At 45.9% G+C, this 286,932-nt stretch overlaps 1 protein-coding gene across 3 annotated transcripts; it reads right to left on the bottom strand.

The window, feature by feature from the left end:
• Positions 1 to 69,362: 69,362 nt before the first annotated feature.
• Positions 69,363 to 239,334, bottom strand: MLLT1 (MLLT1 super elongation complex subunit). Of its 3 annotated transcripts, none has more exons than XM_069216395.1 (12): positions 239,054 to 239,333; positions 188,172 to 188,352; positions 167,022 to 167,104; positions 120,255 to 120,398; positions 117,873 to 117,998; positions 115,132 to 115,677; positions 109,702 to 109,792; positions 107,388 to 107,499; positions 95,795 to 95,885; positions 88,416 to 88,487; positions 73,025 to 73,096; positions 69,363 to 72,784 (listed from the first exon to the last, which is right to left on the bottom strand). In XM_069216395.1, exons 1-12 carry the CDS (start codon positions 239,063 to 239,065, stop codon positions 72,656 to 72,658), a joined length of 1,659 nt encoding a protein of 552 aa, XP_069072496.1. In that variant the 5' UTR covers positions 239,066 to 239,333; the 3' UTR covers positions 69,363 to 72,655. The 3 variants fall into 3 exon arrangements, with proteins under 3 accessions (XP_069072496.1, XP_069072495.1, XP_069072497.1); XM_069216394.1 differs by having other exon boundaries at positions 109,702 to 109,802; positions 115,133 to 115,677; XM_069216396.1 differs by lacking the exon at positions 73,025 to 73,096 and having other exon boundaries at positions 109,702 to 109,802; positions 115,133 to 115,677; positions 239,054 to 239,334.
• Between the last annotated feature and the right edge of the window lie 47,598 nt (positions 239,335 to 286,932).

Here is a 286,932-nt window from a genome sequence, read left to right as displayed (position 1 = left end):
CCTGCCTTCCAAAGAAACCTGCTCCAGCGACGCTTTCCAAAGGACCAGCGACCTCTGAATCCTCTGAGGACTGCCCTGCTTCGAAAAAGACAAGAAACTCCCGAGGACAGCGGCACTGCTCCAAAAGAACTGCAACTTTGTTACAAGGAGCAGATTTAAAGACCCCTGCAACTCCCCGCAAGAAGCGTGAGACTTGCAACACTGCACCCGGCGACCCCGACTCGACTGGTGGAGAACAACCAACTCAGGGAGGACCCTCCGGCGACTCTACGACTGAGTAACCAAAGTTGTCCCCCCTGAGCCCCCACAGCGACTCCTGCAGAGGGAATCCCCAGGCTCCCCCTGACCGCGACTGTCTGAACTCCATTTCCCGACGGCTGGAAAAGACCCTGCACCCGCAGCCCCCAGCCCCTAAAGAAACAGAACTTCTGTGCAGGAGTGACCCCCAGGAGGCCCTCTCCCTTGCCCAGGTGGTGGCTACCCCGAGGAGCCCCCCCCTTGCCTGCCTGCATCGCTGAAGAGACCCCTTGGTCTCCCATTGAAACCTGAAGGAAACCCGACGCGTGTTTGCACACTGCACCCAGCCGCCCCCGCGCTGAGGGTGTACTTTCTGTGCTACTTGGTGTCCCCCCCCCCGGTGCCCTACAAAACCCCCCTGGTCTGCCCTCCGAAGACGCGGGTACTTACCTGCTGGCAGACTGGAACCGGGGCACCCCCTTCTCTCCATTGAAGCCTATGTGTTTTGGGCACCTCTTTGACCTTTGCACCTGACCGGCCCTGAGCTGCTGGTGTGATAAATTTGGGGTTGCTCTGAACCCCCAACGGTGGGCTACCTTGGACCAAAAACTGAAACCTGTAAGTGACTTACTTACCTGTGAAAATTAACAATAACTTACCTCCCCCAGGAACTGTGAAAATTGCACTGTGTCCACTTTTAAAACAGCTTATTGTGTTTTATGTAAAAAGTATACATGCTAAAGTAATGATTCAAAGTTCCTAGAGTACTTACCTGCAATACCTTTCAAATGAGATATTACATGTAAAATTTGAACCTGTGGTTCTTAAAATAAACTAAGAAAAGATATTTTTCTATAACAAAACCTATTGGCTGGATTTGTCTCTGAGTGTGTGTACCTCATTTATTGTCTATGTGTATGTACAACAAATGCTTAACACTACTCCTTGGATAAGCCTACTGCTCGACCACACTGCCACAAAATAGAGCATTAGTATTATCTCTTTTTACCTCTAAGGGGAACCCTTGGACTCTGTGCATGCTATTCCTTACTTTGAAATAGCACATACAGAGCCAACTTCCTACAGCCACCACAAAGTGTTGATGTCAATTTCTTTTTGCAACTTTCCACTCCAGGAAATTGGAGGCACAAAAGAACACGGACCACTGGTGTGGAGAATTAGGGCCCCTAAAGGTGAACAGCCTTGACGTTAGAAACCTGTTCGCAGAGTGGGGAGGATGGGTGGTCTGGTAAGGAATCTGTGGTTAGATAGAATCTCTACCAGAGAAGGTGTTACCAAAGGTAAGTAACTTCTTCATCTGATAGAAACTTCTAGCTGCAGAGTCCTTACCTTTGAATAGATACCCAAGCAATACCTCCCGAGAGGTGGGTGTGCGGAACTAATTCAAACTGGAAAGTCTTTCTGATGGAAACAACTACCTGTGGATAACTCACCTAATGAATTCTCCCCAATGCGCAGCATTCAATGGAAATTTTCTTTCCAGCTATGCACGTCGGCGAGGACGTCACAATTGCCTGACTCCACGCGACTCCGTCTGACGTCATCATGGCAATAAGAGGTCCTCGCCGGCGTGCTGATGTCAGTTCCCTTTTTTCGTGCCTTCAATAAAGTTTTTTTCTACCAGCTCTTGTGTTGATCGCTGTTGAAGGCATACTTTGTGTTTTTCTGATAATGTCTGTGCCAAAGAAGTCCGGATTCAAGCCTTGCAGAGAATGCGGAGTTCATATGTCAGTCACTGACCCGCATAATGACTGCCTCTGGTGTCTGAGTTCAGACCACGACGTACAGGAGTGTGGGCCATGTCAGAAGATGAATCCAAAAGCTCTAAAGGAGCGGGAGGCCAAGTTATTTTTAGCAAAGGCTAAAAAAGAGAAGGAAAGGAGTCGGCATAGATCTTCGTTGGGGAAGTTGGCAAAGAGTCATAAGCGGTGACATCATGATTCCCAGCGTCGTTCCAGAAGAAGCCGTTTGAGGTTCATAAATCGTGGAAGGTCAGCCCAAAGGTGACTTCCCAACCTCTGACTCCATAGACTTAACCAGCGCCGTCAGTCTTTGAAGTGACGGAACCTCGGAGTGCATGCTTCTCTCCGGGGCAGTCTGATGTCCAAGATCCGGCGCCGGCTCCACAAGGGTATCCTGCCTTCCCTACTCTGGGATCAGATCCGGCGGCATTCCTTAATGCCATGTTTGCCATATTTCAGAATATGGCACCAGGAGGTGGTGCGCCGGCTGGCCCCACTGGTCCCTTGGCATTTTCTCTGGGCGCTCCGGCTCCTTACATACCGATGCAATTCTGTCCGGCAGGGAGCACTAGACCGGTGCCAGCTGTGCAGGTGCCGTCGACGTCTGTGGAAGGACCTTCAACGCCGATGTATGCCCCGATGGCGGCAGGAGTGTCGATGGAGTTGCCTCGGAGCTGGACGGCATCGGTTGCGAAAGATCTGCTATCCACGGCGCCAATGGATCCAATGCCGGCGTCGGATGGTTCCGGAGATCGGATTATGTCACCAACTCCACACCGATCTTCGACTTCAGTCAACTCTTTATCGACTACGAGGCTGGAGGCCAGATTGCATTCCCGAAGGAAGGCCCTAAGGCTATTGGAGGAAAGAGTACCGGAAACAGCTCCTGGAGGAAGGGGAAATTGTGGAACCCCTGGGTGACTTTCAGGGGTTAGACTGCCAGTGGACTTGAAACTTCCCCGGAATAGGACTTAGCCTCACCAGGGGAGTTTACCGATGAGGCATCCTCGTTTCATTCAGTTGTAAGGAAGGCTGCAGATTTCTTGGATCTCCCACTTCCTTCACCTGAGGTCAAGACCAATATTTTGACAGAGGTGTTACATCCAGCCTCAGCTGTTGCAGAGCCGTTGCTGCCTTTTAAAGAGGCTCTCACTGACCCAATTTTGGATGTGTGGAGAAAACCTGTTTCTTCGACGGCAGTTAATAGATCTGTTGGAGGTATAGAGCGGCTCCAGCGGACCCAGGGTTTTCTAAACATCCGTCTCCGGAGAGTCTTGTAGTGCAGGCGTCATGTTCATCGAGGTCTGCTCCTGGCTCTTTCCCTGGTGTGCCTTTTGACAGAGTCCAAAAGAATGGAGCAGTCGGCAAAGAAGGTGTTCATCATGCAGCATGGCTCTCAAGTCGACGAACGCAGCCTGCATCCTGGGTAGATACATTTATGCTCTTAAGGACGCGGCTAAGGCTGTGCTGCCTGAAATGCCCCAGGACTTGCAGGGACTTCTCTCAGATACCCAGGCTGCAGCAACGCGGGTCATAGAATCAGGACTGGACACTGCGGACTCGGTTGCAAGAGCCATGGGTAGCTCTATCGCCACCAGACAACATGCTTGGTTACGATCGTCTGGGTTCTCTACAGATGTTCAAGCTACTTTGTTAGATCTGCCCTTTGATGGTGAAAAGCTTTTTGGTGCTAAAGCTGATTCTGCGCTGGAGCGCTTCAAGGACTTTAGGGCAACGGCGAAGTCCTTGGGCCTTCAAACTGGTTTGACCCTATTTAGGTCATTTAGAAGATTTGGACGAGGGGCGTCCTTTCGTGGAAGATCTCCGCAAGCTGGCCAGCAGCCCTCAAGTCTGCCTTACAGATCTTATAGAGTGCAGGGTAGAGTCTGCACTAGAGGAGTCACCCAACAGCAGCACCCTGCCTCTTCCACAGGGGGGGGGGTACAGCAGAAGAAGCAGCCTTAGTCCTCTCACCATCGCATCCCATGCCCCTCCTGTAGGGGGAAGGTTATCTGTTTTTTTATCGCATGTGGGAGTCGATCACATCAGACTCTTGGGTCATCAGTATTATGAGGAAAGGCTATGCCCTTCCCTTTCGGGAGACTCCTCCTCCCTTCCCTCCCGTCTTTCTTTTTGTTCAGAGGACCATCTTCTGTTGTTGGAACAGGAGGTTCTATCCCTATTATCGAAAGGTGCAGTGGAGTTAGTTCCGGAGCAGGAAAGGGGTCAGGGATGTTATGCAAGATATTTCCTGATCCCCAAGAAGGATGGCCGGTTGAGACCTACCCTGGACCTGAGGATTTCGAATTGGTTCCTCAAACAGGAGGAATTCAAAATGCTGACTCTAGCACAGGTGCTTTTGGCGCTGAGCAAGGAGGATTGGACGGTGTCTGTTAGCTTGCAGGATGCTTATTTCCATATTCCCATTCTCAAGTCACACCTGAAGTATCTCCGGTTTGTGGTGGGGTCGCAACACTACCAGTTTGCTGTCCTGCCTTTTGGTCTTACTTCAGCACATCGAGTTTTCACGAAGGTGATGGTGGTGGTTGCAGCAAGTCTCAGGAGGAAGGGAATTGCAGTATTCCCTTACCTGGACGATTGGTTGATCAAAGCCAAGTTTCCAGAGCTCGTGCTGTATCACCTGCAGATGACAACCCAGTTGTTGTTCGATCTGGGCTTTTCGATAAATGTCCCCAAGTCTCACCTAGAGCCCTCTCAGTGCCTCCTGTTCATAGGGACAGTACTGGACACGACATTGGATCGGGCCTCTTCTCCACCACAGCGGATTCAGGACATTCAGGTGTTGATTCCAATATTTCAAAGTGGAGTGGTTGTTCCAGTCCTCAGGGTCCTTCGTCTGCTTGGCCTGTTCTGTTCTGTTGGTCATTCTTTCACGCTGCCACATGAGGGATCTTCAGTGGTGTCTTCGCAGGCAGTGGCTTCAGCACAAAGAGGATCTCGAGGAGTCGATAAAGATCTCCAGAGACACTGCAGTGGATCTACAATGGTGGGCTGTGGACAGCAACCTTTCCCAAGGAAGGCTGTTTTCACTTCCACCACCAGTGGCCACAGTTATAACGGATGCTTCCACTCTAGGGTGGGGAGCTCATATGGGGGACCTGGCGATCAAAGGTCATTGGTCTCCAGTGGAGCGGATGTTTATATCAATCTGCTGGAATTGCGGGCGATACGTTTGGCTCTCAAGGCCTTCCTCTCTTCCCTTCGCGATCAGCCGGTCCAAGTCCTAACGGACAACACTACCCCGATGTAGTATGTCAACAAGCAGGGAGGAGTAGGGTCGTACCTTTTCTGCAGAGAGGCTCTGCGGCTCAGGTCCTGGGCTCAGGACCATCAGATTTGCGTAGTAGCAAATCATCTGGCCAGAGTACTAAACGTACATGCGGAAAGTCTCAGTCGGCACTTCTTAGCCGATCACGAGTGGCGTCTCCACCCGGACGTGATCCTTTACATCTTCCGGATGTGGGGGTTTCCTCAGGTAGATCTGTTTGCCACTCGGGAGAACGCGCACTGCCTGTTGTTCTGCAGCCTCCAGTATCCGATGCAAGGCGCGTTGGGAGACTCGTTTCAGATGTCCTGAAATGGTCAGTTGCTTTACGTGTTTCCCCCCATACACTTGATTCCTCGGGTTCTGAGGAAGATTCGCCAAGACCGGGCCCAAGTCATTTTAATAGCTCCGGATTGGCCGAGAAGGGTGTGGTACACAGACCTTCTCCAACTTTCACTGTGCCCACCGCTCCGTCTCCCTCACAGGGCAGACCTCCTCTTGCCGTCGCAGGGCAGGTTCTACACCCTCACCTCCAGAGCCTGCACCTTCATGCCTGGAGATTGAACGGTCAACCTGAGTTCCTTTTTTCTCCCGCCGGAAGTGGTGGATGATATTTTATCGGCCAGGCGACACTCCACCAAATCTATCTGTGCTGGCAGATGGGCAAAATTTGTTGCTTGGTGTGGAGAGAAGCAAATTAGCCCTTTAAAAGCTCATTTGTCAGACTTATTGTTGTTTGCATTGTCTTTGGCACAGCAGGGTAGTGCAGTCGCTACTGTCAAAGGCTATCTATCGGCTCTTTCAGCCTTTTTATGCCTACCTGATAAACCCTCCTTATTCCAATACCCTTTAGTATTAAGGTTTTTGAAGGGGCTTACTAATAGGTTTCCTCCCACTCCGTTTCTTATGCCCCAGTGGGATTTAAATTTAGTTTTAACTTTTTTAATGGGTTCACCTTTTGAACCTTTGCATTCTTGTCCATTAAGACTATTAGTCTTGAAGACTGTTTTTCTAACAGCCATCATGTCTGCTAGGCGTGTAAGTGAGCTTCAAGCTCTGTGTTCATCCCCCTTTTACGTCCTTTCATGCAGGCAAGGTGGCGCGAAGGACCAGGGCGGCTTTCCTCCCCAAAGTAGTCAATCCTTTTCATTTGGGGCAGTCCATCACACTCTCGTCCCTTTATCCTCCTCCACATCCATCTAAAGAGGAGGAAAGACTACATCGGCTGGACCCAAGAAGGGCCTTGTGGTTTTACATAGACAGAACAAGAGAGTTCCGCTTGGATGACCAACTCTTTGTCGGATACGTGGGGAAGAGGAAGGGCAATGCTGTCCGCACGAGAACACTATCCAGGTGGGTCATTCTTTGCATTAAGATATGCTATTCATTGGCGTAGAAGGTCCTCCTGATGGAATTAGAGCCTATTCCACCAGGGCTAAGTCAGCCACTTCGGCCTTGGCTAGAGGTGTTCCGGTGGCTGACATTTGTAAGGCCGCAACTTGGGCTTCCCTCCATACTTTTGCAAAGCATTATTGCTTGGACTCGGAAGTTAGGAGGGATGGCCATTTTGCACGGTCTGTGCTGCAGGATTTCTTGGTGTGATCAGTCAGACACCGACCTCCGAGGCGGTACTGCTTTGGGACTCTATTCATTAGGTGAGGAATCCACAGGTAGTTGTATCCATCGGAAGAACAAGTTACTTACATTCGGTAACACTTTTTCTGGTGGATACACTAGCTACTTGTGGATTCCTCACAGTCCCAACCGCCTCCCCATTGTCTGTCTGTTCAGACCAAGATCTCCTTGGGTGTATATATATTTGTATATTTCTGTATGTATACCACCATTGCAGATCTTTTGCAGTGCCCTCCAAGATCAGGACCATGTCCAAGACATTCCCCTGATGCTGCACCCACTAGAATTTCAGGTTCAGTGCAGAGCCAGTGTAGGAAGTTGGCTCTGTATGTACTATTTCAAAGTAGGAAATAGCATGCACAGAGTCCAAGGGTTCCCCTTAGAGGTAAGATAGTGGCAAAAAGAGATAATTCTAATGCTCTATTTTGTGGTAGTGTGGTCGAGCAGTAGGCTTATCAGAGGGTAGTATAAGGCATTTGTTGTACACACACAGGCAATAAATGAGGAACACACACTCAATGACAATTCCAGGCCAATGGGTTTTTATATAGAAAAATATATTTTCTTAGTTTATTTTAGAAACCACAGGTTCAAGATTTACAATCAATACTTTAAATGAAAGGTACTTCACTCAGGTATCATAGGAACTTTCAATCAGCAAAATAGCTTTTCACAAAAATGACAATAAGCTATTTTAAAACTAGACTGCAATTTTCAACAGTTCCTGGGGGAGGTAAGTATTGATTAGTTTTGCAGGTAAGTAAACCACCTACAGGGTTCAAAGTTGGGTCCAAGGTAGCCCACTGTTGGGGGTTCAGGGCAACCCCAAAGTTACCACACCAGCAGCTCAGGGCCAGTCAGGTGCAGAGGTCATAGTGGTGCCCAAAACGCATAGGCTTCAATGGAGAAGGGGGTGCCCCGGTTCCAGTCTGCCAGCAGGTAAGTACCTGTGACTTCGGAGGGCACCAGGGGGGGCACAAGTCAGCACAAAAAGTACACCCTCAGCGGCACGGGGGCAGCCGGGTACAGAGTCGCTGTTGCAGTTTTTCTTGAAGTGGGGAGACAGGCCGGTAGGGCTGGGGCCAAAGCAGTTGGTGTCTCCGTCTTCTCTGCAGGGCTTTCAGGTCAGCAGTCCTTCTTCGTCTTCAGGTTGCAGGAATCTAATTTCCTAGGTTCTGGGTAGCCCCTAAATACTGAATTTAGGGGTGTGTTTAGGTCTGGGAGGGCAGTAGCCAATGGCTACTGTCCTTGAGGGTGGCTACACCCTCTTTGTGCCTCCTCCCTGAGGGGAGGGGGGGGCACATCCCTATTCCTATTGGGAGAATCCTCCAAAATCAAGATGGAGGATTTCTAAAGGCAGGGGTCACCTCAGCTCAGGACACCTTAGGGGCTGTCCTGACTGGTGGGTGACTCCTCCTTGTTTTTCTCATTATCTCCTCTGGACTTGCCGCCAAAAGTGGGGGCTGTGTCCAGGGGGCGGGCATCTCCACTAGCTGGAGTGCCCTGGGGCATTGCAACATGAAGCTTGAGCCTTTGAGGCTCACTGCTAGGTGTTACAGTTCCTGCAGGGGGAGGTGTGAAGCACCTCCACCCAGAGCAGGCTTTTGTTTATGTCCTCAGAGAGCACAAAGGCCCTCACCACATGGGGTCAGAAACTCGTCTCGCAGCAGCAGGCTGGCACAGACCAGTCAGTCCTGCACTGAACAATTGGGTAAAATACAGGGGTCATCTCTAAGATGCCCTCTGTGTGCATTTTTTAAATAAATCCAACACTGGCATCAGTGTGGGTTTATTATTCTGAGAAGTTTGATACCAAACTTCCCAGTATTCAGTGTAGCCATTATGGCGCTGTGGAGTTCGTTTTTGACAAACTCCCAGACCATATACTTAATATGGCCACACTGTACTTACGTTTAAGAATAGACTTAGACACTATAGGGGCATATTGCTCATGCAGCTATGCCCTCACCTGTGGTATAGTGCGCCCTGCCTTAGGGCTGTAAGGCCTGCTAGAGGGGTGACTTACCTATGCCACAGGCAGTATTTTGTGTGCATGGCATCCTGAGGGGGATGCCATGTCGACTTTGCCTTTTTCTCCACACCAACACAAACAATCTGCAATGGCAGTGTGTGTATGTGTTAGGTGAGGGGTCCCTGAGGGTGGCACGACATATGCTGCAGCCCTTAGGTACCTTCCCTGTTCACAGGGCCCTTGGTCCCACTGGTACCTTTTACAAGGGACTTATCTGTGTACCATGGGTGTGCCAATTGTGGAAACAATGGCACATTTTAGGTGAAAAAACACGAGCTGGGGCCTGGTTAGCAGGGTCCCAGCACACTTCTCAGTCAAGTCAGCATCAGTATCAGTCAAAAAGTGGGGGGTAACTGCAACTGGGAGCCATTTCCTTACACAAGCCCCAGCCCCCCCCCCCCCCCACTCCCACCCCCAGCCCACAGGCCAGGAGACTCAGCCAAAGCTGGGAGAGTCTTCCTAGTCTGTCAGGTGAGGAAGAGCAGAGGAAATAGGCTGGTTTGTTGCAGGGCCTACTCTGCCTTACATCCTCCTGTTCAGGTCATTCCCTCTGGGGAACTGACCCACTTCCACATTGATAGGACCTAGTCTGAATTGACTCTTGTTTGTGCTTTTAATGTCTTCACCCATTCTCCCTGGTTTGGGGTTAGAGGTATCTACCTCTGCTAATCTTATATTAGCCACGGTCACCCCTAGCTTACCCAAAGAGGTTATCCAGAGCTGGAGTAACCCCACCATGACCAACAGGGTCAGGGGGCCTAACTTGCTATTTGGCATGGGGTCAGACCACCATGCTGGCAAGGATAGTGCAGCCATAAAGGCTAACACCCAGCAGAGGCCACTGACAGCTGTCAGTGCCCAGAACCACACCTTTAGCTCTTCACCTGCAAGGGAAGGAGCTACGTTACAGGCTTCTTTGGGTTCAGGGTGCCTGTCTGCTGTGTAAGAGTGGGGAGTTACTACATCTTGTAGTAAACACCCTTCTTCCACTCTTTCTTCTGTTAACTGAGGAGCCACCCACTCAGGTTTAACGGTTGCCTGACTAGCCAGGACTTCTTGTGGGTCAGGTTGGACTTTACCAGTGCCATTTTTGGAGTTCTCCCCTACTGGAGCAGAATCTCCTTGGCTTGCTGGAACCTTGGCTAAAGGTTGTCCACCTTTCCTACACTGTTTTCCTTTCTTTTTCTTCTGGGGCCTACTTGCAGTTACTGCAGGGGTAGTACCTCCAGAATCCTTGGGAGAGGGCTGACACTGGACCAGTTCCTCTCTTGGCCTCTGACTAACCTCTGGGTAGTCATTTCCAAGGAGACAATCAAGGGGGAGGTCTGTAATGACTACCACCCTTCTCCAGCTAAAAGTCCCACCCCCTTCTATGGGCACAAAAGCCACAGGCCTATCAGTGACCCTGTCTGGGCTAACTCTTACTTTGGAAGTCTCACCTGGGATGTACTGGTTGGAGAGCACCAGCCTGTCATGCACAATAGTGTGACTGGCACAAGTGCCTCTCAGGGCAGTGGCTGGGATTCCATTCACCAGTAGGTGGTGGAAGTGTCTACTTCCCTCTGGAATCTCCAACTCACCTGTTGGGCCCTTTTTCCAGTTGAAGGCTATGAAGACCGCCTCATCTGAGGAGTCATCTCCAACTGCTATACTAGTCACCCCTGGGAATTGGCTAGGGGGTTTGTTTTTGGGACAAGAAGTGTCCTTGGTGTGGTGCCCTGTCTGTCTACAGTTTTGGCACCATGCCTTAGTGGCATCCCAGTTCTTACCCTGGTACCCACCTTTGTTTTGGGTTGTGTCTTGGGGTCCACCCACCTGGTCTGGTTTTTGGGGGCCTACAGAGGACTCTTTTTCTTTGTTTCTAGTGTCACCCACTTTCTCCTGGGGAGGCTTTGTAACCCCTTTCTTTTGGTCACCCCCAGTGGAAGTTTTGGTTACCCTAGTCTTGACCCAGTGGTCTGCCTTCTTTCCCAATTCTTGGGGAGAAATTGGACCTAGGTCTACCAGATATTGATGCAACTTTTCATTGAAGCAGTTACTTAAAATGTGTTCTTTCATAAACAAACTATAAAGCCCAACATAGTCATGCACTTCATTTCCAGTTACCCAACCATCCAGTGTTTTCACTGAGTAGTCTACAAAATCAACCCAGGTCTGCTCGAGGATTTTTGAGCCCCCATGAACCTAATCCTGTACTCCGCAGTGGAGAATCCAAAGCCCTCAATCAGGGTAGCCTTCATGAGGTCATAGGATTCTGCATCTTTTCCAGAGAGTGTGAGGAGTCTATCCCTACACTTTCCAGTGAACATTTCCCAAAGGAGAGCACCCCAGTGAGATCTGTTAACTTTTCTACTTGCACAAGCCCTCTCAAAAGCTGTGAACCATTTGGTGATGTCATCACCATCTTCATATTTAGTTACAATCCCTTTAGGGATTTTCAACATGTCAGGAGAATCTCTGACCCTATTTATGTTGCTGCCACCATTGATGGGACCTAGGCCCATCTCTTGTCTTTCCCTTTCTATGGCTAGGATCTGTCTTTCCAAAGCCAATCTTTTGGCCAACCTGGCTAGCAGGAGGTCATCTTCATTGAGGCTGCCCTCAATGCTTGCAGAGCTGTTGGACTCTCCTGTGAGAGAAGCAACTTCTCTGACTATCACTTGTGGAGACAGGGTTTGAGAAACCCTGGGCTGCCTATCTAGGACTGGAGGTGGGAAATCCTCCACATCACTAGATTCCCCCTCTGTGAAGATATCATCAGAGGGGTTGTTTTTAGCAAACTCTGCCAAAAGCTCCTGGAGCTGTACTTTGGTAGGGTTTGAACCAGTCTTTATCTTTTTGATTTTGCAGAGAGACCTTAACCCTGACATCCTAAGATGCAAGTAAGTGGTGAGGTTGAGTTCCATCACTATCTCTTCTGCAGCAGACATTATGTTTCTAAAAGTTGGAATACTTTTTAAGAATCTAAAACTATCTCTAGAACTTAATTCAAACTTTTACAAAACGTTTAAACTCTAAAAGCAATGCTAACATGGACTAACACAAGGCCCTAGCAGGACTTTTAAGAATTTAGAAAAATAGTTAAAATTTCAAAAATCAATTTAGAATTACAATTTTTGGAATTTAGTCGTGTGATCAGGTATTGGCTGAGTAGTCCAGCAAATGCAAAGTCTTGTACCCCACCGCTGATCCACCAATGTAGGAAGTTGGCTCTGTATGTACTATTTCAAAGTAAGAAATAGCATGCACAGAGTCCAAGCGTTCCCCTTAGAGGTAAGATAGTGGCAAAAAGAGATAATTCTAATGCTCTGTTTTGTGGTAGGGTGGTCGAGCAGTAGGCGTATCAGAGGGTAGTGTTAAGCATGTGTTGTACACAGACAGGCAATAAATGAGGAACACACACTCAATGACAATTCCAGGCCAATAGGTTTTTATATAGAAAAATGTATTTTCTTAGTTTATTTTAAGAACCACAGGTTCAAGATTTACAATCAATACTTTAAATGAAAGTTACTTCACTCAGGTATCATAGGAACTTTGAATCAGCAAAATAGCATGTACAGTTTTCACAAAAATGGCAATAAGCTATTTTAAAACTAGACAGTGCAATTTTCAACAGTTCCTGGGGGAGGTAAGTATTGATTAGTTTTGCAGGTAAGTAAACCACCCACAGGGTTCAAAGTTGGGTCCAAGGTAGCCCACCGTTGGAGGTTCAGGGCAACACCAAAGTTACCACACCAGCAGCTCAGGGCCGGTCAGGTGCAGAGGTCAAAGTGGTTGCCCAAAACGCATAGGCTTCAATGGAGAAGGGGGTGCCCCGGTTCCAGTCTGCCAGCAGTTAAGTACCCGCGACTTCGGAGGGCAGACCAGGGGGGTTTTGCAGGGCACCGGGGGGGGACACAAGTCAGCACAAAAAGTACACCCTCAGCGGCACGGGTCAGCCGGGTACAGAGTGCAAACAGGCATCGGGTTTGCAATGGTGTTCAATGGGAGACCCAGGGGTCTCTTCAGCGAAGCAGGCAGGCAAGGGGGGGGCTCCTCGGGGTAGCCACCAACTGGGCAAGGGAGAGGGCCACCTGGGGGTCGCTTCTGCACTGGAGGTCGGATCCTTCAGGTCCTGGGGGCTGCGGGTGCAGTGTCTCTACCAGGCGTCGGGTTCTTAGAAGCAGGCAGTCGCAGTCAGGGGGAGCCTCTGGATTCCCTCTGCAGGTGTCGCTGTGGGGGGCTCAGGGGGGACAACTCTGGCTACTCACAGGATCGCAGTTGCCGGGGAATCCTCCCCGTAGTGTTGTTTCTCTGCAGGACGAGCCGGGGCCATCGGGTGCAGAGGGGAAAGTCTCACGCTTCCGGCGGGAAACATGCAGTCCTTTAAAAGTTGTTTCTTTGTTGCAAAGTTGTTTCTTCTTTGGAGCAGAGCCGCTGTTCTCTGGAGTTCTTGGTCCTTTTAGATGCAGGGTAGTCCTCTAAGGCTTCAGAGGTCGCTTGACCCTGGGGAACGCGTCGCTGTTGCAGTTTTTCTTGAAGTGGGGAGACAGGCCGGTAGGGCTGGGGCCAAAGCAGTTGGTGTCTCCGTCTTCTCTGCAGGGCTTTCAGGTCAGCAGTCCTCCTTCGTCTTCAGGTTGCAGGAATCTAATTTCCTAGGTTCTGGGTAGCCCCTAAATACTGAATTTAGGGGTGTGTTTAGGTCTGGGAGGGCAGTAGCCAATGGCTACTGTCCTGGAGGGTGGCTACACCCTCTTTGTGCCTCCTCCCTGAGGGGAGGGGGGGCACATCCCTATTCCTATTGGGAGAATCCTCCAAAATCAAGATGGAGGATTTCTAAAGGCAGGGGTCACCTCAGCTCAGGACACCTTAGGGGCTGTCCTGACTGGTGGGTGACTCCTCCTTGTTTTTCTCATTATCTCCTCTGGACTTGCCGCCAAAAGTGGGGGCTGTGTCCAGGGGGCGGGCATCTCCACTAGCTGTAGTGCCCTGGGGCATTGCAACATGAAGCTTGAGCCTTTGAGGCTCACTGCTAGGTGTTACAGTTCCTGCAGGGGGAGGGGTGAAGCACCTCCACCCAGAGCAGTCTTTTGTTTATGTCCTCAGAGAGCACAAAGGCCCTCACCACATGGGGTCAGAAACTCGTCTCGCAGCAGCAGGCTGGCACAGACCGTCAGTCCTGCACTGAACAATTGGGTAAAATACAGGGGTCATCTCTAAGATGCCCTCTGTGTGCATTTTTTAAATAAATCCAACACTGGCATCAGTGTGGGTTTATTATTCTGAGAAGTTTGATACCAAACTTCCCAGTATTCAGTGTAGCCATTATGGAGCTGTGGAGTTCGTTTTTGACAAACTCCCAGACCATATACTTAATATGGCCACACTGTACTTACAATGTCTAAGAATAGACTTAAACACTGTAGGGGCATATTGCTCATGCAGCTATGCCTTCACCTGTGGTATAGGGCACCCTGCCTTAGGGCTGTAAGGCCTGCTAGAGGGATGACTTATCTATGCCACAGGCAGCATTTTGTGTGCATGGCATCCTGAGGGGGATGCCATGTCGACTTTGTTTGTGTTGGTGGGGAGAAAAAGACAATCTGCAATGGCAGTGTGCATGTGTTAGGTGAGGGGTCCCTGAGGGTGGCACAACATATGCTGCAGCCCTTAGGGACCTTCCCTGGTCACAGGGCCCTTGGTACCACTGGTATCTACCTGGGGGCAAGTCCATCTGTGTGCCATGGGTGTTCCAATTGTGGAAACAATGGTACATTTTAGGTGAAAGAACACTGGTGCTGGGGCCTGGTTAGCAGGGTCCCAGCACACTTCTCAGTCACGTCAGCATGAGTATCAGGCAAAAAGTGGGGGCGGGTAACTGCAACAGGGAGCCATTTCCTTACAGCCAGCATATGCCTGTAGGTGTGTGTCCCAAGCGGGGTGCAGGAGGCCATGAGGTCCAGCAGCCTCACCAAAAACCAGGCTAGGGAGGCTGAAACATTCTGAATATCCTGGACTCACAATTCGAGAGGATAAACTAGAAACTGCACGGTGCCTAGAACACCTCAGATGAAAAGGGACGTCAGCTCTTTTCTTTCCGTGCTGATGTGGAGAGAGCTATCCTGGTTGTTTTTTGACTAATTTCAACAGTTTTGTCAAGTTTTTTGGTGAGTTTTTGATGCATCAAGGATGTCCCCGAAGACTGGTTTCAAACCATGCAAGGACTGTCACCGCATGATGTCATTGACGGATCCGCACCGGGCCTGTGGTGTTTGGAGCGCGACCACAACCCGAAGTTGTGCTCCAAAGTGCCAGGCCATGCACCCAAGGGCTTTGAGGGAGCAGCCCCTAAAGCTCATGGCGGCCCAGTGCTCGGCTCCGCATTGCTCCCAGTCTCACTTGAGAGGAAAGTCTGAAGACCGCTCAGGGAGTCTCCATCACTCATCATCCTCCAAGTCTCCGGGTCACTCGGCTAAGAAGAAGTCGAAGAAAGCTTGGCATTCTTTGACTTCATGCCATCGCTCAGCTGATGCGACACGGAGGAGTGGCAACGCTCCATGCCTCTGTCCCCAGAGCATACATCTGGGTCTGCTCTGTGCCTTCCTGAGTTTCCAGGAGCCGGAGCAACCTCTGCCCAATTAAAAGAATTCTATGAGGCCATGCATTTCATATTTGGGCAGTCCGACCCCTCCTCCTGTGCCTTAGGGACTTTGGATGGGAGCCCTTAGGGATTCACACTGGTGGCTTTGGCCTCTGAGTTCCAGCTGGATCCGCAAGTGCAGTGCAGATGACGGCCGTACCATTGTGACCTTCCCCAGTCTGGAGGTAGGCGATTACTACCTGGGGGCAAGTCCACCTTCAACAGCCAGTCATCGTGATAGGGAAGGACTGGCGTCCCTGATCTCCGCAGATGAGCTGCAACCACCGCCATCATGTCTGAACACCCAAGGGGCGCTGGTAAGGCCAAAAGGGCACACAGCAAACTGAAAGTGCTTGTGGACCACCATAAACCACAGGTTGATGTCTGTAGGCAGGCAGGACATGAATGAGCAAATATACTTCCTGCAAGTCCAGTGCTACCATCCAGATTTTGAGAGGACGCAGGTCTTGGACAGGACAAAAGACTGTTCTCTTTGGGCACCATGAAGTAGCAACCATTACCTTCTTCTGGTGTTGACACTGACCATGGCTTACGTGACCAAGAGAGTTTTGCCACTTCCTGGTAGAGTAAGGAGCGATGGTCCTCTGTAAGCCTGTCACAAGTGGGTGGCATGGGTGGAGGAGCAGTCACAAAGGGGAGGGAGTAGTAGCCCATTTCGCCAATCTGGAGAACCCATTGGTCTGATGTTATCGACCTCCAGTGGTGAGGTGATGGTGCATCCTTCCTCCCACTGGTTGGCAATGATGAATGGAGGGCAAGTAAAGTGGTTTGCAGCCTGTGGCTGTGTGCTGAGGGGTGTGGGGGGTTGGAGGACTGCCTTTGGCTACCTAACACATGGAGTCTGGGGTACTGCGTCCTTAGCCACAGAGGTGCTGGGGAGCTTGCATGCTATGGTGGCTGGGTGTAAGGACATGGCTGGAAGCTCCTTTCGTGGCCACAAAAGGAGCAAAGAGAACTGGAGTTGGTGGAGGGCTACGGAAAGGCCCAAGGATCTAGCCAGAGCTTCAACCACCTTGTCTCCAAAAAGGTGACCATAAGGCCACCAACAAAGAAACTGCTCTGCCTAGTGAGTTGGTCATAACCAGCCAACATCTGATTTTGAACTTGGCTGCATCTTTCTGGTCTGCCATAGCTTAGGAGGGTATGGCCGGGCCTCCTCCGGGATCACGGGCAGCACCTGGACAACCATATCCCATAGTGCATGGGAGTAATGGCCCACAAGCGGTGCTCATGGACCACAGTGGTATGCTGGTGAAAGAAAAATATTTTCTAGTCTAAGTTGTCCAGCCTCTTGGATTCCCTATCTGCTGGAGTAGTAGTGAATGCACTAGGGTTTACACGAAGTTGAGGCTTGATCCATCAAGCTCTCTGGGGCAGGGTGTTGCATGATGAAATTGGGGTTCTCTAAGGCGGGGCAATGGCGGTAGGCAATTATCCTGTTCACATGAGCCCCTGTGCTGGGCTTGGACCAGGTCTCTTATTAGGTCGTCCATAAGAGCTTCATTGAAAGGGCAAAGCTGTTCTGACGGGGTCACTCCTGACTAAAGCACCTATGTCAAGGTTAGTCTTGACTGCCACAGAGGGCAGGCTGAGGTCCAGGATCTTGGATGTGCTTCTCACCACAATAGCAAAATAAGCTTCCTCCTCTGTAGCCACGGTAGGAGGAGAGACCATGCCAGTACTAGGGAGGTGTTGGGTCCACTGAGTCCACCAATTCCTCACAACAGTCCATGTTGTGATCTAGGGGCTGGTATTCCCCAGGTTCCAGTAGCCCCTCCCAATCTTCCTCAAGTTCTAACCCGTGAGAATAGAGCTCAGGTGCCGGTCCGGAAAAAACTAAGCTGAAGTCAGAGTCCGATGACGCCTCTCTGGCTCCGTGAGAGAGTCAGGAATGAGAATGGGGCTGGGGCTGGCAGTGTCAGGGACATCGACATCAGGGAATGTCCAGGTAGTACGACTGGCACCAGTCAGGATCCATCAGTTGATCCAAGGGATTCAACTGGTGCTGGGGGGGGGGGGGGGGGGGGGGGGGAGACCCACCACCTGGGATCCAACAGGGGCCCTTCCCGAACCCTTGAGCCCGAAAGTGCCAGTGGGGATGGGCCATCCAAATATGAGGTGCATGGCCTCAAATTTCGCAGAGTCGCTTCGGCTCCCAGAAATTTGGGGAGGTGCAGAGCTGGCTCAGGTGCAGGGTCAACTGTGGAGCCAGCTGTGACGGGATGGGCCATCCAAATATGAGGTGCATGGCCTCAAATTTCGCAGAGTCGCTTCGGCTCCCAGAAATTCGGGGAGGTGCAGAGCTGGCTCAGGTGCAGGGTCAACTGTGGAGCCAGCTGTGACAACACTTTCTGGCCTCATCGGATGACTTTGATGGATGGGGTGAAATAGAAGACCTCTTCGACTTCTATTCTTATTCTTGGGAGATTTACCTGAATACCTGGACGGCTGCGACAATGATAGAGGGCTCCATGACCGATCCCGGGACCTTTCTCTCAACTGGGATTGACGTCATCACAGCATCGCGCATCGAGTGACGAGCTTGAGAGACCTCTCCTTCATGGCGCAGTAGTCGACACAGGTCTACACTTCAAGGTCGCAATCCAGACACCAGAGGCAAACAAGATGCCAGTTCATCACCAACATCTGGCATTTGATGGGCACTGCAGGGCTTGAAACCAGCTTTCCTTGTGGACATCCTTACCACACCAGGAAAAATAGTTCAAAAATCTTCAACAAAAAGTAGAAAAAAAGGTCAGTCAAAAATGACTGGAGGTAGCGCTCCCTGAATCTGTGCTGACTGGAGTGGACAGAAAAGAACTGACATCAGCTTGTGGGGTGACGCCTATACAGGCACTGCGCACGTCACTTCCAGTGCAGTCTACACCAGGTGCGGCTGAACAACACTACCTACCAGCGCACAAGGGTACTGCTCAAGAAAAATTTCCAGATCGACTGACTCCAGGGTATAAGTAATCTACAGCTAGAAGTCTATCAGATGCATACAATACTCCCCTTGCAGATAAAAGTTGCTGTGACAAAGATATTTCAGTGAGATAACCCTATCTGAATGAGCATAATTTGTGAGTGAGATACACCTGTCAGTTCTCCTTTTCTGTGATGAGGATACACTTTCTATTTGGTCTGAATGGGCTTACAAGGTCAACTGCAAAGTGCACCCCCTAGATGCGAGGTCTGCAGCATTATAAATAGGCCTGTCATAACACTTTATGCGTACATGGTTCGGCATAGAAATAATTAGAAACTAGATCAATCCAGTACGGAATGTAGAAACACGTCATTAAATATCCCATTAAATGACCTTTCATTTTGTCTTGTATTATGACTGCTGAATTTTCAGCATCATCGTTCTGATACACAAGCCTCAGTTATTTGTATATGAAACTGTATGTTGTAAAATACAATCAACTGTGTACATCTACGGATTCTACAGGGTATAGCGGGGATACCTATAGAATACTCCATTGCAGAGAGTTAATCCGACCGGGTTGCCTGACTATTAAAAAAAATCTTTATCTGAATGGGTATGACATGTAGAGAGGAGTGAGATACACCGGTCAGATCTACTTTCCTCTGAAGGAGATACACTTCCTATTTGGTTTGCATGGGCTTAGGAGATCAACCTGAATTTGCCTACCCCAACACCACCCCACCCCAAAAGATGTTTCACAACATTATTAAAAGAAAAAAAGCCAATCTGATAAGACTTTTAGCTGCAGATTGCTTAGCTTAGAATATTCCCCAGGCGTCAGACTGGATCCAGAAATTCTTGAGCAGAACCTCTGTGCTCCAGTAGGTGGCATGTGTGGTACCTACAGAAGCACCATCCCAAAGCACTGACCTCGGTTCCTTCTTTTCCATGCTATCCGGGCCTATCCAGACAGCTATCTCAGACATTTTTTGTCTGACTTTTTGCAACCCTTTGCTGAAATTTCAGTGCCCACCTGGTTTGTCTTTGTGGCCTGGAGCCAGACCACAACTCTGGGGCCTGGAGCTGGACCACAACTGCAGAGCCTGCATGGATATGAAGATCATGCACCCTAAGGCATCAAAAAGTGGGCCATTAAGCTCCTGGCAGCTCAAAACCAGATGACACCACACTGCTGAGACCCTAGTTGTGAGTAAGGTCCTGTGACCATTCTCAGAGTGGTTCATGCCAGTCGTCGTCACGCTCCCGATCTTAGTTTGGTAAGTCCCACACAAAAAAAAGTTGACACGCCCTTCAACTTCTGCACAATGGTCCAGTTCATCGAACGAGGTGCAGGAATGAAGCTAGAGGTTGAGGCCCCGCCCGCACATTGTCCCCGTGAAGCCTGAGCCTGGGTCTGCCCCATACCTCCCGAGTTTCCTGGAGCTCGAGAGACATTTGCCTAATTAAAAGACTTTCATGAGGCCATGCACCTCATTTTGTGGAGACCGAACCCTCTGGAGTGCTATTGGGCCCAAATGGTCTGGAGATACCTCTAGTGGATTTCTGTTGCCGAGTTAGCCCTCGGCCTCAATTGGGCTCTCTGGATCCATTCTTGGATTCGGTCAGATCCTGGTCACAAAACCACGACCTCTGCCAATAGCCATCGCAGCGCCAACCCCCATCATCATTCCTATTTAGCTATGGAGTAGGATCAGTATCATCCAACAGACTCCGGCAGCGACCGAATCCAGACCTGAGTTGGACAGTGCCTCCCCCTTTACTGACGTGCCCTGTGAGGAAGATGACTGGAGGGAATCTGATGATCCGTATGGTTATACTTGGCTGAGAATAACTGGTATGAGGAGCTGGCTGATGCTAGTAGTCTGGACACTGATCTCTCAGACACTGGCCTCTTCTCTCTATCTAGTGGGGCTACAAAGGAAGGGGCTTCCTTTGTTATGGTGGTACAGAGAGCGGCTCAGGTCATGGGCGCTATCCTGCACTTAGAAGTCAAGACTAATATCCTGATGCAAATTGGTGTTTTTCTCCACTCAGTGGAATTCAAGACTAATATCCTGATGCAAATGTTTGAGCCAGGTTTCCCCTAAAGAGCCCCTATTACCTTTTGATAAAGACCTCACTGGTTTCCTGCTCCGGCCTGGGCCAAGCCCTGCAAAGGCACTCCTGTGCACAGGAGGATCGCCACTGCTGTACTCGTGGGGACCCAACTTTCCTCACCCAACACCCCAGCCGTGAGAGGAATGGTTCAGGCCTCCACCTCCAAAATCCTCCCTGGAGCGTTCCCTAACTGGACCAAGGAACCCAAGAGGCTAGATTCCATTGGAAAGAGTATTTTCTCTTCCATCAGCCTTGTGCTGCGGTCCATGAACATGGCATGCCTCTTGGGCTGGTATACTCACACTGTATGGGATTCTGTTGCTCAATTGCTACCCATTGTCTTAGGTGAGGCCAAGCTACTGCGGATGGCGGGGACACAGCAAAGTTCACCATGTGCTGCAGACTGGGCACAACCGACTTGCTAGGCACAGCCAATGCATCGTCGCTGGTGCTTAAATGCCACATCTGATTGAGACTTCTAGTTGCAGATTCCATACCTTAGAATTCCCCCCAGGCTTCAGACTGGATCCGGAGATTTTTCTTCGAGCAGTACCCTTGAGCATCATCAGGTGGCATCGGTCGACACCCCATCCACCGTTGGCATCGCGTTCATCGTGATGAAGTTGGGGTCATAGATAGGAGAAGCCTTGGCACAGTGTGTCAGTTCTTTCCTTTCCACGCTGATCTGGAGAGCGCTAACCTGGTTGTTTTTTTATCAATTTCAATACTTTTGTTAAGTCTTTTGGTGATTTTTTGGTGCGTAGAGGATGTCCCTGAAGACCGGTTTCAAAACATGTGAGGGACTCTGACCGGATGATTTCGGTGACTGACCCACACTGGGCCTGTTTGTGGTGTTTGGAGCGCAACCACGACCCGAAGTCGTGCTCAGAGTGCCGGGCCATGCACCCGAAGGCTTTGAGGGAGCGGTCCCTAAAGATTGAGGGAGCAGTTCCTAAAGCTTGTGGCAGCCAGCCGCTCGGCTTAGCATTACTCCCAGTCCCGCTCAAGAGGATGGTCTCAGAACCACTTGCGGAGTCACCATCACTCATCGTCCTCCAATTCTTTGGGTCATTTGGGTAAGAAGAAGAAGTCCAAGAAAGCTAGGCATTCCTAGACTTCCCCCGCTCGGCTGATGTGAGGCAGGAGGAGTGTTGACGCTCCAGGCCTCTGTCCGCAGAGCCTACTTTTAGGGTCTGCTCCCTGCCTCCCTGAGTTTTCATGAGCGGGAGCGACCTCTGCCCAATTAAAACAATTTTATGAGGCCATGCATCTCATATTTGGGCAGTCTGACCCCTCCTGCTGGGCCTTCATGGCCTGCGGGTTTGGATGGGGGCCCTTTGGGTTCCATGTCAGTGGCTTCAGCTGCCAAGGGCCCCTCTGGATCCACTACCGGCTCAGTGCCAACGCCAGTCATACCATCGCAACCTTCACCAGTGCCGGCTAGGTTGTCAATGCTGCTGGTGTCAGTTGTTCCCACAATCTAAGTCGACCCAATCCTGATCCCTGATGACCTGGAGCAGGAACGGCGACAGCTGACACTGCTTCTGACTTCAATGGGGCCTACTCACCTCACGTCGGATTCAAACCCTTTTTTCTATGGGTATGAATACGAAGAAGGATTGGAGGGGTCGCTGGACACTTATGAATACCAGCTGGATGACCCTAACATGGACTGGGCACAGGAATTGGGCGAGGCTAGTGGTCTGGATACTTCTCCGGATGCTGGCATGCTTTCTCCAGCTACCGTGACTACGGTGGAGGGAGCCTCCTACTCTATGGTTGTCAGTAGGGTGGCCGAGGTCTTGGCCTCGGAATTCCCACTGTAGCGGTCAGGACTAATCTTCCGACAGAGGTGCTTCAGCCTGGGGCTTCCGCTTCAGAGCCTCTCCTCCCTTTCAATGAAGCCCTCACTGATGTCCTTCTGTCTCCTTGGTCCAGACCCAGCACAGTGACTCCTGTGAATAGGACAATCGCTCGCCGCCATTGGGCCGCCCTGAACAACCCTAACTTACTGTCCAACCACCCCACGTCTGAGAGCCTTGTTATCCAGGCATCCTTATCTGGCGCATTCCCATCCGCTCCCCCAGATAGGGAATCAAAGAGGCTGGACCAAATTGGGAAGAAGATGTTTTTTTCCTACAGTCTGGCACTGCGGTCGGTGAACACGGCATGCCTTTTGCGAAGTTATACCCACTCCTTCTGGGATACGGTCACGCAAGTCTTACCGAAGATCCCAGAGGAGGCGCAGGCTATCGTCTCCCAAGCGGTTGCTGATGGGAGAGACGTGGTGAAGTTCACTATTCGATGTGGGCTGGAGACGACTGACTCTGGGTAGATCAGATGCGTCGACAGTGGCCTTGAGGCACCACGCCTGGTGGAGGATATGCTTTTTTTTTTCGGGGATGTCCAACAGACCCTTATGGACTTTCCCTTTGATGGCACTCGTCTCTTCGGAGACAAGGAGGACTCATCGCTTGAGAAGTTCAAGGAGTCCCGGGCTATGGCTCGGTCCCTAGGCCTATTCACTGCCCCTTATCCCTAACAGTTGACCTTTGGCCCCTTTTGTGGCCACAGAAGGGGCTCCCTGTAGGGTCCCTTTCCCAGCCACAGTGCCACACACGCCACTTGGCCCCTGCGTGGCCGGGGCTGTGGAATCCCACAGGCTTGTGGGACAGGGAACCAGAGGTCTGCCCAGTCCACCCCCACCCCTTCTGCAGCCTCCAAGCCTTCCTAGTCCGTCCGTCCGTCCTTCCATCCATCCATCTCAGACCAGTTGGCGACAGGATTCGCCATCACCTGCCCCACTGGGAATCCATCACTACGGCCAGGTAGGTTTTGCAGATCGTCCAAAGGGGCTACTCCCTCCCCTTCGAGACTGCCCCTCCAGCCATGCCTCCATCCAATGGCCGCTTACTGCAGGATCTTCTGGCACTTCTCTGCAAGGAAGTTGCGACTCTCTTGGCCAAGTGAGCCATACAGAGGGTCCCTGTGCCAGAAGTAGGTTGTGATTTTTATTGCTGCTATTTTCTGGTGCCCAAAAAAGGACAAGGGCTTACGTCCTATCTAAGACCTTTGGGCTCTCAATCTCTTCCTCAACAAGGAGAAGTTCAAAATGCTCACTCTGGTTCAGGTCCTGTCTGTCATGGATCCAGGCTTCCCTGCCTACAGACGCTACCTGAGATTCATGGTAGGTCACGAGCACTTTCAATTTACTGTGCTCCCCTTCCTCCTTACCAGCGCCTCTCGGGTGTTCACGAAAGTGTTGGCGGTGGTTGCAGCTCATCTGCGCAGGTTAGGGGTTCCAATCTTCCCCTACCTCGACGACTGGCTGTTCAAGGCGGACACGCCCCAGAAAGTCATCCCCCACCCTCAGATTACGGCAAACCTTCTGCACGCACTGGGGTTCATTATAAACATACTGAAGTTACACCTGACTACCATTCAGATGCTCCCTTTCATCTGAGCTGTTCTGGAAAAAGTGCAGTTTTAGGCCTATCCTCCTGAAAAGCACGTCCAGGATATTCAGGCTATGATTCCGATGTTTCAGCCTCTATCTTGGGTTTCTTTGAGAATGACTAAGGCTGCTGGGCTTCTTGGCCTCCTGCATTCTGCTAGTGACCCATGCCAGATGACATATATGGGCTCTGCAGTGAGACTTGAAGTTCCAGAGGGCGCAATATCAGGGGAATCCCTCCGACATGGTCCAGATCTCATAGGGGACTGTGAAAAATCTGCAGTGGTGGCTTTCGAATCAGGATTGGGTCAACGGCAGACCCCTCTCCCTTCCCCAACCAGATCTGACAGTAGTGACAGACACGTCACTCCTGTCAAGGGGTGGCCACATGGGAAAGGCAGAGATCAGAGGTCTCTGGTGGAGTCTGGATTCCACATCAATCTTCTGGAGCTCCGTGCGATCAGGCTTGCATTGAAAGCATTCCTTCCCTCTCTCAAAAGTAAAGTGCTGCCATGTGGTCCTGCAACAAACAGGGCAGAGTAGGGTCCTGGACCTTATGTCCAGAGGCTCTGCACCTCTGGACATGGTTGGCACATCATGGCATTACCCTGGTGGTTCAACATCTGGCGGCCTCTGCATGGTCGATCAAGAATGACATCTCCATCTGGAGGTAGCACAAGGTCTCTTTCAACAGTGGGGAGAGGCTTGGTTAGATCTGTTCGCCTCCGCAGAGAACGGGCAATAACAGATGTTTTACGCGTTGAAGTTTCCAAGGCAGCACTCAGCGATGCTTCTCGTCTTGAGTGGAACTCAGGCCTCCTTTACACCTACCCACCTATACTACTTCTGTCCAGAGTTCTGGAGAAGATCAAGAACGACTGGGCCCAAGTAATCCTTGTCACTCCGGACTGGGCAAATAAAGTATGGTATCCAGAGCCACTGAGCATGGCCACAGATCTTTCAGTCAGACTGCCCCTTCGGAATGATCTTCTGCCGCAGCAACAATGGACAGTCCTTCACCCGAACCTGTCCAATCTTCACCTTCATGCATGGAGATTGAGCAGCGGCAGTTGACAGCTTTTAACCTTCCGCCTGAAGTCTGATGTTATCTTGACAGCTAAGCATCGCTCCACCAAAACAGTATATGCCTGTCGTTATAAATTTGTGGCATGGTGTACCAACAAGTCTGTTGATCCACTCTCCTCCTGAGATGCTTTTGTTCATCCTTTCTTTAGCACAGCAGGGCTCTGCTTTGGGCACCCATAAAGGTTACTTTCCGGCTATCTCAGCCTTTCTTAGGTTGCCAGATCAACCTTCCCTTTTTACATCTCCTATTGTTGGCAGCTTCCTTATTCTAACCCTTAGTCCCCTTAAGGAACACACCCATTTGTTTCCTCCCACTCCGTTTATCATGCTTCAGTGGGACCTCAATCTTGTCCTTAACTTACTTAATGTGTACTCCTTTTGAGCCATTACACAACTGTCCTTTGGGGCGCCTTACTCTCAAAACTGCAATTCTTGTTGCCATCACCTCTGCTTGCAGAGTGAGCGAGCTTCAGGCTCTTTCCTATAATCCCCCATTTTTGTCTGTTCATCCTGTCAAAGTGATGCTACGTACGAGGGACTCCTTCCTTCCCAAAGTAGTTACACCTTTTCATGTAGGTCAGTCCTTCACTTTGCCTACTTTTTACACAACTTCACATCCTTCTCATGAAGAGGAGAGATTCCACTGTCTGGATCCAAAAAGAGCGTTGGCGTTCTACCTAAATTGTACCAATGATTATCTCTGTTGGATATGTGGATGCGAAGAAAGGGAAGGTGGCGCAAAAGCATATCATCCCACGATGGGTACTACTTTGCATCAAAACTTGCTACGCTTTGGCAAAGAAGCGCCCCCCCCAGAGGACTTGTGCGCTCACTCCACCAGAGCAACTGCTGTTACCATAGCGTTAGCCCCCAGAGTTCCTGTCCTGTATATCTGCCAGGCAGCATTGTGGACATCCCTGCACACGTTTACAAATCATTACTGCCTGGACAGTCAGGTCCTCAGAGACTGCTACTTTTGTCATTCGGTCCTGCAGGACTTCCCAGTATGGTCTTAGTTTGTAGCCCACCACCGAGGAGGGTATTGCTAGGGTACCTATTCTAAGATAAGGAATTTGCATCTAGAAGTCTCAATCAGATTAACAAGTTACTTACCTGCGGTAATGATTTATCTGGTAGAGACTCCAACGTCATTACGGTGACCAAGAAGCCAATGATGGATGCGGAGTTGACTGACACCATCTGATAGCGTGCAAGGGTACCGGTCAAAGAAATATCTCCATATCCAGTCTGACACCTCGGGGAAATTCTGAAGTAAGGAATCTGCAACTAGAATGTGTCTCTACTAGATAAATCGTTACCAAAGGTAAGTAACTTGTTTGTCTGACTGAGATCGACTTGCTTCTCGGGGATGTCTAGGCATCCCCTATGGAAATGCCTTTCGACGGCACTCGTCTTTTTGGCAACAAGACCAATTCAGTGCTTGTGATCCTTAAGGCTAGCATGTTCACCAGTTGGTCGCTAGAACTCTCCATGGCACCACAACTGTTGCATTATGCTTTCACTCTTACTAGGTTAAGGGTTGCCAGTCACATCCATATCCCCACCCGCCACCATGACCAGCAACCCCCCCCCCCCCCCCCTCCAGTCTTATCTTGGCCGTAGCTCCCACAAACCTCATGGTCAGATGTCTACCCAATCGGCCACAGTCCCACCAGCCTCCAAACTCCTTTAATATGCTTCCAACATCATAAGCAACCAGTTGGCGACAGTATCAGCCATCACCTACAAAAAAAGAAAAATTCAAAATACTCACTATTGCTCAGGTCCTGTCTGCCCTGGATCCTAGAGATTGGCTGGTAGTGCTGGCCTTGCAGGATGCATACTTCCATATTCCTGTCCTGCCGGCTCAAAGACATTACCTGAAGTTCATGGTGGATCAACAGTGTAGTAAGTTGGCTCTGTATTTACTATCTCAAAGTGAGAGATAGTGTGCACAGAGTCCAAGGGTTCCCCTTAGAGGCTGACAGTGGCAAAATTAAAGAATACTAATGCTCTATTTTGTGGAAGTGTGGTCGAGCAGTAGGCTTATCAGAGGGTAGTGTTAAGCATTTGTTGTACACACACATAGGCAATAAATGAGAACACACACTCAAAGACAAAACTCCAGGCCAATAGGTTTTTATATAGAAAAATATACTTTTCTTAATTTATTTTAGAACCACAAGATTCAGAATTCAAGTAAGTACATAAATTGTAAGGTACTTGGCATAGGTAAATCTGGAACTTTGAATTAAAACAGTTATGTACAGTTTTGGCAAAAATAGCAATAAGCTTTTTTAAAAGTGGACAGTGCAAAAATCAACAGTTCCTGGGGGAGGTAAGTAATGGTTAGTTTTTCAGGTAAGTAAAGCACTTACAAGTTCAGTCTCTGGGGCATTGGCAGCCTACTGTTGAGGGTTCAAGTTAACCCCAAACACCCAGCAACACAGGGCCGGTCAGTTGCAGAGTTCAAAGTAGGGCCCAATTAACATAGGTGCCCATGGAGACTAGGGGTGCTCCAGTTCCAGTCCGCTAGCAGGTAAGTACCTGTGTCCTCGGGGAGCAGACCAGGGGGGTTTTATAGAGCACGGGGGGGGTCGAAAACAGGCACACAAAATACACCCTCAACGGCACAGGGGAGGCCGGGTGCAGTGTGTGAAGTAGGTGTCGGTAGAACTCAATGGAGAGATCAGGGGGTCACTATGGCCATGCAAGGAGGGCACAGGGGGGCTTCTCAGGCAGGCACCTACTGGGCAAGGATGAGGGCTGCCTGCTGGTCACTCCTGCACTGGTAGTTGGTTTCTCTCGGGCCTGGGGGCTGCGGGTGCAGTGCTTCTTCCAGGCATCGGGTTCCTGTTACCGGGCAGTCGCAGTCAGGGGAGCCTCTAGATTCTCTCTGTAGACGTCGTTGTGGGGGTGCAGGAAGGTCGTCTCAGGATGTCCACATTGTTAGAGTTGCCTGGAGGTCCTCTCTGCAGTGCTGGTTCTTCTGGACACGAGCCGGGGATGTCGGGTGCAGAGTGTTGGGGACTCACGCTTCCAGAGTGAGGCTGGGGTCCCTTTAAAGATGGTTTCTTAGTTGCAGTTTTGGACAGAGCTGCTGACCACGGGAGTTTCTTGGTCCTTTGGTTGCAGGGCAGTCCTCTAAGTCCTCAGAAATCGCTGGTCCCGCTGGATGCGTCGCTGTGCAGGTTCTTTGAGTCTGGAAACAGGCTGTTAGGTCTGGGGCCGAGTCAGTTGTCGTCTCCGTCGTCTCTGCGGGGCTTTCAGATCAGCAGTCCTTATTGTTGCAGGTCGTCAGGAATCTGATTTCCCTAGGTTCAGGGTCACCCCTAAATACTCAATTTAGGGGTGTGTTTAGGTCTGGGGGGGGCAGTAGCCAATTGCTAATGACCTTGAGGGTGGCTACACCCTCTTTGTGCCTCCTCCCTGTGGGGAAGGGGGCACGTCCTTAATCCTATGGGGGGGGGGGAATCCTCCAAATCAAGATGGAGGATTTCCTAAGGCAGGGGTCACCTCAGCTCAGGACACTCTAGGGGCTGTCTTGGCTGAAGGGGTGACTCCTGCTTGTTTCTCACATTATCTCCTCTGGACTTGCTGCCAAAATTGGGGGCTGTGTCCGGGGGGGCTGGCATCTCCACTGGCTGGAGTGCCCTGGGGCGCTGTAACACCAGGCTTGAGCCTTTGAGGCTCACCGCCAGGTGTTGGAGTTCCTGCAGGGGGAGGTGTGAAGCCCCTCCACCGAGTACAGGCTTTGTTCCTAGCCATAGAGTGACAAAGGCACTCACCCCATGTGGCCAGAAACTAGTCTGGATGGGACAGGCTGGCAGAAACTGGTCAGCCTAGCACTAGTAGTTGGGCTGGTATACAGGGGGCATCTCTAAGATGCCCTCTGTGTGTTTTTCTCAATAAATCCCACACTGGCATCAGTGTGGATTGATTGTGCTGAGAAGTTTGATAGCAAACTTCCCAGTATTCAGTGTAGCCATTATGGAACTGTGGAGTTCCTGTTTGACAAACTCCCAGACCATATACTCTTTATGGCTACCCAATGTCTGAGAAATGGCTTAAACACTGTAGGGGCATAGTGCTCATGCAGCTATGCCCTCACCTGTGGTATAGTGCACCCTGCCTTAGGGCTGTAAGGCCTGCTAGAGGGGTGGCTTACCTATGCCACAGGCAGTGGGTTGTGGGCATGGCACTCTGAGGGGAGTGCCATGTCGACTTAATCATTTTCTCTCCACCAGCACACACAAGCTGTGAGGCAGTGTGCATGTGCTGAGTGAGGGGTCCCCAGGGTGGCATAATACATGCTGCATCCCTTAGAGATCTTCCCTGGCCACAGGGCCCTTGGTACCATGGGTACCATTTACAAGGGACTTATCTGTGTGCCAGGGCTATGCCAATTGGGGAGACAAAAGGTACAGTTTAGGGAAAGAACACTGGTGCTGGGGCCTGATTAGCAGGGTCCCAGCACACTTTCGATCATAACTAGCATCAACAAAAGGCAAACAGTTTGGGGGTAACCATGCGAACAGTGGCATTTTCTGATAAACAGCAATTCAGTTGCCTGTGCTCCCCTTTGGCCTCACCAGCACCACTCAGGGGTTCACTAAAGTGATGGCAGTGGGTGGGCTGGTAAGGAATCTGTGATTAGATAGTCTCTACCAGAGAAGGTGTTACCAAGTAACTTCATCTGGTAGAAACTTCTAGCTGCAGAGTCCTTACCTTCGAATAGATACCCAAGCAATACCTCCCCAGAGGTGGGTGTGCAGAACTAATTCACACTGGAAAGTCCTGCAAGCCCGAACAGACAAAAAGCCCATCTCAACACAACTGACAGTGCAGGCAGTAGTGGTTGGTGAACGTGTGCTGAGCAGCCCACATTGCTGCCCGACCTGTCCAGAACTCTGCCTGGTGACGCAGTGTTCACAGCCTTAGCTCTGGTGGAGTGAGCACGCAAACCCTCAGGGGGATTTCTTCTTGGCCAGTGCTCAGCACATTTCAATGCATAGCACGATCCATGAGAAGAGGATTATTTTCTTCAAAGCCTTTCCCTTCTTGGTTTCAACATAGCCCATGAAGAGTTGGTCGAAATTCTTTGGTGTGGTCAAGGTAGAACGACCGCTCTCTCTGAGTCCAGTTGATAGAGTTGCTACTCTTCCTCCGAGCGATGCAGGGGATCATAAATGGTACGCAGGGTGATGGATTGGCCTACATGAAAGGAAGTATTCTAAAGAATATTACTCTCTCTCATTTCAATTCCAAAATGTATACACACTTCAACTTCTGAAAAGCTTGTTTATCATAGACATCAGAAAATTATTTTTATTATTGATAATCGTAAAGAATAAACACTCATCTAATATAAACTCAACATAAGACATGGAAAGACAACCAAACTACGACCACACAGAGACACAAAACAAATCACATCACGCCACGGATAAGACAAAAATGCAAAACACATATAATATTTACATCTTGTATCGAAAATATAATCCTTATAAAATCAATCACATTTTCTCAAATTCAAAAAAATAATTTTGCAAATAATCTGTCAACCCTTGGGCAGTCTATATCTGGACTTTACTCTGTTCTTAGTATCAACATGCTTTACTTTTCATAATCTTCAAATTGTCCTTCACACATCAATATCTTTTGTCCTCATGTGTTTCCATACATTTTCAATTTGATATACGTAGAGGAGCATTTTTTCTGGGATTTCAGCTTGAGCGTTGTTGGCCACTGGGCTTTGATGAACACCTTCTAAGCCAGCCTTAGTATTCCTTGCCGATACGCGTTTCGGTGGAGCCCACCAAATGCTAATGTTTTAAACCACCTTCCTCAGGGCTGCACACAATCGTGCACCAATAGGCTGGAATCATATCTCTTTTTCAATCATTCTTCGTCTTTCCTCCAAAACGGGTTAAAATTAGAATCCGAAATGCCTCATTGGAACATCATAGGTGCCAATGTTGCCAAAAAACTGTTAGTACGCCGATATCTACAACTGATCTGTGTCAATCTGGTGTGCCGACTACATGAAAGGGAGGGACAACGTTTGGCAAGTTCTAGTGCGAAGAACCAGCTTGTCTGGGAAGATGGACTTAGATGACAAGGCTTGGGGCTCACTGACAGGCAGAAGTGGTAGGGGGGGGGGAAAGGTGTACAGGAGGCCAGAGCTCCAGTAGAGACGAAACACTTTGCGAAACGGGTTTCTCCTTTGAAAGTCCAGCACGCAGACCTGTTGACATTGCAAGTTCTTGGCAGTGGAGAAAACAAATCTAACCAAGGCTCTCCCCTTTGCTAAAAGAGACCTTGCACCACCGACAAAGTGGCACACCACTCAGGATCCCCTAGGCATCTTCTGTTGAGTTAGTCTGCCCTTGCATTCAGAGAGCCTGCCAGATTTTGAATCTCCAGGGATATGCCCCAACGTTTCAGCCATGTCAAAAGGCGCAGGGATTCTTGACAGAGTCCACGACCCCACTCCTCCCTGTTTGTTACAGTACCACACGGTGGTGATGTTGTCTGTAACACCTGCACTAGCCTTCCCTTGATGGATGGTAGAAAGGCTTTCAATCCCAGCCAGATCGCCCAGAGCTCCAGCAGGTTGATGCAGAGTTGAATTCCACCAGAGGCCTCTGATCTCCACCTTTCTCAGATGGCCACCCCATCCTAGGAGTGATACATCTGTCACCATGGTCAGATCTGGTTGGGGAAGGGAGAGAGGTCTGCAGTTGGTCTAATAGCTGTTGGATAACCACCATTGCAGATCTCTTGCAGTTCCCTCCAAGATCAGGACCATGTCCAAGAGATTCTCCTGATGCTGCACCCACTGGAATTTCAGGTCCACTGCAGAGCCAGAAAAATCACAGCAGGCGTGTGTCCCAAGCAGCAGGCCATGAGGTCCAAGAGCCTCACCAAAAACCAGGCTAGGGAGGCTGAAACATTCTGAATATCCTGGACTCGCTGTTCGAGAGGATAAACCCGCAACTGCACAGTGTCTAGAACAGCTCAGATGAAAGGGAATGTAAGAGGGATTCAGATGTGACCTCAGCACATTGGTAGTGAACCCCAGCGAGTGAAGGAGGTCTCGAGACCGCTCATGGAGTCACCACCACTCGTCGTCCTCCAAATCTTCGGGTCACTCGGGTAAGAAGATGAAGTCGAAGAAAGCTAGGCATTCTTCGACTTCACCCCATCGCTCATCTGATGCGACGCGGGAGGAGTGTTGATGCTCCAGCCTCAGTCTCTGGAGCCTACTTCTGGGTCTGCTCCGTGCCTCCCCGAGTTTCCGGAGTCCAGAGGGACCACAGCCCAATTAAAAGAATTTTATGAGGCCATGCGTCTCATATTTGGGCAGTCCAACCCCCCTCCGGTGCCATTGGGGCTTTGGTTGGGGGCCCTCCAGGATCTGTGCCGGTGGCTTCGGCCTCTGAGTCCCCCCCCCCCCGTCCCCTCCCCTGGATCTGCTAACAGATCCGTGCAGACGCCAGTCGTACTGTTGCAACCTTCCCCAGGTCTGGAGGTTAGTGACTTCTACCTGGGGCAAGCTCACCTTCAACATCCAGTCATCATGATAAGGAAAGACTGGTGTCCCTGATCTCCGCAGATGAGCTGCAACCACCGCCATCACCTCTGAACACCCAAGGGGCGCTGCTAAGGCCAAAAGGGAGCACAATAAACAAAGTGCTTGTGGTCCACCATGAACCACAGGTTGACGTTTGTAGGCAGGCAGGACAGGAATCAGCAAATCTACTTCCTGCAAGTCCAGTGCCACCATCCAGTTTCCCGGGTCAAGGGCAGACAGTTGAGACAGCATAAGCATTTTGAACTTCTCTTTTCAGAGGAAGAATGTGAGGGCGCAGGTCTTGGACAGGACAAAATAGTGTCCTTTTTGGTCACAATAAAGTAGCAGAAGTAACAACCATGACCTACTTCTGGTGTCAACACCCTCACCATGGCTTACTTGACCAAGAGAGCTGCCAGTTCCTGGTAAGGAGAGATGGTCCTCTGTCAGCTTGTCGCAAGTGGGTGGCATGGATGGAGGAGTAGTGACAAAGGGGAGGGAGTAGTAGCCCCTTTGGACAATCTGGAGAACCCAGCGGTCTGATGTTATCGACATCCAGTGGTGCTGGTGATGGTGTGGACCACAGTGGTATGCTGGTGAAAGAAAAATATTTTCTAGTCTAAGTTGTCCAGCCTCTTGGATTCCCTATCTGGTGGAGTAGTAGACAATGCACCAGGGTTTACACGAAGTTGAGGCTTGATCCATCAAGTACTCTGGGGCAGGGTGTTGCATGATGAAATTGGGGTCCCCCAAGGCAGGGGCAATGGTGGCAGGCAATTATCCTGTTCACATGAGACCCTGTGCTGGGCTTGGACCAGGTCTTTTAGTAGGACGTCCATAAGGGCTTCATTGAAAGGGCAAAGCCGTTCAGACAGGGGTCACTCCCAACTGAAGCACCTCTGTCAAGAGGTTAGCCTTGACTGCCACGGAGGGCAGGCTGAGGTCCAGGACCTTGGATGCCCTTCTCACCACCATAGCAAAAGAAGCTTCCTCCCCCGTAGCCACAGTGGGAGGAGAGACCATGCCAGTACCTGGGGAGGTGTTCAGTCCACGGAGTTCACCAATTCCTCACAATTGGCCATGTTGTTGTCTGGGGCTGGTATTCCACAGGTTTCATAAGCCCCTCTCAATCTTCCTTAAGTTCTAATCTGTAAGAATAGAGCTCATGTGCTGGTCCAGAAAACGAAGCTGCAGTCAGGTGACGCCTATTTGGCTCCGTGAAAGAGTCTGCGATGAGAATCCATCAGTTGATCCAAGGGTCTCAACTGGTGCCGGGGGCAGACCCACCATCTGGGAACCAGTAGGAGCCCTTCTCAAAACCTCAGGGGCCGAAGGTGCCAGTGGGGATGGACCACCCAAATAAAAGGTGCATAACTCCAAAGTTTGCAGAGTCACTTCGGCTTCCAGAAACTCGGGGAGGTACAGAGCCGGCCCAGGTGCAGACTCAACTGTGGAGCAAGCCATGACAACACTTTCTGGCCTCATCGGATGACTTAGATGGACGGGGTGAAATAGAAGACCTCTTCGACTTCTATTCTTCTTGGGAGACTTATCTGACCGATAGATGGATCCATGACCGATCCTGGGATCTTTCTCTCGACTGGGATTGAGACCATCACAGCATCGCACATCGAGTGGCAAGAACTTGAGAGACCTCTCCTTCAAGGCCGTGGGGTTCATAGCGCAGTCGTTGACACAGGTCTGCACTTCGTGGTTGCAATCCAGGCACCAGAGGCAAACAAGATGCCAGTCCGTCACCGACCGGTGATGGGCACTGCAGGGCTTGAAACCAGCTTTCCTTGGGGACATCCTTGCCACACCAAGAAAAATATTTTAAAAACCTGCAACAAAAAGTTGAAAAAAAGGCAGTCAAAAATGACTGGAGGTAGCGCTCCCTGGATCTGTGCTGACTGGCGTGGAAAGAAGAGAACTGACATCAGCTCGCGGGGTGACGCCTATACAGGCACTGCGCACGTCACTTCCAGTGCAGACTACACGACGTGCAGCTGAACAACACTACCTACCAGCGCACAGGGGTACTGCTCAAGAAAACATTCCAGATCCAGTATGACCGGGTATAAGTACTCTGCTGCTAGAAGTGTATCAGATGCATAAAATACTCCCCTTGCAGATAAAAGTTACTGTGAACAGTGTTGTCTCAGTCTTAATTTTTATCTGAATCACCATAATTTGTGAGTGAGATACACCTGTCAGTTCACCTTTTCTGTGGAGAGGATACACTTTCTATTTGGTCTGAATGGGCTTATAAGGTCAACTGCAAAGTGCACCCCCAAGATGTGAGGTTTGGAGCATTATAAATAGGCCTGTCATAACACTTTGTGTACATGGCTTGGCATAGAAATAATTAGGGAGTTTGAGTAATTGTTTGGCTACTATAGCAATCATAAAACTGAGAACACATATGTAGTTAATAATTAGAAACTAGATTAATCGAGTAGGGAATTTAGGGACCTGTCATTATATATTCCTAATGGTTCCTTAACCTTCATTTTGTCGTGTACTGCTGAATTTGCAGCATCATCATTCTGATACACAAGCCTCAGTTATATACGGAACTGTATGTTGTAAAATACAATCAAACTGGGTACATCTACTGATTCTTCTGGGCATAGAGGGGATACCTATAGAATACTCCATTGCAGATGAGTTAATCCGACAGGGTTGTCCGAATATTAAACATCTTTATCTGAATGGGTATCACATGTAGAGAGGAGTGAGATTCACCTGTCATATCTCCTTTCCTCTGAAGGAGATACCCTTGCTATTTTTGTCTGCATGGGCTTAGGAGATCAATCTGAATTTGCCCCCCTCCCCCAAAAGATGTGTTTCATGAGATTTGCAGAATATTCCCCAGGCATCAGACTGGATCCAGAAATCCTTGAGCAGAACCTCTGTGCACCGGTAGGTGGCATGTGTGGTACCTACAGAAGCACCATCCCAAAGCACTGACCTCGGTTCCTTCTTTTCCATGCCATCAGTGCCTATCCAGAAAGCTACCTCAGTCATTTTTTGTCTGACTTTTTGCAACCCTTTGCTGAAATTTCAGTGCCCACCTGGTTTATCTTTGAGGACTGGAGCTGGACCACAACTCCAGGGTTTGCCCGGATAGGAAGACCACGCACCTTAAGGCAATCAGGAAGTGGGCTATGAAGCTCTTGGCAGGTGAACACACCAGATGACACCGCACTTCTGAGACCCTTGTGGTGAGGAAAGTCCTGTAACCTTTCTCAGAGTCGTTCACACCAGTCGTCGTCACGCTGCCGATCTTAGTTTGGTAAGTCCCACAAAATAAAAGTTGACGCACTCTTCAACTTCACACTGTTCCAGTACATTGGACGAGGTGCAGGAACAAAGCCACAGGTAGAGGTCCCGCTTGCACATTGTCCCTGTGAAGCCTGAGTCTGCCCCATACTTCCGCAGTTTCCTGGAGCTCAAGGGACCTTTGCCCAATTAAAAGACTTGTATGAGGCCATGCACCTCATTTTGTGGAGACTGATTCCTCTGGAGTGCCCTTGGGCCCAACTGGTCTAGAGGTACCCCTAGTGGATTTCTGCTGGCGGGTTCACCCTCTGCATCAGTCAGGCCCTCTGGATCCATTCCTGGATCTGGCCAGATCCTGGTCACAAATCTACAACCTCTGCCAATGGCCTTTGACAGCACCGACCCCCATCATCATTCCTGACTTAGCTAAGGAGTTGGATCAGTATCTGACACTGACCGAATCTAGACCTTCTGAGTTGGACAGTGCCTCCCCTTTACCGACATGCCCTGTGAGGAAGAGGACTGTAAGGGATCTGATGATCCTTATGGTTATACTTGGCTGAGAATAACTGGTATGAGGAGCTGGCTGATGCTAGTAGTCTGGACACTGATCTCTTCTCTCCTTCTAGTGGGGCTACGAAGGGAGGGGCTTCCTTTGCTATGGTGGTACAGAGGGTGGCTGATGTCCTGGACAATACCCTGCACTTGGTGGCAGTCAAGACTAATATCCTGATGAGTGTTTCAACCAGGTATCCCCTACAGAGCCCCCATTACCCTTTAATAAAGGCCTCACTTGTGTCCTGCTTGGGGCCTAGGCCAAGCCCTGCACAGGATCGTCACCGCACTACTCGTGGGGACCCAGCTTTCCTCATACAACACTCCAGCCGTGAGACTGATGGTCCAGGCATGCACCTCCAAAATCATCCCTAGAGCGTTCTGTACTGTAACAGGGAACCCAAGAGTCTAGATACCATTGGAAATAGTATTTTCTCTTCCATCGGCCTTGTGCAGCAGTCCATGAAATCGGCATGCCTCTTGGGCTGGTACACCCACACATTATGGGATTCTGTTGCTCAATTGCTACCCATTGTCTCAGGGGAGGCCCAGCCATCCTGGGCCAAACTATTGCTGATAGTGGGGACACAGCAAAGTTCACCATGTGTCACAGACGTGGCACGACCGTCTTGCTGGGCACAGCCAATGCTTCTTAGTTGGTGCTTAAATGTCACATCTGATAGAGACTTCTAGTTGCAGATTTCTTACCTTAGAATTCCCCCCAGGCGTCAGACTGGATCTGGAGATTTTTCTTCGAGCAGAACCCTTTGCAGGCCATCAAATGACATTGGTCGACTGAGTTCATTGTTGGCATTGTGGTCACCGTAATGAAGTTGGGGTCATACACAGGTACTGCCTCGGTGCGCTGACGTTAACTCTTTTCTTTCCGTGCTGATCTGAATAGAGTTTCCCTGGTTGTTTTTTGACCAATTTCATCACTTTTGTCAAGTTTTTTGGTGAGTTTTTGGTGAGTCGAGGATGTCCCCGAATACCGGTTTCAAACCATGCGAGGACTGTCACCGCATGATGTCGGTGACTGATCAGCACCGGTTCTGTTTGTGGTGTTTGGAGAGTGACCACGACCAGAAGTCGTGCCCCGAGTGCCAGGCCATGCACCTGAAGGCTTTGAGGGAGCGGTCCATAAAGCTCATGGTGGCACGGCGCTCAGCTCCCTATCGCTCCCAGTCTCGCTCGAGAGGAAAGTCTCAAGACCGCTTGTGGAGTCACCATCACTTGTCATCCTCCAAGTCTTTAGGTCACTCGGTTAAGAAGAAGTCGAAGAAAGCTAAACATTCTTTGACTTCACCCCGTCGCTCGGCTGACGAGACGCGAGAGGAGTGTCGACGTTCCAGGCCTCCATACGCAGAGCCTACTTCTGGGTCTGCTCCGCACCTCCCCGAGTTTCCGGGAGCTGGAGCGACCACTGCCCAATTAAAAGAATTCTGTGAGACCATGCATCTCATAATTGGGCGGTCCGATCCCCCTGCCGCACCTTCGGGCCTGGGTGTTTGGATGGGGGCCCTTAGGGTTAGCGCCTGTGGCTTCGGCCTCCAAGGGCTCCTCTGGATCCATGCAGACGCTGGTCGTACCGTTGCAACCTTCCCCAGCCCCGGCTAGGTCATCAATGCTCCTGGAGTCAGACGTGCCCACAATCGAAGTTGACCCAATCCTGATCCCAGACGACCTGGAGCCAAAACTGCTTCAGCAGATGCCGCTTCCGACTTCAATGGGGCCTACTCACCCCAGGTCAGAATCAGACCCTTCTTCCTATGGGTATGAATATGAGGAAGGATCAGAGGGGTCTCTGGACCTTTATGAATACCAGCAGGACGACCCTAACAGACTGAGCACATGAAATGGGCAAGACCAGTCATTTGGATACTTCTCCAGATGGTGGCATGTTTTCTCCTCCTGCCATGGCTACGGTGGAGGGAGCCTCCTACTCTATGGTGGTCAGTAAGCCAGCTGAGGTCTTTGGCCTCGAACTGCCCACGGTAGCGGTCAGTGTTAATATCCTGATGGAGGTGCTTCAGCCTGGGACTTCTGCTTCAGAGCCTCTCCTCCCTTTCAGTGAAGCCCTCACTGATGTCCTTCTGGGTACTTGGTCCAGACCCAGCACAGCGGCTCCTGTGAATAAGACAATTGCTGACCGCCACCGGCCCGCCCTGAATGACCCTAAATTCCTGTCCCAACACCCCAACACCTGAGAGCCTTGTTATCCAGACATCCTCATAATCTGGAGCATTCCCATACGCGCCCCTGGGCAGGGAATCAAAGAGGCTGGACCAAATTGGGAAGATGTTTTCTTCCCCCATTCTGGTGCTGCAGTCCGTAAACACTGCATGCCTTTTGTGCCATTATACCCACTCCTTGTGGGATACAGTCGTGCAAGTCTTACTGCAGATCCCGGAAAAGCCCCGGGGCTATCATCTCCCATACTGTTGCTGATGGGAGAGACGCAGTGAAGTTCACTATTCGATGTGGGCTGGAGATGACCAACTCTGGGTAGATTGGTTGCGTCAACAGTGGCCTTGAGGTGCCACGCCTGGTTGAGGACATCTGGTTTTTCTGGGGATGTCCAACAGATTCTTATGGACAAGCCCTTTGATGGCACCCGTCTCTTCGGAGACCAGGTGGACTCGACGCTTGAGAAGTTCAAGGAGTTCCGAGCTACGGCTCAGTCCCTTGGCCTTTTGACTGCTCCTCATCCCCAACAGTCCGCCTTTTGCTCCTTTCGTTGAGTCCCTTTCCTAGCCACCATGCCACCTACACTACCCAGCCTCTGCGTGGCCGGGGACGCAGAATCCCAGGGGCTTGTGAAACAGGGAAGCCGAGGTCTGCCCAGTCCACACCAACCCTGCTGCAGCCTCCAAGCCTTCCTAGTACATCCCTCCATCTCAGACCAGTTGGCAGCAGGATTCGCCATCATCTGCCCCACTGGGAATACATCACTACGGACAGGTGGGTTTTGCAGATCATTTGAAGGGGCTACTCCTTCCCCTTCAAAACTGCCCCTCCGGCCATGCCTCCATCCTACGGTCAATTACCAGAGTATCATCTGGCACTCCTCCGCGAAGAAGTCACAACTCTCTTGGCCAAGATAGCTATAAAGAGGGTCCCTGCGCCAGAAGTAGGTTGTGGTTGTTATTCCTGCTACTTTCTGGTGCCCGACAGGGCTTACGTCCTATCCTAGACCTTCGGGCCCCCAATCTCTTCCTCAACAAGAGAAGTTAAAATAAGCTCACTCTGGCTCAGGTTCTTTCTGCCTTGGAACCAGGAGACTGGATGGTAGCGTTAGACATGCAGGATGCTTATTTCCATATCCCCGTATTGCCTGCCAACAGAGGCTACCTGCGATTGATGGTAGGTCACGAGCACTTTCAATTTACCATGCTCCCCTTCGGCCTTACCAGCACCTCTCAGGTGTTCACAAAAGTGATGGCGGTGGTTGCAGCTCATCTGCACAGGTTAGGGGTTCCAGTCCTCCCCTACCTCGATGACTGGCTGTTGAAGGCGGACACGCCCCAGAGAGTCGTCTCCCACCTTCAGACTATGGCGAACCTTCTACACATGCTGTGGTTCACTTTAAACATGCTGAATTCACATCTGACTACCTCTTAGATGCTCTCTTTTCATCAGAGCTGTTCAGGACACACTGCAGTTTCGGGCCTATCCTCCCAAGAAAGCAACTCCAGGATATTCAGGCTATGATTCCGATGTTTCAGCCTCTATCCTGGGTTTCGGTTAGAATGACTGAGGCTGCTGGGCCTCATGGCCTCCTGCTAGTGAGACATGTTAGATGGCATATGCGGGTTCTGCAGTGAGACTTGAAGTTCCAGTGGGCACAGCATCAGGGGAATCTCTCTGACATGGTACAGATCTTGAAGGGGACTGCAAAAGATCTGCAGTGATAGCTTTTGAATCAGGATTGGGTCAACGGCAGATCCCACTCCCTTCCCCAACCAGATCTGACAGTAGTGACAGACGCATCACTCCTGGGATGGGGCGGTCACATGGGTGAGGCAAATATCAGAGGTCTCTGGTCTCCAGCGGAGTCTGGACTCCACATCACTCTTCTGGAGCTCCGGCCGATCAGGCTTGGATTGAAAGCATTCCTTCCATCTCTCAAAACGAAAGTGGTGCAGGTGTTCACAGACAACACTACCGCCATGTGGTACTGCAACAAACAGGGCAGAGCAGGGTTCTGGACCCTTGGTCAAGAGGCTGTGCCCCTCTGGACATGGCTGGCACATCAGGGTATTACCCTGGTGGTTCAACATCTGGCACGCTCTCTGAATGCCAGAGCAGACAAACTCAGCCATCAATGCATAGTCTATCACGAATGGCATCTCCATCCGGAGGTGGTGCAAGATCTCTTTCAGCAGTGGAGAGAAACTTGGTTAGATTTGTTCGCCTCCGCACAGAACGCACAATGGCAGCTGTTGTACGTGTTGGATTTTCAAAGGGGGCACTCATTCGGTGATGCTTCCCATCTCGAGCGGAACTCAGGCCTCCCTTAAACGGTCCCGCCTATACCACTTCTGTCCAGAGCTCTGAAGATCAAGACCGACCGGGCCCAAGTAATCCTTGTGGCTCTGGACTGGGCACAGAAAGTGTGGTATCCAGAGCTACTGAGCATGGCCACAGATCCTTCAGTCAGACTGCCTCTTCAGGAGGATCTTCTGTCACAGCAACAGGGGACGGTCCTTCACCCAAACCTGTCCAAACTTCGCCTTCATGTGTGGAGATTGAGCGGCGGCAGTTGACAGCTTTTGACCTTTCACACGAAGTCTGTGATGCTACCTTGGCAGCCAGGCATCCCTCCACCTAAACAGTATACGCTTGTTGTTGGCATAAATTTGTGGCATAGTGTACCAACAAGTCTGTTGATCCACTCCCTGCTCCTCTCTGAGATTCTTTTGTTCATCCTTTCTTTAGCCTAGCAGGGCTCCGTTTTGGTCACCCTTAAAGGTTACTTTTCGGCTAGCCCAACCTTTCTTAGGTTGCCAGATCAACCTTCCCTTTTTAAGCATCCTATTGTTGGTAGATTCCTTAATCTACCCCTTTGTCCCTTTAAGGGACTCACCCCTTTGTTTACTCCCGCTCTGTTTATCCTGCCTCAGTGGGACCTCAATCTTGTCCTTACTTAATGTGTGCTCCTTTTGAGCCGCTACACAACTGCCCTTTGCGGCTCCTTACTCTCAAAATTTAATTTCTGGTTACCATCACCTCTGCTCGCAGAGTGAGTGAGCTTCAAGTTCCTTCTTCAAAGCCCCAATTTTTGTCTGTTCACCCTGACAAGTGGTGCTACGTACGAGGGCCTTCCTCCTTCACAAAGTAGTTACACCTTTTCATGTAGGCCAGTCCATCACTTTGTCTACTTTAACACACCTTCACATCTTTCTCATGGAGAGGATCCACTGTCTGGATCCAAAAAGAGCATTGGCTTTCTACCTCAATTGTAATAAAGATTTCCAAGTGGACAATCAACTCTTTGTTGGATGTGTGGGTGCAAAGAAAGAGAAGGCAGTGCAAAAGCATACTATCTCATGATGGGTACTACTTTGCATCAAAATGTGGTACACTTTGGCAAAGAAGCAACCTCCTGAGGGCTTGCACGCTCACTCCACCAGAGCAACTGCTGTTACCACAGCGTTAGCCCGCAGAGTTCGTGTCCTGGATATCTGCCAGGGAGCAACGTGGGCATCCCTGCACACATTTACAAAGGATTACTGCCTGGATAGTCAGGTCCACAGAGACTGCTACTTTGGTCATTCGGTTCTGCAGGACTATTATGATCTTAGTTCACGGCCCACCACCGAGGATGGTATTGCTGTGGTACCTATTCTAAGGTAAGGAATCTGCAACTAGAAGTCTATCAGATGAACAAGTTACTTACCTTTGGTAACAATTTATCTGGTAGAGACATTCTAGTTGCAGATTCCTTACCAACTCACCCATCCCCCCTGCTAGCGAACTGATTCTCCATTTAGGGCCTTTAACAATGGTGCACCATTGTTAGTGTTCTTCATCGACCACGCTGCCAACAACAGACGCGGAGTCGACCAACGCCAGCTGACTGCGTGCAAGGGTACTGCTCAAAGAAAAATCTCTGGATCCAGTCTGATGCCTAGGGGAAATTCTAAGGTAAGGAATCTGCAACTAGAATATGTCTCTACTAGATAAATCGTTACAGAAGGTAAGTAACTTGTTCATCTGACTGAGATGGACTTGCTTCTCAGGGATGTCTAGGCATCCTTTATGGTCATGCCTTTTGGGCAACAAGACAAATTTAGCGCTTGTGATCCTTAAGGCTAGCATGGCCACCAGTTAGTCGCTAGAACTCTCCATGGCCCCACGACGGCTGCATTATGCTTTCACTCTTACTAGGCTAGGGAAGGGGTTACTAGTCACACCCATTGCCCCCCAGCCACCATGACCATCAAACTCCCCAGTTTTATCTTGGCTGTAGCTCCCACAGACCTCGTGGGCACCTAAGTCAGATGTCTACCAATCGGCCACTGCCCCACCTGTCGCAGCCTCCTAACTCCTTTAATATGCTTTCCCAACATCATAAGCAACCAGTTGGCGACAGGATCAGCCATCACCTTAAAAAAAAAAAATTCAAAATACTCAACTCTTGCTTTGGTCCAGTCTGCCCTGGATCCCAGAAACTGGCTGGTAGTGCTGGCCTTGCAGGATGCATACTTCCACATTCCTGTCCTGCCAGCTCAAAGAGATTACCTGCAGTTCATGGTGGATCAACAGCATTTCAGTTCACTGTGCTCCCTGTTGGCCTTACCAGGACCACTCAGGGGTTCACTGAAGTAATGGCAGTGGCTGCAGCCCACCTGTGCAGGTTAAAAGTTCCAGTCTTCTCTTACGTCAATAACTGGCTGTTGAAAGTGGGCTCTACCCCGGCAGTTGTTGCCCACCTCCAGACTACATCAGACCGCCTACATTCAATGGGGTTCACTATCAATGTGCCGATGCTGCAACTGAGTACCCCTCAAACACTTTCCTTCATTGGAGCCATGCTGTACACAGTGCAGTTCTACTCCTACCCAATGGAACAGCAAGTCCAGAATATTCAGGCTATGATTCCACTCTGTCAGCCGCTATCCTAGATTTTGGTGAGACTTACTGAGACTGCTGGGCCTTATTGCCTCCTGTATCTTGCTGAAAAGCATGCCTGTTGGCATATTTAGGGATTTGCATCGAGACATGAAGTTCCAGTGGAGTCAGCATATCTGGAATCTCTGCGACCTGGTCCAGATATTTAAGGGAACTGCAAAAGATCTGTAGTGGTGGCAGACAGATTGCGATTGGGTCAGCAGCAGACCCCACTCAGATCTCTGTGGTGACAAACACCTCTTCTGGAATGGAGCGGCCATCTGGGAGAGGCGGCAATCAAAGGACTCTGAAAGCCTTCCTCTTTCCATCAAGGGGAGGCTGGTTCAGGTTGGTCGTGGATACTGCGTCAAGAGGCTCTGCATCTTAGGTCTGGAAGTTTCAACCATATCCAATTCCTGGTCATACAACACCTGATCGGCCATCCAAGGGTGGCAAATCCCTGTTGAGCTGCGCTGAAGGCTATGCAAAGAGGGTGACCATGCTCTATAGGGGCTGGCCACAGTGCCTGGCTTCCAGCAAGGACCTTCACCCAATCCCTCCTGAGCATAGCCTTTGGCCATGCAGTGCTTACACAGTTTTAAACTATCTCACTTATCCCATCTAGATGAACAGTTATGATACTGCAAATCAGATGTTTAGTGATAACACTGCATGGTAAAGTGGCAAGTTATACTTAATGTAGTGTGGCTACCAAGTTGAATACAAAGGTGCACGAATAGAATATTTTGAAGGTGTTGCGTAAATTATAAATGAAAGCTAAAAGGTTACATGTTTATGTAGTTTAAGTTTAGTTTTTAGATAAAAATAAAGTTATATTAATTTAAAGGTGGTGTGTAAATTATAATTTTAAGGTGTGGGATTTTGTAATATTTGTGTATTTAAAGTCTGGTTTTGTATAGAAATAAAGATTTCCTAACTATAACAAAGTTTAACCTTTGGTTTGTTCCATTTCAATTTGTTTATTTTTTTTATAAAAATGTGTTTTATGTCGTTGAGTTAACGGTCGAGTCAAGTGTCATTAAACTGAGTGTGGTACATGAGAGGAAAGTGTTGTACAGTGTACTGGAGTAGAGTTTTGCAGAAAGGCAGAGTGGAATCTGGTAGTGTGCTGTACAGTGGAGTGGGATAGAGTGGAGTATTGTAGAGTTGAGTGGTGTAGCATGAGGTGGAGTAAATGGTTTAGTGGCATGTATAGTACAGTGGCATGGAGCGCACTAGAATGGACAGAGAGTAGAGTCAATGGTTATAAATTGGAGTGTTAGAAAGCGGTTGTACACTGGGATGTTGGGGAACAGAATGGAGAAAGGATTATGCAGTGTAGTGTAGGAGCACAGCGTGGAGTGCAGTGTTGTTTAGTGGCTCAGAGTGTAGTACAGTCTTGTAGAATGGAGTTGCATAGAGTAGACTCTGGGGCAGTGTGGAGTGGACTAAAGCGTTGTTCAGTGGAGTACAGTATAGTGGAGTCCAGAGGAGTGGCATAGCATAGAGTGGAATAAGGTGTTCTAGAGTACAGTGGCGTGGGGTAGAGCGGCATAGCATATGGTATAGTAAAGGATTGTGGGGTGGAGTGGACTGGTATGTTGTGGAGTCTTGGACAGTACTGAGGAGTAGAGTGTCAGAGTGGATTAAAGTATTGTGTAGTGGAGTGGCATGGAGTAGAGTACAGAACAGTATGGTAGAGTGGAGTGAGAGGCTTCTACAGTGGAGGGGCAGAGTGCACTAGTGGAGGACAGTGGAGTGGTGTCTCATAGAACAGAGTATATTGACTGGGGTGGAGTGGCATTGAGGGAGTTGTGTAGTGTTGTAAAGTGGTATAGAGTAAAGTAGAGTGCTACACAGTGCCACTGAGAGTACATTGTTGAACAGTGTTGTATAGTGTGGAAGAGTGTAGGGGGTAGACCTGAGTGAAGTATAGTGTTGAGTGAAGTATAGTGTTGAGCGAAGCATAGTGGAGTTTGGGTGAGTGGAGCTGGGTGGTGTGGCTTAGAATGGAGTAGCATACCTTGGAGTTGCATACAGTGCAACAGTGTATAGTGGAGTGCTGTACAGTGGAGTGGGGTTGAAGAGAGTGGACTGGCAGAGTGTAAAAGCTTACAGCTTAGTAGCATACACTGAAATATCGTGGAGCGGTGTGGGGTAGTGTACAGTTGAAAAAGTGTGCAATGGGCTAGAATGAAATGGCTGCGTCGAAAAGAATACCGTTGAATTACGTATTGTAGTTGCATGCAGTGGAACAGAGTAGAGTGGAGTAGAGTAGAGGCATACAGCGGAATAGCATACTTTGGTGTGTTGTGGAGTGATGTACAGTAGAATTGCGGCGAGGGTAGAGTAATTGTGTACAGTGGATAAGGTGTATGGGGATCGGCAAAACGAGTGAGGTACAGTGTAGAGGCATACAGTACACTGGTGTGGAGTGGAATAGCATATTGTGGTGGCATACATTGGAGTAGTGTAGAGTAGAATAACGTGGAGTCACATGCAGTGGAATAGAGTTCAGTGGTGAGTTACATACAGTGAAGAGTGTCGTAGAGTGCAGTGGCGTAGACTGGAATAGCATACAATAGAGTAATAGCAGCTGCAGCCGCAAATCTCAAGGGGAGAGGTGGGTGGAGGGATGGGGATGGAGTAAAAAATAATTAAAAATAAATAAATAACTTACCTCTTACCAGTGCTTAATTTGTGCTTGTTGTTTCCAGTGCTGAGCACCGGCACTTATTTGTGAGGGCCGGGGCTTATTCTTATGCCTCAAGCATTTGCTGCAAAGCAAAAGACACATATGTGAAAGACGGAAGAAGGAAAAACTAAAAAGCGTCATGAAGGGAGAAAGTAGAAAGTTGCAGGATGAGCTGAAGGGGCAGGGGTGGCCGTAAATGGATTGAAGAGACCCCAGATGGCTTCAGGATTACGATGCCTCAGTATTCAGTGCTGGCAGATGTAATTACAGCAGCCTCGTGTTTAAGAGAAGGGCTTTGAGCACCGGCACCTCTTAATTTACAAATTTACGACCCTTTGCCATCCCTGTGTAATAGTATAGAGTGGCGTGTCATACAGTGGAATAGTGAAAAGTGGATTGGCGTAGATGTAAGTGTTGTACTGTTTAGCAGCATACAATGGCATGGCCTACAGTGTAGTGGTGAACAGTGGCGTGTTAGAGTGGAGTGGCATACAGTGGAACAGCATAGAGCGGAAAGGCATATAGTGGAATAGGGTAGAGTGGAGTGGCGTACACTGGAATGCTGAAGGGTGGACTGGTGTAGAGTGGAGTGAGGTTCTGTGTAAGGGCGTGCAGTGGAATAGAGTGGAGTGGCGTACGCCCGAATTGCATGCAGTGGAATAGTGTACACTGGGGTGGAGTGGAAAAGCATAGTGGCGTAGAGTGGAGTGAGGTAGAATGAAGTGGCTTACAGTGGAATACTGTGGACTTTAGGCGTAGTGGTGGAGTTAAGTATAATGTATGTAGTGTTGTAGAGTACATTACAGTAGAGAGAAGCCGCATAGAATGAAGTGGTGTAGACTGTAGTGGTGTACAGTGGAACAGCGTACTGTGGCGTGGGATAGCAGTGTAGTAGCATGGAGAGGCATACAGTGGAGCAGCATTGAGTGGAATAATGTGGAGTGTTACTGGCATACAATGGAATAGCATACAGTGTATGGTGTGCACTAAAGTAGTGTGCAGTGGAATAGAGTGGAGGGGCAGACAATGGAGTAACGTACAATAGCGTGTCATAAAATGGACATGGCGCAGAGTGTAACTGAGTTCAGTGGAGTAAAGTGGAGTGGTGTAATTGAAACAGTTGTAGCATGAAAGTGCGTGAACAGATTTAGATGTAATGTGGCAGGAAAATATGTTAAGCGCAAATTGTCATTTTTGGCAGTATATGCGAATAGTGTAAAAGTTATACGTTTTGAAATACTTAGCTATATATAGAGCCAGAGTAAGTTTCCAGTATTATGTGGTACATGTGCGTTATCAGACAGTTCCCTAACTAGTATCGCTTTATTAAATTGTTAATAGGTAGAGAAGTGTATATATGCAAAATGTCACTTACCCAGTGTACATCTGTTCGTGGCATGTTCCGCTGCAGATTCACATGCTGTGCACTGTTCCTGCCATCTAGTGTTGGGCTCGGAGTCTTACAAGTTGTTTTTCTTCGAAGATGTCTTTTCGAGTCACGGGACCGAGTGACTCCTCCCTTTCAGCTCCATTGCGCATGGGCATCGACCCCATCTTAGATTGTTTTCCTGCAGAGGGTGAGGTAGGAGTGGTAGAATGAGGATGCTAAAGATGCCCATGCAATAGAATAGATATGTATGCACATATTTTGTGCTAAAGGAATGTTTATTTACATCTATACAATTTTTAATAGAAACTTAAACAGCTACAGGCTTCCGGGGAGGTGGGAGGGGGCATGTGAATCTGCAGCGGAACATGCCACGAACAGATGTACACTGGGTAAGTGACATTTTCCATTCAATGGCATGTGTAGCTGCAGATACACATGCTGAGCATAGACTACAAAGCAATAATCCTCCCAAAAGCAGTGGTCAGCCTGTAGGAGTTGAAGTTGTTTGAAATTATGTTCTTAGTACAGCCTGTCCTACTGTGGCTTGTGTTGCTAACACATGTACACAGTAGTGTTTGGTAAACGTATGAGGTGTAGACCAAGTGGCTGCCTTACAAATCTCTGTGATTGGTATGTTACCTAGAAAGGCCATTGTTGCTCCTTTCATCCTAGAGGAGTGTGCCTTTGGTGTAATGAGCAGCTCTCTTTTAGCTTTTAGGTAACAAGTTTGTATGCATTTGACTATCCATCTGGCTATGCCCTGTTTGGATATAGGGTTACCAGCATGGTTTTTTTGGAAAGCGACAAACAATTGGTTTTACGAAATGGTTTTGTTCTGTCTATATAGTACATTAGTGCTCTTTTTATGTCTAATGTATGCAGTGCTCTTTCTGCTACTGAGTCTGGCTGTGGGAAGAAGACTGGGAGATCCACAGTTTGGTTTAAATGAAACGGTGAGATGACTTTTGGCAGAAACTTTGGATTTGTGCAGAGAACTATTTTATGTTTGTGTACTTGTATAAAGGGTTCTTCGATAGCGAACGCTTGTATTTCACTAAGTCTTCGTAGTGAAGTGATGGCTACTAGAAATGCTCCCTTCCAAGTTAAGAATTGATTTGGCAAGAATGCATGGGTTCAAAGGGTGAACCCATGAGTCGTGTAAGTACAATATGAAGGTTCCACGAGGGTACTGGTGGGGTTCTTGGAGGTATGATCCTTTTTAGTCCTTCCATAAAGGCTTTAATAACTGGTATTCTAAATAGTGATTTTGTGTGTTTAATCTGCAAGTAAGCAGAGATTGCAGTGAGATGAATTTTGATGAAAGAAAAAGTGAGATTTGCTTTTTGTAGGTGTAGTAAATAACCCACAATGTCTTGTATGGAGGCATCTAATGGTGTGATTTTGTTTGCTTGGCAGTAGAAAACAAACCTTTTCCATTTATTAGCATACAAATGCCTGGTGGTAGGTTTTCTTGCCTGTTTAATGACTTCCATACACTCATTTGGAAGATTTAGATAACCAAACTCTAAGACTTCAGGAGCCAGATTGCTAGGTTGAGCGTTGCTGGTTTGGGGTGCCTGCTCCGTTTGTGTTGTGTTAACAGATCTGGTCTGTTTGGGAGTTTGATGTGAGGTGCTACAGAGAGGTCCAACAGTGTGGTGTACCACGGTTGGCGTGCCCACGTTGGTGCTATGAGTATTAGTTTGAGTTTGTTTTGACTCAGTTTGTTGACTAGAAAAGGAATGGGTGGGAGAGGAGGAAAAGTGTAAGAAATATCCCTGACCAATTGATCCATAGAGCATTGCCCTTGGACTGAGGGTGTGGGTACCTGGACACGAAGTTTTGGCATTTTGCGTTTTGTTTTGTGGCGAACAGATCTATGTGTGGTGTCCCCCACTGGTGAAAGTATTCTTGTAGTATCTGGGGATGTATTTCCCACTCGTGAGTTTGCTGGTGATCTCGACTGAGATGGTCAGCTAATTGCTTGTGAATGCCTGGAATATATTGCGCTATTAGGCAAATGTTGTTGTGAATTGCCCAATGCCAAATCTTTTGTGCTAGGAGGCATAGTTGTGATGTGTGTTCCCCCTTGTTTGTTTAGGTACTACATTGTTGTCATATTGTCTGTTTTGACAAGAATGTGTTTGTGAGCTAGAAGAGGTTGAAATGCTTTTAGAGCTAGGAAGACTGTTAGCAGCTCTAAGTGATTTATGTGTAGTTGTTTCTGTTGACTGTCCCATTGTCTTTCTATATTGTGATTGTTGAGGTGTGCTCCCCACGCAATCACTGATGCATCTGTTCTGAGAATGGTGTGAGGCACACAGTCTTGAAAAGGCCGCCCTTTGTTTAAATTTACAGGGTTCCACCACTGAAGCGAATAGTGTGTTTGGCGGTCTATCAACACTAGATCTTGGAGTTGACCCTGTCCTTGCGTTCATTGTTTTGCAAGGCACTGCTGTAAAGGCCTCATGTGTAGCCGAGCGTTTGGGACAATTGCTCGGCATGATGCCATCATGCCTAGGAGTTTCATGATGAATCTGACTGTGTAGTGCTGATTTGGTTGTATCTTTGGTACCATGGTTTGGAATGACTGTACCCTTTGTGGGCTTGGAGTGGCAATCGCTCTGAGTGTTGAGTGTTGCTCCCAAGTATTGTTGTAGTTGGGATGGTTGCAAGTGTGGTTTTTGGTAATTTACGTACTGTGTGTGATTTTGACACTGCTGTTGAGTGTTGGCGTTTATTAGCCAATCGTCGAGGTATGGGAATACGTGCATGTGTTGGCTCCTTATGTGGGCCGCTACTACTGCAAGGCATTTTTTAAATACTCTGGGGGCTGTTGTTATCCCGAAGGGTAATACTTTGAATTGGTAATGTTTTCCCTGTATGACAAACCTGAGGTATTTTCTGTGAGATGGATGGATGGGTATATGAAAATACGCATCTTTTAGATCCAGTGTTGACATGTACTCATCTTGTAGTGTGACCATGTGAAAGTGTTCTGATTTGATGACTAGGTTGAGTCCTGAGATCTAAAATTGGTCTTAGTGTTTTGTCCTTTTGTCCTTTTTGGGAATAAGGAAATATAGGGAATAAACCCCTGTTTCTTTTTGTTTTGTTAATAGTGCCTGCACCTCTGTTTGTAACATTTCTAAATGTTGCGCCAACACTTTGTGCGCTCTTGGGGGAATATCTGGAGAAAAATGAGTGAATTCTATACAGTAACCATGTTGGATAATTGATAGGACCCATGTGTCCGTGGTTATGTCTGACCAATGTTTGTGGTAAAATCTCAGTCTTCCTCCCACAGGTGATGTGTGTAGGGGGGAGGTTGACGGGCAAGTCACTGCTTGTTATTAGTGGCCTGCTTAGTGGGCTGAAATTTTCCCCTTGACCTGGGGAATTGTCCCCTGAAGGACCCGCGAAACCCCCCTCTCTGATATTGGGCTTGATAGGTGGATTCTGTCTAAGAGGTGGATGCTTCTGAAGGCTGTTGTCTGAAACCCCCCCCCCATTATGGCGGTTTCCTGAATGTCCCTCTATATTGGGACGAGTAGAGTGGGCCCATGGCTTTGGCCGTATCAGTTTCCTTCTTCATTTTCTCAATGGCTGTGTCCACTTGTGGTCCAAACAGTTGTTGTTGATTCAATGGCATGTTAAGTACTGCCTGTTGTATCTCTGGTTTGAACCCGGAGGATCTTAGTCAAGCGTGTCGTCTAATTGTGACTGCCGTGTTCACTGTTCTTGCGGCAGTGTCAGAGGAATCTAATCCCGAACGTATTTGATTGTTCGATATGGCCTGTCCCTCCTCTACCATTTGCTGAGCCTGTTTTTGGTATTCCTTGGGGAGATGGTGGATGATATCGCTCATCTCGTCCCAATGAGCTCGGTCATATCGAGCTCGGTCATATCGAGCGAGGAGGGCTTGAGAATTTGCTATGAGCCACTGATTGGCAGCTTGTGATGCTACTCTTTTTCCTGCCGGGTCGAACTTTCAACTCTCCTTATCTGGAGGTGGTGCGTCTCCAGATGACTGCGAGTTGGCTCTCTTTCTTGCAGCTCCAACCACTACAGAGTCTGGGGGCAGCTGCTGTGTAATGAACACTGGGTCTGACGGTGGTGGCTTGTATTTCTTTTTGACCCATGGTGTAATGGCTCTTCCTTTCACGGGCTCCTGGAAGACTTGTTGGGCGTGTTTAAGCATGCCTGGAAGCATAGGCAGACTTTGGTAGGAAGCATGCGTGGAGGCCAATGTATTAAAAGAGAAAATCGTCCTCCAATGGCTCTGAGTGCATGCTTACATTATGGAATGCAGCAGCCCTTGCAAAGACTTGGGTGTATGAGGTGCTATCCTCGGTGGAGAGGGTTTTGAAGGGTAGCACTCAGGGCTATTGTCCGACACAGGGGGATCGTAGAGGTCCCAGGGGTCTGCATCCTCTTGCGACTGCACAGTGTGTGTGGGTGACTGTGCAGTGGGCGTGGCAAGAGGTGAAGCTGTTCTTTGTGGTGAATGTGGAGGAGAAAGTTCTGGTGAAAAATGGCGAGTGGGCGATTTTTCTCTGGGCACTTTAGCCTTTGGCTGTTCAGTCTCTGATCGTCCCTGGAAAGCCAGTTTTCTTTTTAAGTTGAGAGGAGGGGCAGTTTGGATCTTCCCAGTATCCTTATGGATCTGTATCCTTGGCGGTGTTTCTTCAAACTCTTCCATTTGAAGTACCTCCTCAAATCTGTGTCTCTCCTTTAGTTGTTTCGAGAGTCAATGTTCCTCGATGTACAAGGCTTTTTCGGCTCCGAAGCCGTTTTTTTCGGCTCCTAAATGCCCATGCTGATGGAAGGCCTCTGCTCCGAAAGACTTTGAGGCTTCGTTGACTCGACAAGTTGATGCCAAGTTTTTTCGATGACGGGTTCTCGGCTCGAGTCCGAAGACTTTGGCATGATTTTGGCGTTTTTCGGTGCTGAAGGTGTTGCTTGGTCACCGCTTTGTTTTTTATGGGTCGAGCCATGGTCTTCAGGCAGTGGCGTCCCTGCGGCCTTATGCTTCTTGGGCTGACTGTGGGCTTGGGTCGGGGCAGGTGTACTCACGTGTTGGCCTGCTGTAGGTGGTCGGTCTGAGTCGTCCCAGTCCAAACCTTGGATGGAGATAGCCATCTCCTCTTCTTCGACGTCGAGGTGCTCTGAACTTTGACGCCATTTGCATCCGGCCTTGCCCTCCGATCCCTCAAGTTCTTCTTCGATCGATCGAAAGGACTTGCAGGCCTCGCATGTATCTTCCCTGTGCTCCTGTGACAAACACAGATTACAGACCCGATGTTGGTCTGTATAGGGATACTTGGCGTGGCACTGTGGGCAGAAACGGAAGGGGGTCCGGTCTATTAGGCTTCGACGTCTTCTGTGGTTGGGCCGACCAGGCCCCGGCTGGGCGCAGAAGCACCACTGAAGCTGTGTCTCGTCGGTGTCGATGCAAGATGTTTCCCCGATCGTAAACAATACTGACGCTTTTCGGTGAATTTTAGCCTTTTTCCAATTCGAATAACAGAGCGAAGAGAAACACGTCCGAACCCGATGGCGGAAAGAAAACAATCTAAGATGATTCGATGCCACTGCGCAATGGAGCCGTAAGGGAGGAGTCACTCGGTCCCGTGACTCGAAAAGACTTCTTCGAAGAAAAACAACTTGCAACATTCCGAGCCCAACACTAGATGGCAGGAACAGTGCAGAAGGGGGTGGGGGGGTGAAGTAAGGAGTGAAGAAATGTATATGCACATATATAAAGTAAGTAAAGAAGATGTCCATACAATGTATATACATATTTTTAAAAAGTACTACAACGGCTACAGGCGGAGGGAAGGAATCTGCAGCACTACATACCACAGACAGATGTCTGCTGGGTAAGTGACATTTTCCGTTCGATGGCATATGTAGCTGCAGATACACATGCTTTGCATAGACTGAAAAGCAGTCCCTCCTAAAATAAGCGGTGGCTAGCCTGCAGGAGTTGGAGTAGTTTGAAATAGTGCTTTAAGCACTGCTTGACCAACATTTGCTTGTTGGTGAGATAGCACATCCACACAGTAGTGTTTAAAGAATGTGTGTGGTGTGGACCATGTGGCTGCTTGGCATATGTCTGCCATTGGTATATTTCCTAAGAATGCCATTGAAGCTCCTTTCTTTCTAGTAGAATGTGCTTTAGGAGTTACTAATAGTTGCCTTTTAGCTTTATGATGGCAAGTTTAAATACACTTTACTATCCATCTGGCTAATCCCTGTTTTGAACTAGGATTAGCCTTACGAGGCTGCTGAAGAACCACAAAAAGTTGTTTAGATTTTCTGAAATATTTTGTTCTGTCTATATAATACATGAGAGCTCTTCTGACATCAAGAGTGTGAAGAGCTCTTTCATCAACTGAATCTGGCTGTGGAAAGAAGACTGGCAATTCCACTGACTGACTGATGTGAAATGGTGAAACCACTTTGGGTAGGAATTTTGGATTTGTCCTAAGTACTATTTTGTGTTTGTGAATTTGGAAGAAAGGTTCTTCTAAAGTGAATGCTTGAATTTCACTAACTCTCCCTAAGGAAGTAATTGCTACTAGGGAAGTAATTACTACTAGGAAAGGAACTTTCCATGAGAGAAATTGAAGAGTGCAAGAATGCATAGGTTCAAATGGTGGACCCATGAGCCTTGTGAGCACAATATTAAGATTCCAGGCAGAAGCTGGTGGAGCTCTAGGTGGAATAACTCTTTTAAGGGCTTCCATAAAAACCTTTATGACAGGAATTTTAAACAGAGAAGTGTGCTGCCTGTTTTACAGGTAGGCTGATATTGCTGTTAAAATTATTTTAATAGATGAATATGCAAGATTTGCTTTTTGTAAATAAAGAAAACAACAGACAATAGCCTGTACTGATACTTTAAGTGGATCAATGTTTTCGGGTTGATAGTAATATACAAAACGTTTCCATTTAGCTGCATAGCACTGTCTAGTTGTAGGTTTATGCGCTTCTTTTAGAATGTCCATGCATTCGGATGGAAGCTGTAGATGTCCAAACTATGACCTCAGGACCCAAATCGTTAGGTTGAGCATACTGGGATTGGGATGCCTGATCCGACCTTTGTTTTGAGTCAATAGGTCTGGTCTGTTTGGGAGCTTGTGATGTGGTACTACAGATAGAGCCAACAGTGTCCTGAATCTGTGTTGACATGCCCACGTGGGAGCTATGAGTATCATGGCGAGGGAGGTGTGTCGGATCTTGTTGACCAGAAATGGATTTAGTGGGAGAGGGGAAAAAGCGCAAGCAAATATCCCGGACCAATTCATCCATAGAGCATTGCCCTTGGATCGAGGGTGTGGGTACCTGGATGCAAAGTTTGGGCATTTTGCGTTTTTGCTTCTTGCAAAAAGGTCTGAGTGGTGTTCCCCACATGCAAAAAGTACTGTTGAATCACTTGTGGGTGAATTTCCCATTCAGGTATTTGTTGCTGCGTCCTGATTAAGAGGTCCATAGTTGGCTGTGTATCCCTGGGATATACTCTGCCAGTAGTTGAATGCAATTGTGAATTGCCCATTTCCAAATTGTCTGTGCTAGAAGGGACAACTGATGAGCATCTTTCCTCCCTCCCCCGTTTTTGCAGAGAATACATTTTTGTCATGTTGTCTGTCCTTATTAACACTGTTGTGTGTTATCTGTGGCTGGAATGCTTTAAGTGCTAAGAACACTGCTAGCAATTCCAAGAGGTTTATGTGGTAAGTTTGTTGGATTGAGTCCCATTCTCCCGGTATAGTAAGATTGTTGTGATGGGCTCCCCAAGCTGTCATTGATGCATCAGTGGTGATTATGGTCTGTGGCACAGAGTCCTGAAATGGCTGCCCTTTTAATAAGTTGGTGTGATTCCACCATTGCAGAGAGTTGTAAGTCTGGTGGCCTAACAACACTTGATCGTGAAGTTGACAATGTGCCACAGACCATTGATGCGAGAGACACTGTTGTAGGGGGTCTCATGTTTAGACATGCATTGGGTACTATTGTTATGCACGATGTCATCATTCCCAACAGTTTTATGATAAACCTTACTGTGTAAGTATGATTGTACTGTAGCTGAGATATGAGATTGTGGAAAGCTTGAATTCTGTGGGTTTGGGTAAGCTAATGCTGACTGAGTGTTCAAAATTTCTCCCAGATATGGTTTTATTTGCGCTGGTTGCAGATGAGATTTTTGGTAATTGATCGTAAACCCTAGACTGTGAAGGGTATTGATTGTGTATTGTGTGGTCTGTTTGACAAGTTTGAATGGTGCTGGCTTTTATGAGCCAGTCGTCCAGATAGTGAAAAACATGTATATGTTGCCTTCTGAGGTATGCTGCAACCACTGCTAGGCCTTTGGTGAATACCCTTGGTGCTGTTACTCCAAAGGGTAGCACTTTGAATTGGTAGTGCTTGTCTTCTATCACAAATCTTAAGTATTTGCGATGTGCTGCATGTATTGGAATATGGAAGTAAGCATCTTTTTGATCTAATGCTGTCATGTAGTCCTGTTTTTGTAGTAAGGAAATGACTTCCTGAAGAGTGACCATGTGAAAATGCTCTGTGTTGAATGTACTGAATGAGGGGTCTAAGAGTACCATCCTTTATTGGTATGAAGAGGTATAGAGAATATAGTCCTGTCCCTTGTTGAGTTATAGGTACGATCTCTACTGCACCTTTAAGTAGAAGTGATTGTACTTCTTGTTTTAACAAAATGAGGTGTTCTATTGACAGCCTGTGCGAGCAACGGGGAATGTGTGATGGAGTAGAGATGAGTTCTAGGCAATAACCATTGTGGATAATTGACAGCACCCATTGATCTGATGTAATGTTGTGCCGTTGATGGTAGAAATGTTCCAGTCTTCCTCTCACAGGAGATGTATACTGTGTGGGGATGTGGCGAAAGTCACTATTTTGTTGAGGTGGGGTCACCTCTTGTGGCAGTGGATTTCCCGCTACCTCTAAAGTTATTTCCTCTGTAGGATCCTCTGAAAGACCCTCTGGAGTAATACTGTTGTCCCTTCTTTTGTTGGGACAGAGGGCTCTGATGTGGATGGTTTAAAACCACCTCTGAAGTGGGGCCTGGGTGAAAAGTACCCCGAGCAGGTGTCGTATAAAGGGCACCCATGCCTTAGCTGTGTCGGAGTCTTTTTAATTTTTCTATGGTGGTATCCACCTCTGGTCCAAATAACTGCTGTTTGTTAAAAGGCATACTAAGTACAGCTTGTTGTATCTCCGGTTTGAACCCTGAAGATCACAACCAAGCATGCCTTCTGATGATTACACTAGTGTTACTTCCCCTAGCTGCGGTGTCTGCTGCATCTAGGGTGGATCGAATTTGGTTGCTAGAGACCGCCTGTCCCTCTGCGACTACCTGATGTGCCCTTTTTTCGCGTTCTGGTGGGAGATACTGTAGGAACTCCTCTCTCTCATCCCAATGGGCTCTATCGTGTATGGACAAAAGAGCTTGGGAGTTGGCAATTCTCCAGGGATTTGTAGCTTGAGTTGCCACTCTTTTCCCTGCTGCATCAAATTTAGAGCTTTCTTTATCAGGGGGAAGGGTACCCTAGCCTTTACTGGCTCTTTAAAAAACTAATCTGCATGTTTAAGCATGCCTGGGAGCATTGGTACTCCTTGTGTGTAGAGGACAGTGTGTTAAATAGAGAATCATCCTCTATGGGACCGGAGTGCAACTGCACATTGTGATATGCAGCTGCCGTAGCAATGACCTGATTATAGGCCGTGGTGTCTTCAGGTGGATATGACCTAGTGGTGGAGAAGTGGAAAGCAAAGGAGAATGTGATGGTGAAGGCTGATGTACAGCCTTTGGTTTCTCCAGGTGTTTGAAAATCTTGGCAGGTGAAGGCCCAGCTTTCAAAGTGTCTTGGAAATATAGTTTCCTTTTGTTTCCTTTTAATTGTAGAAGGAGGAGAAGCAATATTCCTTCCAGTGTACTTAAGGATTTGGATTTTGCATTGTTTATCATCCATCACTTCAAGTATGGGCTTAATGTCTGACGATTCTTCTGCAGTTGGAGCATATTTCTTTCCCACAGGTTTGAGCTTCAAAAGCTTGGAGACCGAATGTTTTAATCGGGTCAAGAATGTCTGCTCTGAAACGGATGGAAGCTTTTTTGGCTCCGAAATGGATGTTGGGTGTTTCTGCTCCAAAGTGGAAGATGGATGTTTCGGCTCAGAGATGGAAGCCTCAACTCTTCGAGTCGATCCCGAAACAGGTGTGGAGCGCTGTTCTGTCGCTACCAAATGCATTTTGATCTTTTTCTATGCCGAACCAGAGGGTTGGTCATCGAGATGTATCTTTCGGGTCCGACCTTGGCCGGCAAGCGGTGGTGGACCCAAGACCAGTTGTGATGATTTTTTGGATGGTTTTTGGTGATGGGAAGGGGCTGGCGCACTCACGTACTGCACCGCTGGAATCACTTGGCTGTCCCCATTGGAGTCACGGTCAGAATCAGAATCTGCAATGGAAAATGCAGCCTGAGCTTGTTCCTCACCGAAAATGTCAGCCATTTGTCCGTCAACTTGGATGCCATCTCTAACCGACAAGCTCTTCAATCCCACAGGGTTTTCTTGGAGCGGAAGGCTTGACATGCCTCACAGGTTTCCTCCTTGTGATCAGGAGAGAGGCAGAGGTTGCACACCGAGTGTTGGTCGGTGTAGGGGAACTTGGCATGGCACAGAGGGCATAAGTGAAACAGAGTCCGACCCACCAGCCTGTGTCGAAGTAGGCCCGAGAACGTCGCGGTTGCCCGAACAGGCGTTTTATCGATCCAGACAATAGAATCAGATCGAGTATAGTCAGAAAAACAAGATCAAAAATGATACCGACGTTTAGAGAAAAGAGAGAAGTTCAGATAGTACCGAACCGAGATCTAGCGGAGCGAGGGAACACGTCGGAACCCAACAGCGGAAAGAGAACAATCTAACAAAGGACTCAATGCCCATGAGCACTATCACCGAGTGGAGGAGTCACTCTGTCTTCAAAAAAAGCTTCCTAGAAGAAAAACAACTTGTAAAACTCCGAGTCGAACAGTGGATGGTGGACTTATGCAAAGCAGGTGTATCTGCAGCTGCCAGCGAACATATATATTTGCCAAAACAAACAATTGTAAATCCTTTGCACTCCAGGAGAGTTATTCACTTTATCGTGATTTAGTACAACACCAAAACCACCACCGACACGTTTCAACCAACAGGCCTTGCTCACAGCTCGTGAGTGCATTTTCTATGTCTTACTTTTATACTTTCTCAGACACAGCAATACCAGTGCATTATGGGAAAAGTAGTGAAAAAAAGTACCTAAATTTAAAAATAGAATTAAAAATGTATCTAATTCGATCAAGTCATTTAGTGCATAATCCATACGAGAACAGTACTTTTGTTTCTTATCCTAAAATGGAACAGAAATTAATATATAGTATGTTCTGAATTAGTATCAGCAAAACTTATTTAGGGAACTGCTGATCAACATTTTTCATCATCACTCCCAATACAGCACCTATATAGCCAAACATTCAGACAAGTGATTGTGCAGAAATTAGTATATAGTATGTTATGGATTAGTATCAGCAAAATGTATTTAGGGAACTGCTCAACAGATCAGCATTTTTCATTAGCACTACTAATACAGCACCTATGTAACCAAACTTTCAGACATGTGGTTGTATTAATTAGTCCACAACCATATTTCCTCATGTTGTATTCACCCTCATATAGTGATACACTCATTTTAGTTTCTTTCTAACTTCTTATATTGTCTCTGTATGGGGATCACACGTTCTCAGTCACAGTGTATGTATTTATGAATATTACCACTAAGATCACTGTCCCTTTTTAGTTATTTACATATCCAAGTTTCATATATATTCTCTTTTTCCTCTTATTTCAACATTGACTGTCTTTCCAATCCATGTTATATCTCAGCACTGTATTCTTGGTAACTTGAGTGTCTTCATCACTTAATTATAAAGAGCAGTTTCTCCTTTTATAAGTGGCTGTATAATTCTTCATCTCCATTCAAACCTTTCAGAGTCTTAGTTCTTAATTGTATAATCAATCGTGATTCCAAGCGCCTTAGTTTCAATTCTCGATCTCCACCTCTTTCGTCCTTGTCAATACTTGCAATACCAAAAAATCTCATATTTGTCCAATCCTTTCTATCATGCGTTAAGTGTTTTGGCATTGCATAGTTTAGGTCTTCATTCTGTAGAGCTCTGATGTGCTCCAAAATTCGTTTCTCTAGGGGACATATCGTGCTTCTTACATACCGTAGTCCACAGAAGCACTCAATTATGTAGACTACATGAGTGGTATTACATGTGCTTCTCTTGTTAATCACCATCTTTTTGTCTTTTGAGTCTTTATATTCTTTTGTGTTTGTCCCTATACGGCATGCTTTGCATTTCACACAACATATAAAGCCATTTCCCTGAATCATTAACCAATTTGGTGGTTTATTCATTTGAAAATGACTCCTTACCAGGAGATCTTGCAATGATGGGACCTTCTTATATGTGATCGTGGGTCTGGCCCCCAGCAGTTTTCCAATGTCTGGATCTTTCTTTATTATATTCCAATATTTGTTGAGCATGTGAAGAATTCAATTATTTTCTTTGCTATATGTCATCACCATTCTTATATTAGAATCTTCATTCCTTTTCTTTGTCACTGGCTTAATATTTGAGTTCTTGTTAAAGACCTTGCTTTTACTTCGCCAGATTCAATATCTTTATATTTATATTTCCTCTGGATAAATGTCTGTTTTGTTTCAGCAAATTTCACATTAATTTACTGTTCCGTGGAGCAGTTACGTTTCATCCTGATAAACTCACCAAATGGAACACTTTTCTTTAACGCTTTTGGATGAAAACTATCTCCATGCAATACATTTGTTTTTCGATAGAGTGTGGTCTGAATCTCATTATTTTCTATGTATACAAATACATCCAAAAATTAGACATTGTTGGTACTTATATTGTATGTGAATTGCAGACCCACCTCATTACTATTCAATCTTTCAAAGTATTGCATGAATTCTGTTTCTGTTCCATTCCAGATAATGAACAAATTGTCTATGTATCTTAACCAAATTATAGCTTTTTCTGCATATTTCTCATTCACCTCCCCCAGGCTATATGTTTTTCCCACCAACCCATGGTGAGGTTGGCATAGCTCGGTGAGAAGGAAACTCCCATCGCCGTCCCACATATTTGATGATTAAAAAGGAAAATATTGTTATTAAGACAGTTCGATCATCTTCAATAACACTTGTGAATGTTTTAGTACCTTCATGTCTCTCTGTTGCAAACAATATTGTACTGCTGTTAAACCCAACTGATGACTTATCAATGTATGGAAAATGTCACTTACCCAGTGTACATCTGTTTGTGGCATGTTCCGCTGTAGATTCACATGCTATGCACAGGTCCTGCCATATAGTGGTTACTAGCTTGTAACCTTCTTCCCATCCTGTTTCATCTAGTATTCTAAGAAAGTCACCAGTGTCTTATATATGAGCTAAGATTGAATACCAGGGAAGCTAGAAAGTGATCTACATATATTGATATGTTCTCATATAGGGATCCACAGCTTGATATTATCGGTCGCCCAGGGGGTTTCTTAAGAGATTTGTGTATTTTCAGAAGAAAGTATATTGTGGGTACAATAGGACTATCATTTCTCAAAAAGGATCTCTCACCATCATTTAAAAGCCCTTCATTATACCACTTGTCCAGATATTTATTCATCTTCATTGTTAACTCATTAATGGGATTGATCTTTAATTTTGAATAGCGAGTACTCACGTTGAGTTGACAGTATGCTTCCTCCATGTAGTTTTCTCTATGATCACTACCTAAAAGCAACACATCTATCTAATTTTTGTAAAGCCAATCACATAATGCCTTGTCATTGTTATGTACTACGGTACTTACACGAATATAGCAAAAATTCTGCAACAACAGATATCACTACGTTTAAATGCCTTATAACTTAAAAATGCATACCCTACTTACCTGTAGTACTGAAAAGGATAAACTAAACAGCATAATCTCTAATCCTACCAAATTACATGTAAATCACTTACATGTAAATCAGTTCAGCCGTTTTCACCCTATGCGAGATGAAATGGGTCAGGAAGATATGAGAACTAATTGAAAGTGTTTCTTTCTAGAGCACCAATTATAAATTATATGACAAAAGAACCCCTCATATTGTAAATTTCAAAGGGAAATACTTAAAGTTTGCTTCAGGTGTGCCACAGTTTTGTCATAAATAAAGAATGTTAGCAACCTAGTAGTTCATTAGGACACTATGGGATTCTGCACTTGATCACCAGATGCCAGAGGTGCACAGCCTCTTGGCACTAGACCCACTCTGTCCTCCTGGTTGCAGTGCTTTATGGCACTGGTGTTGTAAGGGACATGCACCAGCCTTTGCTTGAAAGACCGTATGAAGCCCTTCAAAGCTAAGCAAATAGCCAGCAGCTTCAACAGATTGATGTGGAGCCATGTTTCTGCCTGGGGCTGGGTACCTCTGATCTCCACCTCACTCAGTTGACCTCATCCAACACCAATGTCCACTCTTGGGAGGGGGGGGTTGGGTTACCAATGAGCAGTATTGATAAGCCTGGTACTAGAGTACTTCAGCTTTGGGTCAGAGATATGAGAAAAGCTTAGAGAAACATGTCTGACAAACTGATCAAGAGGACAAGCTCTGCTGACCCAGTTTGATACAACCTGTATCCAATTTCAAGGCGTGCCTTCATTCTTTAGCACTTACCAGCAACTCTTTAGTGGGTAACTCAAAAGAAAGATGGAAGGTGAAATCCATAACACTACTATTATGAGCCATTTGTGATTTTTCTGCAACTTTGAGCATCATCCTTCTTTATTTGCTAATATAATACACAGGTGTTTTATCAAGATGGACATGGCTTGGCTTAGAGGATAGAGATTGAAAGAAAGCCTTCAAGTCAAGATGTTTCACTATCAGCTGTAGCAGATTGCTATACTAAGGTGACTTTTTCAGTGACAAAATGGTAGCTTTATGAGGACTTTGCACCAGTATGAAGTAACGCATAGTTACACAAACCGTCAGAGTATTGCTAATGTATTAACTTTCCAGTACAAAACATTTTTAGAACTGGAAAGTAACCTGAAAAGTAAAGCAAAACTTGTGCAGCAAGTGTGCCCAAAAGAAAGAGCGTGTTGAAGCACAGGTCCTTCTCCAGGTCCCTCCAAGGTCCCGGTTTCGAGGCCACTTCTATGAAAATTCAACTCCTCGGTCGAAGCTTTCAAGCACAAGAAAGCCAATCAAGACACATCCCCCCCGTATTGCTACCTGAAATCTAGCAGGAAGGTGCCAGGATGTCAAGAAGCAAATTGTACTTTTCTATTGTCTACTAAATCTGAACACATACTACAACTATTCAAGGTGTGCCCCAAATTCCTTGGGCCATTATAAATAACACAAGAAACAGTGGACTTCAAAGAGGTCATGCTGCTTAGCTTTGGTGCAATTCAGGCTCCTTTAGGTGCACTTACGGGCCACAGGGAGCCAGAGGATCTCCAGTCCAAGTTCCCCTATCTGCCACCACAGGACCCACTACAGGGACCTTATCGACTCCAACACAGTTGTCAACGTCAGTGCCAAGGTACATGCCAGTTCCTTCTGGACTGAGGGCAATACAGACTCCAGACGCACCGATCGATAAGCTAATCCAGACACCAATCTCTGACCCCAAACCAACATCATCCTAACCCAGGTATATGTTGGGCCATAGTGCAACCAGTGGTTATATATTCAGATTCAAATCGAATCCAACACCCCTACCCCGAATGCCACCACCAGAGGTTTTACGCTGTTTAGCTGCGATTCAGACCCTACGCAAGATGCACCCAATGCCCTCCAAGACACTGATGAGAAGACAGGTTGCTCCTACCTCATTGTGCTAAGAATTCATTGTATGTAGACTAACAAAATGCTAGTGGGCAGGACATCTCCACAGAGTTAGACTTGCCACTTGGGCTACCAACTGAACAACATGTTTTGTTGGCAAGAGTGGTTCTGAGGGAAGTTGAAGCACTAGAATTCTAGCTGCCCACTAAAGAGACAAAAGCAAAATGTACTGAGCTTCTTCAACCAGTGCTAGCTTCACCTGAGCTGTTTTCGCCATTTAATAAAGCGTTACTGTTCCCCTTCTGCTGAATGTCTAAATCGTGCCTGCAAGTCAACCAATGGTTACCTGATATAGAGCAGCTTCCAGTGATCTAGACATCCTAAATAAGCACCCTACACAGGACAGCCCAATTGTTCAAACTTCATGAAGTAAGGCTAATCCAATTTCCTTCCAGAGCAACCTTCTGAATAGGGAATCGAAAACAAAATTGAGGCTTTCAAAAGGAGAATATCTTCTTGGGCTAAGATAGCGCCACGATCGATTGAAACAGTTTACTGTGAGGAGAGGTACACCAACACTGCAGGACATGGCCAGCGACATCTTGCTGAACACCCTGGAAGAGCTGTGGGCCTCATAGCCCAAACCGTAGAGGATGGTCCAGACGTACCTGAATAAGTGCTCCAAGCCGAACAATACAGACTGCATCAGCAGAGATATTGGATCCAGTGTTGCGCTCAGAGGGTACTCTAGGACGCAGTCAATCGGGTTCTCTGAAGACATGAAAGTGTCCATGATGGTCATTTTGTTCACTGGTTTCAGGCTATCTAAAGAAAAGTCTGAATCATCACTAGAACAATCCAATGAGAGTTGCACCATAACACGATATTTGGGCTGCCGAGGCCAGCTAAGCAATAATCACAAAGAAAATTCAGATGCTATTCTTGGGTGAGAGCTTAAAGACACTGGCAGCCCTCTAAAACTATACATGAAACAACAAACCAAGCCCTTTCGAGGCTAAAGACATGGCACTGGAATAAGCTGTTCGATCCATCATGAACAGAGCTCCTCCAATTCTTCCTCCTCTGCTGCAGAGACTAACAAGTCGCTTTAGCATGCTCGGTCATACCTGGCCGGTTGGAAGCAAAATACAGCATTTCCACCCCCCCAACTAGCAATATTTATTGTCCGACAAGTAGATTTCAAAGATTGCTATCCCCCGGTCTTCATTTCCTGCCCCACATTCTTCCCACACTAGAGGACTCTGCCTTTCCATTGCAGGAAGTCTACCTTCTGTTGTTCAGGAGTGACAGTGATGGGTGCTGGACTCCAAGAAGGGAGGAAGATGCTACACGTGCTACTTCCTCATTTCGTTCCAAAGAAATATGGAAGACTCACTTCTACTTTGGACCTCCAATCTCTGAAAGCCTTTCTGAGGAAGGACAAGTTTAAAATTCTCATTCAGGCTTAGGTGCTGTCACTGCTCGACCCAGCAGACTATACGGCATTCTTTGACTTACAGAACACGTGCTTTCATATCCCTATCTGGCAGTCCCATAGACTTAACCTGCTGCTTGTAGTGATCCAGGAACACTTTCAGTACACCATGCCCCCTTCTGTCTTACGGCAGACCATTGGATGTCCATGAATGTGGTTGTAGTGGCAGCTGCCCGTTTTCATAACTCTGGAGTACATATTTTCCTGTACATTGAAGACTGGCTCCTAAAAGTGGGCTAGGTGCAATCAGTTGTGTACCACCTTCAGTCAATAGCTGAACTCCTGACATTAGTGGACTTTACAATTAATGAGGTGAAGAACCACCTGAACATCCGGAGGACTTCCATTCATTTGGGCAATGGTGACATTCAGAGCCTGTCCTCTGCCACAGCGAGTCTGGGACATTCAGGTTATAATCCTGATGTTTCAGGAGCAGCCCTGGGTCTCAGTGAGGGCAGTTCTGAGGCTTCATGGACTCCCACCCTTGTGCATACTTTCGATCCCGAACACCAAATGGCAGATGCAGGACTTGCACTTGAAACTCAGAAGCCAGCTGGCTCAGCCTCACAGAGGTCTCTTCGACTTCATTCAGATCTTGAGGGAGATGGTGCAGGATCTGCAGTGCTGACTGAAGGACACCGACCTGACCTACAGCAAGGCACTCACCCTCCCACACCCAAAGTTCCTGGTGGTGACCGGCATCATTGATGGATTAGGGAGAGGCCCTGGAGGTCGGGAGATCAGAAGCACGTCTCCAACAGAGCCATGTCAATCTTTTGAAGCTTTACCTACCTTGAGGCAATACCTATCCATGCACAGAAGTGTTGGCGAAGAATTCTCGGTCTCGAGTCTACTGCCTATGGATATTATCTGGGTTAGGAATCTGCGGTTAAACAGAGTACGACGGTGAGGTCAATTGTTTTCATAGTAGATGTCACCATTTCCTTAAGTTATTATGCCTTGCACCAGCTTGCCCATAGGTAACACCACAGTGACCATCTTTGGGGATTTCTGGATGCATAGTTTTGACATTGTTTTTCATTTGTTACCAATAACTCGATAACTATTTTAAAGTTTTGTTGTTTATTCTAAGCTGCACTGTGAACTGATGACGCTTTTTGACCGTCAAAGCAAAGAAAAAAATAACAGTAGAAAAAAAGAGTTTTATCCTTGATCAAACACGCAAAACCAATTAAATTCAACAACTGTGGTATTCATCCCATGCAACGCATGCCATACCAGATGTCAGTGAGTTACATCTTTCTTTGCCCCTTGGGGCTAGACAAAGCCTCAGAACTACCTCTGGTGTGCCTAGGACATGTCGAAGATCACTACGTGCCAGGGAGAATTTAAAAACAAGCATTTGCAATGTAATGGGTCTCGCATTTGCTCGAGTTAGAGCTATTAGCACTGTAAACTCCTAACTGGACTTTTCTTGCCACACAAATTGAAAGAAAAAAATGTGTGATCGCACTATGTAAAACGCAGCGCAATCGCGATGAAATTAAAAACCAAAAAAAATAACGCTATTGCGCTACATAAAAACCCAGCACAATTGCGCTGCATTGAAAATAAAAAGATAAAGTAGACTGGAAACCATGCGGCAAACATGGAGCCTCGTCTGTTTTCAGTGGTTGGCCGGTGCGCTCAAGGAGGGCTAAACACCGGAAAAGGAATGATGTATACATGCCTTTCACTAATGAAATCAAGCGGATTTTAAAAGGGAAGCCCATGAACCAATGAAAATGACTGGCGTGACATGGGCGTGGTTAAAAGCCCAAAGAGATTGCAACAGGGGCTTGTGCGCTTGACCCCAAAAAAATGAGAAATAGGCTTAGGCCTGCCCTTGTTGGTATTGATCTGGATCCAACCCTCCATCAATGGCCCACACTATCTTTCTGCTATTTTTACCCCCAATATGACCACCTGATGGCGGAAAGCACCATTAGACATCAATGATTTCTCCTTTGTTTTAGGTGGCATGTGGAGAGTGATGGTCCCTAACGATAACAGGCAGCAGCCCTCACCCTCAAGGGGGCCAACAGTCTTTCTGCACTCCCACCCTACCAGGGAGGGGCACAAGTTGTTTATTAGTTGCTTTATTGCAATATAGCTGCTAAAGACTAGGAAATTGTTTTCATTTGGGGTAGGGACAGTTGTCCCAGCATAGTCAATTACCTCCCCCACTAGCTACAAACAAGTTTTTGCCCAAAAGGAGTTAGGCAAGCCCATCTAGATTTTGGGCCACACCCTATCACTCTCAGATCAAAGTAGTCTTTTGGCTGATCTGTAAGAAGCAAATTGCTGGGAACAGCAGACAAGTGTCAAAGATATTCCTTAGTGCCCATAACTGCATTTCAGTTTACAGGGAGCGTGGCTTTAGTAATTGGGCCTCAACTTGGTCGGCACCCAGGGAACCCCAAATGAATCTGGGAATCTCCGACATCAATAGGACCATAGGGAATCAAGGTGATGTGACTTTCTGAATCCATACGTTTTCTTACCTGAACATTGTGCAAAACATCAATAACATCCCTGAAGAACTTAACACCCTCTGTTTTCAAGGATTTGGTGGTTGGGGCTGCAGTCGGATGACACCTAGGTAAACTCCCAACCATGGGCATTTCTGTAAATCACTAACATTGGAAAATCCAGAGTACAGTGGCCTGCATAGATCAGAGTAGGTTTTTCCAGTACAGGATGTCATGCTAATGTCAATACTAAGTCTAAAAAACACAATTTCCTCTAAATTTCCAAGGTACGTCAGCAGAATTTGGACAGGAGTCAGAAAGCATCCAGGAAACCCTTTAAACCCTGGGTGTTTCTGACAACTAGATATTTCAGGTAATCTGGGGTGGCATGGCTTATATCGATCCGTGCGTTTTATCTTCCCAGGAACGTTCTGCAAATATTAAAACTAAGTTTAAAACCCCACTCTCTTCTTACTTTCCAGGGAGGACTGCTTCTGTATTTGGGCCCGGATCAGCCAGCTCTCATGAAATCCAACAACCATGGGCATCTCTGAAATCTACAATCTACAAGATTTCCAAGTAATGCGAGATGCATGGATCCCACAACATTTTCCTACGAAAAAGACCTTGTAACTGCTGACGTGTAGGGTGGAAAAAAAAAATACACTTACACAAAGTGATACAAAAGAGAATTCCTGACCATCCAGCCAAGGACCCACTGCCCTGATGAGAATAGACAGCATGGTAATACAAACATTTAAAATGACTTGGTAGCTTTGGGCTTCAGTCCACTTGTGAAAAAAGCACTGGATCTAATTTTTCTACACAAGAAACATCATGGCCTGCAATCTACCTACAACTGCGATTAGAGTACTCACTGGTTACTTTACATATCTTTCAACATGTCATACATTATTTGCCCCTGTACCAAACCACTGCTTCAGCTATTTTTGTCCAGATACTTCTACGGAGTAAATAAGACAGAATCTCAAAAATTGCTACAGCATTGTTAAGAGAACCCCAACACACAAATGCTCCAGTAGACTACCAAACTATTCTCCAATGGAAAATACCATGACAGCGCAATAGTCTCTACCTTCAAAAGGCAATGACCAAAACAAGTACTGAACATGCTCTTAGGCCTTTGCCTCCTCAGGGACACATTGCTAGAAGAATAGGGCATTGAGTTGTAAATATCCCTCCTCAAATGTAGAGGTGCAACCAAAGAGGCACACAAATGTACAAGAAACGTAGGTAGCGTTGCCAAGTACATTAGCCGACCAGACTGTAGCCAGCAATGACCGTTGGCGATCTATCACCTCATACACTCAAAGTAGTACCAATGTAAACCCGACCTAGTAGCACTTACTACAAACACTTGACTAAACCGCACTAGCATACACAGACCAACATATAGAGTATTTAACATGAATGCCTTTATTATTCACAAAATGTAAGGAATGGTTCTTGGAAAGGTGGCGTGATAGTGTACTTGTGTATGTCTTTATTATTAATAGCATTTAAAGTGTGACATTCTGAAAGGAGGCACAATGGATGGATAAAGTGGGAATCTGCTTTGCCTTGAGCAGGAAAAAAAGTGAGCTTCTCATCACCCCTATCTAAAAATACGTTTCACTGTTCAGAAATTAATGAAGAGAGTCAAATTAATTGTACTGGAATTTTATTTTTGCTTTTGTAATCCCTCCTTTTTGCTCCCCTCGCCATACTGTGCAAGCACGATCTACTTTGTTTGGCAAGAGCTTAGAAAGTGTTTTATTATTATTCGCACTTAAAAAATTTAAATAAAGCCAGATTTCATAAAAAAGCAGAATTCAAGGGAATTAACAAAAGAGCAATTCAATAGAAACGAGAAAAACTGTTGGGTATAAATAAGGAGTGCTGAAAAAGATATCAATATTTGTTTACACCAAGAAAATATAGTTTGGATTAGTGTTTGCAGTATATCCTCAACTATTCCAAAGTATCTGCTAAAATCAGCTAAGGCAACAGTGCAAGAAAGACGACAACACACAAAAGAACTCCTCGCCTTTCCCCTTTGTTCATCTGCTTAAGCTCTGCGTTTCTTTGAAAGATAAACTGTATTGTCCTCCAACACTTTTAAAAAGTATTCACCCAATTCAAAACATTTGATATATTGTGGATACTTCTCATTTGCCAAAGCCAACATTCACCCCTCCAGACTCCAAGAAGGCCAGATAAAGAGTTGGCGGTGGAGTGGTCAAAAATGAGGGAAGTTAGAAAAATAATATACTGCCCGCCATTGTGACATTTCAAAAGAAAGACCAACAATACAGTTTAAGCAGAGGACCATCAAAATACATTAAAAGCATAACTGGAAAAATTTTATTTTAACGTAAATTACTTTTAAGATTGCACTAGTATTAGAATGGCCTCACTGGTGCACAAAAGCCACTTTGCAAATCTGTGATGGAGAAGGAGGCCACTAACTAAAATAACTTACTCGCTTCTATGGCAATTAACTTGTCCATAGTGCTTTCGATTCATTAGTTGCCACCGTGCATCAAAAAGGCTTTCTATGTACTGTCATGCTGGCAGTTGCATTCAAGGAGTAACGCGGACGCTTCTCTGGAGATCTGGTAGTGTTTTAAATGTATGTCTCCTTAATAATTCTGCAAATATCATTGGATGTGTATGGAACAAAGGCAGTGTCAGCATTGCTCTTGCCCATAGGCAATGTCAGAGGTGATGTGCACTTACGAACACCGAATCAATGAGGAGCTACTGTACTCTCCGCATGTCAGGATAAGTATGATACACAAGTGCTCAGGAGAAACATTTTTCAGGAATCTATAACTATGTTCAAATATTGTCAGTCAATACAAGTTATAGTCCAGTTGTCAAATTGTGCACTATGTTATAATGTTCATGAAAAATGCCTTTTCTCTCGGTTTTAAGGCAATGGCACGCATGCCACCTCTAACCTGTAGAAGGACTGGCGAGATTTGCTTTTAGGTGCGTTTGAGAACATTTTAGTGCAAGATGTGGCCTATGGGTTGCTTGTAAGTGAGAACCTCAACAACCCAAAAACTTTACATTTCCCCCCCCGTAAGGACCAATGGAGGCCACTAAACCCGTCTTGGATTAAAACAGATAATTGTGGATAAAGGATGCCCTTCCAGTTGAAAAAGGTGAAGGGAAACGTTTTCCAGGGTAAATTAGTAAAATCTTAAGCTGAAATATTAAAAATACTACTAGATCAAACCCAAAATGTTGCCTACTTAGCGTCTGGCCTGTATGCTTTCTTTTTGCTGCTTCTTTCCTCCACGCTAAGCAGACCCCAGCCGGCCAATGGTGCAAGGCTACCCGACACCAAATGCAGCCGACCCTCAAAGAACTCGAGTCTTGACACAAAGGAGATCCAATAAGAACTGAGACACCATCATTTGGTGAATTTGTAAACCAGAGTTCTAAGAATCTAAATAAATATATAATCACACAGCCATAAGACCACAGGGAACTAAAGTCCACCATTCCTTTAAATCACAAGACACTCTGGTTCAAGCAAGAAGGCAACTGCAGCAGTCTGTTAGAAGAGCAAGTATTTTGGGAAGATGGACTGCTACTCCCCAGACGCACTGCATTAAAGTTGTACATGAAAGGAAAAACCTTTGCAAAGTGGCTTGTCACCAGGAGACAAAAGCGGCTGTTCAGTCCATTATGAGGATTTCTTTTATGCCTGCCCAAGTAAGATATGGTAGGTCGGTTTTTTCTCCAATGTTTTGTCCCTTTGCATTTCCCCACCCCATCCTCCCAAACACACTTTACCGCTGTTATCGCAAGAACTCCGCAAGTAAGAAACAGAAACCGTTAACAGGTTTTGGCAAAGGGTTCTAACAACACTGAATAACGAAAGGGATAAAAGGTAGTCTGTAACATTACAAAATGATGCCAACATCCCTAAATCAGCTTTCATACTCTTAAAAAAGTTGTCCATGAGGCATATCAAACAGAAAGAATAAAAATGAAACGTCACTGAACCTCTCCCTCTTCACATAAAAAAGAAAGAACCCTTAAAATCTCAAGCCCAACTAGGACCATGTTATACATACAGTACATACATACATATATATAATATATATATAAAATATACAGCTTACAGTTTGTCGTCCTATTACAGTTTAAAGCGAACTGAACAGAGTGAGGCCGTCAACGGATGTGGACTGAGAAAAACAGGGCTCACGAAATATCTATGGGATCCAGCCATACCGCACTCTTAAAACACGTGGCGCTCGCGGAGACGCTACAACATACCATGACCCCTTCGACGCAGCGTGGAACGGAGAGCCCCTGAAGACAAGAAACCAGGCCTGGACAGCCCTGCACCCCCGGCACAGGATGGCTGTTCGGGCTTCCTATACAAACAGCCTCACACATCAACTCGCGGAGTGACAACCGGCTGACCACGCTCGCAAGTCCATGTGCAGTTTAGGTGCGCTCATTCCTCTTCCCTAGCTCGACACAGCAAAGACAAGGGTCGAAACAAAACGTCCTCATTCTGTTGCCAGCCAAACAGTACCAAGCGCTCTTGGTGGGGAGGAAAGCTTTTGGGACTTCAAGGACCTGTATAGATAGCTCTCTTGTGCAGACACTCTGGGAGAAATTAAAAGTGTTCTGAAGACAATAGCCATTTCTTAAAACAAAAATCGCTTTTCTCTCTGTAGATTGGAGCAGTTCTTTTCAGGTTTCCTCTTTAGTGCCTGTGTCCAAGTATTCCTGTCAGCTAGAGAAGGTCAGACTGAACAACAAGGGTGCCTACGGGGCGCCTAGAAGAAAGGTGCGGCTGGTATGCATTCACGGAGCATGGCAGGTCTCTAAGGCAGTGCTTTGGGTGAATTGAGAATTTATAGAAGGCCAAGCTCTATTGGTCTCTGTTCTGGGAGCTGGACACGTGATCCCGAACTGCAGCGGCCGCTGGTCATGTGGCCACAGCCTCCAGGTAGCTCTGCAATTTGCGGACAGTCGTCTCATCCAGGGAGAAAAGGTCAAAGTCAAAGGTCGTATTTGTGACATTAAAATGGCCCGTCTCCTCAATCAGGTTCACTATCTGAAACATAAGAGGTCAAAGAGAAACAGGGGTTAACCATGAGCTCCAAAAACAGATTATACACGAAGTGTGACTGCAAGGGCAATCCTAGAGACACAACACAGACTAACCAATAGTATGCAGGTAGTGGTAATATTTTGACTTGAGGTACAAGTAAAAATCGACCGAGCACGACAAGAGACTACAGAGCAGGTTTGCTCACACAACGGCAGGAAAAGCCCCGGAGGGGGCGGGGCGTACCTGCTGTAACACATTGCGTTCTCGCAGGGCCATTAGCCGCCTGTGGAGCTCCACCAGCTCGTCCGTGTACGCCTGGCAGAGAGAGAGAGACTCGAGTAAGACAACTCGCCACGAAGAGGACACAAAGCAGAATAACACACCATGAACGTAGACAATTACCCAATGACAGAATGTAATCAAACACATTTACGTATGTGCCCGACGCACCTGGCAGGAAAGTAACTGCAAAGCAAGGGGGCGCTGGTGCTCTGGCAGAGGTTTGTGTACAGGTCGGGCACACGCATCACGTGGGGCCGACAGCAGTGAGGGGGGAACGCTGAGATGAGGCTCCAGGGTCGGCAGGGGGAGGGCAGTGCCTGGGACAAAGGGGTTGGCAGGTGGAACTCTAGACTGGCAGCTTGGTGCCCAGGTGGCTGCCCCTGATGCGGCGCTGCGGAGCCTTGTGGGCTTCACGACACTGCAGGTCTGAAGAGAATAGCAGGGGGCGCATGGTAGCTCGGGGTCTGTGAACTCCGTTTACGGGGGGTCGGATCAGCGAGAGCGCTGGGACTGCAGCGTGCCATGCCTGCTCCATCACAGGCTTGTGCTGGGGTGCCTGGGCACACGATACCACAAAGGCTCTTAAGTAAAGTGCCCTCAGGTCATGTGCAGCCATCGCTGTACTTTTATGAACCCATGACTACACAGTTTCGACACAGAGGTCCGCCTAAGATCTTGGCTCCACCTCGCTAATCAGTCAACTGGGCAAAGAAGTGGGTGTTGAGAGAATGGGCATTTGTAGAAGAAGGCAAAATCCGACTAGAAGTTCAATTTACCATACAGTACACACCATTTTCAGCCTTCTCTTATTCCCCCATCACTGGCAAAAGGGACAACAAGGTGTCTGGCGTCAGGCACATGACCATCCCAGAACATAGTGGACAAATTGGGTTACTCCTTTGGGAAAAGGCGCCCAAAGAAACATTTGGAAACGGTGCCCAAAGCAGACATGGCTACTGTACAAATCTTGATAGGTACGTGTTCACAGACGTCGTCTTAACTGGTGCAGTTTGAGAATGGATTCTATCTGTGGGCTCAAGCTGGGAATACATTCAGCTTGGGACAGTGGCATTTGCACGTGACCTATACAAATCTATCCATAGGCAGGAGGATGTATAACAACACCTGCTGGAACATGCAATGCAAGAGAAAACCAAGCTCTTATCGCATCTAGAATAATCACGATCTTTTTGGTAGTTTTCCATACATGTACTTTCTCTTAAGCAGAGTTTTTCCACTTGAGACACAAGTCAGGCAGTCCTTTATAGTACGATTGTACAGCAAGCACTGCCCAGACACTATGGAAGACGAGGCTGTAGGGCACAGAGCCAGGAGATCCATGCCTCTTACTCAAGTAAAAGGTCACTGGAGGTCGTCACAGAAGTCTCAATGCCAAGGTAGACTCTTTGTGATTAGACCTAACTTGTGAGTATTTGTGAAGCTTTCCAGAGCTCTGGTGACTATAGTAGGGTGTTAATGTAGTAGTATTCTAAAGAGCCTACGTCCCCAATAGCTAAGGACAAACTTTAGTAACCTTTGGGTTTGACTGGCTGCATGATCACGACTAAAGCGTTCTTCAACAGTGCCAAGAACAATAAGTCCATAATGCACTTCTCATACAGTGGTGCCCTGTCCACCAACCTCTAAATAAGCCAAGAGGTCACCTGCCTAGTCCAGTCACCTTGCTTCCGTTGTCAACAGGAAATCAGATGCATATCCAAGTTGACCGTATTTAGCGTCAAAAGATGGATATGACGCAACAACCTATGACAAACAGTGGTCAACCCCAAAAACCTAAACTCAGAGGAGTCAGTGGTAACTGAGGTTTCCAAATAATCATCGTAATGAGACCATCGAGAAGAGTGGGGCTCTGAGAAAACAGACTTTGCTCTGCATGACAGCCAGGGAAGTTAGATAACGCTTTCACTGTGGACTGGACTGTTCTCACTGTTAACAGTAGCTGATCTGAAAGCCTCTCATGCAGAGTCTGGATGTGTTACACCTTATTATAAAGGAGCATTCTAAAATCCATCACCGAATAATTAGAATGTATCTGAAACACTATCAGTGATAGGAGATCCAGTCTATAAGCGAGGATGCAGGTGTGTGAATTAAAATTGCACATTGGTATGTGTGCATATATGTAGTGAAAATCTAAAGCCAGAGCAAAAGAATACTGTACTGCTGGGGACGGCAGACCCGCCCTCTCTCTCTGAACCACCATGTGACACACGGTATCGGCTCCCCTCACACGGTGAGGAACAGATACCACACACGGTGGCAGGGAAAACAAGTAGAAACCCACTGTAAACAGTGATTTTCAGCTCGCTTTCAGAGGCTTTCAACCTCAGGCGTTCATCAACGGGTGTGAAAACACCCGAGGACATCGGCAGAAGTATCAGTAAAAGCTTCAACAAGCTCTTTTTTTTTTTTTTTTAAAGAGGAGGGTGTTTGGGGCCGGAATGGGGGCAACATTGCCTTTTAGGTGCTTCTCGGTACTAGGCTCTGTCCCCTTCAAGGCCCCGCCCCCTCCTCACAGGGTGTGATTGCTGTCGAAGTTGCCAGGTCTGGAAGGGGCATCATTCAAGCGGGAGGAATGGGCAAATACAAGGGTACACAGCATTGGCTGGAGCCAACAGGTGCTGGTAGAAGGGGGCACGGGAAACTGCAGAGGATGAGACGGGTGGGCTGGGGCAGGGAGAGAATCTGCAGAATACGTTGGTATCTGGGTTAAGGGGGTGAAAGGAAGAACACTGGGTGACCAGGCTGAGCCGGGATCAGTAGAAGCAGAAAGTGTTTCTCAGATGACCAGTCAAAAGAGTAGTTAGTGGGGATGAGTTATCGTTGCTCGAAGAACAAGACTGAGTAATTTTCACGAACCAACTCTTGGCAGAGAACAGAACATTTTTTTACTAGAACTAAAAATCAGAAGCAACTACGCCTGCAGCCTAGTTGCCTCCTTACTGCGTTTCCCAGTTGCGAGTCTTGCAGCGCGGTTACTCAATTCTTAAGTAGTCTGACAAACGTTTTTATTTTGGATGCCAGATACGTTGGGAGTCTTTTTTATGTTGTGAAGATGATGAAGATAGGCAGAGGAAATCACTGGAGATTCTTGAGGACGGAGAGAGTTTATCGAATTTCCGCAGACCTTTGATGACGTTTTCTACCATGTCACGTGACTGCTCCTCTTGCACGTGAAATGGGACTCTGGGATGGCACTTACAAGTTTCCTATCCTGACAACTCGCAAAGGGACCAATGCTTGGGTGACAAGTGTTCTGTTAGAATTGGCGAGCCTGTTTATAAGCTATTCTGATATAATACAACAGGTTTTCAGAACAAATGAAGTTAACGGAGTACAGGTTAATTGAGTATTAAACGTGCCAGTTCACCCCTTCTTTGCAGAATACTCAAACAATAATAAATATATGCAACTCAAGAGAAGCATAAACTGTGACTGGCATATTAGAGACCAGCCTTGACACTATATTCAGGTCACACATGGTCTTATAGCGGTATTGATATTCCCACAGAACGAGATCAATCAGGAATTTGTAAAGCATAATACTCACCTGTGAAGGTCTCAAGGCGCTAAGGAGGGGAGAGGGGTGAAGGGGGGAGATGGTGCTGCTACTACTCGAACAGCCAGGTCTTGAGAAGTTTCCTGAAGGTAAGGAGGTCTTTGGTCTGGCGCAGGTGCGTGGGAAGAGTGTTCAAAGTTTTGGCGGCGAGGTGTGAGAATGATCCACCGCCGGTTGTAGTTCTGTGGATGCGTGGGACAGTTGCATGGGCGAGGTCGGCGGAGCGGAGATGACGGCTCGGGATGTAGAAGGAGAGTCGTCTGATGAGGTATTCTGGTCCGGTGTTGTGCAGTGCTTTGTGAGCGTGGGTGAGGAGTTTGAAGGTGATTCTCTTGTTGACTGGGAGCCAGTGCAGGTTTTTCAGGTGGTCTGTGATGTCGAGGATGAGGTGTGCGGAGGCGTTCTAGATGCGTTGCACCCTCTTCTGGAGTTTGGCCGTGGCTCCTGCGTAGAGGGCATTGCTGTAGTCCAGTTTGCTGCTTACGAGGGCTTGGGTGACACAGACACCAGGACTGCAGAACAACTGGGTTTATAAGGTGCTTAAAGAAAACAGTTACTGGTTCTGCAGCTTGTCGAAAATCTTCTAGATTCAATGTGGGTGGAGTCATATGACACTATGAAACTCAGTACACGCCCCTGTACTTCCAATTTATATATTTTTTTCATCTGCTCCCCTCCTTCATTGTGGAGGGTCACAAGTGAATCTAGAATAGTTTTAAGCTGCAAAGTACATTTACAGATAACTTGTACTCTGCAGAGTAAAATCTCTTCAATATTTAAATGCTGTGCATTCATTATGTATTGGAGTATGGGTTTTAAAAATGTGATCGGTTTTGAAATGTGATCTTTTCACACACTGTTTTTGTGCATCACGCCCCCTTGCCTCCTTAAGCTGTCTGCTCGCGCCTTGCCTACATCTGGTACATCAAGTGTAATTAGTGTTATTTCCTTGGTAACTGCATATTGCTTGTGGGGAGCTTGGACTGTGGATGAGAAACTGCTCCCCACACACGGTCGATGAAAAACATTGCTGTTGTGTTGTCAATTAAGACATCCACAACCTTGTATTGCAATGGTCCTTGAAAGGATTTTAAAGCCAAAAAACAGTCTTTAAATTTAAGAGACTTATGCATTTTTACTGTATCCTATTCTGGCCGGTGAGCTCTGTCGCTTAGATTGTTCACATGTGCATCCCATTCCTGAATGTGATGACATGTGGGATCGGCAAATTAAACCTCTTTTCTTTTGTCATATTATGTGTTTTTTACCACTGAATGTCCTTTGAAACCTACTTGCTACAACCCTAAATCCTTTATCTCCTTAGTTTATGATCAGTAACTGCCTAAATACACCTGGTCTCATACCAGAAGTACCTTTGGAATCAGCTAAACTCCCCCAGGCATCATCCTCAGCAGCTCCTTACATTCCTCAATGTAAGAGGCGGACGCAGCCGGTATAAGGGAACTGTTTTCTGCACTGCTTTGAATCTTCTCATAATGGATTTTGCAAAACATACTGCTGTATCAAGGGTTGTTCCTTGGAAGGTCTCTTTTATCCTGTGTAGGAGATTATTTCTTTACTTTAAAAGGGAAATCCAATTTGAAAGACTACCTACCACCATTTGTATGTGTGCTCGTTATTGCTGAAAAGAACTCTGCTTCAATAGCCAATCGTCTAGGTAAGGATAGACAAGAATCACCTTTCATCCCAGAAACGCTGCTACCACTGCCAGTGTTTTGGTGAACAATTTTGGAGCAGAATTGATTCCAGAAGGGAATAACTAAATTGATGTCCTTGAAGTTGTTTTCTCCTAGCAGGTAAAAAACCTTCTGAAGAGAAAAGATTGAAAATGTCACTTACCCAGTGTACATCTGTTCGTGGCATTAGTCGCTGCAGATTCACATGTTTCGCACAGTCCGCTGCCTGGTGTTGGGCTCGGAGTATTACAAGTTGTTTTTCTTCGAAGAAGTCTTTTTTGGTCACGGGACCGAAGGACTCCTCCCTCTTCGGCTCCATTGCGCATGGGCGTCGACTCCATCTTAGATTGTTTTCCCCGCAGAGGGTGAGGATGGAGTTGTTTGCTATAAATAGTGCCCATGCAATGGAGTGAATACGTATGTACATAAAAAGTTTATAATAATTATTTACAAATGTACAAGTGTTTAAGGTTTAAGATCTACTTCTAAACGGCTACAGGCTTCCCGAGGAGGCGGGAGGGCACATGTGAATCTGCAGCGACTAATGCCACGAACAGATGTACACTGGTTAAGTGACATTTTCAGTTCGATGGCATATGTTGCTGCAGATACACATGTTTCGCATAGACTATAAAGCAGTTACCTCCCCTAAAAGCGGTGGTTTAGCCTGTAGGAGTTGAAGTAGTTTGGAATAATGTTCTTAGTACAGCTTGGCCCACTGTAGCTTGTTGTGCATTTAGTACGTCTACACAGTAGTGTTTAGTAAATGTATGAGGCGTAGACCAGGTTGCAGCCTTACATATTTCGCTCATAGGAATGTTTCCTAGAAAGGCCATTGTAGCACCTTTCTTTCTGGTTGAGTGTGCCTTTGGTGTAATAGGCAATTCTCTTTTGGCTTTAAGATAGCATGTTTGAATACATCTGACTATCCATCTAGCAATGCCTTGTTTAGAGATTGGATTTCCTATGTGTGGTTTTTGAAAAGCTATGAACAGTTGTTTTGTTTTCCTGATTAGCTTTGTTCTGTCAATGTAGTACATTAGTGCTCTTTTGATGTCTAATGTATGTAGTGCCCTTTCAGCCACGGAATCTGGTTGTGGGAAGAACACTGGCAATTCTACTGTTTGATTTAAATGGAATGGTGAGATTACTTTTGGTAGAAATTTTGGATTTGTTCTTAGAACTATTTTATTTTTGTGTATTTGAATAAATGGTTCTTGTATGGTAAATGCCTGTATTTCACTTACTCTTCTGAGGGATGTGATTGCAATGAGAAATGCGACTTTCCAGGTTAGATATTGCATTTCACAGGAATGCATGGGTTCGAAAGGTGGACCCATGAGTCTTGTTAAGACGATGTTAAGGTTCCATGAAGGAACTGGTGGTGTTCTTGGTGGTATAATTCTTTTTAGCCCTTCCATGAATGCTTTAATAACTGGTATTCTAAATAGAGACGATGAATGAGTAGTTTGTAGGTAAGCAGATATTGCTGCGAGGTGTATTTTTATAGATGAAAAAGCGAGATTCGCTTTTTGCAAATGTAGTAAGTATCCTACTATGTCCTTTGTAGAGGCATGCAATGGTTGGATTTGATTGGTATGGCAGTAGCAAACAAATCTTTTCCACTTAGATGCATAGCAGTGTCTAGTGGAAGCTTTTCTAGCTTGTTTTATGACCTCCATGCATTCTTGTGTGAGGTCTAAGTGTCCGAATTCTAGGATTTCAGGAGCCAAATTGCCAGATTCAATGATGCTGGGTTTGGATGCCTGATCTGTTGTTTGTGTTGTGTTAACAGATCTGGTCTGTTGGGTAGTTTGACATGCGGTACTAGTGAAAGGTCTAGTAGAGTTGTATACCAAGGTTGTCTTGCCCATGTGGGTGCTATCAGTATGAGTTTGAGTTGGTTTTGACTCAACTTGTTTACTAGATATGGAAGGAGAGGGAGAATGGGAAAAGCGTATGCAAATATCCCTGACCAACTCATCCATAGAGCACTGCCTTGTGATTCGCGGTGTGGGTACCTGGATGCGAAGTTTTGGCATTTTGCGTTTTCTTTTGTTGCGAACAAATCTATCTGGGGTGTTCCCCAAATTTGAAAGTACTTGTTCAGAACTTGGGGGTGAATTTCCCATTCGTGGACTTGTTGGTGGTCTCGCGAAAGGTTGTCTGCTAGTTGGTTTTGGATCCCTGGAATAAATTGTGCTATTAGGCGAATGTTGTTGTGAATCGCCCACTGCCATATTTTTTGTGTTAGGAGGCACAATTGTGTTGAGTGTGTTCCTCCTTGTTTGTTTAAATAATACATTGTTGTCATGTTGTCTGTTTTGACAAGAATGTATTTGTGTGTTATTATGGGTTGAAAGGCTTTTAACGCTAGAAATACTGCTAACAGTTCTAGGTAATTGATGTGAAATTTTGTTTGGTGTACATCCCATTGTCCTTGAATGCTGTGGTGATTGAGGTGTGCTCCCCACCCTGTCATGGAAGCATCTGTTGTTATAACGTATTGAGGCACTGGGTCCTGAAATGTCCGCCCTTTGTTTAAATTGTTGCTGTTCCACCATAGAAGCGAGAGGTATGTTTGGCGGTCTACCAACACCAGATCTTGAAGTTGACCCTGTGCCTGTGACCATTGTGATGCTAGGCACTGTTGTAAGGGTCGCATGTGTAGTCTTGCGTTTGGGACAATGGCTATGCATGATGACATCATGCCTAGAAGTTTTAGCACAAATTTTGCTTGTATCTTTTGGTTTGGAAACATAGCACTTATTACCTTGTGGAATGCTTGCACTCTTTGTGGACTTGGAGTGGCAATTCCCTTTGATGTGTTGATGGTTGCTCCTAGATATTGTTGTGTCTGACACAGTTCGAGGTGTGATTTTGTATAGTTGATGGAGAAACCCAGTTTGTGAAGGGTTTGTATGACATATGTGGTGTCGTTTGTGCACTTTTTTACTGTGTTGGTCTTGATTAGCCAATCGTCCAGGTAAGGAAACACATGTATCTGTTGTCTCCTGATATGTGCTGCTACTACTGCTAGACATTTTGTGAACACTCTTGGTGCAGTTGTTATTCCGAATGGCAACACTTTGAATTGGTAATGTATTCCTTTGAATACGAACCTTAGGTACTTTCTGTGAGAAGGGTGTATCGGTATATGAAAGTACGCATCTTTTAGGTCTAACGTGGTCATGTAATCTTGCTGTTTGAGCAGTGGAATGATGTCTTGTAGTGTGACCATGTGAAAGTGGTCCGATATGATGTAGGTATTTAGTGTCCTGAGATCTAATATTGGTCTTAATGTTTTGTCTTTTTTTGGAATTAGAAAGTACAGGGAGTAAACTCCTGTGTTTTTTTGTTGTACTGGTACTAACTCTATTGCATCCTTTTGCAGTAGTGCTTGAACTTCTAGTCCTAAAAGTTCTAAATGTTGTGGTGACATTTTGCGTGTTTTTGGAGGGATGTTTGGTGGGAATTTGTGGAATTCTATGCAATAGCCATGTTGGATTATTGCTAATACCCAATTGTCTGTTGTAATCTGCTGCCAAGATTGGTAGAATTGGCTTAGTCTTCCCCCCACTGGGGTTGAGTGAAGGGGTTCTGTGACTTGAAAGTCACTGTTTAGGTAGAGGTGTTTTTGGAGTCTGGAATCTTCCCCTACTCCTTGGGAATTGACCCCCTCTATATCCCCTGAAACCTCCCCTTTGGAATGAACCCTGATATGGTGTGGTTCTTGTTTGTTGGCTGGTGGTGTCTGTGGATTGGCCACGAAACCCCCCTCTAAATGGAGTTTTTCTAAAAGAGCCTCTGCTCTGCGGGGAGTAGAGTGCGCCCATGGCTTTGGCCGTGTCTGTGTCCTTTTTAAGTTTTTCAATGGCTGTGTCCACCTCAGGGCCAAAAAGTTGTTTCTCGTTGAAGGGCATATTAAGGACAGCCTGCTGGATTTCAGGTTTGAAGCCTGAAGTGCGGAGCCAAGCGTGTCTCCTTATGGTGACAGCAGTGTTGACTGTTCTCGCTGCAGTATCGGCTGCGTCCAGTGAAGAGCGGATTTGATTGTTTGAGATTGTTTGTCCCTCTTCAACTATTTGCTGCGCCCTTTTTTGGTATTCCTGTGGAAGATGGTCTACGAGAAGTTGCATCTCATCCCAGTGTGCGCGGTCATATCTGGCCAGCAGCGCTTGAGAATTTGCGATGCGCCACTGGTTGGCTGCCTGTGATGCTACTCTTTTTCCTGCCGCATCAAATTTTCTGCTTTCTTTGTCCGGAGGTGGGGCGTCGCCAGATGTATGGGAATTTGCTCTCTTGCGAGCTGCCCCTACTACTAAGGAGTCAGGTGGTAACTGCGAAGTAATAAACACTGGGTCTGTGGGTGGTGGTTTGTATTTCTTATCCACCCTTGGGGTGATGGCTCTTGATTTTACGGGCTCTTCAAAAATTTGTTTTGCATGCCGTAACATCCCTGGTAGCATTGGGAGACATTGATATTGGCTATGTGTAGCCGAGAGGGTGTTAAATAAAAAATCATCCTCTATAGGATCGGAATGCAGTTGGACATTGTGGAATTCTGCAGCCCTAGCCACCAGTTGCGAGTATGAGGTACTGTCCTCTGGCGGTGACGGCTTTGTGGGGTATGAATCGGGATCATTGTCCGGCACTGGGGTGTCATATAGGTCCCAAGCGTCTTGATCCTGATTATCTTGACTTATGGTAGTTTGCGCTGGTGAGTGCATTTGTGGCGGTGTTTGTGCCGGCGATGCCTGTTGTGGTGGAGAGGGCGGAGGCGTGACTTTTATAACCACTTTGGCTTGTGCGTCATCCTTGAGAAGTCCGATCCTTCTTTTCCTCATTATTGGGGGAAGGGTTGATATCTTCCCTGTGTCTTGCTGGATGTACAGTCTCTTTTGTGTGTAGTCTGATTCTACACTTTGGAGCTCTTGTCCAAATCTGTGCATCTGGCCACTTATTCCTTGTTCCTCTGTGTAGGATGAAGGTGTGGAACTTTTTGGCGCCGAGAGAGAATCTTTTTTCGGCTTCGGCACCGACACAATTTTTGTGGCTTTCGGCAGTGTGTCTCGGTGCCGATGTTTTTCGGTGCCGGCATCTTGTTTTTGCCTCTCGGAGCCGCTATCTCGGCTCCGAGGTTGCTCCATGGCGGTCCCTCGACCGGAGTCGGGTGTCTTCGCTATGGGCGTGCCCTTTTTCGGCGCCTTCGACGGATCGCCGGTTTTATGGGTCGAGCCATGGCCTGTTGGCAGTGGCGTCCCCTGGGCTTTTGTCTTCTCGATAGTTTTAATTTGACGTCTTACTCACTGTTTGTTGCTGTTGTTCGACGTCGGAGTCTCCGGATTCTGATTCCGGAACCGAGAATGTTTCCTCTTCGTCGTCGAAACGTTGTTTTGTTGGCGTGGACGCCATTTGTAGACGCCTGGCTCTTCGGTCCCGGAGTGTTTTTCTGGACCGGAAGGCTCGACAGGCCTCACAGGTATCCTCCTTGTGCTCGGGGGACAAGCACAATTACAGACCAAGTGCTGATCTGTATAAGGATACTTACTGTGACATTTTGGGCAGAAACGAAACGGGGTCCGTTCCATCGGCTTCGATGTCGCACGCGGTCGGGCCGACCAGGCCCCGATGGGGGAATCGAAGCTACCCCAAAGTCTTCCGATGATCGGTGTCGATGTACCTAACTATCCCGATACCGAACGGAACAATACCGACGCTTTCTTCCGAGATTCTGACTAACTTTCCGAACCGAAACACGGAGCGAAAAGGAATACGTCCGAACCCGACAGCGGAAAAAAACAATCTAAGATGGAGTCGACGCCCATGCGCAATGGAGCCGAAGAGGGAGGAGTCCTTCGGTCCCGTGACCAAAAAAGACTTCTTCGAAGAAAAACAACTTGTAATACTCCGAGCCCAACACCAGGCAGCGGACTGTGCGAAACATGTGTATCTGCAGCAACATATGCCATCGAACATATAGCTTCAAAGTGTATCTATTGACAAATGCATGTTCACTAAGGGTCTCAGAGTTAAAACGTATTTTGGATTTGGGCTAGTCAAAGCACAATCCTGTGTCTTCTTCCTGTAACAGTGCATTTCTATTGTGTCCTCGTGTCCCACTGGTCCTCTTGTGTACCTCAACTTTATCACATTGTTGGAGGCAACTTTCTAAAGTCTATGCACTCTTAGTGTTGCATTAGGTTTAGTATTCATTTGCTTGTCATTACTGTTTGCCAATGGTAACAGAAGTGCATATTCTACCCTCCACCCCTTTCCCAGCTCTACCTCTTCTTGTAGGGAATCTGCACGTCCTCCTACACTAGTGGAGCAGCGTATGTTTAACATACTAATCCATGTGCCTTATAGTAATATTGAATGTAGGCGGTGATCACGTTTAAGGGACCAAACGTCTCATATAGAGAGTATTTAGCGGAGTTGTAACTACAGTACTCCCATTTACAGAAAATGTATACTTTCTGGAAAAGAACTGTTTCATTTATTCATGTTGATGTGTCTATCTAACTTCCATTATGAATCTTCGGTTAATTTACTCTGTAACTAGGACCAAGATTAAACGTTACACAGTTAATATATTTTTCAGAGTTTCTTTCCTCTGTAGGTACGTTATCGGACTCCTCATTAACTCAAGAAAGGTTTCATGTTTTCTATTAGACTAATAGGGAGATGTGGTAAGGGAGATTTGGTGGTGGATGCAGAGACTGGATCATGAGAAGAGTCTCTGGTACCAGGCAGACCAAACGAATGTTACATAAAAAAATGAGCAGATGTGTGGTTATTGGTAAAATAGGGAGTCAACAGAATTCTGCTGTGGGATTGGTTCATTTTAGTGGTAACATGATAGTGGAAAGCTTCAGGAAACTGTTTTAATTTGTGTTCCTTAGGTTAGTTTAAGAAGACCCTGTCCAGACTTTGCATACAGAAGACCCTTTCTCTACTCTGCTGATACACCTACCCATAGTGGGAAGGTTATTCTTTTTCCTTGATCCTTAAACGTGGTTCATATGAGGCTGACAGCACTTTCCATTTTCCGTGGAAATCCCCAGTCACTGCCACTGCTTTATTTAGAATAGGGAAGTTTCTCTTTGTGGATAACCTTTCATTCTTCATAATACTTACATTTAGATTGCTTGATCACTTGAATATAAATGCTGTGCTGATATATTTCTTCAGTTTTTGCCAACTAACTTGACTTGTGATATGACTAGCTTGCTAATAAACCTTCAAGGTTCGAACATCATCCTCTGTCGTTTTTCTGGTGCCATACTGGTTTGACACGTAACTGAAACGTGCCGCTGATGATAGCTCCTTTCACACACTTCAAGTCGACATTCAGAGGTCTATATAACTAGCAGCGGATTCTGTGTGATGACTATACTAGGAGTTTGAGATTCTAGGATCCCCACTTGATCACTATGTCCTCTTTATCTGGTATATCAGATCGCAAGATCTGTTTCATCAGCACCCGGTGCAACATTTAACTCCTTTTCTAAAATGTTTTCTCCCTCTGGATGTTCCTTCTATTGAAGCTGAGGCAGCACAGGTAGTGTTATTTTTAGGTCTACCGTAAGTGTACGGCCTCTTATATACTTTAGTATACTTCGGTGGGCTTAAAGGCATTTCATTTGTTTCAGTGTCATTTAAAAATCCTTGCTTGCTAGTGGTCAGTCATGCCTCTGTGTCCCTCCTTTTTCTCTTTGGGAGCTGGGACTAACTACTGTATAATTATGCTTTGTCAAGCTTATCTGTTCTTTGAGGGACTGTTTTTCTTGGCTTCCTGCCCGTGTTTGGCAAAGCTTTCCTTTTCATTTCCACAGCTTTCTTGCGCTCAGCTAACATAACCATGTTGTTCCTGCTTACATTTGATATGCTTTATTTAATCTAGCATTCTACGAGTGTTTGTTTTTTGCAGCAAGCATATTGTCTCCTCACCCTCAGAACCTGAAGGCACAGCGTAAAACTTCTCATAAAACAGGCCCTGCATTTCATTTTTCATTACGGCGCCTGAAAGTCATTGGGGATGTGTTAAATTGACGATTGCAGGGTGCAGTAGCTAAAAACGGTCCCAAGAGACACTCAGGGACAAGCCTGTGGTACTTCACCCTTTCCCTGCTTCATGCACATTAGAATGGTAAATGTGCAAGGTATTTTTCCGCTATTTGCTTTTATGACTGTTTGCTTTTGCACAGGATTACAAATGCTAGCTCATATTTGACTTGTATTGTTTTTGTTTAAATACGCAATTCACACATCTGGAAACAGTTTTATTATTGTTTCAAAACGTTTTGTTTTAGCTGGGATTCTGATTCCGTGCTTATATTGATGGAATTCCCAGTCGGTCGGTGCTCACAGTGCTACAAATCTGACACATTAATCATCTTCTGTGCATGTTTTTCTCTGATTTGCTTAATTTCATAAGTTGCGTATTAACCCTCTGCGCTACCTTGTGGTAGAGTCAAAACTTATACTTGACCGAATTCTGATCTCTCTCCAGAAAGAACATTAATCACAGTTATGTAGACAATGTTATTGTCGCCTGAAAACAGCTGCTGGAAAGAAACGCCAACAGAGGGAGCTTTAAAATTATAAAACACTTGCAAAAACTGCAGCCCCCACCTGAAGTCAACACCCGGTGCGGTGGCACCGGTCACACCTCTGTTCTCTGCAGCAGGCATATTAACCCTCTGCGCTATCCTATGATCGAGTCAAAACTTGACAGATTTCTGATCTCTCTGCAGAAAGAATATTAATCAGAGTTAAGTTGACATTTTTATTGCTGCCTGAAAATAGTTGGCGGCAAGAAATGGCAACAGCAGGTACTTTTAAAATTATAACACTTGCAAAAACTGCACCCCCCCCCCCTGAAGCCAACACCCAGTGAGGTGGCACCTGTTGCAGTGCCCTAGAGCCAGCACTATTTACAGTCTATTCACAGACCGCAGTTAAGTAGCCTCTTGTGCGCAGATTCATTTCATACAGTTTTACATGGAGTTTTTAGCTCACTCGGCTATCTTTCAAAACTCATGTTGCTGTGCTTAGAACCTGCTGCTTGTGTTGTATATATGTGTTATTCAGAAGTTTTTTTTTTTTTTGTTGTAAACACGGTCGCTGTTTTTATTTTATTTTTTGCATTTTGCAAATAAACTGATTATTTTCTTTTATTAGGATTTAACAGTTTCAGGAACAGGGCGTTTTTACAAAGTAAAGCACTTGGTTGTTAAATTCCAATGAAAAATAAACATGCTTTTTTTCCCCTGTATTGGCGTCACTAACATAGTACCTTATGTAGCCCAAAGAGGTCCCAAGGGACACCTAGGGACAGCCTTTGGTACTGCAACCTTTTCCTGCTTCATGAACATAAGAATGGTAAATATTGCAGGATTTTTTCAGCCAGCATATTAGAAGTGTAAAAGCATTAATGTAACCATGTTTCTGCTTACATTACACATGCTTTACTTAATCTTCCATTTTCTATGAGTGTTTGCTTTTACCAGGATGTTACCTTTTCCCCCTTCAGCCAGCATATTCTTGTCTCCCCTCCATCATAACCTATTTCATATTTTCTGGTTTGCCAGCACCACACGATCATATGAACGGCAACTGCGCTATGTAAATATCACTCCGCTGCATACCATACAAAGAAACAAAAGTAAAAAAAAAAAAGGGCATTTACAATGCTAAGAGCTCAAACTTTCACAAATGCCAGTCTGATTGCCACCCCCCCTTAAAAAAAAAAAAAAAGACCTTTAATTTTCCCACTAGGTTTTTTTTTTTTTTTTTTTTTTAAATAATATTCAATGGTTTTGGATTTTTAGGACACTGCAGTGCTTCCTCACAACTTGTTTTTTGAGGCTTTGCATCACCGACAACACAAGCCGCCTATCTGCAAAAGGCTTCCTAAGAATAATGCAACAAAGAGTTTGTATGTTACTGACTAACCTACCCAGCTCAAACAGAAGGAGAAATGTCCCAACATTTAAATCTGATGGATGTGAAAATCAACAGCCTTACAGTAGGTAAATTCAATTCCTGGATGTGTTAACCCAAATATTACCTTGTCATAGACTCCCTTCTTTAATATCTTCTCAGGCTTGCTGCAGGGTTCAGGACTCTTTCTGCCAACAGTCTAAGTGTAAAAAAGATAAACCCTCATATGCTGATGTCACATATTAACAATAAGCATCACAAAATGGTCTTGTGTTTGGTTAGTCCAGGCCTTACGCACAGTTTTCCAACCCTCAAAACACAAATAAAATGAAAATGAAGTCTGCTTCAGAAATATTTAATACCTATAGAGGTTACAGCTGCGGTTCCATTTGCCCAGAGATGTAAACTTGAAAGTAACACTAAAGAATGCACACAACTATGCTCTCAATACATTCCTTGGAAGACCAACTAAACACAAAGTTTGCTTTTATCATTCTTTATGTGGCATTAGGGGGCAAACCTACTCCTTGCCCATTAAGATTACTGAAAATTCTATGAACATCCAACACAGAGAAAACAAAAATAGTTTATCTACTGTCAATATACACAGATAAGTCATTCAGGGAGACGTGTTCAGCACTGCCCACGCCTGACTAACTGGTCTATTTCTTATCCACCCAAAGACGAGGGTACTCACTTGCATTGCAACATAACATTCTCTTTATAACATATACATTAAACTAACTTTATGCAGACCACAAATGTAACACTAAATTACTCAGCTAAAACTAATGTATTGAAAAAAAAGTCATAGCCAGGCGTCTGATACTCCCTAACCATTGTGTAAAACAGCAATACGGAGGTGTGTGGCGACAGTGCCTACTTACCCAGCCCTACAGCCAACCTCATTCCCCAAAAACAAACTGCTAAATGAAAACATAATTTGGGCAAAATTATCTACATGAAAACAGCAGTACGCCAGAAGCTGGTCAAGGAGTTCATAAGGGCTACCAGTCCCCTTGGGCCATTGCAAGAACAGAGCAGGGCAACAGCCACCAATTCATACTATGCACCACTTCCAAAATAAATATAGGAGTTTGGACATTTTGGCATTAAGGATTCTAAGAGAACCGATCCCTAGAAGAGACAATCTAAAACCCTGTCCTATATTTTTGAAGGGTAACAAAATGGTTTCTTACTTGTAGAAGAAGTTTTGCAGCTTGAAGAGGTTTCTGGATTCACATGTTGTACATTATTCATCCATCTAGTGGTTGGGTTTGGAAAGTTGTGTTCTAGTCATTTTTCCCCATCTGGGGCGTCAACCAGCATATGGTGGTAAGTCTGTCCTCTGTGTGACATCAGACAGCATCCCAGTGCGTGGTTTCCATCTTCGGATTCTTTTTTCTTCCTTCCTTCCTATTTTTTTTTTTTTTTTTTTACCTCAACCTGTTTGCTTCTTGTCCCATTTCTGGGGATGTGGGTTGGTTGCATGTGAATCCACAAAACTCATCAAGCTGCAAAACTACTTCTCCACATAAGAAACCATTTCGTTTTGCAGCATGAATCCTTTTCTGCATTCACATGTTTTACATTAGATTGTTCTTTGGGCTGGCTGTGGTGAAATGTGGATGAGTTGGCAAATAGGTGTCTTGTAGTACCTTCTGTCCTACTTGTGCTTCCTTGTTCATTTGAATGTCCACACAGTAGTGTTTTGCCAAGTTGTGTGGAGATCACCATTTGTCGCTGCAGCGAAGATTTCCTCAATGGGCACGTTTGCCAGATACACCAGTGTGGCACCTTTCTTCATGGTTGAGTATGCTCTGTGTCACACAGATTGTTGTCGCCATCCATGATTGCTACGCAAAAGCTGGGAAACATCTAGCTATCTGGTGATGGTTGCCTTAGATACTAGTAGTACCTTGTTTGCTTTGGAAAATGACAGGAAAAACTAGTTTCCCTTGCAAAATGCTTTGGTCTCCTGCAGGTAGTACATTAAAGCCCTTTGAACAACCAAAGTGTGTAGGGCCCTTTCTGCTTTTGTTTTTGGATCCTTGAAGAAAGCCAGTAGTATTGTGCATTCATTAACGTGGAGCTGTGTTACTACCTTTGGTAGTAAGAGAGAGTTGGTTTTAAGGACCACTTTGTCCTTGTGTATCTAAAAGTATGGTTCCTGAACCGTTAGTGCTTGAAACTCACTAACTCTGCGTAGCAATGTGATTGCAATCAGAAAGGCTGTCTTTAGGGTACCTGACCTTAGCTCAGATTTGTGCATGGGGTTGAATGGTTCTGTTCCAGCTACATTAACACCATGTTCAGGTTCCACAAGGTGTTGATGCTGATCTTGGTGGTGCCACTCTTTGATTCCCTCTAGGAATCTCTTTAGTTCTGTGGATGTAAAGAGGCTTTATCCTCATGTGCCCCTAGTATATGCCACTATTGCTGCCAGATGTACCCTTATTGATGCATAAGTGAGGCCACTGTCTAGCAGTTGGGTGAGGTATATTAGTACTGTGTCCTGGTGTGTCCTCAACTCCATCTCATTGTTGTTTGTGGACCAATGGATGCGTCTTTTCCATTTAACGGTGTAGCATTTCAGTGTGCTTGGTTACCTTGCTTTCCTCAGTATTTCCATTGTTCTTGGAGGGAGCTGTTGTAGGTGGGCTAATTCTAAGTATTCAGGAGCCTAGCTGCTAAGCTGAGTGTGACTGGCTCTGGGTGATCTACTTCTCCGTGTTCGACTGTCAGTAGATCCTTCACTTGTTTCAGTGTGATCATTTGCCCCTTTGACATCTCCAATGGATCCAAGTACCAGGTCTTTCTTTGTGGGGCTATGAGTATGATTTTGCTACTCAAGTGTCTAGGCTTCTCCATCACCCTGTGGATTAGAGGAATTGGAGAAAAGGCATATGCAAATTTCCCTGACCAATTTATTGACAGGGCATTCCCTTTTCACTGGGGGTGTGGGAACCTGGAGGCAAAGTGTTGCCATTTTGCATTTGTTGCTGTGGCGAACAAGTCTATGCTTGGTATGCCTCAAGTGTTGGAGATCTTTTGGATGACTTCTTGCTTTATTTCCCACTCGTGTGAACTGTTCTCCTTTCTGCTTAGTCTGTCTTCTTCTGTGTGGAGTTCTCCAGGTAGATTATTTGTCTGGAGAGTTATTTGGTGCTGTATTGCCCAGTGCCAAATGTCCGGACCTAGTTTTGATAGGGTGAAGGATTTTGCTCCCCCTTGTTTGTTCAGGTAAAACATGGTGATTGTATTGTCCATTTGGAATAAGACCGTTCTTGCCCGTCAATTGTTCTTGGAATGCCTTTAGCACTAGGGAGACCTTTTTCAGTTCTAGGTAACTGATGTGTTTCACTGCCTCTCAGTTGTTCTATAGCCTCCTTACCGGTGTGAGCTCCCGAACCCTTGTCTGATGCGTTCCATTGTTATAGTTAGTCATCGTTGGAACAGGTATTTTGAAAGTTCTCCCTATGCTTGTTGTATTCCACCATTGTATCTCCCTTTGTATCTTTGCTTTGACAACCACTAGATCCTCCCAGCTCCCTGCGGCTTGTGACCATTTGTTGCAGATCCATTCCTGGATGGGTCGTAAGTGTTGTGTTGTGTGTGGGATCAGTGGTATGCAAGATTCCATCATGCCCATGAGCTCCCTGACAGTCCTCACAGTCAGAGGTTAACCCCTCTGGTGTAGGTTTCTCTGCTCTGGTTGAGGTGATGATTTCTTCTGGTTTATTGTTAGCCCCAGAAGTTGTAATGTGTGCATGACCATTTGGACGTCCCTCTTGCACTTGTTCCTTGATTGTGCCTTTATTAGCCAATCGTCCAAGTACGGATAAACGTGGACTTAAGTGTAATGCTACTGCAGAGGGGACCTTGGTAAAGACTCTTGGTGTAGACTTTATGCCGAAGGGCAGCACTGTGGACTGGTAGTGTTTCTTGTGTAACACAAACTGGACGTATTTCTTGTGACCTTGGTTTATGGGAATATGTAGGTATGCATCCTTTAGAACTAGGGTGGCCAGGTAATCTCCCTCCTGTAGCGGTGGGAATACCTCTTGCAAGATTGTCATTCGGAAGGGTCGTGTTCCTATGAATTTGTTTATAAACCTAAGGTCCACATTTGGCCTTAAAGTTAAATCTGGTTTTGGAACTAGGAAATAAGGTCAGTAGCTTCCCGTTTTCCTCTCTCATGTTGGCACAAGTTCTATGGCTGTCTTTAAGAATAGTTCTCACACCTCAATAGTTTAAGAATAGTTCTGAGTTACTACTTCTCCTTTGAAAACCCTCCCCTTTGGAGGTCTTTGTGGGGGCTGGTTGGTTATTTCTATGCAGTATCTGTACTGGATTAAATTCAGGATTCATTTGTCTAGGGTGATTCTTCTCCTCTCCTGGAAAACCTTCTTGATTCTGCCCCCACTGGTGTTATGTTGGGTGTCCTTGACCTGAGATCCCGCGCCCCTTTTGGGGGGGGAGGGGAAGGGGGGCTCCCCTTCCTCATGCCTTTCCTTGAAAGAACTGCCTCCCTGGGTGTTGCCAATGTTGGTAAGCCTGCGGTTGTGTGGCTTGGAGGGAAGACCCCAGTTGCCGGACTTGTTGGTGCCCTGTATTAAAGGAAACCCTGCCCGTGGGTCTTCTGTTGGGGATACCACTCTTATGTGAGCCCCTGAACTGTAGCGAGCCCATTGATCTTGCAGTCTCCTAGACTTTCTTTATCTGTTGCAGGGTGTCATCAACTGCCTGTCCGAAAACTGCACCCTCTGTGAAGGGCATATTTATTATTGATGCCTGTACCTTTGGCTCGAAACCTGAGATCCTAAGCTAGGTTTGTCTGCTTAGGATGCTACATGTGCACATCTGTCTGCTGGCCATACCTGCCGCATCTAGTGCTTACTTTAGGAATGTATTTGTGATGCCTTTTCTTTTATGTAGGACCGCCTTGGCTCTCTTTTTGTATTATTCTGGGAGGTGTTGCAAAAGGTCTTCGATCTCCTGCCATTGGTGGTGTCCATAGCGGTTCATGAGGGTTCTGGAGTTGGCTATTCTCCATTACGCAGTGGCCTCCCTTTCCATTTTATTCCACCAGGTCCAGGCTCTTACTTTCCTTCTCAGGTGGTGTGGCCGTGGAGGTGGGTGTGCTGTTTCTCTTCCTCACAGTTGTTACGCTAATTGAGTTTGTGGGGACATTTCCTTTAATGTATTTAGGGTCCTATGTGGAATATTTATATTTTTTCTCCACTCTGGGCGTGAGTGCTCTTGCGTTGGCTGGTTCCCTAAATTACTCTTTACCTTGACCCAGGATGCTGGGCAGCAGGGGTAAGTAAAGGTTTCCTTTCTGGGGTAGCAATAGTGTCTCTAGTAAGAAGCATGATCCCTACTTCTCTTCTTCCAGCTGTACCCCCATAGGTGTCTGCAGTCGTCTTCACCAGGCTGTTGTACATGGCTAGGTTGTCCGGTGGTGATGGCCTCGATGGGTAGTTGTCTATACTCTCTTCGGGTGAACTGCCATCAAAGTCCTGCCATGTGTCCTCAAAGTGGCTGGAATCGTTTAACCCCCGAGCGTACTCGGCATCATCTGTACTGAAGAACTCTTCCTATTCTTCCTCGTGCAGTCCTGGGAGCGCTGGTGCCTCAGCACAGATCCTCATCCGTGACCTTAGTTGATGAGGGTTTCGATTGGATGGGGAACTGTTTCAAAGAATCTTCAAATTCTTTTTTCCTCTAGATAAGAGCGGCCATTTCTGTCTTAAGCTTTCTCTTTTTCCTTTTGAGCTCTTGTGCCCGTAAGTCTACTTCGTCTGGCATTGAAGCCTTCTTTTTTGGGTGTTACGTGCCCCAGCATCTTCGCCTTTGGGGGTGAGGGGCGTTACTAGAACACAACTTTCTGGACCCAACCACTAGATGGCGGAATAATGCACAGCATGTGAATCCAGAAAAGAATTCATGCTGCAAAATTAGGCTTGCAGATGTAAAGGAGAAGCAAAGGATTAATCGCATGATAGATGCCGTGCAACAACGAGGAAATAAAACAAAAACATGTTAGATGTGACATTTGGGGACATTCCAGCACAAGCCTAATCATTTGCAACACCAGCGAACACAGGAGGAGTGCCCAATGGCAGTGGGTGGCAATGAGTAACAACCTCATTTGAAGAGGCTACATTCAATTCAGTGAGGGATTGGGGCCATGTGTTTTAATGCTATAACACTGGAACTTGTGGCAAAGATATCCAAGGGTTACCAGGATGCACTTTAGCAACACGCCTTGCAAAGAGCTCTTTAAGAAGCTGGGAGAGTTGGGGGAAGCAATCTCCCAGATGAAAACTCCTGAAAGATCTGAAGAGGTAGGGTATATGCTAGTAGTGGCGGCCTAGGGCCTCAGTTTGAACAAAGCAGGCGGTTGAATACGTTTCTGAGGGTGAGAACGTTGTGACCACAAGCCAGTGTAGAGAAATAACCAAGCCTCAACGACAGAAAAGGTAGCTAACCGAGAGAGGTATGCACGGGCACTATGTCAACTCCAGTGAGAGCAAAATCAACTACTTGGTAAAGACAATCTGTATCTCACCCAGTCGGGTCTCCAGGGTAGCCCTCGACTGTGGCACGGTTACTGCAGCAAGCTGGAACCCACCCATTACAATTCAGTGGAATTAGAGGGTAAGCGAGGCAATTAAAAGTCGTAAAATCTAGAGACACACCAGAGCCTGGTCTTTGGCCACAAAACGATGAACAGAACCACTTTGTCAACATGGAGACTACTAAGAGGGGTGTATGAGGAGTGGTGCAGCAATGGTGTCTTGAACTAGAACTTAAAAAAGAAAAAAATGGGCCTCAAACCGCATTTGAATAGCAACCCACAGCTATAATTGGGGCTACTGAGCCTTCAGGCCCCTGCCCTCTGTGCCCCCTACTGACCGCTAAGCCCACGTGTATGACTTGTGCTGAGGGTGGTCATGTAGCAGGGTCACAGATTCTTTCAGGCACCTGCACACATGGCAAGGCAGCAGATCTCTACTAATAAAAAGGATGTGGCAGCTGTTAAGGCCTTAGAAATATCCTACACTTAGAAATACTACAAAACTGATCATGAATAGTATTTCTATTACACTTTATTTATCCAGGTGCAACAGAGGAGCTAATAGTGGTTAAGGGTTTCACCATAAAATTGTTTTTTTTTTTTAAATCATGTGTCTTGTATATTCAAATAAGAATCAAATGGCAATCCTAAACATGAATTTCGGAACTTCAAACGTTAGAAATCTGTAACACGTCTATAGGCAACTTTGTAATACTTAGCGTCCAATCCTGATCACACTGGTTGATTTCCAGGTGTCTAGATGAGGCAGAGCGCGAAAATATGAAGTGTAACTAAATATGTGAGCTTGTACGTAATTAAAAAAAAAAATGATCTAAAGACACAAAATTCAGGATAAGTGGTGCTTCTGTAACAAACATCTTTCATATAGCGCTGTATGGGAGAAGTCCTAAATTGATATTTACCACAGGTGGCATTTTCAGGGGTGCTGGGGGCTCTCGACCGGCGTGACTAGAGTCTTCACTTGTGTCACTATCACTGTCACTCAGGCTCGGTCTGAAAAATAAAGACATAAATTACCCACACAGATTTCTATTTGACTTCACATCATGTCCATCAGCAGGGCAGACCGCAAACTAAATATACTAGAATTTAGTTTATTTATTTTTTGTTCACTGAGCAAACAATTCATCAATCAGCAATTTGTATAGCGTTGCTTATCACACACGGGGTCTCAAGATGCTGTCATGAGGGGTGAGGATCAGGCAAAGAACCAGGTCTTGTGGTCCTTCCTGAAATGATTTAACGAGGGGGCCTACCTGAGGTGGGTAGGTAGCGTGTTCCAGGTCTGTGCTGCGAGGTAGGAGAAGGATCTGCCTCCCACTGCTCTCATCCCGATTCTAGGGGTGGCGGCGAGGGCAAGTGGAGAAGATTGGAGTTGTCTGGCGGGGGTGTAGAAAGATAGGCGGCGGTTGAGGTAGGCCGGTCCGATACTGGGCAGGACCTTGTAGGCATCATGTCAGGAGCTTGAAGGTGATGCGTTTGTTGATGGTGAGCCAGTGCAGGTCACTAAGGCGGGCGGAGATTTGGCTGTGGTGTCTAGGATGAGTCTGGCTGCTGCTTTCTGAATTCTCTGGAGTCTTACTCAGAGCTTTTTTGTGATGCCAGCATGGAGACCGTTGTGCGTGGGTGTCCTTCCTCGTCCTTCTTGCCTCAGTGGGGATCCACTTGAAGATCTTCCAGAGGAGGCGTGTGGAAGCATGACGATGAGACTTCGTGGAGTTGGCAGGTCATGGACAGCGTGGAGTCCAGGATGATGCCCAAGTTGAGTGCATGGTCGGTGGTGCTTCCAAGGGCAGCTGGCCACCAGGAGTCGTCCCAGGCGAAGGGAGTGGGGCACCCAGGATGAGGATCTCTGTCTAGTCCGAGTTGACCTTGAACAGCTGTTTTTAATCCAGTCGGCAACTGCTCTCATTCCGTTGTGGAAGTTGCTCTTTGCTGTTGACAGTTCGTCGGAGAGGGAGAAAATTAGCTGTGTGTGGTCGGCCTAGAAGACTATGTTTTGAAAGTGCTGTCTGACGATTTTGGCGAGCGGAGCCATGCAGATATTGAAGAGGGTTGTGCTCATGGAGGAGCCCTGGGGTACTCCACAGCAGGTTTCTGTTGGTTCCGAGAAGAGCGGGGAGAGTCTGACCTCTTTGGGTCCTTCCAGTGGGAAAGGAGCGGATCCACTCCAAGGCCTTGCTGCAGGTGCCGGCGTCATGAAGTCTGATGCATAGGGTGGTGTGGAATACACTGTTGAAAGCAGAGGAGAGGATGAGAGCAGACGTATCTCTGTGGTCCAGTGTGGTGTGGTGTGGTTGTCATCCGTGGCTGCAAGAAGGGCAGTTTCGGTGCTGTGGTTGCTCCTAAAACCAGATTGGGAGGGGTCGAGGATGTGGTTTGACTCTAGAAATTAAGTGAGCTGTGTGTGTTGATCGCTTTTTCAGTTACCTTGGCTGGAAAGGGGAGAAGAGATAGGTCTGTAGTTTTTCATATCTCTAGGATCGACGGAGGGTTTCTTCAATAGCGGGTTGATCCCTGCCTGCTTGGAGTCATTCGGGAAGGTGGCGGTTTTGATGGAGTGATTGACTGTCCGACAGAGCTCGGAGCAATGGTGGCGCTGGCTCAGTTGAAGATGTGGTGTGGGCACGGGTTCAAAGGTGCCCTTGAGTGGACAGAGCTCATGAGCTTTCGTGGAGACACGGGTTCATTGGCTCAGTCTCGGCAGGGGGGTGGGGTCCGTGGGGGGTGCTGGTGAGCAGTGAAGGTGAGATTTGGTTCTCTAACCCTTCGTATATATTCTGGATTTTACAGTGGAAAAATGTGGCAAGACGGGGGGGGGGGGGGTTTGTGAATTCCTTGACTATGTTAAAAGCACCTTGATGTGGTGCGCACTGGCGCTGATGCGTTCCTGGATGGCAGCCTTTCTGGAGGCTCTGATGCTTTGGTGGCGCCCCATGACTGCTTCTTTGTATGCTGTACGGTCTGCCATGTTTTTTGCTGTTCCCCCATTTTTGTTCGAGTCGTCTGCAGGTGTGTTTAGAATCTTGGAGATCAGTTGTCAACCAGCTGGGTTTCTTGCTGTGCTGGTTTCCGGCAGGTTTTCTTAGGGGGGGGGGCGGGGGCTACGGTGTTTGCGCAGTCGGCGGTCCAGCAGTGAAGGTTGCGAGCCAAGTCTTTTGTGTCCGTGATCTCCGATGGAAGGGAGTGGCTGAGTGTGTCAGTGAGCTGGGCATCGGTGACCACTTTCTCCAGTTTCTGCAGGAGGCATAGGGGGCATGGTGGCATATGGCGGTCTTGGTGAATGAAGTGGACACAGCGGTGGTCGGTCCAGAGGTGTGAGAGAGTGAGATGTTTCCTGCTGAGAAGACGGGGTCAAGGGTGTGTCCTACTGAGTGAGTGGGGAGGGTGACAAACACTGCTGATAGGTGTAACACTATATTACGGGTAGCCAATTTTATCCAGGCTGTCCTAGCCCCATTGCTGCAGCATGCTAGGTCATCAACAAAACAGTCCAGGAGACAGAAAATAACATCTTAACACAAAAACAAGCTAAGCAACATAAATAACAAATGCTCAGTACATCCCCTTACTTCTAAAGTTAGGCCACCCTGTTGGTACAAGGCTGGTCTTTTTCTGATAATGGGCTGCCAATCTGCATTTGTATTTTGAATATCACCATGAAAATGTTCCACTCCTTGATACTGCCTGCGGAGCAGAGTTTTATTGAGAAACCAACAAAATCTGCTTCCCTCACAGACTTAGGAAAAGAGCAAGTTAAATTCCAAGTGAACACTGAAAAACAATTCATATTTGAGCTGTCTGCACGGACCTGAAATATAAAACAATCTGGGGAGAAGTGAGCATTTCATGGTTTTTCTGAATTGCTGCCCGCCTGCCCACTAGACTGTGCTAAACGCAGAGCCACACCACAATTGTTAAGATGAGCTGGTGCAACAATTCTGATTGGCGCCTCCAACAAACTGAAAAGGGTCTCTTTTGGATCATTCTGATTGGGCAACCTTTGAGAAAAGTTCAACCCCTTCATGTTCACAAAGCCAGTGCCTGGATGGGCAGCCCTATAATCCTGCAGTGATACAAGACTTGCTGCGAGATACTCGAACAATCTGTTTTTCTTCAACTGTGGGACAGTTAATCTTCGAAACTCCAAATTCTCCCAGCAACCTCTATCTATTTTACATAGGCAAAATAAAGCCTTCTTCCAGTTTTTTATGTTGTTCTTGTATGATTTTTGCTTTCAACACCTCATAACATTTTTGGGGTGTCTCAGTAGAAGGCTTGCCACTGCTTTGGCATGTTTTGCTGAAGTAAGGTTTCTGACAACAACACTGGCAAGCAACTTCACTACACCAAGGCCTATTCTTTTACAGCAGTCTCATTAAGGTCCTCTCAGCTGTCTTGTGCTACACTGTACCTCAAATCAAAGGTAGTACTGCTTTAGACATAGTTACAGTTGCACCCTACTGATTATGAGCCGGCATAACTCAATGTATTTTACTGAGTATTTTGTATTATGTGTGTTTCTGTGTGACAATTACCTTCGTGGAGTAGACTATATAAAACTAAATATTAAATACATAAATATGAAGTAATCTGTTGGACTTTTGCTTATGCAGGGTCATCCCCAGTCTTTTTGCCTCCTGCCTCCTATTTTTTTCTGCCTGTCGCTGTTGGCTTTTGAACTCTGAGCACTTTCCCACTGCTAACCAGTGCTAAAGTGCATATGCTCTCTGTGTGAAATTGTATGTGATTGGTTTATCCATGACTGGCATATTTGATTTACTAGTAAGTCCCTAGTAAGGTGCACTAGAGGTGCCAGGGCCGGTAAATCAAATGCTACTAGTGGGCCTGCAGCACTGGTTGTGCCACCCACATAAGTAGCTCTGTAATCATGTCTCAGACCTGCCACTGCAGTGTCTGTGTGTGTATTTTTACACTGTAAATTCGACTTGGCAAGGGTACCCACTTGCCAGGCCTAAACCTTCCCTTTTCTTACATGTAAGGCACCCCTAAGGTAGGCCCTAGGTAGCCCCAAGGGCAGGGTGCAGTGTATGGATAAGGTAGGACATATAGTAATGTGGTTTATATGTCCTGACAGTGAAATACTGCTAAATTCGTTTTTCACTGTTGCAAGGACTGTCTTTCTCATAGGATAATATGGGGGCTACCTTTAAATATGATTAAAGCGTAGATTCCCCTAGAGAGTAGATGGACATGTGGAGTTTGGGGTCCCTGAACTCACAATTTAAAAATACATCTTTTAGCAAAGTTGATTTTAAGATTGTGCGTTTGAAAATGCCACTTTTAGAAAGTGAGCATTTTCTTGCTTAAACCATTCTGTGACTCTGCCTTGTTTGTGGATTCCCTGTCTGGGTCAGTTTGACAGTTGGGTTGTTTTTCACCTCACACCAGACAGCGACACAAAGGGAGCTGGGGTGTAACCTGCATTTCCCGATTAGCCATCTCTGCTAGGAGGGAGGGGTGGAGTGGTCACTCTCATCTGAAAGGACTGTGCCTGCCTCTAACAATGCCGGCTCCAACCCCCTGGTGTGTGTCTGAGGCCTTGCCTGGGCAAGGCAGGATTTCACAAGTAGGTGTGAGTCCCCTTTGAAGAAAGGTGACTTCAAAGACTAAAATGGGTATAAGAAGGGCACCCAAATCTACAGACTTTAGAAACACTTCTGGAATCAAGAGGAACCTCTGCCTGGAGAAGAGCTGTTAGCTGAGGAGGAAGTGCTGCCCTGCCTGTGACTGTGCTTTGTGGAGCTTTCCTGCAGTGCTGCTTCTGCCAGAGTAAGAGGGCAAAGACTGGACTTTGTGTGCCTTCCATCTTGAGAAGAAATCTCCAAGGGCTTGATCTAGAGCTTGCCTCCTGTTGTTTGAAGTCTCAGGGACAGCAAATACTTCTCTCTGCCAGCACCTGGAGCCTCTGGAGAGACTCCTACTCTGCCCTGTGGTGCCCATCCAGTCCTGGGACCCTGAAAGGAGAAGCTGGCAGCCTAAAGACAAGAAAATCCACGCACAGAGTGCCGTGCGGGGAAAAGACCGACGCGAATCCGATCGGCGGCTGAAAAACGACGCGCCGCCAGCTCCGCGGCTGAGAAACGACGCTCGCAGGAAACGCGACCGAAGAATCGACGCACGGAGCAGGAGAAACGACGCGCAGCATCGCTGACGGAGGCTGGGAGATCGCAACCTGCGCGGCTGGATCGTCAACTCATCGTGCGGCTGGATTTTTGACTCGAGTACCGCCGTGCGGAGTTATATTCGACGCACGCCCGCCCGTGCGGGGTTATTTTTGATGCACACCAGGTACATTTTCACTCTAGCAGCGCTAGTGTGTTTTTAAAACTACTTAAAGACTCTTTTTGATTTTTAATTAATAACTTGACTTGTGTATGGTGGATTTTTTGTCGTTTTGGTCTTGTTTTGTTTAGATAAATATTTCCTATTTTTCTAAACCTGTGTTGTGTCATTTTGTAGTGTTTTCATTGAGTTACTGTGTGTTGGTACAAATACTTTACGCCTAGCACTCTGAGGTTAAGCCTACTGCTCTGCCAAGCTACCAAGGGGATAAGCAGGGGTTAGCTGAGGGTGATTCTCTTTTACCCTGACTAGAGTGAGGGTCTTTGCTTGAACAGGGGGTAACCTGACTGTCAACCAAGGACCCCATTTCTAACATTGGTGATCAGTGGTCGGGATTTGGACTTGTATTTGTGCTTGACATACAGTAATTAAGTGTACACTACTGTTTTGATCTCAGACCACTACGTGACCACATACTACTTGTTTGGTGATCTTTTGCTTTTTCTCTTAAGGACTCCTTTTTGTTCTACTTCCATGATTTTGCTTATCCCTTGACTGATTTTTACTTCATTGGGAACTTATTTTCTGCCTTTGGAACTTTGCACTTGTGACCATCATGTCTCAATCTGGAGAAGCAACAGCTGGAGCTGTGTTTGAAATGGAGAAACTGAAGGAGTACTCAGTTGCTCAATTGAAACAGTTCCTTAAAGATCTTGACTGTCCCACTAAGAGCTCCACCAGGGAGGGGGAGCTGCAAAAGGCACAGAGGGCCGGGGTGACAATCAAGAAGGCTGGAGGGCACACAGAGGAGGAGAATGTGGGTGGGGAAGTGCAGAGGATACACAGTGGTGTAGTGGAGGTACCTGTTACGCCTGGGGAGAGGGTCCCCAGGAGGGGTAGCAGGGTGTCGTCTAAGGGTCTGACTCCTAAAGATGTGCAGGACAGACAGGCAGAAAGGGTTCGCCGGTTGGAGGCAGAAAAGTTGAGGATGCAAAGGGAGTATGACAAGTGGGAAAGGGACTTCGAGATACAAAGGATGATTTATGCTTACAAGCTTAAATTGAAACCGCTGGAAGTCATGAGGGCTGAATCCAGCTGGAATGGTGGCAGCAACAATTTTATATCTAGTGCTGCTGAAGAAATGCACATGCCCAGAGATGTGGTGCCCTACTTGAAGGAGGGAGTTAACACACACCAGGAGGTTCAGGGGTATGAGGTAGCTCCAGTGATGCACAGGGTCCCTGAGGTGGATTGGGGAACTGGCATGGGGAGTCATATTCCTACTGGTGGGAAGGACACTCTACTGACTCTAGGTGAGAGTGACAGGGAGAGGGGTTCCCCCCAGGTAGAAGTCCTGGTTATGGAGTGTGAAGACATCCCAGAAGAGTGTGGGTTGAGTGTCAGGGACAGTCAGGTACTGTCTCACCAGTCTCAGAAGGGTGATGTGGGGTGCTTTTCCAAAGCAGAGTCACTGGATGGTTGGGTGAAGGGTACTTTGGTTAATTCATGTAAGGGGCTGAGTGATGTAATTGCTGGAGAGCATATGTCTAGTCCTTATTTTCCAGAGCTACGCCAACACCAGGTGGAGTGTGAGTTCTCTGACCCCAGGGAGCTTACAATGGAGGCAGACCTCTTGGTGAGTACCAGAGAGTCTGAAGAGGCATTTGGGGGTGCTCCTGAGAGGAGTGGTCTAGGTATTTCCCAACCAGGTGAGGTAGGGAAGGATTGTAGTGTCCCAGGTAGGTCCCAGTGTAGTGGGATGGGTGAGGGACCCCATGTCCAGTCTCTGAGGAGAGGGAATGGGGATGGGCTGAGGTCCAAGGTGCCCGAGATCCGGTCCCAGGTCCTGGAGGGTTCCATGAGGGAACACCAGGAGGGGAGCCTAGCCTGTACCATAGGGCCATCTGTTGAGGGAGACCCCACAGTGTCAGGAGAACTTGGGGGGGCGGCTGTAGCCAGCGTCCCACCAGTTCTGGTGTCTGGCAGTAGCACTCCTAGTGAGGGGGTGCAGAAGTCCAGACAGAGGGTTGAGAGGGGGTTGCGGACCCCAGTGGAGAACCTGGAGGGTCAGGGGTCAGCTCTGAGAGCAGAGCCCCCCAGGAATGACCTTGGTAAGACCATTTCGGGGTTGGGGGGAATCCAGACTCTGTCAGATGGGCAGAGGTCAGGAGACCTGCGCCAGCCAGACTCTTGTGTGGCCCTTGGGGACAGTGTGTCCCTTGAGGGGGGTAAGTGTGCCCCCCTGGAAGTCCTGGTGTGCCAGGCAGTGGTTCAACCGCAGGGTGGTGACCCTGGGTTGGATGACCAGGTTCAGAGGGTAAACTCTGACCTGGTGGGGGGTAGGTATGCCCCCCAGGAAGTCCTGGGTTGCCAGGCAGTGGTCCAGTTTGTGGGTACAGACCCTGGACTGGAGGATCAGGTGCAGGGGGTAAACCCTGACCTGAAGGGGTGGGCGGTTTGCCCAATCACCCCCCCTGGTGTGATTTCAAGGGGTACTCTCCCTGAAGGGGGGGGGGGGGGGGGGGGTGCAGAACCCTGAGAGTAGGGACAGGGGAGAAAGAGCCTCACCCCTGGCCCTGGTCCAACCTGAAGGTACAGACCCCAGGTTGGCGGACCAGTTGCAGGTTAACAGCCCTGCACTGGTGGAAGAATTGTGCAGGACTGCTTCTACAAGCACCCTGACAGTTTTTGACTCTGGGGGTGCCGCTTCGGCAGGGAGGGTACAGAGCCCCAGAGGGGAGCACCAGGGTCAGGTTGTCATCCCTGACCTGGTGGAAGAGAGAGTGGTCAAAGGGTGCCAGGCACCTGGGGCTACCGCCCCCCACTCTCCGCAGTCACAGTGGTTGGAGAGGCCTGAGGTCGGGCTCTCATCCCTGACAGTTGTCCGGGGCCACCGTGGCTTGCTGTCCTGGTGGACAGAGTTGCCCCTGGGGGGGGGGGGGGGACGAGAGTCACACCCCGGGGGTGGAGTGGGCAACACCACTGTGTTGGCCCTGGTGGTACTATCTGCCCATTGCAATTCATCTGTGAGCTAAGTAAAGTTAGGTGCTGCACAGATGGTGTCTGTAGATGTGGAGAAGGGTTCCCCCTGGGTTAGCTTAGTGGGCCCTGAGAGTATGGACAGAGGGATCCAACTGGAGTCAGGAAGGCGTAGAACTGGAACATGCCCCTGCTGTTGTGGGCCTGGGTCCTTGTTCTATCGCCCCAATCAGGGAAGTACATCAAGGTATTGATTGTTCTCCCCTGGCTTTAGGCTGGTAGGGGGGTCGTGTTGGACTTTTGCTTATGCAGGGTCATCCCCAGTCTTTTTGCCTCCTGCCTCCTATTTTTTTCTGCCTGTCGCTGTTGGCTTTTGAACTCTGAGCACTTTCCCACTGCTAACCAGTGCTAAAGTGCATATGCTCTCTGTGTGAAATTGTATGTGATTGGTTTATCCATGATTGGCATATTTGATTTACTAGTAAGTCCCTAGTAAGGTGCACTAGAGGTGCCAGGGCCTGTAAATCAAATGCTACTAGTGGGCCTTCAGCACTGGTTGTGCCACCCACATAAGTAGCTCTGTAATCATGTCTCAGACCTGCCACTGCAGTGTCTGTGTGTGTATTTTTACACTGTAAATTCGACTTGGCAAGGGTACCCACTTGCCAGGCCTAAACCTTCCCTTTTCTTACATGTAAGGCACCCCTAAGGTAGGCCCTAGGTAGCCCCAAGGGCAGGGTGCAGTGTATGGATAAGGTAGGACATATAGTAATGTGGTTTATATGTCCTGACAGTGAAATACTGCTAAATTCGTTTTTCACTGTTGCAAGGACTGTCTTTCTCATAGGATAATATGGGGGCTACCTTTAAATATGATTAAAGCGTAGATTCCCCTAGAGAGTAGATGGACATGTGGAGTTTGGGGTCCCTGAACTCACAATTTAAAAATACATCTTTTAGTAAAGTTGATTTTAAGATTGTGCGTTTGAAAATGCCACTTTTAGAAAGTGAGCATTTTCTTGCTTAAACCATTCTGTGACTCTGCCTTGTTTGTGGATTCCCTGTCTGGGTCAGTTTGACAGTTGGGTTGTTTTTCACCTCACACCAGACAGTGACACAAAGGGAGCTGGGGTGTAACCTGCATTTCCTGATTAGCCATCTCTGCTAGGAGGGAGGGGTGGAGTGGTCACTCTCATCTGAAAGGACTGTGCCTGCCTCTAACAATGCCGGCTCCAACCCCCTGGTGTGTGTCTGAGGCCTTGCCTGGGCAAGGCAGGATTTCACAAGTAGGTGTGAGTCCCCTTTGAAGAAAGGTGACTTCAAAGACTAAAATGGGTATAAGAAGGGCACCCAAATCTACAGACTTTAGAAACACTTCTGGAATCAAGAGGAACCTCTGCCTGGAGAAGAGCTGTTAGCTGAGGAGGAAGTGCTGCCCTGCCTGTGACTGTGCTTTGTGGAGCTTTCCTGCAGTGCTGCTTCTGCCAGAGTAAGAGGGCAAAGACTGGACTTTGTGTGCCTTCCATCTTGAGAAGAAATCTCCAAGGGCTTGATCTAGAGCTTGCCTCCTGTTGTTTGAAGTCTCAGGGACAGCAAAGACTTCTCTCTGCCAGCACCTGGAGCCTCTGGAGAGACTCCTACTCTGCCCTGTGGTGCCCATCCAGTCCTGGGACCCTGAAAGGAGAAGCTGGCAGCCTAAAGACAAGAAAATCCACGCACAGAGCGCCGTGCGGGGAAAAGACCGACGCGAATCCGATCGGCGGCTGAAAAACGACGCGCCGCCAGCTCCGCGGCTGAGAAACGACGCTCGCAGGAAACGCGACCGAAGAATCGACGCACGGAGCAGGAGAAACGACGCGCAGCATCGCTGACGGAGGCTGGGAGATCGCAACCTGCACGGCTGGATCGTCAACTCATCGTGCGGCTGGATTTTTGACTCGAGTACCGCCGTGCGGAGTTATTTTCGACGCACGCCCGCCCGGGGTTATTTTTGACGCACACCAGGTACATTTTCACTCTAGCAGCGCTAGTGTGTTTTTAAAACTACTTAAAGACTCTTTTTGATTTTTAATTAATAACTTGACTTGTGTATGGTAGATTTTTTGTCGTTTTGGTCTTGTTTTGTTTAGATAAATATTTCCTATTTTTCTAAACCTGTGTTGTGTCATTTTGTAGTGTTTTCATTGAGTTACTGTGTGTGTTGGTACAAATACTTTACGCCTAGCACTCTGAGGTTAAGCCTACTGCTCTGCCAAGCTACCAAGGGGGTAAGCAGGGGTTAGCTGAGGATGATTCTCTTTTACCCTGACTAGAGTGAGGGTCTTTGCTTGAACAGGGGGTAACCTGACTGTCAACCAAGGACCCCATTTCTAACATAATCCATGAATTAAATTATTGAATTAAGAAACCCCATATATCAAATATCAATTATATAAATGTCCAAGTAATGTTGCAATCATTGGATCCTTCACGAAATCCGTAGCAACAAAAGAAAGTCTGAATAAAGCAATCGAGTAGTCCCTTACTGAAGTAATGTATATCTTTCTTAAACATTTCATCAAGAGAAGTGGTCTAGGCAGCCAATCAACAACTCTTCTCAGACAATTATATGTTGCTCTACCTGCTCTATTAGATTTTTTCAAATGTCTTCGGCAATTGAAATAGACATTTTGAATTTAAAAAGAAACATCAATTGGGCAATCATTTGCTTTATCCCTAAAACAAGCTTTGTTCCTGGATATTTGCAACTCCTAGTACTAATTGAACTTAGGTCCTAAGATTCACAGGTTTCTGATAAAAGACTTACCATCCAGTTATTGCTTTACATAAACTTCATTTTCACAAGTCCTGACTTTTCCATGTTTAAAGATCTTCCTGCCTAATAAGCATGAAAATCTCTCATTCCAGCAGACGGGGAGAGTTGTAACTCAAGTGATGACACATTTGAAAAGCAAAGTGTGATTTGTAAACTACATGACAAATGTGCTGTATGCAGATGTAAAAACAGGTCATGTGAAATAAATGTAATATCTGTAACAGGCATGCTCAGTGGTATAAAGAAAGTGTATCCGTGCTACTAGTGTGACAAAGCATGATATTTGCTATGTGCTAAAGAAAGACCGAAAATGCTTAAGCATGGAAAGTGGTCTGCGATGGAGGAGGATAAGCAGTACAGAAGTCGCTTCTCTTCGAGGGCTGTTGTGATCTCACCTGGATTCCCTGGTAATGGGATTGGGTTTCACTACAGTTTCTTCTCCAGAAGAGGAATCATCGTCATCGGATTCCTGCGACTGCAGACGCTCAACCATTGATCGAAGTGGTCCTGTGAGTAAAGCAGAAGGGGAATGTTTTTGAGAGCCCTCGAATAAAAGATGCATTCGATCGACACATGAAATTAAGCTTTAGCTGCGCTCAAGCAGGGCACCTGCTATGTACTCTCGAACAATGTAAATTGACTTGATACACTGCAAAGCAGTGAAGTGAAAATGTTCTCCAGGAAAATGAAAAAATTATTAAGTGTCCAACTGTAGAGGCTAAAGCAGAGGATAAAGATGAGAATATAAAAACAGCTTGGGCTGTAAAGAGGAAGCAAAAAGATAGTCAAAAGCACCCACGATGGTTCTATGTTAAACAAAACAACCCTTTTTTACCTCTTGCTCTGTGCCCGTCCACCACCCCCCCTCCATCTTTGAAAAAAAAGGGCCTTCTTGTCATTCCTTTTCTGAACTGGAACAGGGGCGTAGAGTTCATGACATGCAAAACTGTCCTGAATCAACAGATCAGACACGGAAACAACAGGGAAAGAGTCATGTTTTGTACTGAATAAAAAAAAAAGGTGTCTCTCGCAAGCTTTATAATTTTACACAGCGCAGCCTCCCACTGTCGGGCAGAGGATTTTGTGTTATTAATTTTAGTTTCCAATTGGTGGCTCTGTGATCAAGCAGTGCTGATCATAGTGGTACTTGTAGTGCAAAGCCGCAGGCCTTTGCAGCTCTGATATCAATGGCTCTTCTCCCTCAGAGGCAGCCAATTAGCTTCAAAGGCAGCGTAACTGCAAGCGAGTCACAGACCCAACACGCTACAACTGGGATCCGTCACTGGCTGGTAGCGGTGCCTCACACTGGGACAGCCCGTCTGCTTATTAAACCAATCACGCTGATGGAGCAGCACAAGCGCTGACCGTCTGACATCCATGCAGGTCTTCATCAGCGGTGGGAACAAAGAAGCAAACCTAGTACACGTTACGACTGTAAAAAGAGGTAGCCTACCACCTAAATCAGTATGATTTACCAACTTTGTTTCTGCAGTCAGCACTAAAAAAAAACTAAAAAAAACAAAAAACATTTGACAATGGTAGAATACTTTGCATTCGCCATTCTGATTGGTTACCGTCACTGAACTGATGCAGAGTGAACTGGACTTCAGAGAAATCCATTGCTATATTTACATTATACTGAATTATGACAGGGCCCTTATTAGTGACTGGCCAACACTTAGCCCCAGTACGCAGCAGAATCCCAAAGCCCTTGCAGCAGGTAAGGTCAGTCATCAGATCGGCGCATACGGACATCACTGAGCCCAGTGAACTCTGGATTGCATGACTGCTAACTCCGAGCATATCTACGAATAAGGGAATGAAGTCTGATTTTATATTGATGACCTGTTAATCTGTGTAGTTTAAATCTGTCTATATCTTGCTACCTTACACGTGAGTGTGGGCTCAGGCAAGAAAATGTTACTTTCCGTGTAACCATGTTCGTAGCTTATTGTGCTGTAAATTCACATGCTCTGCATACTACTGCCATCTAATGCTGGGAGTGGACGTTTCCAACTTATTTTTGTTCAAAATCCATTGGTCACCAGATGTCTTGTGGCCCCCCCTAACCCCCCCTTTTAAGCCCACAATGCACCAGGACAAATCAGTCTGTACCATGTAGGCTTGCGTGTAAATGTGGGCTCTTAAATGTACCCCCGCCCCCCTCCCTAAGCACCTCAGACATATTTCTGAACTATGACATGACAACACGGTCATGCATGGATTCATGATCTACTACATTCTAATTTCTATGGCAACAGCCAACGTAAGCACTTTCTTTATGCTACACAGTCCACAACTTCCAATGGACAAAGGCTCAAAATCCATAAAGGCAGCCTGCTAGCTGAGCAGGGTTTTCACATTTACAGACCTCACGAAGCAAGCTTTGGACTGCGTGCGATTTTCGTCTCTTGTACTGCTGGTAATCGACTGAAGCGCCTCCGCTAGTGTCGGTCAAAACACCACTCTTTTCAGTGAATGCTTTCAAATCCAATCAGGTGTTGTGTGCATGCCCTTTTTCTTATCAGTAGAGGAATTTATGAAGGATCAAAATGTTTTAAATTGGGGGGGGGGGGGCAATCAAACTGGGATGTTGCTACAACGAACGTGATACCTGAATTACCCAACAGGCTTATTTTCACTAATACAAGACTGAGTAATTCCACACTGGTGAAACGAGTGTTTGTAGTAATGAAAACTGGTACCTACCTTGGCTGTGGCTGTGCGATGATGGCTCAAAATCCGAATCCGAGCTGGAGTCTGAGCTGGAGCTGGAGTTGGAAGGGCTGGACCGGACGGACTTCCCCGCCAACAAAAAGAAAAGGTTCAAAAGAAAAATGTAATCTCAAAATAATCAGAATTCAAATGCAGTAAACAAGACAAAGTACAAGCTCAGGTTGAACAGCTCAACTTACAAATTGGGTCGGATCACTTCACTAGAGTTCATACACCAGAGAAGGCGAGGTGCCAGCATGAACGAGGACAGTTTTTAAACCATCGGTAAAGGACTTCTGAAAACAGCCTCATAGGATATGCAGCACATAAGGGCCTCAAGGAATGCATGGTGCTGGAGAGGCAGAGAGAGCGACGAGAACAATGTACAACGAGAGAAGCGGCAGTAGAGCAGTGCCGCCTGCAGTGCTGTGGCACTGTGGGCACTTGTGGTGCCAGGCGTGTGTATATCGTGCGCATGCCTCGGTGGTACCACGGCATTCGCTACACATCGACCGCAGGCATAAGGAACCTGTATGTTTGGTTGCAGAAGTGAGATTGTAGGATGACCTTGAGGTAATGGGTTACATAGGTTCATGAGATGCTGGCACATAGTAGGTTTGTGTCATGACAATTGCAGAGGTGCTCCTACAGATGCTCATGTGTAAAGGGTATGTCAGAATAGATTGCAATTCATGTAGCCTTCATGGACCAGATATTTTGAGGTCTTGTTGGTGTGCTGTGGCATTAAGTTTTACACTGCAGCTGGCTACTCTTGGGGTTGAGCGAGTGTCCTCGGCTTGTCATTTAGGGACATAAAATTCAGAGAAGCAAGTTTCCCACAGTCATCCAAAAAGCTTCTGATCTGGGATGGGAGCGGATTCCAGAAGAACGCCCTCAGAGTCAGATTCTGCTGAAACTTGGTATTTTCGGTGTACGAGAAAAATTACACAGACTTTGAGGAGGTGGGTCTCAATTTTTTGTTACAAAAACAATTCCGCACAGATCTTGATAACCTATGCGCGGTGCCTTGAACACGACTCAGTATCGCACAAGGAATCAGTGCAAAGTCAAAAAGGCATGACTGATATGGCTGCAAGGTTTCAAGTGTACCGTTATCCTGCCCATTGCGTCTGGTACCCATTATAAATGTATTTGAAGGAGCGACATCTGGGCTCCATTCGCTAAGTACAGGAGACAGTAAGTGATGCTTTGGCTTGAAATCTTGGAGGAGGCCTGGGTCTTGGAAAATCCACCTAACAGCTCATTCATATTAGTTACAGATTTGCCTGGGGCAAATATTTTCAGAAATGTTTGAATCCACAATGACTCCTAGGTTTTTTACTGTTTTCTGGCAGGGCACTTCTTCTCTGAGGTCTGCACAGGGTTCTTCTGTACTAGTGGCACGTTTCCACATCTTAGAATTTCAGTTTTGTTGGGGATGACATCACCACGGCTCTGAAAGCCGAGAATAATCTGTATTATTAGCCTAACTGTTCAGGCCAAAGGATTTGACCTGTCTAGGCAAAGGAATAGAGTACATGTTGAAAAAGATGGCTGAGCCATAGGGAAGCCAGTATGTACGTGGTGGACTTTGGAGGTAAAAGTTGTAAAGAGATGGTGTGGTTCTGACTTGATAGAAAGGAGGCCATCCAGTCCAAGCTGCTCCTTGGATGCTCAAATCCTTCAGTCTAATCAGTAATGCTGGGTCGCAGACCAAATCCTCAGTGGCAAAACGCTGTTGTAGGATCAAGGCAGCTGCTCCTTTAGCATCGACTGATGTTCCCAGTTTGCACACTGCAGTGACTGGGATAGATACTGTGCATCTAGAAGGGCAGAAGCCAGCCTGTGCATCTCCAAAAATGAGGTTTCCATGAATTAACTCACTGGATGTAGACTGTCTTTCCAATCCGTTTAACCAAATAGCATCCGTTTAGGTCTGTAGTTTACAGGGTCATTTGCATCCAGGCCATTTTTAAGTGGTTTAATATATGAGCATTTAACCTCTTAGCATACAAGTAGTAAGGGAGATATTGCAAATTATTTGTGCGGCCCCTGAAATAGGTTTGATAGATAGTATTTCCGCAAAGGTGGTATGAGGGCAAAGGTCAGCTGGCCATCCAGCTGTTTTTATATTAATGAGTGTATGGTGTTGGACAGCCTGTGTAGCACTTGGTTAATTCTACAAAAGCGTGGTCAGAGCATCACTGCACGTTTGTGAGGGAACCAACTGACTGCAGCACTTGTAGGGTCTTTAAATTCTGAGAAGGTTCTGAAGTTCGCCTCTGCAAAGCCTAATACAAAGGATAAGCAAAGAGGCCCATTTCTTTTCTAATGGTTGCTCTGCTTATTTCTAGTGGATAGCTTAAAAAAAGTACATTTTATAATTGAAATAATCTACCATCCATCCTAATTCAGTCCTAAAATCAGACGGGATTTCGGTCTTCCACTGACTCTTCCCTTTAAATGACACCACAGTAGGATTCAGAGCACTTTTTACGGTGCAGTGGACAATGATTTCCACACACCCTTTAAATAATACCTCTAGGTTAATCGGTTTAGAAGATTAATACATACATTCTAAGAGGTTGTCTTCGACTGCATGTTCACAGGTTTGAATCCCAATGGGAAGTTCACACTTTCATCCTTCTAAGGTTGGTATAACGAGTACCACTCAGGAAACAATGAAAGATCTGTTATTACACGACATGTAATGTTACTAGAGGTCGAATGTTATTTTTTTTTGTAGAACAGTTTCCTACATGTAAACCGTATGGAGCGCCACAAGGTGGCAGCAAAGACTAAGTCTAGGAATACTGAACTGAAGAATCGCATAGACTGGCCACTGACTATCGTAGGAGAACAATGTGTACTCAGACTTTTTCATAAGTATTTATCTAAATACTGGGCAAAGGTGAAAACGGTAAAGCAAGAGCTATTTTTTCTCTTGGTTTACGCGCATCCTCGTGAAGACAACCTTTACCATGAGCACTGAGGTACCCCACGATACCTCACAGTACCCACAGACCCTCTGTAGAAATCCACCAATCTCTGTCCAACCCGGGCTTCAAGACCGACTATGAGACACTCTCCTTCGAGTAGCTCCACATTGTGTAGCACCAGATGTGTACAACTGCGGGCAATCGATAACAATCCAGCTGATCCCTCATGCGCCTCAGGCATGTTCCCTCTACAATGTACAGCACTCACTGCTTTATAGCCAAGTTTGCACCAACTAGATCTACCTATAAAAGTAACCTGGTTGAGATGCCTCCTCTCCCTGTGGAAGTCCCCCTTACTGAGTCACCAGAAGACTTCCAGGTGAGATGGTTCATCTCAATAGAAGTGCTCATTATTATTTGGCAAATTCATCAAAACTGGAGACTCATAATACAAACAGAAAGCATGATTATTTACAAAAATATTGAAAACGGATCATGACATACTAGCAATTTCAATTTCTTGGCATAAAGGTAAAATTAATTTACAAAATGCTGTTTTAAAAAAACAAACAAAAAAAAAAAATGGGTTCCCAGATCTTTTTCAGGTATTGGTGATTTTTACCATGATTGATAATTACCATTTCACACCAAACACATCGATAAATTGATACCATCAACGTTTCACATCAGGCAGGTTGCAATACTGCCATAACCTGGCAATTTGTAATCTGGCTAGAACAATAGCAACAAGAAGAAGAACTCTAAATCTTGCCGGAATTGTTTGAGAATACCCTAACAAAATTAATTTGGGTGATTTCAGTTTTTAGAAACTAGCCAAGTTCCAGTTCCACCTGTTGCCAACATACCAGGACAGCCTGACAGGTAATAAACAAATGGACTGTATCAGCTTTATCTCTGTGGCATTTTGAGTCCGCCTGATACCCCCATTTGTACAGCCTGTATGGTGTATTATAAGTATCCTGAACAAGGTTAAAATGATGAGTTAAGCAGAGAGACACAGAGGGCCTCATGGCTTAAGCTAATACTATGCTGCACTCCTTGGGTGAAACCGGTTAGGAGAACCTCAGAGACCATTTATCCGCGAGTCTTGCAATGTTATGAGATTTGTTCTCCAAGCAGAGTGCAGACTTTGCCAATAATGCCCTAATATTTACAAGACAACATATCCTATGATAATAATTGGATTCAAGTTAAGAAATTGACCTTTGAAATAATCCTCGATCTGTAAATATTTAAAATGTCCTAAATTTGGAACAAGGTAGGTTGATGCCAATATACTGAGCTGAAGTAGAGCGTTTTCGTCAAATACTTGACCAACTCGCTGCAATTTTATATGGGACCAAGTATGTACTAAACCAACCGAAGCAAATCGGGTTAAGCATGGGTTATGCCATGATGACATTTATTTATAGACTCTAGGAGTCTGCAGTTTGTGTTCCGAACCCGCACACATACCTTCAGGGTCTTCAATCTCGTTTTTTAAACAAAAAATGCTCATGGGATTTTATGTGTTTTAGAGTGGAAAATGAACCACAAGAACTCTTGGGATGGAACTTTGTACGGCAAGTTATCAGGTGGAGCCTCTACGGTGCAAACATGCTCAGAGGACGGATTCGGAAACCACTTATGTTCTACTGTGTACAACCCACTTCTGTCTCAATGTGGGACTAGTATGGATTAACCGAAACTGGACTCTAAACCGTCACCCATGCCTTGATGAGTCGGAGATACAGGATGTCACATCACCCCTCTGCTCTGAAAACCTTTACAATGCCATCTGAAGCGGAGGTAAGTGCTTAAAAATAAAGTAAAACCAGATTTAAAAAGATCACTCTAGTCCAACCTAAGGAGGCAAACTATGATAAAATATATTGTTGGAGTTGCCTGTTCTGCTAAATGTCACCCACGGCCCTGGTGAATCAGATACAGAAAAGATGCTCGCAGCATAACCAATACTATAAAAAAAAAACAAAAACAAAAAAAAAACACTCTAGAAACATTAGTCATCTTTTGTCCTACTGCCATTATTTGAAGATGACAGCAAAGGAAGAAGCCAATCACCAGGCTTGGAAATGCATGGAAAATTAACAAGCTAGATTTCTAATTGGATTTCTAATACAGATTAAAAGGCATGTGTTCAGACATACTATTTAAATATTTATCAATTTTTCCAACATTTTTCTAAAAAAGTAAAAGGCTCAATACGTATATTTTCCTCCAAGCATCTCAAAACTTAAACCAAAAAATAGTCACGCAGTAAGTAGGTGACCTTTTCACTATTGAAAATGAACTATCTTGTGTACACTGTATAAAACCCAGCCAATTAGAATCGAGGTAACCTGGTACACCGGCAGCTTAACACGAGACTACATCTGAACCAACCACAAAACGACAAACGGAACAAGGCAGGCCCTGTGCTGGACACCTTCCCCGCGCATTTACTGCCGGAGGCACACACACTTACCTCGGACTTCGAAGAGGCTTCGTCCTCAGAGTTGGATTCCTCCACGGGTTTCTTGATCTCGACTTCGCTTTCAGGTTTGATCTTTTCTATTTTTGGAATCACTTTCTCCTTGGGGGGCTTTTTCTCAGGGTATGACGACGCAGCGGTGCGCGGGGAGGTGGCTGAGAAAGTCTTCACTCCTTTGGAGCTGCTCTTTTTCAGTTTTTTGGCGCTGGACTTTGGCGATTCTACGTTGAGAGGCCTCTTGCTGGAAGACTTGGACTCTTGTAGAGGAGGTGGCGCGCCCTTGGGAGACAGGCTTTCCAACTTGGGCTCCTTCAGGGAAAGTTTGGGTTCCTTGAACGCAGCTTTAGGAGGGGGGGCTTTTTCTTCCTTAGGAGGTCTGTTTTCTATTGGTTTCCGAGACGAGTCCTTTGAGGGCTTGCTTTGTTCACGTTCAGGCTCTTTGGAGAAACTTTTGCTCTCAGAGTCTTTCCGTGGTCTCTCTCGGTGTTCCTTTGTTACTTTATGGGGCTTAGACACTTTGATACTCTCTTGTTTTACATCCTAAATAATACATTGGAAAAAAAAAACATCACTGTCAGGTAATAATAAAAAAGTTTTTGAAAATGTGAAATTTTGCGACACCTTATTTTAAATTACCATTCATGGTTGCTGATAGTCAAACAGAACTGCAAAATCTACTGTTGTACAGCCCTGATCACAAACAATTATCCAAATTCATTTAATGACATTTTGAAAAGAGTTCTTCATAAATGTACACTTTCACATTGGAAACTCTAAACAGTTTTTGCAAGTTTTAATTTACCTTTTTCAATTTCCATGTTTTGCTTTATTTAAAAGTCAACTTAAAGACACTACATCAGATTGTTTATTTTTAAAACACAAAATGTAATTTTGCAAAACAAGTGATTTATTTGAGGTATTTGACTGTGTATCATGAAAAAAGGACAAATGTAGGATCAAACGTTGTACAACTATTCATAAGCTGTGCTTGATTTGACCCAGTGGTGAAGGTGGAACCCTCACTGGCACTCTTTTTTGGGGACCAGGACTTATTGTTAATAACTCAAACTCTGACCACGTCCGAGAAAAGCAGAAAGCTAGGACAGAACAGAATGACGTGAAAACAGTTGTAAAATGAGAAAGTTGGGATGAATGTAGAATAATAGGGCAGCAGGCTTCATAGAAAAATGTAGGCCCCGGGTCTTATTGTTTTACTAATTAAGCTCCCATTACTAAAATAAATAAATCAAAAGATTCTGAACATCTTAACGCAGACACCTGAATAGACTGGCGATTCACTATGGACTTCGGGGGGCAGCTTTTAACCAAACTAACACAGATTATTAGTTGGGCTGTCAGACTGGTCAAGATTGGTTGAGTGTGTCCAAGCACCTGCTAAAAACTGAGCTTCCATGTTTTCGGTTCTTCAGGCAGGGAAGAGGCTAGCACCAAAAACTAGTCGCTCAGTGTTCCGCACTATACAAATTCTCGCCCACCTTTGGAATCAGAGGTACAGGGTACCCGTCACCCGTGTATCCCCCTCTTACAGGACATGCTTCTCCCTTTCAGCACTTCCGGTTGAAGCAGTAGTTTAAGTTGTGGTAAAAAAAAATATATAATTCTATCGCATAGGACAGCTCCACAATTCATCCAATGCGTTCAGGAGTCCAAGAGCCCGGTCAGAAAACCTGTTAGGTATACCACTATATGTTTTTCAGTCACATATCCATATTTGTGTGTGCTAGCTTTTCTATTGTGTAATGGGGTCAGTCTGGAGCCAGAGGCCTAGACAACTTGTATAAAACTGCAATTACCGTATTTATCGGCGTATAACACACACTTTTTCTCCCTGAAAATAGGGGGCAAATGATGTGTGCGTGTTATACGCCGATAAAATTTAATGGGTTTTTTTTTCTGAAATTTCCTCTTAAAAAGAGGTGCGTGTTATGCGCCGGTGCGTGTTATACGCCGATAAATACGGTATCTCCTTTTAAGCAGATTTTACTATTGCAGATAGAACCACGCACATTTTCTCTATTTACTTTTTATCAGTTTGTGGGCAAAATATCTGATGACTACCCTAAATACTATAACCTGGTGCTAGGTCACTATGTATTTTCACAGTGTGATTGGTTTGTTAATAACATGCACTGTCGAGATAACTAATCACACGAGGATTCTGACAGCTGCAAGGACCAGGTCCAGCTTTGGAAATACACCTACGATGAATACCCACAACATGCAGCTGCGCAGACTATGTAGATACAGGATACACAAAAGGACGCTCACAACCCATCCACAACTCTGTCATACCTGCCACACACATGGATACTGTGGAGGTTTACGAGACTGCCTGCTTGGGACAAGACTGCAAGGTGACTTTGCACACCATGCCAACTGATCAAACAAAACAGAATTTGAACCGAATATGGATTCCAGGCTAATAGTCAAACCTACCCTTGTATGCATTAGCAGCAACTGGGGAAACCAAGAGAAACAAGTCACGAAATGTACAAATACTTATCTGTGCACCTGCACAAAGAATACTTTTTCTTCTCAAACACAATTTTAGCTGACCAGACTGTCACCCTGCTACCAAGACCATATGTTGATGCAGCAGGGCTTAACCCTTGGACACGTGTATATAACACACTGCAGAAACAAACTTAGATATAAGAAAGCTTTAATTGCATAAAGAAACAACATCTCAGACCGGGGTGTCAATTTCAACTCACCTTTGACCCGTGGGATGGCTTGGTCTTTTTTGGATCAGAGAAGGCAGAGAGTGGAATAGTGGGCAACATTGGGTAATCTGGGCTTGGTCTTGATACAGTTTCAGCTCCTTCTGGCATTACCATCACCTAGGAAAACAGAAAAAAGGCAGATCATCAAAAATTAAACCTGGTCTGGGAACAAGAAGACCAGCATCAAGGAGAAGCACAGGATTTTTAATGCAACTTTCTTTCACAGCTCTCCCACCGAACCAAACAATGCGTTTTGTGCAGAAACAATCCATATACTCGTACTGGTTTCTTTCGAGTGGTACACAGCTGTAACACCGAGACAACTCAAATGCAACAGAACAGAAACTTACCAGGAAAAAGGAGCCTTACCAAAGGCATTGTCCCAAATTAGGGTCTTAGAAGTACCAAATACCAGAAACTTTGTCAAGAGCCCTCTTAAGAGAATGAAAATGAAAAACAACTAACAGGTAGTTGTGCAGCTTCTCAGTCTTGTTAGAGAGGGTAAAGCCGGTAAATTTGCAGCATCTAGTTCCACAGAACGTACTTCACAGAAAGAACTCATTCTATTATTACTATTAAATCTATCAAGTACTAACACTTTGCCACTACTTCCTAAGTTACATTGCCAAGACAGATCTTTTGTGTAATTAGTTCATACAAAGTTATCTAACCAGACACACTAACAAACAACTCTAATCTCCTACTAAGCTGGAATACAAGAGAAAGCCCTCAACTGGATCTCCTCTTTCCTCTCCGGCAGAACCCAGAGAGTCCGACTCCCTCCCTTCCGCTCCGAAGCCACCAGCATCATCTGCGGCGTACCCCAAGGCTCCTCCCTAAGCTAGATGCTGTTCAACGTCTACATGGCCCCCCTCGCTCAACTGGCCCATCAGCACAACCTCAACATTCTCTCCTACGCCGACGACACCCAGCTCATCCTCTCCCTCACCAAAGACCCACACACCGCCAAAACCAACCTCCACGAGGGAATGAAGTCCATCGCCGAATGGATGAGAAAAATCCGCCTGAAGTTGAACTCCGACAAGACGGAGGTCCTCATCCTCGGACGCACCCCCTCGGCCTGGGACGACTCCTGGTGGCCCACCGCACTGGGACCCCCTCCAACACCAACCAAACACGCACGCAACCTGGGCTTCGTCCTCGACTCCGCCCTCACCATGTCCAAGCAGGTCAACGCAGTTTCTTCCTCCTGCTACAACACCCTCCGCATGCTCCGTAGAATCTACAAATAGATCCCGACAGAAACCAGAAAAACAGTGACCCAGGCCCTCGTCAGCAGTAGACTAGACTACGGCAACGCACTCTACACAGGCATCCCAGCAAAAGACACCCGCCGCCTCCAACGTATCCAAAACGCCTCCGCCCGACTGGTCCTTGACGTCCCCCGCCGATGCCACATCTCCCACCACCTGAAAGACCTCCACTGGCTCCCCGTGGACAAGAGGATCACCTTCAAACTCCTCACCCACGCTCACAAGGCACTCCACAACGCCGGACCAGCCTACCTGAACAACAGACTCAACTTCTACGTCCCCTCCCGCCAACTCCGCTCCACCAACCTCGCCCTCGCCATCGTACCCCGCTTCCAACGCAAGACCGCCGGCGGCAGATCCTTCTCCTATCTCGCCGCCAAGACCTGAAACGCCCTCCCGACCTCCCTGCGACAGACCCAGGACCTTCTCACCTTCAGGAGACTCCTCAAGACCTGGCTCTTCGACTAACAGCAGCAGCCCCCCCTCAGCGCCTTGAAACCCTAACGGGTACGTAGTGCGCTCTATAAATAATGTGATTGATTGATTGATTGCCACCATGCCTCAGCCCACCTCAATCATTTCTTAGTACTGTGAAGACTGCAAGTGAATCCTTCACGCAGTTCTGCATTTACGCTGACTTGGTCTAGGCTACCCTACCTTCATCTGGGACCCTTTGCGTCACTGGCAAACTACTCACTCGTATCTGCTACCCATAGGGAAGTGCAAACCAAGTCACCCAACACATACTGATCATTACAACCAAAACATGTAATTACCTGTAGCCACCTTGGAAAATAGGTATGACAGGCTTACACATCACAGCCACAGCCAAAAGCAAGACTAAGGAATCTCTGAAGACTGGGTATTCAGACCAATGGAAAAAAAACTGCTGACGGTGTGAAATACACACTCACTTTCAGGCATACACGGAGGACCAACACTGGGAAACATTTACTAAAATGAAGAATTTAGACCCTGACGTCAATAAGGAACAATTGTTCGTCTGAAAATAATACCCAGGGCACACTGAAGATGCATGTGAAGAAATGATAGAGTGATCAGGGCTTCAGTAACTGGAACATTGTTCTAATGAACTCACCCCTCCTGCCTTGAGAAGTTTCCGTCTGAATTCCTTGGTGGGGTTGTTGAATGTGAGCTTCTCGCAGCGAAGGTGGTTGACTGGTGGGTTTCCTTCCAAGTTCAAGAACAAGTCGTAGGTAAAACAAACTTTCTTCGGCTCCTCCTATAAACATTAAAAAGTAAAAAGTTATCCAAGTTCTTCTGGTGTAATCGCCATGAAACAGAAGTAGTCACCCAAGCTTAATATCAATTAAAAATAAATCATCTTTATTGATATTAAGAAATATATTTTAGTACAAATGTTAGGGATACCCTGCCATACCATCTATTGAAAATGTTGAAAACGACCCATTTAACAATATAAATTGAATGCCACATTCCCTATAAAGGGAGTGGTGGTAGGTCTAAGTCTAAAATAAAAAAGGGACGTTTTGATAAACTGCACATATGGGAAAACTGCAAGTTACAAAAAATAAGGCAATTTAGAAAAACTACAAGCAAGAAAATCAGCAAACTAGAAAAACAGAATGCCAGAAAAAAGAAGTTAGAAAGTGTAAAACAACTGTAAAATACAGGGTGGAGGGTTAACCCTGCCCTTAATGTAAGGGCCAAACGAGAAAGTAAGGATTAGGGTTAGTACTGAGCAAAACATTCTGAAAACACGAAATGTGCATAATCCACCTACAGAGAAATTAAGCTCTCACAGCTGATTCTCAGTTTCATGAAACTGTTGTACCTCACAAAATTTCTAAGGAATTCAGTTTTGGGGGAAGTTTTGTTTAGCATCTGGCGTTTCCTGATGGTTTGTGCGGTCTACTACGAAGGGCTAAAAAGTTCTTGAATTTTGTGTCTCGTTGCATGACTGCCCCTTTCTCCCTTGTATTGCAGAATATAGCAGTAAATTCCTCTGTCACTTTATCACTACCTTTTTCAAGGAACTTAAAAAAAATATTCAAGCAGAACATCTTAGAACAAGGTATGGCTATGCATTATGGGTAGGGGAGATTCTCGGTTACGGTACGGGCAATGAGTAAATTTAGTGTTTGGTTTATGTCTACTTTTAGAGTTAGGGACAGGATGTGTTATGGTTAAGCTAATAAGTTTGTAATGAGGAAGATAGTAAGAATTAAAATAAGGGTAGTAAATAGTGTTAAACTTAGACATGGGGTGATAGACTGAGGGTCAGGCATTATGTTCAGACAAGGTTAATGAAAGGAAGTAGTAAATGATGAGGTTTGAGGGTTAGGGATGGATACACATCAGAAAGGGGCAAGCACTGGGGTTGGGTATGGAATTAAGGACAACTACCTTAAGGCAAGAGGTACATAATCTAAATAAGTTATAAGAGCAATGAACCTCTGAATTTAGAACGAATTGCCATACACATAGACCTCCTTAACATTCGAAATCTGGTCTTATTTTTGTTAAAGGTGGGCGTTTCCCACTTTTTAATTTTTTACTTTCAATCCAGATTTCCTGGCACGCTGACCTCATCTCTGTGTTTCAGACTGCAATCACCAGAGCTCAGACTAAGAAGTTGTGTTCCCTGTGCCAGGCTAGTCTATTACCATGAAAGAGTCTCCCTGTGGGTGATTATTTGCATCTAGTAATTCAGTAGAATTAATTACCCTAGTAGGCATTATAAGTATTGGAATGATGAACCTTGTGGGTTCTGTATAAAATAAACATTTGTTGGGAAATCACCTGACCACATTTATGCTCAGTTCCTACTTTGAAAACTTTGGAAAAAAATGCTCAAAACATGCACATATTTTTTACTGTTATTAAAGTTCATAAACTAGTATGTTTACATACTATACCGCGGAAAGCAACTATCCCAACATAAACTTGGCTGAAACCCAAGATGGCAGCATGAAGCGCAATCTGAAGTTCACAGGACCTTTCATGGTAAGTTTTTTTTAGGATCTTTCCTGGAAGACTTTTTTAGTTTTTGCTATCTGAAAGAAAATGAGTCAAACAAATAGAAGTGTTACAGCGAGACAGTGGGTTTTGTATCAGCCCTATTAGTCACAGGCTTGCTGTGTGTCTCATGGTTTGTCTAAGAAGTACATGTAGTACAGAGCGAGATTCTGTTTTGGGTCAGCCTGTTTAGTCATTGGCTTTTTTTGGGGGGGTTTTCAAGTTTTGACAGTGGTTGAATGAGCAGTTTATCAAGGCTATGTGTAGGTGCTGAAGGCGGTTTGCCAACAATAAGCTCTTTCCGTATACTTTGAGACTCAGGCTGCTAGATGAAATTGTGAAATCATGACCATTAAGCTCAGACAAACACTTTGTCATAGGCATTTCCCTCTGCCCGTTATCAACACTGTGGTGGCTGACGGTTACTCGCGATATGAAGGCCTATAAAAAAGAATTAAACAGAGACGAAACCTCCTAACATTAAGGTGAAGTTACTCACAGAGCCCTGGTTTACATTTATCCTGGCACTGTCATCATCATGGCCACCTGGGAGTAAACTATTTAGGCACTGCAAGCCATATGATTCCGTTTGGTCAAGTAAAATGTGTCCTGTACGCGACATAGCCTGATAAACACAATGGAGGTGTCAACAACCCAGTAAGCGTGATGTTCAACGGCTAGGTCACGTTTATTTCTATCCATAGAGATCCAGGCATTAAATTACACCCAATATAAACCTCAGGGTCCACACCTATTATTTCCTAGGTGGAGTGAAGAGTAGCTCCAAGGTTCTTATTATTGCTACTTGGGGGTGGAGGGTACGACAGCAGTTGAAGCTTACCACCTAAAACACACACCACATGGCCTTCATCTAAAGGTATCTCAAGGAAAAAGCCATGTGTTGGTACAAATGCACACAACTTTTGCAGACCGACAATCCATATTTTAAAACTGTATAATTATTAGACAACCCCGTCAAGGTGCACCAGGAGCTTTATAAATTGCCCTAGCAAATACAACTAAACTGTCTAAATTTGAAACATCCGAAGCAAAGGTCTGCTTTAGCATGACAAAGTGAAGTGAGTTACCCATTTCATAAAATCCTTTTCACCAAGAATGCAGAGGGGTTCTGCAATATTTCAGAAGCTACCCGACAGCACAACTAAATCCTTTTTGCTAAACTCTGCTTTTGTAAGTTTGTGACCATTACCAGCAGAGCTGTGGTGCTATTCTTGCTCACAGGCCTAATGTTCGAGAGTAAGGCCTAATATTTAGATACAGACCGTCCTCAATTCACCCAATCTTGTAAGAGAAATGTTCTTCTGTCATGGAAATTCTTGACAAAGTTGTGGACCAAGGAACTGGACACCAAAAAGGACACAGGTTCTAGGTTAGGCCCAAAAGTTGTGGCAAACCTGTTAAAGGGTGGACAGAGTGCACTAAATGTATTTCCCTAGAGCGGAGTTTATCAAATCAGTGGGCCTCTCGAGCTTTGTGATAGGCAGATGGGCTGTGGTCTGATCAACTGAAAGTCTTAACCAACTTAGAAATGCTAAACATGTAGACAGCTGGGCCACAACAATGTTACCATGGGGTAGTAAAGCAAAACGGAATAAAGAGAAATGAGAAATTTCGGTAGACTGCAACTACCCTTCTATGGAGTTGTTGGGCAACTTACTTCAGAGTCAGAAAGAGTACTTAGAGAGTCCATATGTTATGATGAAGCTACTGATTTTCATATCTGAAAGCTGCTGGTGGGGAATGCGACCGTCTTCGAACACCTCTCATCCCTCAAATGCAACATCAACTCAACATTATGGTTTCAGGTCTAGACTCGAGAGGACTTCTGAGGGCACTGCGATTACTTAATGTTGTCCCCACAACGAGGAACAACTTAGTTTATGATTATGGTAAAAGACTCTGCAATGACCTTCCTCTGGGGGTTACGAATGGATGCCCCAGTACGTTGTACAGGCAAAGTGTATGGTTAATCAACAGGAAGCAGATCAGGGTTCTCTCTGCTTCCTGTGATATCTGAGACGAGGATCTGAAAATGCTGGCCTTATGGTGATCTGAGCAATGATCCCGGATAATCATTGCATCGGAAGGCACATTCAGTCATCGTTAGCTATTCCACCTCATTGCACGCCTTAATAAATGATGCCTACGTCACTTTAGAATAGAGGCTCTATGCTTGTGATGAGGAAATGTCTGAACACAGACGCGTGTCCAATAGCATGTTCCAATAGGACACCGATTAATGCAGCAACTGGACCAATAATATCCATTCAATTAGGAAGAAAAGGTGATTTTAAGATGGACAAATAGATAAAAAGTGAAACCATGCGATACTTCAATGGCAGAAGATGACTTCTGGTCCTAGCCAACCTCAGAAGTCCGATTTTCAGTGGGAGCAGACATGCTTCAGTGCAAAGACACTTTCACTGAGCCTTTCCCTTACAGCAGTGGGTCCCAGCATGTGGTCCGGGGACACCGGGGGTCCGCCAAGCCTCCTCGGGTGGTCCGTGACTGCTGAGAAAAATAATATTAACAGATTAGGTCCCCAGCTTTCAGTACTGATAAAGGTTGGGAGCCACTGTCTTGGCGTTAAGCAACACAAGGAGGAAACCTTCAAGCCGGTGTCCATCCCCAACCAGGGGGGCTCGCTGTGAAAATACACACACTTCTCTTGCGGTCTCGTCTGCTAAAGGTTTGTTCCTCTCTATCCAATGTGGTGCTGGCTAGAGGGGAGAATCCTCTAGGTGTGAAGCTCGGACCGTCTGGAAACTTACCCTGAGCGGCCGCCTCCCCCGGGCTCCAGAAGGCAGCTGTGGTCGGTCTCACACCCGGGCTCGCTCCGATGCCATGGAGGGCTACAGTTGGGGTGCGGGTCCCCGTCAGTAGTACACCCTGCCCCGCCCTGTGTGCGCTGCGCAGACAGCTCTTATCACGGCAGGGCACACTGCAGGCAGGGACGGGACCACACGCCCCTGTTCAGCACAGGGTGGCCACCGATCATACTCGGGGCTCCTCTAACTCCAAGAGCAGGGCCCTTGACTTCAGTAAAGGCGAGGAAGGCTTCCTTTGTTTTATGTTGGGGGGTAAGGGTAAAACATACGAACCCTAATACATACAGAGAGCTAGCTGGCGGGCTTCAAACCTGAAAATGCTGTATTCTCCGCGAACAGCGGTCACCAATGCTGGACTGCAGAGCGAAAGAGACACGCAAAGGAATACCGCACACAGCGAGTAATCACGTACATCATTACAAACTACAATCAAAGGAACAGTAAACAGCACAGTGTCCATATTTAGGGGCTTCCGTCAAAAGGAAGCTATTCTGAGATGGGGCACGAAGAGCCAGTACCACGGCCATGGGTAGGGGAAGCATTTCAGATGCAAGTGGGGCACGGACAGCGCCCACAAACAGCACCCAGCCTACATGTCACCTTTGAAACATGGCAGAAGAGCGGGGTCAAAGGTCCGATCTGGGCCGTCAGTAATAGCAGACTACGGAGACCCGTGACCTTTAAGGGCTTGAAAGTGCATAAAGGCCATTAGAGGCTGGCACGAAGTCCTTTCTCAATCTTCGGATCGCCAATTCGACATGTACACTTAACATATAAACAGTACCAACAACCAACAGCACAAAACGCACCGCTGACAGACAACGCCATCCGATGCACCGTCCATAGCAGGGTAACGCTTAGGAGTAACACATGCCAAGGAGCTTTAAGTTACAGAGTCCTCTCCGGCATCCTCACTGTGCCTGCACCATGACATACCAGACAAAACCTCTGAAGGTTGGGGGAGGCCGATCTGACAAAAACAAAAAACAGGAAAGCACAGTTAAGTGATAGTGTTTGGGTCAATGGACGACCTAATGCGGGGGTTGTGGCTACATATGGAATGGGCAAGGCTACATTTCCTATAATGGGACGACCAGCCTAGGTGTGAGGGTCAAGGCCAGGCGCGAGGTTCCAGTTCCAGGCTAGGCGCGAGGTTCAAGGCCAGGCGCGAGGTTCCAGTTCCAGGCTAGGCGCGAGGTTCAAGGCCAGGCGCGAGGTTCCAGTTCCAGGCTAGGCGCGAGGTTCAAGGCCAGGCGCGAGGTTCCAGTTCCAGGCTAGGCGCGAGGTTCCAGTTCCAGGCTAGGCGCGAGGTTCAGGGCTGAGCGCGAGGTTCAGGGCTGAGCGCGAGGTTCTAGTTCCAGGCTAGGCGCGAAGTTCAGGGCAGGGCGCGAGGTTCCAGTTCCAGGCTAGGCGCGCGGTTCAGAGCCAGGCGCGAAGTTCCAGTTCCAGGCTAGGCGAGGTTCCAGGCTAGGCGCGAGGTTCAGAGCAAAGGTTTGGCTTAGACATGGTGCGGGAGAGTGATAGGTTAGGAGTAAGAGAAGTGGTTACGCTTCAGGTTACTGAAAAGTTTACATTGTGCTTTTGTGAACACAAAGATTTAGAGTTAAGATTAGACCTCGGCAAAATGTAAGGTTTCAAAGCTCCTATGAAACGCCAGTGATTACACCACGTTGAGATTTGGCTCCGGTAAAAATCCTACGGAGGGAGCAACAACACGCAAACAGAATATGAACAGCACCTGCTGCTTAAATGAAGAGAGATTGTTACTTTTTTTTATTGGTGATAAACGCATCAAAGCATTTTGTGCTAAAACTGTCCCAAAATACCAGACTACAAAGAATATTACACAAATTTCACCCAGGCCTAGGTAAAATGAGTGACTGGTTTAAAGGCAGGTTAAAAGCATTTGAACGTGTTTCGTGTCCTCTTGGCAAGCTGATTTTTTTTTTTTTTTTAAACACAATTTACAATACTGTTCTGCGGGATTCCTTCCTGGTGCAGGGAGGCGCTTCGACTCCTCCTTCCGTTCCTACTCACACGATGTTCTCACCCTTTGGCTCCGTGTCTCTTCCTCGTCATCGCTCCCCTCGTCGCTTGGAGGGCAGTGCTGCTTCAGCTCGGGTTTCACCCGTGGCCTGGCACAATGTGCCCGCCTTTGCTTCTCCCTAGCTCTCAGGGTTTGCGCTTGAAATTCTGCAAATGCGTTGGGACCCTTAGGATTGTGATCTTTCGGTGCGCAGAGGGTCCATGCAGAGCCTGTGCCCTTTGGGGCACATCTGTGGTGGCACACCGAGCAAAATGTGAAGGGAGTATGCTCCGACCCGGATACAATTATCTAGCCCTCAGAGTCGATTTCAGCCAATCTCCCGGGAAAAATGGTCCTGAGCATCTTCGCTGTAACCATGGATGTTAATGGTTTATTCTTTAACAGTTTTTATTCCAAAACACTTGGCTAAAAAAACTGTGAAGATGGCTACCACACAAAAAGGCTTCTGTGGAAAGCAAAAATAATAAAACTACCACAGAGATAATTCCAGGCGCCCCCAAACCACTAGGTGGCAGAATAATGCACAGCACATGAATCCGTAAAAGACTATTCAATCAATCAATTTTTTTTATAGAGTGCGCTACTCACCCGTGAGGGTCTCAAGGCACTAGTGTGTGGGGGTGGGGGTGAGGGAGGGGTTACTGTTCGGACAACCATGTCTTGAGGTTTTTTCTGACGAGTAAGAGGTCTTTGGTTTTGTGGAGGTCGGTGGGGAGGGAGTTCCAGGTTGTGGGGGCGAGGTAAGAGAAGGCCCTGCCTCCTGTGGTGGTTTGATGGATGAGGGGGACTGTGGCTAGGGCGAGGTTGGCTGATCGGAGGTTGCGTGTGTGTGTGGAAGTTCACTCTGTTATTGAGGTAGGTCGGGCCGGTGTTGTGGAGGGATTTGTGTGCGTGGATGAGGATCTTGAAAGTGATTCTCCTGTCTATGGGGAGCCAGTGAAGGGATTTGAGGTGTGGTGAGATTTGTTTGTGGCTGGGGAGGCCAAGGACGAGGCGTGCGGCTGTGTTCTGGATTCTCTGGAGTTTGCGTTTGAGTTTGGTGCCGGTGTAGAGGGCGTTACTGTAGTCCAGTCTGCTGCTGCTGAGTGCATGGGTGACTGTCTTCCTAGTCTCTGGGGGAATCCATTTGAAGGATTTTTTTTTTTTTTTTTTTTTTTTAGTGCGGAGTGGGTGGAAGCAGGAGGATGTTAGTGCATTGATTTGCTGTGCCATGGAGAGGGAGGGGTCCAGTATGATGCCAAGGTTGCATGCGTGGTTTGCGGGGGTGGGTGCGGGGCCTAGGGCGGTGGGCCACCAGGAGTCGTCCAATTTGGTTTTGTTGTGACAAACTCCACAAAATCTGAAGTTGAATACTAACATATAACCGAGGAATAACAGAGGCGCCCCTTTTAATACACACATGTATGTATGTTTTCTTCTGAGTGAAGGAACAATACTCCACAAACAAACCTACATGTGTACAATTGCTGTAACATGATACTCTGCCACTTGACATTGGACGAGAGGATGGTAATAAAAGGGTCCTGATTGACTGGGAACGGAAAATAGAATTTGGGGACTCGTATGATTTCTTTCTTTGGAATCCTTTGTATTTTGCAAAAGGAATAATTGTTATCACTATATGTTAAAAGAACAAACGCAGGATATTACTGCCTCGGAGTGTGTAGCACCATTTTAGTTTTCCTAACGCATAATATTATCAATCCTTTCCCTAATTTAATTCTCCACGGCCGCATAATTTGACTGCACCGTGCACATGACAGAAGTCCCCGGCATGCGTGCAGAGAGCGGCGGATCTCACGGCTTGCCTAGTCCCACAGCCCCCGAGGGGGGGAGCCTGCCTCCCTCTGCCGTGTCAGAGACCCTTCTGGAAACATCCGCCCCGCTTCCAGAGCTCATTAGCGCGCAGAGAGGAGGGGTGGGGGTTACCTAAATGTGCTAAGCCCCCGCCCCTCAGACGGTCACATTCGCAGCCTTTTGTCTGGCCGGTGGAGACAAAGCCGCTGTGCGCCCCCAGGGCGAGCGGGCCTAGGCGAAAACCGTCTCTAACAAGGGACCCCGAACCAGAAATGTTCACAAAACCGAAGGCACGAGAGCATTCCTTTCCCCTGGAGCGGAGACCAGCCCCCGACAGCTCTCCGCACACAGGCCTCCCCACTAGGACATCCTCGAAAAACGACTCGAAAACCTCTCCCTATTTCAGTGGCAAGAGGCACAAAGCGCCCCTCACAAGAAGGAAACCACCACTCGGTGTCTTGGAAAGGACATCAGCCACGTTCCTCCAAGCTCTTGGCCATCGCTGTACTCGAGATGGAAGTGGAGGGGAGGACACGTGGTGAAGCGTCTGCTAAGGGCACCAAGACACCCGAGTACAAAGTGGGGCACGAGTAGCCACACTGTGGCATCCTGCAGAAACCGCCGTGTGCACCACTAAACCGGTTCAATATATGCCCAAACCGGGAGCGGTGAGAGATCAGCTCAAAGCGCTATGAAGCATGACGTAGCAAGCATTGGAAACGCCATGACTCTCCTTTCCCACATTATCTCTTTTTACCGATGCTGTGCAGCATCGACAAAATTAAATGCATTTTAAAACGGAAATTAAAAAAAGAACATTGCGTACCCGTCATGACGCTACTGAGCTCAACCGCGATTGCTTGTGTGTGTACACGCGGCACGAGGTAGCTGTCATTTCGTTTCATTTTTCGATTTACTGTTCCAAGAGGGCGCATGCCACTTAAAAGAGTAAACACATTTAAAAGGGTGCACAAAAGCGCTTTGTGGAAACGGAGCACCTGAGAAGCAAAGGGCAGTTGCCAGGTCCTCCAGAAAAATGAAAACTATTTTGGGACAGTGCCAGGAGGGGTTGGGGGAGCAGCGGGGAGTGGGTGAGGTACAAATCAAGGCGAACGGGGGGACGCAACAGACAACCTTAAGGTGGTGGGGTGGAATTTGGAAAGAGTAATAAAAAGTCAGGCTTGGGGAGGCGGCGGGTTAGCCGCGAGTGGCGAGCTGGGGGAGTGTAGGAAGCTGGACTGGCTTGTAGTGAGTACCAAGGGGTACTTGCACCTTGCACCAGGCCCAGTTATCCCTTATTAGTGTATAGGGTGTCTAGCAGCTTAGGCTGATCGATAATGGTAGCTTAGCAGAGCAGCTTAGGCTGAACTAGGAGACGAGTGAAGCTCCTACAGTACCACTAGTGTCATATGCACAATATCATAAGAAAACACAATACACAGATATACTAAAAATAAAGGTACTTTATTTTTATGACAATATGCCAAAAGTATCTCAGTGAGTACCCTCAGTATGAGGATAGCAAATATACGCAAGATATATGTACACAATACCAAAATATGCAGTAATAGTATTAGAAAACAGTGCAAACAATGTATAGTTACAATAGGACGCAATGGGGACACATAGGGATAGGGGCAACACAAACCATATACTCCAAAAGTGGAATGCGAACCACGAATGGACCCCAAACCTATGTGACCTTGTAGAGGGTCGCTGGGACTATTAGAAAATAGTAAGGGTTAGAAAAATAGCCCACCCCAAGACCCTGAAAAGTGAGTGCAAAGTGCACTAAAGTTCCCCAAAGGACATAGAAGTCGTGATAGGGGAATTCTGCAGGAAAGACACAAACCAGCAATGCAACAACAATGGATTTCCAGTCGAGGGTACCTGTGGAACAAGGGGACCAAGTCCAAAAGTCACAAGCAAGTCGGAGATGGGCAGATGCCCAGGAAATGCCAGCTGTGGGTGCAAAGAAGCTGCTACTGGACAGTAGAAGCTTAGGTTTCTGCAGGAACGACAAGGGCTAGAGACTTCCCCTTTGGAGGACGGATCCCTCACGCCGTGGAGAGTCGTGCAGAAGTGTTTTCCTGCCGAAAGACCGCCAACAAGCCTTGCTAGCTGCAAATCGTGCGGTTAGTGTTTTTGGATGCTGCTGTGGCCCAGGAGGGACCAGGATGTCGCCAATTGCGTCAGGGGACAGAGGGGGCGTCGAGCAAGACAAGGAGCCCTCTCAGCAGCAGGCAGCACCCGCAGAAGTGCCAGAAACAGGCACTACGAGGATGAGTGAAACAGTGCTCACCCGAAGTTGCACAAAGGAGTCCCACGTCGCCGGAGAACAACTTAGGAGGTCGTGCAATGCAGGTTAGAGTGCCGTGGACCCAGGCTGGACTGTGCACAAAGGATTTCCGCCGGAAGTGCACGGAGGCCGGAGTAGCTGCAAAAGTCGCGGTTCCCAGCAATGCAGTCTGGCGTGGGGAGGCAAGGACTTACCTCCACCAAACTTGGACTGAAGAGTCACTGGACTGTGGGAGTCACTTGGACAGAGTTGCTGGATTCAAGGGACCTCGCTCGTCGTGCTGAGAGGAGACCCAAGGTACCGGTGATGCAGTTCTTTGGTGCCTGCAGTTGCAGGGGGACGATTCCGTCGACCCACGGGAGAGTTCTTCGGAGCTTCTAGTGCAGAGAGGAGGCAGACTACCCCCACAGCATGCACCACCAGGAAAACAGTCGAGAAGGCGGCAGGATCAGCGTTACAAGGTCGCAGTAGTCGTCTTTGCTATTTTGTTGCAGTTTTGCAGGCTTCCAGCGCGGTCAGCAGTCGATTCCTTGGCAGAAGGTGAAGAGAGAGATGCAGAGGAACTCGGATGAGCTCTTGCATTCGTTATCTAAGGAATCCCAAGAGACAGAGACCCTAAATAGCCAGAAAAGAGGGTTTGGCTACCTAGGTGAGAGGATAGGCTAGATTTGTCCCCACCCTTGTCAGAAGACTTACCATCCTTCTTCTTGTTGCCATCTTTGTCACCCCCTGTATGAACTTTTCTGTTCACCCTTGTTCTGACCCATTTGTCTGCCTTCTTTCCCAATTCTTGGGGAGAGGTCAGATCAGAGTCCACCAAGTACTGGTGCAACAAATCAGACACACAATTATTAAGAATATGCTCTCTCAGGATCAAGTTATACAGGCTGTCATAATCAGTAACTTTACTGCCATGTAACCACCCCTCCAAGGCCTTCACTGAATGGTCAATGAAATCAACCCAGTCTTGTGAAGACTCCTTTTTGGTCTCTCTGAACTTTATCCTGTATTGTTCAGTGGTTAAGCCATAACCATCTAGGAGTGCATTCTTAAGAACTTTGTAATCATTGGCTTCACTTTCTTTCACAGTAAGGAGCCTATCCCTACCTATTCCACTAAATGATAGCCATAGGATAGCAGCCCACTGCCTTTGAGGGACATCCTGTACAGCACAGGCCCTCTCAAGTGCAGCAAACCACTTGTTAATGTCACCCCCCTCCTTATAAGGGGGAACTATCTTGTGCAGATTCCTGGAATCATGCTCTTTTGCAGGATGACTATGGGGAATACTGCTGCTGCCACCATGGGTTTCTAACCCCAGTTTCTGTCTCTCCTTCTCTACTTCTAAGGTCTGTCTATCCAAATCCAGCTGTTGCTTCTTGAGCTTCAGTCTGGTTTGTTCCACTCTCAATCTATTGAGCTCCCTTTCTAACAATCTGTCATCAGGGTGGGTGGGAGGGACATGCCTTGAAACAGAAGTATGGTGAGAATGGACAGAAGGAGACCTATCCCTTACAGAAGGCACCCTAACAGCTGGTTAACAGAAACATCACTTCTACTGTGGTGAGAAGGAATACTCTTGCTATGATGTGAGACAACACTATCTGTATGGTGTGACTCTACATCAGTACCAACTATGCTAGACTGTCTAGTAATGGGCAGGCTCTGAAGTTTATTTCCTGAATCTTTTCCTAGGGGTGTCCCTGGATCAGATTGGGAACCATTAGCTACTTTTTCAACAGATGGGGCCCTTTTGGCCTTATCCTGTTCTCTAAGCATGTCAAGCAATAATTCCAAGGAAGGATTCTTCCCTACACTCAAACCTCTTTCTATACAGAGACTCCTTGCTCCTTTCCAGCTAAGGTGGTCATATGCAAGTTTGGACAGATCAACATTTTGGCCTGTGCCAGACATTTTAGAAAGAGTTAAAGTGATAGAAAAAGGATAAAAAGTTTGTCAGAGCTTTTAGAAAGACAGAAAAAAAAAACTTTTTAAACTTTTAAGAACTTTTTAGAAAGTTAGAAGTACTTTTCAGCACTTAGAAAAGAGTGAAAAGAGGAAATGCAAAACTTTTTAGTTATGTGTACACACACACTGAACTTGTTTTGTATATTTTTCTCTTATGAAAAGTACAATGACAAGAGTGGTAAGTAGTCTCAAAGCACTTATCCCGTCGCTGCTTCCAATGTAGGAGGCTGGACTGGCTTGTAGTGAGTACCAAGGGGTACTTACACCTTGCACCAGGCCCAGTTATCCCTTATTAGTGTATAGGGTGTCTAGCAGCATAGGCTGATAGATAATGGTAGCTTAGCAGAGCCGCTTAGGCCGAACTAGGAGACGAGTGAAGCTCCTACAGTACCACTAGTGTCATATGCACAATATCATAAGAAAACACAATACACAGATATACTAAAAATAAAGGTACTTTATTTTTATGACAATATGCCAAAAGCATCTCAGTGAGTACCCTCAGTATGAGGATAGCAAATATACACAAGATAAATGTACACAATACCAAAATATGCAGTAATAGTATTAGAAAACAGTGCAAACAATGTATAGTTACAATAGGATGCAATGGGGACACATAGGGATAGGGGCAACACAAACCATATACTCCAAAAGTGGAATGCGAACCACGAATGGACCCCAAACCTATGTGACCTTGTAGAGGGTCGCTGGGACTATTAGAAAATAGTAAGGGTTAGAAAAATAGCCCACCCCAAGACCCTGAAAAGTGAGTGCAAAGTGCACTAAAGTTCCCCAAAGGACATAGAAGTCGTGATAGGGGAATTCTGCAGGAAAGACACAAACCAGCAATGCAACAATGATGGATTTCCAGTCGAGGGTACCTGTGGAACAAGGGGACCAAGTCTAAAAGTCACAAGCAAGTCGGAGATGGGCAGATGCCCAGGAAATGCCAGCTGTGGGTGCAAAGAAGCTGCTACTGGACAGTAGAAGCTTAGGTTTCTGCAGGAACGACAAGGGCTAGAGACTTCCCCTTTGGAGGACGGATCCCTCACGCCGTGGAGAGTCGTGCAGAAGTGTTTTCCCGCCGAAAGACCGCCAACAAGCCTTGCTAGCTGCAAATCGTGCGGTTAGTGTTTTTGGATGCTGCTGTGGCCCAGGAGGGACCAGGATGTCGTCAATTGCGTCAGGGGACAGAGGGGGCGTCGAGCAAGACAAGGAGCACTCTCAGCAGCAGGCAGTACCCGCAGAAGTGCCAGAAACAGGCACTACGAGGATGCGTGAAACAGTGCTCACCCGAAATCGCACAAAGGAGTCCCACGTCGCCGGAGAACAACTTAGGAGGTCGTGCAATGCAGGTTAGAGTGCCGTGGACCCAGGCTGGACTGTGCACAAAGGATTTCCGCAGGAAGTGCACGGAGGCCGGAGTAACTGCAAAAGTCGCGCTTCACAGCAATGCAGTCTGGCGTGGGGGGGCAAGGACATACCTCCACCAAACTTGGACTGAAGAGTCACTGGACTGTGGGAGTCACTTGGACAGAGTTGCTGGATTCAAGGGACCTCGCTTGTCGTGCTGAGAGGAGACCCAAGGTACCGGTGATGCAGTTCTTTGGTGCCTGCGTTTGCAGGGGGACGATTCCGTCGACCCACGGGAGATTTCTTCGGAGCTTCTAGTGCAGAGAGGAGGCAGATTACCCCCACAGCATGCACCACCAGGAAAACAGTCGAGAAGGAGGCAGGATCAGCGTTACAAGGTCGCAGTAGTCGTCTTTGCTACTTTGTTGCAGTTTTGCAGGCTTCCAGCGCGGTCAGCAGTCGATTCCTTGGCAGAGGGTGAAGAGAGAGATGCAGAGGAACTCGGATGAGCTCTTACATTCGTTATCTACGGAATCCCAAGAGACAGAGACCCTAAATAGCCAGAAAAGAGGGTTTGGCTACCTAGGTGAGAGGATAGGCTAGCAACACCTGAAGGAGCCTATCAGAAGGAGTCTCTGACATCACCTGATGGCACTGGCCACTCAGAGCAGTCCAGTGTGCCAGCAGCACCTATGTTTCCAAGATGGCAGAGGTCTGGAGCACACTGGAGGAGCTCTGGGCACCTCCCAGGGGAGGTACAGGTCAGGGGAGTGGTCACTCCCCTTTCCTTTGTCCAGTTTCGTGCCAGAGCAGGGCTAAGGGGTCCCTGAACCGGTGTAGACTGGCTTATGCAGAAATGGGCACCATGTGTGCCCATGAAAGCATTTCCAGAGGCTCGGGGAGGCTACTCCTCCCCTGCCTTCACACCATTTTCCAAAGGGAGAGGGTGTAACACCCTCTCTCAGAGGAAGTCCTTTGTTCTGCCATCCTGGGCCAGGCCTGGCTGGACCCCAGGAGGGCAGAAGCCTGTCTGAGGGGTTGGCAGCAGCAGCAGCTGCAGTGAAACACCAGGAAAGGCAGTTTGGCAGTACCAGGGTCTGTGCTACAGACCACTGGGATCATGGGATTGTGCCAACTATGCCAGGATGGTATAGAGGGGGCAATTCCATGATCATAGACATGTTACATGGCCATATTCGGAGTTACCATTGTGAAGCTACATATAGGTAATGACCTATATGTAGTGCACGCGTGTAATGGTGTCCCCGCACTCACAAAGTCCGGGGAATTAGCCCTGAACAATGTGGGGGCACCTTGGCTAGTGCCAGGGTGCCCTCACACTAAGTAACTTAGCACCCAACCTTTACCAGGTAAAGGTTAGACATATAGGTGACTTATAAGTTACTTAAGTGCAGTGTAAAATGGCTGTGAAATAACGTGGACGTTATTTCACTCAGGCTGCAGTGGCAGGCCTGTGTAAGAATTGTCAGAGCTCCCTATGGGTGGCAAAAGAAATGCTGCAGCCTATAGGGATCTCCTGGAACCCCAATACCCTGGGTACCTCAGTACCATATACTAGGGAATTATAAGGGTGTTCCAGTAAGCCAATGTAAATTTGTAAAAATGGTCACTAGCCTGTTAGTGACAATTTGAAAGAAATGAGAGAGCATAACCACTGAGGTTCTGATTAGCAGAGCCTCAGTGAGACAGTTAGTCACTACACAGGTAACACATTCAGGCACACTTATGAGCACTGGGGCCCTGGCTGACAGGGTCCCAGTGACACATACAACTAAAACAACATATATACAGTGAAAAATGGGGGTAACATGCCAGGCAAGATGGTACTTTCCTACAGGGAGGTACTGTGCACACCGGGTGCGGATAAGGTACTGAAGAGGAAGGTGCGCGATAGAGACCGAAAACCCACGCACCCCAAAGGAGGGCGGACAGAAAAAGAAAACAGCATCTCCCTGGATGCCAGCATTGGAAGAATACAAGAGTCACAAAAGGACTTGACAAGCACTGCTCCAGGCCAGGGAGAACCACAGGACAAGCACTGGCAAATCCAAGTCCAGTTACCTTTAGAAGGTACATGATCGTGGCTTTGATAAGCTGCCTCAGTCGTTATAAAGTGGCGGTGCGAGGGGCTCTCGTCAGCCGCACGCGTCTGAGCAAAACTGTGACCACCTGCTCCATGAAGGCCACGATGCTTGCGTTGCTGGCATTTTTTGTTACTCATACTTCAGTATTGGGTTGGTTAGTGCACATTGTGAGTAAAAGGAAAGCGCCCACTCCTGCCACGTGCTGTCTTCTGGGCACACGTGGTTCCTGTGAGCACGGACACATTTCATGTCGGTGACACCCGGGGCCAGGCAGGGACCCGAGGAAGTAAATCTTAATAACGTTCCTTTCGTACAAAGGTTGGATTCGCCCAAAGTATTAAAGTTTTATATTGCTTTGTTCTTACCCTACAGCAGAGAGCAAACTGAATATATGAAAAACGTGAGAACACAGTAACCGTTCTGTAGTGAATGCATTTTGCATGAATGCCTGGCTATATGCTACGCTTCACCAGCTTTCCTAGCAAAGTAGTGTTTTTCGGTACTCTATTGAAACCTCCGTGCCGTGCTAACACGCCTCCCCGGCCCCTCCAAGCCTCCCCTCACACACCAGTGCGGGCCCTTCCCTCACACCTGCGGGACACGCCTCTTCCGCAGTCTGAACACAGAGGTACTTGGCAGAGAGCGCCTAGTGATCTGTGCATCGTGTCCGACCTCGCGACCCCAGAGTGAGGGGACCTGGGGTAGTTCATTAACCATCTGCCTCATCACGCAGCACCAGAGACGTCCTGCGAGTTCATGGCCCCTTTTCCCTGGCGCTGGGTCCCCCGGCTCGTGTACTCCCAGGGGCCTGTGGCCAGCAGTCACAACACTGAGCTGGAGAGCTCTCCTTTCCTTCATACAACCAAAACAGAAACCAGCCACAGGGAGAGCAAACCGCCGAGGAGGGCAAAAGCTGGAGTCCGCGCAGGAGAATCTGCTAGTGACTTTAAGAATAATATTCTACAGTGGCCACACTGCGAAGAACAAGAGGCGGAGAACAAAACCCGGTGTACAAATACCACCTCTGCGCTGCCCTCGGCCGGCTACAGGCCGAGAACCCACGCCGCCTTTACCTGCCTTCGCTGGGACCGCTCCGCTGGCCGGGCAATGCGAGGGAAGAGGCCCGCCAGGCAGCTGCCCCGGGCACTCGCCGGCCAGTCCGAGAGTAATGCCAACTCAGCTAGGGCAGTGGGGCCCACAAACAACAGCCGAGCGCACAGAGAAAGGGGGGGTAACGAGTGGAATGGGCCAGGCTTAATTTCTCATCGACGTCAGCGGATCCAGGCTGGTGGGCCAGCTATCCAAGGGACGAGGGAACATAAATGGCATGCTTAGCTCAAACAGCTGGTTAAGACTTTATACCTCACGGTTCAGGCTCTGGCTACTTCTAATACAAAATCACACATTTACAATTCGCTAAATAAAAGGACATTTATTTGGACATGCAAATCCCGCCACAAATCTACAATACCGGCCACCAGAGCAGAAGCTCTTAGCAGCACAAGATTAGGTGATTTGTAAAACACTGATTGAGCCGCCAAGACGCTGTTTTTTTAATTCATCAAATCCCACAACACTTCCCAGAGTAAGTGCCTTGACAACTATGAGACCCAAGTGCACCAACAATCTAGTTATACTAGTGAAATACAGCAATTCTGTGCCTTTTTGTCCACCAGGGTTACAAAACAGTAACTATAGAGGGATATTCCCAATAATCCCCGAATGCCATCGGATTTTAAGAAAAGGTCTTGCAAGTATGCTCTCTCTATACCGGAACACTTATGTCAGGAGACAACTGAGGTTATTCGTACTCTCTCTGGCAAGAACTAATTTCAGAGGGCTTGACCTGCGGCTAAATTTGGCTGTTGGACCAACAAATCACACACTGAACGACCAAACAATACCAATTCAGCAAGATCCCGAGGAGTGTCACTCACCATCTTTAACACCAGAAAGAGGGTGACAATGGGAATGTGCGTGTCTGGCTAAAGTATTCATAGTGTGATATTTTAGTGGTATCACCAGAAATACAATGCAGAAGACACCTTGGTAAAGTTCAATTACTGTAGTGTTCCTTCTTTTTAGGTCTTGTCTAAGACAGCTGATGCGCCGTATGTTGCGAGACATACTGTTATTTTACAGTGGGCGTAGAGCCCGTCAATTGCTTTCAATTGGCTGGCTTTGGCTCTCTCTCTTGGTTGATTCTTATTAGTTAGCTGTGTGGGCTTTCCTTCCTTATCTTGCATTTGTCCAGGCCCTGAAGCATGGACGAATTACTGTATCCTTCCACTTCTCGCTATTTCAGGTGCTACTTTTTAGTTTCTAAGTGCTCTACAACAGTGCATGTGTTTTCCAGCTGTCCCCTCAAGTGCCTCTCCTTTCCTCCACCGCGCTCAATGTAGCTCTCACTCATTCGTGCTTCACCGCCCCCTGCACTCTGAAGTCTTGTCCGTGTTATGCACCCACCAGCTCCACATTGCTCTTTCACCCATTTAACACCCCACAAGAGCCACGTGTAGCTTCTGCCTCGCCCCTGTATTGCTTCTGACCCACTTTTAAAAAATCCTTTTAATTATTATTATTATTTTTGAAAAGGTAGATTCAAATCCGTCTGTTAACTAAAGATAATAATAAAAAATAAATAAATAAATACATAAATAATCAGCCGTGTCATTTGATCGGGGCACCCATACGTGGCGTGTGCACCTGCAAAATGACAGCCGGCCACGTAAAAAAAAAAAAAAAAAAAGTAAGTTTTGGGCTACATTCTTTAGCCAAGCGGCCCAGCATCGGGGAGCCTGTGCCGCATGGCTAAAACAAGTGGCAAAGCTAATGGGTCCCAAAGGCGGGAATCACTGGCACTGCCAATGCTGGCCTTTGTTAAACGCATTAGTGCTTTATTTGGCGACCTTTAGCACCGATGGCGCCTAGACAGCGTTTCACGCGTGTGACAATGGTAACGACAGCACGAGTTTAGCTTCCGATTCTTTTCTAATGGTTCCGGTTTTTTGCCTGGGGGAGGAGAATTCACCAACACCGAGCCACACGCTCATCGTCCATCTCTTGTCAAAAGATCGGTAAATTACGCCAAGTCACGAGGGCGACCATCGGTGGGACCCGGATATCAGCCAACCGCGCTACAGGTGGGGGTTGTAGTTTCAGGTCTGCCATTAGAAGTAAAACCCTTAAAGTCCCATCATGCTTAGCGCTCTTGGCTGCAAACCAGGATTGACTCAACGTTGCCCTCAAGGTATGAGTTCAGTTGCCATCTATATATTATTATACGAACTTTAGTGGAAGGACCAGGACACTGCATTTTCCCCACTTAATTCTAAACTATTTCTACTGGTAATGAAACACCTGTAGTTTGCAAATTGTGACTTTTTAGCATTTCCCGATAAAGGGCGATGGCACTGCACACCTCACTTTAGATGCTTTCATACAAGACAAAAAATGTAAAACATTCCTAAACTAACTCTAACTATCTTTCTGCAGCTTGAAGTGCAGTTGATTGAAATGCTCTGCTAACTTCAGCCATCTAGTGTTGGGCGAAGACATTTGCAAGTTGTTTTTCCATTGAAGAAGTTTTCAATTTCATGATTCATCCACTGTACTGGGACAAAGAATACATCTCATATTGTCTCCTTCAGACCAAAACACGTGAGTTTAGCAGATGGAGTAATCGAACATAACTAAACGTGTAAAGGTGCACAGTGCAAAAAACTATCAGCTGGCATCAGCAGACGCAAGTTTGCAAGAGAATCTATCGCACTACAAGTTATAAAATATAAACCGATATTTACATTAACATGCCCAGTTCGGGGCATAAGCTGCTCTGCAAACCTATCGAACGCCTTTAAAGCAGCAACTAGATGAGTGAAATAAAGCTTTGAAGGCGTCTGGTGTTGACCAAATGGCAGCCTTCCAAATGTCTGCTGACGGCAGGTTTATTGCAGCGACTACTGCTCCAGAATGATCTGTCAATGTAAAACATGAGCGCTCTCTACCGTCTAATGTGTGCAACGCCTTTCTGCTACTGTTTCCGGGACTGGAGAAAACAACTGGCAGGTCGATGATTTAGTTCATATGAAAAGGGGAAACCATCTTTGGAAGAACGGGGACTGCTCATGAGAGAATGCTCGTCGGGTGAACTTGAGCGAAAGGTTCTTCTTCGGTTTGTGGTTGAAGCACATATTCTTCTTAATAAAGTAGTTGCCACCAGAAACTTTGATGACTGGAATTTCAAACAAAGAAACGTATTGTCTGTTTAATATGTACAAATGACTAAATGGACCAGAACCCATGTATGCCAAGCCAGCTTTCTGAAGGTGCAGCAAATGACGTGCAACAAGGCCTTCAGGGCTCCTTTTATTTGCGTGTGCAATATCTCAAAGTGCTTCTCTTCGTTGGTTAGCATGCACGTGTAGTACACCTGCATCCCTCAGGATGAACATAGACCTTGAGATATTTAGGGTTCCCAGTCTATAAAGTGCAGGTGTCAAGTCGCTAGATTAAGCTGCGTGATCTGTGGGTAGATAATCAACTCATGTAGATGGCCCGTATTTACTGAAGCACTGAGAACCAGGGCTGCCTCTCAATGTTAGCACAACAAGCACGAGCCACTGATCTTTGCATGCACTTCCTCGCTATATATAGAAGGTGAGGCTGTAAATAAAAACCATAAGGAAATCTACATAACCAGCTCAAGCGCAGTGCCCAGAGCCTGTGGATGTGGGCACACTAAGGCGCACATTGGGCAACTACAACAGAACTGTGGGCATCTCCCATTCCCGGCAGTACTGGTGAAGTACTTGGGGGTTCATTTCCTACTTGTGCACTTTTGGATGCATCCTGCTTAGCAGGTCCACAGAGCTGATTTCCATTCCCCGCAGATGTCTAGCTAGGAGCTGGAGTCTGGTAACAAATGGCTCTGCAGCAAAGCATTTGACCAACACAGAGCTGATCCGAGTGAATACCTCCTTGTATACATGTTGTCAATTTCCACAAGAGCTGGCTGCTTATAAATGAGTGTTTAAAACACTATCAATAGTACTGCTATCAGTTCAAGAAAGTTCACGTGAGTTTTACTCTATTTCTGCGCCCAGGTAATACTGAGTAACACTGAACATCGCTCAGTTGTGCTCCAGACCCCACGAGCAAGTTGTCTGTGGGAATGAGTGTGCAAAATAATTTAAAAAAACAAAAAGCCTATCCAGGGACACATTTTTGTCATTCTACCATTTGAAACCACGCCGAATAGCTCTCCATGAATGCAAGTCTTTCCAATGAGCCACCAGTTGGGAGCTTTACCTGGACAATGTCATGTCTGCAGGTGGAGGCATGCTATGGCACTATGGCTATTAAGGAGGCCATTATTACCGTCCCGACTGCTGGAGGACACAAGGTCTTAAAAAGCAGTAGCAGCCTTTGAAATGCTGCTCTTGAACTGGCAAGACTTTGCCTGTTTCCAGATTTATCACTGCTCAGACAATCTGTTGAGGGGCAAGATGAGACATTTTGGCATTTACTGGCAATCCCGACCTGTGTGGGACGGGCAGCTGTTCTTCACCCAGTCCTCCAGATGTGGAGATACATCACTGCTGTGCAGCCGCAGTGTGCCGCAGCCAACGCTCGACATGTTGTACCAGCCGTGGGGATAGTGTGACCCCCCTGGGGTGGAATCGTGAGCGCTTAGTCTGGCCCGCTTCAGGACTGAGGAGGAGGAGCCGTCTTGCAGTCACGGGTCCTCGTTTCACAAGGTTGCCCTTTTCAAAAGCTCCAATAGGATGTAAGAACTCAGTGGCCTGAGGCCGAGCAGGCAGCAAGCTACTGTTTTAGGAATGAGGCCGCCCAGTGAGTACAGTCCTGGACTCCACCCTTGCTGCAACACCTATTTCCCTCGAGCAGTCACTAATGTTTCGGACTGTGATGCTGCGGTGGTGTCTGGTGTGGATCTCCACGCTGCATCCTTGCTGCACCACTGAAATGACCAACTGACCCAGGTTACTTCTTCCCACCTTTGAAGAATAACCTGGTCCTGCCCCCCACCAGCTGGGATGTGCTTGTTGTGGGGCGGGTATTGTGGGGAAGGTTGGCACGTTACTGTCTGGGTTTGAAGGTGCCCTTTTCACAGCCACCCCTACTTCTTCCACATGTGTTGGGGCCTGAAATCCTCCCTGGGGAAAGGTGGAGGGGGATGTCGGGAGGAGTCATGTGCAAGTTAGTTTTGATCCAGAGGTGACATTTACAGAGCCATCACACACCGTTCCCCTGAAATCCTCTGTGTGGAAAGGAGTTCTGGGGTCGCCACTCCTGATCGAGCTAATGCTGTTGGTACCCTGACCAGAGCAGTGGCATGGCAGACCTTACTCTACCACCCGTGCTACTGCTGAAACCCAGACAGAGTAGCAGGCCGAGGGTGGGGCACCCCATGGCCTTAGCAGTGTTTGCATCCTTCTTGGTTTGTTCCTAGCACTGTGCTCACCAGCGGTCCGCACACATCTTTGCCACGGATTAGGAGTTGGCAAGCCGTAAGAGGAAGCCCCAATACTCAGCCATGAAGCATCTCGATGTCCTGCTGGTGTCCATCTCTCAGGACACAAGGACAGTTGCGTACCACACACACATACAACTGGTCTCTGCTTCCTTTCCAGTAGGTCTCCAGAAGGTGTTTGCGGAGCCTTTCATTTTCTACCAATGATGTGGGTCGTACCTTGACGGGGAACCAAACAAATTGGCGATACATCGTGTTGCTGCCTCTACAGCAAAATGTTTCCAGCTGCATCATCCTACTTTCTTTGCCAGGAGGACAGAATCATGTGAGACGTTCACAAGCTTGTGTGAAAGCTGCATCACTAAATAATCCAGAAGATCAGGATCCCTAATGACAACCTCCTACTTTTGCCCCACTTTGGAAGTAACTACTCAGATCAGAATCCTTAAAGTTCCCTGCCACACTTCTCATCACACCGCCAAGCATGGGCAGGAACTGAACGGATCTTTCGGTCTTTGCCACAGTCTACTATAATGCCCACCCACTCCTCCTGTGTGACCTTGTGGTGTTCTGCTGCCTTCGGAATGACAGGTTGTGATTCTAGGGTGGAATAAGCCTCAGAATCCGGATTATAAACGTCCCACGGATTATCCCCTTGAATTTGTGGAATTTGCTCATGGATAAATTACTGAACTGTCATACTGGCAGCCATGGTCAGTCTGTGGGAGTACTTATTCCTGCGGGATGGTAATCTCTGCGGTAAATGTGGTAAAGGAGGGATTCGCCTTGAAAGAGCAGGACTGGTCTCCGACTGCTTCCAGGTTTCTCTTTCACTCGAGTTTCTCCATTTGACCCAGAGCTCTTTCATTTATTCGAATCCCGCCCGCCATGTTGTTTACCCCTTACTCACTGCCCAAACTCCCTCACGCACTTTATTTTTCTTATTTTTTTCCTTCGTTTTTTTAAGTGGTTTTGGATTACATCTTCTAAAAAGTGATTTCGCGCTGTTTTTTCATTTACTGATTTGTCTCAATAGATAAAAAGAAAAAACACGTGTCATTTTGTTGACATGCATGCATGTTGAATGCATGCAGACTTCTACATAGTGACGCGGGGGTCACATTGTGCTTTTTTTGTTTTAGCCATGCTGCACAGCCGTTTCAATGCCGTAAAGCACGGCTAAAAACATTGACAAAGACGATATGTCTCATAGGCAGGACATAATGGCTTTGCCAATGCCCGTTACTACTGCCTGGTGCTCGGATACTAATCACACGGAGGCACAAGCTATTACATCTGGTAATAAAAGTCACAGCAGAGCCTCCTGTGCCTGAGTAGAAGCTGGCGACGTTGGCAAACTAAAACAGATGTTTAGAGAGACTACACTGAAAAATGCAGCAGCCATCACAAATGTCCGATCACCCCCAGGACGTGCAGCTACCTTGTACTATAGGCAAAGGGTACTCCGAGAACCGGACTTAAGTGCAGATCATACATAGAACACGAGTGCTTAAGCGCTTCGGGTTACTTTCTGAAACACACAAGGTTCCTCGCCATCGAAGTCATCGTCAGTGCTGCTAGAATTTAAAGGCCAGTCTTCAGGCTGGAGCACAAGTTACCAGGCACTCGGCAGACTGAGGGAGGCAGAGACGCCTTTAGCGGCAGGGCTGAAAGGGAGATGGGGGAATAATGATCAAAAATCTATGCAAAGCCTCCTCCGCCGGTTTCACCAAAATGACAAGCAGGCCAAAATCTATTGACCGCTCAGCAGCATGCTGCTCAGCGCACCCACTTGAGACATTTTAATTAAGCATGCAATCAGTACAGCATTATGCGAGTGGTGAGAGGAATCTTAAGTGGCGTGTGGGTGTGTCAAGCTTCAGGCATTCAGCAGATCCCTCCCCGACAGGGATTCGACAAGGGCAATGCACAAAAGATGCCAGTCTGCTACCAAGACACTGCCCGCGCCCCGTTTCTCAAGAAGCCACTGCATGAGGCATCCACCCGCTTCCCGTCTCCCGTCTTCCCTGCCTAGGGAGTCAAGGATCTCTCTGGAAAAGAGATGCATTTATAGCTCGAGATTTGCATCTATATATCCAAGAAAATATCGATCTATATCCATCTACATACTGGCACCAAGTCCAGCAGTCAGGGCGGTGCACGGCGACGGGCGCAGAAGCAGGCGCACACCCAAGCCTCCTCACACAGTAGTGCTACACGTGTCTCTTTACCATGTTCGGGTGAAATGCATTTTTCTAATTGCAGGTTCTCTCCTGTTTCGAAAACGAAGGTAGCCCCTGAGCTTCCACAGCCGTAGATGGGATCCGGCATGTTCCAATAAAATGCACTGCGAGTTTTGTATGATCTCCGCCGATGCGGGCAGCTCGGTGGGAGTCTCGTGTTCACAAAGCCGAGGTCCACTCTTACAGGGAATTGGGGCAGGACATTGAACTACGGTTCTGAGGAAGAGCTCGTCGGTCGAGACACATTATCTTGCAATAAATCACCATTGTTTTCAGCACTTCGGGGAGCCGGCTTCTTGCTGCGGATGTGCGAGGAGCCTTAGATCACGCAGTGGTACCTTTGGACGCAGGTGTCCCGCTGTTTGCTAGTGCAGAGCGAACAATGACTTTCACTTTTTACATCCGTGCTCTTACATCATTTCCACAACAGTGCATGAGCAGTCTCTGCACGTCTATCGTCTTCAAGGATCCTTCAGCAGGCATCTTCGGGTGGAAGAAGAACGCTGCTAGCGCTACAGTTGGGCTAACACATTTCTGACACCAATTTTGAAGGGAAATGTTGCTGTGCGCTCATCACCACTGGGTCCTTAGGTATTTGCAAGAATGCTTCCTGAATGATGAGCACTTGTAGCTCGCGCACTCTAATGGCTAATAGAAAGGCGATCCTTGCAGATAGAAATTTTAGCTCCGCTTTATACATAGACCCAAATGGTTCTTTTCGTCGGCTGGGTGGGCTCTATGTTTAGGTTCCTCATGGATGTGGGTGCAGATCTTCAGGGGGTTGAATATTCTTAAGGCCAGTGTGATAAAGAAGCTTTTCATTGTGAATCTTCTGGTGTGCGCTACAACGGCAGACAGGTGAGCAAGGACCGTGGTATCACCAGTTCTGCTGTTCATGGATCCCTATTTCTTGCACCGGTGGATATTTCTCTTCGCCTGTGTGGTGTGGCATTTGCTCATGTTTGTTCTCCTAGCTACCTTGAGGAGGTCCATGGTTCTTTGTAGAAGGTCAAGGTAACCAACTTCTAGGTAGTCAGGAGCCAGGCTGAGCCTGGTCTGTTTCAGGTTCCAGGCCTGTCGCCCCCACAACGCCCCCACTTCGTAGGTTGTGGGAAGCTGGAGGTTTTATCAATCCTCCCTGACAGATATTCACCAGTTGCGAGAACCACTTCAGTCTCCCCTACAGCGGAGCTATTAGAACTAGCATCATGGTTGGGTGTTTGAATTTGTCAATTATTATTGGAATCACTGGTGGAAAAGTGTACACAGATGTATCTGACAGGGCACTGGATCGGTGGTGTGGATACCGGGAGGCAAAGTCTTGGCGTTTTGCATCCCGAGGTTTGTAACAGATCTATGTCTGGCATAACCACCTACAGAAATTGTATTCAGCCCTTGGAGCCTTAGCTCTCATTTTTGGAACGCATTTGCTTGTCTGTTTAGCTCGACTGCTGTATGTTTTGAATAGCTGATAGGTGTACTGCTACAAGGATTGCTTTCCCTTGGAGGGCCCAATGTCCAGGTCCTGCTTGGACAACAGGTGTGATCGTCTCCCCCTCTGCTAGATTAGATAGAACATTTTGGTCGTATTGGCTGTTTTGGACCAATATAGTTTTTTAGGTCTCAGCTCTAGACGACAAGCACGAGCTGCTCGAACAGAGACATGTTGTATGTACAACATGGGCTCCCGCTGGCCCATAGGCTTGTCACTGGCTGGCTTCATTGTTGTTGTTCTATTGTTTCTCACCTTTTGTGCATGGCATGCATTTGGCAAGCCTCTTCTTCTGTTTACTATTCCCCGAGAGCAGGGGCTAAGTACACAACGTCTCCACTATTTTTTTGTTGTGTTTAGAAGCCCTCCACAGGAGAGCTGGTTTTTCATTTGCACTGAACGCCTAGCGGCGTTTATTTTTTTCTTGGTTTACATGCCCTCGCACTCTCCCCCAGTGCTATTACATGAGTTTGATGATTTTTATTACAATGCTGTGTCATATCCAAGCCCCTTGTTGCTTTTTTTCCCTGCCACCCACCAAGTCCTCTCTTCTTCACCCCCACCCGCCCCTGTCCCGGTTTCTTCTCCTCCCTACCCTCACCTGCCCTCCTTCATGTCTGGATTCCACAACTCTTTCTGTGGCTTCTCAGTGACCCAGGTGACCTGAGAGCACTTACTCCTGAAGTGCGACTTATGTTTGGAGCCCAAATACAGCGCGGTCTAGTAGCCGCTCTGCCCCATCCATGCTCCGCCCTCAGTACTGCAGCAGCAACGGACGTGGGCCACTGGTTTCTCACACCCCCACCTGCTCTCCTGTTCACTGTCCCCACCACCCTACCGTTCACCACCCCCAACCCATTGCAAATGGCAACAAGTCACATTGCCAGAACCTATTGACTTTGCCAATGCTCGTTTCTTTTACCTGTGCATGACAAGTCTTCAGTGCTTGGACAGCAGTCTTGAGCTCCAAAATATTTATGTGGTTTACTGCCTCAGTCAGATTCCCGAGTTAGAAAGACATTCATTTCTACGTGTGCCCTCCAGACATGTGAAATGACATTTTGGTGATGGTTGCTGTTGTAGTAGGCAGTTTGAAAGGTTCCCATGGTAATGTAATCAATGTTTCACCATCTAATATCTCTGTGACAATCAATAGATCCTTCCAACATCCTGTGGCCATCTGTTCTCAACCATTCCTGGATTGGGTGCACGTGCACTTTGGTTTGTAGTAGAGGTGATATCGTAGATGCCTTTGTTTACATTAGTTTAATTCTCGTTCTCACGGTCAGTGATGGCCGCTTCTGATCCAGGCAAAGATTCTCCTGAGTACTGGGTATGCTCTTGCCCTCTGAATCCAGAGTGGCTCCCAAGAGCTCCTTCCCTTCCTCTGGAACAGGGGAGGACTTGACTAAGTTTACAGTGAACCTCAATTTGTTTAGTGTTACAATATGAAAGTTTTCCTGACAATGACTTTAGGAGCTCGCCATTACTAACCAATTATCTAGGACAAGGTAAACATGTATCCCTCTCTCCTAAGTGTGCGGGTACCGCTACCAAGCAGCTGTATTCCGCGTCATGAAGATGGTATCTTGTGAGGGCTGTCTGTACTGGGGGGGGTGGGGGGGGTCACAGCCTTGAAGAGGCTGGGTACTGAAGGGCCTCTATCCTTTGGTCATGAATGCTTGTGAGTAACAGCACGCAAAGGTTCCTCTTTTGAAAAGGCATGAGTGTTTTTCTGCAGGAAACAATTCGGCCTGCTCCTCTTCAAGGCGCATCCAATAGGTGTCTGCAGCTCTCTCCACTATCACCATGTACGCCGTCAGATGATTCCACCGTGAAGGCTTTGACGGATACTCGTAAGCGCCTCTGAGAAAAAGACATGGAGGATTTGCCAGTTTCTCCTGTTGCTCTTTGTCTTTAGGGATGGTAGTGTATTTCTTGTCCTCGGAGCCGAAGAACTCCTTGTGTTGTTCTTCGTAAGGTTCCAGCATGTGGATGGCTCAATGTCAGTCTGTATTTTCATGGTTTTCAGCTCCGATGACCTTGCAGAAACCTTCAGTACTTTGTCAAAGATTTCTTCCTTTAAAAGTACCCCCATTCAGCTTAGAGTCACAGCTTCTAGACTTCAACCTTAAGCGTTTGCTCCTCAGTGTCGGGTGTCAGTAGAAATTTCCTTTTTTGGAGTCGGTGGCACCTTACCCATGGGTTCCTTCTCCTTTGCCCTTTTCTGAACATCTCCTAGCATTGATGAGGGTCCAGGTTTGCCTCCACTTGGGTTCTGAGTTTGCATCTTTATGCATCTGTAATTTTTTGATTGCTGAGTCCATGGACATCAAGATGACCATACAGGACTTGGAGTCCAATCCCTCTGGCTGGGTTACGTAATGCAGCTTCCCAGGGTCTGCTTTTGACACATTCCTTGTGGGCTCCAGTCTCTAGGAATATATCCCCCTTTCTCGGACATCTGATCTCCCTCCTTGAGCCCGCTCAGTTTCTTCAATGTTTATTTCTTTGTTACTGGATTGGCCGAGGTCTTTGTGTGTAGTTGGTTTCCTGTCTGCCATAGCACAATAAGCCCAACGTTCCTTTCGGCTGGACCTCCGTGGGCACCTTACATCCCTTGGAGACGAGTTCCCCGGGAAGGCAGAGTTTTCGGATCTTGTGGGGATCTTTCTGCATGAATGTGGTAGTACTTGGAGAATTCAAAAAGGGGTTATTTTCCAATTCCCCTTGCGGCCCCACCTCTGTGCATCCTCCGACAATGTGCTCTTGTACCAGTCGTCTTTCTTGGTGGAAACCTGGTACAGTATACTCTTATTCCACAAAGTTCCAGTGTTGTTCAGTGTCTTTATCGTCCTCTTCCCTGGAATTCCAGTCCACGATTTGTCAAAATTTGTTTTAATCCTTTAGAGCTCCCCCGACTGCATCCAGACCCAATGTCAGAAAAAAAGAAAATGAAGACAGCAACCATGCACAGGAATGTCTGAGGCACATCTGAGGTCACCGAGTGATGGCCGTACCACCAATTGTGGTCTGCAATACCCATAAAAAAAATAAAAAAAAAAAAAAAAAAGAGAGAGAAAAAAAGACAACTGTGGATGCAACCACTATGTAGCAGAACAACGCACTGCATGTGAATCCAGAAAAGATTCACACTGCAAAAATAAAGATTGTAAATCCAGGGCACAGGAAGCAAAATGTTAAATACATAGCCTAATGCTTTATTTCATTTTCACCATTTTCAGTCTTGAAAAATCTAATCTATACTGTCAATGTGTCACAAAAAAGATTTCAGAACGCAATTATAATTTAAGTACTATGCTGCTTTCATTTGGGTTATGATTTTCACATTCATGCATGGAAACACATTTCAAATGTTAATGTATTCTCTATGTCCAACAAAAACATTTCTCAGAACATTGACTTACATCTGCATCCTCAAACAATGAACACTGGAACTCAAATGCTTTCAAAGTGTACTAACTTTAATTACTAATCATGTAATATAGAAAATATATTAAAAGTACCAAGTAATACAGCCTTACACTGCCATCTTGTGAATCAGGTAACATTTATCAAATTGGCCTTATGAGTTTACGATATCACAAGAAGCCATTAATGGCAACAAGCCAATATTACACAGGTATCCGTTAGGCATGCTCTCTATATAGTGATATATAAATATTCACTGAAACAAAAAGTACAGTTATAGTTAAAAATTAATACCGACAACCAAGTAAACCATAACTCCCAACAAATGCAATGCTCATGACACCAACCTTTGCTGTGATGGAGACAGTTAGGTGAAAATGCATGTCACTTTACTTTAACACTGTGAAGGAAAAGACTATGCATGTTGTCTTATTCAGTAGTTTAACAACTATTAATTATGTTCTTTCAGGACTTCTTCTTTGATATATATATATAGATACGTATCTTCTTTGTGTTCTGGAGACAAACACAAGTTACAGACCAAGTGCTGATCTGTATACGGATACTTGTTGTGATATTTTGGGCAGAAGCGGAATGGGGTCCGTTCCATCAGCCTTGAAGAGACACGTGGCCGGGCCGACCAGGCCCGGACGGGGGAATCGAAAAAAAAAAACCACGGGCCACCGGAGTTCTTCAAAAATCGGTTGTCGATCTGTAGTAACTAACCCGATACAGAACGCAAACAATACCGTCTATTTTTCCGAGATTCTAACTAACTTTCCGAACCGAAACACAGAGCGAAAAGGAACACGTCCGAACCCGATGGCGGAAAGAAAACAATCTAAGATGGAGTCGACGCCCATGCGCAAAGGAGCCGAAAGGGGAGGAGTCCCTCGATCTCGTGACTCGAAAGACTTCTTCGAAGAAAAACAACTTTTAACACTCCGGGCCCAACACTAGATGGCGGGATGTGCAAAGCATGTGTATCTGCAGCTACACATGCCATCGAACATATATATATATATATATATATATATATATATATATATATACATACATACATATGGAAAATGTCACTTACCCAGTGTACATCTGTTCGTGGCATGTTCTGCTGCAGATTCACATGCTGTGCATATGGATTCCGACATCTAGTGTTGGGCTCGGAGTGTTACAAGTTGTTTGTCTTCGAATAAGTCTTTTTGAGTCACAGGATCGAGTGGTGACTCCTCTTCGGTTCCATTGCACATGGGCATCGACTCCATTGTTAGATTGTTTTCCCGCAGTGGGTAAAGGAAGGAGTGATAGCGTATATAGGTTTAAAGTAAGAGATGTCCATGCAAATGTAAATGTACATACAAATGTGTTAACTTAAACAACTACAGGCTTCTGGGGAGGAGGGAGGGTGCATGTGATTCTGCAGGAGATGTACACTGGGTAAGTGACATTTTCCGTTCGATGGCATGTGTAGCTGCAGATACACATGCTGTGCATAGACTACAAAGCAGTTTGTCCTCCCAAAAAATAGCAGTGGCTAGCCTGTTGGAGTTGAAGTGTAGTAAATGTATGTGGTGTTGACCATGTAGCTGCTTTACATATTTCAGCCATTGGTATATTCCCTAAAAAAGTCATTGTTGCACCTTTGTTTCTTGTAGAATGTGCCTTGGGAGTAATTAAAAGCTGTCCTTTTTGCTTTGATATAGCATGTTTGGATGCACCTTACAATCCATCTTGCTAAACCTTGTTTTGATATAGGATTGCCTGTATGTGGTTGTTGGAAAGCTACAAATAGTTGTTTTGTCTTTCTAAATGGTTTGGTTCTGTCTATACAGTACATTAAAGCTCTTTTGATGTCCAATGTATGTAGAGCTTTCTGCCACAGAATCTGGCTGTGGAAAGAAGACTGGCAGTTCCACTGTTTGAATAATATGAAATGGTGGTACAACTTTTGGTAGAAACTTTGGATTTGTTCTTAGTACAACTTTATGTTTGTATACTTGGAAGAAAGGTTCCTCAAGAGTAAAGGCTTGGATTTCACTTACTCTTCTTAAAGAAGTAATTGCCACTAGGAAGGCAACTTTCCATGTTAGAAATTGAATTTGACATGAGTGCATAGGCTCAAATGGTGGACCTTAAATTTTTGTAAGCACTATTTAGATTCCAAGATGGAACTGGTGGTGTTCTGGGTGGAATGATGTGTTTTAAGCCTTCAATGAAAGCTTTAATGACAGGAACTCTAAATAAAGAGCTATGTTGTATATTTTGTAAATATGCAGAAATTGCAGTAGGATGTATTTTTATTGAAGAAAATGCTAAATGTGATTTTTGTAAGTGAAGTAAATAATATACAATATCTTGTATTGATGCTTTAAGAGGGTCTATATTTTTAGTTTGACAGTAATATACAAATATTTTCCATTTGCATTGTCTAGTAGTGGGTTATTCTTGCTTGTTTAATAACTTCCATACATTCTGATGGGAGTTGTAAATATCCAAACTCTATGACATCAGGAACCAAATTGCTAGATTGAGTGCCTTGGGATTTGGATGCCGGATTTGACCTCTGTTTTGTGTCACCAGATCTGGTCTGCATGGGAATTTGGTACTATTGATAGATCCAGTAATGTTGTGTACCACGGCTGACGTCCCCATGTTGGTGCTATGAGTATCATGTTGAGTGAAGTTTGACGCAACTTTTTGACTAGAAAAGGAAGGAGTGGGAGAGGGGGAAGAGCATATGCAAATATCCCTGACCAATTGATCCATAGAGCACTGCCCTTGGATAGGGGATGTGGGGGTCTGGATGCAAAGTTTTGGCATTTTGTGTTTTCGTTTGTTGCGAACAGGTCTATGTTTAGTGTTCCCCACTTTTGAAGTACTGGAGGATGAATCTCCCATTCGTGAGTTTGTTGGTGATTTCTTCTGGGGATATCTGCAAACTGATTGTCTATCCCTGGGATGTATTGTGCCAATAGATTAATTTGGTTGTGGATTGCCCATTTCCAAATCTTTTGGGCTAGAAGGGACAGTTGGGATGAATGTGTCCCTCCCTGTCTGTTGAGATAATACATGATTGTCATGTTGTCTGTTTTGATAAGAACATTCTTCTGTGTGAGAAGAGGTTGAAAAGCTTTGAGTGCTAGAAAGACAGCTAATAACTCCAAGTGGTTTATGTGTAGCTGTTTCTGTCCGACATCCCATTGTCCTGGAATGTTGTGATTGTTTAGGTGAGCTCCCCAACCAATCATTGATGCATCTGTTGTAATTATGGTCTGAGGCACAGGGTCCTGAAATGACCGCCCTTTGGTTAGATTGGTAGAATTCCACCACTGAAGGGACATATATGTTTGCCGGTCTATCAACACTAGATCTTGGAGTTGACCGTGTGCCTGTGACCATTGTTGTGCAAGGCACTGTCGTAAGGGCTGCATAATCTTGCGTGTGGAACAATTGCAATGCAGGATGCCATAATTCCTAGAATTTTCATGACAAATCTTACAGTGCATTGTTGATTTGGTTGTATCTGTGGAATTAGATTTTGGAAAGCTTGTATCCTTTGTGTGTTTGGCTATGCTAGAGCTTGTTGAGTATTTAGTATATCACCTAAATACAGTTGTATTTGTGCTGGTTGGAGGTGTGATTTTTGGTAATTTATTGAGAAACCTAGTGTGTGCAAGGTTTGTATTGCATAACGTGTATGATTTTGGCATTGTGTACGACTGCTTGATTTTATTAGCCAATCGTCTAGATATGGAAAGACATGTATATATGTTGTCTTCTTAGGTAAGCTGTCACTATTGCCAAGCACTTTGTGAATACCCTTGGCGCTGTTGTTATTCCAAAGGGTAACACTTTGAATTGGTATTGTTTTCCCTGAATGACAAACCTGAGGTATTTTCTGTGGGCAGTATGGATGAGGATGTGAAAAAGCGCATCCTTGAGGTCTAAGGCGGTCATAAAATCTTGTTTTTGTAGCAGTGGGATGACATCCTGTAGGGTTACCATGTGCAAATGTTCTGACAGGATATAAAGATTGAGGGGCATGAGGTCTAATATTGGCCTGAGGGTGCCATCTTTTTTTGGAATTAGAAAGTATAGTAAATAAACTCATGTTCCTATTTGAGACTGTGGAAATAACTATTGCTTGTTTGAGTAGTAGAGATTGGACCTCTTCTTGTAACAGAATTGTGTGTTCAGTGGTTAGTTTGTGAAACCTTGGTGGAATAGTTGGAGGGGTGTTTATCACTTCTAGGCAATAACCATTGCGGATAATTGATAGCCTGTGGTAATTTTTTGCCAATGTGTGTGGAACTGCTGTAGTCTCCCCCCCCCCACAGGAGGGGTGTGGAGTGGAAGGGAGTGAGGGAGTCACTGTTTTGGGTGTGCTGCAGGCTGCTTAGAGGTCTGGAATTTTTGTCTATTTCTGGAGTATTGTCCTCCATATGTGCCTCTAAAACCACCTTGTTGGTACTGCGTTAAGTAGGCTGGTTTTGTGTGGGAGGTTGATGCCTGAGAGCTGTGGTCTGAAACCACCTCGAAATTAAGGTTTACGAAAAGACCCTCTATATGGTGTAGCAGAGTGCACCCATTGCTTTAGCCGTGTCTGAGTCTTTTAGTAGATTTTCAATTACTCTAACTACCTCTGGCCCAAAAAGATTTTTTTTTTTTTTTTTTTTTTTTTTTTTTTTTTTTTTTAAATCGAAGGGCATGTTTAACACACCCTGTTGTATTTCTGTCTTGCATCCTGAAGATTGGAGCCATGCATATCTACGTACAGTGACTGCTGTGTTAACACTCTTTGCAGCGGTATCGGCTGCATCTAGGGCAGATCTTATTTGGTTGTTTGTGATAGCTTTCCCTTCTTCACTACCTGTTGAGCCCTTTTCTGGTGCTCTTTGGGGAGATGCTGTATTATATCTTGCATCTCATCCCAATGGGATCTATCATAACGAGCTAGTAGTGCTTGTGAGTTTGCTATTCTCCATTGGTTTGCTGCTTGGGATGCAACCCTTTTCCCCGCAGCATCGAATTTCCTGCTTTCCTTATCAGGAGGGGCTGCATCTCCTGAGGACTGACTATTTGCTCTCTTCCTGGCAGCAGTAACTACAATAGAATCAGCTGGTACCTGATGGGTGATATAATCAGGGTCAGAAGGTGCAGGTATGTACTACTTTTCTGTTCTAGGTGTTATAACGCGTGCTTTTACGGGCTCATTAAATATTTGATCTGCATGTTTTACCATGCCTGGAAGCATCGGGAGGCATTGGTACCTAGAATGAGTTGAGGATAATGTGTTGAATAAGAAGTCCTTTTCTAGTGGTGCTGTATGCATTGTAACCTCATGATAGGCTGCAGCCCTAGCTATGACCTGGTTACATACAGTAGTATCCTCAGGTGGTGATGGTTTTGAGGGGTAGCTATCTGAGCCATTACTTGGGATCAGGGTCATAAAGATCCCATCAACAGTGTCCTGTTGTGAACCATATGAATGAGTGGGTGAATGCATTGGTGTAGGGCTGGTGTGAGGAGAGGTAGGTAAGTGCAGAGAATGAGGAGAAGACTGAGGAGGTGCTGTCTTATCTTTCTGTTTTGGCACTTAAGCTGGGGACTGCATAGTGTCCAATTCCTCCTGAAATGCTAGCTTCCTCTGTGTTTTTAAAGGAGGTGCTGTGATAATTCGGTTTCTTTATGGATGTGGATCCTGGATTGCCGCTCATCCATAATTTTAAGTATTGGTCCTACCTCGGACTCCTCCTCAGAGGTTTTTGGGGTTTCTTGAAGTCTTTTACAAAGTCTGTGTTCCTCTGTATATGCTATTTTTTTCAGCTCTGAAGCCTGTTTTTTCAGGATTGAAAAGGATGAGTAAGGTTTCAGTTCCGAAACAGGTTTTCTTAATTTCAACTCTGAAAATTGGTGTTTACTGGAGTCTGAAACAGAGCTTTTTGTCGACTCCGATGTTTTCGGAGGGGTGGTCTTTTTCGGTGCCGAACTGGAGGGTCGGTCACCAACAGTCTTTTTTCGGGCCAAGCCATGGCCTTCCGGCAGTGGCGTAACCAAGGCCTTCTGTTTTTTCTTATGTGAGGGTGCAGGGGCAGATGTACTCACATGCTGGCCGGCTGCGACGGGTGTGGCTTCCTCAGATTCCTGCTCCGACTCTGAATCTCAGACTGAGACCGCTGTCTGCAGAAGTAGTTCTTCTACGGCGAAATGTTCTCCGCTCTTCTACGCCATTTTGAGCCTTCTTGCTCTTCTATCTCAGAGTCTTTTTCGATCAAAAGGATTGACAGGCCTCAGTTTTCCTCCCGATGGTCTGGAGAAAGGCAAAGGTTGCAAACCAGATGCTGGTCTGTGTATGGGTACTTCGCGTGGAACTGAGGGCAGAATCGGAAGAGAGTCTGATCCATGAGGCTGTCCACGCGGTCGGCCCGACTAGGCCCAAGTTGGGCGCGCACGACCGAAGGACAAACAAAGTTGTTTCCCGACGGGACTGCTGTGTCGATGGAAAATTATTAACCCGATCGATAAAATACCGACGAAATGAAAGTTTTCCGAATCGAAATGTCAAAGCGAGAAGGAAACACGTCCGAACCCGACGGTGGAAAGAAAACAATCCAACAATGGAGTCGATGCCCATGTGCAATGGAACCGAAGAGGAGGAGTCACTTGATCCCATGACTCAAAAAGACTTCTTCTAAGAAAAACAACTTGTAACACTCCGAGCCCAACACTAGATGTCGGAATCCATATGCACAGCATTTGTATCTGCAGCTACACATGCCATCAAACACATATATATATATATATATATATATAATGTCACTTACCCAGTGTACATCTGTTCGTGGCATTAGTCGCTGCAGATTCACATGCTGTGCATAGTCCGCCGTCTGGTGTTGGGTCAGGGTGTTACAAGTTGTTTTTCTTCGAAGAAGTCTTTTCGAGTCACGAGACCGAGGGACTCCTCCCACTTCGGTTCCATTGCGCATGGGCGTCAACTCCATCTTAGATTGTTTTCCCCGCAGAGGGTGAGGTAGGAGTTGTGTATGCTAATAATAGTGCCATGCAATGGAATAAATACGTATGTACAAAATGAAGGTTTAATGTAATATATTTACAAATGTTCAAGATCTACTTCTAAACAGCTACAGGCTCCCAGGGAGGAGGGTGGGCGCATGTGAATCTGCAGCGACTAATGCCACGAACAGATGTACACTGGGTAAGTGACATTTTCCGTTCGGTGGCATGTGTAGCTGCAGATACACATGCTGTGCATAGACTACTAAGCATTTATCTCCCCAAAAGCGGTGGTTCAGCCTGTAGGAGTGGAAGTAGTTTGAAATAATGTTCTTAGTACGGCTTGACCTACTGTGGCCTGTTGTGCAGATAACACATCTACACAGTAGGGTTTAGTAAATGTATGAGGCGTAGACCATGTTGCTGCCTTACATATTTCGGTCATTGTGCCTTTGGTGTAATAGGCAGTTCTCTCTTTGCTTTAGGATAGCAGGTTTGGATGCACTTTACTATCCATCTGGCGATACCTTGTTTTGAAATTGGATTTCCTGTATGAGGTTTTTGGAAGGCAATAAATAGTTGTTTTGTCTTCCTAATTTCTTTTCTCCTGTCAATGTGGTACATTAGCGCTCTCTTGAGGTCTAATGTATGTAGTGCTCTTTCAGCTATTGAATCTGGCTGTGGGAAGAACACTGGTAATTCCACTGTTTGGTTTAAGTGGAACGGTGAGATAACCTTTGGTAAGAATTTTGGATTTGTTCTTAGAACGACCTTATTTTTGTGTATTTGAATAAATGGTTCTTGTATGGTAAACGCCTGTATTTCACTTACTCTTCTTAGAGATGTGATGGCAATGAGAAATGCAACTTTCCACGTTAAGTATTGCATTTCACAAGAATGCATGGGTTCGAAAGGTGGACCCATGAGCCTTGTCAAGACAATGTTGAGGTTCCATGAAGGAACAGGTGGTGTCCTTGGTGGTATAATTCTCTTTAGGCCCTCCATAAACGCTTTAATGACAGGTATTCTAAATAGGGAAGTTGAATGAGTAATCTGCAGGTAAGCAGATATTGCTGCGAGATGTATTTTTATGGAAGAGAAAGCTAGATTTGATTTTTGTAAATGTAGTAAATATCCTACTACATCTTTTGGAGATGCATGCAATGGTTGGACTTGATTATTATGGCAGTAACAAACAAATCTTTTCCATTTACTTGCATAGCTGTGTCTAGTGGATGGTCTTCTAGCTTGTTTTATGACCTCCATACACTCTTGTGTGAGGTTCAAGTGTCCAAATTCTAGGATTTCAGGAGCCAAATTGCTAGATTCAGCGATGCTGGGTTTGGATGCCTGATCTGTTGTTTGTGTTGTGTTAACAGATCTGGCCTGTTGGGTAGTTTGACATGAGGTACTACTGACAGGTCTAGTAGTGTGGTATACCAAGGTTGTCTTGCCCATGTTGGTGCTATTAGTATGAGTTTGAGTTTGTTTTGACTCAATCTGTTTACTAGATATGGAAGGAGAGGGAGAGGGGGAAAAGCGTACGCAAATATCCCTGACCAATTCATCCATAGAGCATTGCCTTGAGATTGCCGGTGTGGGTACCTGGATGCGAAGTTGGCATTTTGCGTTTTCTTTTGTTGCAAATAGATCTATTTGAGGTGTTCCCCAAATTTGGAAGTAAGTGTTCAGGATTTGGGGGTGAATTTCCCATTCGTGGACCTGTTGGTGATCCCGAGAGAGATTGTCTGCTAGCTGGTTCTGGATCCCTGGAATAAACTGTGCTATTAGGCGAATGTGGTTGTGAATTGCCCAATGCCATATTTTTTGTGTTAGGAGACACAACTGTGTCGAGTGTGTTCCCCCCCGGTTTGTTTAAATAATACATTGTCGTCATGTTGTCTGTTTTGACAAGAATGTATTTGTGGGTTATCATTGGTTGGAATGCTTTCAACGCTAGAAATACTGCTAACAATTCTAGGTGATTTATATGAAACTTTCTTTGATGTACGTCCCATTGTCCTTGGATGCTGTGTTGATTGAGGTGTGCTCCCCACCCTGTCATGGAAGCATCTGTTGTTATCACGTATTGTGGCACTGGGTCTTGGAAAGGCCGCCCTTTGTTTAAATTTGTACTGTTCCACCATGGAAGCGAGATGTATGTTTGGCGGTCTATCAACACCAGATCTAGAAGTTGACCCTGTGCATGTGACCATTGTGATGCTAGGCACTGTTGTAAGGGCCGCATGTGCAATCTTGCGTTTGGGACAATGGCTATGCATGAGGACATCATGCCTAGGAGTTTTAATACCATCTTTGCGTGTATCTTTTGTGTTGGATACATAGCTTGTATCACCTTGTGAAAATTTTGAACCCTTTGTGGACTTGGAGTGGCTATCCCTTTTGTTGTGTTGATTGTGGCTCCTAAGTATTGCTGTGTTTGACACGGCAAAAGGTGTGACTTTGCATAGTTGATGGAGAAACCCAGTTTGTAAAGGGTTTGTATAACATAATATGTGTGGTGTGAACACTTTGTTAGCGAGTTGGTTTTGATTAACCAATCGTCTATGTACGGGAACACGTGTATTTGCTGCCTCCTGATATGTGCAGCTACTACTGCTAGACATTTTGTAAAGACTCTTGGTGCTGTTGTTATTCCGAATGGCAACACTTTGAATTGGTAATGTATTCCTTTGAATACGAACCTTAGGTATTTCCTGTGCGAGGGATGTATCGGTATATGGAAATACGCGTCTTTTAGATCTAACGTTGTCATGTAGTCTTGCTGTTTCAGTAGTGGTATTACGTCTTGTAACGTGACCATGTGAAAGTGGTCTGATTTGATGTAGGTGTTTAGTGTTCTGAGATCTAATATTGGTCTCAGACTTTTGTCCTTTTTCTGTATTAGAAAGTACAGTGAGTAAACTCCTGTGTTCTTTTGTGTTTTTGGTACTAATTCTATGGCGTCTTTTTGCAGTAATGCTTGAACTTCTAGTCCTAGAAGGTCTATATGCTGTTTTGACATATTGTGTGTTTTCGGTGGGACGTTTGGAGGGAGTTGGAGAAATTCTAGGCAATAACCATGTTGGATAATTGCTAAGACCCAAGTGTCTGTTGTTATTTCCTCCCATGATTTGTGGAACTGGCTTAGTCTTCCCCCCACTGGTGTTGTGTGAAGGGGTTGTGTGACCTGTGAGCCACTGTTTATTTTGAGGGGTTTTGGGACCCCGGTTTCTTGGGAATTGGCCCCCTCTGTATTGGCCTCGAAAGCCACCCCTTTGATATTGTCCCTGGTAGGTAGGTGGTCTTGTTTGTGAGGTGCTGGCTTCTGTGGCTTGACCTCGAAACCCTCCTCTGAAAGTTGTTTTGCGAAATGTGCCAAATGTGTCTCTGCCCTGCGGGGAATAGAGTGCGCCCATGGCTTTGGCTGTGTCAGTGTCCTTCTTTAATTTTTCAATTGCAGTGTCCACTTCTGGGCCAAACAATTGCTGTTCATTGAACGGCATATTGAGCACTGCCTGTTGTATCTCAGGTTTGAAGCCAGATGTGCGCAGCCATGCGTGCCTCCTTATTGTCACAGCAGTATTTATTGTTCTTGCAGCTGTATCTGCTGCATCCATAGAAGAACGTATTTGGTTGTTGGAGATATTTTGCCCCTCTTCAACCACTTGTTTAGCTCGTTTCTGGAATTCTTTGGGGAGGTGCTCGATGAGATGCTGCATCTCGTCCCAATGGGCCCTGTCGTATCGCGCTAGGGAGTGCTTGTGAGTTGGCGATGCGCCACTGATTTGCAGTTTGTGCTGCAACCCTTTTCCCAGCTGCATCAAACTTGCGGCTCTCCTTGTCCGGAGGTGGTGCGTCGCCTGATGTCTGCGAGTTGGATCTTTTACGAGCTGCTCCTACGACTACTGAATCTGGTGTCAGTTGTGATGTAATAAAAGCAGGGTCTGTGGGCGGTGCCTTGTATTTTTTCTCCACCCTTGGAGTTATTGCTCTGCTTTTAACAGGCTCCTTGAAAATCTGTTTAGCGTGCCTTAGCATTCCCGGGAGCATGGGAAGGCTTTGATAATGGCTGTGGGTGGAGGACAGGGTGTTAAAGAGGAAGTCATCCTCAATAGGCTCCGAATGTAGAGATACATTATGAAATTCGGCTGCCCTAGCTACCACCTATGCATATGCTGTACTGTCCTCAGGTGGTGAGGGTTTAGTTGGGTACGACTCTGGACTATTGTCCGATACTGGAGCATCATAGAGGTCCCATGCTGCCTGATCATCCTGGCTCATGGTGGTATGAGCTGGTGATTGTGGTGGAGTCTGTGCCGGTGATACATGAGTTGACTGTGGTGGAGAGGGTGGTGGAGTTACCCTCTTTACCACCTTTGCTTGTGGTGGCTTGTCTTGTTGCTGGAAGTCAAGTTTCCTTTTCCTTCTGATTGGGGGAAGAGTGCTGATTTTCCCTGTACCCCTTTGGATAAAGATCCGCTTTTGCGTGTGATCTACCTCTGTAGTTTGTAATTCCTCCTAAAATCTGTGTCTTTTTAGTTGGGAGGACAGTGATTGTTCCTCTGAGTAGGAACTGGTTTTTGGTTCGGTTGCCGGGTGTTTTGGCACCGAAACCGTGTCTTTAGTTGTTTTCGGCTCCAACGAGATCTTTCTCTTTTTCGGTGTCTTGGCCTCTCAGTGCCGACCATCTTTGGTGCCGCTATCTCTGTGCCGAGCAGCTTCGGTGCCGCTATCTCGGTGTCAAGCCTTTTCTGCACCACTCTCTCGGTCCCAAGAGTGTTGCGTGCCTGTGTCTCGACCTGAGTCGGACGACTTCGGCACCAGCTCGCCCTTTTTCGGTGCCGATGGACGGTCACCTACTTTATGGGTTATGCCATGGCCTGTTGGCAGTGGCGTCCCCTGGGCTTTGTCTGTTTTCTCGTGTGATCTTTCTTTCGACGTCTTACTCACGGTTGGTTGCTCGTCGACTTCTTCGGAATCCGATTCGCGGATGGAGAAAGTTTCTTCTTCTTCCTCCTCCTCGAACCCTTGTTGTCCTGTCGGCGTGGAAGCCATCTGCAACCTCCTGGCTCTTCGGTCCCTGAGCGTTTTTCTCGACCGAAACGCACGACAGGCCTCACACGTGAGACTCCGTATCGCTGTCCACTGGATATGCCGTTGACGGAGTCTATATAATCCCTCCTCCGACGTGCTGACGTCAGTTTCTTCTTTTCCATGCTGCAAAGCAGATCCGTGTAAGCGGTTCTTCTGGTAATTTTTTGGCTTCTTTTTTTTAAGGTTTTTCGTCGGTTGGAACAGTGTGTATGCCTTCTGGCTTCAAGCCTTGTGGGTCCTGTACTCGACAGATAACGACTTCGATAGAGAGTCACACAGCGCCCTCTACCGAAGTGCAGAGGTACTGCTGAAACGTTTTTTCTGGATCCAGTCTCGCGTCTAGGGAGAATTCTAAGGTAAGGAATCTGTGGCTAGTTCTCTCTATCAGATAGTAGCTACAGAATTATTCCACCAAGTTGTTGCCAGCCAATCAGAAGGCTTCAGGTCCATAGAGAAGACTTTAGGACAGTTGACCGAAGATAGACAAGTCCACGCCAAAGCACCGCCGTCCGATCAGGTCCGACTATTTTTCTAATTTGGGTCAGCGAACCTGTGCTTGCATTATCTACCCACCAGACTAAAGAAGTTCAAGGTAGTTTATCCCTTTTTGGTGGATTTTTAAGTATGGGAGATTCAGCTTAGTCACCTCAGTGTACAAAGCCTTCTTATGAATTTATTCATTAGAGAAATAAAAGGGAAAAAGTTATAATCCATCATTATGCATAGATTTAGGGTTATGGGTTGGGAGGTAAGCCAAGTAATTTTGGCCGGATGGTGGATGGGTGGTCCTGTTCACTGCTGGCTAATATCTCAGTGTTTGTGTGTTTAAAATAATTTGTTGCAATCAACAATACACAATCTAATTCAGATGGACTTTGAAGTTTTTAGTAATGTCTCTATCATCCACATTGACATGGCAGCTGTAGCTCAAGGAGGAGATCAGCTCCTTTAGTGGGCTAAAGTATAAGATAAAGAAACCCAACAGAGGTTGATGGGTTGTAGATTTGAAAAACGTAAACTTCTGAGTTCTGAGACAAAAATCGGACTTCAGGGAATAGCTGACAATAGCTGTCTGGTATGGTCGCTGAGCTGTTGATGAAGATGGTTTACAACATATGGGCTAGATAGAGAATATTCAGAAAAAATAAATTAATACAGGGTTTTGTAATTCTGGTGAAATCTTCAGAGGCGAGAGTTGCAGGAGAAAGGACTATGTGATGAAGCTTGTGAGACTGAGGTGTAGTGGGCAGATCTAAATTTCCTCTTGGTTTAAGACATAAGATGTCATTGCAGGTCTTTGGCCTTGGAAATTAAGTGATCACCATGAACGTCACAAGGTTCTTCTGTAGGTGGCTTCGGAGGTTGTGCTTTCTGGAATACTGGTATTATGTGAAGCTACTTTACTGTGTAATGCAGCTCCATTTATCTGAAAGGACAGGTTTGGCGTGAAAGCATATAACAGCATTATATGATGCATGGAATTTGGTTTTTTGGAGGTCCATTCTTGTAGAAAGTTGGGACTGTTATGGCGAACAATTTTCAAAGTCTGCTAGAAGGAGGCCCTTGGGTATTATTGGCTTCTCAATCAAGGCTGATCCCAGATTCGTTATAACTGGGCTAAGAGCACCCTGACGGGAGGTTGTCATACCTGGGCTTTGAAGGATAGAATTCCAATGATTATTAGTAGCGGACTGCATTTGAATTCCTGATTGTTCATATCAATAAGGAAGAGAAGGGCCTTCCTTATTACAATCTTTTTAAGAATGAAGAAAAGCCACAAGCCAGAGATTGAAAAGTGGAATTATTTGATTTTTGTTCCAGATGCATCATTTGTATATTAAGTGGAACATACATGGGTGAATGTGCCCGGTAAGATAGAGTGCCTTTGTGCACTTCCATGGGGGGAGGTGGTGGGTATGGAGTTTTTCTGGTGATTGGAAAGGGTCTCAATGGGATTATATTGGTTGCTTTTGATTTACTAGTATTTGGCATGGTCTACGAGGTAGATCTCACTTTCGGAGACACAGCTAAAATAATGACGTACATACCTTCAAATGGCAATAAAAGTTTAAAAAAAAAAAAAAAATCTCAGACAGTCACATTGACAACTTCGAGGGATCCTGTCTGAATCAGTCCACATAACAGTAGCCAGTTAAAACTGAAAAGGAATTCTTGCACGATTGGTGGACCCATATTAACAGGAGATGGACTGTGCCCAATGGGGTTGTCCTACAAGCTCCTTTTTTACTGAGCCACTGCACAACAGCACAGAAGACCTATTTTGAAATAAAACACTTATTGTTTATAAAATTTACTATCATTAACGGGTACACTGCAGTTGGGGGGCCAGGTTTAACCGGTCGCTTTTTTAGGACACATTTCACTTGAATTGATCGCACCATGAATTAACAGAAGCATCTTCAGACATCTCAGCCTGTACTCCAGGGGAGGAAGCAGGCACAGTTAGGCCACATCGGTCCAGTGAGTCCCGCCACAATATTGTTCTCAACTGATCACATAGTCCACCCAGAACTCGCAGGGTCGGCTGTCTGACAGGCACCGGATCTCCACGATCACACCAACCAGCCTCTGCCACCAGGAGCATCTCTAATGCTCCTCGGCTGACCAGGATGATCCCTAATCACACACATAGCGCTGATGCCGTGCGGATGGCTCACTAAGCTGAACATTCACTTCCGACAAATGCTGTAATTTTGATGTTGTGAGTTTGAATCCCAGGAAGGCAGACCCACCCTCTCATCCTTACTAGGCCCGTAAATTGAGAACTGTTAGCAGTGACTGCAGATCAACGCAAATACAAGTTGTTGTTGGATATATATTGGGCAGGAACCACGCCCCTTAGGTCACTGGTCATGTTTGAACACTGACATGAGCAGGAATGAAACGAAAACGTTGTAAATTCCTTTGGGTTCCTGCACTTTCCCTTTGCCGTGACCAGAACACTCCACAGTAAACGCCGCGTAGCTCTGGTTGAACATTTCGGTAGACTCTTGTTCTCTTCTCTGCACAGAGCCATGTCGCCGGAAGTGGCACCTGGGGAACACGGTTTAATGATGTGTTCCAGGGCTGCGTGCTGCTGGAATGCGCCCGCCTCCGAGGCCCAATTACAGAACGGCACTGGTCTCGGGTGTGCAAGTACACAAAGAGAGCCTGCCTTCTGACAAACACCGTATCCACATATCAATTAAAAGAAAGAACTGAACGGCGACGAGGAGAGGCTCCGTTTACGGCACTTTCACAGGTACCTTGTAAGCAACGTACAATGAACGGAGCGCCAAAGAAACGGCCGAGACAGGAGGGTGAAATTCAAACAAAGGAAAAATACAGGACTTCACTTTTACCCCTTCTTTGGGTAAAAGTGCCGATATCGTCTTTTTTAGGGGTACCGGATACTCGATATGTAGAGCTGACTCATTACAATAAGCGCTGACGTGTTTTCAAGTTAGATATTTTAAATGTGGTGTCTCAGTCCACAAAAGATTGCTCCTTTTTAGGGGGAGGGAGGGAGGTATGTAGCCTAGAGAAAAGTAAAAACTCAGTACCTCAAAACACTTACGCCATCAACGGCAGGGTCCTACCTACAGACAAGCAAAACACTCATGCTTATAGCATTCCAAGCAAAAGCATGCTTTGGGATTCCAGGATGAGGAACATTTCGCACCAGTCGAGGCATTGCAACACTCGACAGCCATCAACAAAGGGCCCACCCTAGCGACGTGCTATTCAGCAATGCTTGTAGCACAACCTAAAGGAAATGAGCACCGCTGATGAGCGGTTGTACCGGCTGTTACCCTGTTAATAGCGCCCTGGTTCCGCGAGGCGAAAGGCCGGTAACCAAAGTCATCGAAACAAGGAAACCAAAGCACTCTGAACAAATTGCAGCAGTCAGAAAAAAAGAAACAATGACGACTTCCCCAAAAATCTGTGGATGGTCCGTACCACTATGGGCGGATGTAACTCGAGTAAATCGTGTAGAGTAATAATGCAGAATTACCCAGGAATTCTGCAAGATAAAATTTGAATTACACAAGAAAAGTCTGTATTTAATGCTATCCTTAGCGAAAATGCCCCCTTGTGCCCAAAATGAACACAAGAATGCATTTTGCACTAAATGCAACAAAACACCAATAGTGAGTGCACGCAGCCGCTTGCTAAATGTGCATTTGGGGTGGGATATTCCTCCAACTCACTACCAGCATTTATGGCTATTTTCTTAGTGCATAATGCACCCTCACTTTCAAAACCGACGCAAGGGTGCATTAGCCGCTAACAAACAGCGATACATGCAGACAAAACATGAATAGTGACCATGAGCGCTGGTCGCTTTTGCTAAAAGTGCTCTTGCGGTAGGATTTATTCCCCCCAAATTACTCTAAATAACACGAGCAGGAGTATTCGCGGAAAGAACGGCAATTCTACATAAAAAAATAACATGGATTTATAAAATAACTAATTACTCTGGTGTAATAATAATTCTTCCCACGCCTACATACAACACTAACAGGTTTATCGCGCCTTCGATTCCACTGGTGGTACCTACACTATACATTTCCTACAATCGGGATGGACGAAGCATAGACAGTGATGTAGGACTTTAGCCCGCCTTGAGGCGGCTCTTTGGATCATTTGAGCCTACTTACAAGAGCGTTGACTTACCTTGTTCTTGAAGTAGACCTCAATGGGCATAATGAACCCGGCGTACCCAGACTCTTCCACTTTGTATGGAGGTTCTTTGCACACTGCAAGAGGAAAGCACAAGTTGCCATTCCAATGCTCATCATGATGCAGTACCAATAAATCACCATCAAATGCATTGGGGACTCAGGCTAAATGGCAAGGAGTTGCCTTCATTTATTTGATGCAACATTCAGAAACATTTCATTAGGACAAACCATTCAGCAACTAACAACTCCAGAAATAAACTAAAGGTTAATTCATGTACCAGTTGTGTTACAGTGAATATCAATGAACCAAAAGTCCTAGCATGCTTTGGTTTACTACCATCTACTGATGGTCTTTTTCAGTTTCATCCTAGTAACTGATGCATTCAAATGTCCACAGCTCGCCGACACTACAGACATCGATGTCTCGCGTGGCCCAATAGCACATTACAGGCCACTCTGCCGTGCACCACTGGCACCGAAGGGATCCTGTCACACCAGCATGTCCTCTTATGCACCACAGAAGACCACAGCGAGCTACAACTAGTCAGTGGAGCTCTTCACACTGTAAACGGATTGCAAGATATTTTATCTTACAGCGGTGCACTTGGCCCACTAATCCGAGCAACACAAGAACCAGGTTAAGGTTTTTATTTCCCAATAACATAGCTAGGCATTGAGGCAGTCTAACTGTTGCACAGCCTACTCTTTAATGGAAAACCACTTTACTTATCCTGGCCTTGTACCTGCCAGATCAATAAGTAGTGCAATATTAAAGTATTTGTCTTGGTACACAGGCTGACTCAAAGCATCAAATGAGCTTAAGTGTATTTTCCGAAAATGCAATCTTTGTACCAGTTATAGTGCCGGAGGTGGTGTTATCACATGTATAATAACCTGCACATCTTCATTACATAAACCACATTTCTGACATGTTACTAGGATTTTGCCTTCGGCGACCCTTATTTTCATTTGATGGGATTTCTCCTGCCCTGTTCTGACAGAAAGGCAGGTTACTTAATAACTCGGTCAATGCTCTTTCTGGTGAGTACGCAGTACGGTTTAAAGCCTGTGGTTTTAGGAGGAGATGTAAAATATGTATAAAACCAACCCAAATATTGCTATTCAACAGAGACAGTCTTGGCAGAGACACTGCCAGAGAAACAGAATTTGGACTTAGTGAAACAACGAAAGATGGGAGCAGATCAGATCAAGATCTAGATCAGAGTGGGGGGGCTCAGAAAGAAAGGAACTGACGCCAGGGTGCACAAGTGGCACCCACCTACGCTTCTGTACCATCACTCCCACAGAATGAGTCAATGGCGTCACCTACTGGTGCGCGGGAGCAATGCTGAGGAAAGTTCAGTTTTCAGTCTGGCAGCGGAAGGAAACTTGAGCCAGCGAGAGATCTGGTTAAAAGTATCCATCAGAATGTCTAATCTAATCAATATTGAGCTTCTCTAAATACAAGTGAATGTTAAACTTGTGCATGGAGATTAACACATCCACCAGACTTGATACTGAGTAGCAATGTATAAAGCTGTATATTTTTGACTCCAACTTCAAAACATTTGAGCGTATTTCTGCTTGGCAACGATTATTACTTCATTCAATTAAAACATATGCAATAGTTCCCTGAGGTGGCAAGTCCTTCTGAACCATTGTCTTACTAAGCCAAATTTTCTTTGACTGGACCACTAAAGCAAGCCCTGAGTAGTCAACCATATTGAGGCACCATTTGTAAAAGTGTTTTATTTTTTTTAAATAAATGGTATCGCCTTTGACTGGTCCTGTTTTTTGCAATATGGGTAGTTCATAGTGTTGATCCTGTAAAGTGGAATTAGTTTCCCTCATCTCTGTGCTTAAAAAAGCGGGTTTGGCCATCATACATCTTATATCTTTTTTGGTTTGCTACAGTTTATTCTCATTAAAAATTTCAAATAAATTACAGGCTTTATTTCAGGACATCAGTGTTAAGCCAATAAAGACTGTCATCAGCAAACATCAACAGTAGCCTTAGCTTGGGAGAAAGGTGCCAACCATTTAAAGTTAAAGGGCAGAACTCACAGATAAATTGAGAGCAGCAACAATACATATCTTTGGAGGAGCAATTTTTTAGTCTGAAGTCATTGAATAAAGAGTGGTCTTTTGGCCAGGTGTCCATGTATGTACATTATTAGGACCAATGACCCATTTGGTACTTTCACATTTGTTTGCAGAGTACAGCCGTCTAACCAGCCTAATGCTTACATATTATTTATGAACGCAGGGCATGTGATGGTCCCTTTGTTTTAACACATTTATGGCCTACCAAATCTATATCAAGGGCATAAATGCCATTTGGATTTAAGATCTGGTTTCGGCATTGGGATTACATTTGCTTTTCTGAACCCATTCAGAGATGGCAGAACACGTGTTTACAAAACAACTGGCTACCAGAATCGGACAGTGATACAAGTCTGTAGGTTTCAGGCTAACAGCGGACATCTTTTTTAAAAAGTGAAACCATAATACTACATTTCCAAGAATCTGTAAAGATGAACTCAGTATTGCAATCATTAAAGAAGGGTTGAAATAGATGTTATATTAAAGACATTGGTAGGCCAGCAGGGGCACACCTTGAATTTCAAGAGAACTATGAATTTACGTGATACTGGAGAACATTGTACAGGTGCAAAGGTTTCTTAAGTATAGTCAATGGAACAACCCACTAGGATGGAACTTTCCTTAAGTAAGGTACATCTAAAATCACCCCAAATAGTTTTGTAACAGAACCCATACATGCTTGATTCTTCAGCCAAGCAGTTCCAACCATGACTGATCTGATCTTATTTTAGAGATTGCACAATGGAACTACATTTCTTAACTTCCTTTTTAGGGTTGAGGCTGCGTTGCATGCGCTTGCACAAGCGTTTCGCTTGTGAGATGCTTTAGTAGTTAGAAAAGGGCTCAGAGCCCCGCCCATGTCATGTCAGTGTCTTTTCATTGGTTTGTGGGCTTGCCTGTTAAAATCTGCTTGTTTTCATTAGTGGAAGGCATGATACGTCATGCCTTTTTCGGTGTTTAGCCCTCCTCGATCGCAGCGACCAAGTACTGAAAAAATGCGAGGCTTTCTGTTTTCCGTCCGGTTTGTGGACTACTTTTAATCTTTTTTTCTCAGTGCTATCTCGCTTGGCAGAAGTCGAGTGCTTTACATGCCATTGACCCTGTTACATAGTTAATTGCACTTTTGCCGGTTACCTAGATAATTGCACTTTTGCCAATAGATTTCACTATGAGTGAACTGTAGCAGCGTGATCGCGCTCTTTTCCCCCCGTTTAATGTGGCAAGAAAAGTCCGATTGGGAGTTTACAACTGCTAACAGCTCTAACTCTGAGAAATGTGAGACCCGTTGCATTACAAATGCTTGTTGCATTTTATATTTAGGATTTCCTTTTTCAGTTCACTTTATTTTTTATTAAAAACTCTGGGAGGTGTTACTAACTTGCAATTTTTAAGAGGAGCCCATTTATTCACTACAATTTCGTGCTTTACTGCTTGTAGGCCAGAATTTTCAGTACAAAAATAAGGTCATGCAACAGAGCCTAGAGCATGGTCACCTGTGGTAGCATGTAACTAGGAGATTAATGAAGCCAAATTACCTAACAGCATGCGGCCTTTAAGATGGGTTGCACCCTGGACCCACTTTTTACACACCTAAAGTGCTGGACGATCAGGGAGTGAACATTCTTTAAGGGCTCAATGTCTGCCAACATACTGAAATCAACCGTGATTACAACATGGCCATTGAGCTTTTAGGAGAAGTGAATTCGAGCCATAAATTAATCACTGAAACTAACCTGTGATGATGCATAGTAAAATGCTAATGTCATTTGCCATTGCCATTAAAACCTAGTTCTTCACCACACACGATTCAGAAGAAGAGTGCGAGACAAGTATGTCCCAAATTGTTCCCAGACATGTTAAAGGATAGGTTGGTGTGCATTTTCCCCACACTATTTTAACAAATGAGATTGATACCCAGCTGCAACGGCACAGTCCAGCTACAGTAAACCAATCTTGTGTCACTTTCTTTAAGAGGCCTCCGTTGGTGTATTTCTGCCATTACATTGTTTAGCCAGCAATAACAGTACGCTATTAAGTATCCTCCCAAACCAAAGGTGTGCATGTTCTTCTGGAAGCCATGCAACTTGGGCCTCTTTAACTGTTATATTAGGCTTTATGTGGAATGGCTATGTAGGGTGATGGACATCCTTTGCTTTGATGACCGCGTTTGGGCTGCTACATTAGAGGTTTATGGTCCAAGTCCCAAACTTTAAGCACAGCGAAAACTACATTTCCAATTATATATTACATATCCTGAATCACAGGATAAAGAATTGTGAACTGTGTCATAATTGAACTGTAATGATACACAGGATTTTCCACCATCACAATTTTGTAGTAGGCCATGGTCAGGAGATGCTCTGAGAATGTGAAAGTAGGGATTGGGGGAAGTGGGTATGGGAATGCAGTGAACACCTACAAATTCAAAGGCTGCAAGTTTTCACAAAGACTTTGTAGGCCATTTACAAAACTCATGCATTTACACTTCAGGAAAAAGGCAAGTGCTGTGCTTGGAATCTTATTATGTCACCGCTGTAAAAGAAGTGCATAGCAACAGTGTGCTTGCACACCTGGGATCCGGTGTGTGGATTGTCAGAAGCTGTGAAGCAGACAGTTCGTGAGGCTCTCTGGCTGAGGGGTCTTTGGACGGTTCTTAATAAAATGCTTTAAAAAAAATAAAATTAAAATTAAAAACAGTCCTGTAGTCTGTGTCTTTCATCCCAAAAGTGGCGACGAGGATGGGGAGTCGGAGAAGACACTCCAACAGAAAGCAGTTACCGAATTGGCAGCATCAATCAAAGTGACAACCCCTGGCCAAGTTGCACTGACGCTAGATTGCAATTGGTGAAAAGAAAATCCAAAGACAAGAAGGTAACTTTTGCGGGACGTGGGCTTGACTGCCCTGTATTGCTTAAGGACATCATTTATACATGGCAAGGAATTAATCATAACTGTCTGAACAAGTGCTATGCTGATATCTGCTTGGAGAGTGGGAAAGTGAGATCCAGCGAGAGTAAGACAGGTGTTTTGCGGTGCACAGGATTCGTGAATTTCGTAATGCAAGGGGGCAACATTCGAACTGCAAGGATATTATCAATTAACAGCCTACCGTGAGGTGCGTATTTTTAAAAGGAGGACTGGAGTGCTCGCTATCGTTGTGCTCCAGGCACCGCATCGCCCTCCAGGTGCAGCATTCCGCACAGGAAGCGCTATGCCTTGAGTCACCACAACAGTGTCGTAAGGATTGACGTTTAGTAATCCCGTTACTGGTGGTTGCCATAACAACAAAGACGCACAGCATATGTAGACGCCTCAACATCAAGGCAAATGTTGTAGCTGCTGTGAGTGTAGCGGCGCTGTGGAAATGGTAACCCCAAGAATACTGTCCTGGGAGGACTGTGCAGCCGTGCACAGCCGACGTTAAATGTGCATGTGGCGTTATCAAAGCGAAGTCGCTGATGTGCACAGCTAAAGTGAGAGTGCACATCCAGGAAGAAATGCTGATGTGCACGGCAAGCACAAAGCAGGTGCTGAAAAGTGAAACCCGTTTTCTCGCTGATGTGAACATCACCAAACACATAAAGCTCATTGAGCTATTTCTCGCTGATGCGCACAGCTTAAAGGGGACATTATCTAGTACATGAAATTTGTAATTGGGATTAAATAGGCTTCATTTTAAGGTAGTTTCTGAAACGACTTTAGAAAAACTAGAAGTGATATTTGGTGCTAAGAATGAGTGATGCGCGCTGTTGCGGTGGGCGTGTTGAGAGACAGGTTGAATATGTCATCCATCAATATATCAGCTCCCCCTGCCTTTTTACAAGACCCTGGACACCCCTGTTTGGAATTGGAGGATTGGTAGGAATCTTTCAAAACCTATTTGGTAGCTGTAGTGGGTGATGCACTTGTTACAAAAAGGAAATTTGCTATTCTCAAACGTAGTCTAGGATCAGAAGGAAGGAAAGTACTTAAAACATTGCCAAAACCAGGAAATTTGGGTTGAGAAGGTGAAGCAGAATCAGACAACGATGAATATGAAATTGCATTGAAGGCATTAGAAAAGAATGACAGAAAAAAAAATAAAGCATTCTTGAAAGAATTTTTTCACGTTCTCAAAAACAAGGTGAAACAAAACAATATTTTGCGGCTTTGCTTAGGCTATCAGTCACACGCAAATTTACAGATCTCAGAGATGAAATGGTCAGGGGCCAATTAATAGAATGAGTAATCTAAAAATTCAAGAAAAATTATTAGGATTAAAGGATCCCACGTTCGATAAGACAATAGATGCTGCTAAACATATGGAGAAGACCTCTAGTTATGTCAAGGAATGAGGAAGAGCAGGGTCCAAAATTCATGAAGAAAATGATAAAATACACAATGTGAACGAGGTATAAAACGGCATCAGAAAAGATATCAAAAGAGATAATAAGATCCAAGATTCTGAAAGAAAAAAAACATGTTGGAGGTGTGGCAGTTTCGGGGACACAGCGGAAGCAAGTAATTGTCCTGCTACCATAAGTAAATGTTTTAAATGCATTCAAATAGGACACTTAAGAGTTTGTAAAATATTATTTAAAAAAAACATGAAAAGGGCAGAGAATAGGGTGAACAGGTAAAGAACAATGACAGACAAGAATGGAACTGGCATAAGCGGGGGAGAAAAAGTTGATAATACTGAAGTACTGGTGGTGTGTAACCAAAAATGGAAAAAAAATTCTGGTGAAAGAAACAATGTTCATCGTTACCCAAAATGTGTAGTCAAAATGGAAGGGAATTAAATAATTGTGTGGGAGGATTCATGTTCACCTTTTCCATTCATCGACACTGTCACGGGGGAGAAGATGAAAATGAATTAATTGCACCCAACTGATATTGAACCTGAAGGGTATTGTGTTGTCACATAGCCAGCAATAGGATATTTTGAAATGGAATTAGAATTACAGGGCAGAAAAGCTAAAGGAAAGGTTTATGTTGTGGAAAAAGGATGGTCACTGTTGGTCTGGAGGGAACAAAATGCATTAGGAATGATTCTGGACCTCAATCATTCTTAGCACATATTATTAACTGAGGAGCATAACAAGAATGAATGGGTTGCCAAATTTCCAAAGTTATAAAAAAAAAAAAAATTGGGTGTTTTGAGGAAACTAGAGCATTGCATGGTGTTAAAAGATGGAGAAATTCCCAAGGTGCATAAGGTGGGGAATGTTCCATTAGCATTAACAGATGTTGAAAGAGGAACTACAGAGATTATGTGCTGTGGGGGTGATAGAACATATCAAAGCCTCTGAATGATTGAATCTGATTGCTCTTGCAAGGAAGTCCAACGGAAAATTAATATGTTTGCGACTGAGGGACTTGAATGACTGCATATAGATAGTCATCCTCTTTCACGTATAAATGAGATGTTGTCACGTGTGAAAGACGGCAAATAGTTTACCACTTTGGATCTATATAATGCATACCAACAGATATGATTTCACAAGGAATCAAGGCATTTAACCTCCTTTATAATATCAGAAGGGGCATTTCAATTAATATGCATGCGGGCTGGCGTCAGCTGTGTTTCAAAGAGTCATGCAAAAGGTGTTGGAAGGTTTAGAGCAAGTACTGGTGTTTCAAGATGTTTTTATTTGGGGTAGGAATGAACAACAATGTGATGAAATTCTAAAGGGAGATTGGACAGATTAGAGAAAGCAAGGCTTGCCATCGGTTCGGAAAAATGCTAATTTTGCATGAATGAAGTGGAATACTTGAGGCATACCTTGTGCTGCAAAGGGGTTAAGCCTAAAAACAATTTAGTCGAACCAATTGAGAAGGCACCTTTTCCAACAGACAAAGATCAGTTGAGGTCTTTCCTAGGACTTGCAGAATATTATACACAGTTTATACACCACTTCGCTGAAAAGGTGCACCCACTACTTGAGTTAGTGAAGAAGGGGGCAAAGTTACATTGGTCAACTGAATGTCAGCAAGCATTTGACTTGGTAAAAATTCCATAGTTAAAGCAGTGGCCCCTAAAAACGTTTGACCCTGAAGGCAAAATTGAAATTTCAACAGAGGCCAGTAGTTATGGTCTAGGAGCTACCATGAAGCAAGTGTATGATGGATGTGAAAGGGTAGTGGGATATGCACCACAATCTCTGAAGGGTGCAGAGAATACATATTCTACTGTAGAAAAAGGAGGCACTGCCATGTTGATGGGGGTACAGCACTTTAGTGTATACTGGTGGGGGATGAGATTTGAATTTCACACAGACCACAAACCATTAGTGGATTTGTTTTCCACTGCAGGAGCTGGAAAAGCCACACCACGAATAGCAAAGTGTTTGTATTACTTACAAGAACACACATTCAATGTAAAGTAGGTCCCTGAAGTAAAAAACATTCATGCTGTTTATCAAGGTTACCCTTGAAAGATGTAATCGAAAAAGAAGAATACATAGTAGCGGAAGTGGCAGATGTGTGGGGCCATTAAAGATGAGTGAGGAGGCAGCTTTAAAGGATTCCTTATTGGCGAAGGAAACATTAGCCAAGACCAAGAATTAGAAATTTGTGAAAGAGTTGGCAATAAATAAACATATGGCAAGAGTAATCTGTTGTGGAAGATATTGTAAGAAGAGTGGATAGACTGGTGGTACCCGAGTTATTATGAGATAGATTGTTTAAATTTTTGCAGGAAGGACACGGAGGAAGGACGGCTTTGGAAAGGAAAGCGCTGGTCAATTTTTGGTGGCCAGGGATGGCCATGGAAGTAGAAAGATGTGTCAGAGAAGGCATTCCATGCACGTACAGTGACAAATCCCATGTGTTACAAGAGTCAAATATAAGTCTAGTACCATTGCCAACCGGGTGTGGGAGAAAGTGGCCATAGATATCTGTGGTCCATTTGACTGCTTGGGTAAGAGTGAAAGGTACACAGTGGTGATGATGGATTATTTTTCAAAATGGCCAGAAGTAGCTTTCACAAGTGAAGTGAGAACGAGGAATGTGATCCCTCTCTGTGAAGGAATATTTTGCAGACAGGGTTGCCCAGCAAGGATTTCATCAGGCAATGGCCCGCAATATGTATCTGAAAAATTCGATGAATTTTAAAAAGATTGGGGAATCAGGCATAGTAGGACTCCAGTATATCATTCAAGGGGAAATTATTTAGCTGGCCGTGTCAACCGAGTGTTAGGAGAAAACATACAATTGGCTATTTCTAGTAATTTAGATTGGAGAAGTCAGGTAGGAGATCGTTATGGAGTTAAGGAACTAATCCATTTTGCTCATTGGAAGGATGGGTGCCGTGCACAGCAGCTGTACCTGCATGGATGGCCGTGTCTGAGACTCTGGAGGAGTATGAGAGGATGAAATTGAAGGTGAGAAAATACCAAGCAGCACATAAACAACAACACAATGAAAGAGTGAAAAGATGCAACTGGAAATCTGAGGAAGGGATGTTGGTGAGAGAATGCACAGGGAATATGGGAAGGAAGGGTGTCTGAGCCAAAGGAAGTTGTAAAAGGAAACATTAAAAGTGTAAGATGGAAAGTGGTGGAATGTAAGAAGAGTGGCGAGGTGCAATAATGTGGAGAAAAATAAGGATGAAAGGAAGTCAGAGCACGTCCACGAAGACAGAGGTAAAGGAAAGGTTACCGAGTTCTCCTACAAGAATGAAGCCTGAGAAATTACAGGATTAAATATGTACTTTATCTCACACTATGTTAATATGTAAATAAAGATGTAGTAAATTAGATTGTATAAGAACACCATTTTAGTAAGGAAAGAGGGTGCGTATTATGTCAGGGCTGTGAGACGTGCTTAGCAGCAGTGGGCTTCACTTCCGGAATCCGGGGTGTGGATTGCCAGAAGCTGTGAAGCAGAGGGTTGCCGAGGATCCATCCCTGGCTGGGGGTCGCTGGATGGTGCTTCATAAAGAGCTAAAGACTGTCCTGGAGGAAGTGTCTTTCATCCCCAAAGCATGCAAGTACCTGTCAAGGTTGAAAGGGAATGCAACATCATACTCTCAACTGAACTGTAGGGAGTTGTCCAAAGGAGAAAACATTTTCATTAGGAGAAAAAAAAGCCTGTGCAGATGTGTTGTGTCGCTCATTAATGCGCGGTTAGCAAGCACATCAACATGCACAGGAGGACATGTCACAAAGTTAAAGCCCACCTGGAAATCTTCCACGACCACTTCTAGGACTCTGAATCTCCAAGGGTTTTATCGATCAACTCCACAGGTAGGAGTAATCCTCCAAGAGTAGATTTACAACGTCCTGCAGCTTACAAAAAGCTGCTTCCACCCCGGCTCGATCCAAAAAAGCTAAGTGTTGGAAGCAGTGTGCTTTAAACGTAAAACTTCGTCGCCCTCTATCATCCCATCGCCTTCAATAATCGTCATCACTCTGTGGTGGGCGCAGGCCTAGAAGAGTTAACGCCAACTAGGAAAATGCAGCAAACATTTGTTTACTTTGTTCATTAGTAATGCACTGGTCTGTGACAAGTCGACAACTCGCAGCGCCAAAACGGTATTAATCAGCATGTTACAGCCATACATGTGCAACGCGCTGAGGCAAAGAAATGTAAATAAAACACCAAATACAAAGGGGACTGTTGTGCTAAAGCAAAAAAGATAAGTAATAATATCTGAAATTATGCTGAGCGAAACGAACCCCAACCGTTCATATTCAGAACTTTTTCTGTAGCTTTTTGGTTGCTTTTGTTCAGGATGTTGGTCAGAGTGACTCAGCGAAATACGCGTTTAACCTCTGACCCCTTTTATGAAAGAGAAAGTCACATTCTTCGATCCTTTTCTGCGGAGTGAAACAACCAGGGATCAAGGCCCTTTGAGTTCTGAAAAATGAGACATAAAGGTCCGAGCTAATGACTAAGAATTTAAACATCAAGGAGGCGAGAAATCGAAACCTTCGGCACCAACTCAAATAAGCATTTGCAATGCACTGGGTCTCTCATTACATCGAGATAGAGCTATTAGCGTTGTAAACGCCTAATCGGACTTTTCTTGCCACATTAAATTAAAAAAAAAAAAAAAAAAAAAGAGAGTGAAAACACAGCGCTATCACGCTGCGGAGTGAAGAGAAAAAGTAGTCCAGAAAGCATACGGAAAACAGAGCCTCGTAGGTTTCTTGTAGTTAACCGGTGCTCTCGAGGAGGGCTAAACACCGGAAAAGGCATGACGTATACATGCCTTCCACGAATGAAAACAAGCGGATTTTTAAAGGCAAGCACCCCACCCAATGTAAGTGACTGACGTAACATGGGCGTGGTTAAAATCCTCTTAAAGGGAGATTAGAAGGGGGACAGAGCGCTTTGCGCTCGCCCCTAAAAAAAAGAATGCATGTCCTAGAGCTCCCAGAGTTCTCGGGTTCAGGCGTTAGAAGAGTATCTGGGACGGTTTTATTTAGCTTTCTGCTACTTAAAGACTTCCAGGACTCACGATGAGGCCAGGACATGTCCCAGAATCCACAGAAAGCGAGCCCTGAGTGAATTAACTACATGCACACGGTTTGCACTGAGTCACGTATAATCTGGCCTGTGATCACCTGCATGTCCCGGTGGAGGTCCTGCCAACAGGCGTCTTAGTGACCATGACGTATACTGCGTACATTAGACCAACCAAACTTCACGAGACAGCAAGAAAATCACAATTTTATAAGGCAAACCCTGCAAGATAGTGCCTGTAAAGCAGGTCAGGGAGAAATGTTAGACTGCTGCCCTGCAGCGTCACCTACCCTCCGCCTCTCAGCTGAGGCGGGGAGCGCCACTGACCCGCCTGGGTGTCATCACTGGAGGGAAGGGTGCGGCGCGAGCGGGCACGTGCATCAGCTGCATCTGTCCTTCCCACCGGATCTCTACCTGGATCTCAGATAGTGTGGGACCACTATCCGAGTGCATTTTCTTCCTATCGGGTCTGTCCAGGCCGATCCACGAATCAAGGTATGCACTGGTCTACTCTAACATCCAGAAGGATGAACCATGCAGCCATGGCCATGTGCTGGTGCGCACATGCCGGCAAAGGGCTCCTGACTCCAAACTCACACCACAAACACCCAGGAAGGCAAAGGCGAGAGGATAAGAAGCACAAGATCATCGGCACTGGAATCTATACCTGCAGGTAAGTAATTTGATGATTTCATCAACACATGTCTGCAGTGTTCAACCAAGATCCAGGAGGGCCTTCTTCTGTTTATAGTCTATGTTTTTACTTAGTCTGCATGGATATGGCGTGCCTAGACCAACGCTGGATTCCACAAACACACAGCTAAAACTCCAGTGTCGCTTTAAGACATGGGTACTCGCAAAGATTTTCCCAAGGGCCACAAAGTGTGACACGACCGAGCGCCGCACTTAAGCCAGCAGGGTGGTGGTCCGGTCGGTGGGGAGAAGGGCAGTAAACTGGGTACAGGGGAAGCAAGACATATACATCTAATGGCAGAATTGCACAATGTTAAACTACAAAACCTGGGGCTAATCCCAGCTTCCCCACTTTACCACATTGTGTGATCCCAGGGAATGGATTTATTTCACTTTCCTTTCTTTTTCTTAAGTATCACATGTAAGAGCACCTCAAAATACATGACTTCAGGATGTGTGCTGTACAAAACCTTCTCCTGTGTTTAATAGTTTTTAATGTTGTTCATGTATAAAGGGAACGTAAGCCACTGTAAAAGTGCATATGGCGACTGACTTTTCTCTCTCCTGGTTCACTATTGCCAATGACAACCTAGTTACTTTCTTTCCTTAACTTCAATTAAGATTTAAACAAAAGCTTACCTGTTTAACATCTTTTTAATGTTTGTGCGGAGTGAACAGCAGCCCAGTGCAGCTGTTGATCAGGGGCCGCAAGTAAAAGTCAAGAGGGTGAGTCACATTGAGTATCCCTGCTTTAAGAAATAGTTAACCAGACCCCCAGTCAATGTCAGATACAGGGGGTACCGAAGAGTGGAGCATACACGCTTCAGCTGCAGGGCAGGCCAATAAATAACGTGAGACTTCCCTGGCTGGATGGGAAAACAAAATCCTAATGAGAAATGCCCTAGCAAAGTCAACAGGTATGGCCTTGGCAAGCTGGTGCAATGGCTACATAGTTTCATTTTTAATTGCAAAGTGTCCCAAAAATAAGCAGAGAAAAAGGAAACCCTCCACAAGCTAAAAATGAAGGTAAAATGCTTGCATTAAACCACTGAAAATAAATATAACCAACACATATCATTTTAGAAGAACAGTAGAGTGCTTGATAGAAGGCCGTGTCTTTAGAACAAGAAAAGGAAAATTCTGGTTTGAATGCACATCACAGACACAAAGGACTCTTAAAGGTGCAACAAAAAAGGTATTATTGTTTTTGAAGTACTGTAACCTAAAGTCAGTTTTAGACAATCAAAGATGACTAAAAATGTCAAAAAGTCACAAAATGATAAGAAGGCAAAAATAAAAAGGTATGGCAAAGTAAAATGTGAGCCACCATCCATGGCACAGAAGTGTACTTATTTTTGGCAATGGTTACAACTGATCAGGCAAAACTGATCAGGCAAATTACTATCAGTCAAGCAGCATGAGAGCCAATGGCGGAGATGGGCTTATTCAATCCTGTATGACACGGTCAACAGAACGCAATTGACAAATGAACAGACCAGTGGATGAAGAGGCGTAACATAAAGCCTCTCCATGATGTATAAATTGATCTACTAGGGTCCAGCCTGCGTGAGCAGCATGCGCTCTCGCTTGCGAGACCCTGTTGTATTCAGTAAGGGGCTTGGAGCCCGCCCATTGCTTACCATTCGTTGGTCCCTTTGTCAATTTTCTTTACTGTTGCCTACTTCGCTGGCATGTGCCTTGGCATCGCTTCCCGATTCATCTGCGGAGCATGGCCCAAGCAGAGATATACAGGGAGTGCAGAATTATTAGGCAAGTTGTATTTTTGAGGATTAATTTTATTATTGAACAACAACCATGTTCTCAATGAACCCAAAAAACTCATTAATATCAAAGCTGAATATTTTTGGAAGTAGTTTTTAGTTTGTTTTTAGTTTTAGCTATGTTTGGGGGATATCTGTGTGTGCAGGTGACTATTACTGTGCATAATTATTAGGCAACTTAACAAAAAACAAATATATACCCATTTCAATTATTTATTATTACCAGTGAAACCAATATAACATCTCAACATTCACAAATATACATTTCTGACATTCAAAAACAAAACAAAAACAAATCAGTGACCAATATAGCCACCTTTCTTTGCAAGGACACTCAAAAGCCTGCCATCCATGGATTCTGTCAGTGTTTTGATCTGTTCACCATCAACATTGCGTGCAGCAGCAACCACAGCCTCCCAGACACTGTTCAGAGAGGTGTACTGTTTTCCCTCTTTGTAAATCTCACATTTGATGATGGACCACAGGTTCTCAATGGGGTTCAGATCAGGTGAACAAGGAGGCCATGTCATTAGATTTCCTTCTTTTATACCCTTTCTTGCCAGCCACGCTGTGGAGTACTTGGACGCGTGTGATGGAGCATTGTCCTGCATGAAAATCATGTTTTTCTTGAAGGATGCAGACTTCTTCCTGTACCACTGCTTGAAGAAGGTGTCTTCCAGGAACTGGCAGTAGGACTGGGAGTTGAGCTTGACTCCATCCTCAACCCGAAAAGGCCCCACAAGCTCATCTTTGATGATACCAGCCCAAACCAGTACTCCACCTCCACCTTGCTGGCGTCTGAGTCGGACTGGAGCTCTCTGCCCTTTACCAATCCAGCCACGGGCCCATCCATCTGGCCCATCAAGACTCACTCTCATTTCCTCAGTCCATAAAACCTTAGAAAAATCAGTCTTGAGATATTTCTTGGCCCAGTCTTGACGTTTCAGCTTGTGTGTCTTGTTCAGTGGTGGTCGTCTTTCAGCCTTTCTTACCTTGGCCATGTCTCTGAGTATTGCACACCTTGTGCTTTTGGGCACTCCAGTGATGTTGCAGCTCTGAAATATGGCCAAACTGGTGGTAAGTGGCATCGTGGCAGCTGCACGCTTGACTTTTCTCAGTTCATGGGCAGTTATTTTGCGCCTTGGTTTTTCCACACGCTTCTTGCGACCCTGTTGACTATTTTGAATGAAACGCTTGATTGTTCGATGATCACGCTTCAGAAGCTTTGCAATTTTAAGAGTGCTGCATCCCTCTGCAAGATATCTCACTATTTTTGACTTTTCTGAGCCTGTCAAGTCCTTCTTTTGACCCATTTTGCCAATGGAAAGGAAGTTGCCTAATAATTATGCACACCTGATATAGGGTGTTGATGTCATTAGACCACACCCCTTCTCATTACAGAGATGCACATCACCTAATATGCTTAATTGGTAGTAGGCTTTCGAGCCTATACAGCTTGGAGTAAGACAACATGCATAAAGAGGATGATGTGGTCAAAATACTCATTTGCCTAATAATTCTGCACTCCCTGAATTCATTTTAATTAGTGTTCCTCCGCTAATCAGGCTGTGATTCAGGTACTGTTGATCTTTCTTTACCCCCCCCCTTCCTCACCTGCCAGTTCCTCATGTTTTTTCAGTTCTTTGTGTTTCTTTATCCTGGTGTGTTTTTTTGTAGCCTATATAGTGCGAACTGGACGCATCGGTATTGAGCCAATGCAGAGACTCAAACTTGGTTATCCAGTGCCAACGTCGGCAGCGCTAACTTATGCTACCACATCCTCGCTGAATGTTTCGTATTTTTTTAGTACACAGCTTGATAACCAATTTGGGTACTTTTTTCTGCAGGAAACACCTAAACAAAGCTTTGCGTTTTCTTTCTTTTTAATAAGGCAATCAAAATATAATATGCTTGGTTACTGCTCAGTAATCATGCTTCCTCTGTGTAAGTGCTGTTGAAAGAATAAGTGGATTCTGGTGAAGTCTGCATGACGGCTTCAATATAGCGAGTTTCAAGAGACAGGCCAATTTTTTTTTGTTTTTTTAAATAAAAATGTAGACATCCAGCGGCAAGTACTGCACATGGCTCAGTGTAAGCAGGCCGTGGGTTTGGAAGGCTCCACATAGTCTTTCCTGCTGTCATGCACAGCCACACATTGAGATTGTGCCAGAATTTTGTTTGTGCTGTTTGCAGATTGTGTTTGGTGGTATAGACATGAGTAGGGCTAACAGAATTCCACATTCTCAATATGTCAGAGGTATTGAAGGCAACAGACGTATGACTTTCAGCCTGGCACTGCTTTTGAACCAGCAACATTAGCATCCTTGGGGCTATCGGCCACATGCACAGCGGGTAAAGTGAAACCACAAGTCCCAGCCATGGCTGAACCAGAAGGCTGCAAAACCAGGGCATGCTTAAAGTCACCCCAAAGCGCTATGGCAGTTGCAGACATGTACTCTGTCCTATACAGCACTTTCATGGAACCCGATGGGAGGCACTGGGCACAAACTTTTGAATAAAGAACTGCAGGGCACATTCATCATGCCCAGACCAGCACCTCTCACATTTTTCAATACTTTGCTTTTGTTTAACATTGTCCATCTACTTTTCATTGTGGTTACAGATTTGTGATTGATCATTTATAGGTTTTCCACATATCGTTTTAGTCAAGAGACTTTAACCCGAAATGTTCTTACGAGTTTGTCTTTTGAGTGTTTACTGCTGATGGAACTTCATTTCATGGTTCCGGCAGGCACCACCAAAAGGAAGGATGACGTTGCTTTACATTGCACTGTTGAGTTCTTGACTAGAAAGCAGTCGACAAAGTAATGCAAGTGGCTTTAAGTGCTACATTAAATTCTGAGTGAATGAAACACTCACTAATAGCCATTTACAGCACAGTCTCGCCTCATCAAAACATCATATTCAGCAGATTTTAGATTTACTCAAAGGCAGAGTAAAAATAGCGAAGGCTGACTCAAGCACTCGATCCTTTTCATACGGAGCCAGATCTTTTGGTTTCTGCTCCATGTGGAGCATCGGACCTTGAGTGGGTGACTTGTTTTCACAGGTGTATGAAAGCTAATCACAAAGTGGCGCCAAAGCTCGGTGCTCCTTCTTCCATTCCACTGGAATAGTCAATGCTTCAACAGCGCCATTTTATTTAAGATTATTGTACTTTTTTTTGCTTAAAAGACGCGGTACAGTGATAAAACATGTCCGACAAATAGAAATACATGAAGCCCTTGGTCTATTTCAAAACTCTGTTTAAGCGGACGTAACAGAGTGATGTTAGAGCTCTGCGGTTTATGTAAATAATTTTATTTAGTGAGGAAATGTATTTTTTACCTGGTTTTATTTATTCACGCTTCTTCTTTTAACCGGTTTTGTTTTACTTTGTTGCATTTCTACTGGTACTGCCAAGTTGTACTGTAAGCTGTGTAAATTCTCCCACAACTTTCTAAAGCGCCTTGAATGCTCAGTTAGGCGGCATATAGAGCTTTATTAAATATGCAATGCCTGCACTGACCGGAATCTCCGTAAAATGTTAAGCGGTGTTATGGTCCTCCCCTCCACACAATTCTTGTATACTGTATGCGACATCACAGACAGAACACGGAGACAGGGGGCTTTAACATATTTTATGGTACTCTTTTCTAGGGAGGTGGCTGCTTAAGTAGCACGAGATGGCAAATGCGCCCTCGCTTGCAAGACACTATTGTGTAAAATAAGGGGCTTCCAAGCCCACCCATTGCTTACCACTCGTTGGTTTAATTGTCACTCTTTTTTGTTGCCGCCCAATTGGCCAGCCTGTGCCTTGGCGTCACTTCCTGCTTTTTCTGTTGCGTACCCAGATTTATTCATCTTAATGAAAGTCCCTTCACTTCTCGCACTGATTCAAATTCTGTCGTCGTGTCTATGTTGTTGGTGTTCCTTTATTGTTATTTATCTTTATTGTTTTTCATATTTCATTATCTCACACCACCTGCCCACTCTGTGTTTTTTTTTTATCACCACCACATGCCCGTTTGTAGAAATATCCTCTCCCCCGAACCTTTTGTAGGTGCTTTTTTTTTTTTTTTTAAACCTGGATTTTGCATCTTCATGCACTTTAACTTTTTAAAGTTATATGGCTCCTGAGGTGCCAGTAAAACAGCTGACCCCCCAACCGACCAGAGTGTGCAAGGAGTCTGTTTTTAATTTAAGGTGGACTTATTTTATGCAGTAGGTACCTGTTGATTTCTCCGTCTAACACTGGTGTTATTAGTGAACTCAAGGGAAATGTCCCTCTCTGCAATTCCCCAGCACTGCCTCTTGGCAAACATAAGAGTGCATGAAGATTACAGGCCAAGACACCCACTAGTAATTTGTTACTTATGTTTTAAATATATCCCTTACATTCACCTGCACTGCCTCATTAAGAATTAGGGCTTGCTGCATATCTACGGGACTACATATTGCATTTGTTACCTATTAGCAAAGCAATGCTTTCTGGGATCTGCGGTCCTGGTTAACTTAAAAAAAGATATCAGTTGTTCAAAAACAGACAGCAATGAGTGCTAAAAAGGTAGCACAGTAATGGGCTGCTTTCTGCCTGATGACCATGGACTTCAATTCACTAACATGCCAGGAGTAGCAGAAGTGACATCACATGCCCTTTGACCTTCACTCACACATTTACAGACTCACACACTCACCAGCAAGCATGCACACAACATAACTTTTGCTTTCACTTAAAAAAAAAAAATAATATATATATATATTTTTTTTTTAAAGCTATGCTGCACAGCATTGGGTTTAGTGTACAGCAAGGCTAAACCCCATTGGCAAAGCCAGTAGATACCAAAGGCGGGAGAGTGGCTGTGTCAATGCTTGTTTTTAGGTTTGACTTTACCTGTCTCACCAGCTGCATGCAATGAACACAATTCAAAGAACCTTAGTGTGTTATACAGATTATACCCATCTGACACTAAGTCCCGAAGCCGAGGTTGAGGTAAGTATTAGACTCACCGCTTCACTCTCGCAGTTTGCTTCAGCTGTGTTCAGGTTCTCCAAATGTAGCAGCAGATTGTTTTCGATCCCAACACACAACTATCGAAAAACTTACTATTTTAAATGTACCGGATTCGAAACCATGCTATATTCCAGAGAGCTCTGAAAACCCAACTATTTTGATGAGGCGAGGCCCTGGGCTTATTTTCTCCTTCTGGATGATAAACTCTGCACTAGATGAGAACCAAACTGGTTCTGAAACCTTAGACATCATAGGCCGATTATAAAAGTGCGATCCAAACCACTCCACTGTGTTCCAGTTCCAAGCACTTATGGACTAGACAAGGGAGTGCTACTCAAGGTACTTGATCCACAGGGCTGGTAGCTTCATGACAGCAGTCTCCCAGAGTTGAGGTGAGGAGGGTGCCTGGCCCCGAAGAGGAGAGCCTATAGGAGAAGAAACCAGGGCACTTCCTGGTGTGAGAAAGAAGAAGCAGACTGCTAAAAGGGAGTGAAGCCAAGTGCACTGTGAAGGGGCACTGGATCCCCTCAAGTAGCTGTAAACTACACCAAGACGTTCAACTACAAAGCATCATCGTGTTGGCAGGCATCCTGCTGGTTTACTGTGACTAGTAACCAATTTTCTTGTGTCCCCCATAAATGATGTGTCTTTAAGCATGTATGTCCTCTATTCCAGGTACATTTTTGGGGTACTGAGCAGTCACTGTGCAAAACAGTAGCAATTAGGATATGGCGAACTCTCCCAGGACAGATGTTGCAAGCTTGAAAGGTAACGCACGAGATGGAAAGGAAACAGGCGGGAAAATTGACCTGAAAATGATGTTTGAATCTTCTCAAGACAAGCCCCCACCCACTGCCACAGGCACATTCAATATCCCATCATTATGTCCTGGGACAATATTGGAAGCTGATGGAACCATTTCATAGTGGCCAATGGGAACACGTTCTAGAGCAACCCAAAGTTCAAGAGGAAGCAAGTCTGGGGGCACTTTTTTACAGATTAGCGAATTCACATCCAATTAGGATAAGTCATGTCACATTTGAAAAACATTTGCTTGGCCAAATGGAGCCGGACGTTTCAATGATTTCACATTATTGCATGCCCAGAATCTCCACTTGGAGCAGTTCTGATTCAAAGTGTGATGAATATTTGATTGAGCCAGTCATGAGCTTCCTTTATAGGTGGCATGGAACAGGGGAGGGAAGGGACCATCGTGTCAGAACATTTTTCTGGGGAAAGGGAATGGGAGAGGAGCTCCAAGTGTTCTAGGTTTCAGGGTATGGGACATGAGTTCTGCAAATGTAAGATGATACAACGAAAATGGACGGAGCCAGCCGTCACAAAGAATATCACGATTTTAAAGACCATTCACCAGGCCATCGGTGAACAAGCGATGCAAAGGCATACATAAGTTATTCATACATGTCTCTCAGATGAGAAAAGGCATGAACAACAGAACGGGAGACTGAAGTGTCCTTTACTCTGACAGCCAATAAGCTGCCACTCCACAAGGACACAGGTACAAGTATCTGTGCCCCTGGACTGAAACACTTTACTAAATACAGATTGTACTGTTTAGTTAAGCCATGAATAAAGGTACTTCATCCACGAAGTAAATATTGAAACCATGTCAGTTTTTTTTTGTTTTTTGTTTTTTTAAAGCTTGGTCTTATGTACAGATTTGAGGGTAAACACTACCCCTCGCAACAATGGAACCCTCGAGAGTGAAAGGTTTTATTATGAGGGTTTTTGAAAAGAATACGTAGTGCCCACAGGAATCTTGAAAGGAAACCAAGGGTAGAGATCAAACAGCGCAACTGGTGTAGAAAATTATTTACATAACGGGCAAATGTTTACAAGCAATCATTGTGTTTTTCATTTCATGGTTTTTAGATTCAACAGGGCCACATACAAAGAACCGAGAGGAGACGCAGTGAGGAAGTACATGCATCTCTTTAGGAAGTTATTGATGCCCCCAAATCCATCTCCACCCCCCGACTGAACTTATTTTTTTTTTTAAAAGAGGTGAACCCAGTGATGCCAGACACTTAACCAATCAGAATTAGTCTGTACTTTACAACAAAATATGCTTCGTACTCACTCCTCTTCGGGTTCGGGAAACTCTCGTGCAGCCGGAAGACGACCTTCTCCACGAAGTGCTGGATGTCACATTGCTCTGGGCCACGGACAAAGACCATCCAATCGTGGGTGAACCCCTCTGTGGTGACCTTCTTTCGTAGCTGGGCCCGGTGTCCCAGCTCCAGCTTCACTTGTACCGTGCACTAGGAGGAGAGGAGAGCAAACTGAGTAACACTCATTCACGAGGTGCAAAGTGAGACAAGTCAGAAGAGGTTAGCCCTATAGCATCAGTTTGCTCTGGGAGTGAAACAACCGGTGAACGCGGAGTAAACGATTTAGCAAGCTTAGGTAACATAAGGCAGGCACCCACTACGAGTCCTTAAGGCAGATTCTTAAGCACAAGCAGCAGCAGAACTCTCACATTATCCTCAATGTGAGTTTCAAAAAGGGGATCTCAAAGGGGGAAAAACAAGCCTTGGGAGAACTAGATTAGTGTTGCAGTGCAGAGGAAGGGTAAAAAACAGTAGAACGGGTGGGCTGTCTTACAACTATAATGTGCAAGTATTGCTAGTAAGGCTTCACCTGGAGTTATGTACAGTGTGCGCTTCTGGACTCTCACAAAAAACAGTTCTTGCCTTTTGGATGCCAAAGCTTTTTAGGGTAGAGCACGCAAGCACTCTGGCCCCTGCTGCAATCTCTCTCTGGGCTTTTAACCACACCCAGGTCACGCCCATGTCAGCTTGGTTGGTTCGTGGGCTTGCCTTTTAAAATTTGCTTGATTTCATTAGTGAAAGCCATGCATGTCAGCAACGGTGAACTACTGATAACATATGAGGCTCCATGTTTTCAGCATGGTTTCTGGACTATTTTGTTGTTTTTTTTTCCTACGCAGCGCAATCTCACTGGGCAGTAGTCAAGCGCTTTGCATGACATCGACCCCGTTACATGGATAATCACACTTTTGCAGATTCTTTTGACTGCAACCAAACTTCTGTTTCAATTTGTGTGTCTCCTTCACAATCATGGCAGCAGTCGGCTTGCTCACGTGAAACTGTTTTACTTTTCATTTTGAGTTTATGTGGCAAGAAAAATCCGATTAGGAGTTTACAACGCTAATAGCTCTAACTCGTGCAAATGTGAGACCCATTGCATTGCAAACGCTTATTTTGGATTTCCATTCCAGAATTGGGGATATATATCCTGGTCCAGTAAATTAAAAGAAAAAAAAAAAAATGGAATGTGCGTCAAACTTAATTTTGATGAAGGAGTCGCAAAGCAGCAAATGTCAGCCTACCCCACCCCAAACGAAAAGAAGAATTACATACAGGGGGTGGGGACTGGGACAGCAACGGTGGTGTGGGTGGTAAACTAAATACAATCAAGCAGAGACTAGCAGTAAATAAACTTACAAATTTACAAAAGTAAATGGGGACGGAAGCAATGGGAGTGCTAAGTGCGCGGATGGCAACACTGAATGATTAGGGAGTTGTGAGGAGGAAAAGCAGAGTGAGGGAGGCAGGAGTGCGGGCGACAGGGAGGGAAGACGGTGGGTGGATGACAGGGAAGAACAGGGCAGGAGGGCAGAGGACAAGGGAGGGGTGGGTGGGAGGGGCCGAGCGACGATGAGGGAAGGGGCGAGCAAGGATAAGGGAAGGGAAGGGGCGGGAGGGAAGGGCCGAGCAAGGATAAGGGAAGGGAAGGGGCGGGAGGGAAGGGCCGAGCAAGGATAAGGGAAGGGAAGGGGCGGGAGGGAAGGGCCGAGCAAGGATAAGGGAAGGGAAGGGGCGGGAGGGAAGGGCCGAGCAAGGATAAGGGAAAGGAAGGGGCGGGAGGGAAGGGCTGAGCAAGGATAAGGGAAGGGAAGGGGCCGAGCAAGGATAAGGGAAGGGAAGGGGCCGAGCAAGGATAAGGGAAGGGAAGGGGCCGAGCAAGGATAAGGGAAGGGAAGGGGCCGAGCAAGGATAAGGGAAGGGAAGGGGCCGAGCAAGGATAAGGGAAGGGAAGGGGCCGAGCAAGGATAAGGGAAGGGAAGGGGCCGAGCAAGGATAAGGGAAGGGAAGGGGCCGAGCAAGGATAAGGGAAGGGAAGGGGCCGAGCAAGGATAAGGGAAGGGAAGGGGCCGAGCAAGGATAAGGGAAGGGAAGGGGCCGAGCAAGGATAAGGGAAGGGGTGGGAGGGAAGGGCCGAGCAAGGATAAGGGAAGGGGTGGGAGGGAAGGGCCGAGCAAGGATAAGGGAAGGGGCGGGAGGGAAGGGCCGAGCAAGGATAAGGGAAGGGGCCGGAGGGCAGAGCGACAACAAGGGGGAGGGGGGAGGAGGTAAAGGCCAAGCGACAAGGAGGGGGGTTGGAAGGTGCAAGCAACAACAAGGAGGGGGCAGGAGGGAAGGGCCGAGCAATGACGAAAAAGGGAGGAGCCAAGCAAAAACTAGGGAGGCGGCAGGAGGGAGAGGCTGAGCAAAGACAAGGGAGTGGGGTGGGATGGAGGGGGCCGAGTGATGAGGGAGCTGGGCGGCGAGGGAGGAGCCAAGCGAAAAACAAGGGAGGAGGTGGGAAAGGAGGAAAGGCAGAGAGACCACGAGGGAGGAGGTGGGAAAGGAGGAAAGGCCGAGAGACCACGAGGGAGGAGGTGGGAAAGGAGGAAAGGCCGAGAGACCACGAGGGAGGAGGTGGGAAAGGAGGAAAGGCCGAGAGACCACGAGGGAGGAGGTGGGAAAGGAGGAAAGGCCGAGAGACCACGAGGGAGGGGGCGGGAGGGGCCGAGCGACAAGGGAGGGGGCGGGAGGGGCCGAGCGACAAGCGAGTGGGAGGGAGGGAGGGGCCGAGCGACAAGCGAGTGGGAGGGAGGGAGGGGGCCGAGCGACAAGCGAGTGGGAGGGAGGGAGGGGGCCGAGCGACAAGCGAGTGGGAGGGAGGGAGGGGCCGAGCGACAAGGGAGTGGCTCAGAGACAAGGGGGGGGCTGGAGGGAGGGGCCGAGCAACAAGAGGGAGGGAGGGAGGGAGGGTGGGTCTGAGCCACAAGGGAGGGGGCAAGTGACAATAAGGGTGGGGTTTGTAGGAGGGAGGGAGACCAAATATGTGTCCTTTCACGAGCCTTTTCCAGTTAGCTCACACCTGGGTTACCTTGGGCCACTGCACCTTCATGGATCGAGATTAATCCAGCAGCCCCCTCTCCACTCTTGGAATACTTGCTATTCGATGGGCGAAAGAAGGAACCTTCTGTTTTATTTTGTCAGCCCTTAAGAAATTACGTCTGCAGTCACTTGGAGAGACTAGTGAGGGGCTGGGAGCGGGCACTAAAAGGTATATGGTACCCCTTATGACTGACTCTCTTGGCATTTTCTGGACACCAAGTTTTACGTAGAAATACTTTGTGAAAGCAATCATTTAACATTAGTTTCTAAACCATAAGCATCTAGATTATCAATAAATCTTTTTCCTCAATTTAAGATTGTGTGTCAAAATGATTATTTGTTTTGTTAACGAAGAGGGGATCAAGCGATACAAAACACTGACCTAGTACTGACCAATCACAAATCATATGAAATGAAGCATGAGCTAACGCTCCCTTCCCTCTTTCCGTTTTTAAAACCATCACTTTATCTAAGTTCCACCAAAAGGTACGTAGCAGCTTAGAAGCCTTTTCCATCACTCCAAGGTAACTAATAAGGGGCCACTTTCAGATTAAGAGCTCAATGGCTGCCATTAGACACTGCAGCAACAAAACTACACACTGGTCCCGAGCTAGCACTTTACAAGGGGTAAGTTAACATCCCCAGCAATATGCCTCAAAGAACATTTCATGGAACTTTAATGTAGTAGAATAATAAAAAAAATTAAAAAAAATAACACAAAACCCCAAACGATGAAATAAAGAGAATTAGGAGTGTGCACACTTTATGTCCCCCAAATTAAACTATTTAGCTTTGAAAGACCCTGGTGAAAGAGAGGTGAGGGGAGGGGGGGGTCCGACGGCATTTAGAAAATTGCATTTTTTCCTATATGCCATCCACCCAAAAAAAATCCACCCACCTATGAACCCATCGATAATTAGAGAGAACATTCAGAACAGCTCAAATCACTGGGGCGGGGGGTGTTAAAAGGAGTGTAGGGTTAGTGAAAAAAAGGATGAAGAGACTCCTATGTCTGTGGGAAAGGAATCTGGCTGAACGTTGTGTTCAACTGAGGAGGATACGAAAAATATAATCATAATATTCCACTGTATACCATCATCAACGCCAACCAAATCACAACACCCGTACTTGAGGTTCTGCACTATGCCAGCATCCAGGTGATCCTGAAGTAAAACAAAACCACCGAGCCAGCAACCGAGTACTCCCGAGCCTCATCCCAGCAGCACTGATGGGCTGCAAGCAGAAACCCGGCGTGTGATACAAGAATCACCACCGCCACCCGCAGCACTAGCTCAAGATGCACAGAGCAGGAACACAGATATGACGCTTCGATAGCTGTGCCAACCAAAAGTATAAATGCATGCATCTGCCATTACACAAGCCTTCCCCGGCGCCGTCAGACAATCCCGTCTGTCACCCCAGGCGATGCCACGCAGCAGACACAACAATCCGTCACCGACAGGCAACACACAACGTAGGAACAAACAAATACCATGTGGACAAACGGGAGCTCCGGGGCCGGCTTCCGCCCGCTCGTCCTGCGGCTTTGAAGTGGCAGCCGGCCTCGCTTCACAGGTGACGCAGACTGGATCTTATTTTTTAACTCTCAACCCAAGGATCCCACTAGGACCTGCAGCAGTTTGTAAACACCACCTGCTACAATGCCGACAGTCTCACCAGGGGAAGCCTCATGAGGAGCGGCGTGTTGGGAGACCTCCCACAAACCTGGTGGAATGCCTCCGAAACACCGGGAACTGCAAGACATCCTGCCCCCGATAGCCGATCTGTTCGCTCTCGTGGTGTGACCGTGCCACACAGGGCAGCTTGAAGAGAAGAACTCTCTACATTTATTAAAAAAAAATATCCCATCCCCTCACCCCAAGGAGCGCATACCGCATCATCTAAGGCACATCCGCAAAGGAGCCCTGGGACTCCGTCTCCCACCCACACAACTGTGCTAACGCTCCCCGTCAACACCCGAGTCACCTCTGGGCCCCTGGGCTCTCCCCACCGCTTCCCACCCACAACCAGGCCTGCCACAAGCCACCGCAAGAAATATTTCCCGCGTGGTTCCACATTAAAGAAACCTCAATTAACGCGCAGCAAAAAGTCTTCGCGGAATGCCTTGCCGAAAATATAAAGTTAAAAACACATTTTCTGTAATCAAACGGTTGACTTGCTGTTAAAATATTGTCCCACCACGTTTGTGCACCATCTCCTCCAAAGACGCGTTAAGTGAAAGTCCCCAAAGCCTCTCAGAAATAAATGAACCCTTCCAATGCTCGACTAAAGATGCCGAGTCCAGATCAAACAACGCCCTGCGGCTGGCTCAGGCCTCCTCTCCAGCAAACGCAGAAGCTAGGACTATGCACAACAAAGACAACTCCATGCATACCTTTCCTCCCGGCAGGGAGCGCCCAGAGGTGACTCGGTCCTCCTGACACGAGTCGATCCGCCCTCCGTGGAGCCTGAAACTAGTGTAAACTAACGGGAGCTTAGAAATCCGCCTTTGTACCCACAGCCAGGCACCGCCTGAAATCCAGCACTCCCACGGTTTATAGGACAACAGAATGAACACGACAGGTTACACGCACACTGCTGGGTTGATCTTTCCTTCCAACTGTATATTCCTTCCTTTTGGTTACTCTAAAGAATCTTCACGCTTGTATATTAACATCTTTTTTCATGCACTTCTTAAAAACAACTGTTTCTCCCTCTATTAATATGGATTGAAGATGGGAATTAAAATGAAATAGATTCAAGCATGTGAGGAATGCTCCTGCGGAGTCTGTTTTGGAGGGACCCTGAAGGACCTGTTCTAAAGAATCACGAACAACACGCAGAGCACCACAACGTCAGGCCGGTGGAGCCCGTTTCCAAGTACTGCACCCCAGGACCTCGCCACCACCAAACAAACCCCTCTTGATAGGTCTCCTCGCAGACTCCACTTCACTGGCAGCTTCCCCAAGCACAGAATCGCAGCTGCTACGTAAAATCTAGCTTCGGCATAAGTTGTCATTGGCAGAGACTCCCTAGGACATATGTACACCATCTGGTACACACTGGAAGTAACCGGCATCTCCAGTTCACACCGGCTCTTCTACTCACTTAGCACTGGGCTTTTTGTTCAAGTTCATGCTCAGAGTTCCCAGAGAACATCTTAAAACGTTTTAGGTCTAGCCCAGAAACAGCTTTAGCCGTCTCGTCCAGCCTCATGTATTCAGCAAAATTATACATCTATCGCACACAAGATCAAACTTATTCATCCAATAGTCTGTAATAGAGTCAGTCACATTTTACTTCTGCGCATCACAGCATAAAACATGTGGCAATAGGTCAGCTTATGGGCCTTTTCGCTGTGACTGAATTTTTGCTTGTGCACATCTGCCTAAAAAGTAGTCCATTTCAGTGCCAGGGTTGTTCGGTCAGACACTGCTTGCTTAGTCCTTTCAGGTTGATCTTTAGAGACCTCTTTTATATACTTTAGTGTAGACTTCTTTGTGGGCTTACTGCTTTTCATTGGCTTGTTTGTGTCCTTTAAAAATCCCTGCTTGCTAGTGGTCAATATTTAGGTTCAGCGTGCAAGCACTTCAAACTTGTTGTCCTTCTGCTGTGCTTTTAACCACGCCCATCCCTTTCATTCAATCGTGGGTTTGACTTTTGAAATTCCCTTGGTTTCATTAGTGAAAGGCATGCATACATCATGCCTTTTCCGGTGTTCAGCCCTCCTCCAGAGCACCGGACAACTACTGAAAACATGCGCAGCTCCATGTTTTCCGCATGGTTCCTGGACTACTTTTTCTTTTACAGGCTCTGGTTTGTGTTTGCATCTCCGTGAAGGGATTTGTTTTATCTGGAGTATGTGGCGGACTTTGTTGCTTGACCCATGTTTCGTAAAAAAGGCATCCATATGTTAAAGAGTTAGGAACTTTCTTAGTAACTGTTTTTATGTTAATTTTAAAAGCAACGTTTTGAAGCTTTTGCTTACTGAAAAGGAGCGTGCCTGTTAGTTCCAAAATATAGGCGAGGGGGCTGCTTCAAGGACTGGGTTACTGTTTTTTTTTTTTTTTCTATATTTTTTTTTTTTAACACTCACCCATGCGGTGGAGGGGGTGAGATAATCTGTCATATTAGCACCACAGAAACAGATTTACTCCTGCCTTGACTGGGTGCAGGCTCCGACCATTTCCAGAGTACGTAAAAAAACATCCATTAATAATCACAAAGTCAGGTTTGTGGGTGTGCACAGACTTATCTGGGAACCCCACCCTTGTATGCCTATTCCCTACCAGAGGGAGAATATTTCCTCTTGTGCAATGCTTGTGAGTAAATACATTCAGAAGTTATATTTTGGAGATATTGAAATTTTAACTGAATCTATTTGCTTGTGCAAGTTGAACTGTAATGTACCAATGGCTTTAAGACTCAGGTTTGCATTTTTTAAAAACGTTCATAACACTGATGAGGTGAATGGGGTTGTTTTAAGTTCCAGATCACTCTGAGTAAGTCAAGGATAAAGTGTTGCTTCTCAGGGTAGTGTATACTCAATGCAGAAAGTTTTTTGAGTGAACGCTGAGTACAATCAGTTATTCAGTTGTACAGTCTTCAGAGCAGCCAAGGGGGCCGTTACTCACTTCACCATCACACCCAACCATGTGTATTGAACTGTTCATACAAGATGTAAGGCAGGGATGTCCGGTGTGTGCCTAGGCAGGCACGGCTGGGTAAGTGAGGTCACACTCGCTGCCGTGTGCTGTGACCTGAAGGTCAGAGGTTTGAGTTCTGGCAAAGCATAATCAGCTTTGCATCCTTCCGAAGTCAGTACCATTTAATCTGGCAATACAATGTGTTAGATATAGCACAGAAATACGGCAGACAAAGTAGGAAGCACTGCATGAAAACTAAATGATTAGGGTCGAGCCTGCGTTGCATGCGCCCGCGCATGCGTATCGCAGCAAGACGCTTTAGGGTTTAGAAAAGGGCTCGGAGCCCTGTCGACGTCACGTCAGTGTTTTTCATTGGTTCGTGGGCTTGCCTAATAAAATCTGCTTGCTTTCATTAGTCGAAGGCATGCATACGTCATGCATACTTCGACTCCGTTTTCCGGTGGCTAGCCCTCCTCGAGCACATCGACCAAGTACAGAAAACATGCGAGGCTCGCTGTTTTCTGTCCGGCTCGTGGACTACTTTTTCTCTAATTTACTAGCGCGATTTCGCTTGGCAGAAGTCGAGCGCTTTACATAGTTAATTGCACTTTTTAGGGTTACGTACATAAATGCACTTTTGCCGATAGCGTTGTAAACTCCTAACCCGACTTTTTACCTATCAGCTCTAACATGAGCAAACGCGAGACCCGGTGCATTGCAAATGCTTGTTTTTATTTTACTTTGGGTTGGAATCCAAATATCCATGTTTTAAGATTAGTAGCCAGACCTCTCGACCACGTGTCTTTGAGAAATTCGAGCGTGCTTAGAAACATAATAAAAAACAGTAACAAAATCTTTCATAAAATAGAAGATATTTGCATTGTAAGAACCGAAGGATGAAAATATTGTAGTCGTGTAAAAAGGACGTTGGAGAAAGGCATGTTATAACAATCCCAAAATGTTGCTGTTTATAACCCCCTTCTTGTTTCCTTCTTTACTTGTGTCCCCAAATCATGGGTAGTGCTGACCTCCATCTTAGGATAGTGTCACGAGGCAGCAGTATTCTTACCCAGCATGTCTTCTTTCCTCTGCAATACCTCATTGTGTGCTTTCTCCTCATTCGTGACCTCTGACTGGCAGCTATGGATGAAAGCGTGACCCCCGATAACCCCTCCCCCCCCTCCCGATCCCCCTCTCCTTATTCCACTAACTCCTCACAGCACAGACCTCCAAAGGAATAGGGTGGCCTCACAAGGTAGAAGCATTATTCTCTCTCAGTCCTCTCATTGGGCATGCATCTCTCTTTCTGCTCTCGGCCTCCTTCCATCACCAGTGATGGTTGTTGTGGCTGTTTTTAGTCTCACCACTTCTTGGGTGTACATCATAGACCCTCCATTGAGGTGCCTTAGAATAGCTCTGGCCTGCACCTTTACTACTGATGGGTGAACACTATAGGCCCTTTACTGAAGGGCATTAGCATGGCAGACTTAAATTAGGATGTTAAATGGCAACATTTTAATTTTTTGTTGTAGATGGAGGAAGAAGGTACATGGAAGTGCATTAGTTATATGCAGGGCCACTGGAATTATATGGCAGGAAAAGACTAAATTATGAGGCAGGGTTGGCCAAGTAACGTGACAAGAAATGTCCAATTATGAATTTACAAAGCCAATCGCTTTAAGTCAACAAATGCAAGACTTATTGCATTGCAAATGCTTGTACCTATTGGTCGCTGTTTTTCAATCCACGGAGCAGTGCCCAAGAAATTGTACCCTTCCACTTGTCACTATAGGATGTGTTTAGGGACTACTTATAGCTTTCTCTAAGAGCATTTGACCCGAGCACTTTTTCTCTTTCCTGCTCCGGATACTGTTTGCTTGTGCTCGGACTTCTGTTTATATACACAGGGCTAAAATTTCTTGTTATCTCCTCACATTCACTCTGCCTTCAAAGACCGATCAAATGCCTGACGCAAGGTAATTTTCTTTTTCTTAAGTGAGAGGATTTCCCTAACCCTAAACCCCTCCCAGTTGGCTACTTGGCTTTGTTTACTGCACGCAATTGGCAACTCCTCCAAATGGCCGGTGCCTGCCCCTTTAACAACCCTCCACCCAGGGACGGAGGTTTGAGATTGGAAAGAAACGGTCCCATGTGAGGAAGGCCCGTGCCGAATACAACTTGTGAGGCCAATACCAACACTGGGCCTTAAAAAATAGAGATCTATCTGGGTTTGCCTATCTTTGCTGCCCGTTTGTGTCTACGTTTGCACCTCGCAACCTACGTGGCTATCTTTTATTGTCTGCCTGTCCGACTCTCTCTTTCTAGTTATGTGTCTACTGCGTGTTTTATCTGTCTAGCTAGTGCGCGCTCTGTTTTTTAATCTATCACCTTCCTGTCTCTCAATGCATTGGTCTATCTAATGGTTAATTCTACAGCTGTTTTGATTCAGCGCTACGAAGCCAGTTCTCCAGCAGTAAGAGCTCTTTGAAACAGAAGTCAGTATTAGTTTCATTATCAAAATGGTAGCGGCCCCAGCTGAACCAGATTCGAAATGGACCCGTTTCTCAAGAAAACAGGTGTCAAAGGATGTGGGTCTTAGAAGCATTCACCTAAAAGCAGCAGCTTTTGCTGATGTGCAGACAGATGGCGGTGCTGCTCCCTCACGTAAGCAAGCTTGGTATCATTTCCTTACGCGCTGCATGGTGACGTATCAGAACATACACTGTGCTGGTGCCATCAGGCCCAGTCAGCTTTTTTCGCACTTTTCTATAGCACAGACCCTAATATAATGCTTCCAATGTAAATATTGTTGTTACACTCGATGTAACAATACTATCACAAAATATGCCACATCTCACTACATAATTTGACATTTCTTGCTGCATAATCTAGCCAACTCTGCCACATAATTTGATCCTCCCGCAGCAAAATGTAGTGGCCTTGTCTCTACGTGGTGCAGTATTACTTGGCTATCACACATGCAAAACTACCCAGTAGCTCGTGGTCAGACCCTTTATGCCCCACCAACACATTTCAAAAACAACAAAAATCTGATCTAATGCATTTGTGTCAGGGCTCTGTGTTGGACTCCATGATCACATGTTGAAATCCTAGCTTGCCCATTTACCATCCTTTTTAATATTTCTACTCCTAGCCTTCCCCCAGCCTCGCTGTTAGCCAGCCAGCAGCTCTGATGGTGGGGCGGTGAAAGTGGTATTCTATTCTAATTAGCATGGCATAATTAAATTAGGACACTAAATGGCAATGAAGATAGAAGACAAAGGTAAACGGAAGTGCTTTAGTTATATTCAGGGCCACTGGAATTATGTGGCAGAGAGGACCACGTTATGCGGTGCAGATGACCAATTTACGTGGCAAGAAAAGTCCAGTCATGCATTTGCAACACCAATAGCTGTAACTAAAGCAAATGCGAGACCCACTGCATTGCAAATGCTTGTTTATACACGGTCAGCAGCGTCTTCACTTTTACTACATATTACATATGTTTACAAAACACTGCATGTTTGCATTGCCACTGCTTTTGTCTTTTCCAATGACTGTTTTGTTATTTAGCATAACCACCGACTTAGGAGGCACAACATGATCTACTTCATACCCTTTTTAAAATACTCAAAGTTAAAAAAATCCCATTAAAAACTAGGGTTATGTTGCGGAGTTAACGCTTTCTTATCAAAGAGTTTGCCAGAAGCGTCCGTGTGTGGCCTTTCTCTGCAGGACTTAGATGAGGGGCGGACCCTGCGAGAGGGTTCAGGTGGAGGTAGCACCGAGCGCAGAGGAGGACCAGGCTTCAGACCCAACTAGAGCAGACCCTGGCACCTTGCACTGCGTGGGTGATCCCAGCAGAGGTCTGAGACCCGAGGGTGTTGACACTCGGGCGATAAAGAGAGAGTGGTGAACAGTAAAGGGGGCGGTGGAGCCTCCAGTTAACAGCATTAGCGAAGAAGTCACATGATGCAACAACAACACATTCTAAGTGGAAAGAAGAAGCAGCTTACAATCACTGGAGCACTCTTAAAAAGGGCCACAATGACCACAACCCCCAGTACAGTGCCTCAAGGTGCTATGAAGGTTACACCTCTATCCAAAATGCATCGATTTAGCAGCCTCCACCGCCTGAATGTCTCTGACACGCACACCAGGGCGTACGCAGGTGGGCACATGTCTAAGGTGCATCAGTGAACATCTCCTCCATTAACGTAGACAAGGAGAGTTGCCTTAATTCCTCATCATATCACGGAATGCAGAGAAGCCTTCTTTCCCACCTGCAGGACAACAAGCAAATAAATGCAGAAATAGCATGAAGTAATGGGGGTAGCATAAGTTGCTTCTCATTAGTTCACTGGACCTAAATGCAGGGAATGTGACACCACGGTCTGGTACAGGACTCTAAATAAACCAATACTGGAAGCATCAAGTTCCAGTGGAATCCTGCCAAGCACTCGCTCCGGAATCCGAGCAGACCCATCACTATTTATTTAGTTCCTGGTTTCAGACACTCGGCATCACCAACCAGAGCCATTGTTAGGTGCACCTTCATTAATGTGACATTTGTAGAAGACACGAAGTTTCCAGGCGAGGAGTTACAACCTGTCTGGCCGCACAGACAAACGTTCAACCAGTTTAGGCTCAAGCCACGCACAAGGTCTGGCATTACCAACCCAAGTGCCTTTCAATGCTGCGCTCACCCTGGAGAAGTTACGCATCACTCATCACCAAAGCTGATCATGCAGCTTTTCTTTTGAGGGGTGGGGGTAAAGAGGCAAGGGTATTCTGAACACCATCTGGGGTGGATGGGTTAACTTCAGGCTAACTGGGTGTTTAGTGCGGAACTGAAGTTTAATAGCTGACAAACCAACCAAATGACAAACCTAGACCCACCAGGAATACAAGACTTTTACTAGTCCATCTATAGTGGATGCTCACTGTTTTGTAATTGAGCGGCAGCACCCTTAAACACGGTGGGGTGGGATTAAGAGCCAGTGCCAGGGATAGCAACCTGTTCTATACAAGGTTCACTGTGGTGTCCTTCGCAGGGCCACAAAGGTTTGAAGACAAAATTTGGGGCCAATTTTCCATCTTCTGGTGTTTTGTCCTTCATGAGCTAAGAACGCCTTATACCTCTACTTGCAGACCTTAAAAAACCCAAAACCTTACTTCTTGCTCTTAAGGAAGAACAAGAGGGCAAGCTCAAAGTGCAATACCCTCATTAGCCATTCTGCAAAAGTGCATACAGGACATGGGATGAAGCGATTCCACATTGGCAATCATTTGTTTGGTATGGCTAGGTGGCCACAGAAGCATTTGTAAGTCCACTTGGTGGAAAACGCTAATGGGGTGTGATGTTGCCTCTAGTGTTGTCCAATGGGTGGCCTCATCTTTCATCTTGTTTCCAACCCCACCTAAGACAGTCACTGGTTATTGGGAAGTGTCCACTTAGGGCACAGGCTTCTGCCACTAGCATTGCAGAGCTTCGATACTACTGTGATTAAACTGGAATGACAGAGTACGTCCTTAGTACTTCTGACTCCCCTGAAGGGAGTTTGGGCAAGAAGTAAGGCCTACTCAAGGAGGTGGTTGTAGGTTTGGAATAAAATGATTGGCTACTCGGAATACTCACCTATAAAAGTAAAAATATCTTTATTCATAAATCGGAAAAGCAGGGAGATTAAACTAAAATACAGACTATCAAACTGTCTGATCACTCCGCAGGGTTCAAAGATACAATCCCAAACATCATTCTAGTGCCTGTGAACTGTAACTTTGGGGCACTCGATTTAAGTGGCGATAGGGCTGCAACATGCGATGTTCTACGGTAGATGTTCTAACTAACCTAGAACAACGTATGTTGCAGCCCTATCGCCACTTACAATCGACCACCCCCTTGAGCAACTTAGTTTACTGCCCCATCTGGTGGCTCTCCGAGGCTAGGCAGAGGATAGCTATTACACGCCGGGTAATAATCCATCTGGGAGGATATGATCTGCTTGCTCTTTGTAGTTTCCTCTGCTGCTTGTGTAGCTTTGTGGCGCCGATTGAGCAGAGGAACCAAAACCCAATGAGATCGATTGGGCTCGTACATTAGAGGGAAGGAGAACAAAAAATAACCAAGATGTGGACTGGCATATCACCGGGCACACATACTAACAGTTGGTGAGATGATTATGGACAATTTTGGGCGCCTGGCAGCCAAGTGAGTCAAACTGGTGCAAAGTTCTAGGAAGGACTTTTGCTTGCTGCTCCCGTCTTCCCCAACCAGCCTGAACAGGGCAACTGACGGAGAAAGGCATTATTCCACGATATTCCATTTACAGTAATGTTTATATGTGCAAGAGGGTGGTGGTGAAAGGACAACATATCAGATGCACATTTAAAAAAAGTCTTTGCAACAGTTACAACACGAAAAGAAACAAAATCAATATGAAACAAGCACTGGGCAAAGCCAATAGGTTTCACCTTTTTTTTTTTCTTTTGCATTCTATCTAACTATCAAACTGGAGTATAAATATTAGTGTTTGTTTTAAATTTGATAAACCGTTAATAGTTGCTTATGTTGTATTAATAAACAAACTATTGAGGGTTTATCAAATTTAAAACAAACATTATTATAACCTTTTTCTAATATTTATAATCCAGTTTGAAAGTAAGATAGAATGCAAAAGAAAAACCAAAGGCAAACCCTATTGGCTTTGCACCAATGCTTGTTTTTAAAATCAACTGCGTTACCTTGCTTTTCTTTTGTTTCACGAAAGAAATTTTAAGCATCAAGTGGCTGCGAGTGTAGCTGACGGCGCCAGGATAATGGTTGGGAGCTGAGGCTGGCCAAACTAACAGTCCAGACCTGAGGCTGTTGAAAAAGAGGGCAATGTCGAGTCGCAGAGCCACTGTTATAGCCTGGTAAGGTAGTCTTCACACAGCACCATCAGTGTTTGAATGAACGCTGCCCCTCATGATGGTTTTCATTAATAACTCTCGTTTTGTTTATATAACATTTTAGGACAGACATGTTATGAATGCAGATAGTATTATTTTTATGTAGAGCCTTCCACCACCCTCTCTCCTCGTTCCCACGATCATCAAATAAATCTATCACCAAGAGTGTCCCCCTTTTGGTGGATAAAAACACAATAGAGTTTGGCTTTGTAAATGCGGCAGCATCATACCTCAGAAGTGTGTTGTGTGCTCTCGTTACTAATCTGCCGTCAAAGGCAGCATTTCCTTGCCAAAGCAATACATAGTTGGCTTAGCTGCTAGACAGTAAATAAGAAAAAAAAACAGGCACAAGTGCGCACCTACTAAACCTAAAAGCACGTGTGTGCACATTAAACCTAAAAATAGTACAATCAGATTGCGTAGCCAGGGGTAGGGCACTGGTCACCAACCAACGTTGAGTGACCAGAAGCTGTACTTCGGCCATGCTTCATGGCATGAACAGAAAACAGAGCAGGAAGACCTGCAGAGTGAAACCAGGCAAGAAGCCGACTAATAAGAAGTAAGGAAAAGAGAGTGATGTCGGATCTACCCAACAGTAAGTACTGGTAAGTGATGGGCTGGCTCAAAGCCCGTTTTTGCTGTTTTTTTTTTTTAATTACTAGAGATTGCACAAGACGTACGTCCAGGGGAACCTAAGAAAGTAAATATAAGCATGATCAATGCCAATAGGCTTGCATTTAAAGTCCTGGATAAATCATAAAAAGACTTCTGCAGTGCAAATAGATAAAGCAAAAATAATTGATGTATAAAAGGCATCTACAAAAAAAAAATCATTGGCAAAGCCAATCGATCACAGCCATGCAAGAGCTATTGGCTTTGTCAATATCTTTTAGCCACCAAAAATCTTTATTTACGAAGACTTGTGTGTGTCCCAGCACATGTGGTCACCTCCTGCGAACAGCGATTCATTAAAAGGGATTAGCCCTGGCCTGCTCTTTGATGTTAAAGCGAATTCTCCCTGCTCCCAGCAGTACACTGGGAGCGCCCCTCATAAGCTAACCCTTGGAAACACATCTACAACATGAAGAGCAAAATAAACGTGACCCCGGCCTGAATCTTTGTTATAGCCAATTCGACAATTAACATTTTTGTAAGAATGGTGCCTTGAAGGGGGACCTCAAGTGGCGCTCTACAAATCTCAATAGTAAATGACCACACGAAAATGTGGTGCTTTTCCAAGAGTCACAATTTCTGGATGTTATGTCAGATTGCCTTACACTTTTAAAATGAAGGGTTATGTCTATCTACCGGGGTTCAAAGTGCAGTAATCAGTGTTCCAACATAGCCTTCCCCATCTCACTTTGAAGTCGGAGAATGAAAATAAACAAGCCCACGGGAAAATAGTGCGTCACTTGACCTCGTCTTTGAATGCACATCAAATGTGACCAGATAACAAGATTTACAGGCCGGTTTACAGAACAGCTTGGGGCAGGAATCGCGATATTGCACTTGTTTCGCTTCTTGGTGTACAGAATGAGCTGCTGTTGCTTGCTGAGAGTTGAACGGAAGAGAACCCGGCCTTCCGAGCTACGCTGCTGTACAGTGAAAGTTTCAGCCGCAGAATCACTTCATTCCAGTCGCCCGGTCGATCTATTCCTTGCGCTTGGTCAGGTAGTGATGAATTATTAGCAAATACTGCAAGACGGTATTGGAGCACAGCAGTGTCTGTACCTCTCCAGCATCCAATGCGGAGCAGAACAGGTGGGCGTTTTGCACGATGGAAACTATATTCAACTTACCGTGAGGGCCACAAAGCATTGTGCGCAGAATGTACTAGACCCGTGCATGTGCGACTCCAGCCCGTGTTGGGCTGGTCACCTAATTTCTGGGGCGCTGAGCCATGCCCTGTGGCTCTTTAAGAAAGAATCAAGACGTTTTGTACAAATTGATTTCGGTCTGTTTTGCAAGATATGTGAAAGCCCTTTGATGGCACGTTTTTATCTAACAGAGGAAACTTCTCAAGTTTCTGCAATGCGATGTGCTTTGATAGTCACTGAAGAATAGTCCAAGTGTGGGAAAATTGGCTGATACGCAAGGCTCGGGGTCCGATGTTAGGTTTGAATCTTACACCTAAACTGGAGGTCGCGTGTTGCAGAATGAAGAGCCCGGACACACACGACAACTGCGGTTAACATTTAATGATTGGTATATTTGATTGTTTTTTCCTTCTAACTGGCTGTCTCATTTGGCTATACCTAAAAGAGAGGGGTGAGTAACAGGTGCTTGGTCTCTTGCAACATGTTAATGCGAGCTTTTACTTGAAATACAGCATTTAATGCTTACGAAAGAATGAATATGAAAAAAGTAATAGGCACATGGATGTCAGTAAATCTTTGAGCATCCTAGTACAAAGTCTGCCCTCTGGCAGCATCGCAGAGCTGTACGGGGTCTGGTCGGCCTGCAATTGCAACCCCATTCCGAGCGGCTCGGCCGCAAGCAGTGGGAGCTGCTAACTGATTGGGTCAGGGCCGCACTCAGGACAAATATTGTTCTGCTGCTTCCAATCTTATACAGTTTGCCTCTCTCCTCCGCCGCCTCCATCCCGCTTAGAATGTATTCAAAACAATATTGTTTCCAGGACTTTTCAGAACACTTCCTCTGAGCAGATTGGTCGCCTTGTCAAGCGCTTGAAGCGCTCTCAGTTTGTTGTAAGGTGCGTTAGGTTGGATGAATAGTGCACCATAATACAAATCCCAGCGGCGACCTAGCAAGTGCCTGGCATTTGGGCGGAGATGCAGTCACGGGGGTGCGGGAGGAGCAAGTGGGAAGATAATGATTTGGGGGGGGAGGGACCCCGGTCATTTGTTTACATTTTGCTGTTAAAGAGCAGAAACAGCCGTAGTTGACCAATGATAAGAACATTCTTTATAGGCCTGTTTCCAGAAATGGAGCTGGGAGTGAGTAAAAACACCGGTATTGCTGAGGAGTGCTTATAAACCAAGAAAAAAGTTCCTAAAATGGTAATAGAATAAGGGATGGTGGAAGGATAGTGTACTTGGTTCCTGCCCTATTTAAGGACAGGCAGTGGTATGACAAATGCATGCGATGATGAAGACAGCAAACGGGAAACCTTTGGGGGGGGGGGGCGGGGGCTGAGGCCCACAATGTAGAATACAGCATGTCTCTTCAAGACAGCGCATGCGCTAAGGCCGGGACCTAAAACAGTGTGAAGTTTCAGTCAACTACTGAGATGTGAAATAGTCCCACAAACATGGAGAAAGAGGCAAAAAGACACTCCAAATAGAAAATAAGTGGAAAGAGATAAATCTGCCTCAAGCTAAAGCTCAGAAAATTCGAAATAACTGTTAACAAAAAGGTAACCAGACAGTTGCATTTTTTTATAGCCAGACCGAAAAAGTGTGAAACTAAAGAAAAAGAATACCAGACAACAAACAACAAAATATATAGAACTGGGTGGGTAAATGGTGGTAATCAGTGTGGGAGTTATGGAGTGGAGACAGTGGCAGATGGATCAAAACAAGGGAGATAGTTGTGAGTGTTTGAAGATCTTGCATAAGACCTGTGTGAGTCTATACTGTGGCCAAGAGAGCACAGTGAAGCTGAGAGTTGTTAGTGTTGGATTGAGGGTGCACAGAATTGAATTGTGCTGATTGGTACCTTACCATTGCAGGTTTCTTAATGTTGTTGGCTCCTGAGATTACAGGTGCCTGGTGGCCCAAACCAAATCTCCCAATTCCTTACATGAAAGCACAATACAAGCAAGATTGACTGCATCTGATCTGGCAGATGAATAATGGCACATCTTCATAGTGGGAAGCACCCAGAGCACCCAAAGATGGCCACAGAACAACAGTTCTGAGAAAAAAAAATTAAAAAAAAATCAAGTGCTGTCAGAGCAGGAATACAAGCCTAAGTGGGGTAACCATTAGTCAAAAAGAGATATACAAACCAGAAAAAGTAGGAGTTGGTAGACAGCAAGACAGTAGACAAAATAATGGTAGGTTTTTGTAAACAGAATGTGATCTAAGCTGGAGCACAAAGGCCTGATATATACACAAGAGAAAGCATAGCAGATAAAACCAGAGTAAAGGAGACTGATACACCAGGCAGCAGAACATGCAAAATCCTACAAGTCGTCCACCGACCCGAGGCAGATATGGACCCCAGCAACTGTAAAGGAACCGGGTACAGAAGAAAGTAACTATACTTGATAAGAACCAGATGAGTGCCTTAGGGACCCGACATGCCAGCAGCTACATCTCTACATAACATACAGTCGGGAACACACCTAAATAAAGCATACATCACAAAACAGGACTCAAGCCCTGGCGATTATCATGCGGCCCCAGAAATCAGGTTCCACAGCAATGGATACAAGTCTGAATATTCAAACCTTATGGAGAAAACAGCTCAAATCCAGAGAAATCAAAATTTCTCAGGAAAATAAATAGAGGTAATCTTGGGCTGCCACGTCACCCAATAAAATGTTTGAGTAAGTATGCACTGATGTAGGGCAAGTTACAAACTGATGCAAATATTCATTATCACACAGCAAGAGACAAACCCAACTAGCTATAAAAAAAGAAAATTGAGTGGAACATAGGAGAGACCCACAGCATACCTCCTCCATTTGCCGTTGATGAGAAACGACTTTTCTCTGCTCTCCGAAATTTCAAAATACATTTGGCCTAAAACTGTACACGTCGAGTTTTAATAAAATATCCCAGTTTAGCTGGCAAAAGATCTTGCTTTCAGATGTGAGGAAAAAAACATGTGCATCCCTCTTGAATTGGTTGATGATGATTACTGAAAATTCATTAGAGGGATAAAGAGCAGGATGATAACATTGCCCCCAACTTCAAAAACCAAACCTAGATCAGCAGCACAGAATGCCAGTTTTGTCCAAATGTAGAACTACATGGCCACCAAACTCCTTTTATGACCTCTTCATCTACTGCAGGTGGTTTAACTGCAAAGTTTTTACCAAGAGCGTGTTGCCCTGCACTAAGTCCACACGTAGAATTTTCCACAAAGAGACTACTAGCATCACAGGTCTGCATGATGCACTGCGCTCTATTCAGTACCATGTCTACAAGATGCGACGCGCTCAAAAAATCCTGGTGTGTGTGTGCACGTCACACTGCACTGTAATCAATCTGAGGCATTTTCTGCAGCTACGCTCGTGTACACTCCTTTCAAGTCACACCCTGGATTTCATCTTCTATGCAATTCTGCGTCCTCTAGCCTTCTCACGAAAGTAAACAGGTTATCCTCTGACCACTATAGGTGCTGCTCGAAGCATTACTCCACCTACAGTCGCGCACTGGCCATAAACACCAAAGGGAGGACGTTCTGCAGCTCCACCACAGACACAGAACCAGAGAAGAACACAGGCGATCACCCACTTCCAAGAAAGAGGAACAAGACACCACCAAAGCTATAGACACGATGGACCACTTCCCTATGTGCAGATGACAGGCACTAAATAGAATCGTTTTAAGAATGATAACATATGTAACCTAAGCAGCAAAGCCCCATACAGCCCTCATCAATTTGGTAAAAACCTACAAAAAGTATTGTTTTCCGCATGCCCTAGTGTGACGTGCGACAGGGGTGGACAAATTAGAAATAGATCCATACCAAAATGACTGAACACAGATTCCTCAATCTGATGTAATCACAGCCCATCAGCGCATATGCGAATCTCACCCCACCTGCACAGGATGATGAACCAAGAGGACATGACACCAAGAGCAAGAAGCTGAAGGACTGAGATAAAACACTCTCCAGGGCGTCAGGCTATTAGAACAATCACGTTTAACGACTCCCAACCACGTGAACGTCGCCTTATAAGACTTTCCACATCCTTTGGAATTATGCCAACGACACATCTCTAAACTTGTGCTGGAAATGCAGAGCAACCACCTGAATTCCTCTTCACTTCCCACTCTGGATCACATGCCAGCTCCAAAGAATGGTGATAGCACTATGCAACCTAATCTTGGCGATTAGAGTCCCAGGTACGTAAAAAGTATGAGTTAATGAGTTCTAGAAATACCAAGGAAACTCTTGGATTTTTAGCTGTAACTCTACTAACAGCCCGCAACACTCCGAAACCAAAATGGTTAACGTACTTGGTAACACTCCCCCTTCGTGGATCTAGAAATAGTAAGATACATGAATCCAAGATGAAATTCATACACTTGGCTTAGATTTAGAATAACAGTATATGCACGTATCAAACACCCTTTGGGTAACAAATCCAATGCTGCAGCACACAGTTACAATACGTGTTCGACATCCGTACTGTATTCAGCGAATAGTGTCACGAATCCAAGAAGGGCAGCTCATGGACTTGTGTCACTTGAGATTGTTTCTGTAGTCCTACAAAGTTCACATTCCTTCCGATGCAAGTGGGTGAAAGAGTCCTTTCACTCATATAGGGGGTTTCCCTTCTCCAAGGTGTAAACGGGTATGAAAAACTCAGTCTTTCAGTCCCTTGCTGAACTCTCTCAAGGTTTAATAAACGGACACGTATTTCTGTAGTGAACGTTATTCTCGAGGCGTTGCGGTATTGTATGAATTACTGGCAGAAAAGACTGGTGTATGAATTCTGTGGACAAGAATAATAAATGAGGAATGCAGGGTGGGTAACAAGATTAGTACGGTAAAACTGATTCGGAAGTTGCTTTAGCAAGTAATAATTTGGTACAGGAGAAGAAATTAAATTCAACGGAAAGCCCAGACATTTCTCCAGTGTGATAAAAACAAAAATCACATGTATGTATAACGGTCAGTATTAGCCAAATCGTCCACGAGAACGTGTTTTTAGAATTGTGTAAGTATATCACACCCAGGTCCGGTCACTCACCGTCAACGCACCCAATCCAGCAGTTATCCCAGACGGATGAATGGATTGCGCATCATAAGAGATGCTGTGCAAAAGGGAGACCACAATACAGCATGAAATAGTGTTCATATACTAAGCCAGAAGGGATCCAATCAAAGATACATGGCACAGAGTGCCCACTGAGCCAGCACTGGTGATTAAAACCCCTCCAGCGAAAGATTCAACTGATACTTTCATGTACCACTGAACCGGGATTACACAGGAAAATATACACCACCTCTAAACAAATGGTAAGCAGGACCTTGAATATATTTCAATTAACAACTAAAGGAATGCCTGAATTAATCTGAGACAGGGACAACTGCTAAGGCCTCGTTCTATCCCACTGTTTTTAACCTCTACAAAGAGGCCGGCTATATGCACATTGAATGTTCGTCCTGCTGACTAGGAAGAGCACAGCCAGAGCTGCCAGGGCCACTCCAGATAGTAAGACAAGTAAGCCCTGGCCGGTTCCGGCGAAGTACCCTCCTCAGTGGTGTACAGATGGAGTCCTACAGAACTATTCTTCTTAGACCTTTACGCCACTGTTTACGGTTGTGTATTACTAGTAACGGCGACAGAGCAGGCTGGAAGGGGCCAGGAAGGCCTCTCTTCCGTCCAAATGGGACACACACATTGGACACCGAATCCGAGATTAGACATATCGAAAGTATCTTTTAGCAACAGTCACACCTGAAGCATAGCACCCTTCTACCTCAGACCCAGATGTAGGTAATGTATGTACTTTTTTCACGACTGCCTGGATGGTTCAGATTTGCTCCAGCAGTTTGAACACCACATTTCTATTTCTCAAGTGGGGCGGAAGGAGGAGAGTGCATGCATGCACAAGACCTGGCAGGATGGCGCACAAGAGAGCATCCGGGTGCAAGGGAGAGCACTTAAAAGGACATGCACCAGTGAGGCAGAGCAAGCAAACTTCAGTCCACACACGCCTGCGAGCAACCATGTGTTCAAGCCAATAGGTTTGAGTGATCGAGGGGAAAGTGCGTGTGAAAGAGCTCAAGAATGTGCGAGTGCGTGCATGGTTTCGTGTATGCAGCCCCTTTCCTAAAGAAGCCTGTTAAGTGTCCGTCTATCTCCATCCACGCACCCTCTTCCTGTGCAGGCATGAGAGGATACAAGGTGCATATTCCCTCTTACGATAACCAGTTCACATGGCACCTTTTGTTAAAAAGTGACATCAGTTACTTACATTTACAGTGCTGGGGACTGGAAGGGAGAAATGACATGATCTAATGTTACACACAGACCAGCTAAGTCAATCATTTTCCCTACAACAAGAAGTAAATTAAACACTTAACAGAGATGTTTCAAAGTGTCTCAGAGGCGGAGCAAATTCAGCCAGGGTTACCCAGAACTGTGTCTACATCTAGTGACCCCACATGGATCATCTGGAGACTACAAATTAATAATGGCTACTCCAAAATACAGCATCTACAACTAGAATTGCCCATGTCTCTCCATTTTAGGGAATTACTGGTGTGTTTTTTTCTTAAAATAAATGATGGTTTTATAACTGATAAAGTCTAAAATCTTTTGGCCTAGTTTTTTTAGCCTCCTTGTTGGTCCAAGGCACTCCAAGGGAAACACCAGTCAAAAGGAATAACCCTTGAATATATCCAGTCTGAAGCCTGCTAAATGTGCAAGTGAACATGTGAGGATAGACCTCGTGGGACGAGCCAGTGTCCTATTTATGCACGATAATGGGGCTCATCACAATGGTTTATGGGGCCATAATGAACTTTCTTTTCATACGGATACACACATTAACTAACATGCTCAGTTCCAGATTACAACATATGGCTTGGGTGCTTTTCATTGCTTAACCTCAGCCATTTCCGATTTGTGCCTCAAATTGCATAGTGCCCAAGTACCCACTTCTGTATTAAACAGGAGCCGCATACAGTGACAGCAACAAATAGCAGGGGCATACTGTAACATTGGCAACGGAGACTTCTACATTGTAAAAAAAAAAAACGGGTTAACAGCTCAATTCATTGAGAAAAGAAGGAACCAAACTAAAATATAAATAAACTACCCATGAGGATACTTCCAGTATGATCGGATATTCACAAAGTACCAGTGAATAAGTGTTCCAGCTCCATCTGAACTTGAGGAATCAACAAGGTCGGACATTTATGGACATACTGTATATCAAAAGAGAAGACAGTATATGAGAGGATGATAAGGTCTGACTTGTGCGTGTTGGTCAACTCTTTCCAGTCCAAAACCAACCGATTTATCTTGCTGAATTACTAGAGGCAATGCTGGGACTAGGTGTGAGGGGGAAAAAATTCTGATGTTCAACGTATACATAGCCCCTCTAGCAGCCATCATCAGAAGCCACGGTTTGAAAATCGTGTCATATGCCGATGACACCCAACTCATCATTTCCCTCACCGAAGACCCGGACACGGCCAAAAGAAACTTCCACTCAGGAATGGAGGCCGTCGCCACCTGGATGAGAGAAAGCTGCCTCAAGCTCAACTCAAACAAGACTGAGCTCATCATCTTCAGAAATGCCATCTCAGCTTGGGACGACTCCTGGTGGTCCACATCCCTCAGCACCCCCCCCGCACAGACTGAGCATGCCCGCAACTTAGGCACAATCCTCGACTCCTCCCTATCTATGACCCTCCAGGTAAACTCAGTCCCCTCCTTCTGCTGGCACACACTCTTCAAACTTTACAAGATCTTCAGATGGATCCCTGCAGACTGTCACAGGACAGTCACCCACGCCTTAGTCACAAGCAAGCTCGACTTCGGCAATGCCCTCTACACCGGAACCTCGACTAGAAACATCAAAAAACTACAACTCATCCAGAACGCCGCTGCCAGACTCATCCTGGACCTCCCAGGTCGAGAACACATCTCCCAACAACCTAAGGACCCTCCACTGGCTCCCGGTCGAGAAACAAATCACCTTCAAGCTACTCACCCACACGTACAAGGCCATACACAACGCAGTACCAGCCTACCTGAACCACTGCTTCTCCTTCCACTCCACCCAGATGTCCTTGGCCACCATCCCTTGCATTCGTAAAACCACCTCTGGAGGAAGATCCTTCACCTACATTGCAGAAAAGAGCTTGAACAACCTCCCCCTGCACCACAGACAAAGCCATTTGCTTACCATCTTCGGGAAGAACTTCAAGATGTGGCTCTTCAGATGAGGCCCCTCTCCACCAGCACCTTGAGACCCTCACCTGGCCACTCTTTACAATAACAGATTGATTGATTGATATTCTGCTTTCCCTGGAGCCAGCAGGGTTTTCTTAGGGAACTCCTGTTTTTTATTTAGTAAATTTTGCTTTTTGTTCTCCACAATGAGGTCCATTATTCTTGAACACAAATGATAGACTCCTAGTTTCCAAAAGGCTGTCTCGACCAAATTTTGGCCTGCCTCGCGTGAGTTCCAAGGTGCCACCATTCATCAATTAACTGTTTGCACTTAGCAGGAGGAAGTCATGGCTAAATGTGACTGGACCCAGGAAGGAATGTAGTTTAAGTATTACTACAGGTCCGTGTTATAGATAAATCGCTCATCCCTGTCCATCAATGAACAAGCAGCCTGAGCATGTGTGAAAATTCACTAAAACAGGCAACAACACTTTCAAGATCCATGATGAGTCCTGGGACCATTCTGTTAACAGCCTTTGTAGGAAGCCACGCTTTACTAAACGTACAGGGGATTATTTTCCATTGCAATCTTAGCCTCTGGAAGGTCTTGACATGAACAGTGATGTCTTTCTTTCCAGAGCCTTCTCCAACTTGTGAAATTAAAATTCCCAGTATTCCCTTTTTCAGCTGAGGGCATAGAGGAAAATGCGTCTGTTAAGGACATAAAGCCAAACATGTTTAACTGCAGGCTCTTGAGAGATGCGTATACTCCAAACTCCAAAGGGCTCCAACGAGATGCACCATAATTTCTACTCCTTCTGCTCCTATTTCTCTGATTGCTACACCTCACCCCTAACACCCATCAACCTTTCACATCCACCTCCTTCCCTTATTCTTTTCTATCCTCTCCTGCTCCTCCCACCCCAAAACCTTTCTATTTCATCCCTCGCCACCTGACTGTCTACTCACAATGCATCACTGCTTGGTCTATTATAGTCATAGCTACATTGGGGGAAGTCAACTTCAAACCTTACATTGCTCACTTCTAGGGAACTACTCTCTTCTTTTTGGTGATTGTTAAAAATTGGGTCTTTGCCAGAGGTATGCACTCTGTCAAAGTAGGGACCACAAGCCTAGTCAGGGCAAGTCAGTGACAACATAAATTAGCCTGTGCTCACCATCTGGTAGCTTGGCGTAGAGCAGGCAGGCCTAACTTAGAAGGCAATGTGCAAAGTATTTGTGGAACACACACACACAATCACAAGCGGTACACCACAAAAAGAGACTCCACATGGATGTAGAAAAATAAAGTTTTTTCATTTGGTTAATATAAGATCAGCATGATACAGACCCAACTAACAAATAGTGAAGTATTTGCTTTGCAAACTCAAAAGAAGTATTACATAAGGTTGCTGAGGAAATGCAGAAATCAAAGGGGTGGTCCTGGGGAATCCTCAGCACAGGTGTGCGTTGTTTTTTTATGGGCTACAGTATTCTCCTGGTTGCGCTCCTCTCAGGGAGCGGACGGGCGATTCTTGGGCATGGTTGCCAAGGAAGCCAGCAGGGAGCACAGAAGAACGGTACAGTGGCCAGGTTCACTAGGGCCGCCTGGGTGTTGCACAGATTTAAGCGGCAAGGTTTGGCAGAGGCAGACAGTAAGCAGCAAGTGGCAAAGGAAAGCAGGGCCGCTCTTGGTGGTTTACAGAAGCAGCGGCGAATCTTGCAGGGGTGTGGAATCTCTGATATGCCAGGGCTACTACCATATTAGGGCTTGAATACTTGAAGTTTCAATCCCTACTGTAGCAATTTCCTTATTTTGCACCTTTCTGCAGATCTGCATACTGGGGCTGGAGGAAGCAGTAAGCAATAGTTCAAGGGCTGGAATGCCTTTGAGTCTGCAAACCTACTAACCTGCATGTTTTAAAGATTTTCACCAGCTTCTCTCTAATATTTTCCCATAATAAGAAAGGTTGGACATTTACTCCTGACAATGGCAGAATTAGAACTTCTTCCAGGGTTGGGAAGAAAGTGGCTGGAGGGAAAATGAACTTGCAAATGCTCAATAGATTTTCACATGAGCAAATCTACACATGCGTATTTACCCATGCTAAAATACAGTTCACAAATATTTTATAGGGGTACGACATATACCATGGGTGCACTTTTGTGACTTTCTTTAAGAATCTGGGGCCACATGTAGGTAGGTTCAGATTTGCGACCCGCAAATTGCGAGTCAGAGTGAGTCGCAATTTGCGAGTCGCAAATCCAAATGTAGGATGGTGTCCCTGACACCATCTGTGATTCGCAAGGGCTTCGCAAATGCCCACCTCATGAATAATCATGAGGTGGGTCGCAATTTGCGACCCCCTTGCGAATGGCGGCCCTCACAGGGATGGTGGCCTGCTGGAGACAGCAGACCACCATGTCTGTGACTGCTTTTCAATAAAGCAGTTTTTTTTTTTTTTTTTTGTAATGCAGCCCGTTTTCCTTAAAGGAAAACGAGATGCATAACAAAAACAAAAAATGAAACGTTTTCGTTTCATTTTTTCAGAGCAGGCAGTGGTCCGTAAGACCACTGCCTGCTCTGAATTTTTTTTTACAGTGACATTCACAATGGGGAAGGGGTCCCATGGGGACCCCTTCCCTTTTGCGAAAGTGTTAGCACCCATTTGAAATGGGTGCAAACTGCGATTGGTTTGCGCCCGCGTTCGCAGAACAATCCTACATTGCACTGCGAGTCGCAATTAGAAAGGAAACACCCCTTCCTAATTGCGAGTCGCAAACCCGTTTTGCGATTCGGTAACCAGGTTACTGAATCGCAAAACTGGGTTTGTGCATCGCAATGTGCTTTTTGCACGTCGCACACAGCGAAAGTCGACGTTTGCGTCATGCAAAAAGCTGCCTACATGTGGGTCTTGGCCCCTAATTAGGTCTGGTGTTAACAAAGACATTTTGTTTTTATTAAACTTCTATTTCTCTCTCTTTCGGCTGGCTTTGCTGTGAGTAATTGCATTCTGCCCTTCCACAAGGAGTAGTTTTGTTCAGTGTCAGGAACTACAGTGGCAATCAGTGACGTAACGAAACTGGAGAGTGCCCCTTTGCAAAGAACATGGAGGAGCCCCCTATCCAGACTCACTCAGGGCAGGTGCTGTGCTGAAGGGGCCCCCTGGAGGGCGGCTGCGGGGCCTTTGTTATGCCACTGGTGGCAAGGTGTGCTTTTACAGTTCAAAAACGTTTTGGTTTTTTTTTTGCCAGTGTTTGTTAAAATGTTAAGGGCCTGGTAGCTCCCACAACAATAAAGTGTTACAAAAGCCATGTCAAAACAAGACACGCATTGATGAAACTAGAAGACTTATAAAAATATGACAGATCAGTTGGCTTTGTCAGTGTTTGTGTATTTTCATGCTTCCCATAATCATGTTGAAAATGGTTACACTGATTTTCCATTAGAAATATTTTTGGGAAATACTAGCATGCATCAAAACATTTTACTAAATGACACTTCATTTGCATCTAATCAGAGAGCATTCTGGGAGCATTATACTTAGCCTCATAGCCTAAACTTTTCAAACATGTGTATACACGTATTTTTTTTTTTGTACTGGAACCAACGTCAGTAGTGAAGTGTGACCTTAAAACATTTATTTACAGCACTCACCCTAATAATGAAGGTTTTCAAATAATGAACCATAAATACAAGTTTGAACAGCATTGTCTTTCGGAAACACATTACCTCAACTGCAGAGAGTTCCACTCTCTGTAAACAGGCAGCCAGAGGGTTTGTGCTGCAGAGGGTTGGGCCTACTTGTCCCAAGGACAAAGTAAACATAAAAACTTGTTGCCCTTGACCCCAAACAAGATGTCCCGGGCGTCGGGCGATAGGAATTCCACATCCCTGGCTTGACAGGGTTGCTCGGATTGACTGAAAGTAGTGAGCAGCAAAGAACAGCAGAGCCGCTGTAACCAGCTCACAGGGGCAAGCAGCAAGGTTTGACAAAGCTGCTCTGGTTGATAGAAAGCAGCAAGATGCAAAGGAAAGCAGAGGCTGCGCGGAGTCACTCTGGGTTTGGAGAGCGAGTCTTGGGATACCAGGCAGTAATCAGCAGGCAGCAGGGTGGCACAGCAAAGCATGGCAGCGGTTCCTAGGAGCTTTCAATCCTGGCAGATTGGCAGTCCTGACAGCAGTTTTTTTTCCAACAGCGCTTCCTCAAGTCCAGAAGTACACTACTTTTAGTGGGTCACAGATCCAGTACTTAAACTAGAAAGTGCATTTGGTGTATGGGGTGACTACAAAGGCCTCTTGTGAAGTGCACAGGTCCTCCTTTCAGGTCAGCACCAGCTCCAGACTATCAGTGGGAGATAATCAACCCCTTTGTGAGGAAACTGGTCACTACCCTTTGATGTGACCGTGTGAGCCCTTCCCAACCTCCTCCCGAGGAAGACTCATCAGTATGCAGATGCAGCTGAGTATCCCGTGTTGTGGGTGTCTGAAGGGAATGCACAAGTGTAGCGGTCACCTAGCCCAAGCCAGATGTGTACTGGAGACAGGCTGTGGGCACACATAGCAGTGACTGCAAAGAAATGCCCACCTTCTAACAGTGGCATTTCTAAAATAGTAATAATAAATCAGACTTCACTAGTAAAGAGGATTTATTATTATCATTCTAATGGTACTAAACATGATGCAGCTACTCCTCTCAGATCAGGAATTACAACTTAAAGGTAATATAAGGAATTCCTAATGCTGGCCTATGAGAGGGGCAGGCCTCACAGTAATGAAAAATGACTTTTGGGAGCTTTGCATTACCAGGACATGAAAACTTATAAGTATATGTCCTGCCTTTTGCTTAGAAGGCACCCTCCCCTATGGGCTACCTAGGGCATATTTTATGGGTGACATATGTACGAAAAGGGAAGTTTAAGGCTTGGCAAGAGGTAAATGCCAAGTCAGAGTGGCAGTGAGACTGCACACACAAGCTCTGTAGTGGCAGGCCTGAGATATGTTTACGAGCTACTTAAGTGGGATTCACAATCAGTGCTGCAGGCCCACTAGTAGCATTCAATTTACAGGCTCTGGGTATAAGGTATACCACTTTACAAGGGACATACAAGTAAATTAAATGTGCCAATTGTGGATACACCAATGTTACAATGTTTTTGGGGGAGAAGCACATGCACTTTAGCACTGGTTACCAGTGGTAAAGTGTTCAGAGTCTTAAAGGCAAACAAAAAGATGGTCAGAAAAACAGGAGGAAAAAGGCAAACAATCTGTGATAAAACCAACCGAAGGGTGCCAGGTCTAACAGTTATGCACTTCATGCAAGTGCTATAGTTGTTAAGCATTACAAAGTGAACAACAGAAGAGGCAGCTTAACTGAACAGGAGGCTTCAAATGTGTGTAGACTGGTGAAACAAAGCTTCAGGGGTAGATGGGCCAGCAGGATAGGTTCCAGAGGTGCGACATCTGTGACCTTGGGTCAGCGTTTTAAATAGAAATACAGAAGGGGTGGTATTCTGTATTTAACTAAAGCACTGCCTTTGGTTAGTCTCATGACAGCCCTCGGCTCAGGACTGGACTCCTCAGAACAGATAAATGTACCTGAATCTCCCGGGCCTTGACTGTACCTTTTCAGTGCATACATTTGTGCACTGGATGATGGTTTTGAAGTGAGAATTATCTCTGTTGGGGTGGCTACTCAAAATTTGAAGTCTTGGGCTTGCCAGCTGGACCACTCTGAGCCGAGCCGGAAGCCTGGTTGAGGACATTAGAGTGTTTTTTCCCCCTAGACCAGTTGTGCCCAGTGAGGCTCCTACAGGGCTGGTTCATTGGAATGTCTTTTTTCCACAGGCTATGAAAAAGATACAAATGTATGTTTTTCTTGGGAATCCAAGGTAGGTCAAGAACCAGGTTAGAGTTTCTCGATACCAACTTATGATAAATTACGTAAAATTAATTTATATGGAACTTATTTACACAGTGGTTACCCTGCAAGCCTGGCATGGATCCTGCCTTCCCAGTCCTTCACTGGACAGGAGTGTTCTATAATAACATTGAGTAAAGTGTTTAATAACCTAAACGTATACCTATAATAAGTATACAGCACAGAAGAACCGCAACATAAAAATGATACAAGAAAGCTGCTGTGCAGTGCACTGCTTCATATGTCACCTCCTGCTCTATAAATAGGCCACTCACTATCAGCTTGTGAGGTCATCGACGTCTCTCCATTCCCAGCGAGGAGAAGGACGACAGGGGCCCAAAGCAAGCATTTCTAGCAAGCAGAAAAAGTCAGTGTTTAAAATATTTGAAAAGAAGTACTTTAGGCCCATACAAATTATGAAGTAAAAGGTTACCCAGCTCAAACATGCTATGATGCAGCCATAGGTTTGCATTCTGAAACGGTAATCTGCGGCTCGGGCTGCAAATACACGCAACTAGCAAATTAGGCCAGACTTGTGTACAGAAGCAAACAGACTGTCTGACCACAAATTGCCGGCTTCATTTTAAATGGAAAATTAGAATTACAGAAGCGAAACAGCAACATAAAAATTCACAAGGAGGAGGGGGCATTGGGCTGCCACCCGGCCAGGAGTCATGGCTCCTCCAGCTACGTTCTACGCTGTTGTGTGTTTCCCCCCCACCCCCAAGACAGAAGGGGCCACATTCACTAAGAAAACCTGTAGTCTTAAGTTTAGTCCTACGTTAAGGGGGAGATGTTCGATTCTGAAATTCTTGAAGAAATCCAGAAGCAACCCTGGGAGACGGCAACAGTCAACACTTTTCAGAAGTACTCACAATTGTAAGCAGCTACACATACATAACTGCTCATGGAAAAAAAACTCATAAGAAAAAACAATATTACTAAGACATTTACCTCTTCTAAATGTTTTCCCCTCATTCTCGGTGGTGAAGCCACGTCTCCTACCACGCCACAAATTTTAGGGATGCTTCCCCTCACTCTGTTACTGAGAAATTATTTACTCCTGTCTGCAACAAGTCTGTAAAATTTTTGAGGATGGGAGTGCTTGAAAGCATATACCAGTTCACACATTTGTCAGTGTGCACAAACTCTCTATGGCATCTCCTCCGTGGAATGCACACTCCACACCCATGACAGCAGATTTACTCTAACCTAATCTTACATAATACAGGTGTTATGCATGTTTAAATTGAGTTATAAGCTCAAATTCATATTCCACTTTTGTAAATAAAGCCATTTACATAAGTAAGTTGATCCTATACATGCAAATTAATGAATTCTACAATGAGTGCTATGGGACACATAAGCCCAACTTCCTGCTTCGCGGGAAGTCATTTGACAAGTAAATCTCCTGGTGCTCAATTAGGGGCTAGGAAAAGGTTTGCATTCAAAATATACCTGCAGACCAGGATGTGGACATTAATCCAGCCAAGGATGGCCACTTTCTACGTCACTGGATACTGCAGTGGTGGTGCCTTGCGTTATATCACACTGATGCTTGGTCCCCTTTCAGGTTTTGACACAGTTGGTTGTGTGGCACAACTGCAAGTGGGAAATATCACAGACCTTTTCCAGCTGGCAAGCAGCGGTGTGTGAATTGTAATACTGAATATAATATAAAACTGCAAAATAATGTCACTGAATGTGCAGCATAAAGCAGCATAATTTGTACTTTCTAGCCACATAATTCAGGCACAGCAGCCATATACATTTGCTGCATAATTCCAGTGGCCCTGATAATAGGTGATCTGAATAAAAGACACAGATGCACAGCACGAGGCAGGCAAATACTTGTTGAAGTATTTACCACCATGTAAATCAGTACAGAGGTTAGGTGATCAGTCACGTATGTGGCACTGTCCCACCAGCAGCGTGATTTTATCAACTCATTCCCCAGAGTAGCTTCTCCTGCTTCCAGCTGACATACAAAATCCTGAGGAACCACAGGGCATCACACACGAAATCATGAAAAGACATGACTCCAGGACAAGGAAAGGACAAAGACAGACAAGATAAAACATATATATTATCTTCCCTCCATTTGCTTTGCACACTTTTGCCTTTTGTATGGTGTCATCTGAAGCTGCAGCACCCCCTTTGCTGGTTTCTGAAAGTTTTCACTAACTGGGATAGTGGCAGTCTAGGTACAGTGTGTTAGTTCAGTGACAACCGGTCTCTTCCATGCAGTGATGGTGCAATATACCATTTAGAGGCTCAGGTGGTATCACCCTGGATGATAAAAGGCCAAGTTAGCCCCTCTGGGAATCAAACATTTAATCCTTGCTGCCACACAGATCTTTGCTGAAGACACATTAGGCCTGTGGGCTACCGTCATTTAAATGCCAGGCCCTCGAATTTCAATTTGCAATGTGAACAAAATGTGTGATGCAATTATGTGAAAAACCCACTTGATGTACACTATTGCAATTGCCTAAGGTCTTTCCACTGTGGCCCTGTGCGAGCCATATAATAACCACCTATTTATGTCGTGCCAACAACAAATCTGGACTTGTCAGAGTCTATTTGTAGTCTTTCTTTGTTGCCTTATACAAAACAAGCATTTGCAATGCTATAGTTCTCGCATTTGCTCAAGTTAGAGCTATTAGGGCTGTAAATTCCTAACTGGACTTTTCTTGCCACATAAATTGAAAATTAAAATTAAAACAGTTGACATAAGCAAGTCAATTCGAAGCGCCATGGCTGCCATGAACATGAGCACAAAGGAGCGACAGACAAGGAAAAAGTTCATTCACAAACACATCGGCAAATGTGCAATTATCCATGTAACAGGGTCGATGTCCAAGGCGTTAACCAAACCTCCCGAAGGAGGGACAATCGTAAAGCATTTACCAATGATTAAGGATTTTTTAAAGGCAAGCCCGTGAACGAGTGAAAGTGATGGGTGTGAGGTGGGGGTGGTTAAGTAGATATCAACACGTCAGAAAAGCAGCATTGCTAATGCGCGACCTAAAAAGACTTCAGTCACAATGTCACATTTGGGTTACATAAGTACAAGCAGTGGCTGGTCCTGATGGCTTGTGAAGCAACAGTTCTCTTGGTTAAAACATCCCCTGTCCATGGAGTCTTTACTGTAACTGACAAAGATCGACTTTGAGATGTAGTCCCTAAAGGTGTGTACACCTATAAACAAACATGCATATTCCTACAGACACTGGGTGGCGTAGTGAAGCACTGAGAGGAACACCAGTAGAAGCAGAAGTGAGAAAAGGCCCATTTGATCGGGTCAGAAAGATATTTTCTTGACATTAATTTTCCATGTACTTGGCAACCACGACAATCAGGAATAATGCATACAGTTTACATCAAATGATGCATGGGAACTTAGTGGAGTGGTAATATGAAGCCTTGGGTTGGAAGAGAGGAGAGGGTAAACATTACTGGCTTGGGACTTACTATGTGTGGATCATTATACACAGGAGTCCAGAGGATGATAGGTAAGGGCTCAAGAGAGTATATTCAAGGTGGGGCCTCTTTAAACACAAAGCATTGCTACAAGAGGGCTGTTTTAGACCGCGCTTCTGGAAGTGGCATCTGCAAGGTTGCAAGTAGCTGTGAGGGGACTGTCAAAGCAATGACACCAGTGAATTCTGAGAGGAGGAAGTGATGGAGTTTTCCCCACTTTTGTGCCCTATGATACGCGGGTCCTCTCACTGTGGCACCCTTGTGTTAGCTTCTTTGAGCTACAGGGTTAGGAAAATGGCTGCCAATGCTAACTGAACTCTATTTGAAGACGCCCAATTTACATCCAAGGGCTAGATGTTTTATGCTATTAAGTTTGAGGCTGTGAAGAGTATAAGCCTGGAGTCAGGAACCCTTTCCCATCATTTTGGAGACGACACATTTTGTCATCTTCTTGCTTAGAACTAACTTATGTGCTTGGTTGTTGACCCTTCGGAGTTTATCAAGAGCATGTGCTATGGTCTAGTGTTAAGCTCTGCTCAAGTCAGTTGATTAATGCACCTACTGCAGAGGTCTTGGCAGAACAAGAATGTCACAAATTACAATCCTGATGTAGCCTTTTCACCTGTTCATCTCCGCAACGTTGATGCAAATGAATTAAAGCGATTTTGTTAAGAAATGCACCTGCTCTGCAGCGCTATGAAACGGCAGAACCTATATTACCAAGCACTACATTATTTAGAAAAAAAAAAATAGAAAAAAAACACACACACACACAAGTTTATTGCCAGGCTGCCCCAACACACACCAGACAACGAACCCTAGGGGAGAAGAAGTGTGGCTTAAGGGTCAGAGCTGCCAACCTTGGAACTGGGGAACACGGTTCAAGACTCGGGACGGGCTCAACATCCTGTGATTCTGGCAAAGTCACTTAATCTTCCCTTGCTACCAAAACAAATGTGTTCTTGCGTAACTTAACCGGTTCTCATGTAAAGCACTGTAATACCTTTGTATTGAGTTTGCTCTAACTGAACTCAACTTGAAGAGGCCCAATTTACATCAAAAGGCCAGATGTCTTTTTGCAATCAAGCGTGAGGCCATGAAGTGCTTGGGTCACAACTCCTTTTCCACCATTTTGGAGATAACATTTTGCCATCTTCTTGCCTAGAACTAACCAATGTGCTTGATTGGTGACCCTCAAAACGTTATCAAGAGCACATGCTATCGCCTAGTGTTAAACGCTGAACTGGTCAGGTGGTTAATGCACCCATTGCAGAGGGCTTTACAGATTACAATCCGGACATAGCTTTTTCACCTTTTCATCTCTGCAAGGTCGATGCAAATGAATTATAGCGATTTTGTTAAGAATGGCATGTTCTCTGAGGAGCTACGAAATGGCAGAACCTCTATTACCAAGAGCTACACAAACAAGCATTTGCAAAGCAATGGGTCTCGCATTTGCTCAAGTTAGAGCTATTAGCGTTTTAATAATAAATTGAAAATGAGAAGTAGAACAGTTTACATAAGCGGGCCGATTCAAAGCGACACGGCCGCCATGAGCGCAAAGGAGAGACACAAAAAGAAAAAAGTAGTTTGCACCAGGGTCAATGGTCAAAGCAGTAACAAAACTGCCACAAGGAGGCACAAACGTAAAGCATTTACCAATGATGATAAAAAGGTTTTTGAAAGACATGTGCATGAACAAGTGAAAGTGATGGGCATGAGGTGGGCGTGTGTAAAAGCCCACAGAGAGATTACAGGCCAGAGCGCTGGTGCGCTAGACCTAAAAAAAACAAGTTTTTCCCAGACTGCCCCAACACACACCAGAAAAAGAACACTAGGGGAGAGGATGTGGCCTAAGGGCCAGAGCTGCCGACTTTGGAGCCAAGATACGTGGTTCAAATGTTGGCTCTGGCTCAACATCCTGTGATTCTGGGCAAATCACTTAATATCCCCTTGCTACCAAAAATTAATGTGGTCTTGTGTAATGTAACAGGTGCTCATGTAATGTGCTCCAATACTTGTGCCGCGTTTGCTCTACATAAAACTGCAAAAAAAATGAAATTAAAAAAAAATAAGTCGCAGACATCGCAAAGAAACTGCAAGATGCCTAAAACCAAGGTAGGTGAAGAAACAACATACCGCCGTGGGCGAGGCAAAGGAAAAAAAATAGTGCACCACACTAAGGTACATGCCCGATGGTACAATAATCCCTGTAACAGGGTCAATCTCCAAGGTGTAACAAAGCAGCCTCAAGGTGGGACAAACGTAAACCATTTACTAACGACAACAAGGGATTTTTGTAAGGCAGGCCCAGGATCCAAGTGATGGGCGTATGATGGGCATGGTTAAAGCCCACAGAATAGATTACAACATGTTGGGATGAACAGCTCTTTTGCGCTGCTATGTTCAACCTAGAAAAAAAGACCCTTCCGTTATTTCATCAGAGAGCACATTTGTGGTGACACATCAGGGTGCCTACAAAATAACACAGCATCATACTTTTTATTTCCTTTGGCAAATGCTGAAAAGCATCAGCAAAGGCAATAGGTCCAAAACGCAAGACATTGTTAATTTTCTTCTTTTTTTAACCTAGTGGTAAAAAAAAAAAAAAAAAAAAAAAGAATTCACTCATTATACATGATGCGTATTAACAGAAGCAACATTGTAAGTTTATGGAATAAAGCATTTAGATCATCCCCCCCACACACCCCCCAAATAATGCCACGGCAGCTTGACCGCTCCTCTCTCGAACTAAAGAATGTGGAGGGATTGATGGCAAGCTAATCAAAGGCAGTAAGGGAAAGGAACAAGAGAAAGAGAGAAACGAGAAGACGTGAATGAGAACAATAGAAATATGGACAAGGCAACACAAGAATAAGGAAAGAATTCCAACTGATGACGATCGGGGGGGGGGGAGGAGGAGGGGGGGCAAGATACTTAGGCTAGAGAAACAAGAATATTAAGATGGGGAACAAAGGGGAGCTAGCTACGACGCGATGCATAGAGAAAGGGAGGGGTGAGGAAGATAAAAAAAATAAAAGCCAAGGGTGAAGAAATGAGACGTGAGGTGAAGGTGGGAGAGCGAGGGGCTGCAAATGAGATATTGAGGTATGGTAGACACAAAGGGAAACGAATGTTTTACAACGGGGGGCGTGAAACAATGAGAGGAGAAGAGATGACTGGGGAACTGAATTACCGAAGAAGGCACGGGGATGGGAGTAAACAACTAGGCGAGAGAGAAACACAAGGAGAAAGACAACAGATAAGGGAACAGAAGGGAAGAGTGGGTGTAAAAAATATGGAGAGAATGAAGAAATGTCAGGGGAGAGAGGAAAGAATGGGGGGAAATCAAAGTAGGAAAAAAAGGTCACGAGGGAGAAGGAAAGAAAATGTGAAAAATTGAAGCATAAATGGCAGAGAGGAGAATGAATGACGTTGAAAACAAAAGGAGTGCGGGACTGAGGAAAGAATGTGGGAACATGAATGAATTAGAAATGGAGGCACACGGGATCACACAGAAAGGAACAAGAAAGCAGACAAAGGGGGCAGGTCGGTCGCACAGGAATTACTGGTTTACAATACGGCGTGGTATCCTAGAAGCGCAGCATCAACATGATAACACCAACTTCCGCTCGACTGGGATCAGCTGAGCGACAAATACCCAAGAGGCAAATGAACAGCGAACCTGCAATTATGCAGCGAGAACAGGCGTAACGATTGTCAGCCACAGCCAAGACTGCTCTGTCTTTCCCAGCAGCAAAAAGTACGAAAAGTCAGTAAAATACGTGGGGGGTAAAAAAGTAGGAATCTAAACTGGGATAGTTGAACAGCTTAAGATATTCTTTTAAGAATAACCGCAGCCCTGGCAAGCGAAGGCGATAAAGGTGCAAGGTAGGAAAGTATAGGAGCGAGGAGGACACGGACGTGCAACCAGAAGACTGACATCATTAGGCGGGGACTGAAGGCAGAGGGAAAGGGAACTGCGGGGCAGGGAATGCGGGGCAGGGAATGCGGGGCAGGGATGAAGCACAATGAAGCACACCAGGTACCACACGGAGCCACGTGGCGGCCTGCGCACCCCCGGGCGAACACGCAGTGTGTGGGTCACTGGACGTGGATATTACACACAAGCATACAGCTCAGACGCAGCCTGTGTACACGGGTTACCACTCGCGGGGCACCCAACGAGGCTGAGAGAAGCAACTGCGACATGAACACCATCGCCCCCGGAAGAGCGGTGCTGGGGCTCCCACAGCAGGGGCCAGAGGCTCCATGGCGGGGAGTGTCTTTCTACCCCAGAGGAGCGGTCCTAAGGGGACCCACAACGGGGGCAGAGGCTCCACGGTGGGGAGTCCTAGAGGAGCGGTCCTCGGGGCGCCCACAACTGGGCCAGAGGCTCCAACGTGGGATCCAGCCCCAGATGAGCGGTGCTGGAGCACCCACAGCGGGGGCCGGGTTCCATGGTGGGGAGCCTCTTCCAGTCCTAGAGGAGCGGTCCTGGGGGCACCCACAGCGGGGCCAGGGCCTCTTCCAGTCCTAGAGGAGCGGTCCTGGGAGCACCCACAGCGGGGCCAGGGCTTCATGGTGGGGAGTCTCTTCCAGCCCCAGAGAGAGTCTCTTCCAGCCCCAGAGGAGCGGTCCTCGGGGCGCCCACAACTGGGCCAGAGGCTCCAACGTGGGATCCAGCCCCAGATGAGCGGTGCTGGAGCACCCACAGCGGGGGCCGGGTTCCATGGTGGGGAGCCTCTTCCAGTCCTAGAGGAGCGGTCCTGGGGGCACCCACAGCGGGGCCAGGGCCTCTTCCAGTCCTAGAGGAGCGGTCCTGGGAGCACCCACAGCGGGGCCAGGGCTTCATGGTGGGGAGTCTCTTCCAGCCCCAGAGAGAGTCTCTTCCAGCCCCAGAGGAGCGGTCCTCGGGGCGCCCACAACTGGGCCAGAGGCTCCAACGTGGGATCCAGCCCCAGATGAGCGGTGCTGGAGCACCCACAGCGGGGGCCGGGTTCCATGGTGGGGAGCCTCTTCCAGTCCTAGAGGAGCGGTCCTGGGGGCACCCACAGCGGGGCCAGGGCCTCTTCCAGTCCTAGAGGAGCGGTCCTGGGGGCACCCACAGCGGGGCCAGGGCCTCTTCCAGTCCTAGAGGAGCGGTCCTGGGAGCACCCACAGCGGGGCCAGGGCTTCATGGTGGGGAGTCTCTTCCAGCCCCAGAGAGAGTCTCTTCCAGCCCCAGAGGAGCGGTCCTCGGGGCGCCCACAACTGGGCCAGAGGCTCCAACGTGGGATCCAGCCCCAGATGAGCGGTGCTGGAGCACCCACAGCGGGGGCCGGGTTCCATGGTGGGGAGCCTCTTCCAGTCCTAGAGGAGCGGTCCTGGGGGCACCCACAGCGGGGCCAGGGCCTCTTCCAGTCCTAGAGGAGCGGTCCTGGGAGCACCCACAGCGGGGCCAGGGCTTCATGGTGGGGAGTCTCTTCCAGCCCCAGAGAGAGTCTCTTCCAGCCCCAGAGGAGCGGTCCTCGGGGCGCCCACAACTGGGCCAGAGGCTCCAACGTGGGATCCAGCCCCAGATGAGCGGTGCTGGAGCACCCACAGCGGGGGCCGGGTTCCATGGTGGGGAGCCTCTTCCAGTCCTAGAGGAGCGGTCCTGGGGGCACCCACAGCGGGGCCAGGGCCTCTTCCAGTCCTAGAGGAGCGGTCCTGGGAGCACCCACAGCGGGGCCAGGGCTTCATGGTGGGGAGTCTCTTCCAGCCCCAGAGAGAGTCTCTTCCAGCCCCAGAGGAGCGGTACTCGGGGCGCCCACAACTGGGCCAGAGGCTCCAACGTGGGATCCAGCCCCAGATGAGCGGTGCTTGAGCACCCACAGCGGGGGCCGGGTTCCATGGTGGGGAGCCTCTTCCAGTCCTAGAGGAGCGGTCCTGGGGGCACCCACAGCGGGGCCAGGGCCTCTTCCAGTCCTAGAGGAGCGGTCCTGGGAGCACCCACAGCGGGGCCAGGGCTTCATGGTGGGGAGTCTCTTCCAGCCCCAGAGAGAGTCTCTTCCAGCCCCAGAGGAGCGGTCCTCGGGGCGCCCACAACTGGGCCAGAGGCTCCAACGTGGGATCCAGCCCCAGATGAGCGGTGCAGGAGCACCCACAGCGGGGGCCGGGTTCCATGGTGGGGAGCCTCTTCCAGTCCTAGAGGAGCGGTCCTGGGGGCACCCACAGCGGGGCCAGAGCCTCTTCCAGTCCTAGAGGAGCGGTCCTGGGAGCACCCACAGCGGGGCCAGGGCTTCATGGTGGGGAGTCTCTTCCAGCCCCAGAGAGAGTCTCTTCCAGTCCTAGAGGAGCGGTCCTGGGGGCACCCACAGCGGGGCCAGGGCCTCTTCCAGTCCTAGAGGAGCGGTCCTGGGAGCACCCACAGCGGGGCCAGGGCTTCATGGTGGGGAGTCTCTTCCAGTCCTAGAGGAGTGGTCCTCTGGGCACCCACAGTGGGGAGTCTCTTCCAGCCCCAGAGCAGCGGTCCTCGGGGTGCCCACAACTGGGCCAGGGGCTCCAACGTGGGGAGTCTCTTCCATCCCCAGAGGAGCGATGCTGGAGCACCCACAGCGGGGGCAGTCTCTCCACCCTCCCCAGCAGACACAAGGCGGCGGCGGCAGTGGCTCCGCCGGAAGGCCCTGGTGCAGCCACTCGCCCTGCAAGGGCCGGGATGTGGGCTCGCCCGTCGGCCTAATTAGGCCCCGGGGACTAACAGTCAGGGCTCGGAGGGGGGCGTCGCATTCTTCGGGAGAGACGAACCGGAGCGTGTGACAGGGGCAGCGGGGCCCCCACCGCGGGCACGGCCGGAGCCCCGGGAAGGCGCTTTGTTACAGACACTTCACGCCGCTTGGCTGCTCCAGGCCTGTGTTTCTTCTGGTTTATGGCCCCGTGACACCTCTGCACACAAAGACGTACAAACCCACCACCGACAAGAATACACAGTGTCAGAAACGAGGCGGGGACTCTGCAGCTGGACGGGGGTACACAGTGCACGGACACGGCGACCCCAGGCCTCCGCTGGGCAGCACACCGAGGCACGCGGATGCGCACGCCAGGCCTCCGGGGCGAGGGCAACACCTGCGAGGGCGGATCACCGGGGCCTCGGTACTAAACCTGGCACCGCGTTCTCTGCTTCAGGAGAACAGCCCGCAGCGGACTCAATCCCCAGCCCTTAGTAGGCCGTATTTGCCTCCCTGAGGTGGCAAAAGTAGAACAGTACCTAAGAGAAACACGGCGGTTGGAGCTCAGTTCACTCGCTGCGGCCTCTGGAGACCAGAGGAAACCAAACGGAATACCCATACCCACCCCTAATGAAAGTCCACGTAGACATCAGTGCAGCTGGGCACCTCACCTGCAGGGCGACAGAGGGGACCGATCCAAATACTGCCCCCTAGAAAGGATGGCAGTTTGTTTATAGGGGGGCACTGTAGGTGGGCGGAGTGAGGCTAAAGGGTGGGAGAGATGACGGCTGGTCTTTTTTGGTGGTTTGCGTTGCCTAAATACACGAAAAAAAAAAATACTGTGAAAGTTTCTTTCAGCACCTCAAGCAAGAGGCACACGCTACAAGGCCTTCCAGGTACAGGATCTCTGAAATTGCTAGGGTCATTGGGAGTCACTGCAGTGGGGCCTGGGATGAAGAGTGGGCAGTCCTTAAATCACTCAAGGAATAGTTGGAATCCTGAGCACCACTGGCCATGGTATTGGTTCGATTCAATGGGGCATGACGCAAAATAAATAATACAGAGGAAATATACACATAAATTAATTAAATGAAAAACAATCTAAGTGCACTTTTTTTGGATACCAGCAACAGAACAGTTCTAGCTTTGTCAGCATAGGAGTCAGCTGTTTGGTGAACTCGCCACGGTCAGCCGGACAGACTGTTATCCCACCCAACCCCTGTAATCAAGAAACTTGCAACACAAAAGAGCTGCTCTTTTAAAGTTTTGGTGGTCGAGAGGGGAGCAATAGTAAAATGGTTAGCAACAGGCAGCTAAACCGCATAACCGGTTAATCTGCATTGGTTCTGTTACAGAGTTGCAGGACACTCTGGTTCTGTTACACATCTGTTGCACACTACTTCCCATAATTGAAAGACATAAAACTTTGTAAAGCCTTCACCTTGAACTAACCGAAGCATTTCTCTCAGACATTCGCAGATCCGATTTAGGTTTTACTTTTTAGGTCTGGAGGTTTTACTTTTTAGGTCTGGAGGTTTTACTTTTTTAGGTCACAAATACTGCTTTAGCTGACTCACCAAACTAATATATTATATATATACATACATACATACATATACACACACACATACATATACACACACACCGTCATTAGGTCAGACCGATCTGTCCAACTGTCATTAATATTTTGCCACTGTCCAACCACAGCATACACCACGGGTCAGCTCACTTCAGCCACGGTCTCTCTTGCACTAAGAATATGACATTTTGCCTGATTACATCTACCTAAAAAAAACACAAACAGAAGTGTACTTCAATCCAAGACTGGTCGGACAGCACTTTTCCAACAATGTTTTTTCTTTAAAATTATCATCTTTTTGGTCATCTGTTTGTTTAAACTAGGTATTTGTGTGACAATAATTCAAGGGCAATAATACATTTTCTTTATACCAATAAGAATTATATTTTTCTGTGTTGTGCATAAGAATTAAATAGAATTGCTGTGCATATTCTAAGCATGTCTCTCAACAAAGAAGCTCCTGCACTGTTCCATTAAAATTATGTGGTGACCATTTTTTAGATAAACATTAACTTTTTTGCAAGCATGTGGCCACCATATCTAGATGAGGGAACGATTTTCTTTTTTTTTCTCTTGGCATTTGCTTGCAAAATAAAATTTAAAAAAATCCACTACACTAGCTTGTTTATGTTGGTAAGTAACGTAACACTCTTGTAAATCTTAAAATTTTAATTACGTTTCACCATGTAACATTTACAGAAACTAATTATGAAAATGCTAGTGTCTGTTATTTTTGTTAACTAATTAACTAGGGTAAACTACATTTATTTGATGCATTCAAATGATTAAGGAAGAGCATTTAAACGTTTCCACAAGTAATCTAACCAAAGAGCAGATGATAAAATATTGTCATGGTTAATAAAGTATGTGCCTGAAAAGGGTAAGAAGTAATTCATAAATCAAGGGGCTCCTGAAGGAGTCACGTAAATTCAATCAAAATTGAGTTGATATAGTAATCCACCTTTCAAGGACTTATACATCAAATATTAATGATAAGGTGTACCAAATAAATTCTGAAGAATCTTTTCTTATTTTTTACCTTTGAATCTGGCAACAAATATTCTTACATTACAAATGTTTGTTATTTAAATTTGGCACCCCGCCTTAGAACACCACCATACAAGAAAAAGACTATAGGTGGTACATCCTTCTCCGTTCAAGCAGCCAAACTATGGAATTCATTACCCCCAACTATAAGAGTCACAGATAACTTTGTCTTCAGAAAACTACTCAAGAGTTGGCTCTTTCCTTCATAACCACCATATTCAAACTATGGACTGCATATGCCTATGTTGATAAATATTTTTTCTGATTATGTGTATATTTCTAGTTATGTATAGTTCTTTAGAAAATATGTATCACTACTATGTCATAACAATAAACTACACACACACTCTTTAAACCTGTTTAAGTATATTTACCCATGGTTTTAAATATGTATTGTATGTACATATATGTGGGCATATGTGTGTGTGGGCATATGTGTGTGTGTATTCATGTGTGTGTGTATTCTGTGCGTGTTCTGTGCTTGGCATGTTCGTGGGTCATTGCATGGCTCCTGGGTGGGTTGTTATACTAGATATCTATGAATCCCTGCTCATCTTATATCACACTTATCTACCCATCATCATGTCATGTCTCTATCAATCTATCCTCCATTCCCACTCTGACTCTTCCCAAATCCTTTCTACTACTTTCATCTCCTAAATAACTCTGCCTAAGCTCTTCCCTCCGCTTCCACATCTAACTCACCAAACCTCTTTACTATCATGACCTCCCAACCAACGCTACTAAATTCACCCTCATTTATTTCACCCTGCTACTATGATCTCCCTAACCCCTTCCACAGACTCTTACCTCCTCCATCCTCCTTTACTCATCCCAAGCCTAAATCCTACTACCATATACTCCCAACTAACACTTCTGGATTCTTTTCTCCTCCACCCCTCCATTACTCCAGTCAATCTAACTAACAAACTCTCATATCCACGTCTCAAATTAACTCATAATATTACTAAAACTGTAATCAAAATTTCCGAATACTAATCCATCACTAATTCTTGTTGGGTTCCGGAGTAGCGTGCTACTCGCCGAAAAGCGCTTTAACGCCTCGTCAGGGGTAGTAAGCGCTACATAAATACTATTACAATACAATAACAGACATCAATGGATATTGCATTATGAGTTTGTTTATACCCTGTCTCCTGGGGCAATATTGGTTAGCCCTATTGTGTTTGCATTGAAAAGGCATGACTAGGAAGAATTATATTACCTATTGTAGAGCACCTAATAGTTCAAAGCCTCATCAGTCGGTGGCGTGGACACTTCCCCTAGCTCTCCTGCTTGACAGAGTGAAGTTTAAAGTGTCAAGACTAAAAATTAAAAGCAAGTAGGCCAGCGTGACCGCTCGTTTGCACTGAGCAAATCAATCATGTTTGTTTAGGCTGAAAAGAGGCAATGTGAGGGCCCATTGAAAGGGTGTTACTACTTGCTGGGAAAGAGAGCTTCATCATGGTTTTAACATTGAATCAAAAAGGTGAAGACAGATGTTTGGATTTCAAGAAATTGAAAGAGGGTCAGGACTTGAGTGTGTGAAACGGGCACAGACTGTCATTACCAAACATCAGGCGTTTTCCCTATGAGCTGCCAAGTGGGGCCCACCTTTGCTGCTTGGGATGAACCTGCTGCATCTCCTGCCTGCAGCCCCTTAAAAATAAAATAAATTGTTTTAAAGTGTGCTTCTAAATCATTTTTTTTTTTTTATTAGGTCAAGCATAGCAACGGGCAAGTGCTGCTTTTCCGACGTGTTGGTATGTATTTGGGTTTTTAACCATGGCCAGCGTACGCCCATTACGATCACTGGTTCATGGGCTTGCAGTTCAAAAATCCTCTCTTTTTGTCGGTAACTGCTTTACATTCATCCCTCCTTAGGGCGGTTTTGTTCCCACCTTGGCCATCGACCCCGTTACATGGATAATTGCACTAATGCTTATAACTGACTGCGGGCGAGCTTCTTTTTCCTTTTGTCTCTCTTCGCGCTAACAGTGGCACATTTGAGTTGGCTCGCTCGTGTTAACTGTTTTACTTTTTATTTTCAGTTTGTGTGGCAAGAACGTTCCAGTTAGAAATTTACCACGCTAATAGCTCTAACTCGAGCAAACGTGAGACCCATTGCATTGCAAATGCTTGTTTGGGTGGTTCCTGTCTACCGCAGGTTTGCCACAAGCATAGTGGACCTTAAGAGTGATTTTTTTGGGTGGGGTAGGCTTTTGTTGCACAGGGCACAGTCCAATACATATACATTAGACCTCCACATTTGAAACAGTGTATTGCTTCATGTGATCTTTGTAACACACTTCAGTTTAGTATATTAAAGTGTATCACTGTACTGAGTGGCAATTGGTAAAGTGACAGATTCTAGTCATGAACTTAGAAACGTTCATGCTCCCACCACCACTGCCCTGATGAGGATACTATTAGTGCAGTAAAAGGAAAGTCAGCTACCTTCTAATCCCCATGTGTGGCCTATGGTGTTTCTGGAGATGGAGTAACATAATATTTGTTTTGCTTTTGTGCAGAACACAGCCCAAAGTAGTTTATTTAAAGGTGCTCCCATCTGAGAACGAAGGAAAAGGCAGCACAAGTGAAAAAGGTATTTGCCTAGGATCACACCATGTGGAAGACGGGATCGATCCAAAGTTTCCTGGTTTCATGTGCTATTAAGCCACTACATGGCTATCTCACTCGCTCTGCTTGTTAGGTCAAAGCTTACAGTTTATATTTAATTCTTTGAAGTGCTAAATCAGTGCACTGTGTTAAACACATCCAGGCCATGCATGTTTCATAAGTATTAGTAGCAGTAGTGTTTGGGGATGTGATGTTTTTATGCAGAAGCTAAAATGAAAAACAATCAAGGTAACCACACTAGGTCAAAGCATTGAGACAATGTGCTCCACATAGCTTATTCTTCCATTATCATTCACTCTTCCGTTTATAAATACACCCACTCCTCACCTGTATTTTTTTTTTTCATTATCTTGGGCAGCAAACCCCCGCTGAGTATCAGACAGTAAGTTGTCATTTAATTTTGGGCATGTTCTGTGGGGCGCGGATGAAATTTGGTTTTATCTTCAAAGTAAACCTAAGTGGAGACGATGCTGCAGGAGGAAGCAGCTTAAATTGTTGCGAAGAGTAACAGGAAGAGAGCCCTTTTCAAGCATGTTTCAACATAAGGTAACATAATGAATAGATTGTTAATCAGTTAATTAATATAGCCAAACAACTAATCTTTAGCAGGATGGGCGGTGCTGGTAGACAGTTGCTTGCTACCTTACACTGGCTCTCAAATCAGAAACACAAAACTTATCAACATAGCGGGGGTTTCACTCAATGAATTCCCAAAGTATTCAAACTATTAGACAAAAGGTGGTCGAACGTACTTTCAGATGATATGCTTCAGTGGACAGGCAAAAGCGGCTCCTGATAGTAGCAAATGTTAAGATAACAAGGCTGGTCCGGTTGCTCCCACTGGATAAATGGCACAAGGCCCTGTTTTGTTAATATATAAATACCTGCACTGTACGTATAATCAACAGTACATTCTTCCTGGCCTATGAGACTGTCTACGCCAAGCCCCTTGCTTTACTCTCTGAAAATGCGCCAAGGGTGACAGCTACAATCACTCCCAAAAGGCAATCTAAGTATTATACCTTCTAATCTTCCACATCTCCCTCTATGAGAAAGTACAACTTCCTTCTATTACCAACGTTTTTCTTACCACACTCAATGAATTGCCAATTTTAAGATTTTTTTGCATCAGAAAGTAGATGTGCCAGAGCAAAATATGCCCTTTTTTTATTATTATTATAATTATAATTAATAAGCCCTTTCTAGATTTTGTCAGATTACCTTTTACTGAAAATTAACATATTCCAGTGCATGCAAACCTCAGCAAGCCTCTAGGGAGCAGTAACTAAGCATGACAGAAGCGTAGGGGCATTGTCTTAGTCCCTGCTTGTGATACCTCAGCGGCATGCTTGCTCTGAGACCTCCCCGCATGCAGTTATCTCGAAGTCCTGTGTGCCTGTAAGATATCACCAGTGGCAACGAGCACTCCCACGACCCCAGAAGCCCACCCCTTTAACCACTCCTACCACCTAGTTCTAATAATACCTCTGCTCACTCCCAGAAGGAGACATTGGCAACCCTGTGATTGTGGAAATCTCGGATCCCCCCTAGAGCCGATAATGTCGGCTCTCCTGTGAATCGTTATGCTTTTCCTGTAATCATCCCAACACGCACATTCCTCCACGGCATTCTCGCAGGCGAGTATCGAGGAATGGAATAACAGGCTGAGCACTAAGAAAAAGTAGAATGTGACAAAACATGCAACGTAATAAGCGAAATAAAGTCCGCTCTCTCCAGCGCCCCATCATACATTTACCGATGGGTTACAGAAATGGAGTCAAGCACACACTCAAATGTCTCTCCTGTTAAACAATTCGCCCTCTCCCGCCCCACAAGCTGTAATTGCTAATGGATATACACATTTCAGATGCGTTCTTAAGAAATGTAAAAACAGGCAGTCTATAACGGAATATGTTCCCACGTGTGGACATTATGTTTTTTTTTTGCTGTACTGTTTCAAGCGTTTCAGGACAGGGTTTCCAATGAGGCAAAACGGGCCCGTGCTAAATATACCAGGCCGTCTTCCGAGCCACTACAAAAAACAGAGAGTTCAAGATCTGTAGTCTGGTGAAGTCAATAAACGCAATGCCTCCGCCGGCTTCTGGCACCTTGCACCCATCGCACCAGCCATCCATTGTTTCAGTCCCTGTGTCTTCCGTTTGGGTAGGTCTCACAATCCGGTTTTAATGGGCCTCTTTGTGCGAGTGCCCTGCCATCTATTGGTTCTGACTCCCTTTGTGAAGCGCATTCATCGCCTGCCCGGCTGTATGAATACATGCCACTAGTGTGGGTGTAAAGCGTGGCATTTCACTTCATGTCCTCATGCCTGGAAGCACCGACCCCCGTTAGTGAAGTGCTTGCGATCTTCTATTGTTTCAGTATCAACCATCCTTAATTACTCGAATACCTTCCACTCGTAATGATGCCCTGTTTTAACGGATGCCCTTGCACAAGTGTGCACCCTTTGTTTGTCGCTCTCTCTATTTGGACAAACATAGCAGTGGCCGCTATCCAAACACCACTCCGATTGGAGATGGACACACCCCTTAATTGTTTTAAGGCATGCTCCGTGTATATGGGCCCCTGGTCCTTAATACATCTATTAATATCACGTCTTACAGGCGCATGATCCTCTATTGAACACCCGGCTCGTTATTATTTAGTGTTTGAAGGATACACATTTACATAGTTACCCTCCCCTTTATACACTACCGAGAAAAGAGACCTTCGTGTAGATGCCTGTACTCTGTTTCAATACATACAACTTTAAAAGGTGCCCGTGTATGGTGCACAATTCTCCAGTCCCCGAGTACCCGCCCCTCTGTGTCAACCCTCCATTGCATACTGTACCTGCCCTCTGAAAGATGCCCGACACCGAAGATGTAAGGCATGTCCCTTGTGTAGAGGCCTCCAATCTGTAGCTTGAAATCGTATGCTTTACCGTCAGGTTTTAGTGTTACGTTATTTGATTGAGCCCCTTGACAACAGCATCAAACTATGTTGATACCTTGCTTTAGGTGCATTAAGACACTCGCTGCTTAAGTGACTGTCCTTTTGTACAAATGTCTTAAACCGCCGACAAAGACCATGTCGTTCCCTTATTGTCACTGATTTTAAATAACCCCTTGAACTACCCCCTCTTCCCGACTTTCAACCAGGATTCACATCCCCAAAAACCTTTACTGTCCCCGAGCTCACACTTCCCAAATTCAGATACATTCTTGTTATCGAAACTGCCCATAATGATTAGCTGTAGTTCCCTTTAATGATTAGCTGTAGTTCACTTTCTGGGCACGCCATCAATACATTTAACACCCTTAACGCCAGGCATTCCATTGTGTTTCTAGCCTACTTCGCGTTTCCATTCACAAGCACGTTTTGCTTTGTGTAAACAGAGCACTGCTAAAGCTTAACACACCGAACCAGCCCCAAAACGTGACCCACGATCCCCACATTTCTAATAAGGCCCTGATATATTAGCCTAGATTTTAGAGGCTCGTAAATATATATAAATATCACCATATCTTCCAAGCATCAAAGGGCCCACAATAATTTCATGTCTAGAGCCATTTGTAGATCGTAGCCTCCGGTGCCCTTCCACCGCCTGATATATCGCATTCATTGTACAGCCCGTCACACAGTGTCCTACTAATCGCTCCGAGACTGCTGTAACTGATGCCACCAACATCTCACTACAGAGAGCGACCTAAAGTCTGGGTGCAAACTGTTTACAAACAGTGATTGTTCGCACCGGCCTCAGCACGTTATTGCCCGCTAATCCTGTTAAAAGCACTCCTGTAATTTCAAAAGATACCCAAATTCGAAATATAAACTGGCCAACCTACATACACCGTCAGTGATTATCGCGCAGGACATGGAAACACTTCCCACGTAGGGTCAAAACAAAGACGAAAATCCCACGTAGCATGTTGCCTATGTAGTCAAGCGCTTTACTCAAATTTCACTTATAAAGGGCTAACTAGTCCTGACGAGGCGCTGATGGGGGTAAGCACTCTACAAAATGTTAAAATGCAATAGTTCAAGCCAAGAATCCTAAGGTTGGACAGTCCATAGGGACGTCTCCAATCCAAAAGTTGCACCGGTAAAGTGCCAAGGCAGGTACTCTGGAACAGATTAACGATTCTCTCGGGCTCACTGCCTGACATGGCATAGGCGTAGCCAGTCTTCCCTGATCCTTAACAGTAAAATTCCACTAACTTTGCCATGTCTGTATCAATAAGCTGATACCCAAACAAGCCCTTTGACAACTCATAGCTAGAACTCCCCAAGAGTCTGTCACTTTGCCTCACATTCCCAAACAAAGCTTCCCACTGTCCCAGTATATGCAGAGGCGTGTTAATGACCATCCCTGCCCCTTCACTACCCTCTTTCCGACCCGACAGCTCAACCACACGCCTGGCTACGGCTTCCACACCTTTACCAGCACTTAGTCCCCTTGCCAATAACTGCCCCATGATACCTGCCTGCCCAGCTCCTACACCTGGATGCATGCCCGCCTGCGTGACTCGCAGACCTTTCCTTGGCATCGCCTGATCATGCACATAGCTGACATTGTATGAACACGTTGACCACAGACACACCCCTCTGCCCGCAGCTCCTTGTCCTCTTCCACTGCCCCAGACACGACTGTCAGCAGTCCAAGAACCCCGTCTCACACCCCATGCTTATTTTACACCCAGCAGCAGTCTGGCCCAGCCCGTAGCTGGGCGTCTACCGCCACCTCGCTTCCAGAGAAGTCCACTCACCTGGTTGTCCATAGCTGGGTCCCCTCCTCCTCCCACAGCTGCACGGTTCACTTCCCAGGGGCTCCCCTCACGGGTCTTCTGGTAGTATCATTCTACGCCTCTTTGAGCGCGGGGCCAGGTCACGCGAGCCCCTGACGGAGGGACCGAGGGACGGCGGCAGACAAAACAAATCCAGCCAGGATCCTGCCCCAGCCTAGGCCTCGGCTCCCTCCGCACGCAGCAGCAGCCAGGGCCAGCGCGCGGCCAATTGGCTGCCAAGGAGCCGGAGAACCCGGCTCAAATCTGGCCAATCACAAATAAAAGAGGGAGGGACTTCCTCCCTTCTATGGCAGCACCAGGGCCGTAGACACAGAAGTAAGACACACACACGAGCTGAGCTGAGCAGCAAACGATGTTTTGCATCTAACTATTTAGGTGTGACGGAGACGTGGAAACAAATCGCCATCTTGGCGTGTTGTACGCTTTGGTCCGCCAGGTGCAGAATGAAGAAAAAGTCACCGTTTTTTATCAGTTTAACTAATTGTGTTAGGCAATTAGTTTTGATAATTACAATTAAAGTGAAAAAGTCAACCACATTTTCGGAGGTTACTTCTTCTTAGAACGTGGCCAAAACATATAGGCAACTGTGTTTTTTCGTTTCCCACAATGTAGTTATCGTGTAGAATTTCCATTTAAATGAAACAAAAAGTCACAGGCTGCAGGAGGTCCGGGGTCACCCCCTACGGCACATATCACGTGGCAACGGAATGCCCTCTTTCTTTCTTCGTTTTTAAGTCTCAAAGTACATCGCTGCATAGCAAGAAAACTTCGTCTTATAATACATGTCATTGTGTTGATAGATGTTAAAGATACGCTTTAAACATTTTTAATCTGTCATCAGTAAATGACAAGCGACTTTACGATAGAAACACATGTACGTGGGAAGTCTACATTTGGGTAAATGTCTTCTAAAATTCCCCTGACAAAACTATATCCTGAGTTCTAGAAATTTTCTGTGCTTTGTACCTACAAAAATGAGTTCCATTATGGCCGCCGTTGTTGGATTATATGTAGTCCTCCTTCTCTTTCAATGTCGGCAGAGCGGATTGCATAGGAATGTGGAAAAGTGGGCGTGGAGCAAAAAGAAGGCCAGCGCCTCATTGGTGCATTGACTTGACAATAAAGGCAGTGAGGGAGGGGCGATCAAGGACCTACCCAGTTTGCCAGGGTGAGGAGTTCAGCAGCTTTTGTCTGGAGCCAAAGCTAGAGGCGTTTTCTTATCAGTAGTCAATTTTTCTAAGCAGCATGTCGCCTGAGAGGCTTCATACATTTAACGTCAGAACGCTCTTATGAAAAACAAGACTGGTTATCCCCCAGAAGAGAGAATTTGAAGTGACTTCTTTACCTACACGATTTACTTTCATTTTTGGCTAACAAATATATTAGAAAATGACATCAAAATAGTGTATTTGTTGAAGACAAAATTAGGAGGACCCAAATAAACAGCTTAAAATGTAAAAAAAAAAAAAGCCATTTTGTTAAGACAGAGTTTATGTAAGGCTTTTGATAAGCTTTCATCTAGCCAATACACACCACTGAAGGTTTCTTTGAGCTTGCAGCATCACAAAGTAGGTAGACACAACCCAAAGCTTGATAAAAAGAGGTAGGTTAGAGGAACAGTCACATTTTTAGCTGTTTCCAAAGCTAAGATGGATGTACTTATGAAACAGATGCACTGGAAATGTATGCTTTAAGTGGCATGGAAAAAAAGGGGGTCCCAGAAAGGGACATGGCCAAAGAAGCAGAGCTCTGAATTCAATGGCAGGGCCGGAGGCTTCAAATTATGCTTCTCTTTCTTTATCTACTGAACACAGCAGCAATGAACATACAGAAAATTACTAAACTTCCCATGAGCACATAGCCCTATATAATGTCCTACAACTATAGTCCTTCCTCTTTCTTTGTGTAATGGGTGATGTAAATACATTCTTAGGGGATGTATTATGTGTAGCGTGGTTAGCATTCTTTTATTAGCGTTTCTATTGTCATGACATTCCATGTTCTGTAGTGCGCTCGAGCTGCTGGTTCGACGGGCATTCAGCCGTTGATCCTGTAGCTGGAGGCAGCTGGCTCTGTTGTGGGTCTGCATTTTGGAGAATAAACTTCGGAACTTCTTTCATTTGCAAGATCGACTTTGTGGTCATTCACCCCACCTTACACTTTGCTGCTGACACAGCTCAGATCAGTACTCTCTCACGTTACTCTGACGTTGTATAAGTATTGCTGCATATTGTGATAATTGGTTTGTATATAGCCAGTGGCTTGTAGTTACTGTGTGGGTTATATCCCCTTACTGACATTTATCCGGTGTGGAGTTGAGATTTAAAGCAGCATGTCACGCCGACAGGAGACCTTGGTCCTCTTTTCATTTTCATCCTTGTGCATGCATGTTTGTAATGCACTGGAGTTCTTATTACGTTACTGGCTTCCTCAAGTTGGAGCAGTGCCAGTGTGTCAGTGATGCTCTGCTTTTCCCCTTGCCCGCAATAGGGCCACTGATACAAGAGCTCTGTGCTAGGGGTCAGGTGCCTCCCTCCACTTCTTATTTGCCAGTGGGCGTTTATACACCTTTTGCACCTTCTGACCCCCCTCCTTCCTTTCATCCTTGTATGGCACGTTATTTCCAAGAAGATGACTCCTATGGGGAATTTTTGGATGCTCCGTATGAGCATCAAATGGAAGGGGGACTAGTTGAAGCCCAGGACTTCCATGTACAGGACTCAGTTAATATGCCCCTTATCAGGGGCTTGAAACCCTTCAATCAACCACTCTTAAATTACAGCAGAAGGGAATCTGGCGTGAGCTCGGGGGTTGCTCCTTCCCCTTAGAAGTTAAGAGTTCAGATCTCAGCCAACCTTCGAATGAGGACCTTGACTGGGTTGCTCCTTAGTCCTACAGGACCACAAATATGGCACACCTGCTACTCCAGGCCCATTGGGGTTTGTGCAAGGGCCTAACCATGGCTCTGACGACTCAGGTTACCAAACTTCCAGTTCAGAGAAGTCTCAGCAGGAATCACCCCAGTTTCCAAACGCAAGCACAAATGCCATAATATTGATGCCACCTCTGTCGCTCAGATGAAGAATTTAAAGTTCAACCCACATGATTTGGTGCACCCACAATCCACTGACTGGATTCCATGCCGTAAAGTGGCTGATTATTTTAAGGCATGTTTACGTCAGGGGTTTGATAGAAATGTGCGCAGTACGTTGCACTCTGAATGCCCTCGTCTATTGCTCCTGGGCAAAGTTGCTAACACACCTGACCTAGACCCTAACATGTCCACATTTAAAAAAAAATATTCCAAGGATTCTAAGAAGGGATTAGACCGGCCTGGGTGTCAGTACAAGCTACTGGATGTTTCTGGGGCACTCAATAAGATATTGGACCAACTGTACAGGTGAAGGACTCTCTACCCTGTCAATGCAGATGTCCTTTTTTGGTTTGGGCTCAACGTGCCGTTTGCCTCCTTGGCAATACCAACTGCTCTATTTCCACTGAAAGGGACAAGTCCCTTCTAATCTGCATTGACCCAAAATTGTTAGCTTTAGCCACCTCTGAGGCAAACGGCCTCCTCTTTCAAGATAAGTTTGTCAAATACTGTGGGAAATATGTTGCCACCTTTTCCGCCTTAGACAAGGCCCAATCAAACATAAAAAAAGTATTCAATAGTGGTCTTTTTGTGCAGGCTGGGCACTACAGAGTTCGTGCACCAGGCCGGGGTAACTTCCAGACCTCTCAAAGGGGTGCCAATACTTACAGATAAAGAGGGAACAACTACTCCAGTGCTACCAATGTCTACCTCTTCCATCCCAGAGGAGGCAGGGGTCGCTACAACAAGCAAAACTACAGAGGTGGACAACCCTCAACTGGTCAACGCATTCAGGTACCAATCATTCATTCATTATTCAACTTCGATCTTGGGGGGGCAGGATAATGTCTTACCTACACAACTGGGAATGTCTTACCCCGGACGCTTGGGTTCTGGAAATGGTGCAGGGGTCCGCCTGCAGTTTTATGCTGCTCCTTCCCAGGTGTCTCACCCTCTCCATTTTTCTCAACCCAACTGTCTCTTTATAGACTCAGAAGTGCAGAAGTTGATGCGCAGAGGGGCGATAGTGTGCTCCACTCCATATCCAAGGTGGTTCATAGGCACTTTTTTTGTTGTGCAGAAAAAAGGCAGAGGGTTCCATTAGATCTCAATTTGCGCCAATTCAACACTCGCATAATCTATCAACACTTTTAGATGAAGGGCATCCATCTTTTTCACGACCTTCAGGAGAGCGATTGGATGGTTCACCTCAATTTGAAGGATGCTTACCTGTCAGTTCCAGTATTCCCCCCTCATCGGAGATATCTTCAATTTTTCTGGTGCACTCATTGATACAAGTTCACAGCTCTCCCCTTTGGTCTCTCTTCTGCTCCATGGTCTTTCAGCAAGCTTCTAAGAACGACTGTTTAGTGCCTCAGGGAAAAAAGAGTGAAGCTTATCGTCTACCTTGGCGATATCCTCATCATGGCCAAGTAATGCAACACTATCCTGCTACACCTCTCTTGGGTGATTCAACTCCTCCAGGACTTGGGGTGCATAATCAACAAAAAAAGACTCTTCTGATTCCCTCCTAAAATCCTGGGTTCTTGGGGATTCAAGTAGACTCGTCTGCGCAATTCAAACTTCCCTTTTCAAAGATTCTATCCATTAAGAAATGGTTGAGATGGGCTCTAATGGCTCCGACCATATTGAGGATTCTGGCACAACCCGGGGCCTTCTTGCATCATCTATTCAGGCCGTTTTTCCAGGGCCTCTCCATTATTGAGCACTTAAAAGCCTCAAAGTTGTTCTTCTCCCCAAAGCTCTTTGCTTCACAGAACACACTGCATTGTCTGAGGAAGTCAGGACAGAGATCTGGTGGCTGGTTCATATGGATGCCTGGAATGGGAGGGCAATAAATGTGTCCGTTCTGGAGATGATCATAGAGTCAGATGCCAACAGATGGGGCTGGGGAGCAAAATGCAGATCTGCTGAGACGGGAGGCCGTTGGTCTCCAGAGGAGCTACTGCTTCACATCAGTTGTCTAGAACTCTTTTTAGGCTTTTTTGCAGTGAAGACGTTGTCCCCTAACAAGGCAAAATGCTGTATTCTCTTTCGGATGGACAACATTTTCTCAGTTCGGTACATCAATAAGTTGGGGGGCACGCAGTTTTGTCTCCTGGTGGAGATTGCCAAAGACCTTTGACATTATTGCCTGAAGAATCAGATTGCGGTACAGGCGGAATACATTCCAGGCCAGGTGAATGTAGTAGTGGACTCAAACTCTCAGTTCCTTTGTGACCCCGGTGAATTCCCCCTTGCATATTCCAAACCCTGAATCAATTATGGGGTTCTTGTGCAGTGGATCTGTTTGCGTTCCACCACCATTGTCAACTACTACAATTTTACAGCTGGCATAGAGTCCGGAAGTGTTTCTCCAATCCTGGTCGCGAGCAGTAATATATGCCTTCCCTCCGTTTGTTATGATTCAATAGGTTCCTTCCCAGGTCTGTCATCAGCTTGCAGAAGTGATGCTAGTGACTCCATTTTGGAAGGCATTATCGTGGTTTCCGGTGGCCATGGCTCTATCATGTGTTCCTCCAGTGCAGATTTATCCCTCCCTGGATCTGCTTCTGGATCCGATGAGGCTTCCTCATCAACTTGTGCTCCAGGGTCCACTTCCTCTCATGCAATGGAGACTTTTGGGAGATGTTGGCAAATGCTGCGAATTTCAGACCAACCTCTTTTCTTTTTATTCCAATTATGGGCTCCTAGTAAACCTAAAAGATATGCTGCAGCATGGAAGTGATGGGTTTCTTGGTGCAGTAAACGAAGTGTGGATCTCTTGGGGACCACCGTGCAAATGATCATTAATTTTCTCTCACACCTTGTCTCTCACGGGTTGGCCTGTGGAACTGTCAATAATTTTGCTGTGCCATCTCGGCAGGTCATTCCTATGTGGATGGTAGGCCAGAGGGATAACATCCTCTTGTTTGTAAACGTGTTCATGGGGTTAGGATGATTTCCCTCCCCCTCCTAAGTTCTCAGTATTGTGGGATGTTGATGTGATTTTATGTTTTTTTACGGGCTTCGGCCGCAAATGAGGACCTTTCCCGAAAACAATTGTTAGCAAAATTGACGAATCTTTTTTGTTCCATTTCCTGCAAACGAGTTTCGGATGCTAAGGCCCTGGACAGAACAGGTAGAGAGTTTACTCCTTCAGGGGTTTCTTTTCGTATTTCTAAAAGAACGAAGATTAATTCTCGTTGTATTAGTTATCACGCCTTACCCAACAATCTAAAGTTATGTGTTGTTCACTGCATCAAAGCCTATGAAGCCTTTACCCGCGAGTTCCGCAGAGAACAGTTGAGTCAGTTATTTATATCTCTACAAAAGCCCTTTGGGCCTGTTTCTTCTGCCACTTTAGCTTGTTGGGTTAATTGGATTCTTGGGGAGGTTGGTATTGATGTATCTGTGTTGGAAGTTAATTTTGCACGTAGCGCCATGGCTTCTAAAGCTTTTTCATCCGGCTCTAGACTGGAAGACATTATGGCGGCTGCAGATTGGTCTTCTGATCCCACATTTAAAGTGTTTTATCATAAGCCAGTTGTAGATGTTGCATCTGTTGTGGTGGCTCAGCTTTGAACAACCATAATCCAAGGCCTCCGGTGCTGCCATAGAATAAAAAATACCCTAGCTATCGCGTCAAGAATTTTCAGTTCTATTAAGGACATGGAGGCGAGTGTTATCCAACCAACAAACATTGGGTTATATATCTTCGCTTTACGGTTTCAGTACCATTACTGTATATATTCACTGTAATGTCATATGAGTGTGTGTTTTAAGCCGCCCGTTGCATTCGTATGTCTTGTTTGGAGACAAGTTGTTATGCTGTATTGCATGGGTACTCACAAACATTTTCCCAGGGGCCAAAAGATGTGGTCTGTCAGAGGGCCGCATTGATGCCAGTGGGGTGTGGTTGGGCTGCGGGTAGGGTGGTGGGAAGGGGGCATTGGTGGTAAGATGGGAAGGGGAAGCAAAGCTTACACATATATTTGCAGAATTGCACAATGTGAAACCAGATAACCTGGGATTAATCCCAGCTTCACCACTTTACCAAATTGTGTGATCCTAGGCAATAGTTTTATTTCACTTCCCTTCCTTTTCACATAAAAAAAGGACCTAAAGAATACATGACTTCAGGTTGTCCGCAGTACAAAACCTTTTCCTATGCTTGATTTAAACAACTATAATGTTTTACTTACATAATAGGAACCCAGGTCACCCAAAGGGTGCACATGACAACCTACTTGCCACATTTCACTATTGGCATTGTTGTCAGGATAGGGAAATAATTGATGTTTATAAATTCATGTTTGGAAACTATCACTTTTAAAATAATACTTCTCAATGCACTGATATAATCTGATGCACTAAAGTGAAAAGGTTTGCATGCTAATTAAATACACATTTTTAAGAGACTTTACAATATGTTTACACTTTGCTGCAAGATGGTTTAAAAGATGAAAGCGCTCCTAAAGTTAACGGATGCCAGACTCAAGTTACTTCCTTTCTTTAACATTAATCATCCTTTAAATAAATGCTTGTCTGTTTCTTCATCATATTTTTTTAATTTTCAGAATCTCTTTGAGTAAACAGCAGCAGAGTGTTGCTGTACACCAGGGGGCCACATGTAAAGGTCTGGCGGGGGCCCAGGCTATACTTTGAGTATCAGTGCTGTATTGTCTATTTCACAGGCCCAGGTTCTAAATCAGCATAGATGATGTCTTGGCTCAGCTGCCTGATTCCGCTGGTGTTTCTGCTGTTTGGGAGGTTCCCGTTTTCATCAACGATCGGGGGGGCATCTGCCTGGAATGCTCCAGAATCGTGTGGGCAAAGTTGGTTCACATTTGAGTCAGTTTCTTGCGTTATTTGAAGCTGCTGGTTTCACAAAGAATTAGGAAGGACAATGGTTCCAGGGCATTACATAGGGCTGTGTGGGTACTGATTGGTGGAATGTGGGCTCATGGGAAATGTAGTCATGTTCTTAGCTGCTGTGTTCAATAGATAAAGAAAGAGAAGCATAACCCTTGCCTCCATGTCTTTAATATAATTGAAAGCTCTTGACGCAATAGCTAGAACATTTTTTTCCCTTTCAAGAGGTGTGGCTGATATAATTAAAGGTGTGGCTTAAAGCAGGTGACCTAAAATTGAAAATGTTTCAATACTGAAAACTGAAAACATGAGAATAGTAGTTAAATATTGCTATGGTCTGTAGAAGGGATGGTGGCCTTTGAAATATGTCAGACAACCCTGTCCTTCCTTCACACCACTTTCATCTGCAGTATCTCAGCGTGTTAGACACAGGTGCCCTTTTCTCACAACATCTTTCTGAAATCCTACATCAGCAAATCTCGCTCATCAACACATTCATTTCATCAGGGTTTTTAGAAGGAAGCGTTGCCTATCTTGGTATGGGTGTGGTCTTAAAGCTTGTAAACTAAAATCCTGTCATTTCTATAGCTACCACCCAAACAGTATTTTGATGCCCTTCTATAACATTTTTGCTACTATATCCAGACATAGCACACAATAACTTACATACTCCTAGAATAAGCCAGATCTATTAAGTTAACAGTATCAGACGAATTATAAAAAAAATAGTTTCCTGTGAATCATTAGAATTGAAATTTTTAAATTGTAAAAATATAAGACATTTTATATTAAAGGTTACTGAGGTCTGTGGAAAGGGGATTGGTCTTCAGAATGTTGTGGTCACTCCCATTCTCACTATCACACAGCCTTCCTCTGTAGCCTGTCTGTAAGAGACACCCCTTTCTCACCACATCTTTCTGAAATTCTCCATCTCCACCTCATCTCTTTACTTTATAGCACCATCTTTTCTCTCTCTCCTGCATCTACTACCTTACACCTCCTTGGCTCCACCATCCACCTAAACACTATGCAACCACTCACAAGCACAGCATTTTTATTTTCTTCCGCACTGTAAATAATTTAACAGCTGTGTACCTCCTTCACACTCGTTTGCCTAGAATCAGAAATACAATTGACATTTGTGACCATTCCTCTGTGTGCTCTGCAAAGAGGTCGAGGATTAGGTGAGCATGTATTCTGAACACATTTATGCTCCATTTACAGGCACCATAAGAAATTTGGACTGCCTTTAACCTCAAATCAGAGCACTCAAATGTGACCAGAAATGAAATCTGTCACTTTATATGAGCATGCAGTTTTGGCAGAATAAACATTGCAGAGGTTTATTTGAAATTGATGGCAGATGTTTAACCATTCACAGAACACAATCATTGTCGAAGATAGACATGAATTCAATGCACTATACCATCAGTAAAATCTACTCATTTACAAAAGCCCTTTGGGCCTGTTTCTTCTGCCACTTTAGCTCGTTGGGATAAATGGATTGTTGGGGAGGCTCGTATTGATGTATCTGTGTTTGGAGCTCATTCTGTGCGTAGCGCAATAGCTTCTATAGCTTTTTCATCCATTTCTAGACTGGAAGACATTTTATAAGAAATGTACAAATTAAACACAGCATTGTAAACACTTATTCACAACCTGACTCACACAGACACCTACAGGTGACTCAGTTTACAGTAAGTGCTATTAAAGAGTGATATGCTGCATGAAAAGAAAACTTCAGAACATCAGGAATCGATAGGTGTTTCCACCCAAAAATTAAGGAGAGAATATGAAGCAAGTTATGGGTACATTTTTCAATGTCAGCTTTTAACTACTGCCAGGACTCAGACCCGGAGGGACCCACCCCACTTAAAGCCTTGCTTTTTACTGCTCTTTTCAGTCTCTGCCTTCAGCCTGTCCTTCCCTGTGCCACCTCCCCTCTACCACGCCCTCTTCCTGTATGTCTGCGTCTCCTCACCTGTAAACAGCATTTCAATTTCCTTTGGCATTGTCAATGAACATCGCTCTATGTGCTCTACAGGGAGGCCAAGGATGGATGGGCGTGAAGCCTGAACACCTTCATGACCCACTGACAGGTACTGTAAGAAACTATACACAACTTTGATTGTAGTCGTCTGAACAACAGTCATAAACATGAGATGCAATGATATGATAGTTTTAACCCTATTTCATATTGACTACAAACTTCACTTTATTGGCCACCAGCTGAACATCATGACCTCCCAAAATGTAGGCTATGGTGTTACTAATGTTTCAAATCTTCATGGCTCTAAATACTGGGTGTAACCTGTATCTTTTCTATAAAAAGCCAGACATATTGGAAACACAAGGACAGGGGTTCAGGCCTGAAACCACGCAACACAAAGGTCTTTTGCTCCGTATTTACAGATTATGGGGCTTGACCACAAAACTTCTCATTTGGTGTACACATAAAATGAATTCTCAAACATTTGTGGTGGATCTCTTTGTGCAAGGGCTCGTCAGAAATGCTGCAGCGTTATTTCCTTAAATTAGCTCATACTGTATTGATTTCTATTCAGCCTATCAAAAGCCGGTCAGTCCTGAAAAAAGGATATGATCTTTATGTCAGGTGTCAATTCGGATTTAAAGGCTTCATGTTCCATTTCAAGTGACCATGGGGCCAGATGTACGAAAGGATTTTACTCATTCTGTGTCTATGGGAAAAAGCTTTCGTACATATGGCCCCATGTTCTTGTTAAACCATAATTTGTGCAATAAGCTTATGTATGTGGGATACCATGTGTTGGAATCCGACATTATTTAGTTTCCGATCAAGCGGCCAGATGTATTATCACGGCCCTTTGTGAGTCGGAAATAGCGATTTTTAAGAAATCGCTATTTCCGACTCGCAAAGTGCCATGTATCACATTTGCGATTCGGTAATAGCGATTTCTTAAAAATCGCAAATGCTATTACCGAATCGCAAATTGCAATACTGGCCCCATTCGCCCATATCTGCGAATTTTTTGCATTTCCAAAATTGCGATTTCTGAACCAGAAATCGCAATTTTGGAAATGCAAAAGCCCAGGGTGCTGGGGGCCTAAGGCCCCCTCTGCTACACCCCAAAAATGTTTTGGGGGAATGTAAGGTGCACACATGCCAAAAGGGCATGTGTGCTTTACATGTTCAATTTAAAAATGCATTTTAAATGCATTTTTAAATTTTGCACCAGGTTACCACCTGGTTTGATTTCATGGTATTTTGCATGTGCAAAATGCCATTCTGCGAAAAATCACAAACTGCGATTTTTTGCAGCATCGTCTTGCAATGTGGATTTTGCGAATTGCAAATTGCGACTCGCAAAACCAGGTCGCATATTTAGCGATTTCTTATTTGTATTCTGCGAATGCCTTTCATGGATCGCAGACCACTTTTTTGCACTCGCAAACGGCCGAATTTTGTGATTCGCACCGTTTGCGAGTGCAAAAAAATGTCATACATCTGGCCCAAGGCCTTTTAAAGAGTGTCCAAGGACAACAGTAACTAAAATACAAACTATAAAATTATCTATCCAACAGAAATGACAATCTCATCAGACAAATTCTATTCTCATTTTGTCTTGATGATGTCGATACATTAAAAATACCATGGATGTAGTCACCCAATAAAAATGAGTGGGAATCAATTGTGCGTTAATAACCCTGAGCATCATACCTATAGCTGGGTTCCATAACATAGTTTAGAAATGACAGTTTACATGACTATTTGTTCAGCAGAGCCTTATTTATTACCAGCCCCCCGAATCCTTGGGGACCACAAGTTATTCATGAGGCAAAACTACAGTTGGATTTTTATTTTTTACTGACAATGTAAAGAAAATGTTGGTTTCCATCTGCCAAAGGCCCTGGCCTTTGTCTTCAATGTATTGACTATCACTTGATTCTGGCAAATTTTCAAGGAAATTTAAGGACTACTGTAATATTACAAGTAAGTGCTGAGTCTATAATCATCATGTCATCTGTATATTGCTGATGGCAAAATGCTTTCCCCACTGGCTCGGGTGGATCAGAGCACTTATTACATAAAGGCTGAGCAGAGGTCTGCTCTGTAAAGGCTAAAAGGGAGGGGGGGCAGTACAGACCCTAAGGGTCTTACTCCTGGTTTTGTGGGGATGTTTCTTATGGTATGAATTTTATTTTACTTACACCCTGGAATGAAAATGAAGTAATTGTGTAGCCCTTAACGGAGGCATGGAAATACCTGGATTTACCATCTTGAAGCAGAGTATTCCCCCGTTCACTCTGCTAGGTGACTGATATGATCTAAAACTCATACAAATGGAAAATTGTCTTATTGATAAACTGCGCCATCATTGATATCGCCCATTCATCATCCGTAGCATCACGCACTGCTCTAAAGCTGGTCGGTTTTAGTTGGCAAAGGCCATTGTCATCCACCTACTTCTGCAACTCCTCTGACCTAAATTGTGCGAACATCTTACTAACATTAAGGAAGGATATCACCCAATAGCCCTTTGGATCGATTCAGGTGCCTTTTATATACAACGGGTGCATGACCAAACCCTTCCAGAGATCTGGAACATCAGAAAGGTAGGTGGTAGTTGTAAGCAGCGACCACAGTATAGATTCCTCAAAAATTAATCAAACATTAGGTCATCCCTTGTTACCCTGTTAGGGCTCGGAACCCCAAACACCTCCTTAAACGTGTAAAGTCAGTAACGTTTTTACTAATATTGCTATTTAAGCCATTTGAAATTTCTCACAGCAGATTCAGGGCAGCACAATAGTGGATTACTGGGATCAGGAGTGGGTGAAGAACATGAAATGACAGGGTGTTGATCTGCATTCCTAGGTACAAAAACGTTCTGTTTATACCAGGCGGTCTATATCACTGCTACCTGAGGATGTTCAGCCTCACGTAACCATGAGTCTTTTATTTTTCACGTGTATTGTTTCGCACGAAAAATGAGTCTGCGGCCACACACCTGTCAATTGTGGAGATGACAAAGGCAAATCCACCACTGAGACTTCATATACTCCTATCTGTGATTTGTGGTTCTTCCACAAAGGTAATTAGAACTGCTGATATGTGAATCTTGGTTGTATGTTCTGTGTTTTGTAAGGAAAAAAGTCAGTCTGTTAAAACTCCAAGTGACATTGTACGTGTTTAATGCCATACAAAGTAAGGGGTAGAAGAGAGTGGCATATATGAAAGGGCATGGGCACTTTGCCTCAGTGGAGCAAGATCTACTTAGTTTTCACAGATCTAAACTTCAAGAAGGCAAATGCCGTCCAGTGTAAAAAATGCACAACTTTTACGCAGCAGTGGAGCCCTCCAAACATGACGGTAATCCTGACTGCTGCCAAGCGAAATCACACAAATGATGATGGGAGGACCCTTGCAAAAAGTCTAACCACTGGCATTAGCTCAGGGTAGCATTTGAACCCATTGGCTGTTGCCCACTGTGACACTCTAGACAAAAGCCAGCCTTATGCAAATCAATACTGACCCTGCTCCTCATGGGATTAGTCCATCCAGAACTGGCTGGCAAGGCGCCCTCAGGATAGGAATACAAGGAGCCCTAGACACACAACACGTTTTGTGAGATTTACTTTATGCCTTAAGTGGCCAAGGGAATGCCCAGTCCTGGGTTCCTTGTTCACTGTGCCATAAAATCCAAGCTATAACTCTCTGACGACGCCTGACAATGCAGTAACTGGTTTGTAGTTATTTGTGATCCCCTCTGGAGTGGGCTCATCTGGCATTTTGGGGTTAATGTTTAAATTGTGCCACCTCAGGTGAAACTTACCTCTTTTTTTAGGGGAGTGTACCCCCACTAAATCAGAATCCCAAACGGACCTGGACTCCCCCCTGGACTAGGGGGCATATTTACAAGCCCCTGGCTCCTCTTTGCATCACATTAGCATCATTTTGTTTACATTAATGCGTGCATTGCGCTACTTTGTAACCCCTTGCACCACATTATGCCTGCGCCAGGCATAATGTATGCGAGGGGGCGTGCAGGCGCTGGAAGGTCCAAAAAAATGGTGCAGTGAAATTTACAAGAATTCACTGCACCATTTTTTTGCATAATTTTTAACGCCTGCTCAGAGCAGGCGTTAAAATGACGCACCCATTAGGTTCAATGGGCCTTCCTGTGCTTTGCTGCACTCGCTTCAAAATGTTTGCCGCTAGTGTACCAAAGCACCACAATAGCATCAAATATGTTGACACTATTGTGCTTACGATCACCATGGTACACCGTTTTATAAATACGGCTCAACCATGGTGTTGTTAGGTGCCGGTAGGGGGTTCAAGAAAGTTGGCGCATCATTCATAAATATGCCCCAAGGAGTGTTTTTGGGGGGAGATTACAATTACAGGTCAAGGTATCAACACATTTTCTTCACAGTGCAAGTACTCTACCAGTCATCTCTGTGGGGCAAGGAGTGGTGCACTGTAAATCTTTCTAACACCCTCAGTATCCCTTAGCCTCTCACATAAGGCACAAGCCAGTTCATAATTTGTCTTTGTCATATCACGTATGTCCCTCACTCTGGGAGACACACTAAATCCACAGAAATCATTTTGCAAGTTTACACTGAACATGGCTATCCTGTTCTTAAATAAGTCTTGCACTAGTGGAAGCTTTTTCTTAGTACAGATGTCTAAGCTCTGGAACTTAATTCCTACAAGAAGAAGGATAATTGACAACTGCCCCGAATTACGGAGATTATTAAAACCTGGGGGCCCACTGAGAAATGCATTTTGGAGTGTGTAAAGCGTTAATGGTGTGGTTCTCTTTTACACACTCTTAGAAAACTGTGTAAATTGAACCTAAAACATCGACATTGGGAACAAACAGAAATATTCAGGGAATATTCATATACAATTAGTACAAACGGAAAGGTCTGCACCCTCTGACCCCTTACTAATGGGGAGCTTGAAGACTCAACAACACACAGCGTATGGGGAACTGAGCGAACAGACCGGTCTGGCCTGTTCAGCTGGTCATCAGATCACGGATGTAGTGATCTAATTTTAGGCGTGAGGTGTGGTAGTGGTAGCCTTGTACTATGTGGGGGGTGGAGGTATTTCCCTTACGGCATAGGTGGTCTCCCAACCATTATGATGTCATGCTTAATCATTTGACCACCTATCCCCACCTAAGTAGGATGATACCACCTAGCCGGACTCAACCTCGTCATTAAAAGAACTCTGAGGGAGTGCTGAAATGATATCTTTCTGGATAAAGTGGTGATTCAGTTGAGTGTAAATATGAACTAAAACTACCTAACAAATCACCAGTGTGTCTTACACCTTTAATAGTGGTGTTTGTTGGTAAGGTTAAAAACACAATTGGGACACTATTGAATATAATGGTTCCTTTTGTTGCCTTAATCCTAATGGCCAACATGTTTCTGCCCTCTCATCTAGCTGACGGGTCTGGGGCATTCGTCACGGCCTGGGATCCCTCCTATACGTAGGGGGGGGGGGGCCTTTTTAAGGTAAAAGTGAGCAATACACACTGGGCCTACCTGAGAGTTAACTCAGTTATGAGAGGCCTATGAAGGAGAGAAATAGTGGGGTAAATTAAAAATGAAAACACAGCATACACACCATGCGTGAGAGTAATCACTGCAAACCACTGCACACAGGGTGTGAAAAACCATGCTAAAGGTGAAACACAACCATGCAATTACTCATTGCTGTAGAAATAGTGCTAAACAAAGCTCATATTTGAGTCCTAAATTGCTAACACAAATAGGGGCTCAATCTCTTACCCTATGAAAAAAGGGTGAGTAGCCCTGGTCTGGGGAAAGGGGGGATGCCCCTTGTAGTCACACTCTGTGAGGGAATAAAAGGTCTGAATCAAAGACAGTAAAATTGCAAGGAGACCGATCTAATAGGGTATCATACCGCAAGGCCATAAATGCCTAATGTCCGCACTGTTCGAAGGGCAAATTGCAACTTAAGAAAGAGGAATGTTTTGTGTTGATAACCCCCCTTACACAGTGGAGGGGGTGCTCAGGATAGTCACAAGGGTTCAGAAGGAAGGAAGCAAGAAATGTATGTCCCCTGGGAGTCATAAAAGACTTATTTGTGGCAAAGGATGTCAAAAATAGTACAATAACGAACAATAAGGACACACAAGGAAATAACAAGAAATAAAAAGTAAAAACGAGTAACAGACTACATGGAAAACATATATATTATCTGTGGTGAAAAAGGTTCTGGAGCGTCTGCTCGATGTGGCCCCCCAGGGTGAGGAAACACAGAGAACTTTACTCCAAAGCAAGCCTTCCGTATGGCAACCTAATTGGGTCCCTGCCCAGCCACTTGCAATAGTAGGCCAGAAATGTGAAGCCCCCATATAGCAAGTCGTTAAAAATGATTGGTTAAAGTTGGGACGTGCCCGTCAAGCAGCGCGTCTTACTCACTTACTGCATGTGTCCTGCATACGTGTCTACATGGCTAAGACTCATGGGAGTTGTGGTACCATGAGTCTGGGAACCTGCGACTTTACGAGCGCTGCAGGGAAATTACAATGCAAACCAATACATGGTGGAGGAAGGGAGGGAGGGGAAGGAACGGGAGAAAAAGGGGTTGGGGAGCGAAAGGGGAAAGGCGAAAGAAGGGGATGGGTAAATGGGGGTGCGGGGGACTTTGGGCCCCTCGCTCATTTTAAGGCATTTTTCACTTAACTGGATCCCCACTTTATCCAGAAAGATATAATTTCAGCACCCCCTCAGAGTTATTTTAACGACGAGGTTGAGTCCGGCTAGGTGGTATCATCCTACCTAAGGTGGGGATAGGTGGTCAAATGATGAAGCATGACACTATAATGTGTGTGAGACCACCTATGCCGTAAGGGAAATACCCCCACCCCCTACATAGTACAAGGCTACCACTACCACACCTCACGCCTAAAATTAGATCACTACATCCGTGATCTGATGACCAGCTGAACAGGCCAGACCGGTCTGTTCACTAAGTTCCCCATACGCTGTGTGTTGTCGATTCTTGTTGCAGGGAGGGAGTATGGGGACCAGAACCTCCCCTAGCTCTCTTTGTGTGTAAAACGAGCTTGAAGACTCCCAAAAGCATGTGAGAGAAGGTAAAGGGGTACTCCTGTAGAACAACTTCTCCTAGCGCTTCTGTGAATCGGCCCACTGTATTTTTCCATACAATTATACGATGTAGACCACTCCAAAAATAAAATACAGGTGCTCCTATGCGTGACACTTTCTGCAACACCGCATGCTTATGGGCAGCCAGTAAGGCGTCGCACCATGTTTGAGATATCTCCGATCTTCGCACACTAAACCCCAATCCTCTTTTATTGTACAAGCTACAACCCAACCTCAAAGACGTGTCTACGATTGGTGCAGCAGGTGCAGTGGCACCGGGGCCCAATGAACCATGATACTGACTGTATTTTACTACGGAAAGGGTTGCTTCCCTTGCTTGCACCAAAAACCATGGCATCCTTGCTACGCTACTGTAGAACCCTATCAACTGTGCACTCCTGGTGGGAATCGGAGGGCTATGCGGTCATAAAGCGCTATATAAATTCCACAGCACAACACAGTCCTGGGCAGAGGCCAGGGTTCGAGCCTGCGTGAGTTAGCTGTGAAAGGTTCATCTGACAGCTCGCCATTGTCGGGCAGTGGTGATGGCGGAGCAGAGACGTGTAAAGGATGGTTGGTGTTCGTGTCCCAAAGTCACTCCAAGCACACCCCACGGAAGGGGCTCATTTATTTTATTTAACCTTTATCTCTGACGTTGCCTGGCAACGGGGTCATTATTGGGGCAAACTCCCCGCGCGCACCCCCCTCCCCAAGGCTGAACCGGGTTGCACTTTTGAACTTGCTTTTGGGTTGAAGAAAGGACGTTCGAGGCGCTACAATCTAATACTTTTTTAAACTAGCGCTTTAAAAAAAACAAAAAAATATATGTCTTGATGACGAATACAGTGAGCAGAGGTCTGGTTGAAAGAAGAAAATGCGAACACAATGCAGGGAAGAGAGTCAAAAGGAGCCCATAAGATGACTTTCAAACACACGTGCCTCGAGAAGATGGGGCTGCAGGCGACCCGTATCCTGGTACCTCTAAAAATCGCGGGGCGTGGCATGTGTCCCTGCATTAGCTTCTGTCTCTGACAGGCTCCTTATGTGATTGGAGCCTCTGGAAGGCCTGTAGGGATGAACCGGAAGTAGATAGAGATGAAGTGTGATGCCTCTAGCTCAGAATGTGCATCCCGTAGAGAAGCAATGAGAATGCATTTGCCCCATTGAAGGAGAGGGAATTTCAGACACGAGACAGCCAAAATTAACCTATTATTTTCTCCAAAAATCGTGAGTCTCCCGCCTGTATCGGGTCTATAGGCATGTATGGTTTAGTTACAATTTCAGCTAAACCAAAATATATAGACCTCAGAAGACTTTTAGGTTTTTCAATGAATGTAATGTAAGGTGCCTCCGAATTGTGAAATTTTAAAGGAGTCCCCGGACACATTTGACTTGAGTGTGAAACATTTCTTTTCACAAACATGGATTCCAACATAAATTCACCTTAATTCTTGAAACTTTCCACGTTATTAAATGAACCCGCTTCCACAGAGGATATGAAATGGTGACCTGCAGGTGCCAATCCAGGCTGGGCAGGTTCAGAGGTTTGTTCTTATAAGGCCGATAAAAGGAGTAGCAGTGAATCTGGCTGTGATGAGGTAAATCATTAAAAGGTCGGAGTAGAAATCCAGTTTTTGGTGCCCCCGGAGTACCCACCTTTAGAAACATCGAAGGCTCTCTGTTTCCAGCGAATCTGTTATCTCAGGGAAATGTTACATTGTTATAGTATCCCATCACTGACCTTTAAACAATATAATAATAAATAGATAAAGCACTTAAAGAGGATTGGCCTTTTTCACCCAATGAAAAATTAAAGGCAGGCAGGCTGAAACTTAAAATTATTTCTCCCCGTGTAATTTATAGGGAGTAAACAAAACACACGTGTATTTATAAACACACGTATGCAAACGTAAAATCGATATACAGTGACCGTGTGTGAATATATGATAAGTAGAGTTCCAGTCTTGTCTACAAATGGTAATACAGCATAGGAAACATCTCCAAACCATTTTGCGCAAAATATAGAAACCAGAGCCGCATAACTGGCACAGAGCTTGAAATCTGAAGCACTGCCAAGCATCACACAAAGCATAAATGAAACTCGCAGGTAAATCTACCATAAACAAACGAACTCGTGTGCACATCATTGCTGCATAAGACACAGACCAAGGGGTCGTACACATTTAAAATGAAGAGTATTCTTCTGGGCAAGCCTTGAACAATTGTCTCTTGCTTCTCGAGTTTTATCTGTGATCTGTAAGGAAACATTGCCCTCTTGCGGCCCTTTGCAGTACGGAAGCTAATTACTTAGGCGAGCTTCTCAGGCTTTTCGTAGGTTGGGTGAAAGGTCCCCGGACATTTTGAAAGACCGGACGGTGTGTCCGCGGTGTTTAATGTGTAAAAGAATGACTTTGGGTACAAACGTTTTGTCCAGAAGCCCTGGCCGGTGCTACCTTTCCATATCATGCTACTTTAATCCACCACTATGCGCTCACAGCCGCTTTAACTCTCTCTTCTGCAATTTTCTGCTTTCTCCCCTTGTCATTGTTTAACCGTCTTTCTCTTCCTCCTTCTTTGCGTTTTCTCTTTTTCCCTCTCTTGCTGAAGGTCCGCGCCTCATGATGAAAAATAAGTCCCAGTCCCTTAAAATGAGTTCTTGTGAACCACTGTCTCAAATTAAGCACTCTGTGTATGTACTGTTTATAGTGCTTTAAGTGGGATGAAAAAACTAGAGGGGGCGGGGCTCTCTCAAAGAGGCGTGGCCGATGTAATGAAGCGCTGGCTTAAAAACACATTAGCTAAAAATATGTGCTTAGCATAGTGTGCTGCGCGGCTGGTATTTTGCTGCTTCTTTCTGTCAATGCAGCCAGACATAGAATACAAGTAGCATTACACCTACAACAAACCATGTCCATTGGCTTTGTCAATGGGTGTTAGTAGCATAAAATAAGTTACAACAATGGGTTTGTTGTATAAAATATTGAAAATGCCTCGGTTCTGAAGTGATGTGAATGTGAAAGAACTCTACTGAGTCTCTTTGAAGTTACATCAAAGGCAGCGCAGGGCGGTACTGCTGTCCAATCAACATTTGTTTCACCCTGAGGGTGAGGGCAAAAATGGAGAGTCCTTTTAGGGGCCAGTCTCAGCACCTGCTTTTTACAACTGCAGGTGCTGAGTACCGGCAGGACACAGCCCACTTAAAGCCCAGACCGTTTACAACAATTTCTTTGAAAACATTGTTTATGAAAATTGCCCCAAACATATCAACATTAATCACTAAATCAAGGGGATTGCACTTTGCAAATCATTCATTTGTGTTTTTTTTCATTACACAGTTGTTTTATGATAAAATATGCCGTATGAAAATAAGTTACTTACCTGTAACTGTGGTTCTCCAGTATTGGTATCTTTCATAGATTTACATGCTTTAATCATTCCCTGTTATTGAAGTGGGAGTCCCACGGTACATAGAAAGCAGTAGATTACATTTTTACCATTGTAATCAATGTAAAAACATTCACTTTTACAGCTTATAAGTGTTATTATAAAAGACCCAAAGTCCAGCCAATCAGGCTAGCGTACCCTTTAGAAACCTCAGCACAGAGGCTCAGTCTCTCAGATTTTCCAGCACGAGTGACTTACAAAAGAGAGAAAGATGAGGTAAGCCTTTATGGGTAGGAGGGTGGGTCGCATGGGAATCTATGAAAGATACCAATACTTTAGAACCACAGTTCCAGGTAAGTAACTTATTTTCTTCCACAGTATTGGGGTATCTTTCCTAGATTCACATGCTTGAATCATTCCCCGTCGAAGTGGGAGTCCCACGGTGCATAGAAAGCAGTAGATTACATTTTTACCATTGTAATCAATGTAAAAACATTCACTTTTACAGCTTATTAGTGCTATTATAAAAGACCCAAAGCCCAGCCAATCAGGCGAGAGCACCCTTTGGAACCCTCAGCACAGAGGCTCAGTCCCTCAGATTTTCAACCACACGTCATGTGTAAGGAAGTCTCCCTGAGCTCTGCTCAGTTTATCTTTTCCTGACAGGACATTTTCCAGATATTGGCCCTCATTACAACCCTGGCGGGAAATCCTGCTTACCGCCGTTCAGAAGACCGCCAACATACCGCTGCGGCCGCGGAATTCCGCTACAGGAATTACGACCCACAGCTCGGAATCTGCCATAATACAGACACCCACACAAGTCCGCCACACCAAAGGTCAGTGATAAACTGGCGATAACAAAACCTCCACTCTCACACCAACAGGAATACACCCACACTATCACGACCCACGAATCAATGCAGCAGTCTTTCAACCGCGGTATTCCATTGGCGGTACACACCGCCACGCTCAAAATACACACACATTTACAAAACACAACCACATTGGACAAATCAAAATACACACACCTGACACACATGCACACACCACGCCCACACACCCAATCCAATATAAAACACACACCCACATCACCCACAAACCCTTACTACCAGAATTCTGAAACCACGCCAGAGAGAGACACCACCATAAACAACACCAGCATCCACAGACACACAACACCATCACTTACACAACATCCACGCACCTCAAACAACACACAACACATCCCCTCACACATCACAACACACACCACCTCACACATCACCCACACCACATCATGGCACCTCAACGACACCCCAGGTTCTCTGGGGAGGAGCTCAGGGTCATGGTGGAGGAAATCGTCCGGGTAGAGCCACAGCTATTCGGATCACAGGTGCAGCACACCTCCATTGCAAGGAAGATGGAGCTATGGCACAGAATTGTCAACAGGGTCAATGCAGTTGGACAGCATCCAAGAACTAGGGATGACATCAGGAAGAGGTGGAACGACCTACGGGGAAGGTGCGTTCCGTGGTCTCCAGACACCAGATTGCTGTACAGAGGACTGGCGGTGGACCCCCACCTCCTCCCCCACAACTAACAACATGGGAGGAGCAGGTCTTGGCAATACTGCATCCTGAGGGCCTTACAGGAGTAGCAGGAGGACTGGACTCTGGTAAGTCAACTCTTTACTACCTTATCCCCCCACCCTACCAGCATGCCACCACATACTCCCACCCTCACCCCCATCACTCCAACACCTCACACAAGCCCCACTATCACAACCCACCCATCCCAACACCAAGCCCTGCATGCAACACCAAAGCATGGACACCCATCACCAAAGCATGTCCACTACAGATACCCACACAGACCTCAAACCAAATATCACATAAGGACCAAGCCAAGAATGCAAGCACTGGAGTACAGGGTCACTCACCCATTGCACACAATGGCACACACAGATGCAATAATCATGCCTTTACACCCCTGCAGGACCCCTACCCAATGTCACCAGACAGGAGGTACCAGACATATCCAGTCCCCCCACAGAAGAGACCCACAGTGATGACAGCAGCTCTGCACAACTGGATCAAGATGACCAGCCCGGCCCATCAGGGACCTCAGGACAGTCAGTTCCCCTGACCCTGGCACAAGCCACCACAGAGCCTCCCCCCTCAGGAAACACCACAGCACCCACCCAGCGGGCCCATTACTCTCTCCCCAGGACATGTCAATCAGCAGTGTGTCCACCACTACAGGGAACCCAGGCAAACCCACCAACCCAAGAAAATCAGGGACCTGGGGGCACGGTTCAGGGGACAGAGGCTCAGGAAAACAGGGAAGCTGGGAGGACTGCTGTGCGACAGGGCGAGGACAGGCCCAGGGACCCCACTCTCCATGAGGCCCTCTCCAACATCATGGGAGCTTACTATCATTCCCAGGAGACGATGGCAACGGTACTGGCCAAGTTTCAGGAGACCCAGTGGCTGCAGGAGGAACAGTATGTGGGTATCAGGGAGAAAATGAAGTCCATTAACAACACCCTGGTCACCATTGCAGGGGTGCTGCAAGACCTTGTCAACACCAGGAGGGACACTGTGGCACAACAAGGGGCCCTTGACACTAGCCTGGACGATGAACAGTCCTCCACCTCCGCCGGCGCTAGTGGACAGGAGGCACCGCCACAGGAACACGACACCAGCACCCCACCCCCTGCAGATAGAGAACCACCCCGCAAACGGTCCCTGAGATCCAGGAACAAGACAGAGAACATTGCCAAGACCCCCACCAGGAAATGAGACCCCCCCTGAATGTCACCCTTCTGTCCCACTTTGTCACCCTGTCCATCCTTCAACTGCCCCAGCTCCACCTCCTATGCCCCCTTGGACAATGCACCTGTGAAACAAATAGACTGGACTCTGCCATGGACATTCCTCCACCATCACCCCAGCCCATTTTACAACCCCCTCCACTTATTTGCACAGAAATAAACACACTTCAATCACAAAACAATCTGGAGTCAGTCTGTGCTTTCACAAACGTGTAATTGCAATAACCATGGAATATAGCAATGTCAATTTACGTGTGCACATACCGATGTAACACAGCTGTAGGCCTGGAGGAAATATAGCAGAGGGCACAAAGTGGGACCCACAACTGTGAAATGGAAAGCCAAAGTGACAAGTCAGGGTCCATAGACTGAGTGTAAAAGACAGACCTATGCTAGCTCCAATAATAGTATGAGATATGGGAGGCAGTGACATATTCTTACCTGTGTCTCACTGGAAGTATTGCATGATTATGTTGTTTCTGTTGTCGATGTCCTCTTCTTCTGCCTCCTCTTATTCACTGTCCACAGCTGCCACAAGACCACCATCTGGCCCATCCTCCTGCAGAAAAGGCACCTGGGGTCGCAAAGCCAGGTTTGTTTCTCGAACATACTAGTCCTGTTATAGTATTTTGCTCTTTTATAGGAATCTCTGATCAATTTTCTGGGATATCCTCATAGAAGGAATTTCTGTTGTAAAATATTTGCGTGGTGTTCAAAGTCACTCAAGTGGGAACAATTTCTACAGACCCGTAGAAATTGGCTAAAGGGTATCCCTTGTTTTTGACTGGTAGGATGGAAACTGTCATAATGTAAAATGGTATTTCTGGCTGTTGGTTTGGTGAACAATGACATCTCAAGTTGAGAGTTATTATGGCCAATCCAAATGTCTAGAAACTCAACTTTGTTTCTACTAATGTGGATGGTGAACTTGAGATTGGGATCACATAAGTTGATCCACTGACTAAATTCTGTTAATGAATCTTCCTCACCTGTCCAGATAAAGAAGATGTCATCTATGAAGCGTGACCAAGAATGAACATTTTCGTAGAATGGTGCCATCTCATTGTAAATATGGGTTTCCTCGAAGGAGCCTACATAGATGTTGGCTACATTAGGGGCACAGGCAGCCCCCATACAGACTCCTTTCTTCTGCTGGTATGTTTGACCATTAAATTCAAAAAAGTTTTCTCGTAGGACAATATTGAGACACTGTAAAACGAAGGTAGAGTGTTCTGTATTACCTTCTTTCTCGAAGAGGCGGGCAGCTGCTAGCCATGCCTCTTTCTGTGGGATGTTGGTATATAGTGCTTCAATGTCCATTGTTACTAGTAGTTGTGTAGTCGAATTAAAAGGGAGACCTTCTAATTTGGCTATAATGTGGCTGGTGTCTCGAATAAATGCTGGAAGTTGGGCCACTCTAGGGTTCAGGAATTTCTCCACATATTCAGATAAAGGTTCTGTCAATGCCCCTACAGTGGAGACTATAGGTCTCATGGGGGGATCTGTCTTGTTTTTGTGTATTTTTGGGACTCCATAGAACACAGGGGTCCTAGTTTTCACTGGATTCAAGTATTGGAATTCTTGTTGGCATATGATTCCATTATCTAAAGCTTCAGCACTTATTTTAGTTATCTCTCTTCTGACTTGTTCATGCCAATTGTTCCCTGTTTTCTGGTAATATTCTGATTCATTTAACATAGTTTGAATCTTGGATTTATAGGTTTCAGTGTCCAACAGTACTATGCCCCCTCCTTTGTCACACGGTTTAACTGTAATGTGTTTGTCTTTTTGTAATCTTTGCAAGGCTTGATGTTCTCCTTGATTTAAATTGAAGAAGGGTCTCGGGACAAATTTCAACAGAGATTGAATCTTATTAGACACTATGGGGGTCATTCTAACTCTGGCGGGCGGCGGAGGCCGCCCGCCAGAGTTCCCCCCTCCAGAATACCGCACCGCGGTCAGTAGACCGCTGCGGTTATTCTGTGTTTCCCGCTGGGCTGACGGGCGACCGCCAGAAGGCCGCCCGCCAGCCCAGCGAGAAACCCCCTTCCCACGAGGAAGCCGGCTCCGAATGGAGCCGGCGGAGTGGGAAGGTGCGACGGGTGCAGTTGCACCCGTCGCGAATTCCAGTGTCTGCTGAGCAGACACTGGAATTCAAAGCGGGGCCCTCTTACGGGGGCCCCTGCAGTGCCCATGCCATAGGCATGGGCACTGCAGGGGCCCCCAGGGGCCCCACGACACCCCATACCGCCATCCTGTTCCTGGCGGGCGAACCGCCAGGAACAGGATGGCGGTATGGGGTGTCTGAATCCCCATGGCGGCGCAGCAAGCTGCGCCGCCATGGAGGATTCATGTGGGCAGCGGAAAACCGGCGGGAGACCGCCGGTTTTCCGCTTCTGACCGCGGCCAAACCGCCGCGGTCAGAATGCCCTGCGGGGCACCGCCAGCTTGTTGGCGGTGCTCCCGCCGACCCTGGCCCCGGCGGTCCTTGACCGCCGGGGTCAGAATGACCCCCTATATTTTCAAAGATTTTAACTTCAGGACCCACCATATCTAGGTGGGGAGTGAAGATGGAAGTAGGTTTTAATCCAGATAGATTTTGTTCCCTGGTGTCTATTTTGTCTTCGAAGTATCTGGATAACCTGATTCTTCGAAAAAAAGCATGAAGGTCAGAGAGGAGGTCAAATTTATTGATGGAAGTGGTAGGGATGAATGACAACCCTTTCTTTAGTAAGGACTCAGTGTCTGTGTCCATAGGAGAAGTTCTTAGATTAAAAACTGGTACTGCTTTTAATCCCTCCCATATTGTTGTCTCCTGGTTTGTAGGGTATGTGGCGGATTGTCCATGTTCTGGAATCTGCCTCTCTGATAGTTCCTGTATCTCATTCGGGGTCTTCCTCCTCTGGATAAAAAATGGTTCAAACGACTGGGGCCTTCATTAGGGCCTACCCTTGCATTGTATTGTTCGAACTGGTTGGAGGTTCCTTCCCCCTCAGATTCTGAGGTATCAGAGAAGGTAACAATTTTCTTGTTCGTCCAGAATTGACGGTCTTGATCTGGTACATTTTGTTGTTGATTCGCATAGTATCGATCTGATAAATACGGGTATGCTCGTTCCTTTGTGAACCATCTGATATCCTTTCTAAGCTTATCTGTCTTTCTCTTGACTAGATATAAGTTAAAGGATTCAAGTTCTTGGTTGATGGTCTCTATCTGTTTCTTCGCTTCCTGTACAGAGTCTTGTTTTTTCAGTTCTTCTTCTAATGACTGAATTTCTTTCATAAGAGTTTCCATCAGTTCTCTCGCGGTCTCTATTATGAGGATCATCCAATCTCGAGAACAGCGATTGGAGATCAAAGACCATTTCTCTAGGAATTGTCTAATCTCTACAAAGAGACCTGGGATGTTTCTTACTCTTAGTCCTGTGGGAATAATCCCTGCACTGAGATACTCTAAGATGTAGTCTGCATGTAGCTCTGTGCGTTTGGTTTTTTTCTTTAGTTCTAATAGTTTAAACCAACCTTCTTTAGGTTGATTTGATGAAATAGATGTCCCTGTGCCTGATCTTGGTTGGTCTAATAATTTGGCTAGATCTTCCTCGCTGAATCCAAATGTTTTAATAGACTCCATAGTTAGGTCTACACTGATGTCTAAGGAAGTTAATTCCTCTTTATTACCTTTACCAGACTTTTTCTCTAGGTGTAGGATGAAAATCACAGGAAGATAGTGAGACAGATATAATATGGGTGGTGAACAAATAAAGAGTAATACTCTTTCATGTACCCAAAAATTGATTCCCACAAGGTATATGTCTCATGCAAGTTACATTCAATGAAAGATGAAGTTTTCAAGGTGACTACTAGGGCTAGCACATATGAAAAAGATTTTTTTAGTAAAGAATATGTAAAATATAATATGTAAAATGACTACAAAGGTAAACAATTAAATAACAAACTAATAAAAAACGAATGATAAAGTAATCAAAAAGCCCCAACGACAAAGTTTCGTAACCATAGGAAAATAGTTATAAGGGGATTCCCTGAACAAATAAGTGTAGCTCAAACAGGGAATAAACCAATGTAGAGAAAACTACTAAGAGAGCTACTCAAATGCACTTGAAGATACCATAATCTTCAAGAAAACCACAATAGAGTTTGAAATAATAAGAGCTATATATAATAGACCAATTATAAACACATGATATCAGGCTGCTATACTCTAGCAATTAATCACAGATAGAGTAATCCTATTATATGATTTTATATAAAAAAATTATTTTTGTTATTAATTTTCAGTGATAATACAATCATAGAAAAATATACATAATTTTATAAAAAAGACAAACAAAGTACCTAAGTCAGACAAACCACAAGCATACTGGACAAAACAGATGGAAAGGAAGATCTTATCTACAAGTGAAACATGACATCAATAAAGCTAATCCTAATAACATAGAGAAGCTAAAACAATTTTTAATGATAAAGATATATAAATATAAATTCTTCTAATACATTAATGATAATCTAATAGATAAAAAGAAAAACAATGCTGACGTGGTTCTATCGAAGTGGTACCGTAGGGACCAAAAGGCCTACGCGTGTTTCGGTGTTTTATGATATTATGGGTCACTTTCTTCAGGGCCGTTCCCAATGGTACTGTTCAATAGTGGTCTAGTCTTAGCAGCCAATTCTTCTGGTAAATTTGATTTTAGGTTTGTAGTGTATTTTTTGATAATGTAGTCAAAAAATCTAATAGAAGGAATTATATAATAGTTTATATGAATCATAGTGCTAGTATACTAAAAGTCACCTATCTATATTTTATATATATATCAATCAAAGTTGACGTGTTGTCATATCAGGATAGATGCCCAAGAAGTCTGAATATACTTTAAATAGTGTTGTTAGTAATAGAGTATGAAGTATAGAATGCTAAAAACTGAAGGCATTTAATTAGAGAACGTAGAATGGCAAGTGTTTAATAAATGACAATGGTGCATCCTAGATATAGCTAGGGAAACCAGTGGTTAGTAAATCATAGTTGGAGGGTGCCTTGCATTGTGTTACCAGCATTCTTTAATTCCCTTCAGTGAGTACATGCGTCTTGGTGTATGTTAAATGATAGAGGTAATAAATTCTAATGAAGAAAGACCTTACTTGAGGAGTCTTTTCTAACTTTTTTATGTAGCAATAGTTGTTCCGGCTGTTTCTATCTCATTACGGAGCGGATGCCAATTGTTAAACAAGGAGATGAGCTCAATAAATAACAAAAAACACATAATAGATAAGTAAGTATATAAATAATAAGATTAAATGTACATGGTGTAGTAGATATATGTTCCTACTATTGTTTGTTAGTAATGGAATTCACCTGAATATTAGCTGGTAGCAACTGTTGAAGTTAGGTCCTTATGTTTGATTTTTGTAGGTCCTCAAAGTCATAGCGATACAAGGGATGAATCCAGGATATGTGTATCTAGGTATGGTGAACAAGACTGTTACTAATAATATAGAATAAACAGAGGGCGAAAATACTTAAGCTCTGTGGTGTAGGCCGCACAGATCATTTAATTATATAGTGAAATAAAATAGATACAATATAGCTGAGGAAAAGGAAAATTAAGTACTCAAGAAAGATAGCGGTCGCGACGCTCGATCGTCTCACATCTGCTGACTAAAGTCAGCTGCCGCAGCATGTAGGCGTTCTTATACGGCTACAGAATGAGGTTCCTAGTAGCACTAGGCCGCAGATGTGTAAGGTAGTTAGGTGGTCTAGAGTAGGCGCCATATTGGGAGTATTCCGAGGACGCGGACGGACGCTTAGCAAGCTATTAATGAATATGTTATACCCTATTTTGTGTAAATACAATGAAGCTTGTAGTACAGTGCTCAGAAATTATTTTTGATTCAGATGATTCCGTAGAATACATACTGAAATCTGCTGATGTAGATATTGATGTCCAGCATAGTAGCTAGCAAAGTATATCTATCAACTGGTGAAAGATGGACTCTAATGAAAACGTCCTCTAATTTATGATACCAACTACTCACCCGTGTGCTGGTAAAGAGAAACAAATAGGAGGAAAAATAAAGATAAAGATGGGAAAGGAAATAAAAATAAGACTAAAAATAAAGATAAAAATAAGAATGAAAATAGAAGTAACAGCTGTGATGAAAATATACACACCTATGAAAAAAAACTAGGAAAAATCCTAAAGGGTTTTTTAATGAAAATACTATTTATGGAACAATATATATATACTTATAAATGAAAACTTAACTTATATGATAGCGTTTTCCCAAGGGATATACTCATTCAATCCCTTTTCATGGCTGTCTAGTGTAAAAATCCAGAAGACTTCTCTCTTCTTCCGGATTTTGTGGTCCTCTATCTGTCCAGAGTTCTTAATCCTTTCTAGGACAGTCCAGGAGAGGTCTTCAATTCTATGTCCATGTTGTTTCCAGTGTGTAACCAGTGGGGCACTCTCTTTGTCATTTCGAATGTTGGAGATGTGCTCCAATATTCTAACTTTGACTTCTCTTCCTGTTTCTCCTACATAGGCAGCATGCTCACAGTGTACTCACCTGTTTGTCTGGAGGACCGTACAGTTGTGTGTACTGGGGGAGGACCCCATCCACTAGTTTCTCCAACTCCTCCGAAGTGAAGGCAGGGGCCCTTTCCCCAGACACATGAGCCATCGTCGCTTCCAGACACGGGTCACAGCAGCACTTGCAGTGTAGGTCCTCTCCTGTTGAAGGTCAGGTATCAAGTGAGTGAACAGACAGAAAATGGCGGTCACGTCCGCGGCGGTGCGTACCATCACCGCCGGCGTAGATCGTCATTGGCTCCTCTGACCCATAGGGTCCAATGTTAACCAATGCAGAATTGCGCTGCAGTCTTCGACCTCCCACCGCAACGGTGTAGAACGCCAGCGCAGTTACCTCATATCTCCTTGTCCCACCTTACAGGTCAGGCAGCCGCCATTTCAGGGGGACACATTGCATTAATAATAACTGTGTCACACCAATGTAGGCCTTGAATACACACAGTTACAGGCACATTGCAGATTAATAAATGTGTGCAATTTACATTTTGTGATTCCTCAGTGTTGGCTGACTTTCTGCTCGCTGTTCCCCTCCATAGGGCACGTCTGCTGGGGCAGGTGATAAAATGGCGGCATCCTCCAGTGTACAGACCGCTGGTGGACCTGTCGACAATGGAAGAGAGACACATCATAGTCACCTACAGACTTGATAGTGCAACAATCCAGGAACTGTGTGCCCAATTGGAGCCAGACCTGATGTCAGCTATCCGCCATCCCACAGGGATACCCTCTCTAGTGCCGGTCCTGTCAGTACTCCATTTCCTGGCAAGTGGTTCCTTTCAAACAACAGTGGCCATTGCATCAGGGATGTCCCAGCCAATGTTCTCTAACGTGTTGTCCAGAGTGTTGTCTGCCCTGCTGAAACACATGCACAGCTACATCTTCCATAGTCTGTGTAATTCAACATTCAAATCTAAACGAAAAGATCAGGAAAATAATTCTTGCCAATTGGCACATTCTTAACAGCGATTCTAACCAAACATCACTAGAACGCCCTCTTCTATCTTTTAGGAAAAACCAAAATATCTCGAACAAACTAGTGAGAGCCAGTTTACCCAAAAATGAGACCTTTTGTCAGAAGTCTATACATGGGAATCGACCGATTACAGGCAACCATAAATGTGGTAACTGCAAGGCTTGCCCTAGAGCTATTGTGGGCAATGTTTTCTCATGGAAATGTACCAACTTCCAACTATCAGAGATGACAAATTGCAAAACAGCTAATTGTATCTATTTAATCAGGTGTCCATGCCCTCTCCTATATGTATGAGAAACAGGAAGAGAAGTCAAAGTTAGAATATTGGAGCACATCTCCAACATTCGAAATGACAAAGAGAGTGCCCCACTGGTTACACACTGGAAACAACATGGACATAGAATTGAAGACCTCTCCTGGACTGTCCTAGAAAGGATTAAGAACTCTGGACAGATAGAGGACCACAAAATCCGGAAGAAGAGAGAAGTCTTCTGGATTTTTACACTAGACAGCCATGAAAAGGGATTGGATGAGTATATCCCTTGGGAAAACACTATCATATAAGTTAAGTTTTCATTTATAAGTATTTATATATTGTTCCATAAATAGTATTTTCATTAAAAAACCTTTTAGGATTTTTCCTAGTTTTTTTCATAGGTGTGTATATTTTCATCACAGCTGTTACTTCTATTTTCATTCTTATTTTTATCTTTATTTTTAGTCTTATTTTTATTTCCTTTCCCATCTTTATCTTTATTTTTCCTCCTATTTGTTTCTCTTTACCAGCACACGGGTGAGTAGTTGGTATCATAAATTAGAGGACGTTTTCATTAGAGTCCATCTTTCACCAGTTGATAGATATACTTTGCTAGCTACTATGCTAGACATCGATATCTACATCAGCAGATTTCAGTATGTATTCTACGGAATCATCTGAATCAAAAATAATTTCTGAGCACTGTACTACAAGCTTCATTGTATTTACACAAAATAGGGTAAAACATATTCATTAATAGCTTGCTAAGCGTCCGTCCGCGTCCTCGGAATACTCCCAATATGGCGCCTACTCTAGACCACCTAACTACCTTACACATCTGCGGCCTAGTGCTACTAGGAACCTCATTCTGTAGCCGTATAAGAACGCCTACATGCTGCGGCAGCTGACTTTAGTCAGCAGATGTGAGACGATCAAGCGTCGCGACCGGTATCTTTCTTAAGTACTTCATTTTCCTTTTCCTCGGCTATATTGTATCTATTTTATTTCACTATATAATTAAATGATCTGTGCGGCCTACACCACAGAGCTTAAGTATTTTCGCCCTCTGTTTATTCTGTATTATTAGTAACAGTCTCGTTCACCATACCTAGATACACATATCCTGGATTCATCCCTTGTATCGCTATGACTTTGAGGACCTACAAAAATCAAACATAAGGACCTAACTTCAACAGTTGCTACCAACTAATATTCAGGTGAATTCCATTACTTACAAACAATAGTAGGAACATATATCTACTACACCATGTACATTTAATCTTATTATTTATATACTTACTTATCTATTATGTGGTTTTTGTTATTTATTTAGCTCATCTCCTTGTTTAACAATTGGCATCCGCTCCGTAATGAGATAGAAACAGCCAGAACAACTATTGCTACATAAAAAAGTTAGAAGAGACTCCTCAAGTAAGGTCTTTCTTCATTAGAATTTATTACCTCTATTATTTAACATACACCAAGACGCATGTACTCACTGAAGGGAATTAAAGAATGCTGGTAACACAATGCAAGGCACCCTCCAACTATGATTTACTAACCACTGGTTTCCCTAGCTATATCTAGGATGCACCATTGTCATTTATTAAACACTTTTATTAAACACTTCTACGTTCTCTAATTAAATGCCTTCAGTTTTTAGCTTTCTTTACTTCATACTCTATTACTAACAACACTATTTAAAGTATATTCAGACTTCTTGGGCATCTATCCTGATATGACAACACGTCACCTTTGATTGATATATATATATATAAAATATAGATAGGTGACTTTTAGTATACTAGCACTATGATTCATATAAACTATTATATAATTCCTTCTATCAGATTTTTTGACTACATTATCAAAAAATACACTACAAACCTAAAATCAAATTTACCAGAAGAATTGGCTGCTAAGACTAGACCACTATTGAACAGTACCATTGGGAACGGCCCTGAAGAAGGTGACCCATAATATCATAAAACACCGAAACGCGCGTAGGCCTTTTGGTCCCTACGGTACCACTTCGATAGAACCACGTCAGCATTGTTTTTCTTTTTATCTATTAGATTATCATTAATGTATTAGAAGAATTTATATTTATATATCTTTATCATTAAAAATTGTTTTAGCTTCTCTATGTTATTAGGATTAGCTTTATTGATGTCATGTTTCACTTGTAGATAAGATCTTCCTTTCCATCTGTTTTGTCCAGTATGCTTGTGGTTTGTCTGACTTAGGTACTTTGTTTGTCTTTTTTATAAAATGATGTATATTTTTCTATGATTGTATTATCACTGAATAATAATAACAAAAATAAAAAAATTATATAAAATCATATAATAGGATTACTCTATCTGTGATTAATTGCTAGAGTATAGCAGCCTGATATCATGTGTTTATAATTGGTCTATTATATATAGCTCTTATTATTTCAAACTCTATTGTGGTTTTCTTGAAGATTATGGTATCTTCAAGTGCATTTGAGTAGCTCTCTTAGTAGTTTTCTCTGCTGCCTGGGCAATGCCTGTTTGGAGTGGTGTGGATGGAAGACACATGGGGGGGGGGGAGTGAGGCCTGCACGTCCGGGCGGGTAAAGAATTTCCTTTCCCCCTGTACTATTCCTCTAGGTCAGCACCCACCAGAAGAAGGCTATTTGGCGTGCCATCGCCAAGGACGTCCGGACCTGGGGGATCCACCACAGACGGAGCACCCACTGCCGTAAAAGATGGGAGGACCTGCGCCGCTGGAGCAAGAAGACGGCAGATGCCCAGCTGGGGATGGCCTCTCAACATGGGAGGGGTGCCCGTCGCACCATGACCCCCCTGATGTTCCGGATCCTGGCGGTGGCGTATCCGGAGTTGGATGGGTGCTTGAGGGCATCACAGCAGGCACAAGGGGGTGAGTACACTCTCATTCAGCTGACTCTGTGCGCATTACGAGGTGTCTGGGTGGGGGAGGTGGGCAGTGGGTTTCCCCAAGGCCAGGGCAAGCTTGGTAGGCAAGGTCCCTTGTGAGGCAGGCTATGTGGCACCCCCAACTCCACTAGTTGTTAGTGCCATCTACACCTCCACAGGCTCCTGTGACTTCCAGGTGTGCAGCAATCAGGCTTAGGCCTTGTACCCCATGGGCATGTGATTAATCTAGGAACTATAAGTGCATGGCGTAGTGCAGAGGGCTGCTCACTGTCTGTTGTGTCCGCCAACGGTAGTGGTGTTGCATGCACTGAACATGTCTTTCTCCTGTCTCCCCCCCCTTTTTGTGGTCTCCCTGTTCTTGTGTGCAATAGCATCATCAGGCGGAGGAGCACTGGCACCAGAGCAGGAGGGAGCTGCATTCCACTTAGCCCTGTGGGACAGAGGGCGAGGGGAGCTCCACGGCGGGGACAGGAGCAGAGACCAGCGACAGCAACTCCTCCTCTGATGGGAGCTCCCTTGCGGTGGCGGGCCCCTCTGTGCCCACCGCATCAACAGGTACAGCCGCCACCCCCCCTACCAGCACCGCCCTCCCAGCAGCCCCTTAGCGTGTGTCCTGTGCCCGCTTTCCCCAGGAGGGTAGGCATCTCCTTTGCCCCAGGCACCTCAGGCCCTGCCCCAGTCAGCCCTGCCCCAGTCAGCCCTGCTGCCCTCAGTGAGGAGGCTATTGACCTCCTGAGATCCCTCACTGTTGGGCAGTCTACTATTCTGAATGCCATCCAGGGTTTTGAAAGACATTTGCAACAAACAAATGCATACCTGGAGGGCATTCATTCTGGCCAGGCAGCCCAAAGAACGAGTTACTTACCTTCGGTAACGACTTTTCTGGTATATACATTAGCTACATGTGGATTCCTCACCTAATGAATACTCCCATGGCGCCAGCATTCGACGGAAATCTTCTTCCTAGTCTCTGCACGTCGACGAGGACGTCACTCTAGCCCACGCGACGCCGTCTGACGTCATACAGGCAATAAGAGGTCCTCGACGACGTGCCGACGTCAGTACCAACATTTTTTACGTGCATGAGAACAACCACCCAATGTAATGAAAGAGCAAGGCAACATCCCATAACCTTGTAAAATACACAATATTGCAATGAATAGCTGTAAATTTAATATAACGAACAAATATATGCACATCATGTATGTACACAAAGATATATACATATATATATATATATATATATATATATATATATATACAGATAATATACACACGTATCCATATATACAACGTCTATTGCAACCTTGAAGACCAAGAGGAGCGCACTCAAGGATTACTTGGTAAGACCAGAAAGGCAACGGGGAGGCGGGTGGGACCGTGAGGAATCCACAGGTAGCTAATGTATCCACCAGAAAAGTCGTTACCGAAGGTAAGTAACTCGTTCTTCTGATGGATACAACTACCTGTGGATTCCTCACCTAATGAATAGAGTCCCAAAGCAGTACCACGCCCGGTGGCGGGTGCCTAAATGGTCAAACCAAGAAATCCTGCAGCACTGACCGTGCAAAATGGCCGTCCCTTCTGACCTCAGAGTCCAAACAGTAATGTTTCGCAAAAGTGTGAAGGGACGACCAAGTTGCGGCCTTGCAGATGTCAACCACAGGAACACCCCTGGCCAAGGCCGAAGTGGCCGACTTAGCTCTGGTGGAATGAGCTCTAATGCCCTCAGGAGGGTCCTTCTTTGCCAAAGAGTAACAGATTTTAATGCAAAGAACCACCCACCTGGAGAGTGTTCTCTTGTGGACTGCCTTTCCTCTCCTCTTGCCCACGTACCCGATGAACAGCTGATCCTCCAGCCTGAAATCCTTTGTTCTATCAATAAAGAAGCTCAACGCCCTCTTTGGGTCCAGACGGTGCAGTCTTTCTTCCTCTTTAGAAGGATGAGGCGGAGGATAGAACGTGGACAAAGTAATTGTCTGAGCCAAATGGAAGGGTGAAACAACCTTCGGGAGGAAAGCAGCCTTGGTCCTCAACACCAGCTCATCCCCATAAAAAGTTGTATAAGGGGGCTTTACCGATAAGGCCTGCAACTCACTCACTCTCCTTGCAGATGTTATCGCTACCAGGAAAACTGTTTTTATAACCAAATACCTTAAGGGGCAAGAATGCATAGGCTCAAAAGGGGACCCCATAAGGAAAGTCAGGACCAAGGACAAATCCCATTGCGGCATAACGAATGGTTTTGGAGGATATTTATTTAGAAGACCTTTCAAGAATCTGATAACAATAGGGATTTAAATAACGATGGTTGGTCTGGAAGACAAATGAAGGCTGACAAGGCCGACAAATAACCCTTAATGGTAGCCACTGCACAACCTTTCTGCGCTAGAGAGAGAGCAAAAGACAAAACGTCCGATAGATGAGCATGTAAGGGATCAATCTGCCTCTCTCCACACCACGCAACAAATTTAGACCACCTATTAGCGTAGATAGATTTAGTGGAGTGTCGCCTGGCCGCTAATATAACATCCACTACATCAGGCGGGAGAGAGAAGGAACTCAGGTTGCCCCATTCAATCTCCAGGCATGTAGGTGCAGACTCTGGAGGTTGGGGTGTAAAACCTGCCCCTGCGACTGCGAGAGGAGGTCTGCCCTGAAAGGGAGACGGAGCGGAGGGCACATTGAGAGTTGGAGAAGGTCGGAGTACCACACCCTCCTTGGCCAATCCGGAGCTATTAAGATGACTAGCGCCCGGTCTTGGCGAATCTTCATCAATACTCGAGGAATCAAGGGTATGGGAGGAAACGCGTAAAGCAACTGGCCGCACCAGGTTATTTGAAACGCGTCCCCTAACGCTCCCTGCATCGGATACTGGAGGCTGCAGAATAACTGACAATGCGCGTTCTCCCGAGTGGCAAACAGATCTATCCGAGGAAACCCCCACATCTGGAAGATTAAACAGACTTGATCTGGATGGAGACGCCACTCGTGGTCGGCCGAGAATTGGCGACTGAGACTGTCCGCACGTACATTCAAGACCCCGGCCAGATGATTTGCTACCAAGCAAATCTGATGGTCCTTTGCCCAAGACCATAGTCGAAGAGCTTCTCTGCAGAGAAGGTACGACCCTACTCCTCCCTGTTTGTTTATGTACCACATCGTGGTAGTATTGTCCGTCAGGACCTGTACCGACTGACCACGAAGGGAAGGGAGGAAGGCCTTGAGAGCCAGACGTACAGCCCGTAACTCTAACAGATTGATATGAAACATCTGCTCCTCTGGAGACCAAAGGCCTTTGATCTCCAGATCCCCCAGATGAGCTCCCCACCCTAGAGTGGAAGCATCCGTTATGACCGTGGCCACTGGTGGCGACTGCGCGAACGGCTTTCCTTGTGAAAGATTGTTGCTCGCAATCCACCACTTCAAGTCCACAGCAGCATCTCTGGAGATCTTGACAGCACCTTCTAGATCTCCTTTGTGTTGAGACCACTGCCTTCGGAGGCACCACTGAAGAGCCCTCATGTGCCAGCGAGCATGCGTGACCAACAGAATGCAGGAGGCAAACAGACCGAGCAGACGAAGGACCTTGAGGACTGGAACTACCGCTCCATTTCGAAACATTGGAACCAATTCCTGAATATCTTGAATCCGCTGAGGCGGAGGAAAGGCTCGACTCAATGTTGTATCCAGTACTGCCCCTATGAACAGGAGGCGCTGGGAGGGCTCCAGGTGAGATTTGGGCTCGTTCACCGAAAAACCCAGGTCGAACAACAACTGAGTCGTTGACTGCAGATGATGCGACACAAGCTCCGGCGACTTGGCTTTGATCAACCAGTCGTCGAAGTAAGGGAATACTGCTATCCCCTTCCTTCTGAGCTCTGCCGCAACCACCGACATCACCTTCGTGAAGACTCGAGGTGCTGAAGTAAGACCAAACGGAAGGACCGCAAACTGATAGTGCTGCGATCCCACCATAAACCGGAGATACTTCCTGTGTGACTTGAGTATCGGGATATGAAAGTAAGCATCCTGCAAGTCGACAGACACCATCCAATCTTCCTTGTTCAACGCCAAAAGCACCTGAGCTAGGGTCAGCATCTTGAACTTTTCCTGTTTGAGGAACCAATTCAAGATCCTCAGGTCCAGGATTGGTCTCAACCGACCATCCTTCTTGGGAATCAGGAAATACCTTGAGTAACAACCTCGACCCCTTTCCTGCTCTGGGACCAACTCCACCGCGCCCTTTGAAAGGAGGACTTGAACCTCCTGTTCTAGCAACAGGAGGTGTTCTTCTGAACAATAAGATGGGTGGGGCGGGATGAGGGGCGGGAACTCCCGAAAGGGAAGGGTGTAGCCTTTTCCCACAATACTGAGAACCCAAGTGTCCGTTGTAACAGTCTTCCATTTGCGGAGAAAATGCTGTAATCTTCCCCCTACAGGAGAGGAGTGAGTGGGAAATGGTGGAAGCCTAAGGCTGCTTCCCCTGCTGCACCCCTCCAGAGGATGAGGAAGAGGCAGAGTGCTGCTGAGAGGCTCCTCTGGTGCGGGCCCTCCCTCTCCCTCTAAAAGATCTATAGGGATGGGAAGAAGCAGGTTGCTGGTATCTCCCCCGAAAGGAAGAGGAGGAAGAGCCACGCCCAAATCCACGAAACCTCCTGAAAAATCTGGAAGAGGCAGAGGAAGAAGGAGCTTGGAGCCCTAATGATTTAGCTGTGGCCCTGCTCTCCTTAAAACGTTCCAAGGCCGAATCTGCCTTGGCCCCAAACAGCTTGTCCCCATCAAAAGGGAGATCCAATAAGGTTGACTGCACATCCGCAGAAAACCCCGAGTTACGGAGCCAGGCCTGTCTCCTTGCCACCACAGTTGTGCCCATCGCTCTGGCCACCGAGTCGGTTGTGTCTAGCCCAGTCTGAATAATCTGGGTCGCGGCAGCCTGGGGAAGCTCCGTAAATGATGAGGAAATGTCATCCATAAGAGCATGAATATATCTCCCCAGGATACAAGTTGCATTGGTGGCCTTCAACGCCAGACTGCAGGACGAAAAAATCTTCTTGGACTGCGCATCCAGTTTCTTCGAGTCCCTGTCTCCAGGCACCGTCGGGAACGAACCAGGCGCTGATTTGGATGAACAGGAGGCCTGCACCACCAAGCTCTCCGGTGTAGGGTGCCTAGAAAGAAAGCCAGGGTCAGTTGGTGCAGCTCGATACCTCCTGGCTACGGCTCTGTGAACCACTGGGGAAGATACTGGTCTCTTCCACACCTCTAGCACCGGATCCAGCAAAGCGTCATTAAACGGCAAGAGTGGTTCCACTGCAGCTGAGGCCGGATGTAGCACCTCTGTCAAAATGTTCTGTTTTGCCTCTACCACCGGCAAAGGCAGGTCCAGAAAACTAGCCGCCTTCCGTACCACTGCGTGAAAGGAATCAGCCTCCTCCGTGTATTCCCCTGGAGACGAAAGATCCCACTCAGGGGAAGTGTCCAGCCCACTGGCCGTCTCTAGACCATGCAGTCCATCACCCGAGTCCTCTAGTTCTCCTTCTTCCAGGACTCTTTGGTACTCCTGCTCCTCTAATAAACGGAGAGCACGTCTCCTCGAATGAAGCCTATGCTCGATACGCGGAGTCGACAATGCCTCCGCCGAATTCGAAGATCGGCGCCGATCTTCAGAAGCCACCGACGCCACGTCCGGCGCCACAGGTAACTTCGGCGCCGATGAAAGAGCACTCGGAGCGGATGGACCCAACGGAGTCACAGGACGAAATCCCGACGTCGACGGGATGGAAATCTCCGGGGCCAATCCCTCTGAAGCCACCGGAGCAGCCACCGGCGCCGAGCCCACGTTCCCAAAAGGGAGAAAGGGCATAAAGGGGTGCCGGCCGTAGAGGCGCAGGATCACCCAAAGAAAAGGCCAAAGGGCCAGCTGGAGCACCCCCTGGAGCCATCTGTTGGAAGATGGTATACATCGCATTTAGGAATGCGGTACTATCGGCTCCAGGGGTGGGGAAAGCCGGATACTGGGGTGCCTGTCTCGAAGGCGACCCCGACGCCGGCCTCGACGTCTGAGACGCCGGAGACAACACTTGAGGCTGCACCACTTCAATCACCGACGCCTGTCCAGGTGAAGTCGGCGACGCCGGAGAGGGCAACGGCGTTGATGGATGCGGCGTGACAGTGGGACTGACCTCCCAAGCCCTCCGGCGCCGATCCGAAGACCTGGAACGAGTCTCCTTGCTTGAATGGCGTCGTGATTCTTTACGGCGCCGGGAGTCTCGATGACGCCGATGCCTTGGTGAAGAAGACTTCTTGTGATGTTTTTCTTTTTTCGACTTCGCCATAAACAACTTCGCCTCACGTTCCTTGAGGGCCTTTGGATTCATGTGCTGGCATGAATCGCAAGTCGCGACGTCGTGGTCGGAGCTCAAACACCAAAGGCAGTCGGAGTGAGGGTCCGTAACTGACATCTTGCCCCCACACTCCCGACAAGGCTTAAAACCCGACTTTCTCTGCGACATTCTTACTGTAGCAAAGGACTACGCAGCAAAAATACACTGTAACCACGAAAGTAACAGTTGCTCCCTCGAAGATAACCGTTTCGAATGCACGGAAAAAAGGGAACTGACGTCGGCACGTCGTCGAGGACCTCTTATTGCCTGTATGACGTCAGACGGCGTCGCGTGGGCTAGAGTGACGTCCTCGGCGACGTGCAGAGACTAGGAAGAAGATTTCCATCGAATGCTGGCGCCATGGGAGTATTCATTAGGTGAGGAATCCACAGGTAGTTGTATCCATCAGAAAGAGAGCATTTCAGGCTCTGGCCTCAGCACTGATGGCAGCCATTGTCCCTGTGTCCAGCCTCCCCTTCCATCCTCCTTCACCCAGACCCAATCCCCAGTACCTCAGCCTATCCCAAGCACACCACCAGACCAGCATATACACACATCAACACACAAGAGTGCCTCAGGCAAACATAAGCACCACACATCCCACAGGCACTCACACAAGCATCATACCCATGCACACATACCAACATCCACTTCCCCCACTGTGTCCCCCTCCTCCACGTCTCCCTCCTCCCTCCCAGTCTCGTCTCCACTCACACCTGCATGCACTACATCCTCAGCCACTACCTCCATCACCAGCACGCCCATCACCACACACCGCTCACATGCACTCACCACCCCCACTACCATTCACACATCCCCAGTGTCCTCTCCCAGTGTGTCAGTGAGCCCTCCTCCCAAAGTACACAAACGCAGGCACACACCCAACCAACAGCCATCCATCTCACAACAGCCTCCAGCCCATGCACCTCCACCCAAATTCAGCAGACGTACACCTCCTACAACCACTGCCTCTACCTCTACTCCAAAACCCCCTCCATCTACCCGTCCCAGTGTGTCTAAAAAATGTTTCCTGGCTAACATTGACCTCTTCCCTACACCTCTCCTCCCGTCCTTCCCCTAGGGCCAGGCTTTCCAGGTCCCAGCCCAGCACCACAGTGGTGCCAGCAACTGCGGGGTCATGGAGTGCGCCAACCATCAGGGCTGCCAGTGTGCCACGGAGCGAGGGCAAGGACATTCCGCAACCTGCCAAGGTGAAAAAGGTGCCCACATCCCAGAGGGAGAAGCCGAAAACACCTGCCACCAAGGGGTCACCGAAAACTAAAGGGGATAGTGGCAAGACAACTGCGCCACCATCAAAGGTAGGGAAGGGCCAAAAACTGAAGGTCAGGTCAGGAGAGGGCATGGTGGCACCGACTGAGGGACCAGTGTCACACCTTCTGTCCACGTCAACCTGCATGGCGGAGAACACCGCCACCTGCACCTCCGCCAGCACCGCCGCCACAGACCCCGCAGCAGACCCCACAGCCAGCACTGCCGCCACAGACCCCGCAGCCAGCACCACCGCCACAGAACCCACTGCGAGCACCGCCACAACTGACACCGCCGCAAGCACCGCCATGACTGACACCGCCGCAAGCACCGCCATGACTGACACCGCCGCAAGCACCGCCAGCGGCCCCGCAACGTCCTCAGACAGTGGCACCACCGCAGACATGGCTACCATCCCCAGTGGTCAGTCGTCTGAGGCTGGTGGTGAGTTCAAGGAGCCTGGGCAGCTTCCATGAAGCATCACTGTCATCACAGTTGTCACCTGCATATGGAATGCAAACCCACAGCAGTGTGGGGTATGTTTCTGCCTCCATGGCGTATCATGCTACCTGTACCTCGGCAATCTCGTGGCACACACACCCAGGAGAGTGTATTGTTCCGGCCACACTGCACGTGGAGCACTCTGGGCACCATGCCCCCTCCAGAACCAGTGGAGAATGACATCCACTACCTCAGCCCTTAGCTGGATGAAGCACTCTGGGCACCATGCCCCCTCCAGAACCAGTGGAGAATGACATCCACTACCTCAGTCCTTGGCAGGATGAAGCGCTCTGGGCACTAAGCCCCCTCCAGAACCAGTGGAGAATGACATCCACTACCTCAGTCCTTGGCAGGATGAAGCACTCTGGGCACAAAGCCCCCTCCAGAACCAGTGGAGAATGATATCCACTACCTCAGTCCTTGGCAAGATGAAGCCCTCTGGGCACCATGCCCCCTCCAGAACCAGTGGAGAGATACATCCACTACCTCGGTCCTTGGCAGGATGAAGCACTCTGGGCACAAAAACCCCTCCAGAACCAGTGGAGAATGACATCCACTACCTCAGTCCTTGGCAGGATGAAGCACTCTGGGCACAAAGCCCCCTCCAGAACCAGTGGAGACTGTTATCCACTTGAGAGACTGTGGCTTTGCACTCCCCAGGATAAAGCAGTGGGCAAACCACCCACTGGAAATACTTGAGAGACTGTGGCTTTGCACTCCCCAGGACCAAACTGTGGGCATGGAGCCCCCTCGTGGAGCAGTGGCGTCGTCAGGCTGAGGTGCCCCACCTCCCCCTGAGGTGCCTGTATATTTTCTATCTGATGCCCCTCCAGTGTTCTCTCCGTTTGGAGTCAGGTATCATGTGTGGGCCTCGCCCATGCATTTTGGGCCCAGTGGTCCACGGACAATGATTGGTGCACTATCCGGACGTTTGTATTTGGTGTACATAATTGTATATACTGGATTTTGAATTTTGATAATGATATTTCACATGATTAAATTTGTTGAAATCATTTCCGTTTGTCCTTGCGTTCTTCCAGGGGGTGGGGAGGGTGTATATGTAATGTTGCAGCATGTATTTGTGTGTATGGTGTTGTGGGTGGGGGTGGGGTTGTTGTGTGTTGCGTGTGTGTGTCACTCTCTTTTCCCTCCCCCTCCCCTGTGTTGTAGGTGCAGTACTCACTGTGGTCGTCGCCACCATCGTTGGAGCTCCTGATAGAGGAGCAGGAAGACCATCACCGGCAGTATCTGCAATTCAGGCGCCATGGCATCCTGGTTCCTCGTCGGGTGTGGAGAGGTGAGTGTTTTCCCTTCTGTGTACTGTTTCAGCCGTGTTTTTGTTTGTGTTGGTTCCGCCCCGGAAAAGGTGGTGGATAGGCCTGTTGTGATAGGGTGGGCGTTACATTGTCTTCCGCCTGTCTGTTGGCGGTGTCTGCCGCGCTGTCTGTTTGTACCACCGTGGCGGTCGGAGTGTTAAAGTGGCTGGCTATGTTGGCGGTTTCCGCCACGGTCGTTGATCAGTATAGGGAAAGGTGCGGAAGACATTGTGACGCGAAGGGTTAATTAGCTTGAGCAGTGTAGATGAGCCTGCTGAAACCCGAACAACGTGGAAAAGTTCACGATGTTGTTTTCAAGCTTGTTTCCCAACATTCCATAGATAAAATTATTCAGCTGCATGTGTAAGAAACAAGTTGTGTAGGAGACTCCGTCTCAACCTTGAGAACGAGAGTACAGGGAGAAGATGGAATGAAAACAATGGATAGGGAACGGCAGAGCAGCCAAGAGACAAGTGCTGATAACATAGCTAGAAAATGCCAGAAAGGGATAGAATCCAAGCTTCAAGTTATTTAAGCACTAAAGTGCGGGTGAGGGATTTGAAGCTCGCAGATGGGGTTGTGAAAGCTGCCATCGCAGTGGTCCTTCATTGAGCGTCCTTATTGACTTATATCGAACAGATCAGGGGTCGTAATCCCATTTTTTTCTCCTCCGGACTGTTTGCGGTATTACCGCCGCTTTAACACCGACCGCCAGGGTTGTAATGAGGGCCATTGTGTTTCTACATCAACAGCTGTAATTTCTTCAACATGTCTACAGCAAAGAAAGGTTTATTTTGACCTTGTAACACCTGTGGTAAGCTAAGGCTTCACTGTGAGGACCCTCACAAGGAGTGCATTTACTGCTTTCACCCAGAGCACAAGGTAAAAGACTGTAAAACTTGTAGTACCTTTCCTAGCAAGACCTTGAGAGATAGGGAAGCCAGGCTCCTTCTTTGGCTTCAAAAACGCAAGACCAGAGAAACTCTCTCTGATGATGAGGACAACGACGCCTAGGGGGCCTCAAGAAAAAGGAAGAGATCTGTGGACAGTTTTTCTCCTAAAAGAAGTAAGACAGCCAAAAAAACTGCACTTAAGAGGCCATCTAGCTCTTTGCCACCGTCGACGTCAAAAATCTCAATATCGTCGACGAGCACGTCATCGATGATAGGTTTTGCATCATCTACTACCACAGCGACGGCGACATTCACAGCTCCATCGTCGCCCATGATAGTAACTTCGTCTCAGTTGTCATCAATGACGATAACGTTAGTGAGTTTGAAGTATGGCTGTTCTCTATCTTTACCCAGGACATAAAGATTTCAAAGAAGTTAACATCGTTGACGGATAAGAAATTAAAATCTGTATCATCGACATGCACACCCTCAACGTCAGCGTCGACGGATAAGCCGCTATGTAGAACCCTGTTGACGACAGTCCCATTGATGCCAGCTCCGTCGACGATGACAAGAAAGACTACTATGACGACGATACCACCGTCGGCGACCACACCGTCGACGAGTACACTGTCGACCACACTGTCAACGAGCACATCGTCGACGGCACCATTTTCTTCATCAATGGCAGTGGATTCCGGAGGATCTTCCTTTTTGCCCTTGAGCATTTTAGCAATACTACATAAATCCAGTCATCAAACACTACTGCCTTCACATACCTCATCTGGTAAGGTATCACCTGCTCAGCTCAGTAAAGCTTTAATGCATTCCTCATCCATCATTATTGGATCTGAAACATCCTTATGTATTAATCTCTGCAGTGGCTTGTAAATGGCTGAAAATGTTTTAATCCATTGGCGACAGGAGCCTACCATTCCCAGAAACATTCTTAACTCTTTCTGTGAGCCTGGTATTTTAATTTTTATTATTGTCACTATTCTTTCTCTTGAAATTCTCTTTGACCCTTTCTCAATCAAATGTCCCAACTATTTCACCTCTTGCTGACAATATTGTAATTTAGCAGGAGAAACTTTATGACCATTGTCTCCGAGAAAATGTAACAATGCAATTTTATCTTCCTTACAGCCTTCTTTTGTTTTAGATGCCATCAACAAGTCCTCAATGTACTATACTAAAGTTGACTGATAAGGCATTACCAATGACTCCAGGTTCTTTTTCAAATTATTTTTGAAAATTGATGATGATTCTGAAAACCCTTGAGGAATTCTACACCAGCAGTAGACTCTGGTCAGGAATTTGAAACAAAAGAGATATCTACTGTCCTCATATAGAGGTACTGAAAAGAATGCTTAACACAAGCCAATGACTGTAAACCATTCTGCATCACATGGAATCTGAAACATTATCACTGCTGGATTTGGTACAACTGGGCAACATTTCACCACTATGTCATTTATTTTTCTCAAATCCTGAACCAAACGAATCTTTCCATTCGGCTTTATCAAACCCATTATTGGTGAGTTACACGGACTGCTCAACACTTCTTTCAAAACTCCCTGCTCCACAAATTGGTCTATCAATGGTCTTATCCCCTCAATTATTTCATTTGTCATCGGGTATTGTGCTGTCTGTGGAAACACCACATTTTCTTTCACTGCCACTTTGATTCCCTCAACTCCCTTGATCAAACCAATGTCTTTTCCTGAAAAATCCCAAACCTTTGGTTTAACTCTTTCCTGCAAATCAATCGGTAAGTCTTTTCTTTCAAAGACTGGGAAGAAATGAATTACATTTTCCAAATTGTGTTCTTCATCCACCTGCTCATTGTCATCAGTTTGATCTTCCTCAACATCCAACAATGCTTTCTCACAAGACATCGCCCTTCTCTCTTCATTGACTGCCAAATCTTTCTCATCGTCACTGTTGGTCTCTATTCTAATTCTCTTAACTGAACACATAATTGAGCAATTTATCTTGCACAACAAGTACCTTACCAATAATGACACTGGACTGGAATCACAAATAAAAAAACAATGATAATCTCTAAAGTTTCCAATTTTCACAAAAACTGGTTCTGTAAGAGTGTTAACCAGGTGTTTATTCACAACTCCTACAATCTGCACTGTTCTGTCTGAAACAGGTATGTCTGGGACTTCCACAGTTCTTATTGTTGAACGCGTTGCCCCTGTGCCAACCAGGAAATTAACCTCATGACCATGTACTTCGCCCTGCACATAAGGACCTCTCTGGTCCACTTCTAATGATGCAGCCATCATATATTCCTCCTCATCTGAACTATCCATCGGCCATTCAGCATTTATTTCACTCTCAATGTGTACAGTAAATTGTTCAACTGTCTTTGCACTTTTGTCTTTACTCTGACGCGTGATCACTTGCAAAAGCATTACCTGTTGCTGTTCCATTGGGTTCTGTATTATTTGAACCTGCCTCAGTATTTCCTTTTGTTGTACAGGCACCATCTGCACCTGTGGCTGCATTTGTTGTATTTGTGGCATCTGTACCTGTTGCACCTGAGGTTGTACATTTTGTACCTGTTGCATCGGCAGTGAATGCTGAAAACCTTGCATATTATTCATATTTTTCTGGACATTTTGATTTTGACCTCCCATCCTGATTCCTCTCATGCCATGAAATGAATTGACACCATTTGTTTACTAAACTATTCCTCCCTAATTCAACATCAGACACTGTCTTTTCCAATGTCCCAGCAATCCGCAAATGTGACAAGGTAACACCTTTTGCCTCTGCTGCTCATCTTGCATTGCCACTGAACTCAAATCAACATTTCTATTGACTACTGGAAGCATCATTCCACCTCTACCTCTTCCTCGACCTTGACTTGGAAACAAACCATTTCCCTGCGACAGTTGTTGAACATTTCCTTGCAAACCTGACTGTGGAGCCTTGATCTGCATCACCATTGCTTTCTCTTTCAGCTTTTTCTGCTTCAATTCCATTTCATCACTACAATGTTTAGCATATTGCAAGACTTCATCAACCGGCTTCGCTTGGCAGCAGATCAAATGATTCTTAATCATCTGACTTATTTCTGGTTTCAACCCTTCAACAAATCATCTGGTGTTTGATTCATGATCTCCTTACCAATTGTTTCTACCCCGCGGAATTGCTTGAACACCTTTAACAATCTTTCATAGTATGCATGAACTGATTCTTTCCCTTCCTGTGATGTTCTATCTATGCATTGCCAAGCAATGTTTTTCGGCGCAATTCGTATTTTCAGAAACTAAATGACTTTATAGTAATGTTTCATTACTTCAGGAGATGGCGCACCAGTTTTTCAATCTCTTTGCGGTTCACTTGTCGGCCAATCAACACTTCTCTTACTTCAACCCATAAATCTGCCGGGACC

This window comes from Pleurodeles waltl, chromosome 12 (assembly GCF_031143425.1).
Source record: "Pleurodeles waltl isolate 20211129_DDA chromosome 12, aPleWal1.hap1.20221129, whole genome shotgun sequence".
Classification (NCBI taxonomy): Eukaryota; Metazoa; Chordata; class Amphibia; order Caudata; family Salamandridae; genus Pleurodeles; species Pleurodeles waltl.
Note: the sequence above shows the minus strand (reverse complement) of the source record. Positions and strands in the feature narration are given on the sequence as shown.

Coding starts and splice junctions, on each gene's coding strand:
- MLLT1 (XM_069216394.1), bottom strand. Junction 120,399..167,021: donor AGGTCTACTTCAAGAACAAG/GTAAGTCAACGC, acceptor TAATGTTTATAG/GAGGAGCCGAAGAAAGTTTG. Junction 117,999..120,254: donor AACTTCTCAAGGCAGGAGGG/GTGAGTTCATTA, acceptor CTGTTTTCCTAG/GTGATGGTAATGCCAGAAGG.